The sequence below is a fragment of the Labeo rohita genome, chromosome 10 (assembly GCF_022985175.1).
Source record: "Labeo rohita strain BAU-BD-2019 chromosome 10, IGBB_LRoh.1.0, whole genome shotgun sequence".
NCBI lineage: Eukaryota > Metazoa > Chordata > Actinopteri > Cypriniformes > Cyprinidae > Labeo > Labeo rohita.
In genome coordinates, this window is record NC_066878.1 from 4,760,001 (window position 1) to 5,009,705 (window position 249,705).

The following is a 249,705-nucleotide window of genomic DNA, read 5'->3' on the forward strand; positions in this document are numbered from 1 at the left end:
AATGCAGACATCTAGAGAGCAGGGTGGGGTCATAATTGATGTGATATTATACAAATTAATAACGACAAGTGAGACTTGCACAAATATGCTCTAATTCAATGGACATTCTATAATGTATTTAATAAAAATTCACTCGCAACATTAGAAAACTCCGTTCTTTGTTTCTTATGCTCACCAAGGCTACATTTAGCAAAATTTTGAAACATTTTTACAATTTAAAATAACTTTCTGGTATATTTTAAAATGTTTTCAGCATTATTATTCTTCAGTGTCACATGATCCTTTAGAAATCATTCTAATATGCTGATTTCATATTATCAGTGTTGAAAGCAGTTTAGTGCTGTTTAATATTTTTGTGGAGGCTTTTTTTCAGGATTCTTTGAGTAAAAAGTCAAAGGAACAGCATTTATTTGAAACAGAAATGTTTTGTAAAGTATTTAAGTATTACTGTCACTTTTGACCAATTAATGCATTCGTGTTGAATAAAATGCTAATATCTTTCAAAAACAAAAACAAAAACAAAAAGGGAGAAATATATTACTTACCCCAAACCTTTTAAGTCCGGTAGACAAATAGACTCTGAAGTAGACACATACACACAAACACCGTTCCAGTTCTGAAACACAACACAGTCTAATGAAATTAAAGAGCAGAACTAATTCTTGTATACAGTAAATAAACAAAACCAATCTGAGATAACCCTTCAGAAGGTAGAAGCAGAAAGGATAGCTCATAGTCGACAATATGTTTATGAAATCTGACCTTCTTTGGAATAAAGACATGCCACTGCTTTTTGCTCCCTAACGATGATGTATGGCCCGCAGCTAGTGTCCTCTGCCTTCCATACTTCGGCGTATAAATACGTGTTATTCAAATGGCGTGGATCAATAGCTCCCTTGAGACACTCTGGGGTTCAGCAGACCCAGGAGAAAACACGATCACTGTTAATTACTAGCCATGTTGTTTAGAAGCAAATGAACAGTTCTATGACCTCTACATTACTATCCAAGTTTGTTGTTTGTCTACGCTAAACGCACCTGTACTCCTCAGGCGACGTCAAGCATCCCACGCTACTGAGATGAATCCATACTGCCATCTGGTGGTAAGAGGTGAAATTATATTCTTTTCCAGTACAATTTAATATATCCACCTTATTTTTCAAAGCCTGTGAATGTTCAAGACTTCTGGTTCATTAGTCGCTTTAGGGAAATAGCAAGTAAAACCGTTTGCATTACAAACCAGTATGTTAATACATTATTATATGGTAAGACACACCGGTTTGCAATATGAAGCACATATCAATCAAGTCGTGACGTAAAAGTCACATAACACGTTAACACATTTCTGTCAATTATGACAAAAAAGAAGAAAGAGCTGAAACGATAAAATTAAGATATAATTTTATAAACTCAATGTCTAATGTTTTTAAGTTTGACATAAGGTCGCTCCACACTATGCTCGTTGGAAGCAGTGACGTCAAATGACCCTTCCCGCTGAGGTCGGGGTAGATCGATCTGCCCCGCGTTCATAGGTCGGATATCCGACTTTAAGTGGTGTTCCAGACCTTATTCCAAGTAGGAGATGGGAAAAATCTAAATTTCGAGTTGTCTGGAATGCAGCATTACATCACGATTTGGTCAGTTACCCGGATGCGCGGCTATATTGGCGATACTCGGATGTAAACAACAGCATGGATTGCACGGTTAAAGGAGAAGTCCACTTCCAGAACAACTATTTACAGATAATGTACTCACCCCCTGGTCATCCAAGATGTTTATGCCTTTCTTTCTTCAGTCGTGAAGAAATTATGTTTTTTCAGGAAAACATTTCAGGATTTTTCTCGCTATAATGGTCGGTTATTTTCATAAAAATAATACAATTTATATACTTTTTAATCTTAAACGCTTGTTTGAAGTGTGGAAGCTGCTAAATCATATAGAGAAGGACTTAGTAAGCAGAAAAGAGTGCAATGTTTTGACAAACTAAAGTTAATAGGCGGTAAAGATACGTACAGTGAGTATTAATTAAGATATTAGCCTAATATTTCACCTACCTGACCGGAAATGATAAGAACAAATGCAAATGTTGTCAAGATTCTTGTCTTGGAAATCCTGGTTCAGTTTGGTCAACCACAAACACCTTTTGTTCCTCAGACAGTTTTTTGCACTCTTCTCCTTGATTTGTTTTAACTTTTGGCAGTCTAGAGTACTCCAAATGTTTTTTCCTGGTCCAACCAATTAGTACAGCTTTCAAAATATGACAATAATTTGAACATTTTCAGCAGAAATAATCAGCAAAATATGCGAGTTTTGTTCGGTTCAGTGGTATTTTTTACGTTCAGTGTCACCAATATGGCCGATTGATGATGCATCGTAAAAACACTCCATACATCCCACACACAATACATACTGAAAACAGTGAAACAGTTTTGTATTGAGTTTTTATTTTCCACATTTCCAAAAGACTGGAACTTGAATCACCCTGTTTACTGTTCAAAAACTATTTGGAGCTACGACATATCGCCTTCCTCCGGCCACTGCGCTCAAGTCAAACCCAAGTACACTGTTCCCAGCACTGAACAAGCCAGCTGATTAAGCCAGCTTGCAATGATATTCAAGCAAAATATTGATATGAGGAAAAAAAACTGAGCGTAAAAGCAGATAAACCTGCCAATAAGCCTCATTTATGTACAAAATATACAATCTGAATTGTATCTACACATTTACACACAAACACACACAAATGTACAGCTTTGTAAATAGAATAGACATGCTTCTCAGAAGCAGTGAAATGAATTCATGTCGTAGACATTGTAGAGTGACAGCAACATATAACAATGACAATAATAATGATAATGCATATTTGCAACAGTCAATTGCATTTTCTATATTATTTACAATATTGTTTGATTTTTAATCTTAGCTAATTCATTTTGCATTGCTAGAAGAGCACAATACTGTACTGTTTATTATGATAATACATTATTGCTTACCTGGGACAAAGAAATCAAGGAATATTGTAATGACAAACAGAACATTTCTTAAAACAGAATTTTAAAATAACACGGGCTTGTAAATACTTCACATCAATACGTCACCAGGGTACAACCTTAATTTAAAAATACAGTAACTGTAACACTAGCTTCATTCAAATGAGGATAAAACACCTTAATATAGATTTTAAATAATGTTTAGACAATAACGTACCTATATTTGGTTTGACAATGCAGTACTTTAGCTTGAAGTGCTTGGTAAAACGAAACCAGACCTGCTGTTTTTTGATTAGCGTGAGGTGGCTTGTCATTCACATCTGTTTGTTGTAAGCAAAGCTCTAGAGGTGCTAGTTAAAGCTGTCTGCTGCGGTAAAGACTGGACAACAGGAAGCAGCGTTATGACTTTTCTTTACAGGCATGGCTTCATAGCTACAATTGAGTCTGTCTCTGTCACTTTCTCTGTCCAACTTTTCTCATCTCTCATCATATCCCCAAAACACACAACAAAAGCCATTTCAAAAGTGGCAGTTTTAAACAGCTGCATAAAATGATATGAAATAAACTGACTAAATCAAATGCCCTATAAGGGGTAAAACACTCTAAAATGAATCGCAATGATCCACGGTCTATTAAACCAACAGGACATGGCAGTTTGTTGGCGTTTTGGGGCTACAAACACTGAAAACGTTCCGTTTGTTCTTTTCCTCTTTCTTGAATCCCTCCTTTTCCTCGCCAAAGTTTGTCTTCTGTGACCATCTGCGCTGACGCTGAACTACATCCCAGTTCCCTAATGCCTGACTCCATGTAGCCACGTTCAGATTTTGGTCTCTGGGCCCTCGGGGTCCAGAGACTGGAAGGAGTTGCGGATGCGGGCGGCCTCGTTAGCACAGAGATGGCCGAAAGCTTTGTTGTACCACTCTGGAGACTTTCCTCTGGAACAGCAAGCAAATACACAGCATTTAGTGAAGCATTAAGAGTTTTGTAATGTTTTGTACAGCTGAGGTCAAAAGTTTACATACACCTTGCAGAATCTGCAAAATGTAATTTATTTTAAAAAAATAAGAACGATCATATTGCGATCAATTGTTGAACTTATAAAAATGACCCTGTTCAAAAGTTTACATACACTTGATTCTTAATACTGTGTTGTTACCTGAACGATTGACAGATGTGTTTTTTTGTTTAGTGATAGTTGTTCATGAGTCCCTTGTTTGTCTAGTTGAACTGCCCACTGTTCTTCAGAAAAATCCTTCAGGTCCCACAAATTCTTTGGTTTTTCAGCATTTTTGTGTATTTAAACCCTTTCCAACAATGACTGTATGATTCTGAGATCTATCTTTTCAACCTGAGGACAACTGAGGGACTCATATGCAACTATTACAGAAGGTTCAAACGCTCACTGATGCTCCAGAAGGAAACACAATGCATTAAGAGCCTGGGGGTGAAAACTTTTTGAATTTGAAGATCAGGGTAAATTTAACTAATTTTGTCTTCTGGACAACATGTAAGTATCTTATGTAGCTTCTGAAGGGCAATACTAAACCAAAAAAGAAAAAAATATTTGGGCAAAATAAAAATGTACACATCTTACATACTGTTCAAAAGTTTTCACCCTCCTGCTCTTAATGCATTGTTTTTTATTCTGGAGCATCAGTGAGCATTTAAAGCTTCTGTAATGGTTGAATATGAGTCCCTCAGTTGTCCTCAGTGTGAAAAGATGGATCTCAAATCATACAGTCATTGTTGGAAAGGGTTCAAATACACAAAAATGCTGAAAAACCAAAGAATTTGTGGGACTTTAAGGATTTTTCTGAAAAACACCGGGCAGTTTAACTGTTCAGGACAAACTCATAAACAACTATTAACTAAACAAAAAAAAAAAAACAGCAGTGGATCATTCAGGTAACAACACAGTATTAAGAATCAAGCGTATGTAAACTTTTGAACAGGGTCAATTTTATAAATTAAATTATTATTTTCTCTTGTGGACTACATGTAAACATCTTTTATGTGAAATTCAGGTCTGTACTAAATAAAAAACAACATGCATTTTGTATGATCCCTCTTATTTTGGTAAAACAATTTACTTTTTGCAGATTCTGCAAGGTGTATGTAAACTTTTGACTTCAACTGTATGTTTTTGGGTGAACTATATCTTTTACATTTAGTTATGTTGTAGCCTTTTACTAAAATACTTTAGAATATTAGTATACTCCAAGAGTTGCCTTCAATGCACTTACTTCAGATCAGCTCTGCATATATGTGTGAGTCTGGACTTCCCAGAGCCACATGGTTCTAGCAGATACTGTGATTCCAGAATTATCCCTCTCACTCCGGCCAGCTGTGGGCTGTCCTCATGATCGATCGACACCGACACCAGCACACACACACCTTTTGGCATATCTGTCCTCCACGTCCTAAACATAAAAGAAAACACCAGCAATATAATTCACAGCAAACACTCTGATCTGCCATCCCCTGCACAGACAGAAGTGTCAGTCTGCCAAGTGCAAATTTGATCAATTATAAAATAACATGCAATATTGCTGCCGAATGTTTTCCTTCGATCAGATTACTGTTTGCATCTCACAGCTGTGTATCTGTCAAGTGATGTTAAACAGTAGTCGTACAGTGATATCTTGGGCATGACCTGGGTGGTCTAATTTGCTTAGCTGAAAGCATTTTATCTTGAACTAACACAGAGAAGTGTGCTTAGAGCGCTTGGTGAGTGACTTTCAGTAATACTCCATGAATGCCCAGCTGTTCAGCAGGGGTATGCAGGACCTTTTTACGACCTTGGTGTTCAGAGAATCACAAGAACTGAATGATGCCCAAAAGGCGTTGCTACAGATGCTCAAATGAGGCACTTGTTTTTGTTACAGCCATAATGGTCAAATCAGTTCATTTTGATATTTGCTACCCAGGGCACATGGATCGAACAGTAAATGATACACACAATCAGATTGTGGTGTTGTACTCGCCTGAGCACCACAAAGTCTCTGTTGGGGTGAGGGGCCATGCTGTTCAGCTCATACTGGTACACCTCTGTCTGCTTGTCCAGAGTTTCCAGAACCTTCCACTGTAGCAGATTACTGTCCCACATGTGGCGCTCTCTCAGTATCCGGTTTAGCACCACAGACGGAGGAGCCTCCACCTCTACAGACACACGCCAGCGTCTCAACGGGGTCCCGTCTCCCACCTGTGAGAGACAGCAGACTTTCCTCAGCCTTTATTTATTTTATGGGCTTTTGGTCTTTTATTGGATAGGACAGTCAGAGCACACAGGAAATTGGGAATGGGACATGACACAAGCTAGATTTAAACCTTTTGTCAATAAAAAAAGTTGTCAATAAATGCGACCTTGCACTTTCGTCTCCGTTAATATTTTTAAATGTTGACATTTTTGGTCCAAACTTATTTGCTTTCATGAATAATTCACTAAATGTAAAATAAACTTTTTATAATAAAATTATATATAAAATTTTCTGTTTAAAATAGATCAGTTTTAATTTAGTAGTTCTACTTTAATTTAGTAGTTTTACAGATAGATACATTGCATGTTATAGGCAAAAAGCAGCTAAAACCAGTGATTTAGAAAAAAAACTAAAAACCTGCTGATTTATCATAAAATACCCCAAACCCAGCTAAAACCACTTGATTTAGCAAAACCAGCTAAAACCAGTTGATTTAGAAAAAAAACAACTAAAAACCAACTAAAGTCAGATTTAGCAAAAAAGCTAAAATATCAGCTAAAGCCAGATTATTTAGCAAAAAAACAGCTAAAAACAGTTCATTTACTGATTTAAACCAGTTAAAACAAGCTAAAAAAAAAAAAGGTTAAAAAAAAAACAAACAAAACCAGCCAAAACCAGTTGATTCAGAAAAGACAGCTAAAGAGCAGATAAAACCAGCTGATTTAGTTTAAAAAAAGCTTAAAAATAAACAGCTAAAACCAGTTGGTTTAGCCAAAAAACCTAAAAAAAAACTGGCTACAACTAGATGATTTAGCATAAAATAGCTAAAAACCAGCTAAAACCAGTTAATTAAAAAAAAAAAAAACCTAAAACCCAACTAAAGTCAGATTTAGCAAAAAAGCTACAAATCAGCTAAAGCCAGTTTATTTAGCAAAAAAAAGCTAAAACCAGTTTATTTAACAATATAAACCAGTTAGAAAAAAGAAAAAAAAAAACTGTTGATTTAACAAAAAAGCTAACAACCAGCTAAAACCAGTTGATTTAGAAAAAAATAAAAACCAATTAAAGTCAGATTTAGCAAAAAAACAAAAAAAATAAAACAAAACAGCTAAAGTCAATTTAGCAAAAAAAGGAAGCTAAAACCAGTTTATTTAACGATTTCAACCAGTTAAAACCAGCTAAAACCTGCTGTTTAAAAAATGCTAAAAAAACAGCTCAAACCAGCTGATTTAGAAAAGACAGCTAAAGGGAAGATAAAACCAGCTAATTTAGTAAAAATAAAAAAGCTAAATACCAGCTAAAATGAGCTGATTTAGCAAAAAACCTAAAAACCAGCTAAAACTACATGATAGAGCAAAAACCAACTAAAAACCAGCTAAAACCAGCTAATTTAGCATAAAATAGCAAAAAAACAATACCTAAAACAAGTTAATTTAGCAAAACCAGCTAATACCAGTTGATTTATAAAAAGCTAAAACCAGTTTATTTAATGATTTCAACCAGTTAAAACCAGCTAAAACCTGCTGTTTAAAAAAGCTGCTAAAGAGCCGATAAAAAAAAACAAAAACTAAAAACCAACTAAAGTCACATTTAACAATACCAAAAAGCTAAAAACCAGCTAAAAAACTAAATCCAGTTTATTTAACGTTTTAAACCAATTAAAACAAGCTGAAACCTGTTTTTTAACAAAAAAGAAAAAAATAGCTAAAATCAGTTGATTCAGAAGAGACCACTAAGAAGCCGATAATACCAGATTTAAACTGATTTAGTAAAAAAAAACAAATAAATAAAGGCAGAAAGCCATCAAAAACCAGCTAAAACCAGTTAAAACCAGCTAAAACTGATGATCAGTGATGATTTCAGTATTCATGTTTTTAGTCCAAACTCATTTGCTTATACTTTCATGAACAGTTCACTAAATGTAAAATCAAGATGTTAAAGAGAGCATTCATAAATAAACACATCAAATAAATAATTATTTTAATATGAAATATATAAATAATTCTAAATAAATAAAAATAAATAAATGTTTTAATTCATATGAATGAATGAATGAATGAATGAATGAATATATTTATTACCTTTTTGAACGATATTTCTGTATTGTCAACATTTGATCTGGTCACCCATCCCTTGGTCTTGTCTTTGGTCTCTTTTATCAGATTCTGTATCAGGCTCTCCAGATAAGAGCGACACATGCTGTCCTCCTCTTCTTCGTCTTCCTCGTCCTGCTGCGGCTGTTTTTTACAGAGTTCGTCCAAAGAGGGCGCCAACAGCTCAGCTTCCATGTACGAGTTCCTGGACTGAGAAACCATCTCCTGAGGAATCTGCACAAACCACGTTAAAAAAACATTTCAACAAAAATCTCCTCTTGTCCTCTAACACTGACATTTTTAAAAGCAATGATCCAGCAGAATATTTTCTCTACTGTTCAAATATCTGTTAAAAATAAGATATATATTAAAATGCAATTTATTCCTGTGATGGCAAAGCTGAATTTTCAGCATCATTACTCCAGTCTTCAGTGTCACATGATCCTTCAGAAATCATTCTAATATGCTGATTTGGTGCTCAAAAAACATTTCTTCTTACTGATTATACAGTATATATATATATATATATATATAGCTATACAGTTACATAGACACATTTCTGTTTTCCAAAAGAATAGAATTTATGTGAAATAGAAATCTTTCATATAAGTCTTCAAAAAATCTAATTTTTTGTACTTGTTCTGCACACAATCTTATGTAAACAACCACAATTTCTCAATGCACACACATCTCACTGCAAACAGTGCATGCATATTGTACCTCGAATAGGTGATTGCACTCTGCAATCATGTGCGCAAGCCCCTGAGTGGCCGCAAGGTTCTCATTCAGGTCCTTTTGGTCTGGTCGTCCAGTGGCATACTTCCTTTGAATAGACCTGAATGCAATAAGACATCATATCCATGAGCTTCCATGTGATCCACAACACATGAAACAAACTAACAAACCATCACAGCACTGCATTATATACATTTATTTGAAGATCCAAAACATCTAAGTTTCCTGATGCCCTCAACCCTTCTCAGGCCAGTCTTGGTAAGTTTAAGCTAAACTACCCCTCTCTTTTTTTCACGCCTCCTCCTGTCTCTGGCCCTTAGGCCAGGTGTCTGTTCAGCGTTGAGCAATTCTCCCTAATGAACACAATGATGGGGAAGTTGTCTGTACGTTGAGTTAATAAAACACTTCACGCCTTCTCACGACACCTCAAGGCCCTGGAGACCTAATGACAAAGCACACATATAATCCTATAGCTCCTATACCATAATGAAACACTCGCTTCAGCCTTTCTAAGTAGAGCACATACGTTTGGAATGTGCAAAAACGGAACTCCGTTACCTAGGAGACAGGTTATCATTCTTCATGATGTTGAGGTGGAAGAGAGAAGGAGCGAGGCACACGGCCAGGTTCATTGGGGTCATCTGGTTCTCCTCAACAGAGGAAGTGACATCATTTAGGAAGCACAGCAGCGTCTGCAGGACCTCACGGTTTTCATCGGCCATTAACATGATAGCTGCCTGTACAGCCTGTAAGCGTTGTTCTTTAGGGACATCTGAGTAGACAGACAGTAGTATAGAGTGTGTTAGAGATTTGAAAGTATTTAAAGGAAAAGTCCACTTCCAAAACAAGATTCACATATAATGTACTCACCCCCTTGTCATCCAGATGTTCATGTCTTTCTTTCTTCAGTTGTAAAGAAATTATGTTTTTTGAGGAAAACGTTTCAGCATTTTTCTCCATATAATGGACTGATATGGTGCCCCCATTTTGAACTTCCAAAATGCAGTTCAAATGTGGCTTCAAACGATCCCAAATGCAGTTGTAAACAATCCCAGTCAAGGAAGAAGGGTCTTATCTACTGAAACGATTGGTTATTTTCATAAAAATAATATAATTTATATACTTTCTAATGCCAAACACTCGTCTTGTCTTACTCTGTTTTTTTCCAATTCATGACAGTTAGGGTATGTTGAAAAACTCCCATCTCATGTTCTCCCTCAACTTCAAAATCATCCTTTTTTGTTAAGGGTGTTTGATCTTTTTTTGCATGTTCACTTTGAAAAAAACTGGGTCGGTACTTCTGCAGCGATGTAGGATGATTTTGAAATGATTTTTTAAGTTGAGGGAGAAAATACGATTAGAGTTTTTCGACATACACTAACTGTCTTGAGCCAGAACACACAGAGTTCAGGCAGAGCAAGACAAGATGAGTGTTTGAGATTAAAAAGTATTTAAATTGTATTTTTTTTAAATGAAAATAACCGATTGTTTCGCTAGATAAGACCCTTCTTCCTCATCTGGGATCATTTACAGCCGCATGTGGGATCATTTGCATTTTGGAAGTTCAAACTCAGGGCACCATATCAGTCCATTATATGGAGAAAAATCCTGAAATGTTTTCCTCAAAAAACTATTTCTTCATGACTGAAGAAAGAAAGACATGAACATCTTGGATGACGGGGGGTGAGTACATTATCTGTAAATTTTTGTTCTGGAAGTGGACTTGTACTTTAAGCAGAAAAAAATCATACCAGACAGGAAATGCTCTTACACTGGTATATGTGGAGGAAGGTCTCGCCCATTTTGCTTGTGAGGAGAGGCTCAGGCAAGTCTCTGAAGAACTGTTTGACCATGTCTGCCACGTCATACGCAGACGACTGATCCTCGTAGTTCACATTTTCTGGGGAGGTTTCACACATTTGCCGCAGAGCCTGAATGCGAGACTTTACCCCGGATTTACGGAAAAGTCCCACCTGAAACACAATGAGAAAAGCAAATCAGATCTATATCTGTTTTTACACAAAATTGTGATTCTAGTGAGGTGGCCTGGATGCAAAAAAGGGCAAAAACAATTGAAGATTTCACTTGAGTTCAAGTTAGTCATGCATGCTGACCAACAAGACTGTTTGATTTGAAAGTGACCTCTGTGTGCGTGGCGCTTCTTGCTTTGCTACATTATCGACAACAGGCCTTTTTTTGACCATTTGCTTCAGTAAAGATGGCAGCTTTACTAAACCAAGTCAAAATATCCCACCTCAAAGTCTCTATAAAATTCTAGTCTATGGCTCGGGTCCCTCTTTCTATTTAAGTTTATTGACTTTTTCATTCATTTTTTAGTCTGCCAAACCAAAATTGTGTATCTGATCACTTAGAAAATAAATAGCACTCCTCTACTTAACAATCCACACAATCTGAGGTATCAATCATAGCCGCAACACAAACTTTTGTTCAAAATGTAACCATAAACATGAGCAATAGTAACAATGGTACTAGTAATGATGCGAATGGATTGTATGTTATACTGCATTCTAAGACATCAACCTACAGGGAAGAAAAACAATCACTATTAGGGTTTGTGTGGCTTATCTGTATTTAGAAATGGAGCAGTGGCTGGATATCAAGTTTGTAATAACTTTGACTCTGACCCAACTTAGAATGAACCTTATAATCAGTCTTGCAAATGTGAATGAAACCGTGTACCTGGTCCAAACACTGGCTCCTTAAAAAGCGCAGGGCGAGCTGTAAGCTTATGGGCAGAGGGTGTCCGTACCGCTGGACGTGGACAATCAGAGGAACGCCGAACACCATCTTATCCTTGTAATCTGGTCCCTTCATTCTCTTCATAAATTTTGGTACTGACCTAAGAACATATACACAGAGTATTGAGAAAAAGAGAGCACAGACTGAAGGCAGAGCTGTGATATAGATGGTAGGACGAGATTGTTCCAGAAGCTTAGGAGTTTTAATAAGAGGCTCGCTTATCTGAGGAGACACTTTGATCAGTGTGTCATTCAATAAGAGCAAAGAGCTGACAAGAAATCCCCAAATCACATCCAACAGGGACTTTCCATGACTGATTCATCTTGTTGCTTCCACAACTTGCATGTATATACACTACTGTTAAAAAGTCTGATATCAGTAAGATTTTTTTTTAAGTCAATAGATTTTCATCACCAAGGATGCATTAAATAGATCAAAGTTGACAGTAAAGACATTTATAATATGTGACACTGGAGCACAAAACCAGTCATAAGCAGCACAAGTATATTTGTAGCAATAGCCAACCATACATCGTATGAGTCAAAATTATAGATTTTTCTTTTATGCCAAAAATCATTAGGATAAAGCAAAGATCATGTTCCATGAATATATTTATGTAAATTTCCTACCTTAAGCCTTTGTGAGCATAAGAGACGAAAACATTAAAGAAACACTTATAATTTTCCTAATGCGCAGCCCTAAATATTTTTGTAGGTAACTCACCAAGTCCATCCGTGCTTGTTGGACATGGAGTATTTCTCCATAATAGCAGTGAGACGCAATAAAGAGAATTTCTGCAGCAAGCTAAGCTGACCCACTGATTGGCTGGATATCTGTAGCGAGATTCCTGATTGGCTGAGGAGGTTTGACATCCTGAAGCTGGGCCACCTGAGGCTAGAAATACAACAAAAACAACATGAATATTCATGAAAATCTAATTACGAAACTGTAATTTCATGCTAATATGATTCAAAATGTTTTGTGTTCTTACACACCAAAGTTTAACCCTAACAATAAATTGTACAAGGATATATTCTACAACAGATCTTGTATTTCATGCACTTTGCGTTTCAGTATACAAGTAAATATCTGGAAGAAAGTCTTGTTAAAGGAGAAGTTCATTTCCAGAATTAAAATTTCCTGATAATTTACTCCCATGTCATCCAAGATGTCTTTCTTTCTTCAGTCAAAAATAAATTAAGGTTTTTGAGGAAAACATTCCAGGAATTTTCTCCATATAGTGGACTTCAATGGTGGCCAATGGGTTGAAGGTCCAAAATGCAGTTTCAGCGCAACTTTGAAGCGCTCTACACGATCCCAGCCAAGGAATAAGGGTCTTATCTAGTGAAACGATCTGTCATTTTCTTTAAAAAATTTATATACTTTTTAACCACAAATGCTCATCTTGCACTAGCTCTTAGTTGTTCATCTGTGTACTTCGGTTAAAAAAGGTAGGGTAGGGAGAAAAACTCACACATCTCATTTTCTCCTTCCCTCCCACAAAATCATCCCACAACTTTGTTTTATGTTTTTTTGTAAAAGGGCGTTTGACTTTCTTTGCATGTTCGCTTTGTAAACACTGGGTCGGTACTTCCGCCTATATCAAGCATGCGTGATTACACAATGTGAGGTCAAACTAGTACAAGATGAGCATTTGTGGCTAAAAACAATGTGTATTTGTATTTTTTTTAGAAAGTGACTGATCGTTTCGCTAGATAAGACCCTTATTAAGCGCCTGGGATCATATAGAGCCTTTCAAAGCTGCACTGAAACTGCAATTTGGACCTTCAACCTGCGGATCCCCAATGAAGTCCACTATATGGAGAAAAATCCTTTGACTAAAGAACGAAAGACATGAACATCTTAGATGACATGTGGGTGAGTAAATTATCAGGAAATATCAGGAAAATATCCATCCTGAAGTCTCACCGTGGTCGTGTGAGAGAAGCCCCCACCCCCGAGTCCCTCCTCTCTCTGGTGCTGGAGGTGTCCGTGTCATTTAACGAAACCCCGTCCTTGTTGCCATCGCTCGGTGTGGTCAATCCTTCTATTACCGTAGTCCCCTCAAAATCCAGTGTGATCTGACTGGAAGACTGGCCATCAATAATCCTCTGGTCCTGCCCCCTGCCGCCATCCACTTCTCCTTCACTCTCCGGCAAGACGTTTTTGGACCAGTGGTCGACGATCTGCTGCAGGCCATTTACATGCTGCAAAATGTCATCCAAATGTGGAAATATATCCTCTTTCTCAAGGTCCAACAAGTCCCCCGTGCTTGCGTACAGGTGTGAGCCCGGTACGTTATCATACACACTGATCCTGCTGCCTCGCGGGCAGCAGCGCGTCACAGGCCGAATTTCCCTTACGCCAACTTTCCTGCACTTGAACAGCTGCGGCTCCGAATCTAGAACCTTCCAGTTTCCGTGTTCCTTACTGGCCAGCGTCAGACTCTCGATGGACAGCGCTTTGGGGAAGGTGCCAGGTTTGTGATCTTTTGGGATGTGCACCAATAGCTCGTCATAGGAGCGGAACTCATTTTTGCGGCTCTGCTCGACCGGTCTCCTCCTTTGAGGAGCACCGGCGAGAACATCGATGTCCTCTAGATAGACGCCTGCACGTTTACCAGGAGGATATAACTTTGAGACACGTCCCTTCATGTTCGGTGTGCTTTCGGCACTACCGCTAGTCTCCGATTGGGTGCTAGCCTCACTGCTGGCCAGCGAATTTGGGCAGTTGATAGCAGGTGGCATGTTTTCAGCATTTAAAGGCCCGCCGTTAAAAATCTGAATGCATCTTAGAGTCTTCAGCGCCTCTGGTTCGCTTTGCAGAACTGGGCCGCTGATAACCAAAGAGCGCCGCTCTGAGCGACCCATCGATGGCCCCCACGTCCGACCCAGCGTTTCCATTCTCCTCAGGAAGTCTTTGGCACGTGTGCGTCCGCGTCGCCTACTCTTGGCAGGAAGTGAACCGTAATGAGGCAGCTCTCTGGGCAAGTGCAGTGGGGTGAGCGAGGCGGAGTCAGGCATGGCGGCCAAGGAGTCTTCGCTGTGCAGGGAGCAGATCTCAGGCTCGCTGAGGTCTGTCAGAATGCTCTCGCTGCTCACGGTGGTCCGCAGACCCTCACCCACCTCTGAGGGGCTCCGCTCCTCTGCTCTACCCAGGAGGTAATCAATATCTTGCAGACGTGACCAGCGCCGACTGTTCCACTCAAACGTCCATCTGTTGCTGATGGCCAATAGGTCCTCCTCATCAGAGTCCTCACTCTGAATTCACAAGAAAAGCACAGAATTACCAATTAGTTTGACATGATTTTGAGTTCGCAAGTTTTGTTTTGAAGAATGCATTTTATCGATTTCCTTACTACCTTTCTGGGCCTTGAATGTGGTAGTTGTGTTGCTGTCTATAGAGGGTCATAAAGCTCTCAGATTTCATCAAAAATATCTTAAATTGTGTTCCAAAAAAGAAAAAGTCTTATAGGTTTGGAACGACATGAGGGTAAGTAATTATATTTGAGGTCAAAAGTTTACATCCCCCTTTCAGAATCATTATAAATGTTACTTATTTGACCAAAATCAAGAGCATAAACTTTTATGTGAAACATCTTATTCAGGTTAGCACTAAATAAACAGTAACATGCATTTTGTATGATCCCTCTTATTATGGTAAAATAAATAACATTTTTAATGATTCTGAAAGGGGGATGTAAACTTTTGACTTCAAATGTAATGACAGAATTTTCATTTTTGGGTGAACTATCCCTTTAAGGCTGATTTGTACAGATGTTAACAGTATGTTTTATAGTTCATAAAGCCCAGGCACGTGTGCTTACACAGCACAGGAAAGAGCTGTGAGGGCTCTGACAGCCTCTTAATATTGTACAGTATATACCTTCACAACCCACTTCCCATTAAAAATATTACAGACATCCTCATACATTTAAAACTGAATAACAGTGATGATGTCAAAAGAGGCTCATGGTATTTGAAAAATGTCGGGCCATTATTTCAAAAACATCCCCTAAGTCATACTAGCTGGTTTGGGGAATTCTCAAATATCACCTAAACAAGAGGATTCGAACATAATGGGTATCAAATCACCGTCTGGTTGTGTTAAAGACAGCAACACCCAAAGACCCCTTTCACATGCTTGAGACGTCAGTAGAAGCAGAAGCGTCAGAAATGACATACTGAATGCGATCCACAGCTTACAATCATAATTAGTAAGAAATACGACCCCTGAGTAAACAGTGAGAGAGTCTCGACTGAAGATTAAACCGACGCCTCTATCCTGAAAGACAACGTTGATTCCAATGACTGCTCACGAGTGCTCTTTTTATATAATCTGCTTTGTTATAAGCAGTTCATAGGCCAAATAATCCATTTTAAAAACCCAGACAGACAGAATTACTCTAAAGAGATTTTCATTTCACAGACATACTTTTAAAAAAATTAATGCACTATAAACCTGAGCCATTGGAGTAAGAATAAAAACATTAATAGATGAGATATTTAATTTCATTTTGCATTTAAAATAATTCAGTGAATCTCGTGCAGAATTGTTTTTATGATTTAAAAATACATTTTGCATAAAGACACCATTAGAATTTTGCATTGTGACATCAATTTTATGACAACGAAGGACATTCTCTCAAAATTCTCATCACTGTCATGTGGAAAAAATTGAATGTTTCTAAAAATATAATGTAATACGGTAACAACACCTTTTCCAATTAAAACCTTCATAACATAAATTTTTTTATTATTTCATACATATAGATTTATATACATTCACCTAAATCACATAAAATAAAATAAAATAAAATAAAATAAAATAAAATGATTTGGTCTGGTTGTGTACTGGTCTTAAAAAATTGCTGAAGTTTCTGAAACACATTTGGTCATTTTAAAAAAAGCTTTTGATTTTTTTTGTTTTACTTTTTTAAAAACTTTTTTCATTTATAAATATAGATTTATATACATTCACATAAATTATAAAATACAATAAATAATAAATATATATAATAAATATAGATAAAATATAAATATAGATAAATATAGATTTGTATACATTTACATAAATCAAAAAATAAAATAAAATAAAATAAAATAAAATAAAAACTTATTTTATTCAGCAAGTGACAGTAAAGGTTTCTAATGTTACAGAAGATTTCTATTTCAAAAAATGCTATTCTTTTGAATTGTGTATTTATCAAAAAAATCCTGAAACAAATGTATTACATATATACGGATATTTCCTGAGATATTTCCTGACAGTTTTTCATAAGATTTATCCAAATCCCATTTAAGATCAAAATGCTTTGAAATAAAAAAAAAAGGACTGGTTAAACATCCACTTACTTTCTTCTTGGGGAGGCTCACGTCCAGTTTCATGGAGGCACACTTGTTCAGAGTGTTGAGTCGACTGGAAAACAGAAGACACGGTCACTGGTGCGTCCGTCACTCTCATCTCCACCACAAAGAAACCATACAGCCAGAGAGACAGAGACAATCCACTGTAGATCCTACACTCGTCTAACCTCTGTTTGCCTCTCTACGTGCAGGTATAGATTTCAAGAAACTCTCACTATCTGCATCCTGATTGGCTGACGGAAAGAGTGACGGGACGGCTTGGCAGCCGTAGGTTCTAATCTCTTTCAAGACATGGCCATGAATGAATGAGACTCTGACGGGACCGCAGAAGGAAAACAGAGGGATAAAAAGAGCGAGAGAGTGGGCAATCCACCTTCTCGTCCACCTCCTCTTTGATCTAACCCTAGAGCGCCCTTTAACGTTCTCATCTGACTGATCTTCACCCCTGAAGAGGCTTTCTCCACCCCTTTTTACACACACACATATTCTTGACTCTACAAGAGACTGCAGACCCCTCACTTTATATCCATTCCAGACACAAACAAGCTATTACTTCACCTATAAAACCAGACCTGTTGTTTTTGACGCGTTAAAATGTTCCGTCGTGACATCAGCGTGGTTAATCAGCTGTCTGCCGACACAATTTCTCAATCAAGATTGCCTAATTAAACATCCAGGGTCCAGATGGCCACATAAATATGCGTAAATATCATGTCTGTGGCGTGATAATGAAACGCCATTATCATGCCAGAAGACAGCGTCCTTAAAAGCAGTGTGTGTATTCTCTGACAGTAAAGCTGTCAGATCTCACTAACGCTGTCATTAGAGGCATTAGACAGGGAGACAACCTGCTAGAAACCCTCAACGCCTCAAACCCCGGGCCTCGTTTCACACAAACACACACAACCATCTGTTAGTAGCCTATACTGGCAGCCCCAAACCCCCCTCAGGCCTTTGAGAGGGACATCAGAGCGGACTCCACGGGGGCTGCATTAGGGATCAAAGCGACGGGGAAGGGGACAGACTTTATGGAGGACATGGGTCAGACAGCTACAGAGGTGGGGTCGCCACTGGGCCAGAGCCACTGAGTTTTCTCGTACTTGTACACGCTGGATGGGGGGGGCAATAATAGGGTTTGGTCTGGTTGTGTGCTGGTCTTAAAAAGAGCTGCTGAAGTTTCTGAAACACATTTGCTTATTACTTGTGAGGTTTTTTTTTTTTTACTTTAACTTTTTAACTTTTTTTAATGATTTAAAAAATATACATTCACTCAAATCACATAAATAAAATAAAATAAAATAAAATAAAATAAAATGGTTTGGTCTGGTTGTGTACTGGACCTTACTTTTTACTTTTTTTTTTTTTTTTTTTTTTCTTTCACATTCATATTTATATATATTCACATTATTCACATTAATAATAATAAAAAAATAATACTATAAAATAAAATAAAATAAAATAAAATAATCGGGTTTGGTCTGGTTGTGTTCTGGTCTTAAAAAGACTTTACTTTTACTTTTTTTAAACATTTTTTATGATTTCATAAATATTAATGTATATACATTCACATAAAGTAAAATAAAATAAAATAAAATAAAATAAAATAAATCGGGTCAGGTTTCATCTATACATACAGATTTATACATACAGATTTATATAAATTCAAATAAAATAAAATAAAATAAAATAAAATAAAACAAAATGAATCGGGTCAGGTCGGGTTTGATCCATACATACAGATTTATATACATTAAAATAAAATAAAATAAAATAAAAAAAAAATAAATCGGGTTGGGTTTGATCTGATTGTGGACTGGTCTTAAAAGACCTGGTGAAGTTTCTAAAAACACATTTGCACATTTAAAAAAATTTATAAAAATTAAAATAAAATAAAAAATAAAATAAAATAAAATAAAATAAAATAAAATAAAGGGTTTGGTCTGGTTGTGTACTTGTCTTAAAAAGACTCATCTTACTTTTTTTAAAACTTTTTTTATGATTTTATAAATATAGATTTATATACATTCACCTAAATCACATAAATAATAAAATAAAAGAAAAGAAAATTAAAAATCGAATAAAAAAAAAAACAATAAAATAAAAAAAAAATAAAAATAATTCAAAAATCTGCTTAAAAACGATTTTTGAGAAAAGGGTGTACACAGTTTTATGGATTTTATGAATGTAGATGAATACTGCTTAACAGCAAATAAAAGTAGTACTGATAATAGAAAATAAATACATTAAATTAATAATAATAATTCCAGAAATAACATAATGAACATATACAAATGGATACATATTCTTCAGCATTGTGCTATAATATAAATGGACAAAACAACATGTTATTCAGAATACAAGTGATTGACAGTAAGGCCTTTGATTTTCACAGCTGTCATTTTAAGTAAAGACGGTGTATCACATTCCATCCTGCAGACTGCAAGACTCTCAATCTAAAGAATCTCAAAATACTGAGATAATCCTAATCTAGGCATTCGGAAACCTACCGGCAAAGAGGCTCCACAAGGTCTTTGTCGAGAAAGTCATGGTCCCTCTTGACGGCAGATATTTCAATGGGAAACTGGGAATCTGCAGGCAGAGACAAAAAGCAGAGTGAATCAAGTGCATGTCATTTAATATTATTTTCTTACAAAGCCATATAAAGCAAATCAAAGTCATGAATTAAAATGGAAAGGGAAAAATAAACAAACAGAGATAACTGGATAAAACTCTTTCAGTTCGTGCATCCAGACAACTAGAGGTTCTGCAGAGGATCACACAGATCCACAGCAGCTGTGGCGTAATTCTTACAAATCGAATGCAATCTCTGGCAGACGCTCCTTCACTGATTACATTATACACAGCAGACTGGCTCTGAAACTGGACCAGAGGTTATCGCACAACTCCCTCGATCCGACTCAAACAAATGCAAACAATTAGCAAAAAGGAGGAAAGTCGTGCACTAAGGTGTTTTCCCAGTGGAATCTGGGAGTTCTTTATTTATGTCATAATGGCATAATGACCTCACGAGGCCAAACAGAGCGTCTTTCATTTTATGATTTTCTCATGAGAGCCGAGCTCTGCATTTTACACGGAATTAAATATAGAATTGTTGACATTTTAGCGCTCATTGACGTAAAGCATCATAAGGAGGAGTCAGGGGAACAGAGAGAGAGAATCAGAGAGAATAGCATCCTCTCGACCCCTCTGCTGGCCTGGGCGGAAGACTGAGGCAAAGGCCTGTATTTTCCCGGCAGTGATAATGAAGACTTTTTCCCATGACCTCTTCCTCCCTTTGGATAGAAACTCTAGCCTGCAAATAGCTTGCCGCGGCCCTAAAATGACCAGAAAAGATAAAGAGAGGGAGGAAAAAAATGTGCTGACAAATGGAGCACACAGCTGTGTAAATGCGGTTTTTATTCCATATGTCTGAGACGGAAAATAAAGAATAATTAAGCTCACTTGGCTTCTGTCCGGCCAGCTGAGGAGGGATGGGATAGGTGTGATCTCAAACTCAAAGCAACAGTCAACTCTTCTCTCTCTTTCTCTTTCGTCCTACCGCATTCCTGATTTTTTACCGTCACTTAACCTCACAGCTGCAACCACACTGCCGACATTTGTTGAGGCCAACGAATCAACAAGCGATTCTTTGACATCTGTGTGTATGTTTATAGATATGAATCCCATTTCTTACCCTCATAAAGTTGGGCATACTGTGGGAATCCCGCCGCCCTCAGCCAGTCACATGCCTCCTTTGCCTCGATTTCTGAAAACAAACAATGATGTGAATTTTCAATTTTTGATTTGACTGTTATTAATACGCATTACATGTGTTACAATGTAATTAACGCACATATGCAATATAATGTATTTAATGACATCTGAAGTGTACACTACCAGTCAAAATTTTTTTATGTTTTTTTTAAAGGTCTCCTCTGCTCACCAAGCCTGCAGTTATTTGATCTAAAGGAAAGCAAAAACAGTAACATTTTAAAATAATTTTACTATTTAAAATAACTGTGCTCTATTTAAATATATTTTAAAATATAATTTATTCCTGTGATTTCAATTTTTTAGAATCATTACTCCAGTCACATGATCCTTCAGAAATCATTCTAATATTCTGATTTGCTGCTCAAAAAACATTTATTATTATTATTATTATTATTATTATGTTGGAAACAGCTGAGTAGAATTTTTTCCGAGTTTTTTTATGAATAGAAAATTTAGAAGAACAGCATTTATCTGAAATAGAAATCTTCAGTAACATTATAAATGTCTTTATCATCACTTTTGATCAATTTCAAGCATCCTTGCTAAATAAAAGTATTCATTTCTAAAATTTCTTTCCAGAAAAAAAAAAAAAAGAAATTATACTTCAAGCTTTTGAAACGTATAGTGTATAATGTTACAAAAGCTTTTTATTTCAGATAAATACTGTTCTTTGGATCTTTCTATTCATCAAATAATCCTGAAAACATTTACTCAACTGTTTTAAATATTGAAAAGAAGACGAAAAGCAAATCAGCATATTAGAATGATTTCTGAAGGATCATGTGACACTGATGACTGGAGTAATGATGCTGAAAATTCAGCTTTGATCACAGGAATAAATTACATCTTAAAATATATTTAAATAGAAAACAGTTATTTTAAAAATATTTCAGAATTGTACTGTTTTTGCTGTACTTTGGACCAAATAATTGCAGGCTTGGTAAGCAGAAAAGACCTTTAGAAAACATTAAAAATCTTACTGTTCAAAAACGTTTGAATATATATATATGAAGAGTTCAGATGCAAAACCAGCTAAAAGCCATCTCGGTCAAAAATGAGATAATGATACTGGGTGAATGCTTTCGACACATTATATGTCCATCAAATACTTTTTCTTCAAACTCGCTAAAATACCAGCCTCAGCCCAATCAGAAGTACCGGTACTTGCATAGAAACCTATACATCTGAGCCTGATAAAAATGCATTTTTTAAAGAAAGACGTCAGATGGATTTAGCTGGTTTTGCATCTGAACTCTTCATATATATATATATATATATATATATATATATATATATATATATACATGGGTGTTGTTTAACTAAAGTTGAGACAAGCAAAGATTGTGTGTTTTTTCTCTTTCTGTTTTGTCTGGATCCATTTACACCACATTTCATTGAGAAATATCCACAAGAGATGAAATAAGAGTGTAAAAACAAAGCGTTTCTCAAAATAAGCAATCATAAAAGTGGACGGGTCAGGAAATGACCTCACCACAGTCTGACAATTATATCCTTTTCTTACAGGATTCTCCACATACTTGTGCTAAATTACACATTTGCTGAACAGAAACCACTCAGAGTCTGCAGAAACCTCCTTCTGGACACAACACCGAACGCGTGATACATACAGCGTTCTCAAACTAATGTGAGAAAAAACTCTTAACAGTTGTTCTTACACTTACTGGTCGTTCTCATCACTTCGTCATGTAGAAGAAACATTTGTGTCTCTCAGAACCAAGCATCCCTTTTTCCTCCAAAATCTGGTTCATACACTCCAGTTGTGTCCACGGTTGCTTCAGATAGCTGTCCCCTGCTCCTCCTCTGTCCCTTTCTTCTGTTCTCTCTCGATCGCTCTACTCTAGAACATCCTCCCTATGGCTGATGTGCTCATCCTCTCAGTTTCTAGGCCTGCCTTCATCCTGTTCCTCAGTCTCTCTCCTTGTGCCTTCTTAAGCAAACTCCATAACACCCTAGCAACTGCCTTGCAAACCTTTAAAAAACACACAGTACACCTTAGCACTCATATAGAAACAACCTGGCAACCACCCACAACATTCTAACAACAAAGAGGCAATGAGCAAACACCACTCACACTTTCTTAAAAATATAGATATAGTGGAGAGTGACAGGAAATTACTGGAAGAGAGAGGAGGGATAGTTGAATAAAGTCATTATTTTTGTTGTCTTTGAACATAAAAAGTATTCTTATGGCTTTATAAAATTAAGGTTGTACCACTGATGTCACATGGACTATTTTAATGATGTCCTTACTACCTTTCTGGGCCTTGAACATGTCAGTTGCGTTTCTGTCTGTGCAGGGTCAGAAAGCTCTCAGATTTCATCAAAAATATCTTAATTTGTGTTCCAAAGATGAAAGGAGGTCGTACGCATTTGGAACAACATGGGTGAGTCATTAATGACAGAATTTTTATTTTTTGGTGAACTGCCCCTTTAAGTGGTCAATAATAAGCTCTGAAAAGCTCATAATTCTCTCTCTATGTGTTCCTTCATTCAGCTGAGCTGATGAAAGATGTTGTCCATGTGTGTTACTGAGTATAGCTGGCAGATAATGCCAACATTAACTGACAGAAGCTGTTCTGCTAACTACCATTTCAACATGACTTATTCAAAGAAAACAAAAACTAGGAACAAAATCTGTTTTGAAACATGTGGATGTGTCATCAAACACATTGGTAAAAGAACAATATGTTGATGCCGAAATCCCTTTCTGCTGTTTTTTATTCTTTTTGTTTCTGATCTGACACTGTCATTCCTCAGTTCGGCCCGTTCCTGGCAGCAGGACAGGAATTCCTCACACTTTGGTCTGCAGCGCAATCCCCAGTGATTAGCTCTCCCCTGAGGGGTATGAATTACTGATTTACAATAATACCACTGACAAACACCAAGTCCAAGTCTGAGAGACGCAAATTCCCTTCACAGCACACTCATGTGTCATATAAATGTCATTTCCTCTGCTCCTCTAAAGTATGCACTAAAGGGACACACATTATGGAAAATAAGACTGTTCTTGCTCTTTGAACAGTTATTACTATGTAAACACATTCTAACTTTCACAAAGCATAGCTCATTTGTAAAACAGCTCATTGAGAAATCAGTACGGTTATGAAGCCACGACTTTGAGCATACTGGCCACGTACACACTGCAGCTGAATTCGGTGGTCAGTTCACGTTTTACCCCTTAATCGCATTCTGTACACACATGATTCACTAAAATACGGGAGTGGCAACTGCATTAACTCCAGAAAAATACAGATAGTGTCAACCGCATTTACAGAAATTCTACGCAGTGTGTACGGAACTGAACTGAAAAACGGCCATGTACACACTGCAATTTTCAGGAGTGACAAACGCATTTATTGTTCCATGTGTGTACAGAACAGCAGTCACTCCCCGTTTGTAACTGCAGCAACATTTTGGCGTGAATAAGAATTTGGCTGCTTGGTATCTGCCATTTTTTGGCTAAAGACTCTCTTTGACGCTGATAGACGTGCTGATTTTTACTCAGGAAGCTGCTTTAGAAAGCGGTGTCTTGCAGTGTTGCCATGTCCTCTTATTTACACAAGCTTTTATGTTGTTTGGTCTTAGCTCATAAAGCTAGGCATTTTATGGAGTTAACAAAGTGGTCTGTTGCGGATATGAGATAAATGATTTTTTGGTGTTTTCTATGAAGATTTGGCAACACTGACACTTTACCACAGCGATCATGAGTGCAACTAGCCCCATGTCACAATGTGCTAATATTAAGACTTCTTTCACTGTTGTTTTCTTGCATCTCACATACAGATGAAGACTAATGCACACATTTTTAATTTTCGAACAACTAGTTGTTCAGTTCAGTTTCGTATACACTACGTAGACTTTCTGTAAATGTGGTTGCCACTACCTGTATTTTTCAGGAGTTAATGCGGTTGGTAAATGTGGTTGTCACTCCTATTTGGCACTATTTCAATGAATTATGTGTGTACAGAATGCGATCAAGGAGAAAAAGGTGAACTAACAACCGAATTTATCTCCAGTGTGTACGTGGCCAACTAGTTGTTAATGACGTATTTAAACATGCATCATAAATGTGTCTTCGTCTTTATGTGACATGCAAGAAAATAACAATGAAAGAAGTCTTAAAAGACTATAAGCGCTTTAAATATGAGGACAAGGCAACACTGCAAGACAGCGCTCTCTAAAGCAGCGCATCTATCAGCGGTAGTTTAGTTAAAATCAAGGGACAAAAAGAGTCTTATCCAAAAAAATGGCAGACACCAAACGGCTAAATTCTTAATCACACCCACAAGACGCCAAATTGATGCTATGGTTACAAATGCGGGAGTGACTGCTGTTCCATACACACAAAATGATAATTTACGTGACTTACGAAAATGTAAATAAAATTGTCACTCCTGAAACTTGCAGTGTGTACGTGGCCTTTAACATATGAATGCCTACGTAAAGTAACTAAATCGATGTGGAAAAAGTACATCTTTACCACTTAAATTAAATGAAAGTTACACATACTAATTCCTTGTATGTTACATATTACCACCAAAAAGCAGTGTTCATTACTAGTTCAGCATGCTTAGCGTTCAGAATCACACTCACACATGGAAGCAATTAGAGAAAGACACGACGGGGCCTTTTTACAGTGCAAACATTGCTATCAAGAAACGGTGCTCAGTGGGGGCAGCCAAGCATGCTGTCACAGGCAGGAAAAGCCCCCCGTGTCACCGCTGTGGATATTTCTTCTGTTTTAATGGTTTGTTTGTTTGTTCGCATAGACAGAGTTAAATAAATCTTTGGGCTTTTAGATCGCACAAGGAGTTGATTATCAAATGACAGGTCCATGCAAGCGACGGAGGAATTTAATGTGAAATGGTGTGTAATTAGCAGTTATTATTAGCATGCATAAAACATTAGATTACATGAGTATTTGTGATGTTCTTAAACATCTACTGAGGTTTGGTAATAAAATTGTGAATTTTGATGATGTTATACTGGTGATGAACATTATATCAAGTCAACATGAAGTCAAAATGACCTTTTTAATACATGTCCGTTATAATATTTAGAAAAATTAATCAGTGACACTATAGAAAAAAAATGTCATCTTACATCAAAATATTATATAATATCTTATGTCTCCAAAAATGACTCCAAAAATGTCTCCAAAAATGACTTTCTTTTCAGCCGGCATCACCAACAATTCACATTTGTCTGCAGTTTACACCAAAATATACAACCGTTAAAAGGTTTAGGGTGTCAACTCAACCAGAGGTCCTCAGCTAATATTTTTTCTTAAGAAAGATAAACATGTATAGTGTTGAAAGCCAAAATATTAAATGTCATGGATGAATATTTACTGAGTAATCAACTATTTTGTAGAGGGGGTCAAAAATGGCAATTTTCACATGAGAATCAAGCCAAATTAAAATGTCTTTAAGAAAGATGGCAGCATCATGTTATTTTTACACAGAGATTGGTAGGTCTGCTAGTAAAATCAGTTGACTTCAGCCATCTTTGTTCCATTATGTGCCAGTAATGACCATTCAAAAACAGCACTTTTCAAGTTATTTTCTCCAAAGTTTGCATGCCTGTAACTCAAGATATCTTCAATGCCCTTTTAAATATTGGGTCTTAACAAACTTTCCTTTTAGCATCATCATTTTTAAGGCCCTACGTAGTTCGGTTCCAAAGATATTGGAATTTCAATATTGCTCCAAGACTAAATCATTAAATTGTACATATTTTCAGTGGTCAAAAACCAAATGTGGGTCACTTTGCAAAAATATGATACTTCCTTTCTTTTAAAGAGGAATGTCTGAAGAACAAATAATGTTGAAACCAGAGATGTACATTAAATATATAAAATCGTTATATTATAATTTAAATTAAAAAAGTTAAAATGTACACTTGGTTAACCTCAACAACAACAACAAAACCCTGCACTGTTCTAAGATCAGTAGTAACATGGCTTCTAATGAAGCCCTCAAATGAAGCCCAACCACTGGGCTTGTTTTGCAGAACATTAAAGAGACTCTGGGACCTTCTAAAGCTCAGAGGGGATTCTGGGTAGGCCTGAGTCCAAGGCATGGGAATAAAGAACTGCTGTGAAGTCATGGGTTTAATTAACACATTCCGCTAATATCTAATGTCCCCCGCCAACAACCAAAACACAAAAGGTCCCCAAAACAATAAACCCTGACACAACCTAAGGCAAAGCAGCATGCAGAATATGAGTCAGCCAAAGTCTCACACTCAACACAAACAGCCTGATAAAAAATGTCACACAAACAAACACACGGCGATCACCTCTGCATAGTGTTACGCTGCTATGGCATCTAATCCCAGCAGTCAGGACACGCAGCCCCTCGTGACCCAGGCATTCCTGATCACCTCGACGTGACAACAGGCAGTGCGCCATGAGAGAGAGCAGCAGGCACGGATGCCATGCAGAGCCTGGATGCCACGGGGCGTGGGGCACAATCAAAGGCATTCTTGTTTTGATTGAGCAGGCAAGACCTCTGATTATATAAGAACACAGGTCTTGTGTCCTTAAAAGTCACCTCGGCCCACAAATGACTCTCTCAGCTTTTTACATTCCTTCTGTTTTTTCTTGCTCTTTTAGTTCTGCTTTTATTCCTGCTTTAAAGTCAAAGTCAAAAAGGCCAACTTGGAGCCAAAAATGAGAACATTTCATGTGTATTTTCTTTTTAAAGTAACCAGGACACTGTGTTGCAAAAAACTATGTTGTTTTATTGTATTGAAAGTGAAAAGGTGGAAACTGTAAGCAGAACGTTTTGTTAAGGACGATGACCAATGTGACTTTTGTATTAATACCATAATTCAGCAGTTGATATCAGTTTCAGTATCAGTTTCACAATTTCAATGCCACAGTAAAGCATAAAGCATGCTACTGAACACAATCCTGTATTTAAAAAGTTATTAATATAGCAAAATCAATCAAGTAAAACATGCAGCCTTAGGGCCCATTCACACCTGGGATGATAACTATAAATTTTTAATGATCGTTACAAGTCCACACCAACTATAACGATAATGACACATCGACACATTTTGACTTTATTAAAGCATTATATTTCTGCAGATATTTAGTAAACATTCTAAGTTTACATACTTATTTCTCTGAAAAACAATGCTATAGTCAGTTATTCTATTTTGAAAAGTATGTTCCGTATCAGAATGTTTGTCTGTGTTGCGTTCTGTGTGATTCCCACTGCCAATAGTATTTCGGAACCACGTGTAGCCAGTTGGCGGTTATATCACAGCGTATTGCAGCCATGGAAGCCAGCAAACAAACTGGATCAGAGATCACAGTGTGTACTTGACCTAAGTTTGACCTAACAAAGTATCCATCTAAAAACTCTATGACAGAGGCATATTAAAATGCGGAACAATCAACTCATCAGCTTGCAGTGTAAGGCTTGTCACCTTTCAGTGTCAACTGACCCTTTGCAGGGAGCTTGATTGACAGGTGATCTGACCAATCATAATGCCGATATCCACTATTTTGTCTGACAAACAAACCAAACAGGAGAGTAGATTAAAGAAGTTTACTCACCACCCTTGTCATCCAAGATGTCCATGTTTTTTTCTCTTCAGTCGTAAAGAAATTACGTTTTTTGCCACAAACATTTCTCCATATAGTCGTGCCTGCAAGTTTGAACTTCCAAAATGCAGTTTAAATGCAGCTTCAAAGGGTTTCCAAATGATCCCAGCCAAGAAGGGCCTTATCTAGCGAAATGATCAGTTATTTTCTAAGAAAACTGACACTTTATATACTTTTTTTTTTATCTCAAATGCTCATCTTGTCTAGCTCTGCGTGAGCTCTGTGCATTCCGGTTCAGTACAGTTTAGGGTGTGTCAAAAAACTCCCATCTCATTTTCTCCTCCTACTTCAAAATCACCCTACATCACGGCAGAAGTACTGACCCAGTGTTTACAAAGTGAACACACAAAGAGGGTCAAACATCCTTCACAAAAAAAGGTAAAACAGCTATTTTAAAGTTTGAGAAAAAAATGTTTTCAACATACCATAACTGTATTGAACTGGAATGGACAGAGTTCACGCAGAGCTAACCAAGACAAGCATTTGAGGTTAAAAAGTAAATAAATTGTCAATTTTTTTTTAAAATAACCAATCGTTTTGCTAGATAAGACCCTTCTTCCTCAACTGGGATCGTTAAGAGCCCTTCATTTAAACTGCATTTTGGAAGTTCAAACTCATGGGCACCTTTGAAGTCCACTATATGGAGAACTTTCCTGAAATGTTTTCTTCAAAAAACAATTTCTTCTCAACTGAAGAAAGAAAGACATGAACATTTTGGATGACAAGGGGGTGAGTAAATTATCTGTAAATTTTTGTTCTTGAAGTGAACTTCTCCTTTAACTTCAGTGGACTTAAACTTGAAAATGGTGTGTACTGACATCTTTCTGCCGTTGAAATAAAACACCTTCTGATGTTAATTTATTTTATTCCGTGCTTTAACTAGTAAATATAAAAAGATGATCGGTTCACGTGCCTCCTGAACTGAGGCGCTACAGTGATCTGTCATTACACATTACTGTCGGAGCATTTTTAGGGTGTGCTCAAACTTGTCATAATTGGTTTGATTAAAACGAACTCTGGTGCGATTGCTCTGTTAGTGTAGTTCATTTAAGTAAGTGTGAACGCTGCCAAAAAGACGGGCCTCGGTCTGCTTCCAAATGAACTCTGGTGCAGTTTGTATGAAATATAAACGCAACATGGACCAAATACTTCTAAACAACTACGCTTAAAGCAGAGCTGAGCAGACCGATCAGTGAATGGGTTTTTGATGTCATACACCCGCAGTGCCACTTTAAGTCAAACGCACCTTTTTTCTTTTGTTTGGAGTGTTCGGTGAGTTCCGTCACGAAATATACGTCATTCAACCAGACCAATCAGGTTGTGAACAGCCTTTAGGTTCACTTTCAAAAATGTCAGTGTGAACACTAAGCGGACCAGGACCAAATGTATCATTTTCCTCTTTGGTCCAGACCAAATGAACCAAACGAACCGACCTACAAGTGTGAACACACCTTTAGTTTCCTCTTTGTTCCGCAATGTATTTTTCACTGAATGATATCATGATGTGTGGCGTGAGAGCGGCATGGCTTGTCAGACATAGCAGCAGTAACCAAGAAGGAAGAAGAACCTTCTTTCACCACAAAGAACCTTTTGTGAAACAGAAAGGTTCTTCAGATGTTAAAGGTTCTTTATGGAACCAGTTAGACAATAAAGGTTCTTTACGATGCCATAGAAGAACCTTTTTTGTCTAAATGGTTCCATAAAGAACCTTTAACATCTGAAGAACCTTTCTGTTTCACAGAAGTTTCTTTGCGGTGAAAGAAGGTTCTTCAGATCAGAAAAAGGTAAGAAAGACATGATTCTTTAAAGAACCTTTGACTGAATGGTTCTTTTGTGGAACCAAAAAGGGTTCTTCTATGGCATCGCTGTGAAGAACCTTTTAAAGCACCTTTATTTTCTCCTAACCTTTTTATTAGCGTTACATATTTTTACAGCAGTCTCTTTTTATCACTCAGTAATCAGAAAATACTGTCAACAACCAGAAAATTAACCAAAAAAAAAAAAAAAAACCTTTGGAATATGGATATCAATAAAACTGGAAAGATTGGTGTAAGTGCTACTTAAGTGGAGATTTCTGGCTCAGTGCATGAGGTAAAATAGCCTTTAAAAACATGAAGTGTAGCTGAAATCTCAAATGCCTAATTTGGATGTTTTCTTGTCACTAGTCTGAAGAACAACATGATATGCATGTCGTGTCTTGCCTTAACTTAAATGCTCAAACACACATATTTAGGCCATGCAAAGTGTGCAATCTCAATCTTTGTGATGCTGTTCAGCTATAAGATATGATGAATGCGAGTACTACAGCACATTCAAAGCTGTATCTGAATCACAAATGTTTAACAGTAATCTCATTAGGCCATGTAATAACAGAGCAGTCCTGCTGTGCTCTTAAGAGCTCTGAAACATCCACACCTGTACACCACAGACATCAGTCCACACTGCCAATGGAAAAACACTTGCATTACTCTCACAAACACTTCATGGATTCATAGTACAAATGTTCAATCACAATCCACAACAGAGTTAAACCAACAGCTCTAGAGCAGTTTAGTTTACACTCAACATGAATTGCAACACATTTCACTTCATAATGTGATATATTCCTTAATTAAACGTTCATGATATTAAAATACTCAAAAAGCTACTGCTCAATTATTAGTTGTGTCAATGAGAGGCAAGTTGTGTTTGCATATCTGTGCTTTGGTGTCTACGAGTGTGTGTTTTAAACAAATGTGAACTTGACTCTCAGACCACCAAGGCAGTAAAACTATGATCCTTTTTGAGCTTTGTAATGCACACTCTCCCACAAACATTCAGCCCGTGTCTACTCTTCATCTCGATTATTTCTACCACAACACACACTCATACACACACATACATCCCTTCCATGGGTTTTCTCCAGACAGTTCCTGTATTGCTCATCAGAGCATGCACATTTAATACAACACACACACACACACACACAAATACTTATGGACCAGTGCCATTTTCCCACACATGCTAAAGTGATTTAACATCCATCCTCTGGGATCATAAGGAAGTTTCTTGTTTAACTAAACATGACTCTGAAATTCCTTCAGTATGGTCCGCCATAAGAAAGAAAAATCACAAAGGAAGTCCTTAAACATCTCAGTTTTTTCTCCTAAGCAGAAATGAGTTCAGATGGTAAGCAAATGGATACTTTTACTTAAGCATTAGATTTTGCTCCTGGGAAAAAAACCCAAGTGATTTTAAAAGAAACATCAGAGACAAAGTCAATGCTTAAAGCATAAAACATAACTGAGACCTAAGAGCATGATTTCAAAACAGAGTTAAAAAAAAACAACTTAACAAAACAAATGTTTAACTTAGCTCAGTATGACTTTTTTTTTTTAACTTTAATTTTACGCTATTTTAAAATGACCAAATGACATGCAGCATATCATAAAGTTAAAAAATGAGCCATTCGGGCTTCAGAGTAATTTGAAAATACAGATTCTGGTACCTCTAGGCATCGGCAGACGGCTGTGGTTATGGGTAAGATCTTAAAACCATAGTGGAGTTTCCCATCAGACACTCTGATTTATTCTGTCTGTCTTTTAGAAGAGCTGTTCCTCTCCGCCACTGACTTTAGCTGTATGTTTCGCTTTCTCTGCACTTCACCTCCTGACTGTAACGCTTATGTGCCAGTCCCTCTTCCGCCCTCCCCTCCAGTTCTCGAAACAGCTGGAGTATGTACAGTCTTCAGCCCCCCGTCCCCCTCCTCACCCATAAGCATGTGAGAAAATGAGCATGTGCTGCTACCTTCAGGGCACCATCGATCATATGCACACACACACACTCACAGCTGGAGATGCAACCTGTCGGAATGCCTGTTCCCAGACAATAACAAAATTTGGTAGAGTGCTAAAACAAATCTCTCTCTCTCTACATAATACTATATAAAACTATATAATTATTATAGTGATAAAATAAAATCCAAATGAGTATTATGACGCATGCATGTGGTGCTGCTGACAAAGAAAGAAAAGAAATTGGTTTATAAATTTGCTATTTTTGTTTTCTCTGCACACAAAAAGTATTCTTTTAACTTCATAAGATTATGGCTGAACCACTGATGTAACATGGACTATTTTAAAAATGTCCTTACTACCTTTCTGAGCCATGATCATGGTAATTACACTAAGAAAGCTTTTGGATTTCATCAAAAACTATCTTTATTTGTGTTTCCGAAGATGAACGAAGGTCTTACTGGTTTGGAATGACATGAGGGTGAGTGATTAACAACAGAATTTAATTACTGGGTGACTACCTCTTTAAAATATATATAGCTGCCTTTATATTTAAGGGATTCCTTCACAAGAGCATGATGATATTTGAGGATCCTTGCCATCCAAAAGTTTGTGAACCCCCACGTTAAAGAACTGTTTTATAGTCTGTTATTGTCTTTTCCTGTCTTTCTTGCGCAGTCGAGCGGTGAAACGATAGGAGGAGGAATAACACTGGAGAAGAATGGTTCACAAAAGAATAACAACGGAGGAGAAAGAAAGCTGCTGTGTGTGTGAGAGAGAGAGATACCAGAGGGTCAAGTGTGGGCTAAGTGGCTCTGGGCACACTCCCCAGAGTCCTCACACATTCTCTTCTGGGAACACGACGAGGGTGCACGTGTGAGGCTGTGTGTGTGATGGGAAGAAAGACAGCAGTGGCAGACAGAGGAATGCAGGAATCGTATGGCATGAGAGAATCAACAGTCAGAACTGAAAGAATAACTATATAAACAGCAGGCTACTTTTAATTGGACAACTGCTAAAATTGCAGTTGATAGATTTTATGCTTTTGTGAGAAAATTGTGAGCAATGCAAAACATGCCACAATACTATGGAGATGCTAAGGTGTATATTTATGGGATTATTTATGGGTCCGTGCTTCCAGTTCAGAGAGCAACTGTCCATCAAAAGCTCATTAGCCAATCAGAGTAGATCGCTGTTAAGCCCGCCCCCACGAGAGGTTTGTGCCAAAGCAGCAAACGAAAATTTGTGAAGCGTAAGCGAAAGTTGTGGCAACGCATTCAGAATCCATGATTCGCGAAAACGATTCTTTGAAAATCATTAACAAAGAATGAAGCATATTTGAAGAGCATGTTAAATTTGTGCGACTGAGTTCATTTTTTCATTTTCATTGTGTTTTTCTTCTTTTGCAGTGGCATATTTTTGATCGTTTCTTGGAAAGTTACGTTCAGTTTTATAAAGTTACGTTCATTCTTATTGGCACAAAAATTATCCCATATATATTTATTACATGTGTTATGTGGTTGCAAGGGTGTTCTGTTTGGTTACTAGGCAGCTGCAATTAAGTTTTGGGTGTTACTAACTGACCCATTAAATAAATTCAGGTTTTTATGTCTCTCTAGATAAGCCAGGGAAAATTATCTATCCAATCGCACAAGCTGCACGATTTCAGGTATCAGTCGTGTCTACTGAACCAATGGTAAGAACAAATAATGTGTGAAATTATAATACTTATGAGTTAGTTCAAACAGTTTAAGTAATAGCATTAATAAACACCACTAGTAATGTGACCCTAGACCACAAAACCAGTCATAAGGGTAAATTTTTTAAAACTGAGATTCATAAATCATTTGAAAGCTGAATAAATGAGCTTTCCATTAATGTTAGTATAGGGCAATATTTGGCGGAGATACAACTATTTGAAAATCTGATGCAAAAAAATCTAAATATTGAGAAAATCGCCTTTAAAGTTGTCCAAATAAAGTTCGTAGCAATTCATATTACTAATCAAAAATTCAGTTTTGATACATTTACGGTAGGAAATTTACAAAATATCTTCATGAAACATGATCTTTACTTAATATCCTAATGATTTTTGGCATAAAATAAATAATTTTGACCTGAACAATGTATTTTTGGCTATTGCTACAAATATACCAGTGCTACTTATGACTGGTTTTGTGGTCCAGGTCACAAATAATATTTTCTATGATTCACATGCATGACTATACCGCTTTTAAGCAACAGAGGGCAACCATGAGCAAGGCAGAAACTTCAGGGTGCTAGCCCACTGAAACCATCTAAAATAAGAAATAAACTGGACAGCTTAGTATCGCCCTATCTTATTAAAACAAACTCCATAAATGCAAATATTAAAAAAGTTAATATACACACAAATAATGCATACACTCTCAGTAAAACAGGTACAAAGCTGTCATTTCAGCAGTACCCTGTCTAAAGGTTAGTATAATAATATGTACAAGGTACAAGGGTGTACCTTCTGAAAAAAAATACAGACTTCAGTGACAGCTTTTGTACATTTTTTAGTGAGAGTGCAGGACCACCATAGTGTTTGATTATGCCTTGGTTCTTCATGATGCTTTTCACACAATTCAATAATTCTGAATCATCTTAATTTTCCATCTTTCTAGAGCTTGCAAATCACTCATCAACAGCATTCTACACACTATCTTCTACACACTTTTCTGCACTTTTTCTGCAAATTAGCCTTCATTCTGACTTTGCTTTATAATCAAATGCATACGTTAAGGAATAGTTCACCCAAAAATAAAATTCTGTCATTAATTACTCACCCTCATGTCGTTCCAAACCATAAGGCTTTTACACTGTCCTTACTACCTTCCTGGGCCTTGAACGTGTCAGTTGTGTTGCTGTCTATGCCGGGTCAGAAAGCTCTCGGATTTCATCAAAAATATCTTAATTCGTGTTTAAGATGAATGAAGGTCTTACAGGTTTGGAGTGACATGAGGGTGAGTAATTAATGACAGAATTTTCACTTTGGGGTGAACTATCTTTTTAAGAAACTATTCAAGTTTTAAAATCTTTGATCTACATTAATAGAACGTTCAGCATTCAAAATCTGTTTGCCAATGATGATGTTGTACAATGCGATGATGTCATAATGGCCTGGGTCCATTCTCTCTGTAACCCATTCCTCTGACATTCTTCTCCTTCTTTGGATCATTTTACTACAAAATGCTGCCTTGCAATTTATTGCAATACCTTCAGGAAATTCCATTCAAATCTAGTTTAAACTACCACCACCACTCTCTCAACCACAGTATGTTATTCCAAAAAATAGCATAGATAGTTCCCACCTTCAGTCTGTCCTTGTTTTGATAAATGCTTAGCTCTATGGACAGGAGATGATTGTTGGGTGAACTGAATCACTGGCCCACTGAAGCCCAACCCTATCCCCCTAACTGATGTTGAGCAACCGCACGCATGCCACAGCAGCTCATGATCTGACAAATGCACATATTCAGCATCCAGGAATCCACCGTGGATACTAAGAAACAAGAGTTAGATAAGGGCACCGATCATGACCCATTTCAAACATATTTGTATAATTCTAACAATTATTTGCTTACTGCGTGTAAGAAATGAGGCAAAAATGTACTGAGGAAAAATAAATAGACTTAGAACTTATTTTGTATTTGGCAGTTTACCTTATAAAGACACAACCTACGTGCAGTCAGGAATCTCTAAGGTATGCTGTAAGTGGGAGAGGACTGCTTTTAGGTGAAAAGTATTTTGCTTTCCGATACAAAAATAATATGAAAGCCCTTGGCAGGCTTGTACGTAACTGTCACAGCTGCAAACCACAAATTAATGAACAATTCTCTGAAAAATGACAATTCTGGTATAGTTGTTGCTCATATTGTTGTTCCAGACTTGATTTGTGATTTTCTTTCGTAGAATACAAAAGACAATATATTGGTCGGGAGATGACACTTATGTGCTGGTTCTTTTGATGAATTAAAAATGAATGACTTATTTGAGCCGAATGATGAATACTTCAAAAAGGCCAGGCTGAATCAGTCTGAAGCACTGCCCTGTATAATTTATAGCACAAGTAGAGAGAGCTTCTGAAGTAGAATCAACTCAAATTGAAAGCATGTGAATAAGAACAGAGAGTGATTGAGAACCGGAATTAAATCTGATTCAAATCAAATAAACAGTATGTGAATAGAAATCAAATCAAATAGAAAGCGTGTGAAGTGGAATCAAATCAAACTGAGAGCTTGTGAATAAGAATAAAGTGTGATTGAGGATCAGAATAAATTCAGATTCCAATCAAATAGACAGCATGTGAACTGAAAATAAATCAAATTGAGAGCTTGTAAATAAGAACAGAGAGTGATTGAGAACCGGAATTAAATCTAATTCAAATCAAACAGCATGTGAATAGAAATCAAATCAAATAGAGAGCTTGTGAATTGGAACCAAATCAAACTGAGAGCTTGTGAATAAGAACAGAGTGATTGAGGTTTAGAATAAATTCAGATTCCAATCAAACAGATAGCATGTGAACTGAAATCAAATCAAATAGAGAGCTTGTGAATAAGAATAGAGAGTAACTGAGAACCGGAATTAAATCTCATTCCAATCAAATAAACAGCATGTGAACTGGAATCAAATCAAATAGAGAGCTTGTGAAGTGGAATCAAATCAAATTGAGAGCTTGTGAACAAGAATAGAGAGTGAGAACCGGAATCAAATCAGATTCAAATCAAATAGACAGCATGTGAATTTAATTCAAATCAAAAAGAGATTGTGAAGTGGAATCAAATCAAATTGAGAGCTTGTGGATAAGAATAGAGAGTGACTGAGAACCAGACTCAATTCAGATTAAAATCAAATAGACAGCATGTAAATTGAAATCAAATCAGTGAGCTTGTGAAGTGGAATCAAATTAAACTGAGAGCTTTTGAATAAGAATAGAGCGTGACAGAATTAGAATCAATTCAGATTCTAATAGAGAGCTTGTGAAGTGGAATCATATTCAAATAAACGAGCCTGTAAATAAAATTCAAATCAAATAGAGACCTTGTGAATCAGAACAGAAACTGATATATTTTGACCTCTCTCTGACAAAAAAAAAAATATTTATGCTGTACTGAAGCAAGGTCAAGACACATAATTAAATGGACTGAAATTAAGATAAGATCATATTTCGATCCGCTTTTAGTCCACATTTAGCTCAAACCATTTCACAGTGGCAGAGCTGCTTTATCAAAATGCTGCGGATGACAGGCACCAGGCCCAGTTTTTGATGGAATGGGGTATTCTTGGACCCGACTCACAGTACAGCTGCTAACACTTAGTCTGCAGTCAGGAAAAAGAAGGTCAGGTTAAGATTTGAGACACAGTCAGAGAGAATCTAAAAAAAAACTGAAAGCTGAATTTCCTGCACTTTTGGGTCTCGCCATTTAAGAAATGAAACAACTGTCAAATAAATGAAAAACTCCCATGCAGTAGCCCTCAGTGCAGTGGGGGTCAAACTATCTCATTAAGTGTGGGATATAAATCACTTTAAATAATTTTGTCTCAGCAGATGGAGGTGAATATATCCTTCAGTATGATATGCATCCACATGCCACAGTCATGACTGGACAAGCCTGAGATTTCACCACAGCTCTGCAGCCGTCCAGACCTCCACGAGCCAGATGACAGAATAACCAGCATGCAGTCCAAACATTCCTGCAGCCGTGTGAGCGAGAGAAAGTGTGTGTACGTGAGCAGATTCCAACCCAAACTAAAGCTGCCACAGACTGCATTTTTATTGACCTCTAAAGCATTTCACTGTCAAAACAAAGCTAAACATCAGTAGTATTATTGCAAACATATTTAACAAATCACGTTTGTACGTTTACATATGCTTCTCAGTACTTAACGAACAGACAAACCAAAACAAACCACCTAGCTAGACTTCCAAGAACGCAAAACACTGGTTAACCTTTTGAAACAAGTACTGCACATACAGACATACACCCGTCATGTGTTGTGCCATCATACGCTTGAAGTATAAAAGGGTTATTCATTAATAAGGCTGCCGATTTGTGGATAATACTTCAGATTTGGACAGGATGTTCTCTAGTGCTAGAAACACAAAGACTCTTTACATCCAGAAAACACAAGCAAACTTTGTCTCATAGCCTGTATTATCACTGAAAACAGAAGATCGGCTTAACACGTCAAAGCTGAGAGCAAAGTGCTTCATATTCACATAAACAAGAGCACAAAATAAAACAGCCACATTTTTTAACTTTTAATAACGTCTCTGCATTATGTTTGGCTTGAAGGTATCATAAAGTTCACTGACATTTCAAAATCAAGCATCATATGGAAACACTTTAATATCTCAGTTTTTTCACTAGACACTTTTGCTCACATATGAGTTTCAGAAATCTTAACCATGTCTCAAACTGTGCTCAATTTGCTAATATACCAATCAAAAGTCACAGATTTCCATATGAACTCGCATTATCATGTTCTCCAATTCAATCTATGACTTTATATTTTTCGTTTTCTAATTGTATTGCCCATAATGTTAAATTAAGAGAAGAATCTAAGAGGAAATGCTGATATAGTATGAACCGTTACCCAAAGCACCACTCATACCTTGGGATATCCTCTTCAAGAGCTGTTGCCTTGCGATGATACGGGCCAGGCGAAGTCCAGAACGCCTGCGGTGGCTGTCCAGTCTGAGGTATATGTCTTGAGTCTCTAGAGTCATGCTTCCAAAACACTCACTGTCCATGGACTCATCTATGAGGTCAGTCAACACTGCGTCCATCTCTCCACTGTCCACAGATACTCAAAACTGCTTCCTCAAACTCCCTTAACTTTCACACACAGTCAAATATGCACTGAAATACATATACTCACTGAACACTCACAAATATGCGGATCCAAACACACCTAGGCATGAAGTCAGTTCTGATCAGAGTGCACACTTTCATCTGCACCACCCACTTAATGGTCGTGTGACCGTGAGAGGAGCCAATAGGGATGGGAGGGTAAAAAAGCACCGTGCGGCCAACTGAACGTCAGCCAAAAACCTGCTTCAGAGTGATTTTAGAGTGTGTTTCTCAAGTACAGTCTGGGTATGTGTGTGTATGTAGGCGTATCAGCCAAAGAAAAGAGAAATGAATGGTGCCCCTGGGGGAAACACCATCCAACATATCTTACGCTAGAAAAGAAATCTTAAAAGTGAACTGCAGTGGGAAAGAGAGAGATTTTACAGCTGTCAGAAAGAGAAGCAATATCCTCAGAGATCTCAATGACATCTGCTAAATATTTCAAATCAGAATCGTCGAGAATAATATGCATAGCAAAATCAAAGAAACAATACAGATTGTGGTAGCTAAGCATGATAAGTTCAAAATAAGGTTTAAGTCAAGACACCACGACTACTCACATTTGGTTGGACTTGGGTGATTGTTAGGGATCAATAAAATGAATGATTGTATTACACTACCAGTCAAAAGTTTTTGAACAGTAAGGTTTTTTAATGTTTTTTTTTTAAAGAATTCCCTTCTGCTCACCAAGTCTGCATTTATTTGATCTCAAATATTGTCTTGTAATATTGTGAAATATTTTTACTCTTTAAACCAACTGCTTAATATATTTTAAAATGTAATTTATTCTCGTGATCAAAGCTAAATTTTCAGATTTGCTGTTCAAGAAACATTTATTATTATTACTATTATTATTATTATTATTGTTATTATTTTTTGAGTTTTTCAGGATTCTTTGATGAATAGAAAGATCCAAAAGGAATATTAAATGATGTAACACAAACTTTTGTAACACATATACATATATATACACCATCATTCAGAAGTTAGGAGTCAGTATTTTTATTTTTTTTGGGAAAAAAATTATAGAAATTAATACTTTTATTTTCCAAAGATGCTTAAAATTGATCAAACATTATGATAAAGACATTTATAATGCTACAAAAGATTTCTATTTCAGATAAATGCTGTTCTTCTGAACTTTCTACGCATCAAAGAAACCTGAAAAATTCTAAAAAATTAAATTATGAAAGAAAATGTCAACATAATAATAATAAATGTGTTTTGAGCAGCAAATCAGGAGGATCATTTCACAGGAGTAAATTACATTTTAAAATACATTCAAATAGAAAACAGTTATATTAAATAATAAAAAAATATTTCAAAATGTAATTCTTTTTGCTGTACTTTGGATCAAATAAATCTAGGCTTGGTGAGCAGAAGAGACTTCTTTAAAAAAAAAGCTTTAAAAATCTTACTGTTCAAAAACTTTTCGTGTATATAATGATTTTTGACAACTGTAAAAATTTAAATATACTTTATATTTATTTAGAATAAAAATCACTCTGCAAAATAAACTGTGAAAAAGTAAAAAGTAATAAAAGTTTTAAAAAACGTTAAATATCCTGTAAATTATTATACAGGATAAGATTATTTCTGAATATGTGCAGATCTGCTGAAAAACACAAAAACTTAAAAAAAAAAATTCATTATGTTCTGTAACTATTGTTCATAAATCATAGACAAAAAAGATCTAATTATTTACAGTTTAAGCTAAAATAATCAGGCATATTATTCAATACTTACACAATAATTAGTCAAAATTGTCTTTCAAATACAATGTTAAATGTAAATTACTCAATAAAATAAAATAAAACAATAATAAAATAAAATATTGTTTAGAAGTACTAAAAAGGCTCAGAAAACACTTTGTTCTTGTGAACTCCAAACTGAGAAGGCACACAGCACCATGTCAAGCATGGAGAAACCAAACCAACAGTTCAAGACCTGACCAAACATTTCTACTGAACCGTGAAAACTCAGAGAAAAAAATATGGCACATTTCTTTTGTATGCTGGCAACCTGTAGATTTTCCCACCTTGAGTATTTAAAGCATGCATGGACAAGCCTGGAAAGACACTGTTGAAGCATGAGGAGAACCTGAAGATGACTGCCATCTGGTGGCCATGTAATGCAAAGGCATTCATAATTCACTCAGTTCAGCTGAGGACTTCCTTCAGGCGGCATAACTGCTGGAGAATTCAGCCCAGCCAAGACACCTACATAAGGGCTGTGCCAAAATTACCTAAACATGAACTTGATCCATGAAAACAAACCCGTGTCATTACGGGCATTCGCTTACGAGCTATATCCAGCGCGGGTCAACCAGAGGTGAATTGTTCATGGTGCTTACACACTGCTTACAGTAATCCCACATGTTTAATCAGTAACAAGAGTCCAAAAATTCAATATCCACTAAAATCCACTAATATATATGTGATTTATATATATGCGATGTTTACCCAAAGGATAAAAGGTAAGAGTGCTGGAGCAGAAATGAATCCTTGGGCTGAGAAGAGTAGAATGAGGTTAGTGGGTTGAAGGAGAGAGAGGAGTGTCTGTACTGCATTCAGGAGTCAAGATTGCTTTTAAATGAACTTTTCCTGTCATTTCCTCACTTAAAGCCACAAAGGAGTCCACAGAGCCTTGCCATTCATGTTAAAATGGGCTAAATTTTACTAAAATTACTTTATTCCCTAAGGCGTACAAAGAAAGATTCTCAAGCACAATATAGGTCACTAAAATATTCTAATGCACCATTCACATGCCCCTTTAGACTTTTGAACTAAGTGGATTTTAAATGCAATTTTCAAAAAAGGTACCCATTATCACTCATTACATCATTCATGTAATTCAGCATCCTTAGGATGCTCAAAACTTGAAAGACTTCTTTAATGTGGACCAAAACTGCTCTTTTCAATACAACAAAACCGCATGATCGCTGGATGTCAAGTTCAGTTTTAATTTTGCTTATTTCTGAAATATTTTGCTATATTTTCAGCATTTTAACCTGCGATTCCCATCACCCTGAACAAATTAATATACTCTTACAATATTATACTCTTAACTATTTAAATTGATGTGTAAAAAAGCTCAGGTGAAAAAAAACGACTTTAAAGATTGAAATTTCCTAAATGATATAGATAAAACACTGGCGTAAAACGAGTTTATGAGCACGTACAACAAACAGAAACATTTAAATGCCTGAAATCCACAAAAACAATACGCCACAACATGCACTTTTGAGAGTGTTATTTTTTTTTTTTTTTTAAATAGGTGAAAAACGTGACATGGATCTAGTTTTTGTGCAGGAATGCAGCGCATTTAATCGAGTTGAGAGGCAGCAGACATCAGCTAATGACATTACAGCAAACTGCGGCTTCAAGCGCACAACAGACCAGTGGAGCGCAATGTCAATGTTGATTTTAATTATTTATAGACAGCACAGGCATTCATCACATGCAAGCTTATTAAAAACCCATCTCAATCATGAGGACACAAAATGACCATGACCTAAAATCTTGACCTTCCCGAGACCCGTATGGCAGTGGTTACAGTATATCGTTAAATAGACGATGCATTGTTGTTTATTTCTAAAAGTTAATTCGTGTTCTGCCACTGACCTGCCAGACGCTTCTCCCGTATATTTCTCCATAGTAAATCCCAGGCTTTCGACGTGGAGTCGCGCAGCTGCTCGCTGATTGACCGCCGAAGCTGCAGTTTGCTGGACTTTCGCCTCGTTGTCATCGTGAACGGTGACACATATCAGCGCCGCGCCCGAGTTTCCTCTGAGGGGACCGTTATCCGTTATCCGCCGCTGGCTCGCTCGCTCGCCCGGGTCGGTCGGACTCGCTCTGGTGCCGCAGTTGTCGTCACTCCACCTGATACGCGGCGCTGCGTCACCTTGCAGCAGGAGAACAGCGAAGCGTGTTTATATTTCGCTCCGATGCAAGGCTGAATTGGACGTAGAATCCAGTCGGATGGGTCTCATGCTCTCTGAGGGTTTCCCGCGCCTCTAATCAGCGCAGTATGACAGCGGGAACAGCTGTGTGAACTTTCCAGCACTAATGCAATGCAGAGGCGCATGGTACCCTCACTACAACACCGCTCTCTCTCTCTCTCTCTCTCTCTCTCTCTCTCTCACACACACACACACACACACACGTCTGGTTTATTATCTTTGTGGGGACTCTCCATAGGTGCAATGGTTTTTATACTCTCCACACTGTATTTTCTATCCCCTTACCCTAACCCTACCCCTAAACCTAACCCTTACAGAAAACTTTATGCATTTTTGCTTTCTCAAAAAGCTCATTCTGTATGATTTATAAGCTTTTGTACCCATGGGGACCTCAATTTAGGTCCCCACGGTGACACTAGTCCCCATGAGTCTGTGTGTATTCAGGTTTAGGTCCCCACAAGGATATAAAAACAAGTCCACACACACACGCGCACACACGATGCAGAGGAAATTGACATCTGAAATTGATCTCTCTTGAAATCGGGAAGTTCACAAATAATATTTGCATCATATTATATATAATAAGAGGGCTTGGGGCTAGTTGTCAAATTCTACCTGATTTTTCAATTAGTATAAAAAAGTAAAAACAACAACACAAGCTTATAATTACTCAACAAGAAAGAAAAAACAGACAGACAGACAGAAAGAAAGAAAGAAAAAGAAAGAAAGAAAAAGATATCTGAACATTTCCACTATTAATGGCCAGAAATTTCAGCAACAAAAATGAAAGAGTTAAAATACTGTAAAAAGAAAACAATTAGAAATTGTATACATTAATATTGGTTAAAACAAGTGACAGTAATAACTTGGATTCAGGGTTAGAAATTAACAAGGGCTTGTGGCCACGCAAATGAACTAAAATGTCCAATAAATTTAAGACAAAGGGGCAAACAGTTAAACAATATGTTACGGCTGTCATGATTAATGTGAAAATGAATGAGAAGTGTCATTTCGCGGAATTACATATAGATTCGCTTACACTGCATCAGATTGCTTTTCTGCTCTGTTTTGTGCAACGTTGAGCCTTATAACCAATCAAACGCGTTTCTGTTGAAAATAGGAATGCATTGGCCAATCAGGTGCTTAGATTAGTCAGCGCTGAAAACGTGCCATTCTAAAAAAACGCTGTTGTTGAGTGCGCACGTTCGCGAATTACCTCATCATTAACAACAGATGTACATAAAAGATTAATTTCATAGCTTCAGTCAGTGTTGTCAAGTCCGCGATTTTACCGCAGAAATGGGCTACTTTAGCACTGTTGTAACCAGTTGTTTTTCATATCCAAGGATTAAAATGACCTCAAAAACGTGACATTTAGCCCCTGGAATACAAGTATTACCAGTGGAACCACGCCAAAAATGGCGTGTTTTACCCCCTGGAATGCGATTTATACCGGGGTACCCCCTCCAAAACAAAATTGGGCTAGTTTTGGGCTAGTTTTGAGTAGCAATTAGATGGGTTTTGTTGTGCAAACCTGGCAACCCTGGCTTCAGTGATTATAACGGGAGTTTTTGCAAAATTTGTGCTAGAATAGGCTATGAAACAACATGTTTATATCGTTTTCTATATCTATATAATCATTATTACAATATAAAGAGCAATAATCTACAATAATGATTTTTCTCATAGTATTGTAGCCCTATTAGCTCCTATTTTTTACCTGTGTAATTTAGATACAATAGTACAATTTGAATAGTTTATTGTTATTGCCAAGTTTTTAATATTGATTAAAGTAATTGGGTAGGTTTAAGTATTTGACATTAAGACAACATAGTATTCCCCCACAAATGTATAAAATCAATTCCAGGGGGCAACTATTGCCCCTTAATGGAAAGGTTAATTTCTGGCCCTGCTTGTGTGAAAAATGTGTGAAAAATTCATTTGATCAAATACAAATACACTAACTTTCAAAAGTTTGGGGTCTGTAATGTTTTTAAAATAAGACCTCTTATGCCCACGAAGGCTGCATTTATTTCATCAAAAGAACAGGAAAATATATGTATTTTAATATTTTAATATTTATAATATATAAATAAAATAATTTATTTCTATTACTGGAAAGCTGATTTTTCAGCAGCCATTACTTTACTGTCACATTATCCTTCAGAAATCATTCTAATATGCTGATTTCCTGTTCAAGAGACTTTTGTTATTATAATCAATGTTAAAAAAGAGCTGTGCTGCTTAATATTTTTGTGAAAACCATTACACATTTTTTCCTAGGATTTTATTGATGAACAGAAAGTTCAAAAGAACAGCATTTATTTGCAATAGAAATGTCAGTTTTGATCAATTTATAGAAAAAAAATCTTATTGTCCACAAACTTGTGAACAGTATAGTGTATGTCTCTCAATTAACGTGAGAAAAGTCACTTGCAAAAGTGTAATATTTACGGTTACGCACTACTTATGGTTCTTAAGGCTGTGAAAATATTATTTAATATAATATTTTTGAACTACACACTGGAGGTCAGGACTTACACACTTATGTCAACTATCCAGTTACACAGGAAGTCAGTGTACTTCATGAGTCCTGTCTTTCTTTAATATTGACATACACATATACATTCTCTCCTTTACACACACACACACACACACATTCCAGTGTCTGTGGGTGTCAGGCATTACACTGGCTCAGCTCCCTCTCAGAGGGGGGTGTTTCAGAGGGAAGTTTTGTGTTGGAGATTTATGTCAGTAGGTTACAGTGGTGACATGACTGGCGTGAGGTGTCGAGAGAAAGGGAAAGCCATGAACACAGGGTTAAAGCAGTCAGTCCAATACTCATTTCCATCCTAGGTGGGTCGCAGTTAAACCGGATATGGTGGTGTAACAGAGCCTGACCCTCCTCAACACACGACTGAAGAGGAAAAGATTGTTACCGCAACTCAAACCTCAAAATAAAACGCTGGAGTAACTCTACCCGGTAAACAGTGGCGCTGGAGCCAGTCTGGCGCTGAAAGGGTCTCAGCGCCACTGAGGTCTTGAGCCTCAAGAAGAAGCGTTAACATTTCTATATACATGCTAGTGAGGTGATTTATGTTTAACACACTTTAGAAGGAAGGGGCCGTCAAGAAAATTAATAAAAGCTGTATTAATCATAAACAACACCATGTGACCAACATTGCCACAATTACAGAAAATTCAAGTGTAAATTTGTATGAATGTGTAACCTGTGCGTGGCCCCAAACGTCACTCTATGTTAGCGTGGTTATCACACAGCTAACTGCTCATCTGTGTGAAAGAGTGAATTCATATTGAGTCACCGGGGCCCCTCAGGAGACCCTAATGAATATTCATATCAGAGAGCAGTGGGCGTCAGAGGGAGTCTCTGGCCTTTGGCATCTTGTACTACTTTCTTAAAATCGTCCTGATTGCAAGAACATATCACGAATGTTCTAGAAATATGTCCTTCACTTGTCCCACAAAAATCAGGACAAATCAACCCCCAAATGCCTTACGGAGAGCAGCCAATCACAACAGCAGACCTGTTTTTGTCAGCAAACATGCCATTGAGTGCAGGCGTGTAATGGGATAGAATTAGGACAGACAGACGTTCACAGAATCAATGGGAAACAGGGACTTAAGAACGACACAATTCTCAGTTTCTGGCTTTTCCCTCCTTTTTCTTTACACATTTGGACTTTTGAAATCACATAATATAATTCATGTTGAAGCCAATTTGTTTCAAAGATTAACAACAGCAAATCATACTTGAAACTCATAAATTAAAAATAAAAGAAAATATATAAATTTACTCCCTTATAAGGGTCACAAATTTAAGGGGGCAAAAGGTCAGTTTTCCATTGTCAACAGTGTAGTGATATATAAAGCACAATTCACACAGCAGTCACGTTTAAACCAAGTATCTTTCTATTGGTCAGCATGGCGAATCTGTGTGACCAACTTAAATGGATAGTTCACAGAAAAATAAAAATTCTGTTAAATTTTGTTTAAATGCAGCTTCAAAGGGCTATAAACGATCCCAGCCACGGAAGAAGGGTCTTACCTAGTGAAACGTTCGGTCATTTTCAAAACAAATTGACAATTTATATGCTTTTTAACCTCAAATGCTTGTCTTGTCTCGTCTCTGTGATGCACATGTGTAGTCTGTGTAATCCGGGTCAATACAGTTAGGGTATGTCAAAAAGCTCCCATCTCGTTTTCTTCTTCAACATCAAAATTGTTCTACATTGCTGTTTTATCATTTTTTTGTAAAGGGCGTTTGATCTTCTTTGCATGTTCACTTATAGATGGGAGTTTTTCGACATACCGTAACTGTCTTGACCATACTGAACCAGTAAAAAAAACAGAGTCTGCACAGATTTAGACAAGATGAGCGTTTGAGGTTAAAAAGTATAGATACTGTCAATTTGTTTTGAAAATGACTGATCGTTTCGCTAGATAAGATCCTCTTGTGAATGTGCGTCGAAGACTGACATGGAAGAAAAGAAATTGTTGAATAAAGTTTTTTTGCACACAAAAAGTATTCTTGTAGCTTCATAAAATTAAGGTTAAACCACTGATGTCACATGAACAATTTACCGCTGTCCTTACTACCTTTCTGGGCCTTGAACATCTAGTCAGTTGTGTTGCGGTCTATGCAGGGTTAGAAAGCTTTTGGATTTCATCGAAAATATCTTAATTTGTGTTCTGAAGATGAACGAAGGTCTTACGGGTTTGGAACGGCATGAGGTTGAGTAATTAATAACAGAATTTATATTGTTGGATGAACTATATCTTTAAACCTTTTACAAAATCTTCATGACCTAATTTTTTGCTCACCATCGTGTGGATTCCTATCGAAATGACTGGATTTTGCCCATTAACAATTTATCTTTTGACAGTGTTGAGGAGAAAGCTGCGTATGTGTGTGTGGATTTCAGTTTGGGTAAATAATTACAGGGTTGTGGTCGTTCAGTGACGACCGAGGAATGCAGGGCCGCAAGGTCAGATGGACATAGTCACTGATCTAACTTTCAGTATAGGGGCTTCTTTGCACATCAAGGCTCATCTCTGTCAAAACATTGATCAGTGAAGGAAATCACCTTCAAGTTTCCAGTAAATACAACACTGTTTCCTTCCTCTCTTGTCTTATGCAACCACGCATCACATCTTTTAGACGTCTCTTGGACAAAACAAGCTCAAAAAGTCATCCTCAGGCATTCCCCTAATCCCAAACATGCCTAATATCGTACAACTGACTTTTCCCTGCTGTTTCCGAACTTCTATAGACCCCCTGTTGCTCTGGAATCATTTCCCTCACCACAGTTTCAAAAATGAGGGACATCAAGATTAGGAAGAAGCTGTCTGCCAGATGGTGCTGTTTTCATTGACCTTATTTGTGGGTTTGTGGCTGCTTTTCCTGTGGGGAGTGTTTTAATCTGGGGCCTGATTCATCCGAGTTTCTGAGAGGTGATGAAAATCATGAAAAACTCGGCCTGTTTTGCAAAAAGAAGAAAACGTATCTGGCTTGAGGTGATTTAACTTCAGAGGTTGTATATTCAAAAGTAAAATTCTGACATGATACTCTGATGGTTTAACAAGTTTATCATGTTGTTTTCTTCCATGAAGGCTTTGCCTTCTAATGTTTGTTAAAAAAAAGCAAGGAAAATATTGTGCCAAAAAATGTCCACCCTCTCTCTGACCTTGATTAAATAAGTTATTTTTTGTTGCTGTGCCTTTGGGATTTCTATGTAAACACCCTCTTTGTGTGTGAAATAAGAAAAAGCACTGATTTCCTATCAACCATAATACAGTTTTAATACAAAACAAGGGCTGTTGTATTTAAAATGACACCTTTGTACTCCAAACAACATGTTTAGTCATTATTAACAATCTTGTTATGCTAAAACCAAATTTTCCAGGAAAAATCCATTCTAGAAATGGAAAAATCAGCTTCTTTTATGAAGAGCCACATCAACAATGAGTCAAATGGCATCAGTCTCATCAGCAGCATTTCAGCATTGGTTACCATTACCATTTTAGAGAAGTCAAAGCCTGTTAAATGGGTCAAAGGCTGTCTGGAGCCTCAGTCGAGTCCTGCCCTGCCCAGAGCGTCCCATCTTCAGATCTCTCTTCCACATTATAAACACACCAATACATTGTTTTTATCCCTGGAGTTGTTTTAATTGGTTCCTAAAGTACTTAATAATGGCGCAAGATTATTATCATAGAGGTGAGGATTACTGGGGCTGAGGGGATGGGCTGGGGCTAAACAATGGCTAATGGACGTTGAGGAAGTGTGTTTATGTGTATGTGAGAGTTTCTACTATCCAGCAGAACCCAGTGTTTGTGTTGGCCACCCAGGGCAACTGTTTTCCCCTGAGGCTGAGTGGGACAAAATATCCTGCTGGATCACGACCCCCCTCTTTCTCAGGCCCCTCAGGCTTGCTGAAAACTCTCATTGGTGGATCTCACAGATCCAGAATGAGCCAGAGAGACATGTATATATATATATATATATATCTCAGCGTCGGAAATTAACAAGGGCTTATGGCAAAAATTCCACCAAAATGAACAAATTACAGAATTACATTTGGATTCGCTCACACTGCATCAGATTGCTTTTACATGCATTTTACATTTTACAAGCCTTTACAAGCTTTACAACTAATTAAACTGGTTTCAGATGAATTTAGGAATAAGTGCCAATCTTAGATTAGTCAGGGCTGAAAACGCACCAATCAGAGGCAATTAGATTAGTCATCACTGAAAACATGCCAATCAGAGGTGCTTAGATTAGTTGGTGCTGAAAACACACCAGTCAGAGGCGCTTAGATTAGTCAGTGCTGAAAATGCACCAATTAGTACTCAGTGCTGAAAACGCGTCAATCAGAGGCGCTTAGATTTGTCGTTGCAGAAGACGCACCAATAAGAGCCAATTAGATTGGTCGGCAATGAAAACTCACCAATCAGAGGCAATTATATTAGTCACCACTAAAAAACGTGCTGAGGCGCTTAGATTAGTCAGCACTGAAGATGCACCAATCAGAGGCGCTTAAATTAGTCAGCTCTGAAAATGCACTAATCAGAGGCAATTAGATTAATCAGTGCTGAAAACATACCAATCAGAGGTGCTTAGATTAGTCAGTGCTGAAAACACACCAATCAGAGGTGCTTAGATTAGTTGTTGCTAAAAAAAAAAAAAAAATTTGAACCAATCAGTAGTCGGCGCTGAAAATGCACCAGTCAGAGGCGCTTGATTAGTCTGCTCTGAAAATGCACCAATCAGTAGTCTGCATTGAAAATGCACCAATCAGATGGGCTTAGATTAGTCGGCACTGAAAACGTGCCAATAAGAGGCAATTAGATTGGTCAGCAATGAAAACTCACCAGTCAGAAGCGCTTAGATTAATCAGTACTGAAAATGCAACAAACAGTAGTCGCTGCTAAAAACGTGCCATTCAAAGGCGCTTGATTAGTACGCGGTGAAAACGCACCAATTAGTACTCAGTGCTGAAATGCGTCAATCAGGGGCACTAAGATTTGTCGTCGCGGAAAACACACCAATAAGAGCCAATTAGATTGGTCGGCAATGAAAACTCGCCAATCAGAGGCAATTAGATTAGTCACCGCTAAAAAAACGTGCCGAGGCGCTTAGATTAGTCAGCACTGAAGATGCACCAATCAGAGGCGCTTAACTTAGTCAGCTCTGAAAATGCACTAATCAGAGGCAATTAGATTAGTCAGCATTGAAAACACACAAATCAGAGGTGCTTAGATTAGTTGTTGCTAAACAATAAAAAAACGCACCAATCAGTAGTCGCCGCTGAAAATGCACCAATGAGAGGCGCTTGATTAGTTGGTGCTGGAAACACACCAATTAGAGGCGCTTAGATTAGTCAGCACTGAAAACACGGGAGTGCGCATGCTCACAAATTCCTTCATCATAAAACAACACAGTCCAGATAAGATGTAAATAAAAGATGTAAATAATTTAATAGCTTCAGTGATTATAATAGGAGTTTTGCATAACTTGGCTACCGTCATGGACCGACATGTTTGTCTGTGATGCCAGAATGAGACGTACCCAAAATGCAGCCACAAAACAAAAATGTTTTACATTGTTTTCCACAGCGATATTAATAATCATTATTACAATATTAAGAGCAATAATCTACAATAATGATTTTTGTTATAATATTGCAGCCCTATGAGCTCTTGTTTTAATTACATGTACAATTTAGATACATTTTTAAACAGTATTGTTACTGACAAGTTTAAAATACTGATTGAAGTAATTGGGTAAATTTAAGTATTTGACATTAAAGACAAACTTATAAAAATTAACTTTACAAATGTAAAAAATGCCCCTGTAAATCAATTCCAGGGGGCAAATATTGTCCCTTAATGGAAAACTTAATTTCTCACCCATATATAGTCAATTTATCTCGTTTTAGTAATGTATGGGTATTTTTTCTCTGTCCATGCTATTCCATGATCAGGTCATCCCACAACATCCTCTTACACAAATGAAGATAAATGTAGTCTAGTAGAGTGCATTACAAAGAGCTCATTTATGCCCGAAATGCACACACACGCGCACATACACACACACACACACAGACAATGTACACATAATCCATTAGAGAATATTACAGAGGGTCCATTTAAGCATTTACTAGACTATGAGGTAAAGTGGAGGTTTAAGCAAGGGGCTGCATTTCTGAGGGTTTACTGATGTCTGAACTATAAATAGACAGACAGTCTAGTACAGACTACAACCACAAACGCAGCATCAACTACAAAACACACAGCAAGGGGCCAAAAAGCAGATAGAAGAGTGTGTTCTGTAAGTAGATTGTAGATTTCTGGCAAGACATAAACTCAGTGCCTATGGAACAGAAAGTATAATTCATCACACAGATCTTACACCACTTCATTCACCAAATAGCAAACTAGCAAAAGAATAACCCACAGCTTACCAAGAAATGTGAGACACTATTAGGATTAATACAAATGACTAATGAGTAAAAAAGGCAACCAGATTAATATTAAGCCCTATTATATCAGCACTACTTCCACACAATTTAAGTGCATTAAGTACAAAATTAGTTGTTCCGATTTAGCAGACTTAAGGTATACAATTGCAGGGAATTTTTATTAAGTACATGAATATGTAAAAGTACTTCAAATGAATGTATTTCAAATACATTTTAGTATATTTATTTTTCACTTACATACATCACACACATACATCTACAATTTAGATACCATAACCACACCACGATTTATAACATCTAAACTGAAGGTTTAAAAGTCCACTCGGTCCAGAGCATATTAAACTAAAGCATCCAAAACAAATGCTGCCATATCTGTGTAGTGAAGTACTTTAAGGAGCTTGAAACCCCTCAAATTACCATCCAGGAATGGGGGGCCGGGAATCTCAGTGCCACCCAAGTGGGCAAGAGCGAGTGCCACAGTCGACTGGAAAACACACCCTGATGCCAACAATTCCATGGGAGGGTTGAGGGTTGTGTGTGCGGTTTGTTGTAGGAACAGAGTAGGCTGTCTGCCAAAGCTTAGAGTGCTGAATTAGCAGTCCAATTAAATGCGCTCAACACTTGCACAGCAGGCTAATTAAGCAACCTTCGTTTAGAAACAAACTAAATTGACATCCTACTGGAGTGGAATCTCTGAGACTCTCAAAACTCTCTCTAGTTATTACAAACATCCAACAGTTTTACGCTGGAGAATCTCTTATAGCGTCTTACTGTAACAGCGCCGTGTGGTTTTAAATGCAATGCGCTGTTAAGTGCTGAGCCAAGAGCTTTATTTTTACTGCTTGCAAACTCTTTTTATTGAGCGTTATTTTTTTAATCAGATCTAAATACCACACAAGATGAGTCTAATTGGACTTGCGCAAGCATTACGGCATGTACGCAGCAACATACACAGTGTGGCACTTTCCTACATTTATATTTATGCATATTAATATGGTAAACCATGCATATGCTTGTATGTCCCCTGTCTGTCCTCAGATTAGCCTCAGTGAGTTTTCCAAGGAGAACACATGCCTGAAGTGCCAGAGGGTTTGGAAATACCACTCTGTGCTCTATCAGGTCCTGTACTGACAGGCAGTGTCTAATCAGAAAACAGACACGTCTTCACGCGCGATACACATAATCCCTGACACTAGTGAATGTGTGTCTTTTTCTATTCTTCTGAAACAATAACATCACACCTTGGTGTACACAAATTTTTTGTTTTAAAGGATTAGTTCACTTCCAGAACAAAAATCTACAGGTAATTTACTCACCGCCTTGTCATTCAAGACATCTATGTCTTTCTTTCTTTCTTTATTTCTTTCTTCAGACGTAAAGAAATTATGTTTCTTGAGGAAAACATTTCAGGAATTTAGCTCATATAGTGTACTTCTATGGTGCCAACGAGTTTGAACTACCAAAATGCAGTTTAAATGCAGCTTTAAGGGGCTCTAAACAATCCCATCCAAGGAAAGAAAAGAGTCTTATCTAGCAAAAGGATCAGTTCTTTTTTTTAAACAGTACAATTTATATATTTTTTAACCTCAAATGCTCATCTTGTCTAGTTCTGTGATTCGTATGCGTACTCTGTGCACTCCGGCTCAGTACAGTTAGGGTATGTTGAAAAACTTCCATCTCATTTTCTCCTCCATCTTTAAAATTGTCCTACATTTGCTGCAGAAGTACCAACCCAGTGTTTACAAAGTGAACATGCAAAGAAGGTCAAACGCCCTTTACAAAAAAAGGTAAAACAGTGATGTAGGATGATTTTGAAGTTGAAGGGGAAAATGACATGCAAGTTTATCGACATACCCTAACTGTCTTGAACCGGAGTGCACAGATTACGCATGCGCATCACAGAGCTACCAAGATGAGCATTTGTGGTTAAAAAGTGTATAAATTGTACATTTTTTTAGAAAATAACCGATTGTTTTGCTAGATAAGACCGTTCCTCTTTGGCTGTGATCAAGCCCTCTGAAGTTACATGGAGGAAATTCCTGGAATGTTTTCCTCAAAAAGCATGATTTCTTTACGAATGAAGAAAGAAAGACATAAACATCTTGGATGACAAGGGGGTGTGTTAATTATCTGTAAATTTTTGTTCTTCAAGTGAACCAATCCTTTAAAAAGCTCACACATGCCCTACAAATAAGCTTTTACATGCACAAGTAAACTAAATTTCTGATTAAAAGTTAACATAATGAATTAAGAAATCAAAATTTCCCTGATCTTTTGAACTAAAAGAGGTCATTGTACTATAAAAACATCCTGTAAGTTTCAGAACTCAAAGCTTTCTTGTTAGTCTAAAAACAGCTGATATTGAAAGCAATCTGCCAAAATGACAGGTTGTGGAATGTGCCACTCTAAACACTGCCTCCACAGAAGAAGATCAACACCTGCTTCTACATCACTGCCTGTTTAGCCCCGCCCACCGATTCACACATGTAGTGAAAATAACGAGATGCTAATGCAGGTCAATGCAAAGACCAAATGATAAAAATGGTTTAGAAGACAAGAACATGCTGTTTAGCACCAAACTGGAAAAAACAGTCTTTGCATTGCTTTCCTTCTGATCCCAACATTAGGAAAGTGTGAATGAACTTTATTTTTAAAGTTCCAGACTGCGTCTGTAAGAACTTGATCCTTTGTTCACTTCATTTTACCGTGGATTTGTTTACAAACAAGACACAATTCAATGTAGGATTTTCAGACTGAAAGTTTTAAAACTTAAAGACGATGCTGTGCCACTTATTGGATCCGAAAGTCGCACCACACAAGTGTAAGTAACTGTGTGTTTGCGTTTTTAATCTAAATTACAGCAGTGTCCATCTATGAAGAATGTAGGCTGTCAAACATACACAACTGTTAGCCAATCGTAGTAGTGGGTGTTTACTTCCCAGTTTACAATCTGCCACGCCTATTCAAACAGGCGTGTTCTGATGAGGGGGGTCAAAACAGGACAGAAAATAGCTTATTTCTTCAAAATTATGATTATTTTTTTTAAGTATAAATCTTGATAACACTGTAAGTGGACCTCAGAGAACCGTACAAAAAAATAAAAATGACAGTTCATGACTGCTTTAATGTTTTCAGTTGTTTATACAAATACTAAACCCATAGCTGAATACATGATCAAAGCTCAAATATTTAATAGTGAATGATGGATATGAATGACAGATGTTCCAATTTTGCAGACATCTGCTACACTTTCTACATGGGCCTGTGTATAATCTATGAATTTACTATGAAGAGTTTTCCCTCTGAGGACAGTGACATTTATTGAAAAAAATCCTAAAAGCATTAATTTCTTTGATCATACTGCAGATTATTTTGAGGGAATCCATGTGAATGTGAGATTTCAGCCATCATAAGAAATTTATTGAAAGAAATACCTTAAAAATAAAAATGGGGAATCACAGTAGCCATTATGCCTTTCACAGACTCTGCATTTCTGATTTTTTTTTCTGGGATACATCAGGGGAGCTAAACACCTCTCTGGTTGCATTAATTGAAATGTAAACATGTCATAATTTCCCTCATGGGTTGAAATTCTCTGCATCTTTTCAGTGGGACAGGTCTTAAGGGAAGAGTGAACATGTTGAAAATATTTAAATCACCCTCATGTTGTTCTAAATCTGTAAACTTTAAAAGAAAATGCAGGTTCTCCAAGGCGCCTTTCCATTAAAAAAAGTTTTTAAAAGTGCAAAAAAAAAAAAGTTCCTTAGATTATTAAAATGCTATGTCCTCTTTTTAACCCCCCTTATCAGAATGCTCTGTTTGAATAGACGTGGCGAACTGTACACTGTAAAAAATGCAACTCCATATTTTCCAATTTACGAAAACATTTTGAGTCTCAAATACTAAAAAAATGCCATTTTCTACTACATAAAAACCCTTCTCAGACCAACAAAATTACCCCAAATGTTGTCCCAACTAGTCAAACACAGTTACCTGAACAGAGAATTTTTATATTGTTGAAATATTAACGCTTTGTACGTTCCCAACATGCATTGCAGCATGAATAAGTTATCCAGTTACTGTTATAGGATTGTTGTTTTGCTGTTTGCTGACTTCATTTAAACTTTTTATTGTTGTTTTGTCATTATTGTTAGTTATTTGTTGTACTGTGATGTAAAGAGCTCATCTTTGTTATTTATATATTTGTTGATTGCCACCGTTCTTGAGTTTTGTGTATAGTTTTGAGGCCTAGATTATGTAAGATATGTAGATAATTATGTAGATAATTGTTGTTTCAGTTGCTGTGACAAGAATTTTTCTATTAGCAAAATAAGACAAGAAACAAATATGCGTTGGCTAAACAGAGTATCTGTACTGAGAACTAAAAAACTATTGTTGTGAGAACTCAAAAGTCTTACTGCATCAATTTGCTTTATTTTTTAGGTTTTCTCAACTATTATTTTTACAGTGTAGACTCGGAAGTAAATGCCTACTGCTATGATTGGCTAACACTTGTGTATGTTTGACAGTCTACATCCTTCATGGATGGACTCTGCTGTGATTTAGGTCAAAAATGCATATATATCTCAATACAAATCAAATAATCTGTAAGAAGAGACAAAGCAATAGTGACCACGTAATGAAAAGTTACTCACACTTGTGTTATGATATCACTGTCGGATCCAATATAGTTGACACAGCATTGTCTTTCAGTTTCGATCTTTTTTAAAAAATCCTGTGTCGAATTGCGTGTAAACGAATCCGCAGTAAAATGAAGTGAATAAAGGACTGAGTTCTTACTGACGTGATCTGGAACCTCATTAGAAACAAAGTTCATCCATTCTTTCCTAAGGGATCAGAAGGAAGGCAATGCAAACACTGTTTTTCCAAAACTTTGAACTGCACAGTGTCTTCTTGTCATTATCATTTAGTTTCTATGTAGACCTGTGCGTTCGCCTCTCTTATTTAAACTACTTGCACGAATCGGTGGGCAGAGCTAAACAGGCAGCAATAGAGCAGGGTTCTACTTCTACGGATCTACTTTTGCGGAGGTGGCACTTATCCACAATATCACATCATAGAGTAGAACATTCCAAAACCTGTCATTTTGCCAGTCTGCCTTCAATATATGCTGTTTTTAGACTAATGACAAAGTTTTGAGTTCTGAAACTTACAGGATGTTTTTATAGTACAATGACCTCTTATATGCCAAAAGTTAAATATCAAGGGAATTCTGTTTTTTTTTTCAAAAACTGTTCACTGAAAAGTTCTTTGGGGAACCAGAAATGGTTCTAGCTGGCATTATTGTGTGTGTGTGTTTGAAGTATCCACTTATTCTTTAACGCAGAAGTAAGCCTATGGGTGAGACTTCTGATTCAATAGTCGCTATAGGGAAATAATGAGAAGAATAACAATGTGCAGTAAACAGTAAAACCGTATGCACTACAAACCAGTGTGCTCACAATTAAGATAATACATAAAAAAATGCAGTAAGACACACCTTTTGCAATATCAAGCAGCAAAACAAGCTGTTTTGTACAGCTAAAAATAGCTGGACTCGGATAAGACCAGAAGCCCATAAAACCCATAAAACCCATAAAATTTATAAATGTCCACATCCACTCTTACAGGAAAAAAAGTGGATAAACACCATTTTGGAACCTTAATTTTTATAAGTGTATACTGTCATTTTTTTTCCCAGTGGAAAACAAAAGGAGAAGCTCTGAACTGATGAAACACACCAAAAAAGAACCCGCCAAGTTTCCCGTATGACTAGGCAAGAAGGTTGTTTACTCATGTGATAGTCTGCAGCAGGGGATACAGGAAAATAAAAAAACTATAATTGTAAAACTAGAACGTACAGTATAATCTAAAAAATGCAAAATATAAACATTGTTTCAATATACTTCTGATTAAATAGAGGAGAAAGACTTTGTGCAAGGTCACATGTTCATGTTGGGTCTCTGCTGAGTATCACTGCTGTGAAAAAGATTCTCATGTGCTGGGTTTCCATTTCGTAGATGCAGTTCTACTGTAACCACTGTGTGCTGATACACACGCACACACACTACTGACCCAGGCAGGCATGCCTGACAGCTATGAATGCACTGTCACTTTCAAGCTCCACGTATGCAGACACACATACGTGCTGTACTGTACTAACAGAAAGGGCAAACAGTGAAGCATTACGCTGAGAATGTGACCTGGGGAATGCTGGGTACGTGTGCAGTCGCTAATAATGCAATTAATGCAATAGAGTCCAACCTAGTAACAGTATGTAGCTGTAAAATGCCATTAGAGATTTGATTGGTTGGTTTTTAATACAAAGAGGCTGAATGTACTTAATGTACTTAATATTAATGTGCAGACATGCACGAACAGATGTCCGCCACCAAACACCCACCCACCCACCAACCAAAAGAGCATGCAGACTCACACGCACACACAAATCTGCTTGGTAAAGCATTATGTCCTACGGCAATGGAAAACAAGCTAGTGGACACTTGGAAAAAACATTCCCCCTCTCCAGTGAGACTCCTGAAGGGACGTGGACACAAAAATGCTCATTGAGTAAGAAAGAAATGACTGAATTGAATGTGCAACTGCTATTATGATACACACACACACACACACACACACACACACACACAAGGGACACAATATGGGGGTTGTTTTTAGGTCATAAGGACATAGAGAATGGATTGGATTAGTCCACATGAAATTGAAATTTTAGGATCAATGTGGTCCGTAAGCGCTTAAGCATCTCTAAAGATAATACAACATTACAGAATATTAATTCTCGGAGTGAGATGTGTTGGGGGTTAAATCCTCCAGCTGGATTTGAACATAGATTTCATTTCTTTCTGTGCCTGTGGTGCAGGTGAAGTTGAGAGAAAGAGGGTTTTGCTAATTTAGACACCCACCTGGTCAGCAAAAAAGAAGAGTGTGGGAAATTCTATATTTACATATACAGTGTGTGTCACATCCATAATAGCAACTGACCCTTTGCAAAAACCCTTCCTCCTTAGTTACTGTTGCTATGTCTGACAAACAATGCCGCTCTCACACCACACATCATGATCTAACGCAATGAGAAATTCCACAACATTACTGTTTTTTAATAAACCTGCATTTTTCATAAAATAAATGCAGCTTTGGTGATCTTAAAAGCCATTTTTTTAACACACACACAGACATAATTATTCCAAACTTTTAAATGGCAGTGTATATATATATATATATATATGTCAAAGATTAAAATATATTTAAAAATTTAATATATTAAAATATATTAAATTTATGGAACAACTGTGTCTGTTATTTAAATACTCCACAAAGTCACACCCTTTCGTCACTTAATATTTTATGTTGGTGCGTCAATCGATTATATCACTCCGTATATAACACCCTAATCCGCACTCACAGAAATCATCATTTTTTTTAGCATTTTATTTGACATTGATCACCAGTGGGACAAAACACAAACATTTAGACTCAAAGGCTTTCTTCAGCGTGTTGTTATTTTAATAAGTATATTTTAAAAAAATACATATGAATATAATTAGGGTTGCCCTTGACAAAAGATTTTTCTGGTCGACTTAGTCGATTAGTCGCACGTTTATTAATAAGCCATATAAATCATAATAATGAACCTTTAATTGCCTACATAGCGTAATAAGCACTTAAACTTGCACAAAAAAAGCTTGCTACGTCGCACCGGCAATAATTATGAATGTGGAAAAACAGTAAGGAGACTGCAATAACGTTTTGATAATTTATTGATAAACTAGCGCTTGCTTTGTTTTCAGCTTAAGAGATGAAATCGGCGGCACTGGCACGCGCATGTTTGCATGTTTCATACGGAATACAAAATCTGAGAATATTTGTTTTCTGTTTGAACTGGTTCATTTGAAAGTAGACATTTCACTCTCTAAAAATAGCCTATACAGGTGCATCTCAATAAATTAGAATGTCATGGAAAAGTTCATTTATTTCAGTAATTCAACTCAAATTGTGAAACTCGTGTATTAAATAAATTCAATGCACACAGACTGAAGTAGTTTAAATCTTTGGTTCTTTTAATTGTGATGATTTTGGCTCACATTTAACAAAAACCCACCAATTCACTATCTCAACAAATTAGAATATGGTGACATGCCAATCAGCTAATCAACTCTAAACACCTGCAAAGGTTTCCCAAGCCTTCAAAATGGTCTCTCAGTTTGGTTCACTAGGATACACAACCATGGGGAAGACTGCTGATCTGACAGTTGTCCAGAAGACAATCACTGACACCCTTCACAAGGAGGGTAAGCCACAAACATTCATTGCCGAAGAAGCTGGCTGTTCACAGAGTGCTGTATCCAAGCATGTTAACAGTAAGTTGAGTGGAAGGAAAAAGTGTGGAAGAAAAAGATGCACAACCAACCGAGAGAACCGCAGCCTTGAGAGGCTTGTCAAGCAAAATCGATTCAAGAATTTGGGTGAACTTCACAAGGAATGGACTGAGGCTGGTGTCAAGGCATCAAGAGCCACCACACACAGACGTGTCAAGGAATTTGGCTACAGTTGTCGTATTCCTCTTGTTAACCCACTCCTGAACCACAGACAACGTCAGAGGCGTCTTACCTGGGCTAAGGAGAAGAAGAAATAGACTGTTGCCCAGTGGTCCAAAGTTCTCTTTTCAGATGAGAGACAGTTTTGTATTTCATTTGGAAACCAAGGTCCTAGAGTCTGGAGGAAGGGTGGAGAAGCTCATAGCCCAAGTTGCTTGAAGTCCAGAGTTAAGTTTCCACAGTCTGTGACGATTTGGGGTGCAATGTCATCTGCTGGTGTTGGTCCACTGTGTTTTTTGAAAACCACCAAGTCACGTTTACCAAGAAATTTTAGAGCACTTCATGCTTCCTTCTGCTGATCAGCTTTTTAAAGATGCTGATTTCATTTTCCAGCAGGATTTAGCACCTGCCCACACTGCCAAAAGCACCAAAAGTTGGTTAAATGACCATGGTGTTGGTGTGCTTGACTGACCAGCAAACTCACCAGACCTGAACCCCATAGAGAATCTATGGGGTACTGTCAAGAGGAAAATGAGAAACAAGAGACCAAAAAATGCAGATGAGCTGAAGGTCACTGTCAAAGAAACCTGGGCTTCCATACCACCTCAGCAGTGCCACAGACTGGTCACCTCCCTGCCATGCCGAATTGAGGCAGTAATTAAAGCAAAAGGAGCCCCTACCAAGTATTGAGTACATAAAAATGTTTTTTTTTATTGGTCTTATGAAGTATTCTAATTTGTTGAGATGCACCTGTATGTCTGTAAGGCAAGTATACACAGTTTTGCACTCAAGTTCACAGAGGCCTAGATGGCAGAAAGCGCATCCTGTTTGCTTTAATTATTTTACAAAAGTGCAACGTCTCGTTGTTATTCTGAGTGCACACAAATAAATGTCTTTACAGTTTCAAAAAATGTACTACTTTTATCTGTATGACCAAAAATGATGGAGTATTTTAAGAGCAAATGACCGCATCGATGCCTCCATCTGTCATGCAGTAAGCACGCTACTATTCAGCTTCCACACTCCGCACAGACACTTGAATAGCACACATTTTTCTAGGTTAACATTACATTGAGCGGCCATGTAAAGCTGCTACTACATACATCTTTCAGATGAAAAGCCATATTTGAGGTTGATGAATGATAGATGAGCATTTGGATGTCCTGCCTGATATACTATATTACCACATAGACCAGCCATTAACTGTCCGTCACAGACTGTGTGACTTTGCAACTTCCTGTGGAATTTTTTTTCTGCGACTAAGCAACTAATACAATTTTGGTCGACCCTATAATAAACATAATTTTAACATACAGAAATAGAATATTGAATACAATATTTTGACTTATTTTATCCTTATATTATCATTTTTTGCAAAGTGTTGCTGCTGTTTTACGAAAGCAATGAGGAAAATCCTTGCAGTGAACCTTACCATGGTTTTTACCAAGGATTTTACCAACAGTCCTTAACCATGGTAAAATTCCTGTAAATCTGAGTATGTTTATTGTAGCACAGAATGGAGAATTCTGGCGCCATAAAGCATTTAGCAGCTGGTTCTTTCTGGTCAGTGCAAGAACAGTACAGACCAGCCAGAACACCTGACATCCAATAACCGTCAACCTAAAGCCACTAAGGGCAGAACAAATGCTCACTCTTCTCTTTTACTTCTCAGCTTTTTACATCAATATCTCTCTCTCATGTCCCACAGACTCTTCCTCAAACACACAGGCAGTGCATCTGCTCCACACTACAGCAGGCAGGAGCTAATTTTAACTCAGAGGAGGGAGTGGAGAACATGTTCTCTACCTCTGCTGGTCTCTGAGACACAGGACCAGACAGGATCTGGGGCGGAATGACCTTCTTTGCAACACACACACACATACAGCAGCTGTAGTTAAAGTGAATCTTGAATGTACACATTCTTCCAAAAGCACAGTTAAAAATGTGTTAGATACAAACAGCAGCTGCTCAGCTATCAAACTTAAGAGCAAGAGTGTTACAGTAGCTAAAACATCATCAATCGCAAAACAAAAACAACTGACGTGACCTCTAGTCACAAACATACCTATAAACAAACACACACTCTCTCCACTGACTACTGACTGTCAAATAAATGTAGCACTGGGGCATTCGACACACTTTCAAACACACGCTGTGCATGTCGCCAGCAAGGTTATGTGAGAGGGCATTTTAAGGCCTAGAGTGGCATGACCTCTGACCTCAGTGATGCCTCCAGGGGCCCATTACACACATCCACACACTTCCCCAAGGCTGCTCAGTAACATTAACGTGACGCGACTCCTGATAATGGCCCTGTCTCGCTGGGAGTCCAAGGCAAACCTGAGTGCTTTATAAACACACAATGCAAAGCTGGTCAGACACTTAACCACTCGGGCTAGTGTCTGAGAAGTCTGATGCCTGACACTGTCAGTCACAACACTGCAAAACCCACCTACAAAGAGGATTGTTTCTTTGTACAATAGACAAAAACATTGGCAATTGGTTTTACAATAATTTCGCTGACATAGAAACCGCATGCTATTTTCTAATGTTGTTTTACATGCTTGTACATAGTTATCAAACCACCTTTAAAAATAATCTTTAACAAAACCTCAAATATTTTAAACAAAAACACACAAATGCATCTTAAAAAAACTAACATTATGAACTACCATTTCCTTCTAGCTTACGTTTCCAGACGCCACAGAAGGAAGAAACAAAAACTGTTTCACAATACTAAAAAGGCTTCACAAAATCTTCTGCAACCACAAATTCATGGATATGAGTCTTAATAAGAGAGATACAGCCAATTCTACTCATTATCATCTCTTCATTTAAGGCCTCTCTGTGTGGTTTCTGTGGTGTGGTTGATTCTTTTGTGAACGTGTGTTTTTTGACCAGCGTGTGTGGCATAAAGTGAAAACAGCCTGTCATTATTTTTGGAAAGCTGAGCTTTGACATACTGGAAGGTCCTGAGAAATCATTCCCAGAAATCCAATTTTACTGTCATGAATGGAAATAGATTGTGAAGGGACACTCCATGAGTAAGTACTTCTATAAGAGTGGGAATAGGAACTGGAAATGAAACAGAAAGAGATTTTTTTTTTAATGGAAATAGGAAATGTCAAACAGAATAGAAGAAATTGGAACGGAAACGACAAAGAAAAATGTTTTAGTGGAAACAGGAAACAAAAATGGCAATGTCAATGGAAACAGAAAAAAGAACAGGAATCAATATGCATTTAAAGTGGTAAATATAAGAGGAATATGTCCGAGTCATTTATATGTGCCAAACTTCCTGCTGCGAGCTGGTGGCGCCATGACTATAACTGAATATTGTAGATGTCTTCAAGCCAGGACTTTAATCAAACTTGAAGTTTGGTGCAGATTGAACATGGTATGTTTGAGTTAGTGTAAAACATCACATATCCTGTTGACAACAGGTGGTGCTATGATTACAACAGAATATTGGCATTTATCGAATGGGTGATGTTTGGGGCAGATTGGACATTGTATGCATTGTTATAACAACTTTTTACATGGTGAAACATCGAACTTTGTGAGGCCGCCACAGACAAGTCCATTAACAAAAACTCAAGACATTCACAATTTAACATTGCAAAGGCCTTTAGAGTAGACTGACCAAATATAACGTTGATGTCATTAAAACTCTATGAGGAGTTAGTTAGAGCATAAAACATGCCACTTCCTGTTGCCAGCAGGTGGCGCTATGACTATAACTGAATATGGGTATGGGCATGGACCTGTGTTCAGGACAGGACTCTTATCAAACATGTGAAGTTTGGGGCAGATCAGACATTGTATGCATGAATCATAACAACTTCCTTTTTCATGGGGAAATATCGAAGTTTTTCAGGCCACCACAGACACGCCCTTCAATGAAAACTCAAGATTTTCGCAATTTAACATCAAAGGGCTTGAGATTACACTGATCAAATTTGATCAAGTGATCAAACGTTCAAGTGTTGATCTGCTAAAATCTCTAGTAGTAGTTTGTGTAAATACAAAGCCAAAAATGGCAAAATACGACACAAAACTTGCAGAGAAAATTAAAAATAACAAACCTGTTGGGTTTCGGACGTCATACCTAGGGACTTTTTTGTAGGTATTGGTGTGTTGCATGTGTCTACTGAACTTCGTACATGTATGTGAAACATAGCTCGAGGGGGACTTTGTTTCTTTTAAATTTTAAATTTTATAGGTGGCGCTATCGAGCCATTTTGCCACACCCACTTATAAAAACAATATTAGATGCAAATTTATAGGTGGCGCTATCAAGCCATTTTGCCACACCCACTTCTAAAACCCATATTAGATGTAAATTTTCACCACTTTGTGCAGTTTTTTACGTTTTCAAGCATGTTTAGGCCCTCAAAAATGCAATTAATTTTGGAGAAGAAAAAGAAGAAACTGAACAATTCCAATAGGGTCCTCGCACCACCGGTGTTAACAGAAAAATAAACATTAATGAAAACTGAAATGGAAACAAAAACTACTGAAGCAGAAAAACTGAAAACGGAATAGGAACTAGGATTTGAATCTGAGAACTGTTTGAATCTGAACAGAGCAGGGATAGAAAAACTAGGAATAGAACAACAACAGGAACTGGAAAAGGAACATAAACTGAATCGGTCTGAATTCATCATCATCCCCTCCTAGAAAAGAAAAAAAAAACAAAATGCTGAATGAGTCACTGACAATGTACAGAAAGTAAGCAGAGATAAACTTCACCTGTGATCTTTGACCTCCAGAGAGCAACTGAAAACATGAGTGCGGCTACAATAACAGCTTCAAAAAGTGAATATGTGACAAATGTACCATGAAAGTTCAAAAGGCCATCAGCAATGCAGTTAATTTCAGATAGATAAATGCTTTTTATCACGTGAGAAACTGCTTTAAAGACTCCACAAGCATCATCAACTAGCATCAACATTCCAACATTGATAGCTGGCTTTACACTGGCTTACAGTCCATAAAATAGAACATGGCTTTAAACAGAAGCAGAAAAGATGTCACAGGAACGCTAAACTGGATGTGTGAGTTTCTAGGGGGGGTTTGGGAGGAATACTTGTCCTGAGAGCTGATGAGTTTGCTTCAGTTCGGAAAACCAGCGAATGCTGATCTCATGCTTTCTTATTGATTGAAGGCTCCAATTACACAAGAGAGCCAGTAGACAGAGATCTCACTCAGCAATCAATGGACACTCTATTTTAGTCTTTGATTTCAGAGCTACAATATGTCAGACTTCTTTAGTCCAGCAGCACCAAGTAAGCAAAAGAGTCAGATTTTTGTAAAATAAAATAATAAAATAAGCATAGTATAATATACTTTTATTATATTATTGTATTTGATACAAATGTATAATTGTTTTATATTTTAATTATTTTTAAATACTATAAAATAATTGCATTGCACTAACCCTGAAGTACCATGAAAATACCATGATACATAAAAATGAGAATCATTCAGAATCAGTACTGAGTACTAAAGTTAAGTATCATGGTTGAATCAAAGTTGAAAAAAAAAATCATAAAACCAAGAAATTCCCAAAACATAAGCACAAAATCCCATCATATTTCACAAACTCCAGTTCTTTAATCAAGGGGTTAACCTCTAGCTCTAAAAATATTGACACTTTTAGGGAAGCGGAGGTTTATTTTTGGTTTGTTTCTGACCCTCATTCTCAGCTAGTCTCAGGGGTGTCTCTGAACTGATCTAGTTGGGACAGAATGAAGGCCTAAAGAAATAATAGGTTTCTGATACGACCCACATATTGAGCTTGCATGTGATATTCTAAAAAAAGAAAGGACCCAGAGGAAATGCTGGCCCTGCATGTCTGACCAAGAATAACTTCAACAATACATGAAAGTGTTAGCTGAGACTGTACGGTTTCAAATGAACAAATGTTTCTTTTCAAAAGAATAGGGGAAAGATCACATTTTTCTAGAGCAACTCCCACAGCAACCACAATATATTTATTCAAGCTAGACCAAACTGAAAAAGAAAGAACGTGTGCATGATCACGCTCAAGACAGAATCACAGTCTTCTGACACCATCCAGGACAAAGGCAGAAGTTACTCCCTTCATTGTACACCATCTTCAGATCCAAAACAGACTCAACACAAGTATGTGAACTTGAATGAGGATCAAACTTAACAGACTTTCAAGAAGGAGACACGGAAGTAAAGCCTTATTCAGACTGTCAGTCCCAATCCGATTTTTGTTCATATCCGATTGGAATCTTATTTATTTACTTAAATTATTAACTGTCCACACTGTGTACCGCATTTGTGAAAAACACATTATGATCAGTATTTTGCTACAAAAGACAGAATTTGAAAGCTGAGATTTTGTTTTTTATTAAAAGTACCAAAAGCACAAAGCTTATTGCTATTATTGTGGCCGGCAAACTACAAATAATGAATGCATTCGAAGACATGAAATATTACTTCCAAGCATTTGACTTAATTTTCAAAATATTTAGACTTTAATCTTATAATTTCAACTTTATTTTCAAAATATTTAGACTTTATTCTCAAAATATTTCAACGTTATTCTCGTAATTTCAACTTTATTTTCAAAATATTTAGACTTTATTCTCAAAATATTTTGGCGTTATTTTCTCAATTTCAACTTTATTTTCAAGATATTTCTACTTTATTCTTAAAATATTTCAACTTTATTCTCATCATTTCAACTTTATTTTCAAGATATTTCTACTTTATTCTTAAAATATTTAGACTATTCTCATCATTTTAACTTTATTTTCAAAATATTTCGACTTTATTCTGACCATTTCAACTTTATTCTCAAAATATTTCGACTTTATTCTCAAAATATTTCGACTTTATTCTCATCATTTCAACTTTATTTTCAAAATATTTCTACATTATTCTTAAAATATTTCGACCATTCTTATCATTTCAACTTTATTTACAAAATATTTCGACTTTATTCTCATCATTTCAACTCTATTCCCAAAATATTTCGACTTTATTCTCAAAATATTTCGACTTTATTCTCAAAATATTTCGACTTTATTCTCATCATTTCAACTTTATTTACAAAATATTTCGACTTTATTCTCAAAATATTTCGACTTTATTCTCATTTCAACTTTATTTTCAAAATATTTCTACATTATTCTCAAAATATTTCGACTTTATTCTCATCATTTCAACTTTATTTATTCTCAAAATATTTCGACTTTATTCTCATCATTTCAACTTTATTCTCAAAATATTTCGACTTTATTCTCAAAATATTTCGACTTTATTCTCATCATTTCAACTTTATTTACAAAATATTTCGACTTTATTCTCAAAATATTTAGACTTTATTCTCATCATTTCAACTTTATTTTCAAAATATTTCTACTTTATTCTCAAAATATTTCGACTTTATTCTCATCATTTATTCTCAAATCATTTCAACTTTATTCTCAAAATATTTCGACTTTATTCTCACTTTAAAAAACTTTATTCTCAAAATATTTCGACTTTATTCTCATCATTTCAACTTTATTTACAAAATATTTCTACATTATTCTCAAAATATTTCGACTTTATTCTCATCATTTCAACTTTATTCTCAAAATATTTCGACTTTATTCTCAAAATATTTCGACTTTATTCTCAAAATATTTCGACTTTATTCTCAAAATATTCAACTTTATTTCAAAATATTTCGACTTTATTCTCAAAATATTTCGACTTTATTCTCATCATTTCAACTTTATTTACAAAATATTTCGACTTTATTCTCAAAATATTTCGACTTTATTCTCATCATTTCAACTTTATTTTCAAAATATTTCTACATTATTCTTAAAATATTTCGACTTTATTCTAATCATTTCAACTTTATTTTCAAAATATTTCGACTTTATTCTCAAAATATTTCGACCATTCTCATCATTTCAACTTTATTTACAAAATATTTCGACTTTATTCTCAAAATATTTCGACTTTATTCTCAAAATATTTCGACTTTATTCTCATCATTTCAACTTTATTTTCAAAATATTTCAACTTTATGCTTAAAATATTTAGACTATTCTTATCATTTCAACTTTATTTACAAAATATTTCAACTTTATTCTCAAAATATTTCAATGTTATTCTTGTAATTTTGACTTTATTCTCAAAATATTTCAACTTTATTCTCAAAATATTTTGACTTTATTCTTGTAATTTTTACTTTAGGATTTATTTGGAATGATTGACTTTTTGTGCATCAGATTACAAAGGCGATCATATTTAGAGAGTCTGAACTACAACAAACTACATGAAATCTGATTTTTGCAAATCCATTTCCAGCTGCATACGTAGTTTGAAATCCTATTTAAATTGCATTCCTGGAAATCCGTTTCAGTCTGATCCGGGCAGATTGAAGTTAGCGTAGCTTTTTCACGTTGTCACGCCATGTTGTGCAAGTCAAGCGGAAAAAGACAATATATTACTAGTATATCTATTTGAGTTTTGAAACCAGTAGAGAAGGCAGCATGGAATAAAGCCACACATTCCAGCTTCCTGTGTTTCTGCCACTGCCTCGAAAGAGGAAATATAATCCAGTGTGACGGCAACATGTTATGTCGTAAGACAGCATCAGTATTGCAAACTGTATTGCTGTTGTTGTTTTAGGCATAACAACACAACGTCACTACGACAGAAACCGATGCAGATATTCAGTAGAGTGAAAAAAGTGCTACGGGCCACACAAATCGGATTTGAACAGTTGCAATACACAAATATATAGTACATATATAACGATAACATAACAACGTCCTTACTACCTTTCTGGCCCGTCAATGTGGTAATTACTGTACGTTGCTGTCTATGAATGATCTGAAGGATCTTTAATTTTATCAACAATATTTTAATTTGCGTTCTGCATTTTTGGGTGAACTATCCCTTGACCACAAGCTTATACTGTATTGTTACAGTACGTATAGGCATCTCTGTCGTGATAGAAAGCTTCATCCAAGGAAAAGAGAACTACATCACAAATCCGGATACAGCTTTTCTTCTGGCAGAATTATCTAATTTCCCTCATGTTTACATAACCCAGGAGGAACAATGTAGCTGTGCAGGCATGCTGGTCCAGGAGCACACCATGACCTGGTCACAAACGGCTCTTTTCTCGACCCAAGGGTTGGGGGAGGACAGACCCGTTATCTGTTTTGCCTGCAGATGGCTGGACGCCGTGCAAGGCTGGATGCGCCCGACCCTCTGCGACTCGCTCACCACTCAGAGGCACATTTGGACAGCTGCATTTTATCAGCGGTAGCCGAGGGAAAATAAACTCAGTCCGAGAAGCTTGGTATGATCCCACGACCTTAAACTCCAACATATGCATTAAACAAAACAAAACGATACCACTGCAATAGGTTGCAATATCTGCAATGTCAACACAAACAATACAGTCAAGTGCTTGTTATAAATCATAAAGGTTTGCTGTAACATCTCAATTTGCTCTTTATTTAATCTCATTGCTTTCTAAGAAAAACAACTGGGATGTTAAAGAGTGATTAAAAACAAAACAACTGACTACATTTCAAGAGAATGTAATGTCTCACTGTTTTGGGACTTCTGACTCAAGATGTGTTCGAGAGTGATAGTAAACTTTGATTAAAGGTTAACCGGAGGCCATTTCTGCGACCTCTGTCTGACTCAAAATTCGTTGAGTTCCAGGCAATGGATGTCCCCTGCTGCAGCTTTACCACTAGCCCAAATTTCACACACAGCCCCTCACAGAGCCTGGAATTAACAGATATTACTCAAGCGGGTCCGTAAATGAGGCATGCATGGGTTTGGTTTCAGCATTTGTATCTCTAATCCTTTGTGTAAAGTTATTTTTTGCACAATATGTAAAATAATAAACGCCTTTGTGTAGTGTAAAAATAATAGAACTGTTTTTCACACTCTTACTGACTTTGTTCAATCTGACAAGATAAAGAAATCAATACAATGGAGGGAAAAAGAGGCTGTGAGGACAGTGTCCTGTTTTATCGCGACATGTCGGCATTCGGCAGATGGGGTTTTAATCGACCGCGAGGGCTGTAACAATTCGAGGACAATCACAGTGGTCATGTTTCCTGAAATGTACTTCATCTGCCCTTAATCCCCAGCTGTGTTTGACAACACTGACACCACACAATCTGAATCTTCATCACAGACCTGATTCTACCTGATCCGGATGCGAGGTCGTGAGAGGAAATGAAACAAAGAAGATTATTTGGTGTCAACATCTTCATGATAATTATCATAGTCAACTTACCTCCCTCATGTGAGCTCTCGTACTAGACAGGAGGCTGGTCCGACTCAGCCCGGCACTAAAGTCACAAGGTTAAGAAATGTCACACGGGATCACAAGGGTGAAGTCAGGCCTTATGTATGATCTCTGGCTCTTTCTAAAATGGGTCAATATATTAGAGAGTGATAGACAGAAAGATACAAAAGGAAACAAACACAACGGCAAAACTTTTGTACTTTATAAAGTAAAACAAGGTGTAGGAGATACTATGGAAGCCTGTTTCCACTGAATATAAAAAAAGGTTTTTGTGACTTTTTATCTCAAAAAAGTCTTTTTTCTCAGAATTGCGAGATATAAACTTTTTTTCAGAACTACATAATGTAAACTCACAATTGCGAGAAACAAAGAAAGAATTGCAAGATAAAAATTTGCAATTTAGATTTTTTTTCCTCAAAACATATACACTTGCAATTGCGAGAAATAAAAGTCAGAATTGTGAGATAAAAATCTCACAATTTTTACTCTGTCGCAAACGCGATACAAAGTTTGTATCTCGCAATTCTGACTTTTTTCTCACAACTGTGAGTTTATATCATGCAATTCTGAAATAAGAATCAGAATTGCAAAATATACACTCGCAATCAAAAGAAATAAAGTCAGAATTGCAAGGTAAAAACTCACAATTTTGACTTTTTCTCGCAAAGGCGAGTTTGTCTCACAATTCTGACATTTTTTCTCACAAATGTGAGTTTATTTCATGCAGTTCTGAAAAACAGAGTCAGAATTGTGAGATATACACTCGCAATTGCAAGAAATAATAAAAAAGTTGTCCCGCAAATTTGACTTTGTCTCACAAACGCGAGTTTGTATCTCGCAATTCTTACATTTTTTTCTCGTAACTGTGAGTTTACACTACCGTTCAAAAGTTTGGGGTCAGTACATTTTTATTGTTTCTTTTTTTTTTTTTTTTTTAAGAAATTAATACTTTTATTCACCAAGGATGTATTAAGTTAATAATTAAAAGTTTATTAAAAGTTAATAATAAATAATTTACATTGTTATAAAATATTTATATTTTGAATAAACACTGTACTTTTTAAACTTGTTATTCATGAAAGAATCCTGAAAAAAAAAAATCACAGGTTTTTTCTATATTTTTAATCAAATAAATGCAGCCTTGATGAGCATAAGAGACTTCTTTAAAGACTATTACAAGTCTTACTGACCCCAAACTTTTGAACGGTAGTGTATATCCTGCAATTCTGAAAAGAGTCAGAATTGTGAGATATACACTTGCAATTAGGGCTGCACGATTAATCGAACGATGTCGTGAGGCGCGTTTAGTCAATGAAGCCGGTACGTTGATTAGTAGTAAAGCTCCATCACGTGCGTTCAGTACACAGAGCAAGTAATACACAGAGCCGTAAAGCACTGACAAGCTACGCCAAATCGGCCGCAAAATCGAGTTCGATTTTGAGCGCGATTTTGGCGTAGCTTGTCAGTGCTTTACGGCTCTGTGTATTACTTGAAGCTCCAGCTCGCAATTCTCGCAATTCTGCATTTTTTCTCGCAAATGCGAGTTTATATCATGCAACTCTGAAAAGAGTCAGAATTGCAAGATATAAACCTGCAATTACGAGAAAAAAGTCAGAATTGTGAGATAAAAAGCCGCAATTACCTTTTTTTATTACCTTAATTTTTTTTTTTTTTTTTTTTTTTTACTCCATTACGGAAAGGACTTCCATAAGATATTTAGACAGTTATAACATAATTAGAAGGGAAAGTTTCTATTATTAAATCCGGATTATTGCATTATGTTGCATTCTGCTTTTTTTAAATTTAGTTTTCTCTTAGATAGTCCAAAAACAAAGAATAACCAGAATACATAAAAATAACCAACCTAATTTGTAATTAGATCACTCATATTTGAATGAAATGAACTTATTGAAAATGGAATTAAATTAAATTAAAAATAAAGAAACACCCACGTTGGGTACAGCCCACTAACTGTACCAGAAAACGACTGCCGGAAAGCATTAAGTGTCACTAAAACTACTAGACCTGAAAATTTCCTCTCTGTGACACAGTAAACTGCTCTTTTTTTAGGAGCTGAAGCTGGCAAAGAGATCTTAGACAACCTAGAGTACATTAATCAAAGATACAATGTCTAATGTGAGGGCAAAGAATTAGGATGTGCACACTTACTCTGCCTAACATTTGCCATTCACACACACAAATGTAAATCTTATCTAGCACCACCTAATGAAAGTCAAACAAAGAGACTAACATGGGAAAGAGTCATTCAAGGACACAGGTGATGTAAACATGATTGCCTCACGGTTACACACGTATCACAAATCAAACTACAACAAACGTTAGTGTCCTAGTGCTATAGGCTGGAAGATTTTTTTTCCTGTGGGCTCTCACTGCTGGATTGATAAAACAAATGCATTTGAACTTCAGCATGTCTGCTTGCTTTGTAAACACACCTCATTCCATCAGTATTCAGTACACACTTGATTTCATTCATCAAGACCCTTAAGAAGGTACGTCAAGGACTGTTTTAGTTCCAATAGAGCTAAGGCCTTGAAACACCAGCTTTAAAATGTTTCAACATCACTAATAGCACATTTATCTTGTTTTAAAATAGCTTTTGGACACATTTTATGAAAAACAGGAGTGTAATGCATTCTTACAACAATTTGCAGAAATGCAAAAAAGGACAGTATCCCATCTACCTTTTCTCAAATAAGAGTCACTCCCTTTTAATCAAGAAGAAACCAAATGGCAGGCTCCTCCATGTTCATTCTGTCCAGTTTGGGCTTCCAGGTGAGAGATGATTCTGCACCGCTGTCCTGGATGGCACAAACAAAGCAACAAATAAGAACCTAAACGTAGTAGTGGAAATGACCTTGGAAATGGGACAGCGATATGACCTCACTTCCTCTCTTTTCAGTCTAAAATTTGTGGCTTTTTCTCAGATATAGCTTGTTGTGCAACAGTTTTCTGGAACAAACACGTCATGTTGCCCTAAACAGAGGGGCCGTATTTACACCCTCATCAAGAATGCCACTTTTGTCTTCAGAACCCTCAACAGCCTAAAGCCAATTGACACAAGCACGTACAGCAGCTATTTCTGTAGGGTGGGTGTGTGTTGGGTTGAACTGGGGTGTTAAAAACATGCTCTTCCCTCCCAGTCACCCATGAGTCCCCCTTGTCCAACCTCTCAAAAACCCACACCCATCACACAATGGTTGTCTGTCTCCAAAGTTCCCGCTTGACTCTGGAGGAATGTTCGGCTTGGATCGACCCCAGTGTGCGCGTCTTAAAACTGCACTGGGTCTGTTAGGGCACCGCAAAAGACCCAAAAGACACAGTCACGCCGTCACAGGCCTCTTCACACGGGCCAAAGTTCTTTCACATGAGGCAATGTTGTTGCCGAAGCAGTCGGTGGTCTGATTCACTTAGTCCTAAAACGACTGCAGTCAGAAAGAACAACAACGGGTGAAATATTTTAGATATTTAAAATATTTTTTCTTTAAATATTTATATTTGAATAAATTAGCATAATTAAACCAATATATGCTAAACTACTGTTTGAAAGTCTGTGGTTAGGATTTTTTTTTTCAAGAAGTCTCTTACACTCACCAAGGCTGCATTTATTTAAACACCGTAAAAAAAAACAACAACAAGTTAATCAATCTCAGACATTATTTTGATCAATTAAAAAAAAAAAACATGAATTTCCGTCAAACATTTGTACAAAAAATAAAAAATAAAATAAAAAAAAACGAGATTTTTGGCTGTATCATAAAACCGCAGTGTAAGCATGCACTATTGGCATCTATATGTTGTAATCTCAGAGGTTTCAGCTGGGGGCCAGATGGCACATTCTGTCAACCAATAATAAAATAGAGGATTTTACCATGGAAAAGTAACCGCAGCTTTTCTCCAAAACAATTATCCTTAATTAATGCAACACTAAATTAATTGGGGGTGTTCTCTACGCACATGGCAATGCATTCCACTACTGCTGTCACGACTGCTGATGTATGCTGAGCTGGTGTCAGTAATTATGTTTATATGATACTTTTCACACTAGGAGTTTCCACCTATAGAATCCATACACATCATGCAGTGCTAAGCAATTTATCTTCTATCAGTTATCCATTTTGTGACATATGCACATTAATTTACTATTGCTGGAAGTTTCTGATGGATACAGTAAAGAAATTACATTTATTAAAGAATAAATGTAATTAAACATAAGAAATTACAAATCTTAGTATAGTAACAGAATATAGCTACACTGTAAAAAATAAAAAACACAATTTGTTGAGTCAGCTTAAAATAATTTGTTACGCTGCTGCCTTAAAATTTTAAGTTCAGTCAACTGAAATAAGTTTAGTCAACTTGAAATGTTAAGTTGTACTAAGTAACAACTTAGATATTTGTGTTTGCTAAACTTAACAGATGGGTAAGTAACCCAGCTGCCTTAAAATTTTAAGTTGATTCAACTCAAATACCAGGTTACAAATTATTTTAAGTTGACTCAACAAATTGTTTTTTACAGTGTATAATATGAGCTTGTAAATTTGCACACAGCTTAATGAACAATATATACAACATTTAACAGTAAAACAATTCTTTCTAACGATGGTCTGGGGCAAGTTGCATAAACATAGCCACTATATTAAGACTGTGTCTTAAAGGAATAGTTCACCTAAAAATGAAAATTCTGTCATTAATTACTCACCCTCATGCTGTTCCAAATCCGTAAGACCCTCATTTATCTTCAGTACACAATCTAAGATATTTTTGATGAAATCCACGATCTCTCTGACCCTCTATAGACGGAAAGGGTCCTACCTCAATCCAGGTCCAGAAAGATACCGAGAACATCACCAAAATAGTCCATGTGACATCAGTGGTTCAACCATAATTTTATGAAGGTACAAGAGTACTTTTTTATGTGAAAAAATAAAAAATAACAACTTCATTCAACAATTTTTCTCTTCTGCGTCACCCAGCGCCATTTAGGAGAGTATCGACGCATGTGTGCGCTAAAAATATCTTAATTTGTGTTCATAACAGAATTTTAAATTTTGGGTGAACTATCTCTTTAAGAACTGGTTAGAACTAGTTGACCAACTAGCTGTCAACCAAGAAGTAATCAGTCTTACTTTTTTGGATTCAAATCAGACTACTCAATCATTTCGTAACTGAATATAGGTTAATGACCAGTCTTGAAGAAAAAACAAGATGACTAACTTTTTAAGACTAGTCTAAGCAGTTTATGCAATTGTCCTCTGAAGATAAATTACTGTATGTATTATTTTAAGCCTTGTAGAGACAACAACAACAACAACAAGTTTTTTCATTAATTCTTTCTTTGCTATCTAACATGTCAAAGATCAACTATACAATGTATATAACACATCACCTCATTATTTCTCATAATTGTGTTTTTTCCTATAATAATAAAGGGTCATTCTTAAATCAGCTTGTTGAATAAACTTTCTTTCTACAATTACAATCTACCTAATGAATTGTGGTCCGAGCCCTCTTCTATGATTGGGTGAGCTTTGCAGCAACATGAGCATTTAATGAATGCTGAAAGCATTGCAGTGTATGCTTGTGCTGCAGACTGTGTCTGTGTGAACGTGTCTGTCTGTTCGTCTGTCTGTCAGTGCATGTCTCCGTGTGACACACTGCAATTCATAGCTGAAAACATTCCATCGCTCTATGCGTTCTCCACACTCCCCCAGCCTCACATGGGTAAAAATAGCCCCTCTCTCTCTCTCTCTCTCTCTCTCACACACACACACACACACACACACATACACTGAAGCTGTGTGTTTGGGAATCTGGAGATCTGGGTTGTAAACGAACAGGAAGTGGCTTCGTCGCCAGGCACTAAATGAGGGTTCTTTTTTTCTAATTGTCGCCATTACTGGGGGAAAGATTGGGTTTTTTTTTTTTTTTTTTTTTTTTTTAAAAAGAAAAAGAAAAAAAGTTGCTTAAAGAGGTCTCTATGCAAGAACCAACACTAAGTACAACTGAGCAGCCTGGGACAGACATGAGAGCCACAGCACAAAGTTATTTGTTCATTTGCTGTGTCCGGTCTGTGGAAAGCATGTTAAATGTGGCCACTAGGGCCCCCCAAAAACATTCTGCTTTTCATTTTCTGTCTCTGTCTGTATATTGCATCAAAGCTTTTCTTTTACTCTCCTCACAATAATTTCTATTTGAGGTCAGCATCACCGTCAGCATCGTGGGGGTGTGGGAAGAACGTATGGGTTACAAAATCAGAACAAAACATGTTTTTAACACTGTAAAGATGACTAAATGCCCCCTGGATTTGCTTTGGTCAGTAATCACAACACTCAAAACAGAGTTATTTACAAAACATATGTGTTAGAGTCCATTCTAAAATTTCTCAAGGACGTAATGAGTGTTTTAATAACTCCGAAAGATTTCAAAGCATTCCAGTGGAAACTAATAGTCATCACAGCTTTCTGATCAACAGCAGGGTATTGATTTCACTCTAATCACGAAACAACCCGCTTTACATTCCCACAGAGAAAAACTGGCCCTGACCATGACCATGTGGTTTGCAAGGTTAGAGAAAGTTAAAATAGAACAAGAAAGGAAGAATGACAGACTGACCCACTTTTAACAACACCTTGGCACCACTGAGGGCGGATAAAGCTTATGCAGCATTTTATAAGCCAGGAATGCTATATATTATTCATCACTGTGGGGGGTGTGGGGGGACACATTAGTGTAGGTTATATTTACACATCACAATGAATAGGAACAATTAGCCTTCCCTCATTTATGTAGTAAGAAATATTATGATACTGTGGTCAATGCTGATTATTTTCCACTTGAATTTGAACAAACCCCTAACTCTAAAAATTCATCTCTGTGCAGCTTTAATTTAAATATAAATTAACCCTAGCAACCATGTAGGAATGCCATGGCAATGATCTACAACTTACTAATGGGCAAAAACTATTTAAGTTTTCTTGTGAAAATGTAAAACTCCACTCATTATCCCTAGTTGTCATGCATTCGTGTAATAGGCGTGATGAAACCACACTGCATGTTCATCCCTGTGCTACGAACTCGCAACCCAGAGATATAAATAAAACTCTTTTGGGGCTTCAAAGTGTCTCTGAGTGGCAGTGACAGGAAACAGACTGACAGAGAAGCAAAACGCAAAAAGTGCATTCTCAGAATTCATAACAATATGTTCTTGCAATGCGTGCTGGGAAAAGGAAATACCAGGACTGCCTGGCATCTGATCACACTCACTAAACTGATAATCACTTTAACGCCAATCTCCATGATCCGCCCTACCTGTCCAACACAAACTACAACACATGCTTCCTTTTTAATCTGACACCGGATATCGTACACCACAGATCATAAGTTTGGAGTTGGCGAGATTTTTTAAAATGTCTTTTGCTTACCAAGGCTGTATTTTTTAAATAAAAAATACAGTAAAAACAGTAATACTGTGAAATATTATTACAATTCAACTATTTTTTTCTATTTTAATACATTTTAAAATGTAATTTGATGCAAATCTGAATTTTTAGCATCATTGCTCCAGTCTTCAGTGCCACTTGATCCTTCTAAAATGATTCTGATACGTTGATTTGATTCCAAAGAAACATTTTTTTATTGTCAGCGTTGGAAACAGTTGTTTTGCATAATATTTTTGTAGAAACGCAATACATTTTTTCACGATTCTTTGATAAACAGGTTCAAAAGAACAGCATTTACTTGAAACAGAAATTTTCGGTGACATTGTAAACATCTTTACTGTCACTTTTGATCAATTTAATATGCCCTTGCTGAATAGAAGTATTAATTCCTTAAAAAAAAAACATATACCAGACATTTAAACAGAAGTGTAAAATATATATATATATAAATAAAAGAAAGAATCTGTATTAACTGTACTGAATTTATAGCTTTTACTGCCATCTAGTGGTATATTTTTAATATATCCTCTGCACAATTAAGACCTGTTCTTTTCCAAGACATGCAAACAAGCAAATGCAAAGACAATAAATAAATAAATAAATGAATGAAAGGACTCACATTTTCACATCTGGCTGGCTTCTCCTCATTCTTTGCATGTGTGATGCTGTAACTGGTGGATGGAGACCAGGGGTCTTCTGTGTCTTCCTCAGGGACCATGATTTCAAGCTCTGCTGGTGCTCTGCTAAATCTGCTACATCCAGGAAAATTCAGCCAAGCTGCATAGCTTCACCAGACATTTCACATGTCTGAGGTTTTTGATCTGTCTGTGACTTGATGAAACAAATCCAAAATCTTCAAAAAGGTACCATTAAACTTCTCAATAGGGCTGTAATCTTCATATTATTAAGATGACTACATTTTGCAACATACTAAAAACTGAGATGAAAATTATAATGCTCTTTCATTCACTTAAGTATGAAATATTTGTTGAGATTTTTCCAGAAACTTGTGCTATCACTACAAAATTCACAGAAGCAGGACATCCAAAAGTCTGTCGACAAAATATGTTTACAATGAAAAATGTAATAAATAAATAAATTAACAAATAAGTTGAAAATGTCTGTTTAATGGTGTAAGACTATAAGAAAACTGTTAGTGAAGTGCTTCCTCTGGGATGGTGCCTTATTCTCACTGACATGAACTGCTGTTACATCAGGTTGTTCTCTGAGGATACAGTTTACATGCCATTAAGTGGAAGGGGAGTCTGTCAAAGAGAAAACGAGAGAAAGATAGCGAAGTTATGGTTAAGGTAAACGCAATGGAAGGCAAGACATGTTGGACATGAAAGTTACTTTAATAAGACAAGATTTATGAATACCTTATATGAATACAGTTCAGCTCATTCAATTTAGAGAATACCACAGTATTACTACGGTTGGAAAAGGTCTTCGCCTGATGCACATTGTGGCCTTTCATACTAATCATGGGTTATCGCCTTTTTTAACCGCGCATATCACTTTACACCCTGGGTTCAACAGATCATTCTTACTTTTGATTTTGAAAGCCAATTTATTGTAGCGCTAAAACCGAGTTGCATGCTAAAAGCGTACACGAAAACATAATAAGGTTTTTTAACGATACGGCGAGTTGTTAAGCAACAGACAACCAATCATAAACTGCCGCAGTGGTTACCTCATTAATTATTCATACGCATTCCCATTTGCACACTACAGCTTCAAATAGTACAGCGCTTTAATCAATAGACAACCAATCATAAACCACCGTAGAACTTACCTCATTAAATATTCATACATACGACACAAGAGCTGCCCAGTTTCAAACTATCAGATAAAAAATATCTGTCAGGCAAACGCGATCAATTTAGGTAAAATTTTTTAGCTATTTTTCTTTTGTAGGCAACTAAAACATAATTTTCCGAGATTTTCTCAAACGAAAGGTCACTGAACTATGTGCTCGTCGCTAGCTGTATGCTTTCAATCAACCTGTTTTACAAATGCATACCCAGGATAAAGTATGAACCTTGTGAAACATAGAAAACATAACTCAAAATTACGTTTACCTAGGATTAGAATGAGCCTAATAATATTTGTGAAATTCTGACAAGGGAAAAAAATGAGATTATCCTGTACAGTATGTACTTGCATGCTGTGATTTCACAATGTCTTGTGTAAATATAAAATAATGTATATTTTCCAATGCGGGGTAGGAAATACAGTTGAGTTAGACATCATTATGGACATGCAAGTATATGTACATATATGCACATATATGTACATATAGGAAAACGGCCAATTTTATATATGTCACATATATTAAAAACCTATATCAAAACCTATATTAAAACATATATGTTTATATAGGTTATTTCCGTGTGGGGAAACAAACGGTTGAGCAGAATGAAATGCCTTCAGCAAAAATGGAAGTATTATTACTGAAAGCAGATGAAGCAGATTTACACTGCTCTTAATACATGGATGTCTTACATTTACTAGACTGAGCTCTTTCGGTTGTAGAATTTGATTGCAAAAGCAACTTTATATATATCAAAATGTCCAAGTTTCACTATATAGTTTCAGGTTTAGGCAAAACACACAAGTAAAATTATTTTTGTTTGTTTGTTTGTTTGTTTGTTTTCTCCCTCTCTATCTCTTAAGACACTCTCAATTTGGAGAGTTTGAGCTGTTCTGTTTCAATATGTCTTTCAGTGGAAGAAAACATGTTAAATACACATTTATCTATTTGCGTCTTTAGATTTCAATTACAATAGGCCTTGATGTTCTTCTTTCATGCACTGTTTCAGAATTTTATTCCTATCTATATTCTTAAGGTTCTTTTAGAGGGGCTTTATATAACATTTTGTTCTTATAATGATACTAAACTGAATGGTGACTTAGACACTCATTCTGCTTTTCTATTTCACGGACGACCCTGGTGAAAAAACCAGCATATGCTGGTAGGTGTGTTTTGATGCTGGAATGCTGGTTAGGTAGGTTTTGATGCTGGTTTAAGCTGGTCCTTTGCTGATTTATGCTGGTCATGTTGCTGGTCAAGGACCAGCATAAACCAGCTAAGGACCAGCATAAACCAGCATCAAAACCTACCTAACCAGCATTCCAGCATCAAAACATACCTACCAGCATATGCTGGTTTTTTCACCAGGGGAAAAAAGGCATACAGGTCTAAAATAACAACGTGGACTAAATTAGCAAACCAAGTTACAGGATAAATGAACTGTATAAATCTACCCTTCTTGAATATTGGTCATATATCATAACAAGAATGTTACTTCCACCGAACTGTTATTTTATTCAATCTATTTTAATTTCTGATTAAATTTTATTGGCGCCGAAGTGTACGGAGCGCTGCAATGCATTGAGTTTTACGAAACGCGAAAGCGCTTGTCCCTCTTCGCTCCCAGTAGCTGCCATCTGACAGCGAGTTGCGCGGGTTTATGTTTCGCGGGAGCAGGCAGCTCACAATAACATAATATTGTTTAATTTTTACAGAGGTGCGTTACTTTCGTCATTCAAGGAGAAAGATGAGTTTGTGGGTGGATAAATACAGACCATCGTCCTTGGCTAAACTCGACTACCACAAGGAGCAAGCAAACCAGCTCAAAAATCTGGTAAAAAGCAGACTCTAACGTTACATAAAAAGCGAACTGGTGTTAGTGGTGTTTACGTTAGTCTCGAGTCAATATAAATAATTAAATATGAATTACTTCATGCGATTAATTGTTTTATGTACGTTATTGCGCTGTTTCTGGGAGAAAATACTTTAAATAGCTTGTTTACCATTGTAGCATCAATAGTTTGCAATAGCTGTGATATAGATTGAAATGTGCTTCACTTATTAGCCATACTATCTTTAATTAGTAATTAGTAATTAGATAATATGATCTCTCACTGTTTAATTTGACAGGTCCAGTGTGGTGATTTTCCACACTTGTTGGTTTATGGACCGTCTGGTGCTGGTAAGAAAACCCGGATCATGTGTTTGCTCAGAGAACTGTACGGACCCGGGGTCGAGAAACTCAGGATTGAACACCAGTCCATCACGGTATTAAATAAATAAAACTATTAAGCATTAAACTATTTTTGCATTTAAACTATTACAGTATTCACTATCACGGTTTGTCTCTTGTAGACTCCTTCTAAAAAGAAACTTGAGATCAACACAATTGCCAGCAACTACCATTTAGAGGTGAATCCAAGGTAATGTAATAGATTGACTCGACAGTGTATGTTGGGAGACTTTACTAGCAGAACCTCATGCCTGCTTTGTTTTCTGCAGTGATGCTGGAAACAGTGACCGGGTGGTCATCCAGGAGCTGATCAAAACTGTTGCCCAGTCTCAGCAGATTCAGTCCAGCGCGCAAAGGGAGTTCAAAGGTTTGGCTTTGTTCTTTCATTAGGTTAGATCATTAATCTAAATGGTAAATAGCTAAGAGATGTGTTTAGATTTGATAATCTTATATTAATGATCAGTACACTTATATAAGAGTAGTGGAAATGATAAAATGTCTCATCTCTTCACAGTGGTGCTACTGACGGAGGTGGACCGTCTCACTAAAGACGCCCAGCACGCTTTGCGCCGTACGATGGAGAAGTACATGTCCACTTGTCGATTGATCCTGTGCTGTAACTCCACATCAAAAGTGATTGCCCCCATCAGGAGCAGGTGTCTGGCTGTGAGAGTCCCCCTACCAAGTGTGGAAGAGGTGAAGTTTTTTTTTTTTTTTTTTTTTTTTTTAGAAGTTATTACTTTTATTCAACAAGCATGTAAATGTGAAATTAATGACATGTATAATGTAACAAAAGAATTTTGTTTCAACTAAATGCTGTTCTTTTGACATTTTTTTGACATTCATTAAAGAATACTGAAAAAAAAGCATGACAATTTCCACAAAAATATACAAACTCTTTTCAACATTGAAAATATTGATAAATGTTTCTTCAGCACCAAATCAGCATTTTAGATTAATTTCTGAAGGATTGTGTGACACTGAAAACTGGAGTAATGAGTAATTTAAAAAGAGCAAAAAGTAATTTAAAAAGAGCAAAAGCAAAAATTACTGCCTTTTTTTTTAACCATAAATGCATGCTTGGTAAGCATTCTTTCTTAAATACACTACAAGTCAAAAGTTTTTTTTTTTACTATTTTTTTAAGTCTCTTCTGCTCACCAAGCCTGCATTTATTTGATCCAAAATACAGCAAAAGCAGTAATATTGTAACATATTTTTAGTATTTAAAATAACTGCTTTCTATTTGAATATACTTTAAGATGTAATTTATTCCTGTTATGCAAAGCTGAATTTTCAGCATCATTACTCCAGTCTTCAGCATCACATGATCCTTCAATATTTAAAACAAATGAGTAAAAAAAAATTTTTTTTTTTTTTTCAGGATTTTTTGATTATTTGTAAAGGTCCAAAGATCAGCATTTTTATGAAATAAAAAGCTTTTGTAACATACACTATACCATTCAAAAACTTGAAGTCAGTATAATTTTGTTTTTTTGGGAAAGAAAAGATAGAAATGAATTTATTTAGCAAGGATGCTTTAAATTGATTAAAAGTGATGATAGACATGTATAATGTTACAAAAGATCTCTATTTCAGATAAATGCTGTTCTTCTTTCTATTCATCAGAGAAACCTGGAAAAAATCTACTCAGCTGTTTTTAACATAATAATAATAATACATGTTTTTTTGAGCAGCATGATGCTAAAAATTTAGCTTTGAAATCGCAAGAATAAATTACACTTTAAAATACATCAAAATAGAAAACCGCTATTTTAAATAGTAAAAAACATTCAAAATTGTACTGTTTTTGCTGTATCTTAGCAGGCTTTGTGAGCAGAAGAGACTTCTTTAAAAAACATTGAAAAAAATCTTACTGTTCGAAAACTTCTTATTTATTTATTGAAAACGCATACAAATTAGCATCATAAGTTTTAACTGTGTTCAAGTATGTAGTGCTTGCCATGTGAAAACAACCTAACCTTCGTCCTTTCAGGTCTGCAGTGTTCTGTCAGGCGTGTGCAGGAAGGAGGGGCTTTTGCTTCCTCCTGAACTAGCCAAACAGATCGCCGAGAAATCAGGCCGTAACCTTCGTAAAGCCCTGCTGATGTGTGAGGCCTGCAGAGTTCAACAGTAAGTCAGCAAGAAGAGAGATCTCAGAGAACTAAATAAATGATTAATGTTATTCAGTTTTCCAGTGATAATCACAAATGAAGTCTCTGAATGAAGCTAACTCACCTGAAGTGTATGCCACAGTTTATATAATCTGTTCCCAAATTGATTTTCCTGCAGGTATCCATTCTCTCCAGACCAGGACATCCCTGAGACAGACTGGGAAGTTTTCCTCAGAGAGACTGCTAATGCTATAGTCAGCCAGCAGAGCCCTCAAAGGTCAGAACATACATGAATACAAGCACAAAATTAAAATCTACTGCTTTTTTCCAGTGCTAATAAAAGCGTAGGCCCTAAAATTGCTAAAAAGTTCATTTTTAGGGTTTCAAAGTCCTTTTTATGGTTTAAAGTTGCTTACCTTGAATTCAACTACATGTCAGTTGGTTTTGGGTCCTGTACTTTATGATCGATTTTAATAATTTTGGTTTTAAGTGGAATATATGTAAACTGAACTGTCTGTTGAATTTTTGCAGACTTTTGGAGGTTCGGGGACAATTGTATGAACTTCTGACTCACTGCATCCCGCCAGAAGTCATCATGAAGGTACAGCTGCTTATTTACAGCATAAAATCCAGGGTTAAATAAAAATGTTGAAGAGTCACTGCATTAATGTTGTTTCTTTGTATGGTATTCCAGGGCCTGGTGACAGAGTTGCTAAGTAACTGTGATGGACACTTGAAGGCTGAGGTGGCTCAGATGGCCGCATACTACGAACACAGACTGCAGCTGGGCAACAAAGCAGTCTACCACCTGGAGGCCTTTGTAGCTAAATTCATGGCCATCTACAAGAAGTTTATGGAGGATGGACTTGACAACTTTATGTTCTGAGCCACTGTAGCCTAAAAGAAATAAGATATATTAACTGTTTGTTTTTCATAATAAAAGCCATTTCAAATGTTCTTGGCTCGCTGGCTTGCTATTTAGGAATCTAAACACAAAGGCACAGAATTTCACATGGACAAATGTGAATAAACAAACAAGTGTAAGCAAAACATTGACAACAAAAAGCACAAATGAAGTGGAAATTGCAAATATGAATATTTGAAAAGTTAAATCTAATTTTTAAGTAAATATAACCTAATAAAATGGGTTACAAATAGTGCATATGGATTATAGGTAACAGAAGTTTACTATGACATTAAGTACAACAATAAACATTTATTTAGTACATTATAAAGTATTGTATATTAGACAATGTGAGTATGACCTCTGTGACATTACTTACTTAAGCTAACCAAAGTAAGGTTCTGAATACGTCATAACAGAATAATATACTTTTTCCCACAATTCGTGCAAAAACCAAATCCTTGTGCAAACTTGACCAAATAATGCAAATATACTTTTTTACAAATAAATAGCGTTTTTACATGGCAAAGCTGCAGTTAAGTAATTATCCAAGTCTTACAGGTTCACATAGTATGCATTAAAGGAGACATCGGATGCGAAATTCACAGAGTTGTTTTTGACAAGGTAAAAAGGGTGTTTTACATGACCATTAAGGAATTTAAAATAATAATTATGTTGTGGACATTTCATGAAGACCCCAAAGAAACATACCAACTTGTGGAAAACAGGCATCCGTTGTCTCCTTCAAGAAATTCCATAAGCACTATGATTTAAGAAAGAGTTAGAAGCGTAGTATGTAGGTTGTCAAACTAACCTTTAGAACAAATAAATTAAAGGCATAAGAGTCTACTGGAACCTTTTGAGTTCATTTTTTGGTGATTAATTTGTGCCTCTTGACTCCGTAGTAGATAACAAGGCACACTGTGATCAGCATACAAGAGCTCACCAGAGTGAGAAAGCCAACGATGGGGTGCTTGGTGAGAATGTAACGGCCAGAGCCGTGGACTGGAGCATGGGGACACTGCTGTTGAGCTGTGCCTGGGGCAGGGAAGCCATTGTGCTGGATGATGTTTTTGTAATGGCCCAATGAAGATTTTAAAATGACCTCCTCCTGCACGTGACCGTACATGCCAAAGCCTGGGTCCCGCTGGTCACTGAAGGCATATGCAAAATAGCCCTTAAGATTGACTCCATCCAGAGTATATGCTAAAACAAGAAATCAGAGGTTAGAAAACAACTGAAATGAACTCATGAACTCATGCCGTAACTATAAAGCGAATTCAGATTACAAAGTAAATAGAGCCCTGACGGCGTTTTGGGAATAGTAAACAAACATTGTTTCCAAATCTCAGATAAAGAGCAGCTTGCTAGTTTTCCTGAGATCAGCAAACTGTTTCCCTAGTTTTCCGCTTAATAATTAAACTGCCATGTGTGGATGTGTGCGTACAACATGAGCTTTGCGCCTCTAAATAGAAACGGCATTGCTTTGAGTCATCAGAACTTATCTAAGTGGGTTACTGTACTGGAAAAACCTGAAAAAAAATGTAAATAATATTTTAAGCAATTAGAAATAGTCAAATTCAATGTCTACGACACTCCATAAATATTACAAAATTAAAATTTAATTACAGATTAATTATAATAATACTGAATCAAATAGTAAGCTGACTTACAGTAAGTTTAATTATACCTGAGTTACATTTAATATCAGTGTATAATTAATTTTTAATCTTAATATTTTAGATAATATGAATAACTAACCTTTCCTTTCATTTTAATAAAATTCATAAGAAATGTTTTTAAATGGAGCTAACAAAAAACACAATATTGTATACAATATAATTTCGATTAGCAAGTTTTCCTAAATTATCTCGCTACACATGAAAATTTTAGAAAAATCATGTTAAAATGTGAATATTAGATATACATAAGGCTTTTAAGAAACATTTTTTGTATATCTTTAAGTATCAGTGGTCTGCTATGAGATCTCATTGATTTACATAGGCCTCTAAATAAAAATATACACTGCTGTTAATAAGTTGTAATCAATAAGATTTTAATGTTTTTTTTAAATAAGTCTCATCAGAAAAAAGTAATATAATGAAATATTATTGCAATTAAAATAACAATTTTCTGTTTTAATATATTTTAAAATATAATTTATTTCTGTGATACAAACCTGAATTTTCATCAGCCACTACTCCAGTCCTCACTGTCACACGATCCTTCAAAAATCATTTTCATGTGCTAATTTATGATCAATTTTGGAAACAGTTGTGCTGCTTAATAATGGAACCTGTGATACTTTTTTCAGGATTCTTTGATGAACAAAAAGAACAGAATTTATACAAAATAGAAACTTTTTCTAACAATATCAGTCTTTACTATCACTTTATTCAATTTAACACATCCTTACTGAATAAAAGTATTTCTTTCTAAGAAAGAAAGAAAGAAAAAATTGACTGACCCTAAACTTTGAACGCTACTGTATGTTGTTACAAACGATTTCTATTTTAAATAAATGCTGTTCTTTTTAACGTTTATTCATCAAAGAAGGCTAAAAAATGTACTGCAGGTTCCCAAAAAAATATTGAGCAGCACAACTATTTCCAACATTGGTAATAAATCAGCATATTAGAATGATTTCTAAAAGATCATGTGACACTGAAGACTGATGCTGAAAATTCAGCTTTGATCACAGAAATAAATACTATTTTAAAGAATATTAAAATAGAAAACCACTATTTTAAATAGCAATAATATTTCACAATATTACCTTTTTTTCTGTTTTTTTTTTTTTTATATTTTCAATAAAAATATCCATATGTACCCATTGGAATCCAACACATGACTAAGTGTTTCTTACCTTTCAAGGCCTCATTAATGTAGTTGTAAAGGTAGTAGACACGCAAGCTATCCTTAAACCTAGCAATGTCCTCTTGAACACCATTGGCCATCACGTAAATGGGAACCCCTTTGTATCGAGAGTTAACCCAATTCAGTGCCTTGCGAAGACCCCATGGGACCACAGGAGAGTTGCGTCTTGGAGACATGATCCAGGTGACGTCAGATATCAGCTGTACCTGCAGCTTGTCCTTAAAGGTGTATTTGTCCTCCACTCCATCATACACCATCGAGGTAGTAAAATGGCTGATGGCGAAGAAATCATAGGTTCCTTTAACCAACAGCCTATCTTCTTCGCTAAATACGGGTAAGTGGTAGTTGAAGAGATCGATATTGTTTCGCTGTTGGAGCCAGCTACGCATAACCACTGGGTAATCGCCACTACCGAAGATGGGCTCTGCAAACCAGCCTACTCGAAAGTCCAAGACTCGGTTTGCAGGTTCAACATCCTCCCTGTTGAAAGAAAATGCAGGTTCGACCCAGTCCATATGAAGAACCAGCGATGCCTTACCGCCTTGGGTTTTGCGAAACTCGCTGTCGTAGATGTGCCACGCTAACGCATGCGCACGGAGCAGCTGGTGGCCCACGGTGTATTCAAGATCCTCGTCGTTAGGTTCGTTCAGTGTGATCCACAGCTTGACATGAGCTCCTAGCCACTGAAAACACAACCTGGCGTAATCTGCAAAAGCTTGGACTGTCTCCTCGCTCTGCCAGCCCCCATCGGCCTCAATGGGTGCCGGCAAGCTGGATAGTTTCCCTGTGTGGTGCCAAAGGGTCACTACAGGGGTTACGTTAACCTTTTGTAGCTCACTGACAAAGCAATGGTAGTATCTTAGAAGTGTTTCGTTAGCATCAGACACCCGGCCTGTTGGGGTGATAGAGGACCAGTTGAGGGAGAAGTGGAAGTGTGAGACTTGCATACGGTGCACGTCAGACACTTGCTGGAGGATGATGCCGTAATCGGCGCAGTGGTGTGTTCTGCGCATAGGGGGCACCTGTACACCTGAGACCTTTTTGAGCTCTCCGTTACCAGAAACGTTCCAGACATAAACACTGGGGTCAGCAAACTGGGTAGGTATAGTATCAACCTTCAAAACAGGATCAGAAGACAGAGTTAAAAAATAATTAAATAAAAATACATTTTTAATATATCAAATGACGTTTATCAATGTTTGAAGTTTGAACAAAGGTCAAAGATAAAAGTCAAGTGCATCGTATGATCTACACAGAATCTAAGCTCTGTTAAAGTGACCTTTGAATGGGACAAACAAGAACAATCAAGTAAGTTTGATTTGCTGGACCAAAGTGTACAAAAGTAAAGACATTTCCTTTTATTTTGATGAAATGTGTGCAGTTAGATGTAACTACTGTATCAGTTTTTTTTTTTTTTTTGTAACTTAAAAAGGGATAACCAGCATATTTAAATATTTACTTTTTTACATTTCAAATTAAAATGAATTTTATTTTAATAGAAAAAGTTATTAAAAAAAAAGTAATTTATATATATAAATTATAAATTAAATTACATTTTTAATAAAAAAAAATAAAAGGTTATTTGAACATGACTTACCGGGCAACTTTTACCTGTATTGAGTATAAATATGTATCATTTATTTATATTTATATGTAGTATTTACCTTTTTTTTTTTTACATTTCAAATGAAAATGAGTTACAATTAATATATATTATTCACTTTTAATAATAAAAAAAGTGTTGTTTTTACAAAATAAATATAAAAATATATAAATTAAAAAATATATTTTAAAAAATCTAAAAAATATATTATATTAAAAAAGGATATAATTTAATTAAAATTTTAGTTAAAAAAAAAAGGAAATTACATTTCAGAATAATTACAGGACCTTTTTTTTACCTGTATAGAGTAAAAAATATATATATATGAAATATAAATATATATAGAATTTATACACATTAAAAAAAAAAAAAAAAAAAAAATATATATATATATATATATATATATATATATACACACACACTTTTAATTAAATTAAATTGAATTATATTTATTTTTGAATATATATATATCAATTTAATTTTTAATTTTAAGAACGTTCTGTTTTTACTAAAGAATTATTTAAACATGACAACCAGTATTGAATTACCTGTATTGAATTGGCTGCAACTCCCCAGGCAAAGTCACATGGAAAGACGCCCTGTGCAGGCCGGTTCTCGGGCAGTTGAGGGAAGCCATTCTTTTCTATAAGTTTGCTATAGAAAGTGGCAGATGTCTTTGGCTCTCTCTTTAGATCAGGAGTGTTGAAATCTACATAAAATAGTCCTCGTCGTATTCCATATTCACGGTACCACTCATACCCGTCCAGCAGAGACCAGGCTGTGTAGCCAATCACATTTACTCTGTCAAAGCGGATTGCTGTAAGAGAAAAAAATATTATTCGTTATCAATTACTGATTATGAAATGCGAATTGTTAATGCTTCTTTAACCATTAAAAGATATACAGGTATAAAAGATAACCTCAACATGGCCATATACTGGCTCATATATGCTCTTTTTCCTTTAATTCTATCCTTATTGTTTCATCAAACACTCTCAGTTCATTCATGTACCTTTTAGAGTCTCCATAATAAAGCGCTTCAGGTAGTACATATGTTTAGCATCCTTTGTTTTCGTGTTGCCACTTCCATACCAGCCGCTCTCCACCACAAAGATGGGAGGATTGTTGTACTCGGCACGGACCCAGTACAGCAGCATCCTTAGACCCAGGTCTTCTGTCTGGCCAAAACGCAGACTGTCATTAATCAGCTGAAAGCTAAGGGCGGGTCCGTGAGACAGGGCAAAGAAGTCCGCCGTTCCATTAACGTACAAGCTCTCAGATTCCGTGAAGGATGGCAGTCTGTGGGTCAAATTGCGTTTCATGCAGGGTGGATAGTCTCCATCCACAAACAGCGGACGGGCGAACCAGCCGAGCACGAAGTCCAGAGAACACTGACAGGCTTTGCTGTTCTCCTGCCTGGTTCTACTAGGTTTGATCCAGTGGGATGCCAGAGCCATGGACACTCGCCCACCCTGACTGGAACGATACCGGTCGTCATATAAGTGCCAGGCTGCTGCATGAGCCTAACAGACAACACAGGTCAGAAAAGAACAAAAAAAAAAAAAAATTGGCAATACATTATTTTTGGAAAACATGTACTGTGTACCACACTTTCAATTATATAAACTGAACAAACATAATTAAACAGCATAAAAACAATATATATATACATTTTTATTTTCAAACTTTATTTTTTCACATTTACATTTTTTACTTTTATATTGAAATTATATATATATATATAGTTTGAATTAAAATATATATTTTTACAATTCTATATGTTTAAACATTATATTTTTCATATTAATATTATTAATACTTTATTATTTGCAGTTTTAACAGCAACAACAATAATTCTCACAATTAAAATATATTGAAAATATATATTTTTTATAAACTTTACATTTTATTATTGGAATATATCAATTAATTATACACATTATATACATATTATATATATATATATATATATATATATATATATACACACTTTTTTAATACTTTATTTTTTTTTGGAGTTTTAACAGCAATTACAATAATTCTTACAATGAAAATATATATTATTATAAACATTATATTTGATTATTGAAATATAACATTTTATTTATTTATTTTTGCATATTAGCATTTATTAACATTTGCATTTTAGCAATTTCATCTGTTTTCCTTTTTGTATATATAAATTTGTTTATAACAACCATTTGAGTATGTGGCTCTAATTACCTTCAGAAGATTATGCCCAACTCTGAAAGGCAAGTCGGAGTCATTTTTGATACCAGGTGCCACAACTCCAGTTCCATATCCATGCCAGGCCACAACAAAAGGATTGTCAATGGTAATCCACAATTTCACATCCGTTCCAAATGTTCTAAAACAAAAATCTGCATATTCTCTGAATAGCTCCACCATAACCGAATTGCTCCAGCCTCCAAATAAGCTCTGCAAACTCTCTGGCAGGTCCCAATGATATAAAGTCACAACGGGCTGCACTTTAATTTCCTTCAGTCCTCGAATTAGACTTTTATAATACTCCACACCTTTTTCATTGTAACTTTCTTTAGTGCCGTTAGAAAAAATGCGTGACCAGGACAGAGAAAAGCGATAGTGACTGACTCCAAGTTGCTGCAGGGCTCGGAGGTCTCCCTTGATGTTGTGATAACTGTCACTACCCACGTCGCCTCTGGACACCCGCGTCCCTCCGCGAGTGAACGTGTCCCAGATAGACTTACCCTTCCCGTCTTTCTCCCAGGCTCCTTCAATTGAATAGGCAGCGGTGCCGACAGCCCACATAAACTTGTCAGGGAAAGTATCGTAGAGGAAGGCTTTGTCACCGGGATATGGAAGTTTGCTAAATCTATCCCATGTGTGCAGTCCTGCACCTGGAGCAGCTGATGTCCACTGTAGATGACTGAACAATATAAGTGCCAAAACAATCCGTGTAACTTTCATGGTGTCAGAAAACTGGACAGCTTTCCAAATGTTAAACAAGCGAGTTGTGTCTCTTACCTCACTGTGAGCTGTTTCCAACTGTGGTATAACCCACCTGGCCCCATCTGGGCCCTTTTTTGTCCTCTCAGGAAATCTATCAATTATTACCCAGGCACTTGACGGGTAAATAGGTATCCAAGCACTGTGCAATTCTAGCCTTCATAATAACACATTTCCTCCTGCTAGTGTATGATAAGGCAAATATGATTATACAGTATAACAACAACAACAACAAACAATTTGTGAGTTCTCCAGTGATGCTTAAGGACCACTGAATATCTTTTAAGACTGAAAAACCTATGAATGACCCACATATTACAGGAATACTGATCAACTAGTTATCCAATAATCCAAATGGGTTATCCAATGACTTTCAACTTATGAATGAAATCATTACATTAATGTTAACAGTCTGGATTTGTAAAACGTATTAAAAAATACATATGTTACTGTGTTGTGTAAGTTCTACAAACAAGTGTATTTTTAATATCTAGACCTCGACTGAGAACTAAAATAAACATTTTACAGTATAAATGTAATATGTACTGAAGCAGACATGCATTTAATTAAATTACGTGTCATTTATTAGACTGCATTTATGGAAACTCTCCATCTGGAAGGCTAATGATAATGTGACACCTGCGTTATCAGAACCAAAACTGACATTGTAATATGTTAATCCCAATAATATGTTCCCTGGGATTGTTTTATTAGCTTTAAACCAGCCATTTGACCTTCTGAGGAGCTATGTTTACATTATCTGGGCTATTGGCCTGTCTAACTCATGCAAAACATCAATATTACATTCACATTGACCGCCAGCGTTAATACTGTAATTCAATACATTAAATAATTTATTACTTTGACAGGGAAAAAATGCATTTCTATAATCTATTTATAAAAACTACTCTCAGCTGTTCTCTATAATCACCAAACATTATTAAACACCTAAATATTACAAAATATTATTTTACAACACCTCACCCTACCATGTGCCATCCAGATGAGGAAAAATCACTGGTGTGAGTCCTGCACTTCCCTGCAAGGCTTGTTCGTCATTCACCTGTTAAAGGTCAGTTTTGTGTGAATTTATGTTGGTTGGTGAAGCATAATGTATTTTCCCTATTGCAATGAATGGCAATGACATAAATGTTCTGATGTTTATAGCCAAAATTATTTTATTCTGTACAGATGATACAGTTATAAATAGACATGGCTGGATAGAAAGAGAGAACAGAAGAGGAGAAAGAGGGCAAACAAATCCAAAGTGTGCTTTCAGCTGGAACAAAAACAACACACTCACTGAGCACTGAACTTACTTAAATATGGAAGAGTGACGCATATTTGTGTCAAAAACATTTGTGTCAGGCCTTCCTCTGTATGTGGAGGTGGTGAATCCAAAGGTTAATTCATGAACTGAAGAATCATTTAGTCTGCTAAATGGTTACTAACAGTGCTTGAAGACATCCAATTGTACAGTTCAGTTAATAACTGATTTCTTTTAAAATTAAAATTAAAATGACCTTGACAAAACAAAACAGGAAATAACCTCCTCATCATACAAAAATAATACAACCTAGATTGAGCAGCTTGAGCTAGTTTGGTTTAGTTCTCTTTGTTTGCCATTCATAAAGTGCATAACAGAGGCACAGGGGCTTTTAAAATCGCCTTTTATTACCCTCCACTTATTTGAATGCCTAGCAACATACCGGACAAATTATTACTGCTATTCAAATCTCTACTAAGTAAAAGAGTCAGTAAAGAAAAGACTATTCTGTAATGTGGTTTTGTCAATTTACATGCAATTAATCAAGATTTTAGATTAAAATGTAAAGAAAATTTAAGATTTCACTATTCTAATCACCTTTTGTTATTTATTTATTAAAAAATAAAATCCAGTAGTACGATTTTTAAAAGGGTCATCGGATGCTAAGTTTACTTTTTCATGTTGTTAGAACATTAATGTGTGTTGGCAGTGTATGTACAAATCTACCCTATAATGATAAAAATCCATGCAGTGGTTTTTAATTAATCTGTAAAAATAATATCCCTTTTCAAATTGAGCCATTCTCAGATGCCTGTCAGTGTGCCGTCACACAGACAGAGGCAGCTCCCGCGATAGTTGATTGACATGAGCTCGTACCTCAGACCAGCAGTCACAGTCCAGTAACTTTCCTTCTTTCGATGCCGAACCAGGGATGTAAATTAGACAAGAATATATCTCTGATTGAGCGATTGAGGTGTTGTGTTGCTGGATGTAATAATGAACATAGTGGTCGTCATTTACTCCCGACATCTGAGCAGCTGAAGATGCAGTAGATTATGTTTGTTTGTGAAGGGAATGCGGCTCCCGATCTACATATATCCGTGTATGTTCGCGCTAATCATTCATGATCCACCTTCACTTACAGCAGAAGTGTGTTTAAGCATTTTTTTAAGAATCTTTGCGATCGCCTTTCCTTATAACGTGGTAGTTAGCAAGTTTAGCGGCTAAACGCAGCTAAAGTAAACAAGATCGTCTCTCCACAGAAAGAAGAGAGGGGCAGGGCAAGCAGAGCTCATTTGCATTTAAAGGAACAACCCCTTAGAATGAGATTTTTGCTGAGCTCATTTTGACAAGGTAAAAAGGGTGTTGTTTTACAAAACCATTGAGAATTTTTAATCAAAGTATATTAGAGAATTTTCATTAAGACCCTAAAGAATCATATCAACTTGTGGAAAATGGGCATCCGATGACCCCTTTAATGTTTTTTAAAGTCTCTTCTGCTCAACAAGCCTGCATTTATTTGATCCAAAGAACAACAAAAACAATACAATTCAGAAATATTTTTACAATTATTTAATAACTGTTTTCTATTTGAATATATTTTAAAATGTAATGTATTCCTGTGATTAAAGATACATTTCCAGCATCATTAGTCCAGTCTTTCAGTGTCACATGATCCTTCAGAAATCATTCTAATATACTGATTTGCAGTTTAATATTATCAATATTTTAAAAAAGGATGCTTTAAATTGATTTAAAAAAGTGATGTTAAAGACATTTATAATGTTACAAAAGCTTTCTATTTCAGATAAATGCTGTTTTTCTGAACCTGAAAAAATTCTACTCGGCTGTTTTCAAGGTAATAATAATGATAAATGTATTTTGAGCAGCAAATCAGAATATTAGAATGATTTCTGACGGGTCATGTGACTGGAGTAATGATGCTAAAAATTCAGCATTGAAATCACAGGAATAAATTACATTTTAAAATATATTTAAATAGAAAACAGTTATTTTAAATAGTCGAAATATTTCAAATTAAATATTAATATTTAATATTAAATGCAGGCTTGATGAGCAGAAAAGACATCTTTCAAAAAACATTAAAAATCTTACTGTACAAAAACTTTTGACTTGTAGTGTATGTTTATAAACACATTCATATATATATGACACCTTGTTCTGTGGTGTGATAAATAATTTTTAAACTGCAAATATTACATGGTGTCCCTCAGTTATAAGAACATCATAGTGATCATCTCTAAATAATGTCAGTGTAAAATTGCTATTTTAAAAATAAAAACAGGATAAATGAGGAACGAGGGCTTGAGTTGTCATGTCAAATACTCGATTGCAGTTTCAACTGTAATGCTAAATATAAATAAAAATGCAGAGAGATATTTACCTCATGCCCCTGATACTTCTTAACTGTAGTAATATTTTCATTTCCAATAATAAAAACTTTGCCTCATGCTAATACCTCCCTGAGCCACGCCCACACGTGATCAATGCTAATTAGTTCGCGCCAATTAAGGCGTGTTCTCGAAAAGAAAATAAATATTCACCATTGTTTCCACTCTTGATCACACCACAATGGAGGAGTTTCTCATTCCACCTTACAACTGTGGAGGCTATCCTGGCTATTTCCCCTTTTACCCCGGCAATGGGAAATTTAAGCACCAGAACTGGAACAAAAAGGGAAACAATTTGTATGTCGCGCCAGATGCCACCGATTATTTCGACGTTTATAAGCGTGCGCAGTTAAAAGCCATATTATCTCAAGTGAACCCGAACTTAACGCCGCGCCTCCGCAAGGCCAACACTAGAGAATTCGGTGTGCAGGTCAACCCAAAGGTAGATGCCACTGTCCAGTGCTCGCTTGGGCCCAAAACTCTGTTTTACCGCGATGATAAATGGGACTTACCGAGGACGCCGTCCATCAGCCCGCTGAAAGACAACCTGCCTAGCACACCTGTCAACTCCGTGCGCTTTTCCCGCCCAGTCGCCATCTACTCTCCGGTCTTCGACCGCAGGATTTTCTCCTTATCCACGACTGCCGGTGAAAGTAAGGACGATGGAGGGGACGAGAGCAAGAAGACGGACAGCGAGACGGAAGACGACGAGGAGAAGTGTAAACAGGATGAAACCACACACAACGAATCACTGCAGGGGAAGTCGGTGATTCAACGAAATAAACGGTCAAACTTCCAGGTTTGTTGTGGATAAATTACCATGGCAACCACGAATTTTCCCTAATTTACTATGGTTTGTTGTAACCGTAAGTTATGTTAAGTTTTAGGTTAGTAATGAATAGTAGGTAGGTAGGTAACCTGTCTCTTCACTTGGTTAATCGCGCAATGAAAGCTGACCTCATAAATATGCAAGTAATCGTTAACGCTCAATGCTGATTGGGTGAATACAATTCATGAGTACTAGACTTCTAATGACATGTTTCGCTATGGTATTATTATTATTATTATTATTATTATTATTATTATTATTATTATAATTATTATATATATTTTTTTCTTTCGCAATTTGAGGCTTGCAAAAGTGAAGAAAAGTGCAGTTATTCATATATATATATATATATATATATATATATATATATATATATATATATAATATATTATATTATATTATATTATATTATATAATATAATATAATATAATATAATTTTTTTTTTTTTTTTTTTTTTTAAATTTAAATATATATTTGGTCATGCATTCAACTCGGTGTCATGAGTATTTAATAAGGTAAACACTGAAGCAGCTTCTGATTGGTTGTGGTTTGTCAACTGGCGTTTTGGCTAAAACCATTTGTAGTGCGATCCTAAAATTAATTAATTAATTTCCCCTTTTTTCTTTTTGTTTATAAATGGATCGTGAGAATTCTAACTACTTATTCTTGTTTAGTTTCTGGAGCAGAAATATGGATTTTATCACTGCAGCAAGTGCAATATTCGATGGGAAAGTGCGTTCGTTTGGTGCATCTCGGGAACCTCCAAGGTAAAACGCATTGACTTTCAAACTTGGAATTAAAACTTAAACCTAATCAAATGCTGTTTTCTCAGGTGTACTTCAAGCAGCACTGCAGGAAGTGCCAGGTGGGACTGAATCCGTATAGGGTGGAGTCCATTCAGTGCCAGGTGTGATTTGGCATGGCAAATGCATATTTGAAACTTTTTTTTTTTTTTTTTTTTTTTTTTTTTTTTTTTTTTGTAATGTTTAACAATGTCGTGTTTCACCAGGTTTGCTGCAAGACTCGCTGCTGCTGTGAACGGAAGCAGAGGCACATTGACATGCGCCGTCCTCACCGCCAGGATCTGTGTGGCCGCTGCAAGGGCAAAGGCCTTTCCTGTGACACCATCTACAGTTTCAAGTACATAGTCTGATTGTTCAGGTCTATAAATGAGTTTTAGAATCTGCATTGGTGGCTAAAGTGATGTGTTGGGTGGAATGTGTTGTATTTTTGTATTCTAATGTATAAATTAATAAAAACCAATAAAGTATTGCAGCATAATACTGCTGTCAGTGTGAACATTTCCGCTTTAGGATTGGGTAGTTCACCCGAAAATGAATGTTGAATGAAAGGATTTTGTAAAGCACTTCTAGCTAAACTGGTTTGGTTCCAATTTACTTACATTAATAGGAACTGATGCTAAAAAATAACATGCATTTTGTATGATCCCTCTTATTTTGGTAAAACAACTAACATTTTGCAGATTCATCAAGGTATATGTAAACTTTTGACTTCAATTGTGTTTTGAAGAATGCTTTTTTTTTTTTTTTTTTTTTTTTTTTTCCCCATGCAATTGAAGTCAAAAGAGTCCAAAACATTTTTCTTGGCAAATGCATCTTTCTCAAAATATCTTTCCTGTTTTTCCATGTTTTGATCATATTTTGCCCCTCCTAAAATCAAACTCTAATTGAAAACAAATGTCTTTGTTAGTGCACCTTGCATCCAGTGCAACATCCCTCCTTCTCTTGGATTCCGCAGATGCCAGAAGAACCGCAACAACAAACTGGAGAATCTCAACATGAAGAAAGCACAATTTACTTCACAAAAGCTTTAAGTATTTACACAGAGGGGGGAAAAAACAATGACAATTTTCCCAAAGAGGCTTTACAATGTGCAATCTCTCTAGGCATGCACTAGTGACAAACACTAATCTCCACGTGATGCCTCCCTTTTCCACTTTATACAAATAACGTTTTAATAAAATACAACTTTTAATAAATACAATAATGCATGCTTGGCAACTGACAAAGAACAATTTCGAAAAACTATGTTCAACACACTGATTTCTTAAATACAAATTTACCCTAAACGTGAGAGCCTGTGTACGGTGGAGCGCAGGACGTCGATTGAAACCCGGCCAAACAATCTCATATCAGCACTTTGAAGTAGAATCAGCTTCAGCAGTAGTAGCTTGAACAAATCGCTGAATGTCAGCGTGTTTGTGTCTTTATGTGCAGGTGCGGAGGCTGATATTTAGCGGTACGCCAGTGATAAACAGGTTCACGAAGACAAAAGCTCTCAGCTTTAAACAGTTACGAGTATCGTGACGATGAGCGAAGACATACAAACAGTATCCTGTGTCATCCCATCTTCAGTTTCGCAGCACGTCCTGCTTTTAAAGACATTCTTGAACAGGTACAGTAGAAAGGCATCCGTTTCAATGATCCATCATTGCACATTCCCCACGTTTACAAGCAAACCAAGTGGACGTTCTCACTTGGGTGCTTCCTTTCCAAAAATGCAGCATTGCTCTCAGTAGCAAACAGGATTTTTTTTCTTCTCATGGTTTATGACATGAAAATGTCAACATAGTGCAATAATTAAAAGATGCGTTTTGAGTGACTCAATCCAAGGAATCTCGCAGGAGCAGCTCCGTTTCTCCATTATTGCTGCACATTTGAGGACCTGAGGACACGCTCACTCTCAGGAGCCCCTTCCTGTTCAGTACAGTCAAGGATGCTCGTGCAAGTTTCCCTAGGAAGGGCACAAGTTTATGAGTTACACCCTCAAAAGGGTGGCAGCACTCCCAAACGTCACACTGGATCTGGCCTGGGGCGGGTGGCAGGAGTGGAGGAGGGTCGTGGGATGAGGGCTGGCGTAGGAGAGGTTGGGTCACTATGGAGGAATCCAGTGGTCGGGCGGTCCAGGCCAGGACTGGTCTGGGGTGCTGCAGGCTTCCTGTCAGAGACTCACGCCGGACACGCTGGAGTCTAGGAGGCTGGATGAGATTACCTGGTACCCCTGAGCGCGGCGGATCATGTCCCGGATCTCTCCGTTGAGCTCCATGATCTTCGTGCAGACCTCTGACATGTCCTTGTTCGAGCCGACCAGGGCAAATGTGCCAGTTTGGCCCAGAGTTTGGTGGCGGAAGTAGACGTTGAGGAGAGTCTGGATCTCGTCCTCTGAGCTGCCACCGAAAATGTCATTTGGCCACAATCGTCTAAAAAGTAATAGAAAGTTATATTTATTATTATTATTTTTTGAGATCCATCTTTTCACACTGAGGACAACTAAGGGACTCGTATGCAACTATTACAGAAGGTTCAAATGCTCACTGACGCTCCAGAAGGAAACACAATGCATTAAGAGCCTGGGGGTGAAAACTTTTGAACAGAATAAAGATGTGTACATTTTTCTTATTTTTCCCAAATATCTTTTTTTCATTTAGTACTGCCCTTCAGAAGCTACAGAAGAGACTTACATGTTTCCCAGAAAAATTCAAAAAGTTTTCACCCCCCCACCTTCTGTAATAGTTGTATACGAGTCCCTCATTTCCTTTTGTGGACTATATGTAAACATCTTTTATGTGAAATAAATTATTCAGGTCAGTACTAAATGAAAAATGCCATGCATTTTGTATGATCCCTCTTCTTTTGGTAAAATAATTTACATTGTGCAGATTCTTTTGACCTCCTGTACATTTCCATTACTAACAACTAAGTAAAAATGACTACAAATTAATTTTAGTTTCTGATACATGGTACATTACAAAAATTGAAACATCTTTATTAAACAAAAATGTCACTTGAAACTGTAGCAGTAACACTAGACTGTGCTAAGAAAATAAAAGATGTTAAACATTTTTAAATAGTTTGTACATTAAAACTAAGTCAGAAAATACTAAAATAATATAAAATAAAATAAAATAAAAATGAAGAACAAAAACTAAACTTACAAAACAAATTAGTAACATATCCAAATCTCAATTAAAACAGATTTTATACAGACTCCTTGGAACACATTCCATATTTTAAAAACATTAAATAAAGTAAAGCCAGAGTCAGAAAAATGGACATAACCATATATTTTTATTGTTGGATGTGTGCAAAATATTAAGGGATAGCTCACCCAAAAATGAAAATTCTGTCATTAATTACTCATCCTCACATCTTTCCGAAATCGTAAGACCTTGGTTCATCTTCAGAAGACAAATTAAGATATGTTTGATAAAATCTGAGAGCTTTCTAATCCTGCATAGACAGCAAAGAAACTACAGTACCAGGTTCAAGGCCCAGTACTCTCGTGAACGCACGTCAAAGGCTGACATGGAAAAGTAGACATTGTTAAATAAAGTTGTTCTTTTTTTCTTTATGCACAAAAAGTATTCTCGTAGCTTCATAAAATTAAGGTTGAACCACTGATGTCACATGGACTATTTTAACAATGTCCTTACTACCTTTCTATGCCTTGAACGTGGTCAGGAAGCTATTGGATTTCATCAAAAATATCTTAATTTGTGTTCCAAAGATGAGTTCTTATGGGTTTGGAATGATGTGGGTGAGTAATTAATGATAGAACTTAAATTTTGGGGTGAACTCTCCCTTTAAGATTTTTTAAACTAAATGCATACTACTCATTAAACAGAGTTTTGTCTCCCCCTAGTGGTGTCATATCTCACCTGCACTCTTGAGTGTAGCGGATGGCCATAGAGAACTCGTTGTTGTTCAAGCACTCCAGGATGGCCTGTACAGCTGCCTCCGAGCTAGGGAAGATGGGCTGGGAGCCGTGCCTTTGCCGGTCCTCTAGATCACCACCTAATGAGGCTTCTGCAAGCCGCAGGCAGTTCTTCAGATCGCTCAGCTCACGCGACATGTTCCACAGCTACAGATTGAAAACTCAGTGTTTTAACTCAACAAAACAATTCAACCAGCTAGTGGCTACTTTTTTATAGTCAGCCAAATGAATTTTTCAGGCTCATTTAAACAATACTCACATTACAGAAAATAAAATCAATTTTAGTTATAATTAAATCAACCAAAAAGAGATTAGGGGTATCAGCAAGGTAATGGGTGTATTATGTACCTCTGGCACAGAGCTAATGGTGTTCACTTGTCCAATGAGTTTACAATAGGACTGGAACAACAGAAGCAGCTGGAAGTGAAGTTTGTAGAGTCGCTGACACAACTCCAATTGCTGTGGATGATAAAGATACATCAGTCACATGACATAATAAAAGAATCATACATATTCACAGCCACAAATAGTAAATACACAATTCTAACATCCATAGTTTGTTTCACAAAAACTACTTCTGTAGTCTTCAAGAATGAGAATACTGTTTAAGTCATTTACATGATCTTTAAAGTGTTTATTCAGGATAAGATTGTTAAAGATCATGCAAATAAAACAAATAAAAGCTGGCAGGTAAACTGAACTGAATGCATGTAGTAAACTATAAAGCTGCAAACACACACCACTCGCTCGAACAGATGAATAAGAGAACGGTTTTTAGTTTGAAACTTACAGCCAGAGTTTCCATTTGCTGCAGAGCATGTCATAAAATAGGAAAGAGTTGAGAAGGGAGAAACAGACAGCATTAATACCCAGCATGCAATCCGTGAGACTGTGCCACTATGCTTAGAAATCCCATTCACATAATTAGAGGATTAGTGCCAGTCGCATTCAACCCAAGAACCCAAGCCATATAAATCATGCAGAGGATGAAGAAAAGGCGCACAGAGCAACAAGAAAAAGAAGAGTGAGGAAATATTACATTAAATACTGCATTGATAAATACACTACCATTTAAATGGTTGGGGTCAGTAAGAAATTAATTCTTCTGTTCAGCAAGGATGCATTAAATTGATCAAAAGTGACAATAAAAGCATTACAAAAGAATTCTATTTTAAATGAATGCTTTTGAAATTTCTATTAATCAAAAATGCATCATTCTGAAAAAAATATTGTGTATTTTGTATGCAACTGTTTTCAGCATTGATAATAAATGCTAATAAATAATAAAATCATGTGACACTGAAGACTGAAGTAATGGCTGCTGGAAATTCAGCTTTGCATCACAGGAATAAATTGCATTTTAAAACATTAAAATAAAAAACTCTTATTTTAAGTTGTAATAATATTTCACAATATTACTGTTTTTACTGTTTTTTTATCAAATAAATGCAGCCTTGGGGAGCATCATATTTAAAAAAAAAAAAAAAAAAATTTAATCAACCCAAAACTTTTGAATGGTAGTGTATATGACTCACTGAATAACATAATATGTACAGATTTAACAGGAACTACTGTGTACATATTATGAACATTCAATCATGTAAACAGTGGTAAGATGAAAGAGCTCGTTTTAAAGGCCATATATGGTTATTTTCACCTTCTCTTCAGAGTCTCCAGGCTGACAGGTGATCACACCATCATCAGGATACCTTGGAAATGTGGCCTTGCAGTTTTGCAACCACTGTTGAAAGAGGAGAAGACACTTAAAAAAGTACTGGCGGACCTCTAGTAAGTCGCATGATTTGGAGCTCTTTCTGTAGTGCAAACTACTACGCAAGAGTTTAGCAGGCTAGAATGACTTACTGAGACAACTGCTTCCTCCCGGGTGTTATATGTGTCCAGATACTCCTGCAGCTCAAGAACACTGAACTTCATCTTCTCTAGAAGCCCATAAGAAACAATCTACAAGAGAACAGTCAAGACCTGGTATAAAAAAAAGCTTTTGACTGTTTGTTCATAATTATTTGTTAGGTTAGGTGCCTGAAACACAGCTTTATGTAATCAACTTTAAACATCCACTGACCGTTTCTGCGTCCACATACAGCGTGGGACAGTCTGAGCATAAGGCCAACATCTCTGATGACTGCACAAATTTTGACCCTATTCCCCTCAGGCCATCTCCAAGGTAACCGGCAGCATCGCTGGTCAAGGAGCAGAACTTATTTTGCATGTTCTGTAAAGAAAAATACATTTTAAGAATGCTAAAACCTACTTATATGTATGGACGTTTTCAAACACGACTGTGTACGTGTAAAGGATACTTTACCTGAAACATTGTGGAGAAGATGTGGAAGGTGTAGACGGCGCAAGACCCATCCGTATCGCACAACAGCTGGTTAATGTGACTCCGCCAGGCTTCTTCAGCATCGTCACACACCGTGGGCTGAAATGCTGCCAAGATGGCAGAGAAAAAGGGGGAGGGTGGAGGAGGAAAGCCCAGCTCATCCAGATCATCTCGGTCCTCCCCAAAATGGTAGCTGTTGAAACCGGAAGATTGGAGGTTACCCTTCAATAACCATGCCAGTTAACAGTCTACTGCTATGAAACTGTGCTGATGTGTTCACCTGGGCAGGGAGTTTGGGTTCTGGATTCCAGCTCGGTTTTGTTCTGCAGGAAGGTCCAGATTAGTGCTAGAGCCACAGTCAAACCTCACTGGCAGCTCATTCACACCGAATGCCAGGTCGTCCTCTTGGACATTCGACTCCTCGTCTTCTGGTAAAACCTTAGTAGATGAGAGAAGGTCACTGGTGATCTGCTTTCCTCAATGTTTTTGTTCTTACTGTTGCAGACTCCATCTTAGAGGTCAACTCAACAGATGAGAAATTATTTACAGTTACAGAGTTATTCCAGGATTTTTCTTCATATAATAGACTATATGGAAAAATATAGTGGTGCCCAACAGATTGACGGTCCAAATTGCAGATTCAGTGCAGCTTCGAAGGGCTCTACATGATTCCAGCCGAGGAATAAGGGTCTTATCTAGCAAAACAATGTCATTTTCTAAAAAAAAAAATTATTCAAATTTATATACTTTTTAACCATAAATGTTGCTGGACAATGATGCTGGACAATTTCGAAGTTGGAGGAGAAAATGAGATGAACATTTTAAAGTACACAGATGAAGAACTAACCGCACGTGACCTTGCATACGTGATTATGTGATGAGCTAGTGCAAGACGAACATTTGTGGTTAAAAAGTATATACATTTTAATTTTTTTTAGAAAATGGGCAATCGTTTCGCTAAATAAGAAACTTATTCCTCGGCTGGGATCATGTAGAAGCTGGACCTTCAACCCGTTAAGCCCCACTGAAGTCCACTATATGGAAAAAATCCTGGAATGTTTTAATCAAAAAACCTTAATTTCTTTTCGACTTAAGAAAGAAAGTCATGAACATCTTGGATCGACATCGGGGTGAGTAAATTATCAGGAAATTCTTATTCTGGAAGTGTAATAATCCTTTAATTTTATACAAAATGTATAAAAAATGTGAACGTTAGTACACATGCCAGTAATATCTTCAAAATGCATGATGAAGTACATCTAGGTTTGGTGCTATTTGGACCCTTATAGAATAAGTTGTAATGGGCTTAATGTAATTTTAAACATACAGGCGGCATGATGTGGTCATCTGGTAGTGATGTTCCCAAGCAAGGTGTAGCAGCATTAAGAGAATTTGGGTCAGCTGATGTGGTGTCGTAGGAAGTGGACAAAGAGTCTGTATGATTGGTGTCCTCTGAGGGGGAGAGGTTCATGGTCTGAAATCAGAAAATGCCCAGTTTTAGAAAACTACCATCAAGCTAAAACAGACAACAAAACCAGTCATAAGGGTCAATTTTTTGAAACTGAGATTTATATATCATCTGAAAGTTGAATAAATAAGCTTTCAATTGATGTTATAGCTTGTTAAGATAGGATTGTTAGGATTTGGTTGATATACAACTGTTTGAAAATCTGGAATCTGTCATGAGAAAATTGCCTTTCAAGTTGTCCAAAAGAAGTTCTTCGCAATGCATATTACTAAACAAAAATTAAGTTTTGATATATTTACGGTAGGAAATTTACAAAATATCTTCATGGAACATGATCTTTACTTAATATTATAATGATTTTTGGCATAAAAGAAAAATCAATAATTTTGACCCATACAATGTATTTTTGGCTATTGCTACGAATATACCCGTGCTACTTAAGACTGGTTTTGTGGTCCAGGGTCACAAATAGAATGACAGACAGTCAGGTAGGTTGGTAGATAATGTGGCAAAAATATAGATAGATAGATAGATAGATAGATAGATAGACATACTAGTTGAGAGTGGGAGAGGCTTTGGCTGGTGGAATTGGACTCTTCCTCAGAGGAGTCATCGGAGTCCTGGTGGGTGTCGTGTAGGCCGATGCAGGGGGTGATGTCAGAGTGCTGGCTTTCCTCCAGGAGCTCAGTCAGATCTGTGCTGTCCAGAGAGCGCCGACGCACTCCCCAGTTAAAGTTATCCATACTCTCACCCTATTAAAACAAACACACCGCACTGATTTAACAGCTGTATACTTAAGCATGAGTTGAGGTTGGGTGTAAACTATTCTGGCCTCTTCAGCCCAAGGGAGTAGACATAACACACTTCTAATTAATCATGCAAAAATGAAGAACACATGCAAACATATAATAAACACAATAGACCAATATCTGTAAACGTTTCTGAATTTGCAAAAATAAAGTTTGTTTGTAGTTTAGGAGAAACAAAGCAAAACACAACAAAAAGAAAGTTGCGTTTAACAATCCTACACCTTCAATTTTCTCTATAAGTATTGAAAACAATCTGAGGAATGATTTAATGTGAATGAAACAAAAATGTTGCCATGAGATGCTGCTAACATGCATTTCTACAGTATGTAATATGACATCCATATATTAAACACATAAAGAAAAAAAAATCTCTTTAACCACAACAGCCTATGACAGATGAGAGCCTACATGACTGACATACATCATTTAGGTATGGAAACATGATCTCAGCCATCCTCTATGTCACACGCTAACACAGCTGTTCTTACCTGCAGCTCCTATGGCAGCACAGGAGAGAAAGAGAGAGAGTGTTAGCCACACAGTGAGAAAGACCGGAGGAAAAGCAATGGCCAAATTAGTCAGGCAGTTTTTGATCAGCTAAAGTGTTATCTCATTATCCAGAGAGAACATAAATGAAATAGCTAAAATAATAAGGAAATAAAGCTGAAAGACGAAGACATTGGGTTTTTGTTAGTAGGAACGGGAATTTGAACTTAATTTAATTCAGTGATTTAATTCTGGCTTCAGTTCTGTTTCCACGTAACGATTTGATTAAGAAAGAAACTAGTGGAAACAAATTTATTCACATGACATCCAATTAACATTAACTAAAATAATTTTAAAGGAAAGAGAAGGAATCTTAGTTTGCAAATGTATTTGTTAGAGACAGATATCCTACAGAGATAGTCAAGCATTTAAAAAAAAAAAAAAAAAACATTTTAGCAGTTCTAGTTATATATTGAGTTTACATACACCTTGTTGAATCTGCAAAATATTAATTATTTTACCAAAATAAGAGGAATCATACAAACTGCATGTTATTTTTATTTAGTACTGACCTGAATAAGATATTTTACAAAAAAAATGTTTACATATAGCCTACAAGAGAAAATAATAGTTGAATTTATAAAAATTACCCGTTCAAAAATTTAAATAACCTTGATTCTTAATACTGTGTTGTTACCCGAATGATCCACAGCTGTGTCTTTTTGTTTAGTGATAGTTGTTCATGAGTCCCTAGTTTGTCCTAAACAGTTAAACTGCCTGCTGTTCTTCAGAAAAATCCTTAAGGTCCCACAAATCCAACAATGACTGTATGATTTTGAGATCCATCTTTTCACACTGAGGACAACTAAGGGACTCATATGCAACTATTACAGAAGGTTCAAACACTTACTGATGCTCCAGAAGGAAAACAATGCATTAAGAGCCAGGGGGTGAAAACTTTTGAAAGGAATAAGTGTGTACATTTTTCTAATTTTGCCTAAATATCTTTTTTCCATTTAGTACTGCACTTCAGAACCTACAGAAGATACTTGTTTCCCAGAAGACAAAATAAGTTAAATTTACCCTGATCTTCAATTTCAAAATGTTTTCACCCCCGGCTATTAATGCATTGTGTTTCCTGCATTACTAATGCATTATTAATCCTTTGGTTTCCAAAAAAACAACGTTTGTGGGACCTAAAGGACTTTTTTTGAAGAACAGCAGGCAGTTTAACTGTTCAGGACAAACAAGGGACTTATAAACAACTATCACTAAATAAAAAATGATAATAATAATAATAATTATAATAAAAAAAATAAATAGATTATTCAGGTAACAACACAGTATTAAGAATCATGTGTATGGAAACTTTTGAACAGGGTCAGTTTTATAAATTCAACTGTTATTTTCTCGTGTGGACTATATGTAAACGTCTTTTATGTAAAATGTCTTATTCAGGTCAGCACTACATAAAAAAAAAACATGCATTTTGTATGATCTCTCTTATTTTGGTAAAATAATTAACATTTTGCAGATTCTGCAAGGTGTGTGTAAACTTTTGACTTTAACTGTATGTGTGTGTAAAAGTTCAAAGGACAGCATATATTTGAAATAGAAATCCTTATAAATGTGTTGTCAGATTTTCTACTCACCTCTCCATCTTCCAGCTCCACATCCAGGAAGTCAAAGTCCCTGAAGACTCTGAACTGCTGCTCTGATGTGGTATCATCCAGGGTGTCCTCCCGGGTCCCATCCTCAGAGGACACCTGACTGGGCTGATGCTCCATGAGGTCCAGATCACCACAGGATGAGAAGATCACCTGAGAAAGCAATGGTTCAATTATTAAGATGCCTTTTTTGTTATGGCACTAGGTGCAGAATGCTCAGGGCTTTTATTAATATAATATCAACATAGATTTAAACTCTTATTGCTGCATTCTATGAGATCAAAGTGATAAGTGTCAAATAACTTACAGATGGGTTCTTGGTGAGGCCAACTTCCTGTCCGCAGAGTGACAGAACATTCACTAGCTTCTCTCTTGTTCGCTTCTGTTGAACAAAAGGAAAATACCAGTTGAAAAAGCAGATTTGATGTCATCAAGTACAAATAGGAAGTTAAAAGACACCGTTTAAAGCAGCCCAAAAGAATGACTAATACGATCAACATGAAATGTTTCTCACCTGTGATGACTGTGGCCGTTTCCAGCTGACTGGCACCAGGACGGTGTTTGAATTGGACCCTGAAGAGGTAGAGGATGTGCTACGAGTCACTGCGATCGCCCGGGCTTTCCCATCTCTCCCTCCTGATCCCTGCAGGTCGTCATATCTGCGGCCAATAACCGGTGTCTGGACACAAACACACATGCACACAATACATATGTCACTCATTCAAAAACAAACATATTTTACAGTATAGACTCAACATAGACATGCATCCTCCTACACAAAATGAGCATGCCAGCACAAGAACAGGCTCTTCACAGACTCACACTACCCATGACTCACAGCCTTCCTGTAGATAAACAAGCATGTGTGGAAAAACAGCCTAATTGCTGAACTCCTTATCATTGTGCACAAGCCACATCTGGACAGGATATCAATGCTTTCATCAGGGTGGACCAGAGGCAAGGACTCAATTCTAGGAACTGAGGGTTTCCTGTAGTTGCACATGAAGCCACAAGAGGGCAATCATACACAAAGTTGGCTGCAAGGAGGTCTTTGTTATATTTGGAGAAAGCAGCACTTCTGGTAGTTCCTGCACCACTACAAAAGTGAATGGAAATGCAAAGAGATATCTTTCTCCATTTATTATTAACTTGCTTGTTCCAGATCAGTTGTCATATTACATGCAATGAATATAATCCTGAAATCGAAGAGATTGTTTAGGTTTTACATTCTTTGACCTATTCAGTGTCAAACATGACACAAAAAGCAGTCACTCTTTCTTAACTTGCTCTATACAGTCTAACATCACATCCTTTTGTTCATTAGACTGCTGTTGAAACCCTACAAAAAGCAGGATCTCACTTCATTCTGAGCGTTATTAATCAAAATGCAGTCAAAACACATCTCCCCAAACTTCCGTCAACTATTATCCCCATTTCTCCATCTGAAAGCGAGCTGAGAACCTGAGCGACTTCCCTTCGCCCTAAAATGTGCCAAAAACAAAGGAAAAGAGGCTGCGCCCTTCAAGGGATCTGATAACAAATGCTTGTTCAAAAACAACAACACGGCCACACCTGAAGAGGTGAATGAGTCAGAGAACCTGTGGTGTATAATCTAACTGAAAACTGATAGTTTCAAAAGCATAAATGTTGTTTTAGCCTACAGCAAAGGAAAAAAACATGAACGTGAACAACTGAACAACAAAATGTATTGTGTAAACTGTGTAAAGTACCTCGGATATGTCGAAATGGAATTCCAGTGTCTTTCCTGGCAGGGCTTTAGATGAGCCGTCCCACATCATGCGGCTAACCTCCAGGTGGGCTAGGTCACCATGGGCGTAGGATGGCAGGGATAGGCTGGCCGAACGGGAAACAACCAGCTTCAAAATGTTCAGAGCTTCCTTCCAGTGAACCGTCTAGAAGACACACACATTGGTATGACAAATGAGATTGAAATTCTTACAAATGACCAAGTGGTTCAGAAGAAGGATCTCACCTGTACAAATTTCTCGATGGTCTTTAGCACCTCTACGTTGAAAGGTTTGACCTGAATTCCTGCCAAATCCATGTGGCTCAGCAGGCTGTAGATGATCTGCAGCAGGGGCTGTTGCATGCCGGGTAATCCTTTATCTAGCAACTATGAAGAGAGTTGGTATTAAAAGGATGCTCTTTTGTGCTCATGTCTATCATATATTTGTACTTTTAAGCCTCAGGACAGCTTACCTCAGCCATATATGTCACCAGACTGAGTGTGATGTCCGAAAAGGCCTCGTGCAGGTAGCGGCAAACCACGTTAACCCACGAGAAGGGGTCTCTGGTGTAAGAACGAGTCTTGTACAGTGTCATCACATGAGCTAGGTGAGACAGTTTAGTGTTCTTGTCTTTCTCCTCCAGACACACCTAGAAAACACACCTTGAACAGTCAAATTGACAGTCTAAAATATTAAGAATATTTTAATTATTGTGGTCAGTTGTGTTACCATATACACTTATATGTGTGTGCTACTACTGACTGACATTTTGTTCTAAATAAGGGAGCAAAAACACTTCTGAAGTTGGATATAATGCAGGATTAGGTAGTGAGAATGAGTCAAGTTTGTTTTCACATTCAGGTGTAAATGTCAGTGAAGTGCAGGGTGTGTTTCAAACATGAGTGTGTAGAGAATAGGAGGCAGGGCAGACCTGTGCGATCCTCTCAGCACTTTCTTTACAAAACTGCGTAGGGCTACCGAAGTGTTGCACCAAGTGAGGCAGCAGGCAAAGCACATTCAGAGGAAAGCCTGAGCGGGCAGAGAATAAAACATGAAATGAATTATGAAAAAATTACATTATGAATGCTGAATATCCCATTAATGCATGCCTGTATGAGTTTTTCAATCTGAAATTTCTTTAAAAGCATAATGAGTTAAAAATTTAAAGAGATGCTCCTACCAAGGCTGAAAATAGAAATTGAAAAAGTTTTAATTATTTACATGAGTTCAGGTTAAATGTGCAAAAAAAATTGTTTTTAGAATATCAATATACTGGGCTAATTTCTAAAAACACTGTTTTAAATGTGATAAAATGTCTTAATTTAAATTAAGTAATAATAATAAATAAATGTATTTATAATTTATAATTTATTAATTTATTCATTAATAAATTAAAAATAAATTAATATTTATAATTATAACAAAAAATTAATTAATTCAGATTAGATGTTTAAAAAATGCTTTTAGAATATAAATATATTAAAAAGAATTTAAACTTGCAAAAATGTCTTAATTCAAAATATTTAAGTAATTAAAATAATTTTAAAATATTAAAAATAAATTCATATTTATAATTACAAATACAAATTAATTCAGGTTAGATGTCTAAAAATGTTTTTAGAATATCAATATACTGGGCTAATATTTAATTTAAAAATAATTTAAAAAATTAATTAATATTTATAATTGCAACTATAAAATTAATGAATTCATTTAAATGTTTAAAAAATGTTTTTTAGAATATCAGTATACTGGGATAATATTTCTAAAAGCACTGTTTCAAACTTGTAAACTTCTTAATTCAAATTATATAATAATTTAAATAATTTCAAAATAATTAAAAATAAATTAATATTTATAATTACAATAAAAAAATTAACTAATCCAGGTTAGATGTTTTAAAAATGCTTTAGACTATAAATATGCTGGGCTAGTATTTCTAAAAATTAGTTTAAACTTGTAAAATGTCTTAATTCACATTATTAAAATATTTAAAATAATTAAAAAATAAAATTATTATTTATAACTACAACTAAAAATTAATTAATTCAGTTAATTCAGTTGTTTTTAGAATATCAACATACTGGGTTAATATTTCTACAAACACTGTTTTAAATTTGTAAAAAATTCTTAATTCAAATTATTTAAGTAGTAAAGTAGTATTAATTTTAAAGTATTAAAATAATTTAAAATAATTAAAAATTAAATATATATTTTTAATTATTCTAGACCTTTTTAGGGACGATTTGGCATTAAACTTTTTAAGTAGTGGCAGCCCATATATATCAAGCCTGGGCCTTTATTGTGCACAGGTTTTAAAATTATGCCACTACCATTCTACCCACCTATAGCCTGCGATGTGTCCACTACCGGCACTCGTGAAACAGGTGTAAGCTGACAGAACAGCTGAAGTGTAAGATCATTTGTGGCCGGAGAGGTGAATCCCTTCAGGAGCAGCTGCTGCAGCCCAGAAAAGCCACTCCACCTTAGCTGGGCCTGGAGCTTCTCTAGTCTCTCCCTGTTCTCCTGCAGATCCAACGGAACCCGTGCCAGCAGTTTGTGAACCAGCCTCAATGACATCTGGTATTCAAATTCAAAGTCTGACTCCATGAGCGACACCGCCACCCAGAAGATGGTGGCGAGCAGGTTGGCAGGGTGACTGGAGTGCGAGGGGTCGGTGATGACACTTGTGTCTGCGCGAGTAGAGTTGGAGGACGTGCTGCGGGCCGATCGGGCGAGACCCTGTTGGGTACAGGCTTGGATGCGGTCCAGCGTGGCGCTGCGAGGAGGGTTGGCGGATGAGTTTTCCCCACTTTCGCCGAACTTCTTAGGGACAGAGTAACTGCGCTGGTGCCTGTTACGCTCATTAGTGCCGCCCTCTTGGTGCAGGTTCAGCTGTCCTGTGCTCTTACGGTTTGGGTTGAGCTTCCCGCTCACCAGGAAGTCTGGAGAAGAGTCTCTGTACGTGGAATAGACATTTCAGGTTTTGTTAAAAAAAATAGATTTATAATTTAATACTTTTTTTTTCTTCTGTTATATTCTTATCATTAGTACAAACTAGTTCAAAAGTTTTCTAGTTGAATATAATTGTAATAAATTCCTATAATGGCAAAGCTGAATTTTCAGCAGCCATTGAAAGAGTACAGATAATGTACTCACCCCATTGTCATCCAAGATGTTCATGCCTTTCTTTCTTCAGTCGTAAAGAAATTGTGTTTTTTGAGGAAGACATTTCTGGAATTTTCTCCATATAGTGGACTTCTATGGTGCCCAGGAGTTTGAACGTCTAAAATGCAGTTTAAATGCAGCTTTGAAAGGCTCTACACAATCCCAGGTGAGGAATAAGGGTCTTATCTAACGAAAGGATCGGTCATTTTCTAAATAAAAACCCAAAAAACTAACTATTAATCCGGATTACAGAGTACGCATGCGCACTGCAAAACTAGACAAGCCGAGCATTTGAGGCTAAAAAGTATATACATTTTTATTTTTTTTAGAAAATGACAGATTGTTTCACTAGATAAGACCCTTATTCCTATTTAGAGCCCTTTGAAGCAGCATTTAAACTGCATTTTGGATGTTCAAACTCATGGGCACTATTGAAGTCCACTGTATAAAAATAATTCCTGAAATGTTTTCCTTAAAGAACATAATTTTTTTATGAATGAAGAAAGAAAGGCATGAACATCTTGGGTGACAATGGGGGAAATTATCCATAAATTTTTGTTATGGAAATGAACTACTCCTTTAAGCCAGTGTGTAGTGTCACACGATCCTTTAGTAAAATTCTTGACTTTCAATTTTGATCAACTTAATGCATCCTTGCTGAATGAAAGTTTTAATGTATTTTAAAAAATTAATTACTGACTAACTTTTAAATGGTAGTGTACTGTAGGTTTAAACATTTTAGCCTAAAATAGTAGGAAAATACAGCAATGTACAGCAAGCAATTCTCACCTTGTCAAAGCTGCCATAAGTTCACTGTTGTTCAGACATTCAGCTAAATTATCCACAACAGACTCCAGAGTGAGTAAAATCTCCATTACGTAACCCTAAAAGGCAAGAAAATAAAAAGCAATATGATTAAAAGTAAGGGCGTGTTCACGCTTGTAGTTTGGTTCATTTAGTCTGGAACCAAAAAGGAAAATGATACATTTGGTCCTGGTCCACTTAGCATTCACACTGGCATTTTTGACAGTAAACCTAAAGAACCTAAAGGCATAGTGATGCGTTCACAACTTGATTGATCGGTTTAAATGACGTATATTTAATCACGGAACTGAACACTGCATGTTTATGATTTCATTTTCACCACCTGCGAACTCACAAAGAGTTCATAAAAGGCACTTTACCTCCTCATTGCTCAATGTTTGCCTTCTGCTCATGTCTCATAGCATTGTATCTTGTCATTACTTCCTGTTTTTGGTTCATTTAGAAGTATTTGGTCTGTGTTTTGTTCATATTTCATTCTAACCACACCAGAGTTTGGAAGCGGGGCGAGACCCATCTTTTTAGCATTCTCGGTTTGCTTGTTGTTGTGCACCAAGGTTCAGATGGCAGCATTCACACTTACTCAAATGAACCGCACTAACAGAGCAATCGCACAAGAGTTTGTTTTAATCAAACCAAACATGACAAGTGTTAACACGCCCTAAGACTTGTTTGGCCACCAAATGCATTTAACCAATTCCAGAGAGCGATATAATCATAGTATTTATTACATGGATGTTATTTAATACTCATGCTGATAGATGCATACCTGTACTTCATCCCCATGTTCCCCTACAACCTCCACCAGGCGTGAGAGCAGGTCGGACACAGCGTGGGCAGAAAGGGGTTGTCTCAATGCACGGAAGATCTGGAACGAGCGCCCGGCGTAATGTCGGGAGGAGCTGCAGAGAGCCGTCTGCAAAGCAACGTCGCTCAGCTGATGCTCTAGATGGAAATCTGACACAAGACACTTATCAGTTGCTTATCGAACAATCCTTTTTTCAATATAATGCACAGGATATTTTATTCTGGAAATGTGACACATAAATGCACTTAAAATGTTTGGTAATTACCTGATTTGGACTCCTTGAACACAGAAACCACATGCCGCAGGAAATTTGTGAGCTGCTCGGTACTCTTAGAGTTGGGGTTCTTTGGCGTAATGTCTTCATGGCACCAAAGTGGTCCGAAAGCCCTGAGTAAGGACAGGACAGTACTCCATGCACTGTATCACCACCACCACCACCAAAACCACAAACACATGAACTACTGCTCTCTAAATGCCTGATTTAATGACTCTGGGAAATGCCCAGTAGTTTGCCGGAGAAAAACGATATGCGTTCTAGATATTTATCAAAATCACCTGTGTGATTTTCAAATGTAAAAAAAAATTAAAATAAAGGTAAATAATTTAAAACATTTCAACTAATTTAAGTAAATAAAAGACATTTTTTAAATTTAAAAGTATTTTATTAAAAAATAAAAAATGGCCACTAGGGGATATGTGAGATTTGGAATATTTGATTGTTGATGCACCATCCATTTTTGTCGTCATCCTGATAATCATATTTATATGCATTCTAAATCAGTGTCTTACTCCTCACTCATATTAGACATACGTTTCGATTTATTTTCATCCACATATATCAAAACAACAGCTAAAAACTGTATCTTTGCCACACACCTGGTGGTAAGGAACTCGATGAGCTTGTTGGTTTTCTCATCTGATTCTGTGGAGGACTCATCTAGCTCATCCAGGTCAGCTGAAATTTGTGGCAGGTTTCCGATGCTTCCTCCCAGGCTCACACTAGAAGAGGTGGAGGACGAGCTTAGTCCGGAATCCGCCACTGGTGATGCCTGCCACTCCCGCAGGAAGTCAAACCCCCCTGTCCAGAAGAAAGTGTGCATTGGTTACACAACACATGCAGATTATAAACAGTACATTATAAACAATCAGTAAATGCGTAAACTTTTTTTATTTTCATATTATTGTGTCTGTGGCCTGATTACGAATTCACCAGTAGTCTTCGCTGTATGATCAAAATATGAACCAAAACATCTAAAACATCTGTGCTTTGTATTCCAAGCTTTAATTGTCAGCAGTTACTTTTCATATGTCTATTCAGGTGTCAGTAAACAAGGAAACAGAAATATCAGTGACACCAAGGATAAAAGATTAAATGCCAGAAAGACCTCAGTCATAATGCAAACTGGGACTTGGCAGAGTGTCTGGCCTAATTACCTCAGTCTCTTCTATAGAGAGAAAGACAAACAGCTGCCAAAAATACTTTGAATTCTATGCCAAAGCGTGTTAAATCCTAACCCTTGGGCTTTTGCTTCATAATAGTTACCTACTTCCTCATATTGCAAATTTAAGCTGTGTTGGAAATGTAGGTGAAACTTACACTCACACTGTCTGCTCTTTGCTGTAGGGGACGTGACAAAATGAGGTCAGATGAGTTTAATGCAAGGTCTATGTTTTTTGTTCACTGACTGAAGCTATTCTTCTGTGTGTAAAGAAACAATGACTGTACCCAGCGGAAATTTTTACAGGTAGCTCTCCATGTTCACTTTGCCTTAGAAGTTTCTCCTGCAGACTTTATTATCTTGGCATGTCTGAGCACAGTTTGAAATATTGATGATGTCTTTTCTGAAACTCTATTATGAATTTTGTTCTTACGGGAAATAAAACTTCCAGCAAGAAATTGGAATTCTTTTGTGTAAGGGTATAAAAACAGTCTTCTGGGTAGAGAACTGATTGTACCTGTATAAAGATATTCAGGCTGGTAGCTGGATTTAACGGTGAGGGTCTTGTTGTCACCGATCTCTCTGGTTAGTAACAAGACAGAGGCGATGACCTGGAAGTTGTTGTTGCAGGAGAGGGCAATGAGCAGATGCAGGAGCAACCTCTTGCTGTGCTCAAATACCTCCGGCCGGTAATGATCCAAACCTGAGAGGACAGAGATGCACAGGTAAATGAACTGAACTGATTTGAGCTGAAGCCAGTGAAGTGGACAGGAATGAACAACATTCAGAACCTGAACTAAATGACTTTCAAAGGGTGTTCCCACCGCTGTACGGTTGCATAACGTGAATAACACATTATGTTTCCAAGGAGAAGCAGAGAACACAAAACAGTGCTCTGTGCAACAACGCACACTTGTAATAGTGTGTAACAGATCATACAAATTGTCAGACCTACCATGAGCACAGAAATTATATGCATTATATAATTTTTTAAATACAAATTTCTAATATTTTTCACTTTAAATCAAAGTTTGTAGTGTTGTGATCCATCTCTGAGCTTACAAATATATTTTGAAAAAAAGGAAAATATAAATATGGTTGCAAGCAGCGATTACTGGGGTAAGGCATTTAAGGAAAAATACATTACATATTATTTAGCAAGACTATACCCACCTAAATTAATTAATTTTTGGCAAATCCAGGTAAATCACCATAAAAATATGATGTTTTTTAACGTTTATGACTGTTATAGCACCAGCTGTGGTCTGATCCCTTAAAACTTGCATGCTTGTTTAGAATCACCTGTGCTCAGTCAGTTTTGTGAAGTTTTGAGTTTTCCTTTAGGCTTTATAGGATTTGGGGTAAATTTAGACAGGCCCCTTTTCTAAATGTCCCCATTGTAGCTTTCCTAAAGGGTAAATTTTAACAATTTTTTGATAATTACTGGCCTAGAGTGTTTAGAGAATTGTACTGCAATGTTTTTTTCCAGATTGAGCGAAACACCTAGGACTAGTTCACAAAAGTTGTTTTACATCTTCTCAATCATTTGACAATGATTGACAGCAGTGGTTGTAGAGGCAAAGTTGTCTGGAATGGGGAGTTCTATCCTATGATACGAATATTGTGCATATGTGCAAAAAATGTACAATCGTTTACTCCCTTGGAAAATGTGATATCGATATCTATTACCAGTGGAGCCATGAGTTGAACAGGCCCACCGAGTTTCGTTCCGGTTGGCCTCCGTTAACCTTGACCAACACGTGTTCAAAGATACACAAATATCCTTGTAGACACTTGTCACACTTTGGACCAAGACCGTGCACAGTAATTTTCACATTGATAGGACAAATGGTTGCATAGTTATAGCTTTTTTATGCTTTTTCCTTCTTATAGCACCACCAAGTGGCCAAGCTTCGCAATCCGTTCAGGAGTTATAGGCATTTTACTAAAATGTTTTCGAACGTTTTTGCGCCTCTTTGTGACGGTGAGTCAAAAGTTAAACTTTTTTTGCTAATTATATTCAGTCTCCAGAGAATCTTTCTGCACTGGTTTGGTTCCGATGAGGTGAAAAACCTAGGACTAGTTTGCAAAAGCAGGTTTTTTGAAAAATCTGATGGATTCTTAAGACACTTGAGCCTGAGAATGACAATTTAGGAGTTATGAGCAATTTTGTACTTTTGAGTGCTGTAGCGCACCCGTCACGCCGATTGGGGCAAGCCCGCGTCACATTGTCGGGGGTGTGAGTACTACCATTCCTCCAAGTTTCAAGTCCCTATTACTTATAGTTTGGTCTGCACAATCAGTTTTACGTGACCATTTTAAAAATTACAATAGGATTTCAGAGCTACGCGCTTGAACCCCTAAATTAACAAAATAGCAGGTGCGCTTCTAGTCGAAAGACAAAGAGAAACATGTGGACAAGAGGTGCTGACGACATCAAGAGTCTGAGAGAGATAAGCCATGAGTAGATGGCATTTCGCCAGCCCCCTTTCTTTCCTTCACCTCTTCGTTTTCCATCACACACATTTTTCACATTTCTGGCATTGTTGTGCTGTGTTATTCAGACAGACTGCTGGGGTGAATTACAGTGGAGAATGCAGGAACTATATAGGCCAGACCAAAGATGTGAGTGTGTTCTCACAAAGACACCCAAACACAAATATGCACTCCCTCATATCTTTTAAAAGCTAACAGTAAGTAACAGTCTAGATCACAAGTCATTTCAGAGTAATCAGAGTGAGACAAACAGATGAGAAGAGATAGAAAATAATACAGTGCTTACCTAGGAAGAGAGCATGAAGAAGCAGCGGCAAGTGTAGTGCCCAGTCTTCTCTCACGCTGTGGTCCACAACCATCTCCGTCATGAAGATCACAGCTATGTTACACCTGCCGGCACACACACGCAACAAGAATAGTATTACACACTTAAACTGATTGCTGGTTGCAGCAAGGTTGTGGCCTAGTGCTCATGTGGATGATGCAGGTTTTAATCTGGCTTGATTTTGTCCAATATTTCCCATTCTCTCTTTGCTACTTTATCTATCAAAATGGCAAAAAGGCCTAAAATGAAGGCATACAGGGTCAAGCTCAGCTGTGACTATGAGTCACCTAATTAAATTCAAGATCCATGAAATTACCGAACGGTTTAGACAGACGGTTCTTCATTTGGGTTGTGCATACCCAGACAGAACACACAAAGGGGAGTTTATTTTTAGCAGGTATTCCTGTTACGCAATTCTGCTCATATTTTCAATAACTAAGTTTTGATGTATATCCTCCTGTTCAGGTGTCAACCTGAGTCTGCACAGATCTGATGAACCTGACTGATAGTTTATAAAATCCCAAATATGTTGTTGCACCACCCTCTGATGCATGTTTGACCATCTGTACCTCCCTCCTGAAAAACCATTAAACGTCAGAGGGATGCTGGTAAGAACTGTTGTTACAGTAACAGAACAATAGCCCTTTTCTTGTAAACAAAACAGAGCTGTGGGTAACTTCTGTAAAATGCTAGAGCAAACTAACATGAGTGGGTTTTATGGGGCTGGCTTAATAAAATCTGTCACGCTGCACGTGAACAAAAGCAACTCTGTAAGGATGAGTTTATGGTGTGAATCCATGTATGTCTGTGTAAATGTTTTGCGAGTAGGAGTGTTGTAAAAGTAACCTTGGACATTTAAGAACTTTCAGAAATCTTCAATCTTATTCAGTCTGACTTCATTAAAATGTAAAGGCAGTCTCGGGTGATACCTGTGAAGGGGTCCACGTGGGGTGATGGTTTCAGGCAGGTAGTCCACCAGCGGGGCCCAACAGCCACCGTTCACAGGCATGGGAAGAGGTTGAGGTCTGTTACTCTCCAATACACTAATCAACCAAGCAGCGTATGGAGGCAGAGGGTCATCTGTTAACACACACAATAGGAGTCAAAAAATCAGCTGGGCTGAGTTATCAGGACACAGAGTGAACAGAGAAACCAAATACCAAATAATTAAATAAATAGGCATTAAATCTTGACTTCAGAAGCATAAATAGACCACAGAGTGATACGAAAGATATGAAACTGGCACAGCTACTGTATGTAGGGCACAATAGTCAAATACACAGTTTAGCACTGCTATGCAACAATATTTGACCATCAAATGCTGGGAGTGACCAATCAGAGTCAAGCATTCCAGAAAGCCTTATAATAGGGAATATTTTAAAATGTGTCTACAGTTTCACATACAGTTAACATTACATCTTATTGATTTAACACTAAATCAGTTGAATCACCTGAATCTGAGTTTCTATAACACAAAAAAATATTTCTGAAATTTTCTTTACATTTCTACTATCATAAAGTATTATATTATTTTATGTTCACATCTAAAAAAATCAAAATGAACTGATGACTTAGAATAAAAAAATATTAATCAATTTTAAGTAATTCTTAAATTAAGAATTAAATTTCTAAATGAAAAATTAAATACTTTTAGCCTGTCACTTTATATGAGCATCTGGTGTGACGAGTCAATTCAAAGCGCATTGTGCAATTATCATATAATTCATCTCCATTAGAACTGCCATGTTTCCACTCATCCATCAGCTGTCATGACAGGTATGTAGGCAGGACAAAAGCTGGCAGCTCCCACACCCAAAACTCATAAATACGTGTGCACAATTGGTTGACATGCACATTAGAGAATACACACACAAAGGCATGCGTCTTGACTTTAATTTCAGTACCGTATTCCTTAATATGGAGACGCAATGCTCTAGTAAGCATGTATTACTGGTATATACAGAATGCGCCAAATGGTAAGTCACATGTACAGTTGTCAGCTGCTAGAAATTTAAAGCTGTAAAACAATGAGTGTAAATGTATCCTCAGTCGTATGTGTCAGCATGTGGATTCACAGCTGTGAACCATCTGTTGCTCTGTTCTTGTAATCTAGGCGATTACTGACTGTAACCTATAAAAGTTTGGAGCTGCACATGCGGCTCGGTGAACCGCAAAGTTGTCCATAACTACATCCATAATACAGGTCAGATAAAAAACGTACTCTTCTCCTCATCATAAGAGCCTCCTGAGCTGTTGCTGTAGCGGGATTCCAGGCGGTTATGAGCTCGGGCTGCATTGCTCAACCTGAGGAAATGTGTGCACAAAATACATGTTAGGAAACACAGAACAAATGTGCATATTGACTTAACATGTGTTAATTGGCTGTTTAACAACCTAGCAGCTGCCTACTTAGCACATATGTGACCCTGGACCACAAAACCAAAACCAAGTAGCACAGCTATATTTTTTGTAGCAATACCTAACAAAACACTGTATGGGTCAAAATGATCGATTTTTCTTTTATGCCAAAAATCATTAGGATGCTAAGTGAAGATTATATTCCATAAAGAGATTTTGTAAATTTCCTACCGTAAATATAACAAAACTAAATTTTTGATTAGTAATATGCATTGCTAAGAACTTTATTTGGACAATTTTTTTCAATATTTAGATTTTTTTGCACCCTCAGATTCCAGATTTTCAAATAGTTGCATCTCGGCCAAATATTGTCCTATTCTAACATTAATGGAAAGCTTTATTATTCAGCTTTCAGATGATGTATAAATCTCAATATAAAAAAAAATTGACATTTATGACAAAATGGTTTTGTGGTCCAGGGTCACATATGTGGTGGATGAGCACTTACAGCCTATATGTGGTGGAGAGTGGTATTTTTTTAAACTTCCTTCTCTCTTTTTCAAAGTTCAAATCAAAGTTACATAAAGAAAGATGTACCTTTCTTCATTCTCTCTGACAATCTTTGCCTCATCTGTCTCTTGGAAGTTTTCTTGCCCAGCCACTACCGTATTACTGCTAGATGTTGTGCCTTTGCAAACAAACAAAAAACTGATTATTTATCCATAATCAGGGAAGAACAGTACATTGGGTTATGAGACTCGCACCATTCAATACAATATAATCAATGATTTTAAAACTGGACAGACCAAAACACAGAACTGTCATTGCTGAATTGAGCTAGTACTACATTTATAAGCACCTATATGTATATTTATAGATTTAATTATTTATTAATTATGTTATTATTATTAATAGTGCTTCCATTATACAATTACACAATTTGCATAGTTTTAAACAATAAGTTGTTTCCTGTGAAACTGTCTGAAAGTTATTTTAAACAAATCTTAAGTTTATCTTTTTCTTCTGAAACTGCATTCAAAAAAATAATAAATTCTGCTAAAAACCATATGTGCTTTACCTGAAGCCACAACGGAGGTTTTGTTGCTGGCAACAAAGCGGTAAAACGGTGGGTTGTCACAGTGTAGGACCACTGGGTTTACCGGGTCTGTCTGCTGAAGCTCAAAGAGCAGCTCCTCCATGGTCTGAATAGTGTTGTTCCGACACAGATATATCACCACTTTCTTAATCTAAAAACAGTTCGAAACAAATTTAGTCCATTATAAGCTAATAAAATGACAATGTTGGTTAAGCATGTCCATATGTGTGTTTTCCTTACATAAGGTAACAATGTAGTGTCACTGCTGACTCCGCACAAGCTTATGAGGAACTGCAATGTTATTCTCAGGTTGTTACTCCACTTGTCATTGGCCACAAGAGCATTCCAGGCATTCTCCATCTCAGGACCTGGGACTTCATCTCCATACTGATGGAAAAACCACACAAAAATAACATCTTAGTTGATTGCCACCTCTAAAGAAGCCATTTTCAATACTTTCATAGCAATGTATTATAGCATTGCAGCATATCATGTATAATGTTGTATAATCATAATTTAGTTTTCCTCTCCTCCTCATCTATTTGCAGTCTGGTAGAATCAACTGAGATCTAATTTGAGCCTGTCATTCGGGTGGGTTGAGTCATTACCACAACTGGATATTTATGCAATAGTGAAGTGCTTCCCACCTTTGCGGTCATGAACATGAGGTTGTTTAGGACCAGTGAGGTGGCCTGCAGAGAGCCCCAGCCGTTGCCTTTGAGCCTGTGGGTGATTCCCAGGTTGTCAGACTGCTCACGAGCCTCTTCCTCTGGAGTGCATGGGCTGGAGGTTGGGGGGAGCAGTCCTGTATCCACCAGCTCTATGTTGTTTAGCCAAGGCAGCAGGTAGGTCAACATGATTTGTCTGCCGTTAGGGTGAGTAGTGGGGAACCTCTGGCTGACCTCTATATGTGAGAAATAATTGTGGATTAAAAAAAATGAGTGGCAGGTTTAGCACAAGGTCAAAAGTTGGGCTGCAGTACAAATAACAGAGGACTCTCGACCAGGCCCTTTCTTTTGCATCTATGTGTTTATTTGCTTTTGGTGGGGCAACAGTTTGGTGACACATCCAAACATCTGGCTAAGAGCTATTCCTTGTAAAGCATGAGTAAGTGTGTCACAGACAGCGTACCTGAGAAGAGAGGCAGGGTGAGTTCAGGATACATGCAGGCCAGCTGATTTGAGAGCTGGAAGAGAGAAACGCTGTAGAGTGGCGGTAAAGGACCATGTGTGCCATACAGGATATTTCCAGATTTCTGCCCCACAATCCTCTTTGAGTAAACAGACAACTTGGACTCCAGAACCTGAGTGACAGAAATACAGAAATGGAAAAACAGGAGCTAGTAATTAGAGGTTCAAGCACGTAGTGCTGAAACTCTATTGTAATTGTTAGAATGGCCAAGGATCAACAATCTCCACGTAAAACTGATTGGGCAGACCAAACCGTAAGTCAGATAGTTATCAAAAAAAAAGCTGAAAATTACCTTTTGGGAAGCTATAACGGGGTAGTTTAGAAAAGGGGCCTGTCTAAATAGAAAAGCCTATAAAGCCTAAACGAAAGCTCAAAACTTCACAAAACCTGGTGATCACATGATTCTAAACAAGCAAGCAAAGTTTTAGGGAGATGGGACCACTGCTGGTGCAATAAACGTTAAAAACGTTATAAAGCATATTTCTATGGTAAATTACCAGGATTTGGCAAAAAAAAAATGTAATCATTGATTCAGGTAGTTACAGGCTTACTAAATAATATGTAACGCCTTTTTATATCTTTTTGTATGTGCTTAAATGTCGCTGTTTGCAACTATATTTTATTTATTTATTTTTGGAGAGAAAGCTTGTAAGTACATACTTTCTGAATAGTAATCAATCAATCAATCTTTCATCTTTCACATGAAAAGCATGTAAAAATTGTAACAACTGGCTTGAAAAAAAAAGTCACGTACCTGCATGAGCTGCATGGATATCTCGTAAATCTCTCTGCTTGTGTCAGATGACTTAAACAACACCAGATTCAAAAGAGTCACAATGTCACATGGATAATTCCTAAAAAGCAAGGCGAAAAAATGATGTATCATGTGCTATCTGACAACAAAATATTGCAAATTCATTAAAGGTAAGGCTCTAATTACCTGCTACCACACACAGTAGCAATAGCTTTGAAGCACCCTGAAGCCAGCTGGTATGATCCAGTGAAGCAGCGATCCACAGCCCAGTTAAAAAGATTCACTTGATCTGGATTCAGTTCCAGGAGCAAAATAACAACCTCACAGCCCAGCCGATGCACCTGCAGCCCAGGGCAGTGATATAAATTTGAGTGTTCAAATGTGTGCATTTCTCATAATCAAGCAGAATTAAAGTTAATCCAATCTGCTAGTCATTCATTTCAACTTTAATTGCAAGCCTAAACAATAAGGTAAAACTCCTTTGAAAAGTAGACAACCCAGAACCAATAAAGTCAATAATGCAGAAAAGGATATAAAACAAAATATGTTCACAGGCCAATCCTGACAGGCTTGTTGGTTAAATTTTAATGTCAGGTATTAAACTTGATAAAAAGCAGCTATAAAATTAAACAGGAAGCCTGTTCAACATTAACAGGTTTGGACAAGGGGTACAGCTGACATAGGAACCTTTCCAGCAATAAAAAGAGTGAGTAAATGCTTACCCGGAGATCATGGCAGGCTAAGATATTGTCCAGCCACTTATACAGGTATCCATCTGTAGAAAGGCCCACATTATCGAACACAGGGCCGCAGCATAATACCGCTGACATAGCCTGGAAACAAATTATGTACACACAGAAACACAACATTACATTAAAGAAAATCTCATCAGAGCTCAAAGTTTGAATGTGAAAAAAATCACAGTTCTGAGGAATAAGTCTTTAAATTTAGATTGAAATTACACACTTCTCTTAAACTTTACACATATGCTAATTCTGTCTAACAGCCCTGATCCATTGTGACAAACCAGAATGGGCTTTTCACGCCTTCTTCAAAAAAAAAGGTTGAAGCTTCTGGTACCTGCCAAGCGCATGCCTTTTTGGACAAAGAGGGTGCAGAGAGCTTGGGGAATTTTCCGCAAGACACCTGCCAGTTGTTAATTGAGCTACAGGTATTTTCCAGATTGGATTTCAGACGTTTCCACTTGATTTAGTACTGCTAACATGACTGTATCTTTTCTTCCTTCTACTAACTTGAGCCAAAGAGACAACCGGCACCAAACTGTGATGGCAATTTCAAAAACTTCCTCTGTTCTCTTAAATTACAAGATATTTCTATATGCCAAGTATGAGGGAATAAAGTCTTGTTTGATAAAATGCCTCAATGGTGATTCTCTGAAATGTCAATGAGCAGTTTTTTTTAATCCAGGTTTACCTTCAATGCGCAGTACTGGTAGCGTGTGATCTGGTGGTTGCGATCACTATAGCGGTCCAGAGGTGTGAACATGACACTGAAGGGTCCGGCCCACTGGCTGAAGAGAATGAAGAGGTGATGCCTCAAGCTCTGCTGAGGGAACAATAACCGCCTGTTGTGGACTAAAGAGAAAAACACGAATGAGGAAGATTTTTTGGTATTTCTTTACACAACCATCAACAATCACAACAATCACAACCATCTTTTGATTTGAGAGCTGGCTGTGACGCAGGGATCAGGCAACTTAAAATCTAAAATTAACTGGTATTATTTGAAAGTATGTACTCTATAATTCAAAAGTCTGGATAGGTAAGATGTTTTTTTTTTTTTAAATAACACCTTTCAGCACGTTACCTTCATGCAAACATGAAACAAAGTAATTCTTTTTTGGGGGGGGTGGCTTTTTTTTTTTTTTATTATGATAGGATAGTGTAAAGTGGGACAGAGAGAGTGGGGCGGGATTGGGAAAAGTCCTCGAGCCAGGGTTCGAAATCGGGAGGCCCATAGTGCAACGGCACTGTTTGTCGGCGCACTTGCCCACTAGGCTATCGGCACTGACCACTGGTAAGATTTTTAATGCTTTTAAAATAGGTTATTTATGCTAACCAAAGCTACATTTATTTAAAGAAATTTGTGAAATATTATCACAATTTAAAATATTTTTTTTCTATTTTATTATGTATTAAAAACAAATGTATTCCTGTGATGCAAAGCTGAATTTTCAGTAACCATTACTTCAGCCTTCAATGAGACGTGATCTTTCAGAAATCATTCTAATATGCTGGTTTGGTACTCAAGAAATATTGCTTATAATTATAAAATATAACACTTTTGTGAAAACTTAATATGTTAATACTTAATATGAGAATAAATTTTCTTCTGTTGATGACGAGTTTGTCATACTTATTTATAAAAAATAGCAATATTCATCCCACTTTTTCAAGATGTCAACACACTAAACAGCCCTTCATCACAACCATCTTTTGATTTGAGAGCTGGCTGTGACGCAGGGTTTCTGGTGGGCTTACATAGGCTGCTTGTGTGTCAGAGGGGATGTCGTGCTTTGCTGGTCTGAGGGTTTTCTTGGTCAGTCAGCACGTATTAATCAGAGCCAGCACAGTTCTATTCATAGCTCTGCTCCTGGGCCTTTAATAAGTGACTCATTCTGTGTTAGAGCCTATTGAGCCTTTGAAAAGGCGGCTTGTTTGGATAACCTTAGACACTAAGACCCTTGTATCAATGGTTCTATTATATCAGGTAAAATATCTGACCTACTCTCATTAGGATCTGTGATATCATGGAGTATATTTGGGAGTATTTTCAGTATGTACTGAACACTGGGAAAGATATTTGAGATGCTAATGGAATGGACATATCTGATTAAAAGCCTTAAATAGATTAGGGATATTCAAGTATTGGCTTTATGTTTCACCTGGAACACACTGGATAAGGTTAGCCACCATTCCACTGAAATGGGCTCTCATGTCTTTCAAAATGTCCAGCTCTTTGTCATTCTCTGCCTCTAACAGCATCCGGGTCAGATCAACATACTCCAGAAAAAGGGCTCCTAGAGCCAGGGAATCTCGTTCCAATGCCCCATTGGTACTGCAGAGAGGGAAAAAAAACAGATGAACAAGGGATTTTTACAAGACTTTCTCTTTCCCTTTTCATTTAACAGAGGTCAAAGATCTGCTTTGTTGTGAAAGAAGATCAGTTTAAAAAGGTAAACCCAGGATTTGACTACTTAAGTCTACAAAACCAGTCTGGGGTGAGTGGACAAGTTCACCTGTCACTGATGACCCCTGAGTCAGCAAGAAGCTCAAAGATACGCAGCAGCTGCAGCCGGAGCAGATCTCTTCTCTCTCTACGCTTCTTATTCTACCGAGACACAAAGAGAGAATATCACAGTCAAGTTAAATCTAAAAATGCACATGAACTCTGCCACTGCACTATTGACCAAACAACACACAGTATGTTATCTAAGGGATTTCCACAGTTTCCACAGAGCTGCATTAGGACAGAGTGCATACCTCAGGTCTCCTCTCAAGAGCTTCTTTCATTAGAGGATGGAGTTCTTCCACCAGCTCCCTAATCAAACACACATGTATGAAAGAGTCATAAGAAACCCGCAGAATGAAAATAACGTGAATATTTCCATAAATATATTTTGACTACAAAGCCTGGTGTGAATACGCTTTTATTCTGCAGTGTGCTGCTATGAATTCATAACTGACATTAAATGTCAAAATTAAAATCAATATGTCTAGGGTTGAAATTTATTTAAGTTACATTAAATAGTTTGCTCTCAGTGTTATTCTAATATTTATTTACACTAGTATAATATCTGTTAATATTTTGAATGTGTTTCATTTTTATATTTGCTGTTTTCATTTTCATTTTAGTTTATATTTTAGTAAATTTTTTATGTGATTTATCTATCTATTTATCAAGAGAGAGAGAGGGCCCTACGGAAAACACGGATGGAATTGTGAAATCCAGTCACAGAAATTGGAATTTACTGTATAATGCAGAATGTCATGGAATTTGCCAAATTTTGGATGAATAAATCAAAAGTAGGACAGTAAGATTAAATCAAAATTGTATTAATTTAATTAATTAATTAATTAATTTTTACTATTTAAAATAACATTTAAATATTTATTTAATTTCTAGAACTGGTGATATTGTCATATCATACATGATAGTACTACCATAATAATAACTTTTTTTTACCAGAATTTATTTACCAGACAAATGAAAAAATACAGTATTTCTAATATATACATATAAACTTTTTTTATATAATCAATTAATCTGAACTCATTTTGATTATAAAAATGTAATGAAACCATTAAAATGGAATCCAGAAAATAGATGGGAAACACAAAATTTGGTAAAAATAAAACTGAATTTAAGAAAAAAAAAAAGAGAATGTTTTATAGGACCTTAAACTGTTGTTTTTGTTAAACTTTTAATAAACTGCTGTTAAATTGTGCATGTTTCATGATTTCTATTAATCAGACATGCTTTTTGATTAACATATATTTTTGTAACCATTAAAACAGAGTCTAGAAAAATGAAAACAGAAAAAAACTACATCCAGAAAATTTTGAAAAAAAAATAAAATGGAATTTGGGAAAAAAATTATTTTAGTAGTTAAAATTTCACAGAATTCTAATATTCTAAAAGTTCTAGTACTGCTTTTTTTATTCTATGATTCTGTTAGCTTTTCATCTAATATTTATATTTTATTTCAGCTGTATTAAAATTACATTTAGTTTTAGAATTAGACAACAACAAGGCCTGTGCTTCGGTGAACTACTAGAACAGTCGAATGGAATCTGTAGATATCTATCGACATCTAAGTAACGGCACATGTCAGAATGGAATGACAGTCATCTCTGCTATTTTGTTTGACACACACATTACTTGCTGCTCTTTTCATTTGCTCAAACACCTCACATTTTTCACAGCTTCCTCACTGCGTGTGACAAAAGACCAGAGTTGCCAGAGTTCTTTGATATATCTGATGTAAAACTCTCCTGGTTTAAGAAATAACCCTATGAAAACTATAGAAATCTGCTTTTAAAGGAAATTTTGCTAAATAACTCATTAGAATGAGAAAGATGCTTCTTTATTAAAAACAATACCTGAACACAAGGGAATTTGTTCGTCCAAAGCCAAGGACTAGAGATTCTGTGATCTCTAAACTCTCCGATCTCATGAGAGGAACCAGCTGTTTCAGGAGCCACGCCACTGATGGTGTGCCTATCACCTGATCACAAACACATACATGTTTGTGACATCACAGTTCTTTCTTTTTCCAAATCATGACTGCTACGAGTTTAACATACCTTGTTGTCATACGTGACACTGCCATCGGGTGTGGTAGCCATGATTTCAGGTGTAGAGGCTCTCAGGTGACCCGGACTCATGATGCTAGGTTTGGCAACACCGAGGCACATTATCAAGTAATTCCTCCAAAGCGTCACATAGCCATCAGCTGGACCAGGCGTGCTGGTCTTTTTGGCGTAAACGGGACTGCTGCAGGAGAGTACCAAAGGGGCTCAAAAAGTCTGTTTTTTAAACTCTCATTTTACTGACAATACTCAAAAAACAATTAAAACGGTATGTTTAAGAGTGAAGATAATCAAAAAACTCACTTTGGGTCAACTAACGGCATTAGTAGCTGTAACCGTGTGAATGCGTAGGGCCAGGCGTAGCTGAGCGCTGTGGGGCAGTGCTTAGGGAGGTGCTCTGGCCTTAGGAAGCTGTAGAGACAAAGCACCCAGGGGTCCTTCACAGACTGGGCGAAGATCCACACGTGAGACGGGCTCTTTACGTCATAGTGGCTGTTAACCAGACGAGCGTTCCATTCTACCAGCCACTGCAGATCCACGTGATGACTCATGGGCAGAGTGGCCTTCACAGAACATAGATTTTAATAGCTGAACTTGAGCAAGCATGCATGAGTGTTATGACTCTACAGACTCTACAAACATTCTGTGCCTTGTGGCACAAATCAATTTTATGCAAGTAGAGGTCAATACTGAAAACGACACATAAACATATGGATACACAAACAGAAACACATCCGCTGGACTAATGGGAAATGCTTACTGAGTCAGAGACGGCCACATGGACGAAGCTCTCCAGCACGCTGGGGGCCAGTTGGTCCATAACCTCGATCATGGATTTATCGTCATCCTGAGAACAGAAATGACAGCCGTGAAGCTCTTCTAAAATAATGTATTGCTTTATACTAACAGGTCTAGTACTGATTAGTTTAGGAGGATTTTACATTGAACATTCAGTTGAACACAATTACATTCAATACAATCAGTCAGAGTCAACCTAATGTTTCTGTATGTTTTAAATTGTTACCAATGAAACTAATTTCTTTCATTTTCTATTAAATTCTCTTTTTGCATTCAATATTACTCTACTGTTTTTATATTGCTATCTTTTTCTGTTCTATGTTACTTGCTATATTTCTGTTCATTTCTATTCTATTTCCTTTTTCTATTCTGTGCTTTCTTATCTTATTCTTCTCTGCTCTATTCTATTTCCTTTCTTCTGTTCCATGCACCTTTTTCCTTACTTTTCTGTGTATTTTTTCAGATTCTATTATATCTTTTCTGTTCTCTTTTTTATTTCTTTACTCTTTCTAATTTTCATTCCATTCTGTTCTGCATTCTGTATATTTCTGTTCTATTCTATTTTATTTTATTGTTTACTTCTATTTCTATTCTATTTTTTATTGTATTTTGTTTGTTCTATTTCTGTTTGTCAATGTTCTTTTCTATTCTATTTTGTTTCATTCTGTTCTTTTTCTAATCTATTCTATTTTTATTTTAATTTTTACTACTACTTTTTTCTATTGTATTTACTTTTTCTATTCTACTGTCATTTTCTATTCTATGCTACTGTATCCTATTTCCTCCTGTGCCATCTTTTTTGTTTCTTTAAAATGTTCTTTTTGTTTTTAGATTCTATTATATCTTTTCTGTTCTTTACTCTTTCTTTTTCAAATCTAATTCTATTCTGTTCTATTTTATTTGTTCTATTTCTGTTTGTCAATATTCTTTTCTATTCTATTATGTTGCGTTCTTTTTCTATTCTATACTATTTTTAGTACTTGTTTTTCTATTCTATGAGATTATAATCTTATCTGTCCCTTTCTCTTTTATGTCTATTTTGTGTGTAATTTCTTTTTTATTTCTTTACTATTTTATCTTTTATCTTTTTAGATTCTATTCTGTTCTGTCTTTTGTCTATTCTACTTGTTTTTATTACATTCTCTCTTTTTCTATAATATTTGATTCTACCTTGTTCTGCGTAGTTCTGTTCTAATTAGCTGTTTGGTTTAATTAGTTAGCTAATTAGTGTTTTTTTGTTTTTCTTGCCTAATCTGCTAAAGTTCAAGCAGTTTGTCTCACCTCGGCTTGTCCGATGGCTGCAAACAGGCAGCGTATCTCTCGGAGGACGGACACAGCCAGTTTGCGGGTGCTGGTCTGGCAGGAGCACAGCAGTAGCAGGGCCAGACCCTCCACAGCATGCAGCACCGTAGAGTGAGGACTGCGCTCGGGCGGCAGTCTGGAGCTCCCACTGCTCTGAGCTCCCATCTGAAGTCAACAAATACATACACATACACACGGTCTTACCCACAACTCCCACGAAATGTTTACACTGGCTAAGTATGTAAAGCCAGCAAAGAAATTTTCACTAGAGCCCTGCATTCCAGCCCGAGCCCAACGGGCCCCGACTTTCGTGTTTTCGATTTGTTTTGTTTCGTTAAGTAATAATTTAAAGTTTTCTATGGATATATTTATCATGAACTGTTTTATATATATTAATTTTTTTAGGCAAGTCGTGATGATTTGAGAAGGCAAAAAGATTATTAGTGTTCCGCTGGCCGCTTGGTCATTACTTTTGCATCGTTTTTCTAAATTAACTTTAACCGAAATGAAATATAATCACTTTGCCATTACATACAAAACTGAACTTAATAGCTGAAACAGTAGTATAAGCTGTTTTGGGAGAAGGGGGGCAGGCTTGGGCCTGAGCATCTTGGGCCAGGGCCGGGCTAGGGCCTATATTTAAGGCCCGTGCAGGGTTCTAATTTTCATGCAAAGCGTCAAGCGGCACATACCTCCGCAGAGCGTTTTCCAGGCGCCTGTATTGCCAGCCTCCACTGCGTCAGGAAATGCAGCAGCAGTTTAACGGATGAGTCCTGCAGGCCCTGCTGTGTGTCTTGCACTTCACGCAGCAGGAAGTTAGTGTACCCGAACAGCACGTCTTCTCGCCAATCGGAGAAGTCCAGCAGCAGACTCTGTAGGGAATTCTGAGCAATGAGTCTGAGCTCATCATCCATGTGGACCGTCAGCCTGCAGAATGCAAAAAGAAAAGCAATCAGTGACGACTGAAGCTTTTTATTATTTTTTATTTAGGGTGTTTGGTGAATCTCACCTGGCCAAGAGATCGATGAGCTCAATTTTGGACAGGCCATCTGGCAGAATACGGGGAATAGCCGCAACACACGTCCGGAACAAGTCAATCTTCGGTTTTCTCTCACCCCTGACCCGAGACAGAAGGGATGAGTTACGCAAAAGTAAACAGAGAAACAGAGAAAAGAGAAACTCAAGGAAACAGGAAAAAAAGAAAATGTCAAACTGTCTAAACAGGGTGTGTGGGCTGAACGTGACTCATAAGTCATCTGTTTGTGAGCTTTTCCTTCACCCACTCAGAGACAAATAATAGGTGGAGGCAGGCCAGTAAAAGCTGTTTACGTGATCATGTCCTCAGGTTCCTTGTTGAGCATCTGGGCATTGGTGAGCATCATGCAGCGGCCCACCTCCTTGTCCAAGTGTCTCAGGATGTTATCAATGGCCTTCCTGACCTGGGAGTAATACAGTGCCATACCTGCAGGGAACGGCAGAAATAATCCAGACTGTAAAAAACTGTAACACGTACAACAAACTCAAGCACGCACAGGCAGGTGTTCGCAATATAAGTGGCCTGACCTATAAGTTTTGCTTCCTCCTCAGTTAGAGTTTTGCTGAGGTAGGTTTTTTCTTCTTCAGTGTGTTCCCAGAAGGCAAAGTGGCCCCTGTGTTCGGCATGGGTGGTTCACCATCTTTCTGCTGCAGGTTATCGGCTATGACGAGGAATGCTCTCAGAGCGATGTTCATTCTCTGAACACACAACACAAACATCAGAAAATAAACCAAATATGCATTTCCTCATGACAGATCTCAACTCTGTCTATTGACATTAATGTGTTTGTATGGGTTTACTTATTTATTACTTTTTTTTTTTAGAATTTTATACATTAGAATGTTCTAGAATTTATAACTAAGCTTTATTTAAAAACATTACAACATCTAAAGTAAACATGCAAGTGTGTACGTGTGAATATTAACATTACCTCTGGATTTAAACTGAAAGCTTTGGCTGATTTTCCAACGCTCAGCAGATCACATATTATTTCTTTCATTGCAAAATCCAGCCTTTCCTGTAGTAACAACAGAAACAAAGATGATATTACTTTGTGTTATATGATAAAGCCATGCCACAAAAACTCAATTGTGTATTATTTTCTTAGATGAATATCAGGTGTATAAAGGTGTGTTGGTGTCAAACCTGGGCAATGAACTGAATTATCTTGACAAAGATGTTGAGTGGCATGTCTCTAGGAACGACGCTCCGTGAACCCTTAGGGAACAGTGTTGATATGATTGAGGTGAGGCGGCTGGAATAGATGAAAAGATAAAAAAATGTCATATTAACAGATGTCAATCATCAGAAACAACATGATCAAATCTTTTTCTTCTTCTGTCAGTGAATGCATTTGAAATATCTATTATCTTTCTTATGTTAGAAATACATTTCTTAATTTGTGGCTTATATGTTTCTGATTTTCAATACGCTACCTTTGTGTTGCAGTGTTGCTTTCACATTTGATTCGGATCATGTAGACCCACAGCAGCCGATAGAGAGATTCAAGTGCCACCCGGGCCATTTTATGGTCTTTGTTCTGAAAGAAAAGTACACCATTTTGTATATTTTCCACTAATTCTACTATTTGCATTAGTTCAACAACAAGAAAAACCCTTCAAACAACAGATCAGCTTTAAAAAAAACAAACAAAACAATACAACAACAAACAAAAAAATAATAAGAAAAAAAATACATATATATACACTACCAGTCAAAAGTTTTTGAACAGTAAGACTTTTAATGTTTAAGAAGTCTCTTTTGCTCATCAAGCCTGCATTTATATGATCGAAAGTACAGCAAAAATAGTAAAATACTGAAATATTTTTACTATTTAAAATAACTGCTTTCTATTTGAATATATTTTAAAATGTAATTTATTCCTGTGATTTTTTAGCATCATTACTCCAATCACATGATCCTTCAGAAATCATTCTAATATTCTGATTTGCTGTTCAAAAACATTTATTATTATTATTATGTTAAAAACAGCTGAGTATTATTTTTTCTATTCAATTCTTTCTATTTTAAATATTGATAATAATAATAATATGATTATTGAACAGCAAATCAGTATATTAGAATGATTTCTGAAGGATGTGACACTGAAGACTGGAGTAATGATGCTGAAAATTTAGCTTTGATCACAGAAATAAATTACATTTTAAAATATATTCAAATAAAAAGCAGTTATTTTAAATAGTAAAAATATTTCACAATGCTACTGTTTTTGCTGTATTTTATATCAAATAAATGCAGGTTTGGTGAGCAAAAGAGAATTCTTAATAAAAAATTTCTTACTGTATTATATATATTATCAGTGCAATCTTTACTTTTTATTTTTGGGGGGCATTTTTATGTTATAGGAAAGGTCCACGAGGCGGGACTCGATCACAGGACACAATCACGGGCCACCCGAAGCACAGTTGCGCCATATGTCGGCGCGCTGCCCACAAGGCTATGGGTGCCAACTAGCAGTGCAATCTTAATAGAAATTTGAATACTTTTCTTTGTATTGTTTTAATATATTACAGGTATATCAATAAATGTATTCTATTGTAAGTATGTTTACTGGCAAGACTGATTAAAATGTTTGATGTTTCTTGGCTTTGGAGTTAATTTTCTCTGGACTTTTGACCAAACGTAGGCACTGAAGCAAACATAACAAGTCAGCAGCTCTCAGAGTTAGACTAACTGCAGCAGACCACCGCAATACAACATGACAACTGACTGAAAGACACTGAGAGATAACAGAAATCAGATAGGAGCTGAAAGCTTGAAAGAAAGATCCAGCATCTTGTTGAACATCAATGCCAGAGGGCCTCTGAGTGCTGCACTTCATGCTTGTTATTTTGCACTTCCTTTCTCTTGCCCCGACTCATTTCACTCATTCTTTCGTTCTGCTTCTCTCACACCCCGACACAGGTACAGAGACCAAAGTGCTGAGTACGGAATGTACAATGAAACGTTAAATCTAACGATAAAGGATTCTCCCGTCCTCCCCTTCAAGTAAACAAAACCTTTGTGCAATTTGCTGTCCTCCCACTGCATTTCACACATTTTTAACAGCTATTTGCTTGTAACGGCTGGACTTTAAATATCTGTGCACTTGACTGATGGGCTCCAATGGTTAACTTGCGATCACATGATGCTTACACAACCGCCTTGCACAACAAAACTGCGTTCATTTTTCCACGTGAGCTGCTTTAATGTGCTCATCCATAATGTGACGTCTTCTCAGGTCTATTGTGTCACGAAAGCTTTGTGGATAACAAAGACTCACTTTCAGGTTGGACAGGCAGTTGTTGAGAAAGACGTGCCATCTGTTTAGAAAGATCTGCTTCTGGCTCACACACAGCAGACACGTTACCAACGGATACAGAGCCTGAAAAAGAAAAAAAGACAAATAAATGATTACATTATATGTCCCTACACACACAAATTCCTACTCAAGTCATTATTAACCACAGTAACAAGAATTATAATTAAAAATACCATAGTGCTAACAAGTCTGAGCTATAATCAAAGGAGGTATGCATTTAATAGCACAAAAATAATTGCAACAACCATGCTACTATGGTTTCATTAAAAAAATTAACCAAGAAAACGCACATTTACTCTTATTTATTATTATTATTTAAGTGTATATGGGTATTTTTGGGTTGGGACCTACACTTTAACAAGCACTGCTCTCAAACATATTTTAGAAAGTACACTCCTGTCATAATAATTTTCCACTTGAGTTGTTATCTTTAAGCTGGATTGTAAAATATTTAGTGGCAGTTTGTGGCAAACAAATCAACTGAAACAATGCCCTTTAACAAGAATGTCAAAATGCACAACACATGCACATCACACAGCTATGTGCCACAGGTTAGGAATGTATGAAATCAACAGTTGTTATGATAACTTTTGAAAATGTAAAAAATTTGTGATGGTCTATTTGAAACATCACAGAAAGCAAAAACATGTCAGCTATGAGCCAATTACTGTAGATGCATCTCCCTCTGCTGCTCTCAAGCATGGGAAAACCGGGCTCTACGCTTACTTTTCTTTTTAAGAGCACTTGTGCTTGTAACTTTAATGATTTAGGAGCACAGTCAAAATTTTAGGAGCACCTTCTAATCAATAATCATCAAAAACATTGATAAAAAATTAGCCTTCCCATTATGACTCCTTTGACTCCTAAAAGTGATTTAAAGGGTAATTTTGTTTTTACCTTGTAATGGCATTTTTCTAACTTTATTAAAAGTATGTCATTTTTTATGTCAAATTTTTAAGAAAATTATTTTTTTTATTAAAACAACAGAATAAGAACAAGTAGAATAAGAATAAGTTACCAATCAAATGAAATCAGTATTAACAAAATTAATTTGTATTACAGCGGTGGCACAGAAGAACACAAAAGTGTTTGTAGGTGTATTTTTAGATGTTTAATAAGGCTCAGAGGTATAGAAATATTACATGATTTAAGTAACTGAAAAGATACTTTAAAAACAAAACTAAAACTGCCAGTAGGTGGCGGCAAATCACTGATTTAATTACAGAAACATTCATTCATTTGATTCGTTTGAATGGCTGATTCATTCAGGAAAAAAGCAAGTGACTGTCTTAATAAATGGGAAATTGAATCACTGACTCACTAGATTCGTTTAAAAACACACGTTCATTCATAAAGGAAACAACGCTGTGTCTGAATGGAGATGTGCAGCGGCTCAGTTGTGACTTGTTTCAAAGTATTTTTGAAGATGAAACAGAGCAAAATCAGGTAGTGGTGTTATAGTCAGACAATGTAACTCACTTAATATTATGTTGTTATCTTGTTATTTAAATGTTGTGTTAAACCGATATCTTATTTACAATCTCCCTTAAAATTCATTCAAAGCTGTCACTCATCTTAGCTCATCGCGATCTCACAAAGTTCCATTATAGTCAATGAAGCTCTCTACACTGCATAATGAATCTCTTATTTACACTCTCTCTACACTTTGTTTATGAAAGGATTTGTGAAACATGTCTGTGATACATTACTCAACGTTACCAAAACACATAGAAACCTTTGAAGTTCCCCTCAGCGCAAACACAGATACGCTGGTTGCACTGTAAGGCCCTGGAAAAGAGAGTGAGACTTGCCAGAGAGTGTTTCTTCCTGGATGACAGGTCTAACGTTGTGTCGTAGAGGGTCTCCACAAAGTTCCTCAAACAGGGCACATTCACTTCATTCTTCACCGTCTGAAGAGAAGCATCACGTTGAGAATGAATTACAATTTGGACAGGAAACTCATTACGTTATTTAAATCTTCAATATTTAAAGCATTCAAACAATTAGCTGCAGCAGAGACGGCTGTACTTACTGCGGCTACTGGGACGAGTATCTCTACAAAGAGTCCAGCCAGAGAGTGTTTAATGTCCTTATCTTTCACCTCCAAGAAATACTGAGCACATTCCTATAAACATGTAACAGTAAAAGAGAATGATTTTTATTTATCATTGTGTAAACTGTTTGTCTATTAACGTAGAATTGTTTCATTGTGTACCTGCATAAACTGGAATGACGCTTCAAAATCTTCCACTGGGTACATTTTAATGCGAAAGAACTTGACACCCATAATGAGGCTGATGGTGCTCTGGACCACATATGGGCTCTGCTCTTTCTGCCTGAGCTCCTTCAACTCTGAGATGAACTTCTTCCTCACTGCAGGAAACCTGAGAAGAATGAAAGAGAGGTATTGATATTTATAAAAAAAAAAACAGCAGAGTTATTGTTTGATTCCCATTGCAGTGGAGATTTAACCGTAAGATGTTGCTTGTTTATTATACCTTTGTAGAGCCCTATGATTTCTACAATGCAGAAAACGTGGACGGAATTACACAATCCAGTCATTAAAATGGAATGTCAGGGAATTTGCCAAACTTTGGATGAATAAATTAAAAGTAGATCAGTACACTTAAATCAAAACATGATATGGACCAGCGTCTGAGAATGTTAGGCTGCAAAAATACAATTTAAATATGAATCTTGCATGTTGTGCATGTGTGTGTAAATGAATGGCACAGACACAAGATTTTGTTTATTACACACATACTGAAGCATGTGACGCTTGCTGTGTTTTCCGCCTCTGCCACCTCAATAACCAAGTACATGAACACATAAATATATCTCTAGAACTGCAAATCACTTCATAAACATTTTACAGTTTCTTTTGAGAATTAATATCTTAATATTACTGTATATACAAACAGAAACTACAAGGTCTTTACAGCAACCCATCAAAATAAAAGTTCGGTTTAACTTGAAGAAATGGTGACAGAAAAAAATATTACTGAATGTGATGATAACACTACTAATAATAGAATTATTATTAAAACATTATTTTTTAAAGAAATATTTACCAGAATTTATTCACCAGAAAAAAAAAAAAAAAAAAAAAAAAAAAAGTATAAAATAAAATAAAAAGAAATGATATATTTTTAATGTTTTTAATCAATTAACTAGAGATGCTTTTGATTATTAAAATTTTATGAAACCAATAACTCCAGAAAATTAATGGAAAACACAGAATTTAGTAAAAATAAAACTGAATTTGAGAAAAAAGCATTTCAGTGGGCCATAAAAATGTAATTTTTGTTAAACGTTTAATAAATTGCTGTTAAATTGTGCAAGTTACATGATTTCAATTAATTTCAGTTTTTGTTTAATATAAATTAAGAGTTAATTTGCAAAAAAAGTCAAAAAATTAAGTTTTTTATTGTTATCATGTTTTTATTGTGTTAGTCAGCTGTATTTTTAGTTGTTTTTGCTTAATCAAAATAAACCAACTGCAATTTGATTGAGATTAATTGGAATGCACAATGAAAAAACATGATTTTTGAAAATTGTTAAAAACGAGTTATCTGTATAAACTCTTTATATATATTTTACATTTAACCATTAAAACAGAGTCTAGAAAAATCTAAACAGAAAAAATGGAATCTGGAAAAAAATAAAATAGAATTTGGGAAAAAATAAAACAGATTTAATAGGGCCCTGTCTTTGCAAAATATATCTTATGATAAACTGCTTACGATGTTACTCATTTTAAGTCTACATGAGTAAATGCAAATTTATGCTGAAGCTAAAAACAGCAAGACATGAGCAAAGATGTCAGTCTACATTTGTACATAACTTCGCATAGCATCCCATGTCTGCTTTAGATAGATTGACCAAAACTCAAATTTCAGACTTTAAACTTGCATCTTGTCTATTCAATACTTGTCTGTCTTTTAATTGTCTTCATTTGAGGGCTTTTCTCAGTATGCATGATATATGCAACCAAACGGCAATTAATTCAGTCAAATTTACGATGGGAAGCCCAAGTTTAAATCCATACAACCAAAGTCAGCAGATTCTGCCTGGCCAGGACTTGGATGTTTCTTGTACATGTGTTAGGGAGTGTTTGTGTGTTTGTGAGTTCACTCTGACAGAAGGAGAGATCTTCAACCCTATATTTAGAAAGGCATCTGGAGGGGGAATAGGGAGGCATCTCTCTCTGCAAGACTCGATGTTTGTTTTAGGTGTGCTACAAACTAACTGGCTACTTTCCCACTCAGAGAAATAAAGTAACAATGTGTATTTACACTGTACACACTGTTTGACTGAATTATGCTATTTATCATGTACTGTACTAGGGAGAAAATGCACAGACCCATGCATACCTAACATGTCATTCGACTTCAACAGACACATGTAGACGCCAGAATTTTAAGACTTCCTTATTATAAGGAACATTTTTCACACTATTAAATATGGAAAGAGGCCATTACTGTCAGATCTGGCGCTCTCATACTGATAGGGAGATGCTCCATCTTTGTGCGACACTGATGGAGCTCCCTGTGAACATGACGGGACGTCTCGTCTATCAGGGTAATGGCCTCCCATTAGTGCTTCATCTAACACTAGACACTCTGTCACAGGAAGAAGAATGCCGCCATCATTTCGAGCTTAAAAACCAGGTCACTGGCTTTAACAGGAATCATGGATCCATCCATTTCGAGTTGAGGTGGGAATTTTATTGCAAGAGAAAGTGGTTTTGCTTCAGGACCCGTGACCCAATACAATATCAAACCAAAGTTTTACTGGTCCAAAATCTCACTCCACATAACTGTAACTGAAACTTTAAATATGTTCTTCTTGGCTGCTTCATAATTTACCTGGACTGGGCCACGACACCGACAACCTCTGCATACAGATCAGCCACTATGTGCATGTTGGTTGTGTTGGGCCCAAGGTATCTGCAGGACAGAGAAATATCGTTATTCTTACTGTCATTCTTAACGACACTTACATTTACAGTGAGTACACTCGACTGAGCGAAAATTAAAATGATGTAAAATGCTTATAATGCAGATTTACTCATGCAAACACACGCAGGAAAATAATGGATTATGGCGGATGGAGGAAATAACTTAAATGGATCGTTACCCCTCTTTGTACTTGAAGTGTTTGAAGGCCAAGTTAATGACTTCCTGAATGAGGCCATCCAGAAGAGGGTGAAGAGGGATCTACAAAGAAAAAGGATGAGTAAAAAGACATAAATTACCATAAATTAATACAAGATAACTAAATAAATACATTTAATTAATTGATCAATCTATTTATTTAGTACTTTAAATTAAATAAGTACAATAAAATACAATGTAAATTAGTAAATCAAATTTAAATAAATTAAATCAATAATTATACATTATATACTACCAGTCAAATGTTTTTTAATAGCAAGATATTTAATGTTTTTAAAGAAGTCTCTTCTGCTCACCAAGCCTGCATTTATTTAATCCAAAGTACAGCAAAACAGTGTAATTCTGAAATATTTTTACTATTTAAAATAACTGCTTTCTATTTGAATATATATAAAAATTTAATTTTTTCCAGTGATCAAAGCTACATTTTCAGCACCATTATTCCAGTCTTCAGTGTCACGTGTTCTTTCAGAAATCATTCTAATATGCTGATTTGCTGATCAAGAAACATTTATTATCATTATTATAAATACTTAAAATAGTTAGTACATTTTTCAGGATTCTTTGATGAATATAAAGATCCAAAGATCAGCATTAATCTGAATTTTTTTTCTTTTTTTTAATAAATTATAGAAATTAATACTTTCATTTAGCAAGGATGTTTTAAATTGATCAAAAGTGATGATAAAGACATTTAAAGATTTCCATTTCAGATAAATGCTGTTCTTCTGAACTTTCTATTCATCAAAGAAACCTGAAAATCTGCTCAGCTGTTTTCAGCATAATAATAAATGTTTTTTTTTTTTTTTTTTTTTTTCAAATCAGAATATTAGAATGATTTCTGAAGGATCATGTGACTGGAGTAATAATGCTAAAAATTCAGCTTTGAAATCACAGGAATGAATTACATTTTTAAATATATTCAAATAGAAAATAGTTTTTTTAAATAGTAAAAATATTTCAAAATTGTACAGTTTTTTGTTGTACTTTGAATCAAATAAATGCAGGCTTAGAAAAGACTTCTTTTAAAAAAAAAAAAACATTAAAAAATCTTTTGACTGGTAGTGTACATACATAAAATCGTATACATTTCTGCTTCTTTTTTAAGACAGATTGTCAGTTTTGTGGTTGTTCGGTCATAACCTACCTGTTTTAAAACTTCAATAAGCACCAGTGAGAATATGAAGTCTATTGCTAAGTCCCTTCTTTCCATCAGATAATCTTTCTGTTGTTCATCACTGAAAGAAGGAATGAGAAGAAATTGAGTAAATCACATTTTTATAAACAACCATTGCTTGCCTAAGTCAATAATATAAACATGCTTCCGGGGTTTGCGTCATGAGAGCTTCTGAAATCCTCTGCGGTCTGTATTTGATTCTGAAGCACTGATGTAACCAAACCTAACTGCCAATAGCGTTATTTGATTACGGTCTGCGGACATGAGATCCCATATCACTGCTGAGGAATTTCTGCCTTGCCTTCACCACTAATATGTAGCAAAGAATTCAGACTAAGAAAATGTTTTAAGGGACTGGTTTCTAAATTACACTTAAAAAACATGGCTTGCATAAAAATGTCCAAAGGAAAAAAGATCCACCAGACGATGCTAATCTTGTTAGCGCAACTATTCAAAAACAGCGATCATCGCAGCCCTTTAGCTATTACTGGCCTAATGTCAGATGAGCTGCTGTGCAGAGCACTGCAGTAGAGATTGTATTTCATCAGATGAAGGCAAGGCTTCCTGATGACAGGCATCAATCATACGCTTCCATCCACACCAGATCACACATACATAAACACAAATATACTTTTCACACAACACATGTTAATATTAAATCAGATCTTACTGACTTAAAGAGTCAAATGAGACAAGCAGATACTTGACATTGTGCGTTCTAGTGTTACATCTATAGTATACACTGTAGACAGGGTGCTAACTTTCGCCATACGAGAGTTTGCACACTCTTAATGGCATACTAGCTAATATTTTCAAAAAGTTTTAAAAAACTAGTAACTTTAAATCTTGGTGAGGACTCACTTTTTGGACTTGGTGTTTGCACGTGGGCGGTACTCATGGGACTCATCTTCCAAGCCGTTCTGTCTTTTATACCAGTCAAACAGCGTCCGCAGGATGGAGGGAAGACAATACTCAGCAAGTGAGCTCATAGTGCTGATCAGCTGTTGGGAAACATAGGAAGTAACTTCAGGAAATTGTTCATCAGCTGTCACAGTGCTAACTGCGCAACACAAAATGCAAAGTGAATTAACTCAGGCTATGGACAGAATGGAATATTAGTATACTGCTTACTGTACAGTATATGCTGCATACCAACTATTTTATAAAAACAGTATATGAATCAGTATGCAGCAACCATATAACAACGGAAGTTATCAGGGTAATTTATACAAGCAGAAAATTTGCATATTGAGCACAATGCTTAATTTTAAAAACAGTGGGTAGTATGGTATGTCCAACATTGCTTGAATGTGCCCTTTTGAAAGATTTAATGTATTATATATTAATGTAATGTATTATATTAGACTGTAATGCTACGTCTCAATTTATATAGTATATACTATACTATATCTATATCCTATTATTCGAAATTATTCGAAATTCATACTTTTAGGGAATACTGTAGTATTAGCAGGCAAATTGAGATGCAGCTTAAATTAAATGTTATTATGGGTAGAATTCGGGTCTTCAGAAAACAGCCAGAATTGAGATCCAGGGAGTGGATGCGGTCATACAGGCTGGGCTAAACCAAATAGAGGAAGGGAGGGGAGTCTGGGCAGAGACGGCCTGGTATTCCCCCCCAACCACTGTGAGATGTTCATGCACACACACATTCAGGCTGCTTAAGAATTCAGTACAGAGGGGTAAAGTCGGGACAGCACAGCACCAACTACAGGAATGCTATTCTTAGGGTCTGACTGATGATGACTAAAAATCGACCAATAAAGGACAAGAAATGTTGGATGGTATTGAAGCAGATCATTTATTCTTTCTCAACATTACTTTATCATTTCTAGAGCTATCAATTTTTGGTGGAATGAAAACAAAAATACGTCTACAGTGCTAACTGTTTAATTGTGAGTGTATATCAGCCCAGCAGGCAAACAACAACATAAGACATCGATCTTTGGTTAAATTTCGGTTGTGATGTCAGGTGACCAAAATTGAATAGAAAAACAACATCTAATGACAACATTAATGTGATATACAATACCGACGTCAGTTGACGCTGATAATTAGTTGTGCAGGTTGTGTTTCAAAGTAACCAAAATCCAACGTTTGGCCAAAGTTATGAGCCTTTGTTATTTTTAGGTTGTGGCATTAACTAACTAAAATCCAACGTCAAGGCAAAGCAAGGCAATCTCAAGCCAATGTCAAACTGATGTTGGATTCTGACAACCCAATTTTTGTTTTTAACCAAAACGCAACATCTGTCCAACGTTGGAGGTTGACATCAAACTGACGTTGGATTCTGACGTCAACACGATTTTCGCTTTCAACACAAATGCAACATCTGTCCAAAATTGGAGGTTGGCATCAGCCTGATGTTGGATTCTGACGTCAACCAGATTTTTGTTTTCAACCAAAATGCAAAGTCTGTCCAACGCTGGAGGTTGACGTCAAACTGACGTTGGATTCTGACGTCACCCCGATTTTCGTTTTCAACCAAAATGCAACGTCTGTCCTATGTTGGAGGTTGACGTCAAGCTGACATTGGATTCTGACGTTAAACCCGATTTTCACTTTCAACCAAAATGCAACGTCTGTCCTACATTGGACTTTGACGTCAAACTGACGTTGGATTCTGACGTCAACACGATTTTTGTTTTCAACCAAAATGCAAAGTCTGTCCTATGTCGAAGCTTAATGTCAAACTGATTTTTGCTTTCAACCAAAATGCAACATCTGTCCTACGTTGGAGGTTGACGTCAAACTGATGTTGGATTTTGACGTCAACCCAATTTTCTTTTTAACCAAAATGCAACATCTGTCCAACACTGGGGTCCAACGTCGATCTGAAATTATATTGATGTCTTGTGCCTGCTGGGAGCCAGGATAAAAAGGTCTTAGATGTCAGGACGGATATGGGAAACGTCACTTTATCTCACCTGATCAAACTGTGGATCTTCTCCTCTTTGTAGAGATTTGGTTAGGGGCTTTTCCTGCAGAACATCAAAAAGAACATAGATCATTGGCTGCAGATTCCCATCTGGAAAACAATCTTTCTTTTGTAATGAATGAACTTGAAATAACATATACGCAGCACCACACAGAATCTAAACTCGCAAATCTTCACAGACTTGATTGTTTGTTTATTAACTTTTTCTCTGCCGCTAACTGATTTTTTTTTTTTATACGGTAGCATTCACAAACATCCACATAAAAAAAGAATGCATGAAGCTAGAATAAAGAGGCTCTGTTCTTTCTTTTGACATACTGCATGTTCAGATATTTATACCACAAAATATTCTGGGGGCCATGCAGTTTTTGTGAGAATGATCAAAAATGTTAACTTTTTTTAAAAAATGCTGCCAGAGAAAGAGTTCATTTTAGAGGCTAATTTTAATCAGGATACTCTCAGCTTTGTTGAACCCATTATTCCATGTTTTCGCATTATCAGTGATTGAAAGAGGTAAGCAAAGACTCTTATATACTGATTTTTAACACTAAAACAGCTGTAATACTCTGAAGTTCATTTATTTGATCCAAACAGGACTAAACTTAACTTAACTATCTTCTGAAGATGCCACAGCTTTAATGTGCAGGCGTGGAAAAGTAGGCCATGAAGCCAAGAGAACAACTTAACTAGGGTTGGGTCTGGAGGTCAAATCAAGTGATTAACCTCATAACACGCAGACACACTCGTGGACACACGCATGGATACTTTCAGGTTGACGAGGGTGGACAGGGTCAAATGTGAGCTGGGATTCTACAAACAGATTGAATATAGATGTCTACATCATGGCTGAATCTATAAATTGTGAACTGTATATTACTGGCTGTTGACTTGAAAATGGGCCTGATAAAACTCAACACCTCAACTGTGATGACAAAGTCATGAATGTGAACTTGATTCATTAGCTTAAAGCACGCTGTCTGGACGCAGTATGTCTGTGCACAGAGATATTAGTTAAATGGGTGTGCTGAGAACTTTGACTGCTTCCTGTTTGCTCTGTGAGCTTTTTGGCTTGAACATACCAAGTAGACGAAACCCATTCCTGTCCACTTAAATCTGCACTCCAGCATAATGGAATTACAGTGATACAGAGAGACCAGGCAACCTGAGCCACTGCAGCAAAAACAGACACAGTATCTCACGGCTATTAGTGCAGTTTGAAGATATATTGTGAAGTATTAACATCGATGCCTGCCAACTAAAGCAATTACAAATGAAAGCCACAGCAGAGTCATTAATGACTTGTATGCCAGGGCTGTTACATATCTTTCCTCCTCCACCTAATTGACTTAGACAGCATACTATACACTTCCTGTTTTTCTAGACTACTCAACATACCAGAGAATCAGCTAAAATGAGGCGTAAGAAAGCCTCAAACCAAACTCTGACTTGTGGTGACTGCTTTAATATGGGCTAGACGATATTTACAGTTGAAGTCAAAAGTTTACATACACCTTACAGAATATGCAAAATATTATTTTACCAAAATAGGAGGGACCATACAAAATGCATGTTCTTTTTTGTTTAGTACTGACCTGAATAAGATATTTCACATAAAGGATGTTTACATATAGTCCACAAGAGAAATAATAGTTGAATTTATAAAAATGACCCCGTTCAAAAGTTGACATACACTTGATTCTTAATACTGTGTTGTTACGTGAATGATCCACAGCTGTGTGTGTGTTTTTTTTTGTTTAGTGATAGTTGTTCATTAATCCCTTGTTTGTCCTCAACAGTTAAACTGCCAGCTGTTCTTCAGAAAAATTCTTCAGGTCCGACAAATTCTTTGGATTTTTAGCATTTTTGTGTATTTGAACCCTTTCTAATAATGACTGAAGTCTTTCTGAAGCATCAGTGAGCGTTTGAACCTTCTGTAATAGTTGCATATGAGTCCCTCAGTTGTCCTCAGTGTGAAAAGATGGATCACAAAATTATACAGTCATTGTTGGAAAGAGTTCAAAGACACAAAAACGCTGAAAAACCAAAGAATGTGGGAACTGAAGGATTTTTCTTAAGAACAGCAAATTACATCATAAGAGATGTTAAACTTTGTCTTGCCTGAAAAAAATCTGACATCAAAGAAAAAAAAGTTCTCTTACCAGTGGTTCTGCCATGATGATGCGTATTTTGCGTTCAGACAGGGTGGTGAAGTTGGCGAACAGGCTTTTGAGGACATACTCGCCAGGTTTGCTCTCAGGGTCCACGGTAACCGGCATGGTGGCAACAGGACCTTTCCTCTCGCCTGGAGCGCTGCTCACTTGGGGGAGGGGGCGCTTTCCTATGGGGGATGCTGGGAACGGACAAAAAAGCATGATTAGTTTATTACGGATCATTCTATACATGACTTGGTGGGCTGTGCACTGACAAACTCTGACATGTTATGTGGTGCATGAGTGAATACAACTGATTATTTGATCCCACACAGAGGCAAAAGTGCCTGGTCATCAAATGCTTTGAGATAGAATCGTCTTGTCAGATTAGCAGATATTTTGACAGATTTGAGATGCTGAAAGTGGTGCTGTCAGTGTTAGGGTTAAGGCCTGAGTCTGTGCCTTGAGAGCACCATCTCACATTGACCAGGGATGGAGCAGCTGGTGTTTTCATTTTTGGCAAGACCATGTCATCGCTCCCAAAGGGGGGAAGGGGGTCAGCAGGTTGGCCGGGGCCGGGGGAGCCCACGTCATGTGGCTGCAGGGGCTTCGAGCATGTGCTCCTCTTAGAATAGACCCCTGCAACCTTACAAGTCACAAGCTGCAAAACGAATAAAAAATCCTAACAGCAATATGAGAAGTTTAAGAGACTTGAAGTGACTTAAAATGAGGCATTTACCTCACAATGATGATTACATAAATGCTTTAATGAACAGTTATTACAGGGCTGTTAAAAAGAGCTCTCATTAACTAGTTTTTGCTCATTTAAAACTAAAGCAATCCATGTAGAAACAGTGATGCTCTGCTGCTTAATCCCACATTCAACCACCATCAAAAGTAGACAATTCCTCCACACAGTCACAGTTACACTTATTACATCTTCAATGTCAATTTAGTCTTCTAAAGAATATGTGAATGGTGTAAAACTTGTTGACATAGAGTTACAGTGTTGTGGATGTTTGTCAAAGTATTGCGCCTGCATGGATGTTTAGATATAGTTCGGAAATTCTTTCTGTATGCTTGAATGAAGAAATGCACTGTATGTCATGAGTTCGTGACCCGACACCAGGGCTCCACTGCTCAGGTCAAGGGTAGAACAATGGAATGATTACTTGTGCTAAATGACATGAGACAAACCACCTAGACGGAAGCCAGAATATTTAAAAGCTGTTCGATGCCTAGTTTCAAACAAGACCTAAACAGACATTGAACATTTGTTAATTGTCAGTTTGACCTTACTACATATGGTTCGCATGACAGTCATCTGTAAATAACATTAACATCAACTACGTTATTTATGGACAAATAGCGGATGTAGGTTGACACCTCCAAAGTTGCTGTTGAGCCTGAATGAGGAGGGGAGCTGAACTGTGAAATATTCTGCTTGCTTCATGAGCCTTGAACACACTATCAGGAATCCACAGAATGCAGCCTCCTTACAGCAAGCGTTGAGAACATGAACAACACCCACACACCCGCAGACCTTTCGCTCGGTGGCACCTACCAAGGCCCTTGATGAAGCTGATGACGCTGGCCCGACTCCACCGCACGGGAGAAAGCTCCATGATGCGCCCGTGTCAGTTTCAGTAATCCAAAACAAAACTAGCCCTCTACCTCCACCAGAGCGCCATACTTCCCATCTGTCTTCTCACCCTGTCTTGGTGGACCCGCACCATGCTGGGCAGCCGTATTAAACAGCCACGAACTTGGAATAGCAGGGCTTCGCTCTTGGAGTTATGGGAGCATGAGACCGCAAGTTCAAGGAAACACAGCCTTCCTGTGTAGCTCCTAGTAGACTTTTGATAAAAGCAATCCCTAACTGAGGAGAAGGTCAAGCTGGAATTCAAGCAAAGCCAAGAGAGAGAGTGAAAGTTTGAGCGAGTAAGAGAGAGAGGGTGGGAGGGACTATGTGGCGCTATATTTAACCTCAGCACTGACACACACTCTTCTAACACATTCATTGCTTTTTAACGGGAGTACACACAACTAATCTTCAAAACATGCATATATATAGAACTTGTAAATTTCAGTTAAATCTATAAAAGCATTACATTTACAATGCCCTTAATAAATACACATTGTGACACCATCACTGCACATTCCAATGAATCCAGTGGTATCCAGTGAAATGCATTGATGATTGTCACAACAGCCATTCTGATATCATATTTCTCTTCATCACTGCATTTCACTGGATACCACAGGATTCACTGGAATGCTCAGTTATGTCACAATAGCCATTCTGATATCATTTTTTATAACAGACCTATGATATCCAGTGAAATATGATGTCAGAATGGCTGTTGTGACACCATCACTGCACACTCCAGTGGATCCAGTGAAATGCAGTGACGATGTCACAACTTATTCTGATATCATTTTTATAACAGACCCTATGATATCCAGTGAAATATGATGTTGTGACACCATCACTGCACACTCCAGTGGATCCAGTGAAATCCAGTGAAATGCAGTATGTATTATTATGACATAAATGCACAAAAAAACCATAGTGGAACTAGTTTAAAATGAACAAATGGATCTCGTGAGCCACATCTTTTTGTCAGATGACCTATATACTCGTAATTTATCAGTCTAAACAATGTTTACCAAGTTTATATAATGACACCATCATAGAAAACCTAATAGTTCAAAACTTAACACTAAAATAACATCTTTTGCATACAAAAAGCATTATAAAAATGATATATTCAAGAAAAACTTTGCTTTCCAAACAAGGATATTTATATGTTACCAATGGAGGGTTAAATTTAGCCAAAGAAACACATTAGTCTCTAAACAACCGTTCAGTATATACACAATAATTATGATACACACCATCATCTTTATGACTACTAAGTCCATGCGATTGTTTGGAAATACAGTATAATACAGTAATCAAATTAGAGACCCACTCTCCATAATAAGCAAGCATGTCTAAATGTGCATTACAAAAGAGGCAGCAAACTGCACTTTGATTATCAACATAAACATACAAGACCCCTTTCTCCATTCATCTTCTCTTTATCTCACCTTAATTATTTGTTGCTCCAGCTCATTTTAATAATCACTCTGTACACAAACTAACTCACAGCAGGCTGACCTTACATTAAAAGGGTGGGTCTAACAGAAAAGCCTGGGCATCTGGAAAGCGTACCAAGTGAAAGCGAATTAAACTGATAAAGAAAGAGCATGCAACAGAAAAAAAAAAAAAGATAGACAGCATGCAGAAAAAGAGATCAGAGGGACTGGAAAGAGATTTGAGTGGATTTGCTTGAGTGAGTTAGCAGACTGTTACCAGGCCACCTGTTCTACTTCACAGGTCTCAAGCAGCACGTCTAAAACACACGGGAACAAATTAACAGCCACTGGACAGCAACACAGCTCCTCTGTACAAGGAAAACACATCTTTATCACCTTCAGTTGACAGTAATACCTCTGCTGACAATGCAAGTTAGAGATTTCTCTAACACACACTACAGAGCAGCGACTTAACATGTCAAACTGTAGGTATTTGAAGAGGTCATTTGTGAGGCTAAGACCTATTTAATACAGGTTAAACTGAGTGATATAACCTTTTTGCATCAGCAGCATATTACCACACAGCACCTTCAATGTCAACTATTCACTTCTGATTTAACACTCAAACTGTAATGTCAGACCCTTTTTGTTAATATTTTACATAAGGTTATATATATATATATATATATATATATATATATATATAAACTTAATAATACATTAAACAAATAATCAACAGAATAATCAATGATGAATCAAAACGATTGTAAAATAAACTAATATAGTTTATGAAATAATTCAGGTACACAAAGTTCTCCACTTGTCCCTCACAAGTGCAAAACAATAACCCTATATTCCACTTAGACTCTGTAAAATAAAACTTTCCATACATCATCAGAAACATATGATGTCACTGTTATATACATCATCCACGGCATAGAATAACCTTGACATGGCGCACACTGACACGCAGTTGTGTTTGCACACTGAGAGGTATTGACGTGCTCAAGCGCTGCACGTGATGCAAAACAACAGCGCAAATCCTCCTGATCACGTCACGAGCCCCTTTGGTCTGCAGTCATTACATAACGCAACCTCTCCAGCCAAACACTAATGAACCGGACACACGCATACATTTAACATCATCAGTAACATCCTGAGTGCCTCTACGAGTGAGAATAGTGGATAACTAGAGCCAGTAATCTCAGAAATAACAGAAGGATGTAAACATCCCAGAGTGAACTGAACCACTTAAGTCTTCTGATAACATTGACATGAAACCGATGGGGTTTAGATCTAAAACTGAGGAAATGCACATAAACAACTCTGTCCTACAGAAGGATCAGCACACGAATGCACTGAACGGCGTCTCACGTAGATGTAGAATACTGCGTGTGTGTTGAGTTCGTACTCACTGCTGCCCCAGGATTTCAGCAGAGACTTGATGCTGATCTCAAAAAAGCCTGAGTCCTGCTGGCTGGCCATGGCTGGGTAGCAGGCTCAGTCGCCGTAGTGATACGGAGATGAGAATCCAGTCAGAGAGAGCTGGTGGAGTGATGCAAAGTGAGAGAGAGAGGCCGCTTCACAGCGCCATACGCTGCAGCACTGTCTTTCGCTACGTGTCCTGTGTCAGCTCTGAGCACCAACTGCTCTCTCTCCTCTACCTCTCTCTTTCCTGCCCCCTCCCTCACTCAGACTCTCTCTCATCAGCCGCTCTCTCTCTCTCACTCTGCATTAAGAGGATTGGCTCTCAGAGAGAGAATGAAAGAGAGAGCTGCTGTTGGTATTGTCCAGTCTCCCTGAGAAGGACATCAAGAAAACAGGAGGGGGAGGGGTTTGTTTGTTTACTGCAGTACTGCCCGAACCAGATTGGTACAGAACAACTGTACCTCAATGTTCCTGTTTGCCATCCTGACAGTTCACATAAAGTAAATATGCTTTCAGTAAAATGATGCTGCAGAGATTGCACGTTGATTTGTTGATACTTTCTTTCTTTATGTCTTTCAGCAAATCAGCTTGCAATCTATCTGGTTGCATTAATAACAAAACACACTACTATTCATATTTAATGGCATCTTATTTTAATATTAATATGTTAAAGGCTTACCCAAAAAGCTTACCCAAAAAGGACAATTTGCTGGAAATGTACCCTCAGGCCATTCTAGATATAGATGAGTTTGTTTTTTCATGGGAACTGGAGAAATTTAGGCTTACATTAGGCTTACGTTTACACTAGTGCTTTTTCATTTTAAAACACATTAATTTTGCTACATTTAAACCTGGTATTTACACTACTACAGCGTTTTGACCCTTTCGAAAACGCTGCAGACCCCATGTGAATCAGTGTAAATGGACCAAAACAGAGACTTTCGAAAACACTGGCGTGGCTGTCCACATTCGCTCTGAATATCCTTGATGACCATGTAAACAATAATATCATGCTTATTGTTGTAGCCTACATGCCCAGTGTGCATGAATGGTCACGTGAATTGCATTTTCGTTTGTGTAGTGAAGACGGAGATTATTTTTGAAACACAGTGAAAACAGTGTAGACATGGATCATTTGCATCAAAACACACTAGTGTAAACAGGCCCTTAGCATTACATCACTTACTCACCATCTGATCCTCTGCAGTGAACGAGTGCTGTCAGAATGAGAGCACAAGGAGATAAAAATTGTATAATCTGTGCATACTTCTTTCCTGGTTCAGATGAAATTACTTTTTCCACTGGAGAAAACAATATTATGAATAGACTACTCATATTTTAGCCAAAAACAATGGTTTGAAGTTAAAAACAATCACAATTATGGATCTGTTTCTTACAAACACACAGCTTTTCACTTCACAAGATGGTAATTGATTGAGTGGAGTCGTGTGGATTACTTGTGGATTATTTTAATGATTTTATCAGATGTTTGAACTCTCATTCTGACGGCACCCATTCACTGAGGATCCATTGGCAGTGATGCAAGTCATGTAATGCTAAATTTCTCCAAATCCATTCAGATGAACAAACATTCACATTTCGGATGACATGAGGGTGAGTTCAACAAATCAAAATTTTTGGGTGAATTATTCCTTTAAAATTAAGCTCTTTAAAGAAGTCATGAACTGAGAAATCAAAATTCTCTTGAGCTTTTGACACATAAGAGGTCACTGAACCATGAAAACATCCTAACTCAAAACTTTTGTGTTAGTCTTAAAACAGCTTATATTAAAGCGATCTGCCAAAATGACAGGTTGTGGAATGTGCCATTTTATGATGTAATAGTGTGGCTAAACACTGCCTCGCTCACCAATTTGCACATGTAGTGTAAATAATGAGAGAGGCGAATGCACATAGAAACTAAACAGAAACACAATTCGACACAGGATTTTTAGGAAGTTAAAACAAAAGACGATGATGTGTGACTATATTGGATTCGACAGTAATGTCGCACCACACAAGTGTGAGCACCTGTTTTTAGTACGTGGTCACTTGTTTTATCTGTTATTACAGATTGTAATATGTACTGAGTATCTATGTGTTTTTAACATAAATCACAGCAATGTCCATCTGTGAAGGATGTAGGCTGTCAAACATACACAACTGTTAGCCAATCATAGCACTGGGCGTTTACTTCCGACAATCTCCTTCTAACTCCTTCGTTATTTTAGCTGTGTGCTTAGGGTCATTGTCTTGTTTCGAAGGTAAATCTTCGACCCAGTCTGAGGTCCTGAGCACTCTGGAGAAGGTTTTCATCCAGGATATCCCTGTACTTGGCCGCATTCATCTTTCCCTCGATTGCAACCAGTCGTCCTGTCCCTGCAGCTGAAAAACACCCCCACAGCATGATGCTGCCACCACCATGCTTCACTGTTGGGACTGTACTGGACAGGTGATGAGCAGTGCCTGGTTTTCTCCACACATACCGCTTAGAATTAAGGCCAAAAAGTTCTATCTTGGTCTCATCAGACCAGAGAATCTTATTTCTCACCTTCAGGTGTTTTTTAGCAAACTCCATGCGAGCTTTCATGTGTCTTGCACTGAGGAGAGGCTTCCGTCGGGCCACTCTGCCATAAAGCCCCGACTGGTGGAGGGCTGCAGTGATGGTTGACTTTCCATAACTTTCTCCCATCTCCCGACTGCATCTCTGGAGCTCAGCCACAGTGATCTTTGGGCTCTCCTTTACCTCTCTCACCACGGCTCTTCTCCCCCAATAGCTCAGTTTGGTCGGATGGCCAGCTCTAGGAAGGGTTCTGGTCGTCCCAAACGTCTTCCATTTAAGGATTATGGAGGCCACTGTGCTCTTAGGAACCTTAAGTGCAGCAGAAATTTTTTTGTAACCTTGGCCAGATCTGTGCCTTGCCACAATTCTGTCTCTGAGCTCTTCAGGCAGTTCCTTTGACCTCATGATTCTCATTTGCTCTGACATGCACTGTGAGCTGTAAGGTCTTATATAGACAGGTGTGTGGCTTTCCTAATCAAGTCCAATCAGTATAATCAAACACAGCTGGACTCAAATGAAGGTATAGAACCATCTCAAGGATGATCAGAAGAAATGGACAGCACCTGAGTTAAATATATGAGTGTCACAGCAAAGGGTCTGAATACTTAGGACCATGTGATATTTCAGTTTTTCTTTTTTAATAAATCTGCAAAAATGTCAACAATTCTGTGGTTTTCTGTCAATATGGGGTGCTGCTGTGTGTACATTAATAAGGGAAAAAAATGAACTTAAATGATTTTAGCAAATGGCTGCAATAAAACAAGAGTAAAAAATTTAAGAGGGTCTGAATACTTTCCGTACCCACTGTATTTATAAGGTGCAGCAGGTGGAGGGCAACAGCCTGTCAAACACTAATCATGTGATCTTGCGTGCACAACAGGATGGACAAGTCAGTGTGTGGGAATGGGATTACATTGTCACACCATCTGCTGGCTGACACACAGAACTGCAGCCAAACACACATACAGTGAACAGAACCTACTGCATAGGTTTCTAAAGCAAAAATGTGATTCAGTACTTTATTACTAAGCATTCAATTTGACTCATGCAGAAGGCACAACAGTTAACTTTATGACATCATTATTGTCTCTCTTTAATTCCCAAGACAGTGATGTCACCACTGGGTAATGTCCCTACAGGACAAAGTGCAACTGAAAGCTTTGCTTTAAGATATTAAACAAATGAAAACTGGTATCAGTCCTAAGTATACACCAGTATTTAACTGATTCACACCTTTTGCCTTTACATTTAAAAAAAAGAAAAAAGAAAGAGAAAGAGGGAGGAGACTAGAGCTGATTCATACGAACCTGCAAGGCTGGTCTGATCATTTTGTCCCATTCTGTGTAGTAACAACAAATGTATGGCCAGTATACAACATGTCAGAAATAATTGTTTTTCGGAACCAGAGCATTCCATTAAATTTAAAAATTCAAATATTAATTTTGAATAAATATTTAATTTTCAATATTATAAATATTGCGAGCCTCTTATACCCACCAAGGCTGCAAAAACAGCAATATTGTGAAAAATTATTACCATTTAAAATATGTTTCCATTTTTAATATTTCAAAATGTAATTTATTCTTGTGATGGCAAAACATCTCATTTACAAAACATACTTTTAAAATGAAACAAAGCGTGGTGTTGCGTTAATGGTCGATATACATCAGTAAAGGAATGTGATGCTAATCTCTCAGATGTTCACTTTACAGCAGACAGAACATAAGACTTGTGGAAGGATGAAAGTAAATAGTTTCCATGTGAAAGCAGTTGATTTAATATTTGTTAACAGCGGTTGGCGAGATACCAAACATGTTCTCCTCTTTTTATCTTTTCAGAAATTCTTGTTCTTTTTGTTCTCTTTTGCCTTGCCTATATTAAGACGTCCACAGAAAGCAGCTAAAAAGAAATGCCGATAACACTAATGATAAGTATGAATGCTTCCCTTTGCAAACATACAGCATGTTTACGCCAAAAGAGCAGTTTTGGCGCGCTGTATAACTGTATGACAACTTGATTGACAGAGTATGTAATTAGCACAGTATATTATAGCTCTCAGCCAAAGGACTGGAGAAAGATCATTCGTGTTCTGTCACATTACATGTGAAACTGAGAGGAACTGATCTTTATACTGCAAGATGCATTACCAAACAATGTAATATAAAAAATGAGAGAGATTAAATACGTATATTGTGTAAATTGCTTTAACTTGCTTATTATTTCAATATTTTAGTACATTACTCACTGCATATGACAGTTGCAGCTTGCTTCATATTCAGAGAGCCATAAAAATGTCCCATTTCTGACAAAGCTCTGGTAAACAGGCTGTATTTATATGCAATAAAGTGGTGACATAAATCCATACAAAATGAATTGTGTTTGCGCTGAAAAAGTTTGGAAATGTGCAGTTTGCGGTGTCTTGAATTGAGGAGTGTGTGGGTCTCTTGAGGGTTTTACTGCTACTGCGGAGCTCTCCCAGCTGACACTGAGCTCTCCCAGCAGCCCCGGGCACATCTCCACAGCAGCTGGGGTCACACCCTCCACTTCCACCGCACACAAACGTTCTCACGGTTTCGTCTGGTGAGCAGCTTCAAAGAAATCACTTAAAAGTAGAGCTTACTGTCCAACTGACAAAATAAATTATCTCAAAATACAAAATCAAAGGCCATTTTGTAGCCATTCCAACCAGTCTGGTTTCTTTTTTCTGATATTCTGAAGAATGTTTCAAACTGTTTTTGCCTATACAATCAAAGTCAATGGCATCAGCAACAACACTTTCCTGGATTCAGTTTTAACGCTTTAATATAATTTTATGAAACAAAAATAATGTCTAAATCAACTGAATTTATAAAACCTAATAATAATAAAAATAATATTAATAATAATATTGAATTCATTAAACTAAATACCACAATAACAATAATATTGAACTCCTAAAATGTAATAATAATAATAATAATAATAATAATTAATTAATTAATTAAACTTTAAACAACAATAATAACATAATAATAATATTAATAAAAATATATAAAATAATAAAAAATACTGAATTCCTAAAACCTAATAATAATAACAACAACAATATTGCATTTATAAAATGTAATAATAATAATTATATTTAATTAATTAAGCTTAATAATAATAATAATAATAATAATATTTAATTAATTAAACTTAATAATAATAATAATAATAATAATAATAATGTATTCATAAAACATAATAATAATAATAATAATAATAATAATTCATTCCTAAAACTGAATAATAATAAACATTAATAGTAATACACATTTTGCCAAATTCTGCGATATTCTGCATTATACTGTAAATTTCATTTTTATGACTGGATTCTGTGATACTGTCTGCGTTTTCTGCATTGCAGAAATCATACACTTCTAAATGAACCCCAATGACTTTCAATGTACGTCTGCTGAATGGATATTTAAACATGGTAAACATCGTAAAACATGTCTGGCATTCAGATGTGATGTTTAATTGCCAAGCCAAACAAAGAGAGCTGCTATAAAAGCCATGCAGGACAATAACGTATAGCCATGCCTGCAGGCGCAAGCTAAAAACAGTACAGCTGCTTAAATTAGTTTGTGTTATTAATGAAGAGCAATTAAATGCTGAGTCAACTGTTTGTTTTGCTGCATTACTCATACTAGACATCAATTTATGACATTCCTAGTAAAATGATTTTATCCTCTGCTACGAGAGCTTCACAGCAGTCACGCTCAGATAATCTTTACAAGAAACCCCCAGAATTCCAAGCATTCGGAGCGTCAGGCGGCCTCTGCCAGCTGTTAGACTCTGGCACAGGGATCACTGACTCATAACTATCCAGCGACTAGGATCCTGTTACCGTGACACTAGCTCCGTGTCAGTGCTGGTGAGCAAAATGCTTTCCAAAAGTAATGATCTAATTGGGCTCTTTCCAATAAGAGTCAGTGATGGGTCAAGATGCTAAAATTAAATAAGGAAAGCCGAGAAACACTGTTGCACATAAACATTCTTCATAACAAACCTTTGATATGGAACAACATGTGGGTCAGTAAATTAAATCTACATAAATCGCTGTACGTGAATAATTCAGGCTAAATCTCTTAAGAAAAAACTCCCTCTTTGTGTTCAGAAGGTTTCTCCTCTGATATAAGTTCTCTTCAGCCAACCAGTACGGCTTCTGTGAGGGTTCCTGGTCTTAAAGGCATCTGACACACCTGTTCAGTACAGCTCTGAAAAAGCAATCATGGGAGACATAGGCGTCCACTCAGCAGAAACCCTTAATATTAGGGGTGTGACGAGACACTTATCCCACGAGATGAGACGAGACACGAGACTGGGTTCACGAGAACGAGACGAGATGAGATTTTTAAACTTTTCTTAAGAAATCCTCAATGATCAAATATATAGGGAAAATAGTCTTTTATTCAACTGAAAAAGACAAAATGCAAAAAAATGTAGTTGCATTTTGAACTTTATGAAGTTAAACTTCCATTTTAATGAATCATAAGCAGTAATAAACAACATTTAAACAAGAGCTTCACGATTCTGGATAAATTGAGAATCTCAGTTGTTTTTAATAAACTGCAGACCATGATTCTCTCATGATTCTGGAGAAAAAAAGATTAGAAAACTAAACAAAAAAACGTCATTTACTAGTGGTTCTGACAAACTGTTCATTGCTTAAGTCTTTTAAAAACCTATATTTATTTGAACAAAATAATAATAAAAAAAACAAACAAACAATGAAGGAGTCAGTGTCTCACATCATTAAGGCTTGTTTGACTATTGAAATCTGAATGAATGATTCAATGACATACTTTTTTAAACGGGCAGTTGTCGCCACCTCCTGGCGGAAGAGGATAAGCATTATTATACATACAAGTTTTAAGATACTTTCGCTTTGATCGCTACTGTAGACAATAAGTGTTTATACCCAAACTATAAACTTCTGTTATTTAAATGTCTGTAACACAGAAATAATGATTATAATGTGGTTGAAAAGACTGTTTGTGTTGCTCTTTCTGCGTTCACATTTACCCCGACCCTCTGATTCATTAACATGGGCAGCGACGAAACGTGCTTCTCACGCTCCACTGACACGATGACACTCAACAGTCCTAATAGACATAGCTAAATCGTTGTCATTCAGGAATAAGATCGCATGGGTGTTTGAATCGAGATCTCAATATTTTAAGGATTAATCATGCAGTTCTATTGTAAACACTGCAAAATGTTTCATGGGGGTATCGTTACGAGATCTCGCGAGATCCGACTGGTCTCGTGCTACGAGATCTCGTCACATCCCTACTCAATATACTCCCTTTTTTAGCTTTGAAGAGGAAGGAACAAGAGAGCACAGCACCAAATAAAACACAAGACATTATACCACAAATCAAACCAAAACGGTTTGTTATACGCATATCTCCCACGTTTCCCTACAAGTCTCTCCATTCATTCTCAATTTAAATTTAATTTTTCCCAGTTTAACGTCATTAAAAATATTTAGCGCAGTTGGCCATCCCACTCACAACTGCTGCTTCCGTCTGTTTTTTCTTGACAAGAATTAAGTTTATTTAGACGCAGAACATCTTTATACGACCACATGTAACGAAAACATTTTCAGACGTGCGCTCCACTTTGCCTCAGCACCAGGTGCTAGTCAAACAAGTGTGGAACAGGTACGGGTGATGAGAAGCTTTAGTAGAAAAACAGTGAACTGTGGTCAGACAAATGAGATGTTGACATTAATAACATTAGTATCAGTGACCTGCAGTCATAAAAAAGATGCCATTAAATATTTAAAAATATACAGTACTGTCTTATATATATACTGGCTTGTATATAAATATACTAGTACGTCTGTTTTCAACATAATAATATTAATAATAAATGTTTTAAGCAACAAATCAGAATATTAGAATGATTTCTGAAGGATCATGTGACTAAAAATCCAGCTTTGAAATGACAAGAATAAATTACAATTTAAAATATATTCAAATAAGAAACAGCTATTTTAAATAACAAAAATATGTCAACATTTTACTGTTTTTGCTGTACTTTGGATCAAATAAATGCGGGCTTGGTGAGCAGAAGAGACTTTTGACTGGTAGTGTAAATTCACATTTTAATTTTTTTTTGTCTTTTCTTTTCTTTTTTTTTTCTTTGCCTTTTCTCCTATAGGTTGGCTTTCCTCAAGAACCATCCCAGCTGTGGTTCCGGATGATTTGAGATGCTGGTAAAACTAGGGTCTAATTAAAACCCAAAATGATCTCTTTCCTGATGCTGATGCTATCTGTCATCATCCACATCCACCCTTCCCCCATTTCACCATCGCTCACGTAGGCACAGGTCCCAACGTTAGTCCCTAAAGATCGCTAACTGTGTAGAAATGGTCCTGTCAACCCATGGGAGCCATTTTTTTTATCTCCACGTACAATTCAAATCAAAACTCCACAATGAACATTTAACGGTGGCTTCTCAAAACCTGGCTCTAATAATGTGAAAAGAAAATTAAAAGGTACGATACAACCACAACCACAGCCACAAGTTTCAACGAAAATCCCCGCCCGCACGATGATCTCTAGCTGAAGGCTACCAGAATGTCTTCAAACACAGTCACTGCATGACATCATAGCGTTGTGTCACAACATTTCACACAATGAGCTGAAACAAATTGCAGGCTATCAACTGACTGACTAAGAAAAAATACACAACCAGAAACATGAGATTGATATCCTGCGTGTGAGGTAAAGATGGGAGTCTACGACTTGGCAGGACATTAAAGACAAATCTAATTCAATCACACATTACGCAGGATGACTCACACGTCATAACACTTCCAAAGCAAAACCTGAGCAGTACCTTCTTTGAAGATGGTAGGTCTTTTTCTCGGCTGGATCTTCCTGAACTTCCCTTTAAAGTCCGCTGGGGTGAACATATGCATGGAGAGACTAGCCATCTGGACCAAAACGATCCCATCCTGGCTTTGGGTTCCACAAGGGTCCGGTTTATCATCCACCACAACTCCGGCACTGCTGGCATCCTTCACGGACATATCCGACACGGATGACAAAGAGAGGAACCGCTTTCACCTGCTACGGCTCAGCATGGATACGGATCTCCAGAGAAGCCCCTCTAACTCTGTTCTTTTGTGTTTTTCGTCCCTCTTTCCTCTGTACCAGGTACATGAGCTTTAAAGTGTGAATTAGTGAAGTAAATCAGAGAGGGATGAGTGTTTAGGCTCTCTGTCTGCTCTCACAGGTCCAGGCTGTTTAGCCAGTTACAGTAACACGCCTGAATGGTGCAGGTGTTGGATTACTCAAGACAGACACGCCTCTTTTGTGAGTGAGAGGGTGGAGATTTTGGAAGTGAAAGAGGAGAGACACAAGTGAAGAGTGTGGCTGTGCACAAGTGTTTATTTTCAAGTGAATCAGGTTGAGTTTTTTAGTCAAACTCCCATTTGTGAAGATAGAAAGCAACCTATCAAAATAACATGCTGACTAGTTTTATGTCTTGCATCTGTGTTGTTTTCTAAATGGTTGTCAAGGCACTGCATCCCCTGAGTTTGACTCCCAAGTGTTCACAAAACAAACATTATGTAAATCAGCAGCCGAATGCATAGCGTCCTCAGTAAAGTGGGAATGGACAACCATGTCCTTGGACGAGGGTGTTTATTTGGACCACCTTTTAATAACATTAAGCTAACAAACAGCCACACTGTTCACTGACCTGCAGGCGTTGCTGGTTGCACAGAGTAACCTTTTTGAAGGCCAGCATGGAACAACTACCTTATTCTCTGAGTCTCTCCCTCCATGTGGCCCTGGCTGAAAGTGCGGATGAAAAAGAGGGAAAAAGAAACAGAGAGACTGGCCACTCCCTCGAGAGAACACAAAACAGCCCTTTTCTTCAATAAACAACATTTTGATGCGGATCCAAATAGGGTCAACGTGTCTTCCCAAGGGCCGTCTAAGCCATCTCAGAGCTGCAGAACTGAAAGCTACTCTTTACACCAGCAAATAAAATCAAACACAATCTGAATTTAAAAATGTAGTTTTCAAGCTACAAATTATGAATTGGCACGTTGAAGGCTGAATGACAGAATATCTAATTGAATGCATCATGCCATGTAACCTAGACACACCCAATTGTTCATGTTTACAGTTAAACGGTAAAACCAACTCCTAAAAAAACTTAAAAAAAAACACACATATGTACAAACACACACACACACTAAGGCCACACAAGCATGAAAACTCATCATCCCATCCCTTAAAAATGTGTGTCGTCTTTATGTAACACGGATAAAAATACAAAGAACACTGCAAATACCACCGGTCCTGCCCAAAATAGCACACCTAATTGGTGCAGCCTAATTACTGGAGATAACCTAGAACTCCAGACTGCGCACACACATGCGTGATCGCCACATCAAGGCAGCGTTCGTGTTTATGTACTCGCCGGTGATCTTCAGATATCACATTCCTCAGATGGCAGTTAGGACTGGTCTGCCAGGAGAATGACGCCATGTGGACATGTCGTCCACAAAGAAAGGCATTTTGAGACTCCGTCAAGTGATTTTCAGATGGAGAAATGTCAATACGTATACATTTTGACAAGTTTTTTGTTGTTTGGCTAATCCTTTGTAGCGAGTAACTGGGTCGTCTCTTCATGTCAAGGGCACTTCGAAATGCTTTTCTATTGATTTGATCTCTCTCAACAATTTACACAATGCCTTATGCATTAGCAGTGTCATGTTTCAAAAGCTCTTTAGTTAAAGTGGCCTGAAAGCAAAACTGTGATTTAGAAATTGTAAAAAATGGCATGAAAGCTTGGTGGAAGATCTAAAAAAACGTTTATGTGGTGTTATAGATTTAACGGTGAAAACTAGAAAAGAGAGGAGGATGTAGTAGTTTTCTCTGACTAAAAAAAAAGCTAGAGATCTCATTACAGACATTTCTATGAAGAATTGTAAGGGATTTGAGGTGTGAGGCTGCCCTCTAGAGTTCAGCACAGGTACAGTTCATGAGTTTATCTCAATTTTTCCTGAAAAAAAAAAAAATGAAGCTAAAGTTCAAGTTCATTCTTCATTGTCACATGATCCTTCAGAAATCATTAATATGCTGATTTGCTGTTCAAAATACATGTATTGTTAGATTTTTTTCAGTATTCTTTGATGAACAAAAAGTTCAAAAGAACAACATTTATTTGAAATAGAAATAATTTGTAACATTATAAATGTCTGTGCCTTTCAATCAATTTAATGCATCTTTGCTGATTAAAAAAAGTTATTTCCAAAAAAAAAATCTTACTGACCTCAAATTCTTGAACAGTACTGTACATCAATTTAATAGCTTTTATTAAATTATAAAGTATGTAAAAGCATTAAAACTGTTATGGTAACACATTACAACTTTACTAACATTAGACAACTAACATTAGGTAATTCATTACCTAACATAAACTCACAATGAGCGATTTATTTTTACAGAATTTATGTTTGTTAAAGGGACAGTTCACAGAAAATTGAAAATTATCCCATGATTTACTTACCCTCAAACCATCCTAGCTGTATATGACTTCCGTCTTTAAGACAAGTAAAATCAGAGTTACATTAAAAAATGTCCTGCCTCTTCCAAGATTTACAATGGCAGTGAATGGGTGTTAAGATTTTAAAGTCCAATAAATTGCATCTATCCATCATAAAAAGTACTCCACATGGCTCTGGGGGGTTAATAAAGGCCTTCTGAAATGAATCAATGCATTTGTGTAAGAAAATTATCCATATTTAAAACTTCATAAACCATAATCTCTAGCTTCCGCTACTTGTTGTCCACACGTTGACAAAAGAGTGACGTTCCAGTGGATGACGTAGGACGTTGGTGTAGCGCAAGCTCCGGTGAGAATATGCTAGTCTTGCAAGAACCAAGTTTTGTTTACAGCAAAGGCTTATATCGAAATCCTTCTACAATTTTTTTTTACAAATCCTTCTTTTGTACTTACACAAACGCATCGATTCACTTCAGAGGGCCTTTATTAACCCCTGGAGCCGTGTGGAGTACTTTTTATAATGGATGAATGCACTTTATTGGACTTCAAAATCTCAATACCTATTCACTGCCATTATAAAGCTTGAAGAGCCAGGACATTTTTTTTAACCCTTAAATGCATGGCTGTTTCACCAATCATTATTATATATTTGGGTCTTTAGCGACCCGGACCTACATATCCAGCACAGATGGATCTCTAACTTCTGCAATAGCAAAAAACTCTCTGGATATTTTAAGAACAATTACAGAGAAATAAAATAAAGCATATTTCGTTAGCTTTTGGAACTTAAAAGGATTCATTTTGGGCAGATGATTTTACCATCGCCGTCATCGTCAGAGCGCATTTCCACAGTACATTCAGCATCTGGCTCTGATTCGCAATCTCAACCATATTCACAAAACTATCGTTTTCAAAGACTACAAAATCATTATTTTGATCACTGGCACTCCACTATTAAATGAGAGTGATATTCATATTTTATTGCATACTAAAGGTCAACTGCATGTATTTGGTCATCAGATATTTACATATTTTGCGCATGAAAAATGTACTTACACTAATACACACCTCGGGTCTCTAGCAACCCTATACACTTTTAACAAAAAATTAATCAGAAGACAGACATTCTTTTACATTTTACTATTTTTATTCTTGTTTTATTGTTTATAATGAATAGATTGAGGAATACTAAGAAAGCTGATGTCAAACTTTAAAAAAATGAACGAGGGGAGAAGAAAGTCATATACACCTAGGATGGCTTGAGGGTGAGTAAATCACTAAAACTTTCGTTCATTGTCAGTGTGAACTAATATTAAAGGAGAACTCCACTTCCAGAACAACAATTCACAACTAATTTACTCACCCCCTTGTCATCCAAGATGTTCATGTCTTTCTGTCTTCAGTCGTGAAGAAATTATGTTTTTTGAGGAAAGCATTTCAGGATTGTTCTCTATATAATGGACTTCATTGGTGCCCCGATTTTGAACTTCCAAAATGTAGTTTAAATGCAGCTTCAAAGGGCTCTAAACAATCCCAACCAAGAAAGAAGGGTCTTATCTAGCTAAACGATCTGTGATTTTTTTTTGGAAAATAAAAAAATTGTATACTTTTTAAGCATAAAAGCTTGTGTAGCACAGGCTCTGGGATGCGCGTTCACATACTATTGAATCACGCCAAAAGGTCACGCGGAACATAGGTGGAACCACAGACCCAGTGTTTACAAAGCAAACGCACGAAGACTAAGAAAGTGCAAGTAAGTCAAACGCTGTTTACAAACAAAAAGGTACAACGATGTCAGACGATTCTGAAGATGTAGGAGAAAAATAACATGGAGTTTTTCTACATACTCTACCTTTATGAGTCGGAGTACACAGACAATGAACTTGTGGTGGTTCGAAGACTTGATTCGTAGCAGTGATGGAAAGTTTGGATCATTTTACCAACTCCGACCTTTGAGTCTCGTTCAGCAAAATTAACGATTTTTTTTTCCAGTCATTTCATTCATTTTAGCAAAATCAGCATCACGCGACAGCCCCGTAAGATGAACGAACGACTCAAAAAACCCAAAGACTCGAAACAGGTGAACTAATTCCAGTACAGAACCTAACAGGATTCTGCGCATACACGACTGAATGAATCACTCCCCGACACGACTCATTCTTCCCGAGTCACATTAAAGATTCGTTCAAAATGAATGAATCGATCAAGAACGAGCCATGGACGCACATCCCAGGGCTTGTGCTACACAAGTTTTTGTGCCTAAAAAGTATACAAATTTTTATTTTGTGAAAAACAATGACCGATCGTTTCGTTAGATAAGACCCTTCTTCCTTGGCTGGGATTGTTTAGAGCCCTTTGCAGCTGCATTTAAACCGCATTTTGGAAGTTCAAATTCAGGGCACCAATGAAGTCCATTATATGCAAAAAAAACCTGAAATGCTTTCCACAACAACCATAATTTCTTTACGACTGAAGACAGAAAGACATGAACATCTTGGATGACAAGGGGGTGAGTACATTATTTGTAAATTGTTGTTCTGGAAGTGGAGTTCTCTTTAACAAGTTAAACTGTGTTAAGTTACATTAACTATATCTTTTTTAATGATTCTGTTGTTGGGCTGCAATGAGTGCTCAGCGCTAGTGTCCGTGAGTAGGTGTACAACTGTGCATCACTCTCATTGCTTATTAGCCTGAGAAACATCACAAAAAGATAAAGTATTCAAGATGAGCGATGTGGAGGTAGATGGAGATAGTGATGGAAAAACAATGTAGTGTTGCTATGGTTATGTTCCTTTTTTTTGCAGCTCTTACTCCCCAGTTAATAATTCATGACTTCAGCTTTGGAAAAACAGCCAGAGAGAGAAGAGAGACATACAGTTCACAATATGGAAACAGCTGCTGAACACTGAACAGCTCTTGACTAAAAATTGGCCACCATAGTACAGTGCAGACATATCACCTGTGTTTCTAAAAACTACCTGCCAGAAGCTGTTATATAAAACCCTGTAAGCACCCACTAACCTACACACAATAACCAAGACCATCTCTTAAAGATTATGTAATGTCTAAGTGGGCTGCGCATCACACATTCAGTAAAAACTCTCAGTAACTGTGAAATGCGTGGTCTTCTGAAGTACCGCAGACAGAACGTTCAACAATTAGATAAGAATTTCCTGAAGGAAATCACAATTATTTATGCACACATCAAGTTTGAGTTGTACAATCTGCAGGATCCAGAAAGCATTTCTTTGTCATGAGAACCTAAACACATCTAGACAATAATATGGTTTAGACTGTAAAAATAAAACCATAAATCACTTCACTAATTGCAGACCAGGATATGAGCCGCAAGACTCAATTACAACATCAAACCATCTACGGTAAACGCACCCACACACTCACAAACAACCCACAGCTGAGGAACTATCTGACAGACCTGTGCAAGCTTTTCTTTATATTAGATCAGCAAATATATTACAGATTATTAGGAGAACATTTCAAGCAAAACAAAAATGCATTCACGTATGGTTTCAGCAGCTGAATGCAAATATTTGCAAACCCTCAAGTAAACACACATGGGTCAAAACAATGAAGTGAGCATGAACTACATGTAATGAATAAAGCACAGATGCAAAAGCTGTTTGTGCCCAGCGAATCCTCACTGGAACCTGCAAGTATCAAAACAACTGAAAAAAGAACAACCTGACATACAGTAACAAAAACAGGAGCTCCAAAAGTCTGAGAGCACTATAAAATTTATCTACTTTTTTTTGTGTGTTTTTTCTCATTTAGGACAGTTTCTCAATAGGACACATGGTCTGTCACAGATTTGTTTATTAGATTAGTAACAACATAGTGCATAATCTTAAAAAAAAGTAATATTTTCTAATTTTCTTTGTTCGATATATGTTTATTTATATTTTAAATTCAGATTTTGAATCCTTGGTGTTCAGTGTGCCATTTTTTCACATAGGTAAAACAGATTTGCGTCTACAAAGTCTTTGTTAATTCACTACATCCTGGTGAAAGCACGTACTGTAAATAACTGATGGTATATAATCATACAAGACAATAATCTACATCTACAATCTACAGTATCCATGTCTCACATATTGCACTTAAGTATAATTAACTGCACAAAATGCCACACATTCCATATATTTACTTAAGTATTAATAATGAAATAATGGGGAAAAAATCCTGTCACGACTTACCCTGTTTAGACAAAGGAGGAGGATGCGATTGTTGCCATGCAGAATACAAAATCATCCAATTTCCTAAAGGTAAAATATAACATCAGTGATGTTCACAAATGCCATCTAGATAGGCAGCACACTCAATTTTGAACACAGACACTATTACCGTTACATTGTTGTCATAATCACCGCAGACATCTATCTCCATTACAGCTAACGTTACATGTAAATGACATTTTTCCGCTTTGTGAACCCAAAACGCCGATGCCAATCATTTAGACAACATAAAATATTTGTAATTATGCAAGAAACACTTTAAAGCCAAATCTGTTGTGTCGTGTTGTGTTTGTTATCAACAGACAAACAAACACAATCTGTGCTGGTGGTCTGGCCTTCCTCACGGCTTCTTCGTCAATTTTAGGCGGCTTCACAAATGAAATTTCGCGCACTGGAATGGAAACACGATTATATTTCACACCGTGAAAGCGTCGAGCAAAAAACACCATACCTTGTGTGTTTGTGTTTAGGAGTTTATATCTTCATATCTTTATCCAAGCGTCGTCGCTCAATTCTGCTATTTTCACTTCATCGGTCTCGCGTCTCCTCACATCGACTGACAGAAAAAGACGGCCGCTGAGGATGGCGCAGCTCCGCCCTTGGCGACCAATCAGAGCGCAGAAATTTACCGAAGGGGAGAAATGGAGATCGCTGATTGGCTGAGACGCAAGCCCGTCAGTTTCCTTCCATCCATTAGGTTCTGGAGCGCCTGAAAGGATGCTGCTGGATACTGACAGGTGCACAGTTGCAAACAACCCAGACAAAAGGCACCAAATGTAACATTTTAATAGAGCCTATCTTTAAAAGAGCACAGTTTCATTAAAACCGTTAAGCCTCTCCGAAAGTAGTTTGAAAAATGTTTGTAATGTAATTTAGTTGTGTAGTAGAAATAGTACAAAACTGATTATCAGAATGTTCACAGATTTAAACACAAGCAAACATTTATGAACTACCAATCAAAAGTTTGGATTAATTAGGATTTTTATGCTCACCAAGGCTGCATTTATTTGATTTAAAAGTCAAAACTGCAATATTGTGAAACATGACGCTGAATTCGAATATGCTGTTTTGCTGCTCAGTTATCAATTACTATTGTTTCTCAATTATTAATAACGCCTTTTGTTATTATCAATACTTGAAACATATACAATGATTTTTAAAGTATCCTGAGATGCAGTTTTGGGGTAAAGCATTATAAGTAATGTGAGTTACATAATCAGATTACTTTTTTCAAGTAACTAGTAAAGATATTTACAAAAAATACACTTTTTCAAAAAAGCAACTCCAGTTACTTTGTTTTCCCATGTATTGACTGACAGCTCTTCTGTTCCCATGCTGAGAGAAATTACTCATCTCACTTGCACAAAAGAATAAAACAAAATAACTAAATAATAAAACTAAATAATACAAATATCCTTTATGGATTTGATCCCATTTTATTAACCAATGTCTTTGCTGCTGACCTTTGATGATCCAATTCAGTTATAATAATAAATAAAAATGATAAAAACAAGCAAGCCCAGCCCAGATAAGAAAAAGTAACACAAAAGTAATGTAACACATCACTTTCCATTAAAAGTAACTACACTACCAGTCAAAAGTTTTTGAACAGTAAGATTTTAAAGGTTTTTCTGCCCGCCAAGCCTGCATTTATCTGAGCTAAAGTACAGCAAAAACAGTAAAAAATTAGAAGTATTTTTACTTTTTAAAATAACAGTTTTTTTATTTAAATATATTTTAAAATGTAATTAGTTCTTGTAATCAAAGCTAAAGTTTCAGCATCATTACTCCAGTCTTCAGTGTCACATGATCCTTCAGAAATCATTCTAATATGCTGATTATTATTATTATCAAAATTTAAGTACATTTGTTTATGATTCTTTGATGAATAGAAAGATCCAAAGATCAGCATTTATCTGAAATAAAAAGCTTTTGTGACATTATACACTATACCATTTAAAAGCTTCAGTTAGTATATTTATTATTATTATAGAAATTAATACATTTTTATGTAGCAAGGATTTAAATCGATCAAAAGTGATGACAAACACATTTATAATGTTACAAAAGATAAATGCTGTTATTCTGAAAAAAAAATTACTCAGCTGTTTTCTGGATTTCTGAAGGATCATGTAACTGGAGTAATGATGCTAATAGTTCAGCTTTGAAATCACAGGAATAAATTACATTTTAAAATATATTCAAATAGAAAACAGTTATTTTAAACAGTACAAATATTTCAAAATTTAGCTGTTTTTGCTATACTTTGGATCAAATAAATGCAGGCTTGGTGAGCAGAAGAAATTTTCTCAAAAAACATTAAAAATCATACTGTTCAAAAACTTTTGACTGGTAGTGTAAGTAATGTAATTAGTTACTTTTTTTTTAGAGAGTAATGCAATATTGCAAAGCATTTACTTTAAGAAGTAACTTTCCCCAATACTGCTGAGGAGCATTAGAAACTTTTTCAAAAACTTTTGCGTTCTGTGTGATATACGTTATGTAAAATTGCACAAACACAAGATTTGAGCGAGATCACTCATTCATGGGGTATATTGTCTTTTATGATAAATTATAAACAATCAACAGGCTTACTAAGAGTAAAGAAAAACTCTGTGTCATACAGTGAGATTGAAGTACAAGGAAATCCTTGGCTTGCTAATGTCACTGGTAGATGGACTTTTTGTCAATTTTATATTGCTTGACAAATTCCATGAGCATTCAAACTATTAACATATTTATGTCTGATTTTGAATATTAGATCACATATCTTGAGGTGGGTAGAAAAAAATTACAACTTATAAATAGCCGACATGAGTATAAAAATAAAAAATTTTACATTATCATAAAAAATGATCAAGAAATAAACAATGTATCTGTATTATCTTATATGGCTGAACAATATGCACCTCTTTATCATGATTGCATGCTTCTGTTCAGTCAGGAACCATTTATTTTGTTGACCAAGACAATGCTGAAGCATTCCCTTTAATGTGTCTTTTCTGTGAAATAGCAGAGCAAGCATTAAAAAACCCTTCTCTGTACATTACAAATAACTTCTCAAATTCAATCTCAAAACAACACATCGGAACACTTACGTAAAAAAAAAAAACAAAAACGAAGAAAATGTCCTTCATGTAAATAATGCTTTATAGTTCCCTCTGATGTGCTCTGCAGTAAATACTGACAGTCTTGTGCACTGCGTTTTGTAGTCATCGATTTTCTTCTTTAAAAGCTTTAGAGACAAACAGCAAGCCCAGCTCAAGGACTGTGAGCCAGACATGGCAGTTAGGGGGAAAATGGACGCTGGAGGGGTCCGAGGCTCTTACCTAGCTGAAGTGATCAAAAATGCTTCTCCTAATGGAGAAAACAGTGAAGCTAGAGTCATGCGTCTACGAAGAGCACTCCATATTAGAACCTAAAAGGCAGGAATCACAGTGCCATCCTTTGTTGCAGGAAAGTTATTCTCCAGTCTGAACACAGATAATGAATATGATAGGCCTACACTATGATACCTTTAACGCTTTGGCTCTTTCACCCATATTGGTTATCCATGTCTGCCAAAGACAGTCGTTGCAAGGAAATTTTGGCGGGGTATTCTGCATTTCGAGAGGTCTCCATGTAGATGGTGGAGCTGGTGAGACTCTTACGGTCTTTCTTGGACGCCGAGTGCCGCTGCCAGCGGCACAGGAGAAGCTCCACCTGCTCTCTGAAGAAGCTGGTGGTCAAGGTGTAGAGGATGGGGTTAAGGGCGCTGTTGATAGGAAGAATGAAAATCACCACCCAAGAGTTTATTGTCCCTGCAGAGATAAACAGAGAGGATTCATTTAAACAAAAAAGAACTGGCCGTACTCTTAAATTCTCTGATACACTTGGCCAGAGGTAACGGGGTCATTTTCAGAAAACAGTGCCATTTGTGCAAAAAGGAAGAAAAAGTTAATTTAAAGATTTAGAATTTAAAGTTTAGTCACCGCTAAACTTTTATGTAAATTTTATTAATTAATTCTTTATTATTTCAAGGTCTAAAGAACCAAGAATTACACTACCAGTCAAAAGTTTTTGAACATTAAGATTTTTAATGTTTTTTAAAGAAGTCTCTTCTGCTCACCAAGCAAAAACTGCAAAAAGTTCGAAATATTTTTACTATTTAAAATAACTGTTTTCTATTTTTTTTTTTGCATCATTACTCCAGTCACATGATCCTTCAGAAATCATTCTAATATTCTGATTTGCTGCTCAAAAAACATTTATTATTATAATTATTATTATTTTGTTGAAAACAGCTGAGTAGAATTTTCAAGAAAGTTCAGATGAACAGCATTTATCTGAAATATAAATCTTTTGTAACATTATACATGTCTTCATCGTCACTTTTGATCAATTTAAAGCATCCTTGCAAAATAAAAGTATTAATTTCTAGAACTTCTTTTGAATGGTATAGTGTATAATGTGACAAAATCTTTTTATTTCACGTAAATGCTGATCGTTGGATTTTTCTATTCATCAAATAATACTGAAAAATGTACTCAACTGTTTTAAACATTGATAATAATAATAATAATAATGATAATAATAACATTTCTTCAACAGCAAATCAGCATATTAGAATGATCATGAACACTGAAGACTGGAGTAACTAAAAATTTAGCTTTGATCACAGAAATAAATTACATTTTAAAATATATTCAGACAGAAAGCAGTTATTATAAATAGCAAAAATATTTCACAATATTACTGCTTTTGCTGCATTTTGGATCAAAAATGCAGGCTTGGTAAGCAGAAGAGAATTCTTAAAAAAAAAAATCTTACTGTTCAAAAACTTTTGACTGGTAGTGTATTTATTATTACTAAACTTATTATAATATTCCTTTATTATAAAGATACTTCTCTTTCAAAATAAATTTTGTACCAAATGCCTTATAAGGTATACATGTAATACATGTAATGTATAAATTCAAAATTCTGAAGCTCCATGCAAATGGATATATAATTCCATTATATAAAAACCATGTGGAAGTAAGGAATGAATGAATAAGATCATGCCACCTTTAAATAAATCACGGGCTGAAGAAATACAGGTATCATACCTGGAATCTCAACTTTGAGCAGGGAGAGCGTTTTGACCAAAAATATGGGTATCCAGCAGAGGGCGTCAGAGAACACAATAAAGAAAAAGCGATTGGCCACGGCCACATCTTTGTGTAGCCGACTGCGCACATCTGTGGCATTGAGGCCGGTTTTATAAATGGAACAGAACATGCTGGAATAGGAAACGACAATCACCAAGAACGCCACCAGATTAAGACCTGTGAATACACAATACACAAATATTTCAGGATATGCACGTAAGGACTGACAGATGAAAGTAATAGGATGGATGGTAGACAGCTGAATGTAAACATTTTTAGGGTAACCAGACGTCCCTGTTTATCCGAAACGTTGCGGTTTCACGATGAGTCAGTTACAGTTTCAGTGTAAATATATCTAAATGCATTGTGCAGTTCTGTTTCTATTGCTTTCGTTGTATAACGTGCTTAAAGTAATCAGCACGGAGAGTTTGTGGATACTAACATCTTTCTCGGATGCAAAGACAATACGAACGCCTTGTCTTTACAAGGCGTTTTACTTTCTGTGGTCTTTACAATGCGTTTTCAACAAGCTAAAACCAGCAGATCAATTTCTTAACACAACACATGAAAACTCAAGTGATGTGCTAGCATTTTGATTTTCCTTCGCGCACGTAGACAAATCGTACATTTAAGATCAATTCTTTTGCTGTTTGAACTTTTAAAAATGGTCACCCTATTTTATATATTATGTGTGACCCTGGACTACAAAACAAGTCATAAGTGTCCATTTTTTGAAATAGAGATTTACACATCATATAAACCTAAATAAATAAGCTTCCTGTTGATGTACAGTTTGTTAGGATAGGACAATATTTGCAAAAAAAATAAATAAATAAAAAAATAAAAATAAAAATATTAAGAAAATCACCTTTAAAGTTGTCCAAACGAAGATTTTAGCCATGCATATTACTAATCAAAAGTTTTGATATACTTACAGTAGGACACTTACAAAATATCTTCATGGAACATGATCTTCACTTAATGTCCTAATTATTTTTGGCATAAAAGAAAAATCAATCACTTTGACACATGCAATGTATTTTTGGCTATTGTTGCAAATCTACCCGTGCTACTTAAGAGGTCCAGGTTTTTGTGGTCCAGAGTCAGATATTATATTATATTATAGTAGCAGTCTAAGATTGAATTGAGTTTGAGATTTAAAAGTCTCTTATACTTACCAAGGCTGCATTCAATGTTCTTTTTTTCAAATTAAAAATACAGAACGAACAGTAATATTGTAAAAATGTTATTAGAATTATTAGTTTTCTATTTGAAAAAGCAAACAATTATTATAGGTGCTCGATTGATAACAATCATTATTGCAATTAATGTTAAAAACAATTTAATATTTTTGTGGAAACTGTGTGAGCAATTATTTGAAATCTTTTGTAACATTAAAAAAACATTTAAATTAACAACTGACTGTATATTTGCGAAATAAAAGTATTAATTTCTTATTTGCCCCAGACTTTTGAATTGCAGTCTCTTTTTTGTTTCTGCAAAAAAATTAAGCTGCAAGACCATTTTCATCATTTATAATAGGAAAAGTTTCCTGAGCACCAAATTAGCGTATTACAATGATTTCTGAAGGATCTTGTGACACTGAAGATTGTGGTAATGGCAGCTGAGGAATTAATCAGAGGAATTCACTAAATTTTTAAATATATGTGACCCTAGACCACAAAACCAGTCGTAAGTGTAAATTTCTCGAACTTGAGATTTTTACATCATCTGAAAGCTGAATAAATACACTTTCTGTCGATGTATGGTTTGTTAGGGAAGGACAATATTTGGCCGAGATGCAACTATTTGAAAATCTGGAATCTGATGGTGGAATAAAATTACAATTTTGAGAAAATCGCCTTGAAAGTTGTCCAAATGAAGTTCATAGCAATGCATATTACTAATCAAAAATTAAGTTTAGATATATTTAAGGTGGGAAATTTACAAAATATCTTCATCGAACATGATCTTTACTTAATATCCTAATGATTTTTGTCATAAACGAAAAATTTGACCCATCCAATGTATTTTTAACTATTGCTACAAATAAGACTGGTTTTGTCGTCCAGGGTCACATATTCAAATTGAAAAGAGTTTTAAATTGTAATTGTAATATTTCACAATAATATTTTGATAAAACAAATGCAGGCTTGGTGAGCATACCAGACGTCTTTCCAAAACATAAAAAAATCATAATTATTTTCAAAAATTTGACTGGTAGTATATAATATGTATAGCAGAATTAAATATATGAATTAAAATATATGAAAACATTTCAATACATTAGTAAGCATTAAATCATTAAAAAGACTCGAACCAAGAAATATCCCTGTGGAGTATGCTTTGGCTGTTGGTTTCTCCAGCCTATCTGAGTGCAGAGGAAAACACACTCCATTTCGCCCATAATAGTTCCCAAACACGTCTTCATTTAGCAAGGGAACAGCTGCTATGACAAATCCCAGAATCCAGATGAAGGCCAGAACCAACACCGTCTGCAGCTTCCCGGGCCGCAGATGGCTAAATGGGAAAACGATGACTAGGAATTTCTCTAGTGTCAAGTAGGTGAGGAGGAGAACGGATACTTCAGAGGAGAGCATGGCGAGAAAGCCAATCGTTCTGCATTCCACGCTGTCCATCCAGATAAGAGCGTTCCGGTTATATTCACCCCGGAATTTCACGTCGAATATCCCCAGGAAGAAAAGATAGACTCCCATCAGACAGTCAGCAACTGGAAAGCATTAAAGCAAATGATTACAATCCTCAAATGAAAAAAAACTGTAAGCTTCTACAAATAAATATAACATGAAATCATGTGCCAGGACTGAGACTTGGTTTGTTCTTCAGTCCTCATCTCATGACTTAACCACCAAAGTCAATGTCTGTACCATTTGTGGAATCGCTGTTTCTAATATCATCAGGTCATGTTGGTTTTTGTTACACCCTCTAGTCACAGACTTATTAAGTTGATTTAAAACAATAGTGATTAGTCCCTTCTGCATCAATTTGTGTAATGGATGTTAATCTTGACAGCGCAAATTCTGTTTCTCATTACCAATATAAAAACAAAGACACAGTGTGACCAGTGGCGTGAAGCTGCCTGCCAGTTTATTTTAGGCCTTTCTTTTTTGAGGAGGTGTGAAATATTTGACAGCTGCTCATTTCCTGGTTCTCCCACAAGTCAGAGCTTAAATTGAGGAAAACTGCAGCTGTCACAAAAGCTTATGAGAAAAGGGAATGTGTTTATAATAATGTGAATAATGTATAAACGCATCATTGTTCTTTATAGTTTGAAGGAATAATTGAAGGTGGTATGGCCATCTGTGGTAGTAAGCGATCTTTGATACTGGCAGCATGGCAAAGGTGAGCAGAGGGACACTATTAAAGAAAGCGACAGGTGAAGGTGAAAGCTAAGCTTCTGATCCCACTCTGAATGCACTGATATAGCTGAGATGAACAGACCAAGCACAGACAGTGAACTGTGAATGTGACAGTGGCTGATAACAACTCTCTGTCCTCAGAACTGACCTTTATTTGATATTTGACACATCTTATATAGTGCACGGCATAAATGAGTACACCCCCTCTAAAACTTAAGAAATTCAGCAATTATTCTTTACTTAGAAGACACATTAGGGTTCTTTGGAGATACAATGTTCCAACAAGCCAGCTTGATCAATTACCAAATAAGAATGTCAAACTTTTTTAGGAAAATAAGATTTTCTTATCAAAGTGATACAATGTTGTCTTGCAAAAAATGAGTACACCCTCCTGAAAGTTACTAAATTAAAAAAAAAAATAGTGTAGGTTTAAGGCAATGTATATTGAACCAAAACTTGTAAAGACAAGTAATTATTTTCTAACAACATAGCCTACTGAATCATACTCAGACTTAATGCTGGCAACAATGCAATCACTTGAGAGAGAACTGCAATGTACAATGATACAAGAGGAATACCAAATTATTGTTTTAAGTGTCAAAATATAGCAGATGTACCACTGACATTCAAAAACAATGGACTTGTGACATGCTCCTGAAATAATCAGGTCTTCCCTTTAAGTTTTCATTTAGTGATGAGTGAGTTTTTGCTAGAAAAAGAGCAGGAAAATAACATGCAAGTGTCTCAGAGCTATGAAAAGAGTGACACTTCATCTCACAGAGTATGACAGAGCTTGCAGAAATGACATGCATGGTTGTTGTCACCACTAGAATTGCCTACAAAGCACAATAAACTCATTTAACCTCTTTCAAGGCCCATATTTACAAAATATTTTACCAAATCTGGGAGTCCATACTCTTGTCTCAAGAGACCAAGTCAATCATTTCGGATCCAAAAAGTTCTGGTGTTGCAAGAGGAGGAGTACATTGAGATGTGCCTGGTTCCCACAGTGACGTTCAATGTTAGTAAAGCTCTTATATTGGGTTGTATGAGTGCTGAAAGCGTGAGGGAGTTGTGCTTTATCAATGCTGCCATGAATTTACACACCACTGTCTGATGTAATATGTATTTGCTACCCTCTCCTCATTCCCTGCATTGTTGGGAATTTTTTCAACATGACAATGAAGCTATTAATTCTCCCAAGGTGAAAATCCTTCAGTGGACATGTATTTTACTCAATCTTAACACTCTTGAGCAGCTGTGGGGGATTTTGTAGAGACGAGCTGAGCAAAACTCCCCATTAAGGACCAGGGCATTTAAGGAGGTCGTCCTCCAAGAGTTAAACAGGACAGATGTGGAATTTTGTCATGAACTTGTACTCTCTATATGAATTAAATAAAATAATATAAAATCAAATGAGTTGCACTCTGGCAAAGCGCAAAGCTACGGTGTGTTTGGTGGGGGGCAATTGAGAATGAAAGTCATGTGAGTAGAGGCAATGATTGGATATGACTAGTTATGTTCAGCTGTGATTGGCTCAAGTGGTAAACCCTCTTGTGTTCACAAATCAGTCTGAATAAACAATATGATGGCGTTAATGGGAAGAATAATTTAAAAAAGAAAGTAAACAACTCACACACTTAGATATAATCACTTTGTTATGTCAAAATAAGAGTTAAAATGACCTGAAAACATGATCTGTGGGATTTTTTTAGTGAGTAATCAGCTTGGTAAAATTTAAAGTAAACCTCTGTGTCTGTGACCAGTATTTACCGAGTTGATGACTGATGATCCGAAAAAATTAAAGGTAGTCAACTATAAAAAGAATAGCTTGATATGAAATATATTGTTTAAATTGTTACTGCCTTGATTTATTATTCTGGAATACACTAACACTAACTTGATTCATAAATAGAATGTTAATGACAAAATATAAAACAGCATTGTTTTTTCCTTTTTCTGATAGTGCAAGTACTGTTTATTTGATTTACTTTATTTACGTTTTTTATTTAACTGATTTACATTTAATAAAAACACAAAGAAAGAAAGAAAAGAAAAAAATCAGAACACCAGTGCACAGCACTATATATGTGGCCACTAAACCAGTCAAAGCTGAATAAATAAGCTTTCCTTTGATGTACGGTTTGTTAGGATAGGACGATATTTGGCCGAGATACGACTATTTGAAAATCTGGAATCTCTGAGGGTTAAAAAAAAACAAAACAGTATATTGAAAAAAATAGCTTTTAAAGTTGTCCAAATTAAGTTCTTAGCAATGCATATTACTAATCAAAATGTAATTTTTTGTATATTTATGGTAGGAAATTTACAAAATATCTTCATGGAACATGATCTTTAAAAAAATCAATAATTTTGACCCATACAATGTGATTTTGACTATTGCTACAAATATACCCATGCTACTCATGACTGGTTTTGCGGTGCAGGATCACACACACACACACACACACACACACACACACACACACACACACATATATATAGTTTTGATATGATTATGTATAATGAATCTAATTAATATATAATAATAATTTATATAAACTAATTTGTATTAATATAATAACATTTAAAACTTTCAGTTATTACTATAATACCTATATAATAAATTAAAATCAGCTTTTGCTGAAAAAGTAAAATTTAGCAAAAGATTGTTTGTCCAAAGAAGAGACAAATGGCCAATAATATAATCTCGGCAAGTTTCACAACAAATTTAGAGTATGTAGGAAATATCCTGACAAGAAGATTTATTTTAGGGTACCCTGGCTGATTTAGTTCTTTACTCATTGTCAGTACTTCAATATTTTATTTTTGCAGACTTAATTCCCTCGTATGTGTATATATGCACCTGTAACGTGTTGATGTCATTTGCTGTCACTGTATTATAGTCATTACAGACTTTATTTCTGTATCAAAGGAAAATTAATAAAACATATAGTTAACAAAAATAAATATGCTGGGAAAGCATGAAATCACAATTTTCAAGCAAAAACAAAATAATAAAAATAATGCTGCCTTCCCCATTGGATTTTTGGCAGTAAAACCGCAGTCCTGAAAAAAGCAACCCATCAAGCGGCTATTCACATTCTCATCCTGATGTCTGGAAAAAACTACATCTGTCACAGATTTACTGAAGTATTAGTAGATGTGTTTATTGTTCGGTACATCGGGAAGTGATCGGACTGTGGAACAGTCTGTAACTTTACCCTTTAAATAAGTTCAAAAATGCACATAACATTCAAGCAAGCTAGCTTATGAAGACAAATGCACTGTCGCTTTCTAAATAGGATTATAGATGAATGCATAAACGCTCAGCAATGAACAATCAAACACGCACAAAGACATACACCAGACACAAAAGCAACTAAATCATAATGGGCTTTACTGTCAGCTTCCATTTTTCAGATAAATTCCCTTACCTATTGTTACCCTTGGCTTTTCCACTAATACCCCCATTCATGAAGGCTGCATAACTGGGCATAGTTTCTTTCCAAAAAAATATTTTTTTTTTCTCTTGTAGATGGTCTAGCCAAACTTTTTTGGAGTTAATTCAATTCTGTGGATTTTTATGAGACTGTTACAGACAGATGGCAGTCTGAGTGTGTGTATTTAAGTGTTCAGTACAAAGACCAGACTATTCAGTAATGAAGCTAGTTGATAATTATGATTCATTCAGGTTCATTTAATGTTTAACAATTATTTAATAATAAGTTAGACGGCGATTACAGCTTGTGATCATATGTCGATCCAAGACATCTGAAGCTGTCGTCTTATTATTATTATTTTTATTATTATAAAACATTTTTGCATGTATTTACAGTTGATGTCAAAAGTTTACATACACCTTGCAGAATCCGCAAAATGTAAATAAAGTCCAAAAGAGAAAATAATAGCTGAATTCATAAAAATGACCCCCTTCAAAAGTTTACATACACTTGATTCTTAAAACTGTGTTGGTATGATCCACAGCTGTGTGTTTTTGTTTTTTTAATTTAGTGATAGTTGTTCATGAATCCCTTGTTTGTCCTGAACAGTCTTCAGAAAAATAATTTAGGTCCCACAAATTATTTGGTTTTTCAGCATTTTTGTGTATTTGAGTCTTTTTCAACAATGACTGTATGATTTTGAGATCCATCTTTTCACGCTAATGACAACTGAGGGACTCATATGCAACTGCATCAGGTTTAAACGCTCACTGATGCTTTAGAAGGAAACATGATGCATTAAGAGCCAGGGTTTTTTTTCATTTAGCACTGTCCCTCAGAAGCTACAGGAGATACTTACATGTTGTCCAGAAGACAAAATAAGTTACATTTACCCTGATCTTCAAATTAAAAAGGTTTCACCTCCGGCTCTTAAAGCATCGTTTTTCCTTCTGAAGCATCAGCGAGCATTTGAACCTTCTGTAATAGTTGCATTTGAGTCCCTCAGTTGTCCTCAGTGTGAAAAGGTGGATCTCAAAATCATACAGTCATTGTTGGAAAGGGTTCAAATACACAAAAAAGCTGAAAAACCAAAGACTTTGTTGGACCTGAAGGATATTTCTGAAGAACAGCAGGCAGTTTAACTGTTCAGGACAAACAAGGGACTCATGAACAACTATCACTAAAAAAACACACAGCTGTGGATCATTCAGGTAACAACACAGTATTAAGAATCAAGTGTATGTAAACTTTTAAACGGGTTCATTTTTATAAATTCAACTATTATTTTCTCTATATTTAAACATTTTTTATGTGAAATTTCTTATTCAGGTCAGTACTAAATAAAAAATAGCATGCATTTTGTATGATCCCTCTTATTTTGGTAAAATAATTAACAGATTTTGTAGATTCCGCAAGGTGTATGTAAACTTTTGACTTTGTATTAATCAAATAATAACAATAGTTTTAGCTGTACTCACAACACAGGACTTTGATGCAGGCTGCATGCAGGTTGTTCTCTGCTCTAATGAAGGAGCGCATTCCAATAACAAAGAGATTCCCAAAGCAGGTGATGAAGGCCATAACCCAGACAGACACCCGCAGAACCAGGCTGGCTAACAGATCTTCCACTGATGAAATGCCATCTGTGTTAGGTTTACATTTCCGAACATGTGGGGCATAGGAACAGTACTGAAAATCCTTAAAATATCTAGAAAAGACAGATACGCACACATAACAGATTAGAAACTGAGCATCCTGCTCATGCAAAAAAAACAACACACGATCAAAGGTACGCACATGTGAGACAGGTTTCCCATGGGAAGAAACATCTTGGTGGTTATATCAGGAATTTCAATGCCCTCCAGACTTCTGTTAAATACAAGTGCATGTTGTGTTTCATGTGACACCTACTAAAAAAGGCATTCTTTTGAAAAGCAGAACATGCAGTGTTGATACCTACAGAGACTCAAGTTGGACCAGGTGATCAAAGTGACTGGCGTGAATTTGGAGGGAAGGATTATGGGACATGTTCCTGCAAATATTAAATGGAGTATGTCAGCCAAAAATGGTAATTTTGATTATTTACTTATCACATTCCAAATCTTGTTTTTTTTTTTTTATAAAGAACCGCTTTGTAGCTATTCCATCGACAGTTAATAGTTACCAGGAGTTGTCAAAGTCTTCTGAAGACCATTCATTTTAGGCAGTAATATCAGTAATAACTATGATCTGAATGCGGATGTAGGCTACAAATGAGCTTCGGTGAATTTTAGTCTGCTCCTCGTACCAGTCAAAAGTTTTTGAACAGTAAGATTTTTAATGTTTTTTATAGAAGTCTCTTCTGCTCACCAATCCTGCATTTATTCCATCCAAAGTACAGCAAAAACAGTAAAATTTTGAAATATTTGTACTATTTAAAATAACTGTTTTCTATTTTAATATATTTTAAAATGTAATTTATTCCTGTGATCATACATTTTCAGCATCATTACTCCAGTCTTCAGTGTCACATTATCATTCAAAAATCATTCTAATATGCTGATTTGCTGTTCAAGAAACATTTTATTATTATTATCAATATTTAAAACAGTTTAGTAATTTTCCGGATTCTTTAATGAATAGAAAGATCCAAAGATCAGCATTTATCTGGAATTAAAAAAAAAGGTGGGGGGGGATAAATTTCAGATAAAAGCTGTTTTTCTGAACTTTCTATTCATCAATGAAACCTGAAAAAAAATCTGTTCAGCTATTTTCAACGTAGTAACAATAATAACAAATGGTTTTTGAGCAGCAAATCAGAATATTATAATGATTTCTGAAGGATGTGACTGGAGTAATAATGCTATAAATTCAGCTTTGGAATCACAAAAATAAATTACATTTTAAAATATATTCAAATAGAAAACAGTTATTTAAAATAGTAAAAAATATTTCAAAATTGTACTTTGGATCGAATAAATGCAGGCTTGGTGAGCAGAAGAGACTTCTTTAAAAAACATTACAAATCTTGCCTTGTAAAACTGGTAGTGTATCATAACAGTTGTAAATAGAGCTAGACTACATTTATTGTGGGGTTTTTTTTTTGTCATTTTTGAGGGGTTGACAGCTTCCAAATGTAGACTTGTTTCTTCCATGGAAGAAATAACAGTGCAAAGGCTTGGAGGGACATGAGGGTGAGTGAATGACAGATTTTTTTTTTCCACTTTGGGTGAATTATCCCTTAAAAACATTGTTTTATTGTGGTGCTGTTTATTACATTGCGTGCTCTGACCAATCCAACGCTTTTGAAATAAACAGTGTGACTGATATGTGGATGACTCACAGTTTCTGCAGATATTTTAAACTCCTAAAGGTGTTTTTAGGAAGACTGGACATTCTGTTGCAAGACAAGTCTCTAAAAAACAAGAAGGAGAAACAAATACATCAGTTAGATGAGCAATTTCCATTTGCATACAAAGACATTTAAATTATGTTTAAACAAGTTTAAACAAAATGATTACTCTCAAATCACAAGATTTCACAATCTTTGCAGATTATGCGGTACTCACAGTTCAACCAAAGATCCAAGAGAATGAAAAATGTTTTCGGGAAGGATCTTGATTTTATTGTCATGCAGCGATCTGGGCATAAAAATCGAGAGAACAAACTTTAATGTTACTTTCCAATGAGACTATACCACCATATTTTCACTTGTGTGGAAAGCCTCAAAGAACAGCCGCTGGGCCGTGAAACAGCCAGATGATAACGAAATCGTATTATTTCTGCTGCATTTTCCATCTTATTCTTCCATCAAGGGCAAGCTGACCCTATCTGCAGAGATACTCATCTCTCCCCGAAAGTCTCATTTAAGATATATCTGACACTTCCCCACATCTATTACAAAAGAGAATGGCACGTCTTAATAGTAAACTAATAGAGTCTTGAAAAAAAAACATCTGGAAGGGATATTGTTGTTGCTGTGAGACATGCCAGTCTGTCCGCATAAGGCAACAACGACACTGAGAAAATTTTCTGTCATCACACTGTTCCTGGGAGACATTCTGCTTTCATTTTCAACAGTTTTGGGAGGAAATCAAGACCACCGCTCCAAAATAGTCACATTCACAGGTTCTGGGATTAGAATCCTCTAGTCAGCCAGCAAATAAACATCCCAAGGTGAAAACTGATAGGAGTTAAACTGCACTGCAGATCAATAGATTATTTTAAAGTAGTATCAGTTGCTTCAAACTCTATTCATTTGCCCAGAACAAAATGAGAAGAATGATATAAAGAAAACATTTTCAGAAATGATCTCAAATAGGCCCAGCATGGAAGCCTGATGAAAAAACAGTCCCAGTTTTATTTATAATTTGCAGACCTTTCAACACGTTCTTGACAAAAATGCTACATCTTAGGCCTAAGCAATAAAACACAAACATCAAGACTTTTGAGCAAAGCTTGTTCTCAAATCTGTGGTAGAATTGTAATGATGTGAGTTTGCTCTGGTATACAGCAAAATGCCATTAACCTTTTTAGTTGTTAAAGGAATAGTTCACCCAAAAATTAATTACTCACCCTTTTTTAATGAAATCCGAGAGCTTTCTGACCCTGCATAGACAGTAACACAATTGACATGTTCAAGGCTCCATGTGACATCAGTGGTTCAATTGTAATTTTATAAAGCTACAAGAATACCTTTTATGCGTGAAGAGAAAAAAAGAATGATTTTTTTAAACAATTTCTTCTCTTCTGTGTCAGTCTTTGACACACATTCACAAGAGTATCATGACGCAAGCAGAAGAGAAGAAACTGTTGAATAAATACAATTTGTGGCAGTAAATGAAGAGGTAACATACCAACCACAAGTGCAGTATGGAGTACCTCAAGGTTCAGTACTAGGACCGTTTCTTTTCACGCTTTACATGTTACCCTTGGGAGATATCACTAGGAAACATGGTGTTAGCTTTCACTGTTATGCTGATGATACTCAGCTCTATATTTCTTTGCACCCTGAGAAAATGTACCAATTTAAGAAAATTACCGGAATGCACAGTCGATATAAGAAATTGGATGACTAGTAATTTCCTCCTGTTAAATTATGAAAAAACAGGTTTTAATTATCAGGCCAAAAACCTCTGCATGTAATGACCTAGAACATTGTCTAACACTTGATGGCTGCTCTGTCAATTCTTTGTCATCAATTATAAACCTAGGTGTGCTATTTGATAGAAAATCTTTCCTTTGAAAGCCACATTTCTACACTCTAAAAATACAACTTGGGTTATTTGGCAACCCAGTATTGGGTAAATATTGGACAGAACACATGCTGAGTTATTTTTTTGTTAAATGTTCTTACCAGACATGCTGGGTTATTTTATTTAAGTCAACTGTTGTTTAAAAATTATTATATTGCTGGCTTAAAATGGACTGGAACTTATACAAAACACTCAGAATTACTAGAGGCGATGGCAATAATCAAAAGATGAACATTTATTATTAAGCAAGAACACACAGACAAAATACAAGACAAATTTAATTTATTTAGGTGAATACAGCATAGTTTACAATATTGCATACATTCAAACTCATTTAACAAGCATTTTAGACATAATGTAGCATTTAAAAGTAGCATTTTAATTTAGTGTATTCAACCGTTCTCTGTAATCACTTTTTTACCAAAGTAGCACTAATTCTAGTGCTGGTGTGTTGCCAAAATCTGAGCTAGTGAAGGGCAGCTGTTCGCCAAGGTAACTGCGAACTTCACTCGTAGCTGTAAGATGCCATGACTGACTCCAAAACCTGCCCACAAACGAACAATCCTGACATTAGAGAACATATTTTAACATCAAATTAAATTAAACTCAGTACTATAACGAATAAAATCCATTTATTTTATGCAAGGCAAAAGGCTTTTCCATCATGCAAACTGACTGACATCTCGTCCTTATGTTGCGTTGCGTAAAATAATACAATTTACAGCAAGACGTTATAAATGAAATAAAATGTATACAAACCTTTATTTCACTGAAGAAGTGTACCAAACTGGCGGAACTGAGAACTGCTCTCTCCTGTAGAGGACTCTAAAAGCCCGTGCTCTGACTGTAACTCAGCAGCTGGGTTGTTTTGTCAGAGACAGGCTCAACCCAGCGGTTGGATAGAAAACAATAACCCAGCATTAAAAATGACCCAGCGACCTAGTTACAGAAAAACTACCCAGCACTTGGGTAAAAAATATTAAAAATAACCCAATAAAATGACCCAACAGCGTTTGGGTTAAAAAAATAACCCAGCACCTGGGTAGAAATATTAAAAACATCCCAGTAAAATGAACCAACAGGCTGAATCCAGCATTTGGGTTAAAAAAAAATAACCCAGGATTTTTTAGAGTGTAGCATTTGTAAAATCGCATTTTTCCTATCTCAAAAATATATCTAAATTACAACCTATGCTCTCAATGGCAAATGCAGAAACGTTAATTCATGCATTCATGACCTCAAGGTAAGATTATTGTAATGCTCTATTGGGTAGTTGCGCCATGCGCTTAATAAGCAAACTCCAGCTGGTTCAAAATAGAGATTTTACAAAAACCAAGAAGTATGACCATATTGGCCCAGTTCTGTCAACACTGCACTGGCACCCTATTAAACATTGTATACATTTTAAAAACTTGCTAATTACCTATAAAGCTCTGAATGGTTTAGTACCTCAGTATTTGAGCAAGCTCTTATTGCATTATAGTCCTTTAAAGCTGCTTACAGAACTCAAAATGGCCGTTTCAAAAAAGAGAATATCAAATATAACTGTGGGCAGCAGATTATTTTCCTATTTAGCTCCCGAACTCTTAAACAATCAGCCCAACACTGTTTGGGAGGCAAACACACTGTCAGTTTAAATCTAGATTAAAAACCATCTCTTTAGCCTGACTTACACATAAAACACTAACACATCTCTATAGTTCAAATCTGTTGAAGGACTGTTAGGCTGCCCCACAGACAGATCCCCTCCGAAGACCTCGTCATCAAAATGGCCTTTGGGACAAGACCACGGAACCAGATGTGTCCTTGAACCACTTATGTCACATGGACGATTTTAGCAATGTCCTTACTACCTTTCTGGGCCTTGAACGTGTCAGTTGCTTTGCTGTCTATGCAGGGTCAGATAGCTCTCGGATTTCATCAAAAATATCTTAATTTGTGTTCCAAAGATGAACGAAGGTCTTACAGGTTTGGAACGACATGAAGGTGAACAATTAATGACAGAATTTTCATTTTTGGATGAACTATCCCTAAGTTGTTGATCTGACAATATCAGAATTGTGTAATAAAATAAAATGGTATCTAACATCAAATGATAGACACAACCATCAGAATGGCAGCATGTCCTACATTTTATAGTTGCAGTAAAATGATGATTTCAACACATGCTTGACTTTATTACCCACAAGGGCATCAAGCTTTGTTCTTCACTTGTAGGAAACACTTGGAGACAGATACTCAAATCCTGATGACTAACCAAGAACAAGCATTTCCTTTTTAGAGATAATAAACTGTGGATTAAAAAAAACATGTCTGAGATCCAAAGCCGAAGTCGTAAACCAAAACCAACATCTGTACCGCATTCAATTAAATTGACTATTAAATCAAACTCTCTGCCATGTTGCCATTATAAATTGTAATGCTGGCATTAACATGTGCAGCCATCATATAAAAAGCACAATGAAACTAATTCATCAGACTTTACAGTGGATTGTGGCTGAGGGTAAATGTAGGCAAAAACACTTACAGCACTGTGAGCTCGGTGCACGTCTTCAGAGTGGAATAATTCAGCAACTCAACGTAGTTCTCGGCGATGTCCCTGTGAGGAAAGACGAGCCAAGGAAAAGCAAAGTAAGAAAAACAGCTGTAAATTTTAAAAAATCCTGACTTTAAGGACACGAGAGGAAGACAACATTTGCACTGACGACTGGGAAAACTCATCCCATTACTCTGCCCGCAACAACAAAAATAAATCTGGTCAAGAGCCATAGGTGCTTGACAGCGACATAAATAATCAGCGTGCCTCATGAAGCCCCATGACGAAATTGTTCATTCAGCGAGCACCTCGTTGAGCGGGTGCGCCTGACTTTGATAGTACCGCTGATAGTCTTTCTCTCCAAACTGTCAGGCTGGACTAGCAGATGGCAAATTGTCATTCAGCGGTGAGAGTATTGCAGCGTGAGTGAGCAGCTCACATAGGCGATGTCAAAAATTGCAGTGACCCTGCTGATGGCCATTGTCAGTCTCTTTCTGCTCTTTCCTGTAATTACCAGAGCGCATTGTTCACAGAAAAGCCGAAAAAGAGTCCTAAGTGCTCACTATGAAAGGAGAGATGCTTGAAAATACACAAATGCCAAATCTGGCTAAGATACAGGCATTTTGAGAAGAGTTTTCATTGTTAAAATGTGTTGTAGTCACACAGCTTAATCTGGCCTATAAACGCCCACTTAGACAAGAAGAGAGTGTCTGACTGGTATGTTAAAAAAAGAAATCACAGTTTGTTTTGTTCGCACTAACTGGAAAAACTGGCTGATCTAGAGACTGTTTCATCCTGAAAAGCACTCGCTGTATCACCCGGTACCTCGTAAACATGACTTTGTTTCCAAGTAGACTGATAATAAACCCTGTGTGCCCTTACTCCAGGAAGCTGCTTGAAATCAGCCAATCAGATTAAAGCTTGCCAGATAGAGAAAATGCTTTCTAGTTTTGTGTGCGATGTCCATCAGATGGTCAGCAAACTGGCCTGTGGGTGTCCTGTCTAAAAGCAATCAGGTTGGTAATTGTCGACTATAAAACTTGGAACAAAAACATCTTTGAAGTTTTTGAGCGAGTGTGGTCTTCTCTGCAAGGTTCACATGAGCAAAGCAAGCGCTGACAGCAGCGTAAGATGGATTAAGTGACTTTACTTGGACTGCTGTGAAATTTCACTGAGTGCTGATATGATTTATTCCGAGTATGGTTTGCTTAATTCAAACGCGCTAGAGAGGATAATGATGTTGTATCATCTGTTCAGTTCAGAGACGTATTACAGACCTGTTTGTTAACCTTAGAATTACCTATTTAAATAAACCAAAGAGCATGATGACTAATAAGCTAATGGACATGAAGGTATAAACACACACGTACAGAGATAAGCAGACGCTTACACAGCTAAAATAGCAAAACAAACCTTCCCAGAGTACTTCCCAGAAAAGTCAGCTTGATATGTTGGGGCCACTCGGATCAAGAATAAATGATTTCTTACTCTCCCTAAACAAGATGCACATGTACACATGCACAAAAATAAACAGACCAGCCAAGAACATTATTAAAGTATCACAGCACAAACACTTGTAGTTTAGCTGGTCATGTCATGAAAATTCAGTGAATTAGAAAGATTTAATTACAGACAGGCTTGCTGTGAGCCCCATGATGCTGTATACAATTACAAACCCAGCAGAGCTCTTTTTTATTTCCTCTAATGAGCCTTTAACTCTGATTTTATACTGTGATATTGTATCCAACCCACCTTTGAGCCTTCTACATAATTCTTTATATTTTAGTGTCTATCTCAAATTACATAAATTCTCAGTGCAAATGTCACCAGATGTCATGTCACCATATATTTAGAAAGGGCCCATCAAACACAGCTGCCTCTTTCTTTTTAAACGCCAAAACCATTTTTTACATGTCAAAGTAAATTTTCTACACAGAAGGAACTGTAGTTTTATGTCAAAGTTAATTCATCCAGGTCTTACATATATATCATACAGGTGAATTGCCAAACCACATTATTATTATTTGGCTAAACACAAGTAATTCCTTTAAAAATGTGGAGTAAACTGTACCAGATGCTTTGGGGTAAGATATGTCAGTGTCTGAACGGGGCCAAAATTATACCATGAGTGCTGTCACAGATAATGTTGAATATTAATATGTATAATTATTTTTATAAGTAACAATTTAACACTTTTACTATATATTTTACTGCAAAGGTTATTAATTTTACTATATTATTGCTATATACACTACCGGTCAAAAGTTTTTGAACAGTAAGATTTTTAATTTTAAAGTAATCTTTTGAAATATTTTTACTGTTTAAAATAACTGCTTTCTTTTTGAATATATTTTAAAATATAATTTATTCCTGTGATCTCAAAGCTGAATTTTTAGCATCATTACTCCAGTCACGTGATCATTCAGAAATCATTCTAATATTCTGATTTGCTGCTCTAAAAACATTTATTACTATTATTATTATGTTGAAAACAGCTGAGTAGAATTTTTTCAGGTGTCTTTGATGAATAGAAAGTTCAGAAAAACAGCATTTATCTGAAATAGAAATCTTTTGTAACATTATAAATGTCTTTATCATCACTTTAGATTAATTTAAAGCATCCTTGTTAAATAAAAGTATTCATTTCTATCATGTCTTTTCAAAAAATAAATAAACAATACTCCAAGCTTTTGAATAGGATAGTGTATAATGTCACAAAAGCTTTTTATTTTAGATAAATGCTAATTTTTGGATCTTTCTATTCATCGAAGAACCCTAAAAAAAAGGTACTCAACTGTTTTAAATACTGATAATAATAATAATAATAAATGTTTATTGAACAGCAAAGCAGCATATTAGAATGATTTCTAAAGGATCATGTGACACTGAAGACTGGAGTAATGATGCTGAAAATTTAGCTTTGATCACAGGAATAAATTACATTTTAAAATATATTCAAAAAGAAAGCAGTTATTTTAAATAGTGAAAATATTTCACAATATTACTGCTTTTACTGTATTTTGGATCAAATAAATGCAGGCTTGGTGAGCAGAAGAGACTTCTTTAAACAGCATTGAAAATCTTAGTGTTCAAAAACGTTTGACTGGAAGAGTAAATCACTATATTTCTCAATAAAATAAAATAAAATAAAATACTGTATATACTGTTGTGCATTAGGAAAGATGCATATGATTTTATCCTCTACTTTGTGTATGTAAGAGGTAAAAAAAAAAAAAAAAAAAAAAGGGGGGTCAATAACAGGAACTACTTACAGCCACCTGAGCACGGGCATGTGCTGACAGAGACTTGAATCGGGCAGCCACATCAGGGACGTGTTCACCATTGATCTGAATAAAGATTAAAATTAAATACAGATTAAAATCAACCACCTAAAATGACAACACAGCCTCAATGAGCAGACTGTCACAGCGGGAGCCTTGAAAGTCTTTAATGCAGAAATTCAACAACCCCCCGGCAGCGCTTTCAAATATGACTGAATCAGTTTCAGAGGAAAAACAATCAAGGCTTTCTGCCAGACTAGCTGTGTGCTATTAGGTGTCCTCTGCTTCACAAGCATAATTATCTGGAAACTGTGTTTCAAATTAGTTCATGTAAAGTGAATCCTTAATTATTATCAACTAACTAATATATTAATGTAACAATATATCTTCATCATTAATGTAGTCAAAAATACCAGGAAATTAGACATTAACGTAAAACGCAAACAATACATAATTTTGCTTTTTATGCAAATTTAGAGAACAATTTTATCTGTTCTCATAAATGAAAGATTAATGACGTGCTTATTATTCAGTGGACACTTGTTCAGCTAATTTACAAGGTTGTATTTCATAATAAATCACAGAAAAAGTTCTGTTCCCATATTTGTAGCTGTACAGATAACAAAGTGTCACACCACTATGGATGCAACAAAAAATTACAGTATTTTCTGTAAATACGCAAGCTAAGCTTTTGTATGCAATGGCTAAATTGCAAACTGAGCCAGGCCGCTGGAAAAGCGTTCAGAAGACGAACTACCATTATTTCAGCCATTATGGGTATCACGAAGCGAATTGAACTGGAGAAAACATATCTCTTCTGGGACGACTTTAGATATCTTTATTCATGAAAAGTAATCTCATGATGGACCGTTCTTTGTAGTGATGCTTAATATCTCTTAGGCTTTTGCTGTTATTAGTCAGCCGTCCCTAAGAGAACCCTGGTTTTTATTAAGGTGGAGGGACATAAATGAAACATTCATGAAACATGATTCAGTGATTCAACTATACTTGGCAAGGCCAAAGTGGCAAATAATGTGAAACTGTGCCAAGTGTTCATTCATAGAGCTGTAATGAACAAACAAACAATGATAATTATAATTGACTCAGAATGCACAGGTTATTTGCCTTAAAAATTTAAGTTCAGTCAACTAAAATAAGTTTAGTCAACTTGAATGTTAAATAAGTAACAACTTAGATATTTGTGTTTGCTAAACTTAACAGATGTAAGTAACCCAGCTGCCTTAATATTTTAAGTTGATTCAACTCATATATCTAAGTTGTTACTTAGTATAATTTAACATTTCAAGTTGAATAAACTTTTTTTGAGTTGACTGAACTTAAAATTTTAAGGCAGCCAGGTTACAAATTATTTTAAGTTGACTCAATGAATTGTTTTTTACAGTGTATGATCTAAGTGCTTTTTCCAGTTTAAGAAACTAAAAATAAATAATTTAATAGATAATAATAAGCATAGATTTAATTTGCTAAGTGCTTACAAACGTTAAGATAATAAAAAAAAAATAAAAAAGACAATTTAAAAAATATATAAAAAATGAATGCTGATATTTCTGCAAAACGGTTACAAAACAAGATAAAATGAGGGATATTTTTGATTTATGGAATAGTTCATTACTTTATAAGGAAAAAAAAATGATTGTATGAGGGTTGTTGCACAACCTGGAGAATATTATGTCAGTTTATCAATATATTCTACTGCCATTCGAAAGTTTGGGATCAGTAATGTTTTTAATGTTTTTTAATGTCTTTTCTGCTCATAAAGGCTGTGTTTATTTGATCAGAAAAACAGAAAAAAAAACAGTAAAATTGTGAAATATTATTGCAATTTAAAATAGTGCTTTTCTTTTTTAATATACTTTAAAATAGAATTTATTCCTTCAGAAATAATTCTAATATGCTGATTTATTATCAAAGTTAAAAACAGTTTTTGCTGCTTAATTTTTTTTTGAAACTATGATACTTTTTTCAGGATTCTTTGATGAATAAAACGTTAAAAACAACAGCATTTATTTAAAATAGAAATCTTTTGTAACAACATACGCCGTTCGAAGTTTAAGGTCAGTAAACTTTTCTTTCTATCTTTGTTTTTTTTTTTATTATTAATTTTATTCAGCAATGATGTGATAAATTGACATAAAGTGATAGTAAAGACTTACATTGTTAGAAAAAAATTCTATTTTGAATAAATGCATTTCTTTTTATGAACTTTTTATAAATCAAAGAATCCTGAAAAAAGTATCACAGGTTTCAAAAAATATTAAGCAGCACAACTGTTTCCAACATTGATAATAAATCAGCTTATTAGAATCTGAAGGATCGTGTGACACTGAAGACTGAAATAGTTGCTGATGAAAATTCTGCTTTGCATTACAGAAATAAATTATATTTTAAAGTATATTAAAATATAAAACTTTATTTTACATTGCAATAATATTTCATAATATTTTTTTCTGTATTTTTGATTAAATACTCATTTAAAAAACACTCAAAACTTTTGAACGCCAGCGTATATTAATAAAATCTTTTTTTATATCTATATTCTTGTACAATATCCATTTTATATTCATCAAAATATGTGTCAAGGGTTTAAAAATGTATGATGAAAAAGTCACTGGATTTTTGTTGTTGTTGTTGTTGTTGTTGTTTTTTAAATGACTAGAGTTTCATAGAAAACAGGTTTTGACTAGGACAAAATAAAAGACAGTAATCAGAAGAGAACATTGATGATAAGAAAATAACTTGTGATGGGAATAAATTTATTTTTTTGTACCCTACTCATTTCTGGCTCAGCAGTGGAACTGGAAGCCACAGGACATTTCCAGGGATATTAAAGACATTCTGATGAGGGACTATGATAATGAATTTCTTACTACTAGTACAAATGGTTGCATAATGGCCTGCAGGCAACCCACATGTTGAAATCTAAAAAGTGTAAAATGTCCTCATTGTGGGTACAGACAGTTCTGTGTAACAGTGAAAAGATCAAAAAGTTGTCTCAGAGACGGTTTGCTGAGTCTTGTTGCTGAGTCAAAACTGGCTGTGTTTCAGCGTTAGCGATCCCTCGATTGCTTTTGTTACTTGAGCGATGAGGTGCCTTTCTATTGACATTCCCTTGGAGATGTTTGTAACCGACAAGCGTACGCAAGAGTACTGCTAAACTCAGTTGTCTTTGACATTTCAAATTGTCCCAGAAGAGATATGTTTTCTCCAGTTCAATTCACTTTGTGATACCTGTAATGGCTGAAATAACGGTAGTTCAACTTCTGAACGCTTTCCAGCGGCCTGGCTCAGTTTGCAATTTAGCCATTGCATACAAAAGACAGTTTTCCATTTCTTGTCAGACAATTGGATCAGAAACAGAATCCTGCTTCGTTCATTTTATAATAAAACAAAGCTTACAATTTTCCTCAAAGCGATAACCGTAAGAACAACTGATTAAACAAAATACCACCGTGAAGAATCACCATGAAATATTTGAAAACACCAACATACTTACAGAAATGTCAGCGACCTCAGGCCGATGAACATATCACGGGTAATGCTTTTAAGTGGATTGTGGTCTAAGACTCTGAGGGGGGAAAAATAATAATACAATAACTGAAATGTCTTTTACAAAATGTTAAGCACATGAATACATTGTTAGAATGCTGTTTTTTATTTGTTTTGGTGTTTTTGCACAACAGAAAGAAATATCTAGTTGGCAAATGTGCAGTCAGTGACTGTGCTTGTTCAAATACAGCGTAAATCTGCTAAACCTGCGTCTGTTTGGCAACCGAAAAGTAATTCTCTGCTTCTTTTTGCAAAACCACATTCTATTTTCAGCACTTTCCAGAGCTAATCTGCAGACCACATCTTTTTCTGTGTGATTATGCCAAATTCAATTAAGCACCTATTTAACAAGGGAGACAGTGCCTCTATGAAGCAATAAAAATGAAAGTAAACAAACAAACAAAAAATGAAATGAAATATTGTGTAACGCCAAAGTATGCTGCAAGATGAAGTTCAAGAAAAAAGATGATTTAGAAATTAAAAATAAACAAAAATATAAACACTTGAAACAAAAAAATTAAAACAATAAAAATATACACTACCAGTCAAAAGTTTTTAAACAGTAAGATTTTTAATGTTTTTCTTAAAGAAGTCTCTTCTGCTCACCAAGCCTGCATTTATTTGATCCGAAGTACAACAAAAGCAGTAATATTGTGAAATATTTTTACTATTTTAAATAACTGTTTTCTATTTGAATATATTTTAAAAAGTAATTTATTCCTGTGATCAAAGCTAAATTTTCAGCATCAATACTCGTCTTCTGTGTCACATGATCCTTCAGAAATCATTCTAATATGCTGATTTGCTGTTTAAGAAACATTTATTGTTATTATCATTAACATTTATTATTATTATCAATATTTAAGACAGTTGAGTACATTTTTTCAGAATTCTTTGATGAATAGAAAGATCCAAAGATCAGCATTTATCTGAAATAAAAAGCTTTTGTGACATTATACACTATACCATTCAAAAGCTTGGAGTCTATATATTTGGGACAGAAATGAATTGAAATTAATACTTTTATTTAGCAAGGATGCTTTAAACATCAAAGGCGATGATAAAGACGTTTATAATGTTACAAAAGATTTCTCTTTTAAATAAATGCTGTTCTTCTGAACTTTCTATTCAACAAAGAAACCTGAAAAAATCTGCTCAGCTGTTTTCAACATAATAATAATAATAATAATAAATGTTTTCTGAGCATCAAATCAGAATATTAGAATGATTTCTGACTGGAGTAATGATGCTAAAAATTCAGCTTTGAAATCACAGGAATAAATTACATTTTAAAATATATTCAAATACAAAGCAGTTGTTTTAAATATTAAATAATATTCGGAACAAATAAATGCAGGCTTTGTGAGCACTTCTTTCAAAAACACTAAAAACCTTACTGTTCAAAAACTTTTGACTGGTAGTGTATAAATATGACAAATAAAGTAAAAAAAATAAATAAATAAAATGAGAAAGATAATAAATATCTAAAAATAAATGTTAAAAAGTGCATAAACCTCATGAGAATTTGATCATAACTTTCTTTAATGTATTTTAAACATCGAAAAGTGACAATTGTTGGCCTCAGCGCTCTACTTGTATTAATTTTGCGATTGATATTTCTTGCAAAAGAGCAAGAAGAGTCTATTTCCTCTTTTCTAATTTATGAAATGTGTTGCAATGCATACTCACAGCCAATCTAATTTATGTAGATCTCTGAATACACCCGGTCCCAAATAGGTTATGTGGTTTTGGCTGAGAAACCTGAACAAAAGGTGACGTTTAATAATAGACACAGGCTTGAATTGACAAAAAGCTCTGTCCGCTGTCAAGGTTAAGCATTAAAATGTCCAGAAGATTGATTTACAGACATAAAAGAATAAATTGCCCTATTAGGATTCCAAAATGAAAGCGAGTGCTGTGAAACTCATTTCTGAGCACTGTGCTTCTTCTGAGATGCTTTTAAATGGACAACAATAGATTGGAATAGAATGGAAAAGGTTAGTTTAATCCTACAAAACTGTGTAAGCAGTCCTTAATCATCTCATGCTGACGTCCCCTAATGATAAATGATAGTATAAATCATCGTCTTTTAAAGATTAAGCTTGTCCTTCCTCGCTTCTGAGACTAAGGAGATCTCTAAGCTGCTGTGACGGAACGACAGTTACTATACGGTATTCGCAAAGAGTTTGTTCAAACTGCCTTAAAAAATTGTCTACTCAGCCCCATGAGCAGATCTACAGCACAGTGTCCTCCATACCTAAAGCAATAACAGAAGAAGCATCATTGTTCAATATTTAATCTGAGACTTTAATTTCTCATCTCCAGTTCAGCTGGAGAGATCTAAACACGTCTCTCAATACCACACACTCTCTCTGCTTTTCACAAAATTGCATTGACTATCAGTAACACCAAAACTAAATAAATATTTTCAATCTTTTTAAAAAGGTGATTTGAAGCAAAAGATAGGAAAAGCGAAGTACTCACAGTTTTTCTAGATTAAATAGTCCACTGAAAGCACGGCTTGAGACCATCTGAATTATGTTGTTCTGAAGAAACCTGTTCCCAAAGAAAGTCAGAACAAATAATTGGTGAAAATATTTATGGACGCTATTAATCAGTTGTGGCTTGGATGCTCTTTTTGGAAATCAGACACCATCATAAATGGCTAAAAAGATGCTTTGTAAAAAATTTCAACCAAATAGCCATTTAGAAACAGATTCAAACCCAAAACTTTGCATTTGGATAACTCATTATACCACTGTACACTTCTCATGCTTTTCACTGTAGCATCCCAACATGTTCTTTTCACCTAATAAATACATTTTATGTGAATTAATACCTCATTTTTATAGCCTCATTTACATTACTGTGACAGTGCGTAGACTGAGACTATTATACAGTTCACCTGTCATAGAGAAAATGTTTTCCTTTCATCAAGCTCTTAATGATTGAAATACAGTCATCTATTAGATTTTTTTGAAGACAAACAAGGCCATAAAACACTAGAACATTGAGTAATGTTACTAATAATAATCGGGTACATGTGCGAGAAAGCAAGTAACATTTACTTGGGATCATATCCGCATGTTATGTTGTTAATTTACTTCATTAGTACAAAACCATCTGAGGTGACCTAAGTGATCTTGGATATAAAATGTTGATCTTTCAGAGGAGGATATCCCCAGACCTCCGACAAGCCCCTGATGTTTTGGACCTCGTCCTGGACTTTGTCAAATCCTGGAAAATGCCCTTGGCACGCTCCTGTTTTCTGTTTTATATTAGCAGTATGTTCAGCAATCGTAAGATTTACACACCGGACTAGTTCCTGTGAGGTTGGAGGGTAAATTATGTTAGCTTAGGGCTGGAGTGAGCAAGAAATTTGCTGGTTTCTAAATTTGCAATTCATTTTGTTGAGTCAGAAAATGTACTGAAAATGCAACAATACTTTTTTAAAGGGTACCTATAATGGCAAATTTTATATAGTATTTGAACTGTGCTGACCTGTAATGGTAAAAATCCACCCACTTCATTTTTTATATTCTCTATAAATCAAAAATATTCTGGAGTGCTGTCTTTTGTGAAATCACACGAGGAATAAGCCTGGCCATAACTGGTGACAGATTAAGTGTTGCAATCTTAGCAATTTTGCTGCTATTTAGGAACTTTTCAGACTACTCTAGCAACAAATTCAGCTGTTTTTAAAATTTATTTACCAATGTGTAGCAACGTTTGAAAAGTGGCTTTAAGGAGAAGTCCACTTCCAGAACAAAATTTACAGATAATGTACTCACCCCCTTGTCATCCATGTCTTTCTTTCTTCAGTCGTAAAGAAATTATGTCTTTTGAGGACAACATTTCTGGATTAATTTCCACATAATGGACTGATATGGTGCCCTGAGTTTGAACTTTCCAAAATGCAGTTTAAATGCGTCATTAAAAATGATCCCACATGCGATTGTAAATGATCCCAGCCGCAGAAGAAGGGTCTTATCTAGCGAAACGATTGGCAATTTTCATAAAAATAATACAATTGAAATACTTTTTAATCTCAAGTGCGCATCTTGTCTTTGCTCTGCCTGAACTCTGTGTATTCTGGCTCAAGACAGTTAAGGTATGTCGAAAAACTCCAAACGTATATTCTCCCTCAACTTCAAAAATCATTTCAAAATGATACTGACCCAGTCTATGCAAAGTGAACATGCAAAGAAGATCAAACACCCTTAACAAAAAAGGTAAAACAGCGGGAGAACATGTTGAGGGAGAACATGAGATGTGAGTTTTTCAACATATCCTAAATGTCATGAACTGGAAAAAAAAAAAAAAAAGAGTTCAGGGAGAGTAAGACAAGACGAGCGTTTGACAATACGAAATATATAAGCTGTATTATTAAAAAAAAAAAAAAAAAAAAAAGATTGTTTTGCTAGATAAGACCCTTCTTCCTCAGCTGGGATTGTTTACAACCACATTAGGGATCGTTTGGAGCCGCAATTAAACTGCATTTTGGAAGTTCAAACTTGGGGCACCATAGAAGTCCACTATATGGAGAAAAATGCTGAAATGTTTTCCTCAAAAAACATAATTTCTTTACGACTGAAGAAAGAAAGACATGAACATCTTGGATGACAAGGGGTGAGTTCATTATCTGTAAATATTTGTTCTGGAAGTGGACTAAATCACCATTGACTAAATCACAGGAAACCATTGATCAGCTACCCGGTCAAGCAACGTTGCATTTGTTCAATAATAATTGTTCATGATACACCTTGGTATTAGCTTGTACCTATAATTGTTGATCAGTTAGGTACACTGTAAGAATAAAAAAAAAATATGTAGAAAAACACAAAAGGTACTGGCAATTTTCTGCCAAAGCATAAAGCGTTAAAAGAGTAGTTCACCTAAAAATGAATATTCTGTCATTAATTACTCACCCTTATGTCATTCCAAACCTGTAAGACTTTTGTTCATCTTCTGAATATAAATTAAGATATTTTTGATGAATTCCGAGGGTGAGAACCACGGATGTCACATGGACTATTTTATCAATGTCCTTGATACTTTTCTAGGCCTGGAACATGTCAGTTGCCTTGGTGCCTATGCAGGGTTAGAAAGCTTTTAATATCTTAATTTGTGTTCTGAAGATGATCAAAGGTCTTACGGGTTTGGAGTGGCAGACCAACTGCAACACAGAGTAATTAAAGCCATTTTAGGATGATTTCAGTCAAAATGGTTGGAAAAATCATAAATACAACCTCTAGAACAGGGGTGCCCAACCCTGTTCCTTAAGATCATTCCTGGAGATCGACTTTCCTGATCAAACACACCTGTCTGTAATTATCAAGTGCTCCTTCAGATCCTAATTAGCTGGTTCAGGTGTGTTTGGTCAGGGTTGGAGCTGAACTCTGCAGGAAAGTCTCCAGGACCGGGGTTGAGCACCCCTGCTCTAGAACCTCTAGTAATATGATTTAATAGGATATTACTTTTTACCAATAGGTGGCACTGTTATCAAATCGATGTGGTGTGGTGTTTTGTGTGAGGTGACAACGGCACACAGCAAGTTTGGTGTAAATATGTCAAAGCTTTGCAGAGATTCAGTCTCAGACGTAATCTGGCATCATGTCTAAAATTTGTTGCATTGCTATACAAAAACGGTTTTGTCTATCAACACGAAATCCATAGCTTTTTGTCAGCACAGTCTGAAGATGATTTGATTAGATCAACGTTTTCAATGTAAATCAAAATGGCGAACAGAAAGTTCCGTCAGCTATGGCATAATCGGTGTCCATGTTGTCAGCATGACCCAAGGAATATTTAGAGACCAGTTTCATTACAAAAGGCTGCTGCAATCAAAAGTTATTAGCATTTTTGGAAATTTCATTATTAATGGTTTATCAGTCTTGAGCAATAGGTGGCGCTGCTACCAATTTGATGTGGAGTGGTCAGTGTGAGGTGACAATGGCACACACAAAGTTTACTGTCAATATGTCAAAATTCTGCAGAGATACAGCCTTAGACATTGTTTGGCATGATTCCAGCAAATTAGTTGATGTGTTAAACGATAACCGTTTAATATATCGACACGAAAACTTTTTGTCAGCATGGTCTGAAGATAATCTGAGACAAATTTGGTGAAAATTAGACCAACGGTCTAGGAGGAGTTCAAAAACGTATGGCGGACAAGAAGTTTGACTATTGAGAAATTGGTATCTATGTTCTCAGCATGACCCAAGGAATATATTGAGATCACTTTCATTACAATAGGCCAATTTAATCAACTGTTTGCATTTTTTAAAATTTCTTTATAACTTTTGGCCACAAGGTGACACTGCCCCCGGGTACTGTCAAAGCATGGTGCCGAACAAACGTACCGAGTTTCGTAATGATACGCAGATGTGTTCGTAAAATATATCATTTTACGACAAAATTGAGAATGGTTGACGCCCAAAATGCCTGATATGGCACAATTAGGTATGGTTCGACTCGCCATGCTGCACCAAATCTAAAGAGACCAGTTTTGTGATTTTTGGCCAAACCATGAAGTTATAAGCAAAAATAGCCATTTTTCATATCTCCACCACTAGGTGGCGCTGCTCCAAAACTGTGCAGGTAGCCTCAGGTCATGGCTGTTATAACACACACCAAGTTTGACCTCGATACGCCAAACCATTGCAGAGATATATTCTCACATCCATTTTTGCCTGCTCTTCATCTAATTAATTCAAACGTTATTCTAAATATTCCAAATTTCATAACTTTCCCGCAAGCGGTTCTATGGGGTGCCACAGACTCGAGTGGAATAAGAGGAAGAACAACGCCTAATAAGGCAAACCAACTCCATGGTTTTGTATTCATAGAATTAGAGTACAGTTCACAACAAAGACTTTGGCATGCATTGCTAGTCAGTAAATTATTAAATACATAATCTTGAAATTTAACACCATTCCAGTTGCTGCCAGAGATTCACTTGTACCATAAAGACGTGCTTTGACTTCTCTATACTGTCCTGTTCCAGTAAAGGCAAAAATTTTGTAAAATAAATCATCACCATTAAAAAAAAAACTCTCAAAATGCAGTGACGCCAAACGTTGCCATTAAATCCTCATGACATCTGGAGGAATTCGACTGAACTTGTGCCAGTCTTGACTGCACTGATTTGTTCAGGACTGAACTGCCATTTTATTTTAAACAGAATGTATTGTACATTAAATGCGTATGAATAGGTTCAAACGGGCAGTAAATCCTCCAAGATTCTGAATAGAAGTCAGTAAATGGCCTCTCTTCCAAAGCTTATTACTTTAATTTGGAAGAAGGATGATCATTTCATCTGACACTTTTTTCTTGAGTGCAGAAGAGCTTAAAAATGAATGTGCAATTCAAGTAAAATGAGATGAAAAGCATGCTCTCAATTCAGAAGTTCCTCCAGCCTGAGAGGGACACAGTGACCCAGTGAGAAAAGCAGAGCTCTGAAGCTCTTACCTGCAAACATTATCAGCCATCACCGCTCGCTCCCAACGAGGCGAAAGGGAATTTAGCGATGGCACTGAAGCATTCACAGGCATGCTAGGAAGAACTGTGATCATGATATTAAAACTAAATTATTTGGACACTTTAGAGTTTTCAAAGGTTAGTGGAATGTTATGGACTACACCTGGGGACAGCTGTGAGAACCTAAAAATGACTTCATACATCCACTAAAAATTCATCAGTTTGTAAAAAGTTAGTGTAGAGGAAGTTAGAGGAAAGTAAAAGGGTCTTTGTGTGTTTGCAGATGATATTTCACCCCTCAGGCCATCCAAGATGTAAATGAGTTTGTTTCTTCATTGGAACAGATTTAGAGAAATCATATCATCACTTGCTCAGCAATGGATGACGTCAGAACAAGAATCTAAAACAACTGAGCTCAAAACATTACTAGAATCTAGTCCATTTTGTAAGTTTGTAAGAAACACATGCATTATTAAGATGTATTAACTTTACACATTTTGGACTATTTTGTTTGGAAACAGATTTCTCTCCTGGTTCAGACAAGACGACTTTTTCACTGGAGAAAGAAATATTGTTAGGCAGAAACAACAATCTAAAGTTAAAAGTGCTGTAATGATGAATTTGTTTACTACAAACATGCAGATTTTCACTTCACAAGACATTAATTGGTAGACTGGAATCATTTCGATTACTTTACTTCTGCATTATTGTGGTGTTTTCACTTATTTGCTGCAAGTGAAATAATCAAAATTTCACCAAATTTGTTCTGATGAAGAAACTACACTACCAGTCAAAAGTTTTTGAACTGTAAGATTTTTGTCTTTTCTGCTCACCAAGCCTGAATTTTATTTAATCCAAAGTGCAGCAAAAACAGTAAAATTTTGAAATAGTTTTACTATTTAAAATAACTGTTTCCTATCTGAATATATTTTAAAATGTAATTTATTCCTGTGATTTCAAAGACAATTTTTTAGCACCATTACTCCAGTCACATGATCCTTCAGAAATCATTCTAATGTTCAGATTTGCTACTCAAAAAACATTCCTTATTATTATTATGCTGAAAACAGCTGAGTAGAATTTTTCAGGTTTCTTTGATGAATAGAAAGTTAACTTTTGTTCAATTTAAAGCATCCTTGTTAAATATAATACTTGTTAAGTATTAATTTCTATCATTTCTATTTAAAAAAATATATACTTACACCAAGCCGGTATAGTGAATAATGTTACTGATCTCTGGATCTTTCTATTCATCAAAGAATCCTGAAAAAAATGTACTCAGCTGTTTGAAATATTCATAATAATAATCAGCATATTAGAATGATTTCTGAAGGATCATGTGACACTGAAGACTGGAGTAATGATGCTGAAAATATAGCTTTGATCACAGGAATAAATTACATTTTAAAATATATTCAAATAGAAAGCCGTTATTTTAAATAGTAAAAATATTTCAGAATATTACTGCTTTTGCTGTATTCTGGATCAAAGGCTTGGTGAGCAGAAGAGAATTCTTTGGAAAACAGTAAAATCTTACCGCTCAAACACTTTTGCCTGGTAGTGCTACTATAATTACACCTTGAACGGCCTGAGGGTGAGTATATTCTCAGCAAATTTTCAATTTTTGGATGAGCTATTTCAACTGCTTATTATAAAAATAACAGACAAAAAGTGAAAACAAAATTCTGTCAAGATCTCTTTGCACAGAATTTGAACTTGCACATTTCTGACAACTTCAACATTATGTTAGAGTGATCAAGTCATAAAACCCTAAAAGAGATATTAATACTACAGGTAACTGGGATTTATATATCCCTATTAATTTATACTGGAAAAATGAAAAACTAAAAAAAAATGAAAAGCCAGAAAATCAGATCAACAGGCCTAAACTACTGCAAAAAGCTAAAGACTGAGGACATCTGTCACTTCCACTGGCTCCACATTCCACAGATGTCCCAACATCCCTTTACTGTCCCTTTTATAGTCTTTTAAAAAATGTATTGGTCTTTGTCTTTAGGAGTATTTTATCCTCATCAGCACATGTCGCTGCACGTTTTTCTCATCATCGTTCAAAAAATATGATGTGTAAAATAAACTAAGCTTTATGACAGGGTATCAAGTATGAGTTGTACCTAGTACTGAATGTGCGTTTGGAGAACTGATAGACAGAGCCAAAATTAACTGTGTCCTTCTTTCTGACAAAGATCAAAAGTATTTATTTCCTTTTTTGAGACAGTGCTCAATTCTCACTCAATTCATTTTCGCTCACTTAATATCTCAGATCTCTGGGACACAGATCTGCGTGCCAATCCACGAAGCGCTATTCTGTTGACACCCTATGCAGGCCCACTTGGACTATTAGAGAGGGTGGATATAAAAATCAGTTCTGGGTGTTGTCTAGCCAGCGGTGCCTCATCTCTTTATTTCTGATTGAGCACAATGAATCACACACCTAACCCACAATTACGGCACACACAAACATCTCTTCATCATCTAATCATTCAAATCAGGCAAAAATGCAGTGAAAACATCTCAAACAGTGCTTTGAATTCACTTAATGTACTAGAAGGTAAATCAAAGACCTCAAATACAAGATTAAATAAACAGTGCACGTTCACTACAGCCAATGCATGCAGCAGGATTAATTCACCACTGACATTCATTAGAAAATAAAGTATGCATGAAAATCAATTATGCAAACATAGTTAGTGCCTTTACAAGTAAAGATATGGCTGCCCATGAATCAGTTAAAATTTAAACAGGAAGCATAATGAAGGTATTCAACCTCTGACTCGTGGAATTTCATTTGAAAGTTTTTGTCCTTTTCTAAGTTCTTCTCATTTGGTTTGTCTCAGAGTTTTTATTATGAAATCTCTCGCTTTTTAAAAGTCTTCCTTTCGACTACAAAATATCTAAGCATCCTTCATATTTACCTCAGGCCATGTCCACACTAATACGTTTTCGTTTGAAAACGCATCTTTTTCTCTCCGTTTTGGCCTTCTGTCCACACTGAGACGGCATTTTTGCTCAAGGAAAAATGAGCTTTTTGTAAATGCTCTCCAAAGTGGATTCATTTTGAAAACGCGTTGCAGTGTGGACCGTGAAAATGGAGGCTTTTGAAAACGATGATGCATATTTCGTCATATTTCAGTGTGGATGAGAAACTTTTGAAAAACGCTTGAAAACACTAGTGTGGACGGACAGCGTTTTAAAACGAAAACTGCGTTTTCAAATGTATCCGGATTAATGCAGACGTAGCCTCAGAAGCAGAACTGTGCAAGAAAATAAAACTTCTATTTAGAGATCATAAACTTTGCCAGAATAAATTTATTGTTCATCTGCTTAAATCAGAACCGACTGGATTATGAATGAAGTAGATTATGTAGACAGAAGGCTGCACTCACCAATGGCCTTACAGAAAACTTACAGTATTATAAGGGGTTGCAAGGTGGCCAGCAGATGGGTGAAATATTGCACTCATCTCCCTCAGAGAACCAGGGTTTGAGGCGTGACCTAAAGTTCTCAGAGCTGAGATATTTTGGGTTCATCAGATACTGGAAATTTCACAGCCTTCATAAATTTCGGCGTCAGAAGGAACTGGCGACACGCAGCAAGTGGAAAACCGACGAATGACTCAGAAGACATTGGCTGAAGACTTTAAGCAAATACAATGGCCCAACAGTCTTAAATTTATAGTATAGATGATGTTAATTCAATAGGAATGCTTGTGTTTCTTTTCTTTTCCATTCTTTCTACAGATACCAGTAAACACTGAAGCATTTCAGTATTTTGTACTGATCTCTTTCGTCCATTTGCTGATTTTCATTATTTCATTATTACGGGGCACTTTTACACTTAATTAACTGATACTCACAGTCTCTGGAGTTGTGTGTATTTGGAGAAGATGTAATCATCCAAATTCCTAATCCTATTGTTCTTCAGAGACCTGTTGAATTTTAAAGCATCAAATTACAAACAACACAGCATTACACACCGTTCATCTGAAAAAAGAAAATCCTTTCATTTTTTGCTTGACTAATAATATTGTTCGAAACAATTCTTTTTATATTCCATTCTGTTAGCTAAAGCCATATGATATCTTTGTGTGAGGACAGACCATTATGTAAGTCATTAGTTACTGAAAATCCTCCTCTTGTCTACGTCCTTTCAAATTCTCAGATTCATGAACTACATTTATTTTTTGAGCTTGTTTGAACCTACAGTACTTTGGCTGTATAGAAAAGAATGAAAAACCTGGGCATTTCAAATATCTCCTTTGGTGTTCCAGATGAAAAAGAAAAATGGCATAGATTTTGAAGAATATGAGGGTCATTCGAGAGTAATGTTGAACAGAATTGTAATTTTTCAAATGAATAATCTCTTTATGGAGTCTTTTCATTCCACAAGGATGAAATAATGTGGTTTTCTTGGATACCACTTTAGCAACCACAGATACGAATTATCTAACTTTCCTTTATTTTCCAAAAACATCTCCAGAATCCAAAAGATCATCTCCAGAATCCTTATCCCAAAAATCATAAATTATCTTTAAATATCTCTTCCGCCCCGTATATCTCAAGAGCTTCAAGCTCAAATCACAACAAATCAAAACTAACATAAGCACAGAACAATCTAAACATCACCAAAACCAACAAACAAAATACAACCCCACCTTTCAAGAAGCGCACATCATTTTTCTTTTATTTTGTAATTGTTGGGTGCAAAGAAGCTCTTTATCTCGTTAAGCTTTATGGCTCAGTGATGAAGCTCTACGTCTCAGTGATGTCAAATTTGTACTCCTCTTCTCCAGCTACAGATTAATAACCTCTCGTGGGAGCAGAGGAGTAAAGCTCTGCAGATGGATCCCAGCTTGATGTACTTACAACCAAGTCACATTGGGGGAGAGGACGGGTACGACATGCAGGTTCACGTCCACACATTCCACCTCCATCTTGATGCAATCACAACTCTCCGGGTACTGCAGCAGAACTGCACGAGATCAACATAAACAAACACACACACTAATTCAATTATTATAGTAATACATTACTATTACATCTAGTACATAAAGCTGAAAAAACAAAAAAAAGATTTATTGCATTATCGTTGTTTCTTTGGTTTGCCTACTATTCAGAAGACAATTATAATGTCAGTGTAGCATTTCTATTATTATCCAGTTGAAGTTAAAAGTTTATATACATATTGCATAATTTGCAAAATGTTCATTATTTTACCAAAATAAGAGGGATCATACAAAAAGCATTTTATTTTTTATTTAGCACTGACCTGAATAAGATATTTCACATAAAAGACATATGGTCCACAAGAGAAAATAATAGTTGAATTTACTGCCTGCTGTTCTTTAGAAAAATCCTTCAGGTCCCACAAATTATTTGTTTTTTCAGCATTTTGTGTGTTTGAACACTTTTTTTTCAGTAATGACTAAATGATTTGAGGTCTGTCTTTTCAAACTGAGGACAACTGAGGGACTCATATGAAACTTTTATATATAACTCATATGAACTTATTATAGAAGGTTAAAACGCTCACTGATGCTTCAGAAGGAAAAACGACGGATTAAGAGCCGGGGGGTGAAAACTTTTGGAATTTGAAGATCATGGTAAATTTAACTTATTTTGTCTTCTGGGAAACATATACATATCTTCCTTAGCTTCTGAAGGGGAGTATTAAATGAAAAAAATATGACATTTACGCAAAATTTAAAAAATGTACACATCAAAAAAACAAACAAACAAACAAACAAACAAAAAACACAGCTGTGGATCTTTCAGGTAACAACACAGTATTAAGAATCGAGTGTATGTAAACTTTTGAAATAGGTCATTTTTATAAATTCAACTATTATTTTCTTGGACTATATGCAAATATCTTTATGCAAGATGATCTGTTCAAAAGTTTTCACCCCTGGCTCTAAATAAACCAAACTTTTTTTTACATAAAGGCCAGGTCAGAAATGCATGCAAGTGCCATAAATATGATCTAGTTACACAGTATGTGACACTAACTGTAATAAAAAATAACAATTTAATATTTAAGACTACGTTTAATTTTATTTTTCTTCAAAAATCATAATTTCAGGGGGGAAAACAAGAATAACTTTAAGACCAAACATCTGCTAACCTGCGCTGTCGGAAAACCCAGAAGCCATAATTGTACTACGGTTCATGTCTGCTTTGCCTTTTAACAAATCAGTTTATATGATTATTACTGTGCAAGCATCACCTATTTACTATTCATAATCCACATACATAAAAGTTTACAAGTTCCCCTGATTTTTCTAGGTTGTTACTACGTTCCCTGTAACTACAAAAATTGCAAGGCCAATAAATTTCCAACCAAGTGCTTCTACAAGATCATAAAACTCATGCAGATTTATGATGCATTACAGTAAAATGCAGCCTATAGGACATTTAACTTCAAAAGCGTCTAGTAGACTATTGAAGCCTATTGATATAAATTCATCAAGAGAAGCAAAAAAAAAAAACAAAAAAAAAAAAATCTAAGTCTGAGTCTCACAAAGAAGTTTTTTTTTTTTTTAGGATGAGCCCCAAGATAACATCACTTATGCTAATCTAGCTATTATCTTTTCCAAAGGAAATCAGATTAAGACTGGGACACATACAGCAGTCATTAGGAAGGTCCTGTGGCTCTGCCTTCTTAAAGTTTCGATCAAAGATATCCGCCCATCCGCTGTTGTCCCCTGCAGAAATTGAAAGCAAGCCTTTGTTGAGAAAGTCACCGTAACTATATAAAGATGTTACTTTGAAGACATAAATGGCCTTTGCTCTTAAAGTGAAATCATAATCATCACCGACATAAAATTTAGTCTCAATTGTAAGTCCGAATCTTAATTTTAAGTGACTGAAATCCTTTAGAATTGAAAATCAACTTTAAGTGCATCTATTAAAGGATTAGTTCACTTTCAGAATAAAAATATCCTTGCAATTTATTCATCCCCACGTCATCCAAGATGTTCATGTTTTTCTTTCTCAGTCAAAAAGAAAGGTTTTTAAAACATTCTCAATATAGTGGATTTCAGTGGTGGCCAACGGGTTGAAGGTCCAAATGATCCTAAATGGAGAAAAATGGAATGTTTCCTCAAAAACCTTTTTGAAAATTTATTTTCAACTGAAGAAAGACATGAACATCTTTGCTGACATAGGGGTTAGTAAATTATCAAGACATTTTTAATTCTGGAAGTGAACTAATCCTTTAAATTTCATGCAGCTATCGGCAAAGTGAAAAAGACAGACAAACATGGTCTTACCGCAGTGTTCCTCGTCCGCTCCGTTCTTGCAGTCCCTGTGGCCGTTACACTGAAGGACCTGGGGCAAACACACACTCATGTTTCCACAGGGGAACTGACCCAGAGGGCAACCTTCTGTCACCGTCCTGCTAGCCATCATGAATGCTACTGGCCGCAATGAGAAACAGGAAGAGAAGGAAAAGTTATATCTTCAAGTACAAAAAGGATATTGGCGAAAAGCTCTTTAAATCACCACAGTACTTTGTGCTTCCGACAGGGCAAAGTAGATGACTGGAAGGCCTCCAGCAGTGGAGAAGCCAGTGGATGAATGTGCACCGAAAAACAGCATAGTTTGATTGAGTTTGACCTTTGATTTGAATAAAAGATATGGGAAGTGTATTCTCCAGCCTTTTGAAAGTTGATAAGCATATTTATTTTATAGCCCCAGCCAAGGACGTTTACGGCTCTAAATAGTTAATGCAGTAAATACAATGAAACGAAAAGCGCTCACACAGCGTGTGACAACAATGCTATATTTTGTAATTGGGAAAATATGACGTCTGTGAAGACAGGGCTCCCTACGGCAGGCAATTATTCCTCTTTCCAACTGACAAGACAAAGGGAGGTCAGAGTATACAAGTGAAACGTTCCGCACAAAGGCTCTTTCACAATAAAAAATAACTTTGCTACAGCTTCATTTTTGCATAATAAATTCTCTCGTTTGTATTTTTGTTCTTATTGGCTCTCACTAACACTCATCACAAAGTAGATGCGTGATATATTGCGAGGGAGGGTGGCTCTCCCAACGCGCTAGCTTTATCACAATGAAACATGGCCTTGTTTCTGACAGTGTTATATACAAGAAATACGCTGTTCTGTCTAAGGGCTATTTGTCACATTGTCCATATGTCACATTGGGAGCGAGTGAATGACGTTCTCTGCGAGTATATGCAGCTGAGAACAAATATGTTGGGGATTACTGGTTTATACAACAACCAGTGCTAGTTATAGTTGGTAGTGTGGAATAAACTAGGTTCTAAACAATATATAACAAAAATATGTGGTCCATACCATCTGGGTAAGCGACTGTATTTTCAATTTATATAAATGCAGCTATATTCACTCTTATTTGCATGCACTTTGATTATTTAAATAATTATTTTAAAAAATTCTACTGAAATCTGTCTAAAATGCTTAGAGCATAGGCTTTCGCACATGAGGTAATATCAGAAATAAGTTTCAAGCACATAAACACCTTAAAGCCATCATTACGCAACCTAAAGTCAGGAACAGGAGGATCATGCCACAGGTACCAGAGTGCTGGTAATGAAAAACAAGTCCGTATGGAACAACATTTTTAGGACTGGCTCAAAAGTACCATTTTTGTCTGCCAGCCTGATGAGCTCCGATTTTCACTTGCCTAGCCAACATGACCAGCTGAGCCAAATGAATCCTTTAGGGACCAGTTATCACTAGTAACCAGTTTCATATAGCATATGCATATAACTAGTATACTGGCTGCTTATTAGTACTTATAAAGCATATACATATACACTACCGTTCAAAAGTTTGGGGTCAGTACATTTTTATTGCTTCTTTTTTTTTTTTTTTTTTTTTTTTTAAGAAATTAATACTTTTATTCACCAAGGATGTATTAAGTTAATAATTAAAAGTTTATTAAAAGTTAATAATAAATAATTTACATTGTTATAAAATATTTATATTTTGAATAAACACTGTACTTTTTAAACTTGTTATTCATGAAAGAATCCTGAAAAAAAAAAATCACAGGTTCAAAAAATATTTGGCAGCACAACTGTTGATATTATCCAACATTGATCATTCTAATAATAAATCTGCATATTAGAATGATTTCTGAAGGATCATGTGACACTTAAGACTGGAGTAACAGCTGATAAAAATTCAGCTTTTCATCACAGGAATAAATTCTATTTTAAAGTATGTTAAAATAAAAAACATTATTTTATATTGTAAAAACGTTTTGCAATATTACTTTTTTTTTCTATATTTTTAATCAAATAAATGCAGCCTTGATGAGCATAAGAGACTTCTTTAAAGACTATTACAAGTCTTACTGACCCCAAACTTTTGAACGGTAGTGTATATGTATATATATATATATACACACACATTGCACAGACAGAATCGTGGAATCCAGTCATAAAGACTAAATTCACTGTAAATGATATATAATTTGTTGAATTTTAAATGAAAAAAGGTAGGACAGTACACTTCAATCAAATTGTGATATGGAATAGTATTTGTAAATATTAAGCCACAAAAAGACTAAATATGAATCCTGCATGTTCTGCTTGCCTCTGTGTGAATGAATGGTGCAGATGTATGTTTTCGTTTACTACACACATATGGTGATTTCAGCGTATGCCACTTCACTAAATGAGGGCATAAATACATGAACAACACCTCCAGAGCTCCTCTGAGAGAACTTCATGAGCATTTGAGCATTTAATTTGAGTAAAACTGTCGTTACATCATATACACACAGAAACTTAAAGGTCCTCAAGACAACCCATCAAAATAAAAGTTTAGTTTAACTTGAAGAAATTGTGTCAGATATATATTACTATTGTACAGGAGAATGTACGTATTACTACTACTACTACTAGTGCTACTACTAAAATTAATAAAACTTTATTTCATCAAGGAATAATCACACAATCACACAACTAAAGTTGAATTTTCATTTGATTAAAAGAAAAAGTAATGTTTTACGTCTTCATTTGATATCCAGAAAATGTAAATACACAACACAGAATTTCAGGGGGAAAAAATAAACATTTCATAGGGCTATTGTAAAAATAAATGGTCATAAATTAAGTTGTTTTTATGCATTCAAATAATTAGACACACTTAAACAGAATTTGGTAACAATAAAACAGAACATGAGGAAAAAATAAAACATATTTCATAGGGCCCAAATGTCAACTTATTGATGCTTATGCTTTTAGATTAATAAAACTGGTAACACTTCACAATAGTTTCATTAGTTAACATTAGTTAATTAGTTAACTAGGTATGTAGCGATACACATATTTGTACGTTCAAATGGCAGCGTGGATCGCAAGTGAACGCGATCATCCCTTCATCCATACTACAAGTATTAACGCAAATGAAAATGAATCAACATCTCACGCCATGTAATTGCTCAATCTGTGTTTCAACCACGGAGAGACGTCAACAAAACAGCATGGAAATAAAACGCCACGTAGCATTTCATTTACCTCAGGCAAGTCATCAGTGTCCACAGCTTGTTCGTTTATTAGATAAATGAAGAGAACAGCATTTCGCGAAATATTACACTAAATACTTATTATATAGTACATATTGCACTTTACCTGTTAGTCTTAATTATTTGTATGTATGTTTAAATTAATCTGTTATGAAACATGTTATGACAGCCACTGTGTAATTGAATATATTTTAACAAATAGAATTTTTATAATTTTTAATTTAATTTAAAAACTGCATTATGCGCAATTTACATGTTTGTATTCATTTTTTAAAGTTAAGTGTTGATTATTGTATTTAAAAATAAATAGTAATTAAATCTAAGTTTGAGTTGTTAATTGTAACCTTATAATGTAAAAGGGCTCCCTATAGTTTAAAGCATAAGCTTAAGTAGATTCCTATCACTAAGAAAATGTATTTGAACGTATTTAAAGAAAAAGCAACTTGTTCAGTAAACCACTATTTAAAAAAAAAAAAAAAAAAAAAAGTTTAGTTTTTCCCCCTGCTGTACCGAAATCATACTGAACCGTGATGTTAAAACCGAGGTACGTACTGAACCATCATATTTGTGTACCCTTACAATTATTAATATTTATTAATCTTTGTTAACATTAGTCAATGAAAATACAGTTGTTCATTGTTAGTTCACGTTAGTTCACAGTGCATTAACTAATGTTAACAAACACAACTTTTGATTTTAATAATGCATTTAGTACACTCTAAAAAGTGCTGGGTTATTTTTGTAAACACATTGCTGGGTTAATTGTGCTGGGTCAAAATTCTGGGTTGTTTGAGGTACTGTAAACACACAGTTGGGTTGATCATGCTGGGTCAAATGGACTCTAGTGGTTCTTTCACCACTGAACACGCGGGTTGGGTTATTTTAACCCAACCAGTTTGTTTATTTTTCCACTTCATCGAACTTTCTGGATTGTTCACTCGTATCCTCGTCAGGCGGTCACACAATTCGCAGCAAGCAGGATTATACGGTACGTTAATATGATTATATGATTATTTACCTTTATTTTTTAATAAGTTGTGGTTTAAAGCACAGTAATTTCACTGTTTAATGCAATATTTGATATGTTGCTGTGCGGGGTTAGCATTTATTCTGTGAATGATTAACGAACGTTAAGTAGCAGCCTAGAGTGAGGATACTTTTTTGCCTCAACAATCGCTTTATCATTAAATAAAAAAGTTGTGTGTGTGCACGTGCAAAGTTTTATTTATATACAGTACACATCCTTTTTTTATCAGCACTGTCCTTTTTTAACGCTTCTTGAGAACAGGCATAGGTTAGAAATACGGGGTAAATTCAGTTACTGTCTGAATACTGTATGGCTTTGTAATGTTTTGTCAGAATTATGTCATTTCATACTAAAATTGATCTTTTAAGGGCATATTTTTTCAAGTCAATGTCTGCGACGTGGCGAATCCAACGATAGATCCGTCATTTTTATGTTGTGCATTTGACTCTAGTGGTTTACGGTGTAGTGCAGGGTATACGCAGGTATACGGCTTATGTCCACTTCTTTATCAGTTGGCTTTGCGTGTACCCACTTCTAAATCCCCTCTGTTGCGCATCGAGTAGTGTCCTTTATTAGCCAAAATCGTGACAGTCCACCATAGCTAATTCAATCGCATGTGAGTAAATGCAAATATTCCCTAAAAACACCCGGTAAGGACAGTGATGCCATCAGAACCGTGGCGTGGGCTTCCTTTAAAATATATTTGATGATTGCGCCTAAATGCGCCCGCGCCCGCTCCGTCCACTCCTCCACCCAGATGCTCCCTGTTCATACGCGAGGGCCTGTCAGGGGAGGCTCTGACAGAGAAAACCCGACCGATTTAATCAGAAACTGCGGAGAATCACGTCCAGACGTCAGTAAGTTATTCTTTTCAGCATGTAACGTTATTTGCATTTGGGGCGTATACCCACGTCTCCAGGCACCACGACACCACTGTTTATGAGGTCCTTTTACTCTTCCTCTATTTTAGTGAATGCTTGTGTTACATTACAAACTAGGAGACCAGTATAAAAATTAAATGGGTATGCCGTCTGATTTTTTTTTTTTTTAACAGTGTAGGTTCTGCCCTTCAGATTGGAGACTAATAAATGCAGTTCAGTGGTGAGATGCTAGCTTGGGTTGCCTTCAAGTACCATATAATATAGAATCGTGTCATCACGTGTTTGACAAACGCTCCAGTGCATACAGTATTTGTGTTCTAACTCTGAAGATCGCCAAAGTTTTACAACAATTCAATCAAACTGTTTTAATTTGGCACTACTGCGCAAAACGTTGTTGTTTTTTTAACGTTTACGAGATCTCGCGATATTAAAATGCTTGAGAATCTTTCTCGCGATATCAGCATAATAGAACTGGGGCCAGTTGCATAAAAGGTTAAGACTAGTCTTAAAAGTAAGTCAGCTAATTTTTTCTTTAAAACTGGTCATCATTATTTAAATTCAGTTACATAAAAATGTAGATTAGTCTAAGCTGAATGCAAAAAATAAGACTGATTACCCTTTGGCTAACCGCTAGTTGGTCAAACTAGTTCTTAAGACACTGTCTTAACATAGAGGCTAAGTTTATGCAACTGGCCCCTGATCTGTGTTTAAATGACTGCGCTGCAGCTAAACGCATTAACCTGCTTTCTATATAAAATAAGTCATTGTAAAAACAGTTTTGTGAAATTCTAATTTTCTAAATCTGAAATTTCATTCTAGATATGTGAGATTCTTGCTGGTGCAGATGGACAGCTTTGAAATAGAGAAGTTGAAGGAAAGGCAGCTTGATACCTTGGTTAAAACCTTTGAAGGGAAGTTATATCATTCAATAACATTCAATACCCATGATCTTTTCATTAAAATAACCAATATTATATTATATAGTTACTGGCATGGCAATAAAATCAAACAATCAATTTAACATTTAAAAGCTTTAACTTAACTTTAACTTGTTTTTTTTTTTGTTGTTGTTGTTGTTTGTTTTTTTTGTTTTTTGTTTTTTTTTTCAAATTTTATCAGATTTCACAAGACTTCAGGAAGCTACATCCAGAGGCAGACTTTTTGAAGACTGGGCTACAATTGCAGACCAAGTTGTTGCTTATGCCCAGCAAGATGGAAAGGTGCATTAAGAGCTGGGTGACATGACTTCAGGTAAGGTATTTCTTATAATATGTCAATCTATATAAACAAAATTCAGCTGTATTTGACCATTTCACATGAAATTCTGTGAGTAAGGGGGGGAGATGTAGGGACGTGTGCTGCGCAAGAAAAATAGGCTACAACCGCATCTCTGGGCATTTTAATATGTAATCTGTAATGTTAGTAATACCAGTCGGATGTTTTTGCACATCAATCTGACGATAAATGTGGCACACCCTATTTTTCTGATGCACACCAAGAGTCTTTTTCGGGCTACGCTATTGGCGTGAACATTTTACATGAAATTCTGTCAGTGAGGGGGGAGATGTAGGGACGCGTGCCACACAAGAAAAATAGGCTACAACCGCATCTCTGGTCATTTTAATATGTGATCTGTAATGTTAGTAATACCAGTCGGATCTTTTGCACATCAATCTGACGATAAATGTGGCACACGCTGTTTTTCTGATGCACACCCAGAGTCTCTTTTCTGGCTACGCTACTGATTTGACACATCAACTGGTAAATACAATGGTACAGTAAGACTTAACTAGTTGCTTATTAGTTTGTGTATTGGCTGTTAATTAGTACTTATAAAGCACATACTGATGCCTTATTCTGCATGAGCATATTCTACATCCCTGAATCCCACCCCATACCTAAACTTAACCTGCAGTAGTTGAATGGGGGTGGGGATTCATTTGCATTAATACTATTATAATTTTTTTTTTTTTAATTATAATTTCATTATTTAAAGGAATGAAGAAATTTCAATGTGTTGTTTTGATTATGAGATAAGTTTCACAGTTTGCACTGTATTATTGTTATGGTTTAGATGCTATAGGGGAGAGTGCTTTCAAAGTCCTGCCCATTCTGGAGGAAGGGTCCACAGAACCACAACCACAGAATTCTGGAAGCTATTCATTGACATACAACCTGTACGTTTTGTTTTACTTTTTCTATATATATATATATATAATTTTTGGAAATGCAAACTGAAGTTTTTTCCCACTGACACACTACAGCAAAAAATAGAAATCACTGACTTAAAACCATTTTTTAGCTGGTGAAAATACTAGTGCTCCAATCATTTTGGCCACCACTGTATGAAGTGTTCAGATGTAAAAGACTAAAAATGTGCCGTTTGAAATTTTCTTCTGAAATTAGCATTTTTTCAGGCCTAAGTGTCTTCAAGACTAAGCGTCGTATAATTAACAGGTGGGGACCAGCATGGTGGATTTGTGTCTTGGGGACGAGACAACGACATCTCAGACCTTCACCATTTTTTTCGGGCCATGCCACTGAAGCGGACTCGTTGCCAGGGAATGTCTCCGGCTTGCAGTATATTATATTGATGGACAAGTCTTCATGTGTGAATTTTTTAAGGCAAACAGTTTTTTCTGGCCACTTGTAACATGTTTTAAATTGTCATATGTATTGTCTGGTGGACACTTTGTTTGGCTTAGTTTTAATAGCACAATGTTTGGAACGAATTTCATGTGGCAATAATTAATTTTTGAGTGTTCTGCTGCTACAATGTTGACAAAGAATGGGAATCTACAGTGCCTAGTTTACACAGTTTTGTGTTTTAAATTAACTGATCTACTGAAGTTGTTGTTTTATGTGTCTGTAATGGTTGGATAAAATGTGTGACAGCTGCACCCATTTGCATTTTTTTTATTTTCTAACTGTATTACAGAAAAGCAATAATAATTTTACATTCTTTTGTGATTATTTATTATTACTGGTAAATATAAAGGTAGCAAGGCAATAAGACAACAAATAACCCAATGTTTAGGTTATGTTTAACCCAGCAACACAGTTAACCTGACCCACTGGTTGGGTGAAATAAACAACCCAGCATTCTGGGTCAAATGGTTAAACCCAGCACTTGGGTCAAAACAACCGAACGCGTGTTCTGTCCCATAGTTACCCAGCAGCTGGGTTAAGGTTGGGTTATTTTTTAACCCAGCACTTTTTAGAGTGCATATGTTGAAATTCATTTAACAAAGATTAATAAATGCTGTAGATGTGCTGTTCATTTTTAGTTCATGTTAACTGAAGTAGTGAACTAATGAAACCTTACTGTAAAGTGTTACCATAAAAACCGAAAAAAAACTGTAGGTGCTTTAAAAGTTTCTTCACAGCGATGCCATAAAAGAACCGTTTTTGGTTTCACAAAGAACCAGTCAAAGGTTCTTCAAAGAACTATCTCTTTCTTTCCTTTTTTATAATCTGAAGAACCCTCCTTTGCCACAAAGAACCATTTGTGAAACAGAAAGCTTCTTCAGATGTTAAAGTTTCTTTATGGAACCATTTAGCCAAAAAAGTTCTTCTATGGCATCGTGAAGCACCTTTATGTTTAAGAGTGTGCCTAAATTTAACAACTACCTTACTAACTATTAATAAACAGCAAATTGGGAGTGTAGAGGCAAAAGCCGTAGTTAATAGTGATAATTGGTCGCCAAATTAAAGTGTGATCGCAATTTGCAATAATAGCTGAAAATTACTACAATTATACAGAAAACTCCAAGACAACAATACATTCATGAATACTTCTGCTGAAAAATGATGAAATACAAGGCAAAACATTACTTGTTGATTTGTCATTTTTAACCCCTTCTTGCTGATTCTAACAAGACTATTGCGAACCATTGTTGCAACTTCAACAAAACCTCATCTATGTCAGCCAGTTAGATAATTAGATAACAGTAGCTGACAAGTTCAAAAAGTTGACAAGCACAAGTCACAACTAAAATGTCCCAGAAAACCAAATATTTAAGTGTGCACAGCATAAAAATGAATGTACATGATCAAAAAACTTAAAGTGCTGACCCGATAGAGTAGCTCCTGGAGAGCCAATGTCCTGGAAACGTCAGTTCCAACCCGGCTCCAACACACTTACCTATAATTATCAACCCTGAACACCTTGATGAGCTGGTTTAGGTGTGTTAGACTGGAGTTGGAGCTGAAATGTGCAGGACAGCAGCTCTCCAGGAGCAGAGCTGGAGGTCTCTGCAACAGGGCAAAGAACAGGTCAGTCAACTGACCCATAAGTCTCTCACATTGACCCTGGTCAGCAGACCGTCCTAATTGTCGAGTTCTGAGCGCAAAACACAGTGGAGGAGAGACATTACATCCAGTCACAATGTAAACTTCATCTTATCTTTTGTATGTTTGTGTTCCTAATTTTAGTAGACTAAAAATTACTTTCTTTTTTTCTGCGCCAACAATCTATACTTGGCTCCCAAAAACTAAAAAGGCTTGCACTTTTCTGTCATATATGTATGATGCTGCAGTAAAACACCAAATAAAGTTGTTTTCCACTGCCTTTTTTTTCTGTATCTTCTAGTTTTGCCCTTCCGTGTTCTGAGATTTCCACACAATTACTGATATCATGTGTGGCCATCAGGGTACATCAGCACTCAAAGCAACTTGTTCACGCAAACAAATTAGCTCATTTTTAGACGGCAATGCTAATTAGGATAATCGCTGCAAATTCATTAAAGAGCCATGTCCAGATTAAGAATACTGAAGAGGACGACCAACTGGCTGGCTAATGGGTATCCATGCAGCATGCAGCGCGCATTAGGAAACACTGTTTACTAAAAAGATGAAGTGGCCAAATGCCAGATTAATTAACCGAGAGAGAGAAGAAAAGCATAAAACTTCCCGACCAATTACAATAAAAATGTTTTCATCGCCTGGCTGTGAGCTTAATGTTTGTCACTGGTGTGGAACGTCCTATTGACGTCAATTTCAAAATGTATTTAGTGTTCATTCTGTAAACATTTGAAAATGAATACATGAGTAAACACCAATTAACTAAAATCATTTAACACCGAATACATAAACCAGACGGGAAAACACAAAAGGTCATGTTAGTTGAAGTACACATGCTTCACATGGTGTGATGAATGACTCAACATTGACAAACTTAAAAAAAAGCACAGATGTGCCTTTTTAGATATTTGGTCAGGAAACAGACTTTGACTACTAATCAAAAATTGGACTAGAGTAGGTATTAATTAAATGTTAAAGCTGTGTGAGATGGATCAGAAATCAGCATTCGGCTTGGAAAATGTGCATTCTGTCTCCACACAAGTGAGAAAATGGAAATGCAAGCAGACTTTCTGTCAGGTTGTTCTGAACATCAGCAGAACTGCTGTTGGCATGGTTTACTTAATTAACAGGGGCTACATGACTCTCTGTCTTCTGTAGAACACAAGGCTTCTGAAAGAATATAAAAATTGAGCAATACCCACACAACACAAAGATTTTGTTATGTGTGAGCTTTGGCAGGGTAAACAGTTAGTAAAGACTTAAAATTTCAGCCCCCTTCTCACAGAAATGCATCATAAGCCTTCAAAAAGTACTGTTATGGGGTTTTTTTTGGTATATATATATACTACTTCCATCAATCAATTTTAAAAAAAGGAATTAATGGCACATTTTTTCTGAAATCAGTTGTGATTAATCACAATTAAATCTTACCTAATATTAACGTTTTTAAATATTCTTTTCTAATCTAATCTTATATTAATTATAAAATCTATTATACTAGAATCTATTATAATATAGTATAATATATTATACTATATTTCACATTCAATCTTTAAACAGCTCTTTGTAGAAATAATAGACAGTATATTTTTAATATTTGTTAAATATTTTTTATGAATAAAGATTATTAAGACTAATAAGACTATTAATAAAGAGTATTACTGATACCAATATTCCTGATGTCTCTAGGAAATTCTGTTTTTCCTATTTAACCATTGACTTTAGCCATTCAACATTACAGTATAACTGCGAGCTATCAATTTATTAAACATTAGATGTTAAAAATAACAATTTCTAATTCAAGTGAAATTAAAACAATCTTCACATAAACCCATTATTTACCTGTGCCAGTCAGCAAGTTGGAAATATAGACATTAAATAAAGTTATCAAACACTAAATGCTAAATTAAATATAGATGAATCCATAAAGCTACATAAAGCTTATTGATTTCATCATTTTTCTTTTGTTCTTTGATTAATAGACATCACAGCAGCTGGGTTATTAGGTTATCTGGCTATTTGACTCCATTTGTGCTTTAAAATAAAATCAGAGATTTTCTTACTATAGGGAGATGAGAGGGTCTGTATTACTTACTATTGTAGAAAGCGTAACGGCTAACTTGGATCACGTGTTTCTTAATAACCAATCGCATTACAGCCTCGACGTCATTGAATTTCAGTTGTGCGACACTAAAAAACTCTAAAAATAGTTCAATTCAAAAGTATCGTTTAGTGTAAAACATGTTGAAAATTAGCAGATAGGCTGTCGATTCATTAAATGATTTCCTCTAAAAAGCTGTTTATTCAGCATAGTGAAGCCTCTCTTCCATTGACATCCATTTAAGAAAACGGCCTCTGGTCTCCTTTCCCACGTACTGCCAGACTGGAAGTGTTAGCTTAAGCCTTTACGCTTTTTCGTGGCTTTGATGAAATGATACAGGCTACAGTGCACCCTGCCGCATTTTGTGCGTGCAACTGAAGTGCACAGTATAATGGCCGACAGGACAGGTAAATTCGTTTTTACTGACATATGGTCTGACAACATCTCATCTGACCACAGTTCACTGTTGTTCTACTGAAGCTGCCTTGTCACCAGTACCTTTTCCACAGAAGCAGCAGTTGTGAGTGGGGTGGCCAACCTCAGCCAAATATTTTTAACACCATTAAACTGGAAAAATTAATCGCCTGTATTAAAGCTATATATATGCATATATATATATATATATATATATATATATAAATATACTTTGTGTTCCATGGAGAAAAATAGCACGCATAAACATCTGGAACAGTGTTAGGGTGAGTAAATGATGAAAGCGTAGAATAGAAAGCTTAGTTTGTGGTGAGCCATCCCTAAAACGGCGTATTTAGTTCGCCAGATGGGAATCAAGGGATTGAGCTGTGCCACAAACTTGTCACCTTCTCATTTATCTCTCTTCTCCACACAACAAAGAGGCTGTAATCCCTGTAACCGGACCAGGCGGCCCAATGGGGTCTGCAAATCTGTTTTTCATGATCTTGTTAGCAGCGGTCCAGCAATGATGTGCTTCACGGTGTCTCTGAATATGTTTAATGTTGGCTTCAAGCGAAAAAAAAACAAGTTTGAAAGGTGTACTGAGATCCAGGAGAATCCACAGGGGATGACTTCAGGTTTCTGACACATTTCATCTGCTAGTTTGTGGCATGGATCTTTACTGCAGAATCCTTTTTTATGCTACATGGAAAAACACACATTCTTAGTCTGGAAATACAATCATTTGTACTGTAAAACCCAGATGCACATTTTATGCCTCCCTGGAGATCCAGATGATGTCTTTGGTTAAGAGGGAGCTGAATACTTCCTACTCAACACAGTTTTTTTTTAGCTAAAAACTCCTGCGAAACTGCCGCAAAGGGACTGTAAATGTACTGTATATCAGCACCAATTTAGATTTCTGCAAATGTTAGTGCTCTAGATAACTGCTTTGTTCCAGTTTATACATTTTGTATTCAGACCAGTTAATAATCAAGGTTTCGCTGGTTAGCAAAGCCTTGTTAGCCACTGATCTTTATAGACCTTGTTGAATCTAATACACGAAAAAATGTTTTTCCTCTTTAGTTGTGAGTAACTGAATAACGTACAGCACAAGCACCTGTGTTACGAATGATAAACAAACTAACCATAGCCGAGACAAACTTTGCCAAGACATCTGTGAAAGACTCATTCATCTGGAAAGCTTCACGTTCTACTTGAAGCATTATATTTATGTACGACCAGCCAAAAAATAAGCATCATGAAAACATTTGCTCAGGCAACTCACAAAATTAAAATAAAACTATTTATTGACTTTTAAAGCAACTTAGTGATTTCTTTTTGCATCGCAAAAGCAATTTTCTAAATCATTATTTAAAAAAAATCTAAACATTCTTAAAATGAGATACAACAAGCAAAATTGATTAATACAATAACAACGCTTTCAGTGTGTGTGTGTGTGTATGTGTACTGAATTAACATTGATTTTTTTTCATATCACACTTGCAAATTGTATTTAAGCATTAAAAATTGAGGTTTAAATATTAAAAAAGGAAAAAATACCAATTGGGAAAACTAGTTATTATCCAAAACATTTTTTCATCTGAAGTGTATTTATATTTTAATGATATTTTTGCTGGATTTTTTTTATATTTTGTCCTACGGTAATGTATGGAAGACTGTTTCTGCCACTGAATAAAAAATAAAAAAAAGGTAATTGCTATATTTTATCAAAAAATTCAAACTTTTTTCTTGCAATTGTGAGTTTACATCTCAGAAATCTGACTTTTTTTCTCAGAAAAATTTATTATACAAACTTGCAATTCTGACTCGTAATTGCAAGTAATAAAGTCTGAATTGCTAGATATAAACAGGCAATTCTGCCTTTTTCCTCAGAATTGCATAATATAACTTGCAATTTCGAGTTATAAAGAATTGGGAGCTATAACGTCAGAATTGGGGGATATAAACTAGGAATTATGAGAAATAAAGTCACAATTGAGAGATATAAACTCGCAATTTCGAGTAATAAAGTCAGAATTGCTAGATATAAACAGGTAATTCTGACTTTTTTCCTAAGAATTATGTGACATAATCTGCAGTTTCGAGTTATAAAGAACTGGGAGCTATAAAGTCAGAATTGGGGGATATAAACTAGGAATTACGAGAAATAAAGTCAGAATTGTGAGATATAAACTCACAATTCAGATTTTTTTCTCAGAACATTCAAATGAGATCAAATGCAGAATTGCATCTGTATCTCACTATTCGGACTTCTTTTCTCAGAATTGTGATATAAACTCGCAATTGTGAGTTATAAAGTACAGTTCTGAGAGGTTTTTTTTCTCAGTATTGTTTTATGAGTTTATATCTCACATTCTGACTTTATTACTCACAATTGTAAGTTTATATCTCACAATTCTTAGAAAAAAAAAGTCAGAATTCCAAGTTGTATCATGCAATTCTAAGGGAAAAAAAGTAAGAATTCCAAGTTTGTATCTCACAATTCTGAGTGGAAAAAAAGTCATAATTCCAAGTTTATATCTCACAATTCTGAGCAATAAAGTCAGAATTCCCAGTTTTTATCACATAATTCTGAGAAAAAAAAGTCTGAATTCCAAGTTTATTACTCAATTCTGAGAAAAAAAATTCTGAATTACAAGTTTGTATCTCACAATTCTGAGAAAAAATCAGAATTACAAGTTTGTATCTCACAGTTCTGAGAAAAAAAAGTCAGAATTACAAGTTTATATCTTACAATTCTGAGAAAAAAAGTCACAATTTCTAAATTTATATCTTACAGTTCTGAGGAAAAAAGTCAGCATTCCAAGTTTGTATCACGCAATTCTGAAAAAAAGGCAAATTCCAAGTTTATTATGCAATTCTGAGAAAAAAAGTCAAGAGTTACAAATTTGTATCTCACAATTGTGAGAAAAAAGTCAGAATTCCAAGTTTGTATCATGTAATTCTGAAAAAAAGTCAGAATTCCAAGTTTTTATCACGTAATTCTGATTTTAAAAAAAAGTCAGAAATCCAAGTTTTTATGATGCAATTCTGAGAAAAAAATCAGAATTCCAAGTTTATATCTCACAATTCTGAGAAAAAAGTCAGTTTGTATCATGCAAGAAAAAATGTCAGAACTGTGAGACGTAAACTCACAATTGCAAGAAAAAAGTTATTACATTGTTTTTATTCTGTGGCAGAAATGGGCTTTCACAGCAATGTAATGTCATAACATTATTATTGGGGGCTTTATAAATATTGACATATGCAACTGTTTGTAATTTAATGAATCAGCAATTTTGCAATTAGCTTGATTATGTTCTTAAATCAGCTAAAAGCTGAATGTATCAGTAATTTATGCATACTACTGGAGGCTATGCACAAAAGATAATGCTATAGAAACTAATTCAAAAGGACTGAAACAAAATAAAGAGTAAGAGAGAGGAAAAAGATGAGAGCACATAAGAGTCTGACACAGATAAGGAAACCAAGTATAACAAATGGCAGTACAGAATAATGGCTTTTTAAAACCGTGGAAATGTTTTAGACTTGTGTTTCGATTTGATTTTCACGCAATTGAGGTTCGTGGCTTTTTGGAGGGCTCACATGAGACACGGGCCACAAACTATGTGACGCGAACATCTGGAAAGAGGCTCATGACAATGGCAAAAGGCTTTTTAAGGCAATGTTGCCAGGCAACCATACTGAGTAACTGAAGGAGATACTGGCTAACCAGTACTAATACAGTTTCGTACATCTTTATTCACAGTTTAAGCTATAATAGTCAAAATGCATGCTGTGTGCCTTCAAATCCAAAGCTAAACATTCAATTTAAAGCTCAAGCAGGAAAACAACTATATAAAAATGGCAGTTTGCAGCACCATGACACTGCGCAGAGTTGCAGACGCAGTCAATGAGCCTGGGCTCCTGCCCATGATGGCAGGTGCTCTTTTGTTAAAGCTTGTCACAGTGAAATAAACACTCATGTCTCAAATAATCTCAATACAAATGAGGCCCACATAGCACTGTCGACCTGTTTATGCTATAATAATGGGCCAAGTCATTACCCTACACCTCAAAACCATAACACAAGAACGATGCACAGCCTACTTATATCCAAGAGTTTAATAGAGCAGAGTCCTGTGTGAAGAAAACTACTGAAGCTCATAAAGAGTCATAACTGAGCTTTCATGTACATCCTAACTAACAACTAATTAAACAGGCTCCTGTACTACTTAATTTGCAGTCAATCTGCTGCCTACAGCGCAGGTCTTTGACACTGGCCTTTGCAAGTGCAGTGTCAGACAATAAACTCGTCTGACGAAAGTGAGAAGAGAAATATGGAAATTAAATGCAGGTACTGCCATCAGAATAAATGGGCTTCTCTGCTCATAAAGGGAAATTTAATCGAAATTTAAGCCTGGTCAGGTGTTGATATCACCATGCGTTAGTGATAAGAGCTTTTCGTGATTGACAGAACTAATCGTGGACAGGTTTTGGAGTGCAATCTTTATAATCCTCACATAATATTTTGCCTTTGAGCAAAGAAAAATCCCAGGCTGTGGAACAAAAACCAGACACTCTTTACAATAAAAGTTCAAATGAGATCCAAGAGTTTTTAAAGTCTGATGCAATAGAAGGAACTTTCTTCATTGTATTAAAGATTTGTCAGTTTAAAAAAAAAAAATGAATATGCTGACCAAAGAATGTGTAAATTATAATTAAGATGGCCTTTAATCTCCAGTGAACCACATTACCTTAATCAGTGTAGATGCCATTTTTTAATTTAAAATGAATGAAACAAGGCTGTGAGGGACTGTATACGTTCATTCAAACGAATTGCACTAGCTTTTTGTCCATTTTTTACACTGGAATTTTTTTCTGTAGGCCTGCTGAGCTTAAATTTGTGACCATAATAATAGGATATTAAATAAAGATCATGTTTAATGAAGATATTTTGTAAATTTCCTACCGCAAATATGTCAAAACGTAATTATTAATTAGTAATATGCACTGCTAAGAATTTCATTTGGACAACTTTAAAGGCGATTTTCTCAATATTTTGATTTTTTTGCACCCTCAGATTCCAGATTTTTTTAAATAGTTGTATTTTGACCAAATATTGCCCTAACAAGCCATACATACATAGTGCTTTCAAATGATGTATAAATATCAATTTCAAAACATTGATCCTTAAGACTCCAGGGTCCAGGGATACATTTGTAAATTGTCCCACTGAACTGCATTTACATAGTGTAAAAAGTATGCATTATTCACCCTGAAATGCAATCTGCTAGTGATTCATTAATAAAACTGCATGTCTATCCCTTACAGCATAATTTTCCTTCTTGTTAAATAAAACAAGGCATCTACACTGACTCTTATTCTAGTTTGGAATGACATTTAGTCTTTTCTGAATAAAGACTATGAAATAAGATCCCTCGGGACAACAGCACCCTGCATTGTTTGCCTGTGCCACCTTATTTCACCTCTTTCTAACAGCCTGTAGCTTATTAAACTTTACTTATCTGAGTGGGGCTATGGAGAAATAGCTAAATACTGAGTTCACTTATTTATCTGTTTATTAAAAGCAAAATGCAGTCAATGTTCAAATGCAAAATTTCACTGTAGCATTTTACTCCAGCCAATTATTCCCACAATATACACATTTCTGAAATGTCTTTGCATATTTTGTGACACAATGGAGGGATAAAACTACAACAACATGTGTAATATAATACAATATAATATAATATAATATAATATAATATGTGACCCTGGACCACAAAACTTTTTAAAATTGAGATTTATACATCATCTAACTAAATAAGCTTTCTATTGATATATGGTTTGTTAACATAGGACAATATTTGTCTGAGATACAACTATTTGAAAACATGGAATCTAAGGGTGCAAAAAAAAAATATTGAGAAAATCACCTTTGAAGTTGTCCAAATTAGGTTCTTAGCAATGCATTCCTAATTAAAAATTAAGTTTTGGTATATTTTTGCTGTAGGAAATTTGCAAATTATCTTCATGAAACATGATCTTTATTTAATATCCCAATGATTTTTGGCATAAAAAGAAAATTTAATAATTTTGAGCCATACAATGTATTGTTGGCTATTGCTACAAATATACCCGTGCTACTTACGACTGGTCTTGTGGTCCAGGGTCACATAACACTTTATAATAATGTTCATTAATTATCATTAGTTAACTACATTAGTTAACATGAACTAAGAATGAACAATACAGCATTTATTAATCTTAGTTAACATTAATTTCAGCATTTCCTAATGCATTCAATCACAAGTTGTGTTTGTTGCACTGTGAACTAACACAACGAACAACTGTATTTTTATTAACTAACATTAACAAATATTAATAAATTAGTGAAATGTATTGTTCATTCATAATATATTAACTAATGTTAACAAATGGCACCTTATTGTAAAGTGTTACACATAATATAATAATTTAAATGAATGTGTCCAGAGGCTTTCATTCAATCAAAGATACATATTAAATTAATTTGAAGGGAAAATTAGATGTTAATTTTGTGAATACTGTTATTATTTTACACATACACATCACTGGTATCTCTGGGACTTTAAACATAAAAATACTAAACTCAAAAGAACATGAGGGTAAAAAAACAGCATCAACTGGTGTCAAAACCATTTTGTAAACTCTTTACAAAAGCTTCTTAAACTACAAAACTAAAATATTTTCTTGAACACAGGGAACTAAAATGAAAATAGAAAAAAAATACATCTGATTAAAGTAAGTAAGCAGGCCTAATAATAAAGCAAATGAAAAGAAAATAAACGTAAAAGACCAAACTAAGACAAAACTATGCACTAATAACGCACAGGCCCTTTTCGCTTTTTATTAAATCTTTGTCACATCCACTTCAGTTACATGCGTAAAGATGTCCACTGATTCTTTTTCTTTAATCTTCGGGTTTATGAGCAATGTAATTTTTTATTCAAAACCTGTAGTGTGTGACGGACAACCCGTGCCAGGAACCGCAGTGCGCACTGGCTGAGACACAATTCAATTTTGCCTTTGTGCTGAAAGAAGCACCTGAGTGACCGACCAACTGCAATAACCAAAACCTGTATGAAACCAAGTTCAAAATCGCACGGATACGCTACGATAAAGCCACCATCTCTTACCGTGCCACGTTTTGTTTTATCTGATCTACGTTAAAGTCAAAGAACGCGTGTAGTTAAACAAGTAAAATACTGTCATGCCAAAGAACAGAGTGTACTACGAGAAGGGTCAAAAGTTCCTCAGAGGTCTGACACGAGTGATTTCCTCTCAGGCTAGCAAAACACTGAACTGATTTACTTTGAATACAGACAGTGTAAATATAATAGGTCTATGGTCATGTACAGATTTAATATCATTCTTTATAAATGTGATAGATTCAGAAGTCCAACTCAAAGCCACGTCGAGTAAATCATCAGAACGGGGTGCATTAAAATCATGACTAGCATTTCAGGAGGTCAGCAGAACCAAGGGACGAAGGAGTAAAAGTTTGCCGGAAAATGAGAAAACTGGTGTGGGAATGACCACCGCTTGAATTTGACATTTCACGTCTAAACGCAAGCGGTAATAAAGTGGCAACAAGGATCTTACCTTCGGTCTCCATCCTGGAGTTCTGAATGAAAAGAAAAATGACGGTTAATTCCAGGAGAGCGTTTGAAGGATATTTAAAGGATTTCATGGTGAAGCCTCACAGCGGTTCTCCAAAAGCATGACCGACACGGCAGACTATTCCCAGACCGCACTATTTCCAAAGGAAGATGCGCGTTTGTCGCTTTCCTTGAGATGAACGGCGGAGCATCGCTCGCTCGGTCCAGTTTCTGTCACCTGCAGCGTTAACGGCGCTCCCGCGGACTGACAGGCGTCATGAACTCTACCGAGCACCTCTTCTGCTGGAGCTGAGCTCGACATTATTCATTGAGAACTTCGTCACAGACGCGTAGTTAGGGATCATAAACACTTACGTAGTAAAGCTAGAGGTCGTTGTTTTCATTTCACGCTTTCGTGAGAGCGCCGATTCACATTCCTGTGATGAGTAACGAGAGATATCAAAATGCGTTTGTGGACCCTTCACCACAAAACCAGCGGACAATGAGTGAAAAGGAATTACGTTTTGTAAACAGGTTAGCAAAATCATGTTTGTTAGAGCTAAAAGTACTGGCTTTCTTTAGGAAAATTATATTTGTGACCCTGGACCACAAAACCAGTCATAAGTGTACATTTTTCAAAATTGAGCTTTATACATCATATGAAAGCTGAATAAATAAGCTTTACGTCGATGTATGGTTTGTCAGGATAGAGCAATATTTGGCCGTGATACAGCTATTTCAGTATATAGAATCTGAGGGTGCAAAAAATTAAAATATTGAGAAAATCGCCTTTAAAGTTTTCCAAATTAAGTTCTTTGCAATGCTTATTACTAATCAAAAATTAAGTTTTGATATATTTACAGTAGGCAATTTACAAAATATCTTCATGGAACATGATCTTTACTTAATTTCCTAATGATTTTTGGCATAAAAGAAAAATCTATAATTTTGACCCATACAATGTATTTTTGGCTATTGCTACAAATATACCCCAGCGACTTAAGACTGGTTTTGTGGTCCAGGGTCACATTTAAAAAAAAAAAAAAATCAAATACTATAAAACAACATACATTTATTTAAGAATATCTTGCATTATATCCTCCACATACTGACTTAAGTGTATGGTTAAATTGTTTGTTTTTTTTAAATTAAAATATGAAACGCTTTATTAAATAACATGAAAAAGGGTATTATGAGAATTCATAACATGGTAAAGTGTCTTGTTTTTACCATCCGTTATTACATATTACGCATTTTGTTGAATTGTATAGTAGACCTATCTATCTATCTATCTATCTATCTATCTATCTATCCATATCCACCTTATTTTTTCCGTAAGAGCAGGCGCTGCCATTTGTACATTTGCTTCCAGCTATTTTTAGCTATAGACAAAACAGTTTGTTTTGCTGCTTGATATTGCAAACTGGTGTGTTTCCCATATTATTTTCATGTATTATCTTAATTATGAACACACTGGTTTGTAGTGCAAACAGTTTTACCGTTTACTGCATTCTTCTCGTTATTTCCCTAACGCAGCTAATGAACCGGAAGTTTCGAACATTCTCAAAAAACGGCTTACTTCTGCGTTGAAAAATAAGGTGGATAGGCCTTGTGATGAGGTTAAGGATGAATCGTGAGACGGTGGATCCATCTGCAACAGCTTTATTAAATCGGACAACTTTAACAGGCGTTGGTCAGAACTGGCAGACAGGTGTGGTGAAGGCAAATCCAAAGGGGTAGTAATAGTCCGTGCAAAAGGTCGGGGCCGGCGGCGAGACGATAACAATAGTCCGAGGGAATAGCAAAGGTCGACAAAGGGCGGGCAGCAAAGGTTCACACACAGCAAAACAGTCCAGTTGGCAACGGGTAGGCAGTCCGATAAAGAAACGCTCAGGATTGACGACATAACCGACAAAACTTCGCGGTGAGCGAGCCGGCGAGGAACGCTGAAATGGCCGCCGGGGAGGAAGTGACCCGGGCGACCCGGAACCGGAAGCGAGAGCCCCAGGCACGGGATTATGGGTAATGTAGTGCTAATACTCCGGTGACGGTTCCCGCTGGTGCGAGACGGGGGGAGCCACAGAGACCGCGCTTGTGACAGAGCCCCCCCCCTGCGAGTGCCTCCTGGCACGAGGAGGCAACCGACGCCGGGGTCTTCCCCTGCCTCGGGGTCCTGGCCGACCGGGGTTAGCAGCGTGGAAGTCCGCGGTGAGGGAGGGATCTAGGATGTCCTTGGCGGGCACCCAGGACCGCTCCTCGGGTCCGTAGTCCTCCCAGTCGACCAGGTATTGCAGGTGACCGCTCCGGCGTCGGGAGTCCAGTATGGCGCGGACTCGGTAGGCCTCCTCGCCGTCGATGATCAGGGGGGCAGGTCTCTGGGGTGCGGTCTCGTCTAGGATCTCCCCCTCATCCGGGGGACCAGCGGGCTTTAATAGAGAGACATGAAACGTGGGTGAGATACGATACTCAGGAGGTAATTCAAGTCTAAAAGATACTGGTGTAATTTGGCGGATTATCTTAAATGGACCCACGTACCTGGGGCTAAGTTTCCTGCAGGGGAGTCGAAGGCGCAGGTCCCGGGTAGAGAGCCAGACCCACTGACCGGGCTCGTAAGGCGGACTGGGTCGGCGTCGACGATCCGCCTGGGCCTGGGTGCGGCGGACAGCTTGCTGTAGATGAACATGGGCCCGGTTCCAGATAGCCTCGCTCTGTTGGAACCAGGAGTTGACCGCGGGTAGTTCTGAGGGTTCTCCTGACCAGGGAAACAAGGGGGGCTGAAAGCCTAAGACGCACTGGAAGGGTGTTAGATTGGTTGAGGGTTTCCGTATAGAATTCTGGGCGTATTCAGCCCAGAACAGGAAACGACTCCAGTTCTCTTGGTGATCGTGACAGTATGACCGTAGGAAACGGGTCAACTCCTGGTTCAGACGTTCGACCTGACCATTGGCCTCCGGGTGGTATCCTGAGGTCAGGCTGACGTTGACTCCCAACAAGTGGAAGAAGCTGGACCAGAGGCGTGAGCTAAACTGGGGTCCCCGGTCCGACACAATATCCTCGGGGGAGACCGTAGAACCGAAAGACTGAGTCACAGAGGGCCTCTGCCGTCTCCATGGCGGTGGGTAGCTTAGGAAGGGGAATGAGGCGGCAGCCCTTAGAGAATCTGTCTATCACTGACAGAATGGTGGTATAGCCCTGGGAGGTCGGGAGGTCAGTGATGAAGTCCACCGCTATATGTGACCAGGGGCGGTTCGGGACTGGTAGGGGTTGCAGCAGCCCGGCGGGCCGCTGGCGAGAAGCTTTGGTGGTGCTGCAGACCACGCAGTTCTTTACGAAGGTCGCCGTATCGGAGCGGAGTGACGGCCACCAGAAACGGTTGAGTAGAAGGTCGATGGTAGCCTCGATTCCAGGGTGACCTGAGCTGGGAGTTGAATGGACCATAGAGAGAACACGGGGACGGAGCTCTGCGGGAACGTAGGTCCGGTTGTCGGGGCAGTCTGTGGGTGGAGGGTCCCGGGTATGGGCCTCCGTGACCTCGGTCATGATATCCCAGATGACGGGCGCAACGAGGACGGAGGCGGGCAGGATAGTCTCAGGTGGTAGGGTGGTGTGGTCCGGTTCATGGATTCGGGACAGAGCATCCGCCTTGATATTCTGAGTGCCGGGACGGTAATTAATGGTAAAGTGGAACCGGGTAAAGAACAACGCCCATCTGGCCTGGCGATGGTTGAGGACCTTGGCAGTGCGGAGGTATTCCAGGTTTTTATGGTCGGTGAGGATGGTAAAAGGGTGTTGTGCTCCCTCCAGCCAGTGCCTCCATTCCTCCAGGGCTAGCTTTATGGCAAGAAGTTCCCGATTACCGACGTCATAATTCCTCTCGGCTGAGCTGAGCTTGTGAGAGAAGAATGCACAGGGGAAGGTCTTAGGGTTCTCTCCCTGTCTTTGCGAGAGTACGGCTCCCACCCCGGTGCTGGAGGCGTCGACCTCTACGATGAAGGGCAGCTGGGGATCTGGGTGTTTGAGGATGGGTGCAGAGGTGAATCTCAAGCGGAGATCGTTAAAGGCGTGCACGGCTTCAGGAGACCAGGAGAGACGAATACTGCCCTTCTTGACCATTGACGTGAGGGGACCGGCTATGGTGCTGAAATTGCGAATAAACCGGCGGTAGAAGTTAGAGAACCCTAAGAAGCGCTGGAGTTCCTTCAGAGTCTTGGGACGGGGCCAGTCACGCACCGCATTAACCTTGCTGTCATCCATGGCCACGCCCTCTGGACTGATCACGTAACCCAGGAAGGAAATCTTCTCTTGATGAAACTGACACTTCTCCTCCTTGGCATAAAGTTGATGCTGAATGAGTCGATTGAGCACAGCTCTGACATGATGAACGTGTTCGGTATAGGAGCTGGAGAAAATGAGGATGTCATCAATATATACAATGACCCAGCGGTTCAACATGTCCCGAAACACCTCATTGACGAACGCCTGAAAATATGATGGACTATTGGCCAGGCCGAAGGGCATTACCCGGTATTCATAGTGCCCTGAAGTGGTGGAGAAAGCCGTCTTCCACTCGTCTCCCTTCCGGATACGAATAAGATTGTATGCTGAGCGGAGGTCCAGCTTGGTGTAGAATCTGGCGGACCGAAGCTGCTCCAGGGCCGGGGAACGAGAGGGAGAGGATATCGGTACTTGACTGTGAGCTCATTGAGAGCGGTAATCGATACAGGGTCGCAGACCGCCATCCTTCTTTTTCACGAAGAAGAAGCCTGCCGATGCTGGCGAGGTGGAGGGGCGGATGAACCCCTTAGCTAGCTCCTCCTCGATATACTTCTCCATAGCCTCTGACTCAGGCTGTGAAAAGGGGAAAGACGCGGCCACGAGGTGGAACCGCTCCGGGTATTAACTCAATGGCGCAGTCTCCAGGTCGATGGGGTGGCAGTTCGGTGGCCCGGGTGATACTGAAGGCCTCGAGGAGGTCATGGTACTCGGGAGGTATGGTGCTGCACGGAGAAGGCGAGGCTGACCTGGGTGATTTCGGTGGAGCCGGAGAAATGCAGTGCTGATGACAGTGGGGTGACCAGTGAGTGATGCGACCCTCGGTCCAGGAGATGGTTGGTTCGTGACGGTTGAGCCAGGGGTACCCCAGAATGAGCGGGGATTGTGGTGACGTGATGATGAAGAACCGGATGGATTCTTGATGGTTAGGTTCTAGGCGGAGGGTTAGGTCCTTGGTGGTGTGGTCGACGCGGCCGGTTCCTAGCGGTCTCCCGTCGAGGGCGGCCACTGCCACGGGGAAAGCACAAGAGACAATGGGCAACCGATTAGCTTCAACAAAGTCCTTGTCAATGAAGTTGCCGGCAGCACCGGAGTCAATTAAAGCTGTGGTCTGGATAGACGTGTCATTGGAACTAAGCAACACAGGAATCTCACAGCGATTTAAGCCAGATTTGCATACACTCACCGAGGTGGAGGGTCGTGGAGGTCGAGTCGGACAGGTGGCCCGAATGTGTCCTGGCTGTCCGCAGTACAAGCAGAGGTTGTTATTTAAGCGCCGCTGTCTCTCCTCGGTGGTTAGCTTAGTGGCTCCCAGTTGCATGGGCTCTGGCGCATTGGAGACCGTTGGCTGAGGCTGAAAGGTTGGCATGAGCGAGCGGTTGGACCTGCGGGCGCGCATCACGTTGTCGACGCGGATGGAAAGGTCGATGTACTGATTTAGTGAGAGGTCTTCATCCCGGCAGGCCAGCTCCACTTGCAAATCCGAGTTGAGCCCCTTACGATAGTGGAGCTTAAGCGGACCATCATTCCACCCACTTTGAGCTGCTAGTGTTCTGAAATCCAGCGCGTACTCGGCCGCTGTACGACGTCCCTGACGCAGCGCAACGATCTGCTCGCCCGCCTCACTGCTCTCCGGAGAAGGCTGGAACACCTCCTTAAAGCTTTTGAGGAAAGTGGCAAACGTGGGGTAGGTGGACTGACCCAGATCCCATACTGCGGTAGCCCACTCTAGCGCCTTTCCGGTCAGAAGTGAACAGACAAACGCGATCTTACTTTCGTCCGTAGCGTACAAGTTCGGTTGCTGGTTCACGAACAGGGTGCACTGGAGCAGAAATCCCTTACATTTAGCGGGTGTACCGTCGAACTTGTCCGGGAAAGCAAGTCGTGGGCTCGCGGTGACGGGCTGAATCACCGGGAGTGGTGCAGGTGGAGGTGGCGGAGATGCGACCGGTGGTGCGGCTACCTGTAATCCCTGTACCGCTCGAACCAGCTGTTCCGTCAGAGCAGTTAGGCGATCCAGTTGTTGCTGGTGCTGGGTCAACATGGTAGCTTGGGCGGACATCGCCGACGCAAACTGAGAAGCTGTCGCTGGATCCGTAGATGGCGAAGTTTTCTGTGATGAGGTTAAGGATGAATCGTGAGACGGTGGATCCATCTGCAACAGCTTTATTAAATCGGACAACTTTAACAGGCGTTGGTCAGAACTGGCAGACAGGTGTGGTGAAGGCAAATCCAAAGGGGTAGTAATAGTCCGTGCAAAAGGTCGGGGCCGGCGGCGAGACGATAACAATAGTCCGAGGGAATAGCAAAGGTCGACAAAGGGCGGGCAGCAAAGGTTCACACACAGCAAAACAGTCCAGTTGGCAACGGGTAGGCAGTCCGATAAAGAAACGCTCAGGATTGACGACATAACCGACAAAACTTCGCGGTGAGCGAGCCGGCGAGGAACGCTGAAATGGCCGCCGGGGAGGAAGTGACCCGGGCGACCCGGAACCGGAAGCGAGAGCCCCAGGCACGGGATTATGGGTAATGTAGTGCTAATACTCCGGTGACGGTTCCCGCTGGTGCGAGACGGGGGGGAGCCACAGAGACCGCGCTTGTGACAGGCCTACTGTGAAATATGTGAAACATACGTAGCCTACAGTCAAACCAAAATTTATTCAGACACCTGAATCTCACATTATCACAGTTTATTTGCTATAGTTTAGAAAATATGACAAGAACTCAGTGTTAAACTGTGTCAAATTCGTCTTGATAATGTCAGATAACTTTAACAGAAAGTTATTTACAATATTTAAATTTTAATATTTACAACTCTCAATACTTTGTTGACCAATTACCAAGCAATGGTTAATTTTGTTCAGTCTGTGGAGTAAACAGGTTGCATTAGCAATTAAAGAAAAAAACACGGTCAGGTCAAAGTCTCTGAGTAATTTTTTGGTTCCAAATTTTATGGGAATTTTACTGGTAGCCCACTGTATGAAGAATTTTAGGGTATGTCACAGTTTACTTTATTTTGCTATCCTCACGTACACGTACAGTCTCCTGCACACACTAGCAAAAAAATATCATAAATTATATCTGGTGTCTGAATAATTTTTGGCTGTAAAACTTGTAATATCTTTTTTGAATTTTACTGTAAAGTTTTGGTAACCACTGCTGTCATTTTTACAGTAGGCTAAAGTTAAACGTTAAAGGCTGGCTGGAACCTTTACAACACATGGTCGAATCCAACACTAGTACCATCAAAGAAGTGGAGCGCTCTTCTTCTGATCATAGCGATCGCATAACAGAACTGTAGAATTTGATTTCGACTTTCAACGATCACCTAACTCATCTTGATGCGAAGTGTGAAGATTTAGAGGGTCGTTCTAGGACGAACAATATTCGCCTAGTGGGCCAGGGGGTAATAACGGGGTAATAACCTAAGATTTGTAAGTTGGAACTGTAAGGGGGTAAAATGAACCAGTGAAACAGAGCAAGGTGTTACATCATCTTCAACACTTAGGACACATATTGTCTACCTCAAGGAGACTCATCTTAAAGCCAAAGACCAGTTATTATTAAAAAGAAGATGGGTCGGGTAAAATTCCACGTTTCAGGGCAAAGCTAGAGGGACAGCAATCCTAATACACAAATCTGTGAAATTTGTATGTTCAGATGTTAAAAAAAGATCCAAATGGCAGGTATGTCATTGTCTCAGGGAGAACTGGAAATACTGGACTTCTCTTGGTTAATATTTATGCCCCTAACTAGGACAATGACAAATTCTTTAAACTTTAATTTTTCCTTCCTTCCAGATATATCTTTATATTTTCTTATTTTGAGAGGAGATTTTAAATGTTGGCTTAACCCGGATCTTGATCGTTCCTCTCTCAAATGTAATTCGCCGTCAAAATCGGCTTGTGCAATTCAAGCTTTTATGGAGGAGTTTTCAGTCTCAGATCCCTGGCGTTTTTTTAATCCACATAGTAAAGCATTCTCTTTTTTTCCCATGTGCACCAAACATTCACACGCATTGATTATTTTCTAATAGATATTTTCACATAATTCATGTGATTATAACGCTATTTTAATATCAGACCATGCACCAGTAACCATGAATATTTACTTTGAGGGGTTCAAGGGTACACATCCATTATGGCAGCTGAATACTCGTATGCTATTAGACCAAAGCTTTGTGAAGTTTGTCTCTAATAAAATAGACTTTTTCATATCCAGAGATATCCGCATCTCTTTTTTGGGAGGCCTCGAAGGCATTCCTTAAGGGAGAAATCATTTCATATATTAGTCACAAGACAAAGTTAAACAAAAAGAGGCGTTCTGAGATAACACAGAAAATAATTCAGTTAGATAATATATATGCAGTCACCCCATCTTCAGATATTTATAAAGAACGCCAATCATTACAGGCACAGTTTGAGATTCTTTCAACAAGTTGCCAGAGAATTTACTACTGAGAACTTAGTCTAGGTATTATGAAGAGGGTGACAAAGCAGGTAGGCCACTAGCCCTACAAATAAGGCAGGAATCAACTTCCTATCTTATCCCCCAGATCCAAACACCTTCAGGAATAACAACAGATCCCATATTAATCAATAATCATTTGAACATTTTAAGGACTATTATACTTCGCTTTATACTTCTGAGCAAACTGCTAACGCCTCTGGTTTTAATCATTTTTTTAGTGCCTTTAATATCCCAACAGTTAATTCTGATTCAGTTGATCAACTTGAAGCACCCATTAGCATAGTAGAACTTACCCAAGCTGCTACCTCTTTACAGTGTGGCAAATGTCCTGGACCAGATGAATATCCAGAAGTTCATGAGTAAATTGGCTTCCATATTAATAGAAATGTATAATGAATCATTTAAGTCACTAAAACTTCCTCAAACACTTAATCAAGCCTCAATCTCCCCTAAAAAAGAATAAAGACCCTCTGGAATGTTCCTCATATAGGCCTGTCAGTTTACTTAATGTCAACTTTAAGTTGTTACCAAAACTATTATCAGTGCAACTGGAATCTATATTGCCATCAGTTATATCTCCAGATCCACCGGTTTTATAAAGAGTAGACATTCTTTTTTTAATATTAGACGATTATGTAATGTGGTGTATAATTGTTCTTCCCCCTCTACCCCGGAGGCTGTAATATCATTAGATGCTGAGAAAGCTTTTGTCCGGGTAGAATGGGGATATCTTTTTTACACTTTAAAGAAATTTGGTTTTGGTGAAAGATTCATTTCATGGGTTAAACTGTTGTATTCCGCTCCCCAAGCCTCAGTCAGAACTAATAATACTCATTCTGAATACTTCAGCCTCCATAGATCCAATCGTCAAGGATGCCCCTTGAGCCCACTTCTTTTTGCTATTGCCATCGACCCTCTTTCCGCTGCTTTGAAAGTTAACCCATTAATAAAAGGAATAACAAGAATAGGTATAGAGCAGAGGGTCTCGCTGTACGCAGACGATCTTCTTCTTTATATTTTGGATTTTACTGTATCAGTTCCTGCGGTTATTAATATTTTGCAATACTTTTGGTTCTATTTCAGGATATAAACTACATCTAGCCAAAAGCGATTTTTTCTCACTAAACTCAGCTGCCAAAAAATATCCCTTACACACTTTGCCATTATAAGAATGGCATAGGGTAAATTTAAATACCTTGGGGTTTGGATAACCAATAGATTTCAGGATCTCTTGAAATTTAACTGTGATAATTTACGGTCCCAAGTTCAGAAAGACTTTAAGAGATGGTCAGTGCTTCCTTTATCCTTAGCTGGAGGAATTAATACTGTAAAAATGAATACCCTCCCAAAATTCTCTTATTTGTTTCAGTGTATCCCCGTTTTTCTTCCTCAGTCTTTTTTTCGAAGACTTGATGGATTAGTTACAGAGTTTATATGGAATAAAAAGACTGCTAGAATTCGTAAACCACTTCTTCAATGTCCCAAGTCTCTTGGAGGTATGGCCTTGCCCAACTTTCAGTACTACTACTGGGCTGCTAACTTCAGAGTCTTTCAGTACTGGCTAAACCAACTCCAGCCTCACCTACACTGTAAAAAACAATTTGTTGAGTCAACTTAAAATAATTTGTAAACTGGCTTTATTCAACTTTGAATGTTAAATTATACTAAGAGACAACTTAGATATTTGAGTTGAATCAACTTAAAATTTTAAGGCAGCTGGGTTACTTGGCCATCTGTTAAGTTTAGCAAACACAAATATCTAAGTTGTTACTTGGTACAACTTAATATTTCAAGTTGACTAAACTTATTTTAGTTGACTGAACTTAAAATTTTAAGGCAGCAGGGTAACAAATTATTTTAAGCTGACTCAACAAATTGTGTTTTTTATTTTTTACAGTGTATGTGGCTTGCCTTGGAAATAACCTCATGTTCGCCCACTACATTAACAGCCCTGTTACATTCCCCTATTAACAGTTCACATTCTCCCTTTACCAAAAATATAATTAGCTTACAAGCTATTTCTATGTCTGCCCCTATAGCATCGAATTTTGTTTTCCCACCATCCATGATGGATAGGACATGGATATAGCAAAGTTTACAGATTTATTTATAGATGATGTTATTGCATCTTTTCAACAGCTTTCAAATAAGTTTTCAATGCCCAGAAACAATTTTTTCCGGTATTTGCAAGTTCGCAGTTTTATTTGTGATATGTATCCTCAATTTCCTAGTCTTCCTGTTACAACTCCTTTGGACAAGGTCTGTTGGGAAAGGGATGATTTCTTACATTTATGATAAAATATGTTCCCTACATAGTAGGTCAATTACATCCCCAACACAGTGGGAGGAAGACCTATCAGAAAATATTCCAGACGAATTATGGGAAAGTATCCTAAATAGGGTGCATTCTTCATCTTTATGTTCCAATCATGGTTGGATCCAATGCAAAATACTCTGTATTCAATGGACTAAGGTCAGGCTCTCCAAAATCTACTCGGATGTTGATCCTATGTATCCCTACTGGCTAGACGTTTGATTCTAATGCGCTGGAAATCACCTACCCACTCATGGTGGATTAAAGAGATTTTTCACTATGTCAAACTGGAAAAAATTAGGCATGCACTGAGGGGCTCTTCCAAGAGCTTCTTTAAAATTTGGGGCTCTTTTCTTGAGTATATGGAAACATACACCCCCCCCCCTTCTTAATAGAAAATAGTGTTTCTATTTTGCTTTCCCCCAGTGGAGGATTTATACTGATATGTATGTTTGATTCAATTGTTAAATTCTCTCATTGTATTTGGCACAGTGCAGAATTTTTATTTTATTATTATTTAATTAATTAAATTATTTATTATTATTATTATTATTTTTGTCTGTTTTTCTGTTTGTTTGTTTCATTGGGTGGGTGGGGGTGTATTTTTGAAATGTTTTAGAAAATTTTGTAATACTTCAAAATGTATAAATAAAGTAAGGTTTTTTTTTTTTTGACAAAATAAATATTACAGCTCAAAAAGAGCTGCATTAAAAATAATAATAATAACAAGAAAAATATTTTTTAAACGAGTTTCCCTAAAGCTAAATAGGCCTATATATGTTCTTTTTTTTGCATTATGATGATGCAGTAGCTCTTTTTATAAAACATTCATTTCGAGATTAAGCCAGTCATCAGTGAATATCTTTATATAGCTCAGCTGTAAATGTTAATTTTATCAGTGAGGAACAATGCATGCTACACGAAAGAGAAACAGCGGGGTGGTTGTTGGGCTTCAGGCGGTAAGGACCAGTTTCACTTTGACTACTGGTGTGTGTCAAGTCTAACTGAAGCTCCTGCAGAAAGATTGTTTCCATGTATCACTTTTTTAATGTTATCTTTCGCTTTAATATGCTGCAAGCAAAAGCAACTATCCTGAAGCCAGCCCAAGCCGGTCTTAGTTGGTTTCCCAGCCTGGAGACAAACATAACATTCCATTACAGTATAAAACCAACAGGCTACATATTAGCTCATAATGTTATTTAAAACATCGTCGGGCTATTTTAGTTAAAGGTCTCACGGCAACCATTTAAATAGTAATGGAGTTGTTTGTAGTTGGGATTTACTCAACATTTATTTTCACATGTTGGAGAAGGGAAGCTCTGGTCGCAGAAGCCATCCAGTCTCACTGGATAATTTAGCCTGTGCAGAAATTAATTAATCCACACTGGAGTTACAGAGCCAAGAGTTCAACCAATTGATCCCCTGCACCATGGAGTGCAAGCCAGAAAACACACCCGGTGATTGCCTGATTAAATCATTCACATTGATTAAATCGAAAACTGACAGAACCAAAATTGAGAACAATGAACGAAGATATTCAAAGCACCAGGCAGAGATGAACAAGGATAATAATGGACACTAAAAGCTTTTCTAGGTATTACAGACCTAAATATTGCATTCCCGTCAACGATGCTTGCAGGCTTAATTACATCTATGCTTTTGATGGAATTAGTGAATGGCATTATTAAACACATCATATGACATCGGCACAGCTTTTAGCATAACTTTACCATCTACTGCATCTTATTTTTATCCCTCTTTTAAACGTGAACATGAAAGACGAATGAAAACAACAGAATTTGAAGTCACCTCAGCATCTCTGTTGCACTCTTATTAGCATATAAACTGAAAAGAACCAAATTAACTTTAACAGAGGACTGGACCACGGCTTTTGTAATGGATTATCACCATGCACGTTCACAAATAGATGTTATTCATGATCTAACAGCTGGAAAGGGAGTCTCATCAGGGTTCAATAAAAAGATAGAGAGAAAGGATGAATGAGAAAGAGTGAGCGATGCGGCATTGTTCGGCGGATGACAATTACACCCTTACGGTCATTTCATTGTACTTAAGTGGACATTGTTCATTGCTTTGGATTCACGCTCTGCTTTAATGAATCACTGTGACAGAGTCGTTCTCAATCTTGCTTATTGCTGATCATTGAATCATTGAGCTCCGTAAAACACAGATATGGATGTGGTTATCCCCACTCCCAACAGAAATTAAAAAGCTTTGCTCATCCAAGCTATATCCCCTACCACTCATTATCTGGCAGCCTGCCTCAGAGAATGCCAGAAGGTTGTTGTCTCAGAAGTCCATCGGCTGTCGTTACTCAGCCACTTAAATGAAGAAGCTCTACGACTGGGGAACTTTTACCTTTCAGACTAATCCTATTGTTGAATCTTTACAGTAAAACAGAACAAAGACAGAAGAGCCACACGAAAGACCTTTTTTCCTTCGCAGGTCAAGCTTTTTTTCACTTTGTGCTCACACAGTATCACACAGTTAAGTTCATGCTCACTCTGAAAATTCATCATTTTCTTACCATCATGTCACTCTATATAGTTTTCTTGCTTCTGGGGAACACAAAAGACGACATATTAAAGATTTTTTCAACTCTTACCATCCACAGAATGCCAATTAGACCCTAATGGCTTTTACTGTGGGGACCAAAAACACTGAAAGATTTATCATTTTATCTTTTATGCGTGTGTTTTCTGTGACAGGAAGAATTTCAAACAGGTCTTGGAATGACATGAGGGTGAGCAAATGATGACAGAATTTTCATTTATGAAAGATCGATTTGAAGTACATTGCAAGGTAATTGCGACTTTCCATCTCACAATTCTGACTTTTTTTCTCAGAACTATGAGACATAAACACACAATTGCGAATTATAAAGTCGCATTTGCGGATATATACTCAAAATTGCGAGACATAAAGGTGCAATGGCGTGATATAAAGTCAGAATTCCAAGATGTAAACTCGCAGTTCTAAGAAGTCAGAATTGTGAGATATTAACTTGCAATTCTGTGAACATATCAGTTTTTTTTTCCCCTCAGAACCGGACTTTACAACTCGCAATTGCGAGTTTATATCTCACAATTTTGAGAAAAAAAGTCAGAACTGCGAGATAAAAACTCGCAGTTATGAAAAAAAAGGTCAGAATTGCGAGTTTGTATCTTTATTGCGATTCTGACTTTATTTTTCAGAATTATGAGTTTATATCACGCAATTCTGATACGCAAATCACGCAATTGCACCTTTATTACTCAGAATTGTGAGTTTATATCACGCGATTGCACCTTTATTTCTCAGAAATGCGAGTATATATCACGCGATTCTGATTTTATTTCTCAGAACTGTAAGATATAAACTCACAATTCTGAGAAATAAAGTCAGAAATGTGAGAAATCACAATAACCTTTTCTTTACATTTTTTATTCAGTGGGGGAAACGGGCTTCTATAGTAAACAGTGTTGTCAATTTAGAGAGGATGCCTTCTAACTGCATACACTACTGAGTAATGGTTGGAGAACTTTTAGAACTATTAATAACAAATAATTAATTCTTTACTGGGCAAATAAAGCAACTGTAAACTGCGTTAACAGAGGCCAGAGACACTGAAGATAAACGCAAAGAGGAGAAAATATTGCAGCAGGCACACAGTGTTAATTTCGTTAATAATTCTCGTCATAATTTTCATCAACATTTTTTCACAGATGAAACACATAAGATAATACCGAAACAAAAACTTTTTGACAAAAAATTTTGACCTGATGTAATAACAACAATATTCAGTGACAGAAATATTTCTGGGATATTTTTTATAAGGAGCAAGTTGTGATAATCGCTTGACGAAAGGTTATACAATTCAGGGTATCTGAACACAGCCACTATTAGCACCTCCTCCTCCATGTTGCTGTCAAATAAAACAGTTGTCATGCCAACTTGCTACTGTAAACAGAAGCTTGCAACGCTTGCCCGCCTCCGAGTTCTGATTGGTCCACTGCTTTGGAACTGACATTGATGAGTGGCGCTGCGTGTAAAAGTTGAATTTCTTTTAACTTGACATGTCGCCTTTAAACGCATTAGATTTTAGCTGACTAAATATACTTTAGATTTAGTTGACTACAATTTTATAATATTTAGTCGATTAAATCTACAACAATTCAGATGACTAAAATATGACTAAAACTAAATAGCATTTTAGTCAAAATACTATGACTAAAACTAAATCAAAATTTGCTGTCAAAATTAACACAGCAAATCAGCTCACTGTTCATGATGAGTGAAATACTTGAAGAAAATCCTAAACACTGAACTGGGGGTTTATATGAATACATCTCTGAGATTAACGGAATGTCTTCATAAAAGTTTAGATGGTATTTTCTTTTCATCGTACTTTGTAATGCATATTAATAGTATTTAAAAGTGCAGCATTGTTTTGTTTACAGCAGCAACCAAGGAAACTCTATATTGCCGCTGTTCCATAAGCGCCACCTGCTGTCAGAAAGTGAATTTGCGTCTCATTTAGCCTGTCTGCTGTTTTTGTTTCATTTTATGTATTATAATTTCACAAAACTAAGGTCAGACCATTAGGTTTTTGCTTTAAATTTTGAAATGGTACGATCCAGGTTACATTAAAAACTGCTCATGCTAAGCTACAATCGTGACTAAAATGCAGTGGTTCTGCAACTGTTTCATGCATTCTGATTCATTTTACCACAGTCAGGGAAAAAAATAATGTGATAAACTGTGAAAACGCAGATTTGTGGTCAAGAGTCGGCGAAAGTTACTTTTAAAAGTAATGCATTACAATATTGTGTTTTAAATCTGGGCAGGGCTTGCTTCTTTCATTTTAATACAAATAGCTCTATTTTGAGCAAATCTAAAAGCCCTGGCTTTCACACCAAAAAGTGAAATGAATAAGCCTCAGGCTGAAGGAAAAATAAATTCACGTCTGTACAGTAGAACGAAGAAGAAGGTTCAACACTCTTCAGCAATAAAAAAAAACAACAACAACAACAACAATAAAGCACAAATGTTAGTTTATTTAAAGTCTCTTTTGCTTATTAATATGGTTAACTTGGATCATCAAAGGTCACTAGCAAAGACATTGGTTAATTAAATGGCATTAAATACATTAAGGAAATTTGTGTTATTTAATATATTGTTGCAGGTTTGTATCATATTCTGAGTTTGAATTTCACTATTTTAATTCATTTTGATAAGTACTGAATCTATTTTTTCTGAGCGAGATGAATTAATGCATGTTCACATTTAGTCTAGAATTACAGTAACATCATGTTTACACAGCATACTCAATACCTCTGCATTTCCAATTTCTTTCAACATGGGGACAGACCACTTGTTAGTCAATAAATGGGAAAACAAAGTAACTGCCGTTACTTTTTTGAAAAAGTCTGTTACTTTACTAGTTACTTGAAAAAAGTAATCTGATTACGTAACTCATGTTACTTGTAATGCATTACCCTCAACACTGGGTGCACGTGAGTTTGAACTTCCAAAATGCAATTTAAATACCGCTTCAAAGGGCTCTAAATGATCCAAGCTTTATATACTTTTTAACCTCAAGTGCTCGTCTTGTCTAGCTCTGTGATGTGCATGCCTACTCTATGTAATCAGGTTCACTGCAGTTAGGATAGGTTGAAAAACTCCCATCTCAATTTCTACCAACTTTAAAATCGTCCTACATCGTTGCAGAAATACCGAACCAGTGTTTACAAAGTCAATGTGCAAAAGTCAAAAGTCCTCTACACACACACACACACACACACATTTGTTTTTGTGAATTGTTGGGACTTTCCATAGACTTCTATAGATTTAATACTGACCAAACGATATTGTCTATCCCCTAACCCAACCCTAACCCTAAACCTAGCCCTCACAGAAAACATGTTTGCATTGTTACACTTTCAGATAAACATTATTTACTATTTTTAATCATTCATTAACATTGGTCCCCACAATGTAGCAAAAACAAGTACACACACAAAAAAAAAAAAAAAAAAAAAAATTCTAAAAAGTATATAAATTGTAAATTTTTTTTAGAAAATGACCGATCATTTCGCAAGATCATTTAGAGCCCCTTGAAGCTGCATTTAAACTGCATTTTGGAAGTTCAAACTCACAGGCACCATAGAAATCCACTATATGGAGAACATTCCTAAAATGTTTTTCTGAAGAAACAATTTCTTTACGACTGAAGAAAGAAAGACATGAACATCTTGGATGACAAAGGGGTGAGTAAATTATCTGTAGTTTACCCAAAAATGAAAATTACCCCATGAGTTGCTCACCCTCAAGCCATAGTTTGACTTTCTTCTTTCAGACGAATACAATCTGAGCTATATTAAAATGTCCTGACTATTCTAAGCTTTATAACGGCAGTGAATGGCTGTTCAGATTTCCATCCATCCATCATAAAAAGTGATCCACATGGCCCATGGGGTTAATAAAATATCTATATTTAAAACTTTATAAACCGTAATCTCTAGCTTCTGCTAACCGCCGTAAATACATTCCAGCGGATGACGTAGGATGTAGGCGTAGCGTAAGCTGCGGTGAGAACATGCTATTCTTGGGAGAACCAAGTTTTGTTTACACGAAGGAAAACCAGAAATCCTCCGACATTTTTCTTTACAAATCCTCATTTTGTACTTCTAATTTGTGACCAGTGTTTTGTTTTGCTCTCTCCTCTGTGCTTCCGCAATCGTCACTTCCGTGTACGCCACACTTTTATGTATGTGCGTACAACAGCTTACAATTTATACAGTTTTAAATATGGATATATTTTTTACACAAACGCATCGATTAAGAAGGCCTATATTACCCCCGAAGCCGTGTGGAGCACTTTTTACTACGGTTGGATGCACTTTAATGGACTTCAAAATCTCAACACCCACTCACTGCCATTATAAAGCTTGGAAGAGGCAGGACATTTTTTAATATAACTCCGATTGCATTTGTCTGAAAGAAGAAAGTCATATACACCTAGGATGGCTTGAAGGTGAGTAAATCATACAGTAATTTTATTTTAGGGTGTACTACCCCTTAAATTGTGAGTGTCTGTGTGGACAAGTAATAGCATTGAAACAAAAAAAGTATGAAACGCTCATCCAGAATTGAACCAGCATCGAACTTGAACAGTTTCGACTGGTTTAATCTAGTCTAGTGAACACTGAGTAATAACTATTTAGCAGTCCAACTCAATAAAAATCCCCATTAAAGGCTTATAATGAGATTTCACCTTTGTCAGTCCTAAGTATTTTTATAGCATCCCATTAAATGCCATTTATTATTATGTCTTAATAAAGAGCATTAGCATATGCATTAGGTTCTGCTTTACAGAATCCTTGAGTTTAAACACTGTGTGCTTTAGCATTATCGATTAGGAGGATCTTGCCCTTTAACTTGTCCCATGTTTGAGCACAGAGGGCATAAGCATTACACCAGTGGGCATATAAAATCCGTTAATGCATCCTACATCTCAGCCATCTTGCATATAACAAATATTGACTATTTGCCACATTAAAGCCACAGTGTATTAACAACAGCTTGAAACTGCTAGGAGAGCTGAGAAAGCATAACAGCAACTTGAAGACATGAAACCGGCATATCCACCATAAAATCCCCTATAAGCTTCGAGCCATGCGCCAGGCTCTTCGGCTTACCGCAGTACGATGCTTGAGCAGAAAAGCAGTTTTTTTGTTTTTAAAAGATTCATTAGCATTGCTCTAAGTGCTGACTTGCCATGAAGACCATGCTGCTGGAAATAACTTTTTAGATCTTGTGCAGTGAGGTCACAGCAGGAGCATCTGACAAGAATGCATTTCTTCTAATAGGGTGGAAATGCTTCACTAATATCACCTGCAAAGTGACATTTGAATCAAGCCAGCTGAGAAACATCACAGAGGAGGGAAGTGAATCAAAGCCGAACAACTGCTTTGATGTCAAGTCTCCAAATTACAGGATAGAGGAAGATGAGATTCCACTCACATCCAAAGCCAAAAATCAATATGAGATTGTTGACATCTCTGAGGTATAAGGACTGTAAGCCATTCTAGTCCCAATGAGGTTTTGAATAACTGCTGCAGTTTTAAATGACACATCGTTGTATGTCTTTTCAAGACGTTCTCTTAGAAAATGCACAAAGTCAGCAGAGAATCAGTCGATTTTAAGATTAAATTAATTCCTGTATTGAACTGTCTGATAACGGACCCTCTGAAATTAAAGGCTTGTGTTCCCTCTTCAACTTTTGGGAGCAAATCGAATATCTT

At 36.5% G+C, this 249,705-nt stretch overlaps 6 protein-coding genes and 2 long non-coding RNA genes across 16 annotated transcripts in view; 3 read left to right on the plus strand and 5 right to left on the minus strand.

Moving 5' to 3' along the window:
• Positions 1–1,078, minus strand: part of LOC127172314 (uncharacterized) — a 13,734-nt gene extending 12,656 nt beyond the window's left edge. Inside the window, exons 1-3 of one of the 2 annotated variants that reach the window (XR_007828619.1) lie at positions 1,038–1,078; positions 763–906; positions 546–616 (exon numbers count right to left, since the gene is read on the minus strand). This is a non-coding gene — a long non-coding RNA (uncharacterized LOC127172314). Of the gene's footprint in view, positions 1–545; positions 617–762; positions 992–1,037 lie in introns of those variants that run through there. The other variant, XR_007828618.1, reaches the window with a different exon arrangement.
• A 2,317-nt stretch (positions 1,079–3,395) lies between these two features.
• Positions 3,396–43,316, minus strand: stard13a (StAR-related lipid transfer (START) domain containing 13a). Of its 6 annotated transcripts, none has more exons than XM_051121313.1 (14): positions 42,831–43,316; positions 20,835–20,906; positions 19,648–19,729; positions 17,129–17,192; positions 13,704–15,034; positions 12,498–12,668; positions 11,715–11,874; positions 10,786–10,987; positions 9,573–9,786; positions 9,000–9,114; positions 8,268–8,513; positions 5,974–6,191; positions 5,233–5,409; positions 3,396–3,924 (listed from the first exon to the last, which is right to left on the minus strand). In XM_051121313.1, the coding sequence occupies exons 1-14, from the start codon at positions 42,952–42,954 to the stop codon at positions 3,807–3,809; spliced, it is 3,294 nt and encodes a 1,097-aa protein (XP_050977270.1). In that variant the 5' UTR covers positions 42,955–43,316; the 3' UTR covers positions 3,396–3,806. The 6 variants fall into 6 exon arrangements, with proteins under 6 accessions (XP_050977270.1, XP_050977269.1, XP_050977273.1 ...); XM_051121312.1 differs by lacking the exon at positions 42,831–43,316 and adding an exon at positions 38,969–39,329; XM_051121316.1 differs by lacking the exon at positions 42,831–43,316 and adding an exon at positions 32,041–32,206.
• Positions 43,317–81,937: 38,621 nt separating this feature from the next.
• Positions 81,938–85,612, plus strand: rfc3 (replication factor C (activator 1) 3). The gene is made up of 9 exons (XM_051121511.1): positions 81,938–82,144; positions 82,441–82,578; positions 82,666–82,733; positions 82,813–82,910; positions 83,058–83,239; positions 84,538–84,674; positions 84,834–84,932; positions 85,187–85,256; positions 85,350–85,612. Exons 1-9 carry the CDS (start codon positions 82,058–82,060, stop codon positions 85,539–85,541), a joined length of 1,071 nt encoding a protein of 356 aa, XP_050977468.1. The 5' UTR covers positions 81,938–82,057; the 3' UTR covers positions 85,542–85,612.
• Positions 85,404–93,173, minus strand: kl (klotho). 2 transcript variants are annotated; one of them, XR_007828611.1, is made up of 7 exons: positions 93,046–93,173; positions 92,263–92,947; positions 91,052–91,562; positions 90,588–90,856; positions 88,426–89,551; positions 86,374–86,765; positions 85,404–85,552 (listed from the first exon to the last, which is right to left on the minus strand). XR_007828611.1 is itself a non-coding variant. In XM_051121510.1 (6 exons), the coding sequence occupies exons 1-6, from the start codon at positions 93,090–93,092 to the stop codon at positions 86,425–86,427; spliced, it is 2,979 nt and encodes a 992-aa protein (XP_050977467.1). In that variant the 5' UTR covers positions 93,093–93,173; the 3' UTR covers positions 85,603–86,424. The 2 variants fall into 2 exon arrangements, 1 of the variants encoding a protein (XP_050977467.1); XM_051121510.1 differs by lacking the exon at positions 85,404–85,552 and having other exon boundaries at positions 85,603–86,765.
• A 3,684-nt stretch (positions 93,174–96,857) lies between these two features.
• On the plus strand, positions 96,858–98,831 carry zar1l (zygote arrest 1-like). Its single transcript, XM_051120536.1, has 4 exons — positions 96,858–97,504; positions 98,210–98,302; positions 98,368–98,442; positions 98,545–98,831. The coding sequence occupies exons 1-4, from the start codon at positions 96,887–96,889 to the stop codon at positions 98,686–98,688; spliced, it is 930 nt and encodes a 309-aa protein (XP_050976493.1). The 5' UTR covers positions 96,858–96,886; the 3' UTR covers positions 98,689–98,831.
• Positions 98,832–99,334: 503 nt separating this feature from the next.
• Positions 99,335–162,876, minus strand: fryb (furry homolog b (Drosophila)). The gene is given in 63 exon segments (XM_051120535.1): positions 99,335–100,755; positions 102,214–102,416; positions 102,618–102,728; positions 103,060–103,077; positions 103,927–104,010; positions 104,133–104,231; positions 104,353–104,502; positions 104,596–104,806; positions 104,894–105,051; positions 105,941–106,087; positions 106,636–106,833; positions 109,029–109,196; positions 109,351–109,425; positions 109,558–109,722; positions 110,774–110,956; positions 111,037–111,177; positions 111,264–111,440; positions 111,723–111,820; positions 113,137–113,750; positions 114,749–114,843; positions 115,551–115,738; positions 115,855–115,976; positions 116,466–116,667; positions 117,546–117,731; positions 119,811–119,914; positions 120,779–120,929; positions 122,071–122,153; positions 122,805–122,895; positions 123,286–123,454; positions 123,544–123,690; positions 123,951–124,207; positions 124,435–124,606; positions 125,249–125,348; positions 125,435–125,589; positions 125,971–126,081; positions 126,683–126,843; positions 128,154–128,326; positions 128,508–128,599; positions 128,752–128,809; positions 130,372–130,496; positions 130,576–130,765; positions 130,885–131,144; positions 131,342–131,428; positions 132,661–132,846; positions 133,374–133,608; positions 133,691–133,798; positions 134,011–134,143; positions 134,245–134,289; positions 134,292–134,415; positions 134,649–134,735; positions 134,864–134,972; positions 135,154–135,257; positions 137,001–137,102; positions 138,851–138,949; positions 139,072–139,164; positions 139,255–139,423; positions 141,908–141,988; positions 142,179–142,258; positions 143,364–143,454; positions 144,255–144,394; positions 146,342–146,395; positions 148,512–148,702; positions 162,448–162,876. Coding segments are annotated over 63 exon segments (9,162 nt in total). The 5' UTR covers positions 162,641–162,876; the 3' UTR covers positions 99,335–100,496.
• A 9,728-nt stretch (positions 162,877–172,604) lies between these two features.
• On the minus strand, positions 172,605–231,172 carry rxfp2a (relaxin family peptide receptor 2a). 2 transcript variants are annotated; one of them, XM_051121353.1, is made up of 18 exons: positions 230,348–231,172; positions 210,726–210,869; positions 210,081–210,158; positions 208,321–208,426; positions 207,312–207,383; positions 198,440–198,511; positions 197,645–197,716; positions 195,903–195,974; positions 192,380–192,454; positions 189,099–189,170; positions 184,886–184,957; positions 184,660–184,731; positions 183,298–183,369; positions 183,135–183,206; positions 182,816–183,045; positions 176,835–177,245; positions 174,473–174,691; positions 172,605–173,185 (listed from the first exon to the last, which is right to left on the minus strand). In XM_051121353.1, exons 1-18 carry the CDS (start codon positions 230,433–230,435, stop codon positions 172,920–172,922), a joined length of 2,265 nt encoding a protein of 754 aa, XP_050977310.1. In that variant the 5' UTR covers positions 230,436–231,172; the 3' UTR covers positions 172,605–172,919. The 2 variants fall into 2 exon arrangements, with proteins under 2 accessions (XP_050977310.1, XP_050977309.1); XM_051121352.1 differs by having other exon boundaries at positions 210,726–210,872.
• On the plus strand, positions 216,833–218,772 carry LOC127172183 (uncharacterized). Its single transcript, XR_007828602.1, has 3 exons — positions 216,833–217,134; positions 217,958–218,060; positions 218,341–218,772. It is a non-coding gene; the product is annotated as an uncharacterized LOC127172183 (long non-coding RNA).
• Positions 231,173–249,705: the final 18,533 nt, after the last annotated feature.

Coding starts and splice junctions, on each gene's coding strand:
- stard13a (XM_051121312.1), bottom strand. CDS start 39,143: ATGGACGCAGTGTTGACTGACCTCATAGATGAGTCCATGGACAGTGAG. Junction 20,907..38,968: donor CTTGAAGAGGATATCCCAAG/GTATGAGTGGTG, acceptor GTTTGTTTTCAG/AAATCGAGGCAAAGGAGGCA. Junction 6,192..8,267: donor CAGAAATATCGTTCAAAAAG/GTAATAAATATA, acceptor TGTCTCTCACAG/GTGGGAGACGGGACCCCGTT.
- rfc3 (XM_051121511.1), top strand. CDS start 82,058: ATGAGTTTGTGGGTGGATAAATACAGACCATCGTCCTTGGCTAAACTC. Junction 82,579..82,665: donor TTGAACACCAGTCCATCACG/GTATTAAATAAA, acceptor TGTCTCTTGTAG/ACTCCTTCTAAAAAGAAACT. Junction 82,911..83,057: donor CGCGCAAAGGGAGTTCAAAG/GTTTGGCTTTGT, acceptor ATCTCTTCACAG/TGGTGCTACTGACGGAGGTG.
- kl (XM_051121510.1), bottom strand. CDS start 93,092: ATGGGGCCAGGTGGGTTATACCACAGTTGGAAACAGCTCACAGTGAG. Junction 91,563..92,262: donor TTGGGCATAATCTTCTGAAG/GTAATTAGAGCC, acceptor GTTGTCTGTTAG/GCTCATGCAGCAGCCTGGCA. Junction 90,857..91,051: donor TATTATGGAGACTCTAAAAG/GTACATGAATGA, acceptor TTTCTCTTACAG/CAATCCGCTTTGACAGAGTA.
- zar1l (XM_051120536.1), top strand. CDS start 96,887: ATGGAGGAGTTTCTCATTCCACCTTACAACTGTGGAGGCTATCCTGGC. Junction 97,505..98,209: donor ATAAACGGTCAAACTTCCAG/GTTTGTTGTGGA, acceptor ATTCTTGTTTAG/TTTCTGGAGCAGAAATATGG. Junction 98,443..98,544: donor TGGAGTCCATTCAGTGCCAG/GTGTGATTTGGC, acceptor GTGTTTCACCAG/GTTTGCTGCAAGACTCGCTG.
- rxfp2a (XM_051121352.1), bottom strand. CDS start 230,435: ATGAAATCCTTTAAATATCCTTCAAACGCTCTCCTGGAATTAACCGTC. Junction 192,455..195,902: donor CTGAGGTCGCTGACATTTCT/GTAAGTATGTTG, acceptor ATCTTTATTCAG/ATCAATGGTGAACACGTCCC. Junction 183,046..183,134: donor ATGGGAAACCTGTCTCACAT/GTGCGTACCTTT, acceptor TGTCTTTTCTAG/ATATTTTAAGGATTTTCAGT.